Source organism: Acipenser ruthenus, chromosome 7, assembly GCF_902713425.1.
Source record: "Acipenser ruthenus chromosome 7, fAciRut3.2 maternal haplotype, whole genome shotgun sequence".
NCBI lineage: Eukaryota > Metazoa > Chordata > Actinopteri > Acipenseriformes > Acipenseridae > Acipenser > Acipenser ruthenus.
Window position 1 is genome coordinate 7,634,845 of NC_081195.1, and position 276,672 is coordinate 7,911,516.

General features: G+C 40.7%; 11 protein-coding genes across 35 annotated transcripts in view; 6 read left to right on the forward strand and 5 right to left on the reverse strand.

The window, feature by feature from the left end:
* Positions 1-22,511: 22,511 nt before the first annotated feature.
* LOC117415573 (serine-rich coiled-coil domain-containing protein 2-like) lies at positions 22,512-106,992 on the reverse strand. Of its 6 annotated transcripts, XM_034026102.3 has the most exons (13): positions 106,021-106,992; positions 103,107-103,223; positions 85,409-86,843; positions 84,685-84,902; positions 59,421-59,520; positions 57,318-57,432; positions 56,680-56,851; positions 50,790-51,266; positions 46,785-46,871; positions 44,595-44,693; positions 38,489-38,573; positions 33,911-33,950; positions 29,652-29,839 (listed from the first exon to the last, which is right to left on the reverse strand). In XM_034026102.3, exons 3-13 carry the CDS (start codon positions 86,802-86,804, stop codon positions 29,779-29,781), a joined length of 2,850 nt encoding a protein of 949 aa, XP_033881993.3. In that variant the 5' UTR covers positions 86,805-86,843; positions 103,107-103,223; positions 106,021-106,992; the 3' UTR covers positions 29,652-29,778. The 6 variants fall into 6 exon arrangements, 5 of the variants coding, with proteins under 5 accessions (XP_058882224.1, XP_033881990.3, XP_033881991.3 ...); XR_009329038.1 differs by lacking the exons at positions 33,911-33,950; positions 38,489-38,573 and adding an exon at positions 22,512-24,591 and having other exon boundaries at positions 28,891-29,839; positions 106,021-106,984; XM_034026103.3 differs by lacking the exon at positions 33,911-33,950 and having other exon boundaries at positions 29,613-29,839; positions 106,021-106,990.
* A 12,536-nt stretch (positions 106,993-119,528) lies between these two features.
* Positions 119,529-123,950, forward strand: LOC117414761 (protein NDNF-like). The gene is made up of 4 exons (XM_034024549.3): positions 119,529-119,765; positions 121,035-121,234; positions 121,915-122,039; positions 122,168-123,950. Exons 2-4 carry the CDS (start codon positions 121,059-121,061, stop codon positions 123,529-123,531), a joined length of 1,665 nt encoding a protein of 554 aa, XP_033880440.3. The 5' UTR covers positions 119,529-119,765; positions 121,035-121,058; the 3' UTR covers positions 123,532-123,950.
* A 1,107-nt stretch (positions 123,951-125,057) lies between these two features.
* On the forward strand, positions 125,058-128,288 carry LOC117415886 (dnaJ homolog subfamily C member 9). Of its 3 annotated transcripts, none has more exons than XM_034026799.3 (6): positions 125,058-125,215; positions 126,080-126,301; positions 126,617-126,757; positions 127,031-127,285; positions 127,633-127,719; positions 127,890-128,288. In XM_034026799.3, exons 2-6 carry the CDS (start codon positions 126,128-126,130, stop codon positions 127,998-128,000), a joined length of 768 nt encoding a protein of 255 aa, XP_033882690.2. In that variant the 5' UTR covers positions 125,058-125,215; positions 126,080-126,127; the 3' UTR covers positions 128,001-128,288. The 3 variants fall into 3 exon arrangements, with proteins under 3 accessions (XP_033882690.2, XP_033882691.2, XP_033882689.2); XM_034026800.3 differs by having other exon boundaries at positions 125,060-125,392; XM_034026798.3 differs by having other exon boundaries at positions 125,060-125,301.
* Positions 128,289-128,613: 325 nt separating this feature from the next.
* fam149b1 (family with sequence similarity 149 member B1) lies at positions 128,614-142,346 on the reverse strand. 2 transcript variants are annotated; one of them, XM_034026796.3, is made up of 16 exons: positions 141,806-142,346; positions 141,100-141,213; positions 140,340-140,466; positions 140,068-140,210; positions 139,560-139,676; positions 139,099-139,275; positions 138,537-138,724; positions 138,183-138,325; positions 137,555-137,608; positions 136,479-136,591; positions 134,905-135,129; positions 134,200-134,323; positions 133,686-133,811; positions 131,547-131,628; positions 130,295-130,432; positions 128,614-129,917 (listed from the first exon to the last, which is right to left on the reverse strand). In XM_034026796.3, the coding sequence occupies exons 1-16, from the start codon at positions 141,850-141,852 to the stop codon at positions 129,841-129,843; spliced, it is 1,995 nt and encodes a 664-aa protein (XP_033882687.2). In that variant the 5' UTR covers positions 141,853-142,346; the 3' UTR covers positions 128,614-129,840. The 2 variants fall into 2 exon arrangements, with proteins under 2 accessions (XP_033882687.2, XP_033882688.2); XM_034026797.3 differs by lacking the exon at positions 137,555-137,608 and having other exon boundaries at positions 141,806-142,345.
* Positions 142,347-145,618: 3,272 nt separating this feature from the next.
* LOC117415734 (serine/threonine/tyrosine-interacting-like protein 1) lies at positions 145,619-150,118 on the forward strand. Its single transcript, XM_034026459.3, has 5 exons — positions 145,619-145,954; positions 146,536-146,693; positions 146,975-147,152; positions 147,763-147,947; positions 148,575-150,118. Exons 1-5 carry the CDS (start codon positions 145,935-145,937, stop codon positions 149,222-149,224), a joined length of 1,191 nt encoding a protein of 396 aa, XP_033882350.1. The 5' UTR covers positions 145,619-145,934; the 3' UTR covers positions 149,225-150,118.
* An 11-nt stretch (positions 150,119-150,129) lies between these two features.
* On the reverse strand, positions 150,130-157,791 carry nudt13 (nudix (nucleoside diphosphate linked moiety X)-type motif 13). 10 transcript variants are annotated; one of them, XM_059026245.1, is made up of 11 exons: positions 157,680-157,790; positions 157,512-157,555; positions 156,505-156,549; positions 155,683-155,824; positions 155,114-155,256; positions 154,673-154,780; positions 154,316-154,422; positions 153,867-153,992; positions 153,254-153,365; positions 152,632-152,786; positions 150,130-150,855 (listed from the first exon to the last, which is right to left on the reverse strand). In XM_059026245.1, the coding sequence occupies exons 4-11, from the start codon at positions 155,760-155,762 to the stop codon at positions 150,670-150,672; spliced, it is 1,017 nt and encodes a 338-aa protein (XP_058882228.1). In that variant the 5' UTR covers positions 155,763-155,824; positions 156,505-156,549; positions 157,512-157,555; positions 157,680-157,790; the 3' UTR covers positions 150,130-150,669. The 10 variants fall into 10 exon arrangements, with proteins under 10 accessions (XP_058882228.1, XP_058882235.1, XP_058882226.1 ...); XM_059026252.1 differs by lacking the exon at positions 156,505-156,549 and having other exon boundaries at positions 155,114-155,237; positions 157,680-157,791; XM_059026243.1 differs by lacking the exon at positions 156,505-156,549 and having other exon boundaries at positions 157,680-157,791.
* A 4,134-nt stretch (positions 157,792-161,925) lies between these two features.
* Positions 161,926-183,101, forward strand: p4ha1a (prolyl 4-hydroxylase, alpha polypeptide I a). 3 transcript variants are annotated; one of them, XM_034922207.2, is made up of 16 exons: positions 161,926-162,097; positions 169,913-170,022; positions 170,445-170,541; positions 172,205-172,356; positions 173,104-173,241; positions 174,055-174,294; positions 175,409-175,614; positions 175,700-175,876; positions 176,284-176,354; positions 176,700-176,765; positions 179,195-179,294; positions 179,557-179,610; positions 179,941-180,006; positions 180,198-180,266; positions 180,745-180,841; positions 181,147-183,101. In XM_034922207.2, the coding sequence occupies exons 2-16, from the start codon at positions 169,935-169,937 to the stop codon at positions 181,215-181,217; spliced, it is 1,692 nt and encodes a 563-aa protein (XP_034778098.1). In that variant the 5' UTR covers positions 161,926-162,097; positions 169,913-169,934; the 3' UTR covers positions 181,218-183,101. The 3 variants fall into 3 exon arrangements, with proteins under 3 accessions (XP_034778098.1, XP_034778097.1, XP_034778096.1); XM_034922206.2 differs by lacking the exon at positions 176,284-176,354 and having other exon boundaries at positions 176,695-176,765; XM_034922205.2 differs by lacking the exon at positions 176,700-176,765 and having other exon boundaries at positions 161,927-162,097.
* A 6,349-nt stretch (positions 183,102-189,450) lies between these two features.
* On the forward strand, positions 189,451-193,417 carry LOC117416146 (group XIIB secretory phospholipase A2-like protein). Of its 2 annotated transcripts, none has more exons than XM_034027214.2 (4): positions 189,451-189,779; positions 190,735-190,823; positions 191,872-192,037; positions 192,739-193,417. In XM_034027214.2, exons 1-4 carry the CDS (start codon positions 189,536-189,538, stop codon positions 192,855-192,857), a joined length of 618 nt encoding a protein of 205 aa, XP_033883105.1. In that variant the 5' UTR covers positions 189,451-189,535; the 3' UTR covers positions 192,858-193,417. The 2 variants fall into 2 exon arrangements, with proteins under 2 accessions (XP_033883105.1, XP_033883106.1); XM_034027215.2 differs by having other exon boundaries at positions 189,452-189,779; positions 190,735-190,811.
* A 1,410-nt stretch (positions 193,418-194,827) lies between these two features.
* On the reverse strand, positions 194,828-200,864 carry LOC117415564 (oncoprotein-induced transcript 3 protein-like). The gene is made up of 9 exons (XM_034026075.3): positions 200,751-200,864; positions 199,387-199,761; positions 198,561-198,671; positions 198,118-198,240; positions 197,466-197,588; positions 196,996-197,156; positions 196,340-196,755; positions 195,756-195,855; positions 194,828-195,241 (listed from the first exon to the last, which is right to left on the reverse strand). The coding sequence occupies exons 1-9, from the start codon at positions 200,809-200,811 to the stop codon at positions 195,068-195,070; spliced, it is 1,644 nt and encodes a 547-aa protein (XP_033881966.2). The 5' UTR covers positions 200,812-200,864; the 3' UTR covers positions 194,828-195,067.
* Positions 200,865-203,895: 3,031 nt separating this feature from the next.
* Positions 203,896-258,043, reverse strand: LOC117415566 (calcium uniporter protein, mitochondrial-like). Of its 3 annotated transcripts, none has more exons than XM_034026076.3 (9): positions 257,844-258,043; positions 233,605-233,709; positions 216,512-216,560; positions 213,453-213,623; positions 212,383-212,487; positions 211,717-211,877; positions 210,963-211,166; positions 210,431-210,547; positions 203,896-208,270 (listed from the first exon to the last, which is right to left on the reverse strand). In XM_034026076.3, exons 1-9 carry the CDS (start codon positions 257,958-257,960, stop codon positions 208,190-208,192), a joined length of 1,110 nt encoding a protein of 369 aa, XP_033881967.3. In that variant the 5' UTR covers positions 257,961-258,043; the 3' UTR covers positions 203,896-208,189. The 3 variants fall into 3 exon arrangements, with proteins under 3 accessions (XP_033881967.3, XP_058882238.1, XP_058882237.1); XM_059026255.1 differs by lacking the exon at positions 257,844-258,043 and adding an exon at positions 249,871-249,971; XM_059026254.1 differs by lacking the exon at positions 233,605-233,709.
* Positions 258,044-265,709: 7,666 nt separating this feature from the next.
* The window catches only part of LOC117415246 (calcium uptake protein 1, mitochondrial), a 37,010-nt gene continuing 26,047 nt past the window's right edge, over positions 265,710-276,672 (forward strand). Inside the window, exons 1-5 of one of the 3 annotated variants that reach the window (XM_059026257.1) lie at positions 265,710-265,875; positions 269,275-269,401; positions 269,957-270,124; positions 271,690-271,873; positions 276,430-276,592. In XM_059026257.1, the coding sequence (XP_058882240.1) occupies positions 269,961-270,124; positions 271,690-271,873; positions 276,430-276,592 (511 nt within the window). In that variant the 5' untranslated portion in view covers positions 265,710-265,875; positions 269,275-269,401; positions 269,957-269,960. Of the gene's footprint in view, positions 265,876-269,274; positions 269,402-269,956; positions 270,125-271,689; positions 271,874-274,811; positions 274,905-276,429; positions 276,593-276,672 lie in introns of those variants that run through there. The other 2 variants (XM_059026256.1, XM_059026258.1) reach the window with 2 other exon arrangements.

Here is a 276,672-nt window from a genome sequence, read left to right on the forward strand (position 1 = left end):
CAAACAGTCTCCCTTTGAACACCAGACAATCGCAAAACCAGAGAGACTAGAAATCGCCTTCAGCGATGGTCATGCGATTCAAGTATGATGATGATGATGATTATTATTATTATTATTATTATTATTATTATTATTATTATTATTATTATTATTATTATTATTATTATTATATAAATATATTGTGTTTATGTGTGGACGGACGAAAACCGTCCAACATGATTATTTATTATTTAAGATGATGGCAAAAGCGTGCATGCGTGTTTTGTTTATTTATTTAAAAACATTGTGCAGAAGGTGACCATCTCCAGAGTTAATTCATTGATTAATTGTTGCTAATCGGGAGATGGTCAGCTGTATAAAAACCTGCAGCTTTCTACACTCCAGGAGAGAGTGTCAGATTGAGTCTAAATTAACACAGAAACAATTGCTATTTCTAAAATATACTTCTTTAGAATTGTTAGTGTTTGTTTTACTTTGGCCAGAGTGCCCTTTGCTTTGTTTTGTGTGTTCTTTTGTTTAAACTGTTTATTTTGTTCATTATTAAATACGAGCACAGCGTTATGTTTCATTTTGTGGTCTGGTGGCACCACCCACACGCACCACTCAAGCCATCTGATCACAAGGATACAGTGATTATTATTTGTTTATTTAGAAGACGCCTTTATCCAAGGCGACTTACAGAGACTAGGGTGTGTGAACTATGCATCAGCTGCAGAGTCACTTACAATTACGTCTCACCCGAAAGACGGAGCACAAGGAGGTTAAGTGACTTGCTTAGGGTCACACAATGAGTCAGTGGCTGAGGTGAGATTTGAACCGGGGACCTCCTGGTTACAAGGCTGTTTCTTTAACCACTGGACCACACTTAAATGGTTGTACTGTACATTTACCATAGTTTACCCTGGTTTGTTTATTAATATGCTTTATCATGCCTCTCTGGTCTTACAATGCTTACCTATGCTTTACCATGCTTCCACTGTTCTTTATTACACTTTGCTATGCTATGGTAAACTTTCATAAGGGTTAGCACACATCTAAACACTTTAACTAGCAACAAAATATAAATAAATAAAAAACACTACGCCTAACTTATTTATCTTCGGAAACTGAGAATTTCTTTATACTACGTCTCAAATCTCTTCAGGGGATTATGTGATTTATTTATTTTACTTCAAAGCGAAGACTGCACCCTTTTTAACAAAAAACAAAAACAGAAATAAACAACTCTCTTTCAAGTCTTCTTAAGATGTATTTTTATGCAAATTTTAACAGATATTTTTTCTTTCAAAACACACTACACTCTAGCTTAATTTAAAATCAACTTGGTTGATTAAAGTGATTGAAAGTCAGTCACAAACATGCAAAACAGGTACATCTGTGATGCGTGTGAGTATTTGTGTTCGTTCAGGCTTGTAGGCACAGCACATAACGAGCACAGGTATTTTCATTTTAATCACAGTCCCTACTGGGACCTGTGTATTTGTGGCCTGTGGGTACTTGTAATAGTTTAGTTCACTTCACAGACAAGCACAAAACCCTGAAATTACAAGATCCATTTTGTATCTTGTATGATGTACTGTGGCAAAGCGCCCCGCCCCTGTGTGCATTTGTGTTCTGTGTTGTATGTTGCGTGTGTAAATGTTGGTGTATAGTCATTGGTACACGGGATATAAACGGGTCTGTGTTTTCACGTGTATTTAAAAAGTGTATATTTGTATTTAGGCACGGGATTGCACATCACGCACGTGCATTTAAAATATAATATGTGAACACGGGGTTTCACGTAATTAATTCACGTGCTGGGATTCAAGTGAATAATTAATTAGTAATTGAATCCCAGCACAACAGTATATATAGATGCACATTTTTACTCAGTGGTGGTTGGGTGTTCGGAAGAGGAGAACGGGTGAGAGAGAGAGGAGAAACTAAATAGTGTTAAATCATAATTATAAGTGTTTTGTACTCACCGTGTTTGTTTGTCTCCGTGCACCGTTTGTTAAGTGTTTAGTCGTTTTGTCTGTCTGTTTATTTTGGCGTCAAGTGCCGTGTCCTGTTTTGTGCTGTTTTCAACCCTTTTATTTGTTAATAAACGCTGAGTGCAGCCATTGCACTCAGCTCATCACAACCACTGTCTGTGTTTGGATTCCTTTCTGGTCTGACGCAACCCACTCTGGCCGTCTTTGTGACACGTGGTGTCATCGTGGGATAACCGCGCCTCCAAGCGTCAGACCAGGAGGGGTTTTGTTTAGAAAAAAAAAAAAAAAAAAAAAAAAAAAAAGAGGCAATGGCAGAAGACGCCATCAAACTGCGGGGCTGGTTCCTGGAGAATGCTGGGCTGGAGGCCCAGTCTCTGCCCATGGTCGTCCGGGCTCTGTGGATGATGGACTGTGAGAGATGGGAGGCATATCAGGAGGAACACACCCCAAACACCTTGGAGGAAGGTGTGGAGTTTGTCCTCAGCTACCTGGAGGCAACCATAAATGGAACAGCAGCCCAGGTAGCAGGACCACCAGCAGAGGAGTACCTGCTGTCCCCATCTCCACCAGCAGAGGGTGAGTACCTGCTGTCCCCATCTCCACCAGCAGAGGGTGAATGCCTGCTGGTTTTGCCTCCACAGCCCAAGCGGGAGGAGCCTGAGCGTCCACAGCCCAAATGGGAGGAGCCTGAGCGTCCACAGCCCAAATGGGAGGAGCCTGAGCGTCCACAGCCCAAGCGGAAGGAGCCCGAACGTCCTACGCCTGAGTGGGAGGAGCCCGAACGTCCTACGCCTGAGTGGGAGGAGCCCAAACGTCCTACGCCTGAGTGGGAGGAGCCCGAACGTCCTACGCCTGAGTGGGAGGAGCCCGAACGTCCTACGCCTGAGTGGGAGGAGCCCGAACGTCCTACGCCTGAGTGGGAGGAGCCCGAACGTCCTACGCCTGAGTGGGAGGAGCCCGAACGTCCTACGCCTGAGTGGGAGGAGCCCGAACGTCCTACGCCTGAGTGGGAGGAGCCCGAACGTCCTACGCCTGAGTGGGAGGAGCCCGAACGTCCTACGCCTGAGTGGGGGGAGTCGGTGCGTCCACAGCCCAAAAGGGAGGAGTCGGTGCGTCCACAGCCCAACAGGGAGGAGTCGGGGCGTCCACAGCCCAACAGGGAGGAGTCGGGGCGTCCACAGCCCAAAAGGGAGGAGTCGGTGCGTCCACAGCCCGAAGAGAGGGAAGTCGGTGCATCCACAGCCCTAGGACCCAAGCTGCCAGCAGAGGGAGAATGCCTGCTGGTCCCACCTCCACCAGCAGAGGGTGAATACCTGCTGGTGCCGTCCCAAGAGCCAGAAGGGGAGGGGTTACAGGCTCAACCCCCTGAAAATTTTTGGGGGGGAGAAGGGCAGGATGCTGGTGTCCCCCAGCAGCCTCTAGCTATGCTGCTGAAGGCAGCACGGCGCGCACATGCCCAGCCGCCACAGCAGAGGGAGCCAGCACCGCCACAGCCTCCCTCTGAGTGGCCAGCATCAGCCCCATCGCCTCTACCTCCGCCACCTCCACCAGCAGAGGGTGAATACCTGCTGGTTCCACCACCGCCAGGAGCAGAGGAGCTGGAGCTGCCTCTGCCTCCACCACCGCCAGGAGCAGAGGAGCTGGAGCTGCCTCTGCCTCCACCACCGCCAGGAGCAGAGGAGCTGGAGCTGCCTCTGCCTCCACCACTGCCAGGAGCAGAGGAGCTGGAGCTGCCTCTGCCTCCACCACCACCAGGAGCAGAGGAGCTGGAGCTGCCTCTGCTTCCGCCACCGCCCGGAGCAGAGGAGCAGGAGCTGCCTCTGCTGCCCGTACCTCCACAGGGAGTACGGTGGCCGGAGCCCCAGAAAGGGGAGCTGCCGGCCACGAAGAAGGGGGACGAGGTCTGGAGACCACTTTCCCCAGCAGCAGTTTCGCTGCAGGAGTTCTTGTGGCCGGAGCCCCACAGGAGGGAGCTGCCGGCTACGAAGAAGGGGGAGGTCGGGGGACCACCTGCCCCCGCAGCTTTTTCGCTGCAGGACGGGACCAGCATGCTGTCAGCCGTGCCACTACCGGCAGGGGAGCTGACAGCATTTCCAGCCATGGGCCCACTGAAGCCTCCCTTCCCAGCCCGAGACTTTGGCCTGGACTGCTGGGTATTTAAGGGGGGAGGTGGCCGTTGAGGCCATGTGTGCTGCGCACAAGGGGGGGTATATGTGGCAAAGCGCCCCGCCCCTGTGTGCATTTGTGTTCTGTGTTGTATGTTGCGTGTGTAAATGTTGGTGTATAGTCATTGGTACACGGGATATAAACGGGTCTGTGTTTTCACGTGTATTTAAAAAGTGTATATTTGTATTTAGGCACGGGATTGCACATCACGCACGTGCATTTAAAATATAATATGTGAACACGGGGTTTCACGTAATTAATTCACGTGCTGGGATTCAAGTGAATAATTAATTAGTAATTGAATCCCAGCACAACAGTATATATAGATGCACATTTTCACTCAGTGGTGGTTGGGTGTTCGGAAGAGGAGAACGGGTGAGAGAGAGAGGAGAAACTAAATAGTGTTAAATCATAATTATAAGTGTTTTGTACTCACCGTGTTTGTTTGTCTCCGTGCACCGTTTGTTAAGTGTTTAGTCGTTTTGTCTGTCTGTTTATTTTGGCGTCAAGTGCCGTGTCCTGTTTTGTGCTGTTTTCAACCCTTTTATTTGTTAATAAACGCTGAGTGCAGCCATTGCACTCAGCTCATCACAACCACTGTCTGTGTTTGGATTCCTTTCTGGTCTGACGCAACCCACTCTGGCCGTCTTTGTGACATGTACGTTTAATTCTGTTGCCTCAGCACAATGGTATAAAAATGTTTAGCTGAACTACATTGTTATAGAGCGGAATATAATGACTAAAACATCCCATCTCTTTAATGTGTTGTTCTTACCCTATTTGCATACATGAGATTGATAAGAACTGTGTTATTGATTACTGTATGCGGTGGGTGCGGCCTATTTTTGGCACCCTTTAAGTCAAATGCACCGTAATTGTTAATATGGATTTGTTGTTACAAAGCAACTACATAAGATAAAATGCAGACACCTTTTGTAATTACATTTACACATTGTGTATTTTGTAGGAACAACTGAGTAGTTTCCAAACTGAAATATGATTTAATTTCGGAAAGATCGAGGATTTACTATGAACACCCACACTCAAAAATAAATCCTAAACATGTACTATGTATCAAAGATAATCAATAGTATCAAAGCTCTAATTTAATGTAGATATACCCGTCTAGAAATAGCAAGCTTATTTAAAAGCTATTTGTGTGAATACATGAGGTAATCTAACTTTCAGTTACTTATCAAGGTTCATTTAAAGTTACTTTTCACAGGTTATGTAACTCTAACTAATTACTCAATTACGTTTCATATAATTATATTTCGTGTAATTAGGTTTCATGTGGAGAATGGAACATAGATTATACTCAAAAGTCTCGGGCAACTGTGACTTATTCGCTGTGATTGTAGGCTGTAGTCATACCAAATGGCTATGCTCTGGCTACTACTTTCATCAGCAATTACATCTTAAAGCTGTGTTACATGTCACAAAGACGGCCGGAGTGGGTGGCGTCAGACCAGATGCAGGAAATAAACAGACAGGGATTTGTGGTTTGGTGAAGCTGAGCGAATGCTTTCGCTCAGCATTTAATAACAGAACAGAAAATAAAAGGTTTTAAACACAAAAACACAGGACACGGCACTTGCGGCCAAAATAAACAGGTAAACAAAACGAACAGACACTTAACAAACGGTGCACGGAGACAAACAAACACGGTGAGTGATAACACTTATCTTTACGCTTTCTTTTACTTTCTCCTTCTCTCTCTCCCGTTCTCCACTCACCGAACAACCAACCCTGACTGAATGAAACGTGCATTTATATATACTGTTGTGCTGGGATTCAATTACTAATTAATTATTCACTAATGAAGTGATTTGTGCTCTCCTCGTGCCTAAATACAAATCTACACTTTTTAAATACACGTGAAACACAGACCCGTTTATATCCCGTGTACCAATGACTATTCACCAACATTAACACACGCAACATACAACACATAACACACAAATGCACACAGGGGCGGGGCGCATTGCCACATACATCAATGAAAACCAAGCAAAAAGATTTAAAATGATCTACAAATAGCATGTTATGAAAGTGTTTATAAATTACAGTATCTAGGCGTGGATAAGAAATCAGGAAACTCTTTAGTTAAGGATCTTTTTATAAACAACCAATAATGCATTAATAAACGTGATCCGAAGGGTCTTCTAAATAATGTCAGAGGTGTTTTTTTCTGATGACAACAAGTTTAGAAGAAGCCTTATAAAAGACGTTCTACATTATTAATGCGTCATTAAATTGTGATTGTGCCAAACCTGTAATAACTCATTTATAGATGTTTTATAAATGGATCCTCATGACAAGAATACCTAGAGCTCCACTGGAACGAGGAAACAGCAATCACAATGAAAAGACTGGATTTGAGAAAGTCACTAATCTTTTTCTAAGAAATCAAAACGATGTTCAAATGGCACCAAGAAAGAAAAGCAGGCTTTGATGTGGACTATGTGGTTTCTTGGATAATACAAGGCATATTAAAATGCTGCTTCAATTCAGGGCATCTTGTCAAAGTTCTCCTTTTTCTTTCACTTGTATTGCAGCAGCTGAAGTCGTTCTTAGATCTGTTGTAGTCTTTTTTATTTTAAGGGGAAAAAAATGTATTAGCTTGCAACAGTAAATTATGGAAGCTGTGGAGTCATTCATCCCCCTCTTCGCCAGCTGGAGGTGTCATTCTCACTCTGCAGAGGTCAAAAAGACACGTTATTGAGTGGAAGAGAGAGAGAGATGGAGCTCCAGAAGAACTTCTCCAACAGGCAAAGCTGCAAATAAAACACTAAGTGATTTAATCATAAATGTGAAATGCAGAAACTAGGACAGCTGTTGTAGCAGATAAACACGCTAAGTATCAAACAGTGATGAAATGGGTTCAAGGCAGAAAAAAAAATGATACCTGTAACCCAGGGTTAACAGCTTCACGCATTTAAAGAAAATACAATATTTACTGTCATTAACCAATCAGCTGCTTCCTCTCATGAGTGACGTGGTTTGTATTCAGTGCTAAGCTTTGGTCCCAAAGACACTGCTACAGTGTACTTGCACAATCCCAATTACAGTCTCTTAAACCCTGTAGGAACAGTGAGTATAATTAGACACAATGTAAGATTCCTAAAACCTTCATACAAGTTATATAACACTGTATGACTAGGTGCGTAACCCTTCAAACCCACTCTGAAAACATTACATGCACATAAGTATTAATAACATGCTGTCATAATATTTGTTACAAACTAAATATACTGTAATTGAAAATTCAACATTCCAAGTGAGTGTATGTGGCTCAAGGCCCTTAACATTGTTACTGTAAGTGTTAAGATCCATTATATTATCATTAGATCATGTCAGTATCATTTAGTATTGAAGCACATAGTAAAAGATGATATGACAACACAGATGTTATGAATATTTTGAAGCACGTCACGTCGGTTTTAAAAGTGGTTCTGAAGGGTTATCCACAAGGTTACACAGTGCCATGCCTTTAGGAAGGTGTTCTGAGCCAACACTGTGTCCAATTCAATTGGAGCATTACTGTCTCTTTATATTCAAATAATGAAAGATTTGTTCGGGACAGACCGTGCACCGTGTAATTAAAGACTGTTTGAATTAGTAAGCTTCACCTCTTGTTATACAAACAGTTCACTCACTCCCTCACTCACGCTGGTCTCTAGCAGCTGTTTGTCCCTCCACATATCCCAACATCTGTTTTTGTGTTGGTTCCTGGGGGCAGGGTAGCTCTATTGTGCATAAGTGGTCTATACTGAAAGTCACCACAGCAACAGCAGTGCCTATTCTTAGACACAAGCAGCTGCTTACCGCTGAAGCATCGGAGAAGTTTGAAAGCTGCTTTTGTTGGGTGCTAAGTGCTGTCAAACTACCGAATTGGTGAACTCTTAAAACTCATCCCCCCAAGTAGACACCAACAGCCATGAACAAGAGTAGCTGTTTGCTTCTTCTTTCCAGAATATTACTGAAAAATTACATTGTAGTAAGGGTCCAGAGTTCAATTCTTAATCGATGCATAATACATTCAGCACCACAAACCGGGACCATCGGCCGAATTGGAATGACAGTTAAACTCACTCTCTTGGGTATAATATCCGATTGAGAAGCATTGAATCCCCAAATAGTCACAGTGAAAACATCTTAAAAAACAAGATTCACGGCTAAATTCCTCAGACGGGAATCTAAGTTGATGCATTGGTTTGGTCACAATACAAGCAACCACACAGGTTGTTTGAACAAAAGAGTCATCTTTCTGCTGGCTTTCCTATGCATCTTTCCTGGTTTCTACACTGCACTGCAATGTCATTTTACAAGGAACCTTACAGCTCAAGGGCATAAGGTATGTCTGCCGCACAAGCAAGCACAGACTTTATTTACGACTGAACTGGATATGTTGTACATAATTGGTCTTAACCAGCTCAAAGGATTCCCTTTAGTTTTGATAAAAAGAAACATGTCCCATTTTGTAGATAACATATTTATATACAATCCCTTTAGTCTAACATGGCTGTCTCTGTACATGTAAAATGCTTATGGTCATATCTTTTTTTACTAGTCTTTTAAAATGTATTTTATGTTTCACAGGAAAAAAAATTGTATTTATTATTCATTAGCCATATTGTTTATACACCACAATATTTTGTACCTGAACATCTTTGCTGCATTTTTTTAATAAACACTCCAGAGTTTCACTACTCTCTCTAAAGTTCCTGCTGGTTTTTTTTTTTTTTTTTATGTTTGATGTCAGTTTCAGCCATCTGCTAAGGGAAGGGAAAAGACATCTCGGCAAAGGAGCTAATCTTTAGAATCTGTTATAAATCACCTGCATAGCATGCAAAAAAAAAATGATGCCTAGTCTGAAATTGTATGAGTCTGCAGAACGAATTGGCTACATTTCTATTTGAAGATGTGGAGACACCCCTTCCATCTTTGAAGAGTCCAAGGGTCACATTTTCAAAAGTAGAAATATGGAGCTAAGGACATTGGTGGTTTCACAATAGAGGTTTTGTCAATTTGTCAATTTTTTTTTCAACTACCTACCTCTTAAAAGCTGCAGGGGGCAGGTGTTGTGATTTATAAAAACTTGAGCTTAATAGTCTTCATTGATTCCACCCCAAAACAGTAATTAAATATTAGAACCCAACACAGCCATCATTCCTGACTCATAATTAACTGCCAGGCTAGTTACATCTGCTGAGCTGAGTGGATATTAATGATACTATGAACATGTATACAGTAAAAGAGGTAGAAAGACTGGGCTACACCAGAAGGTAGTAGCAGACCAGTGCAAATATGCCACTCTAAATCTGCTTTTCAGATACCCTGACTCCCCAAATCGGTGGCTTATTTTAAATAGCAGGTGCAGGTGTACTGTGACCAAACCAATGCATCAAATGTGGATCCCTCCTGATGAATTCAGCAGGGTCAAGCCATGAATCCGATTTTTACATTCGGGATCCAATGCTTTTTCATCTGCCTGGTTTGGGGTACTTGATGAACTTAGCATTCAATTGTAATTTTGCAATGGATTAATAAATAAAAGCACCTTATCATTACAGTTCTGGCTTTCTAGCTTTGTGTAACAGTAAATTGTATAGAAGCCCTGCTGTAAACAGTGTGTGTGTGGGAATGCAAGGTTGGCAGGGATGGGGTTAAATCTGTCCCAGCCAGCAATCACAGGTGGGGCCATTCCCCTTGTGTCAGTTTATTTTGTTCCTGTTTTTTGTGTTTGTTTGTGTAATAAATGTGCGCACCAGCAGTTAAACTGTAGCTTTCTCTGTCTCTCGGTCTATTCCTGCCGGTAGCCAGCCTGGGCCATGACGCTAGCCTGTCTCGTGTGGAGTCAGAAGTGAGAAGCACCTCATGTGACAGGGTAACGTTACAGCCCAGGCTGGCTAGTGGCAGGAAATAGACCCCGAGACAGGAAGCTGCAGTTTAACCACTGGTGCGCATGTTGATTACACAAACAAACACAAAAACAGGAACAAAATAAACAGGCACGAGGGTAGGCTGGGCATTAGCCTTCACTACAGATATATATATACATATATATAAAAAATAAAAAAATACAAAAATCACAATACAAACAACACCACCACCAGACAAAGGATTTCTCCTTCCTTATATACATGTGGCCACTCCCCAATTAGCATCAGTTACCTAATTGGGGAATGCACTGAGCAGTTTTGTATCAGCGGTTCACAAATACTGTACGCAACACTCCTATTATTCATTACAGATTAGGAGGTAAAGACGAAAGCCCCTTAGTAGTCCAACGGAAAGCCTAATTCAAAATAATATACCGGTATATATTAATTATTTATTATGTTTTCATTAAAAAAATATACAATTTTAATAACGCTTTGGTTAAATGAATGTTAGGCTATATGTATTACAAAAGTAAGTATCAGGACCCCGCTGAGCTTACTAACAATGTGCCTGCTCCAAGTCAATACATATATACCAAACATTGATGTATATATACCAACAATCATCAATCCATATATATCAAACATTGATGTATATATATCAAATATCAATCCCTATATCAAACATTGATGTATATATATCAAATATCAATCCATATATATCAAACATTGATGTATATATATCAAATATCAATCCCTATATCAAACATTGATGTATATACATCAAATATCAATCCCTATATCAAACATTGATGTATATATATCAAATATCAATCCCTATATCAAACATTGATGTATATATATCAAATATCAATCCATATATATCAAACATTGGTGTATATATATCTCAAAGTTGATATACTGCCTGTTTGGTACCCCATACAAAACAAGCACAGATTTAGTGTTTAATAGAATAATTTATGAAGTTATAAAGAGCTCTTATAAACATTTGTGAAAAAATGGGTAAACGTCGGAAAAGGGCGCAAAAGTGTTGTATTTACTATACAAGCCTATGCAATTTGATGTTTTTATTGACTCATATCTTGAAAACCATGTATATCTGTGATTTAAAACAAAGTTGAAATCAAAGAAAATGTATTTGCCTGAAAAAAAAAACAGTTTTTCATTTTTTTTTTATTTTCAGGTTTTTTTTGACATCATTAAAATAGTGATTTTGTTTCATATTTTCCAAGCGCTCCAAAAGAGCAGGCCTCTTGAATGTTATTCCTGAGAGTTTAAACTTAAAAAAAAAATGGATTGAGGAGTATAGCAGACCGAGTCCAGTACATCCGTTTTTAGACCACTTTCATCTCCCTGGATCCCTGACTATTACCTGTTTCATTGATGAAACTGAGCTTGTTTACAAGAGAAATGAAACAGAAGTAAAAGCTACGTGTCCCTGTGTCTCGTTACCTTGGTACTGTGATTAGAAATGTACATAACAGTCCTTTATTGCAGCAGAACGTCATTTACTTTAAATAGTAGCAGTAATATAAATGAAGGCAAAAGCATCTGTGTCAGCATCAGACACTTCCATCCAACTGGTATTGGAGGGCAGTGTCTGTGTTATATCTTTTGACGTTTCAATTTATTATTGTGCGATAACGATTATTCATTTGAAGGTAATTGCTAATTGCTAACATGAAGGTTTTTATATAAACATATAATCTGCTGTGCAGAAAAAAAATAACATGTGTGGAATGAATGTAATTGCAATGCTGCCTTGATTGTCTCATTACTTTGATTCATTATTAATGACTTCAATCCCCATAGAATTTGAATTAAAGTGAGATTTCTAACCTATAGTATAGAACAGGCAATGTTTGGGGGAAGCACAGTAGTTGCTCCAGTACCGCAGCACCACCTAAAAAGTGTAATCATATTCAACCTCTCCCAGGGAAAGGTCAATGTACCAAATCTACAGGTATAGAAAATCCATTAACATTATATTCTATGAACTCCTTAAAGTAATCAGTGTTGCACTATACAAAGAAAGAGAAGGCAGAAGGCAGAATGTCTCCACATTGTGGAATTTGTATAAATGCCCTGTTGTCTAAGTGGGGATGGGCACCAATATCAATATTTTGATATGATATCAATATCGATAATAATTTCCATATCACGATATCGTGGGATTAAAAAAAAAAATTAAAGTACGCTCATTTGTAAAAATACAAATGCAGTATAATCAAGTTTATTTTATATTAACATACAACAAACCCTACACATACCAATCATGGCGAGTCTCGTAGCAAACAGTACTAAAGTATTATTAACCATTGTATATGCTACTTCCACCAAGTGACATCACAGTTCAGGATACCGTGTCTCAAATTTCCGGCGAATGATCGGTTTATTTGAAATCCTGTTGTTTAGATATTTTCCTTTGCTGTATTGAATGGTTTTAAAATCTTTTTTTTTTTTTTTTACTTGTTTGTTTAATTTCTGAGAAAAAAGGGATGAGTTGTAGTTCAGGCACAACTACTAAAGCATTTAAATATCAACGACGAGAAGGAAACTACAGTGATCACTGCTGTGTCCCATTATGCTCAGCTTCAGCATGGTACAACTCAACAGTAATTCATTTCCTGTGCATGAAGAGATAATTTTGCTGAAAAATATTCTAAGAGATAAATTCACAGTAACAAAACACACTAAAGTAGACACACACACACACACAAACAATTTCAGACAATTATGACCATGATTTATTATGAAACAAATGATCATGATTTATTATGAAACAATCGTCAAACATAAATAATTCAATTGCGTATAACACATTAGTGCTGAAACAGTTTTGTGATAAGTAAAACTAAATTGATTATTATTGTGAATTAGATTAATTAGTAAAAGCGTTAGACATAATACTTATGGTAATTCAACAAACAAAAACAGAACTGGACCTCTGAACTTTATACCCTACTCTTAAACTAAGGGGCTTCTCATTCTTCTTCAAAGATCTAAAACAGCGGCCCTTATGCTGATTTCTGCTGTCACCTTGTCTTTATTTGACTCTGTAACAGGGGAGATCTGGACTGACTGTCTGGCACATTCGTATTACTGCAGGTAGAGGGCAGCAGTCTCGTGGGATCCGCCTGTCGGACATGGAGATGAAACAGAGAGGTGGGGAAGAGTGTGTGTGTGCTTTCCCTCTCTCTGAGTGGCTGAGGGGCGGGCCTTGGGAGACTGCTCGGCCCATAAGAACTGGCTTGGTTATGTGCTCTGGTGGCCGTGTTGGGGGAAATACAGTGTCGCTGGCAGAAGAGGCCAGCGTGAAACAAGGAGCAGGCGAGCCCGGCTGAGGGGCAGCCTTTCATAAAAACCAAAAGTAATTTTCACAGAGCAATATAAATAAACACGTACCCGAATGTTTTTTGTAATAAAGTGTTATTATCGCTAATCTTAATTTATTACTTTTAATAATGTATGTATGGATCACATATTACCATAACCTAATGGATCCTTAAATATGTTATTGCAACATGTGTCTAAATTTAATAATACATTTTCTTTTCTGTGTCTTATAGTATACCTTATATGTTTTTTTAATTTTACATCACAGAAGAAAAGTGAAGTTCTGGGGAAGGAATGAATGCCCCTCCAGTGCTCACTAGAGCACACTGCAGGAGTCTCGTGGGCAAATTGTTTGAAAGGCAGGAGACATGCTGGGATGTGTGCAGCATGATGGAGTTTGAAATGCATTAGCCCTGCTCTGCATGAGACCTGGAGCCCAGCTGCAATCAGGTAGAGTCAGGGACATACAGCTAGATTCTAGCCCCAGACACCTCATATAGCGCCAGCAACATTATTTATTTAAAAAAAAAAAATGTATTCCTTAGCAACCATAGATGAGGTTTGGAGAGGTTTGTGTTGTGTGGGAAGTTGTGAGGGGGCTTGCAGGGTTTAATAATTCAGCACCAGCAGGCTCTCTGGTGCTAAACTTTCAAAACAGTAGCACCAATTTTCAAAACGTTTTGAACTGCTAAGGGTAACTTTTGATATATAACACAGAAACTACAGAGCCATTATGCTGTGCATGCAGTGAAATTAAAGTAATATGAGCGAGCTGCATGCACAGCACGCAAACTGTCTTTATAGATTTTTTTTTGTGTCAGATATTTGTTATGATGTGAAGATGATTAATCCTGAACATCTTCACACTGGAACAAAACAGGCACACTGCAGATCTGTATACCAAACCATACCTTTAATAACAGATCTGTGAGTATCTGAGAGCGTGCATTGGTGTGATTTGCTACGTCAGACAAGTACATTAGTTTGGTGATTATTTTCAGCACAACTTGATAACAACTTAGTAATTGCTGTTGCCTTGACTGTGCAGGGTACCAAGGTTACTACATTACACCACATTGTGAGTCCAGTAATTTTATATATTTATTTTTTTAAATCTAAGCAGTTACCGAATATTGCTGCAATAATTATAAAGACAATGTGCAACTCATTACCAAATCAAAAACACATAAACTTTAAATGCAATGTTAATTAATCCGTAACCTTAGACACTCAGGACATGAAACAGAGTACTGGTAGTACTGAAAGGAACCGTATTACCAACTCTCTGTTTTTGTAATGCAGTACATTTACATTTTGCACCCTGTGCCACCAGAGGCCAAATCTTCAAATGTGCGCCATTGATCTTAAAGAGGAAGTCCAACATCAATTTTCTTCCCTCCTGCACATTTTCAAGGCTCGGTTCACCAGCACCCTAGTTCTCATGCTTATTGATAAACCAATATTGTAGGAATACATTTATTTAGAAATAAGTAAATTGATTAGACTTTAGAAAGATGTTAGGATTTAGTATAGAATGAAGTCAGCATTTAGAATGTTTCTTGTTAATCATGGGAAAGACAAATGGAGATCTGTGAGAGCTACTTCCATGAGAACTCAATCAGTTTTCCTGTGAGAGGTGTACCAGAGAGGTGACACCTCTGACACAATAGGTGTCTCTCATGGTGGAAACTTCAAAGAACTCCAGAAGAACAAAAGGTATAGGCCTCAATTTAGGAAGATGGAAAAACATGATGTCACAAGAAACCACATTTAAACTGGAAAATGCTCAGTGTTCTTTGTATTGCTCTGATCTGTGCTTGGAGAGAAACTGTTGACAACATGTAACCTTTAAGATGTCTGGTTGTAACTTTGCAACTCAGAACTTTTATCTTCAATAAACTACACTTATCTGGACTTGAAAGCAAGAAGCCCGCGACTTCTCTTTCGCTTCTTCTTTTATTGCTTATCACAACAGTTATTACCAGTACTACACGTTGTTCTTTTCTATTACAAGACACTACACCAAGGAGCTTCTTTCATTGTGCTATGTTATTATTATTATTATTATTATTGTTGTTGTTAAATCTAGTGCAAGTAGCTACAGGAGCCACAAGAAAAAAGATGTCTTAGTAGGGAGTTATAATTACTCTGTCAGGAATCTGTGTTGTCCAAACTTAACCAGTTGACAGTGGGGAAAGCATACGTTGAAGAGCAATGAAACTCGGTGGGTACAGTAGCCACAGAAAAGAAAGGCATGCCTGACAGGCCATTAGGTACATCCAGTACTGAGTCCAACAAAGCTCAACCAGCAACTCCTGTCCTTCACTGCTCTGTGTATAAGGTGGATATTATTGTCTATGTCAGATTTATGAACAAGTACTGTACACTATAGGGATACTTTTAACTCATTTGTTTTGTGAGACTGAAATATCAGTTGAGGTCTGTTTTCATTGTTTTATTAAGAAAAAGTCCCTGTCTGCACAGTACAGCACAGTGTTTCTATACTGAGTAATGACTTCCATTTCTGGTTTTTCTCATGCAAGTGACAGGAGATTAAAGCACAGCACAGCATGCATTTTATGTCTCAACACACCTTATATGCAGCTACTATCCACTCACTCCTTTTATTTATAGACACTGGGGTAAGAAAAAAAAAAACAACATCCCCTGTGCTTGTGTGGAGAGCGTTATTAGAGCATTCATCTCGGTAATATTATGTTTATTGTCTATTGAATACGATTATCTGACACTAGGAAATGAATTTGCCCGCCAGCCCGTCTTATCTCACGCTTGCAAACGTTGGTCTGCGGATCCCAAGAGCCTCCCCGTCTTCTAACGGATGTTAAATTTGCAAAAATTGCGTAAAAATATGATACTAAGGAAAAATGTGCGTTGTCTAGGGAGCTGATTATAGACATGTTCTGCTGCAGTTGTATTACCGTTGCCTCTAAACAAAACTCCTTGCCTGAAGCAGAGTGAATATTTTAAAGCATTGCCTTGAGCAGGATTGTGGTGCTGCAGCATTTTCAAGATGTGCAGGATTTCTCAAGCGTTGGCCCTCTCTACAAGTGTGTGGAAGGCCGCGCTAGTAACTGCAAAATCATTGAGGGGCCAAAGGGCGATACTATAATCCCCTTTATTCCCCAAACATTTGAAATTACACTTTTTTTCACATGTTTCTAATACAAAAGACACACATTCACATTTGTATGCCGGTTAGTGTGACAGCTGCTCTGACAAACTAGGGGATTAATACAGTGTGAGTGTGGGGATGCTTTACATGTTTCTGATGGATTGCATTCACACCTACACACCTGCAGTCTGAGCAGACTTTGTATCGCAGCTTGGACTTTTGAGATTTGCAAACCAGACAAAGAGTTTCCACTTTACCTGGAGAAAGCAAGGCTCTTGGGGTCAACCCCGGGACAACCACAGAGAGCTGGTCGATTCAATCCAGGTGGATTACCCAGTGCTGTCAAATTCTCAAATAAAATCCAGGGGGGGCTTATCCTGCTGAGGTACAGATCGACCACTTAGTCCCTGAAACATCTTAACAACATACTACCGAGATTCTACTGTATTTCAAAAATTAGCTTGCTATGGAAATACCCCTAATCCTAATAAAAAAGGTTATAACTCAGCAGGTACAGATGAAGATGGCCTTGATTTCATGCTTTAAAAAGGTGTTTTATTGTTCTCCGTCCAAGTATAGACCTGAACCAACCTGCCCTGTAGTTTCTGAGCGCTGACAAGATCGCAACCCAAGCAGCAGGCTGAATAATACACAGATCATTTTAAATGAACACAAATCCCAGCTTGTCACTGGATCAGTGCGCTAGAGGATTATCATAGACTGAAGGGATACAGAATGGCTTAGTTTGCATTGTACATTTTCACGCTATTACATTTCATACCTATTTAATATCAGTTTACATGCATTCTTTATTATTATTTAATACAGTTTATACAGTATATGCCACAGCTCATATCTGTCATGCCTTATCACTGCTCCTGTAATGCAGTCTTCTATTATGTGTCTTCTCTGCTGGTTTTGGATAGCAATCATTGTAATTGATTTATAAACAAAACTGGTGAGTTTATGTTTGGCATGTTTTAGAAATATTGAAGTTGATTTAGCCTGAATTCCAATGCACTGTTTTTAAACTGTAGACACCTGGTGAACTATCCAACAATCTCAGTGCTGGACCGGGTGTCGTTTTCAAACTTGTTGCAAAACGAAGTTACTGATACAAGTACATATTGTGTATATTTAATATATATGAGGCTCCCTTGAGAAAGATATGTACAACATATCGAAACGTTGGGCAGCTGGCTCTGAGTTAAAATACATATATAATGTACACTATATATATATATATAGTGTACATTATTTTACTTTTCATATTGTGTCTTTTATTATTATTTATTTCTTAGCAGACGCCCTTATCCAGGGCGACTTACAATTGTTACAAGATATCATATTATTTTTACATACAATTACATTTATTTATTTTTTTCACATTATTTTTACATACAATTACCCATTTATACAGTTGGGTTTTTACTGGAGCAATCCAGGTAAAGTACCTTGCTCAAGGGTACAGCAGCAGTGTCCCCTACCTGGAATTGAACGCACGACACAGTTTTTGAAGGAACTCGGCAGGTAGGTTGGCCCAAACATCTTGGAGAACTAACCTCAGTTCTTCTGTGGATTTAGGCAGCCTCAGTTGCTTCTCTCTCTTCATGTAATCCCAGACAGACTCGATGATGTTGAGATCAGGGCTCTGTGGGGGCCATACCATCACTTCCAGGACTCCTTGTTCTTCTTTACGCTGAAGATAGTTCTTAATGACTTTCGCTGTATGTTTGGGGTCGTTGTCATGCTGCAGAATAAATTTGGGGCCAATCAGATGCCTCCCTGATGGTATTGCATGATGAATAAGTATCTGCCTGTACTTCTCAGCATTGAGGAGACCATTAATTCTGACCAAATCCCCAACTCCATTTGCAGAAATGCAGCCCCAAACTTGCAAGGAACCTCCACCATGCTTCACTGTTGCCTGCAGACACTCATTCGTGTACCGCTCTCCAGCCCTTCGGCGAACAAACTGCCTTCTGCTACAGCCAAATATTTCAAATTTGGACTCATCAGTCCAGGGCACCTGCTGCCATTTTTCTGCACCCCAGTTCCTGTGTTTTCGTGCATAGTTGAGTCGCTTGGCCTTGTTTCCACGTCGGAGGTATGGCGTTTTGGCCGCAAGTCTTCCATGAAGGCCACTTCTGACCAGACTTCTCCGGACAGTAGATGGGTGTACCAGGGTCCCACTGTTTTCTGCCAATTCTGAGCTGATGGCACTGCTGGACATCTTCCGATTGCGAAGGGAAGTAAGCATGATGTGTCTTTCATCTGCTGCAGTAAGTTTCCTTGGCCGACCACTGCGTCTACGGTCCTCAACGTTGCCCGTTTCTTTGTGCTTCTTCAAAAGAGCTTGGACAGCACATCTGGAAACCCCTGTCTGCCTTGGAATTTCTGCCTGGGAGAGACCTTGCTGATGCAGTATAACTACCTTGTGTCTTGTTGCTGTGCTCAGTCTTGCCATGGTGTATGAGTTTGGCTGTTCCTCACCCATTTTCAACCTACATATTGAATTGATGATCATTAGCACCTGTTTGGTATAATTGTTTAATCATACACCTGACTATATGCCTACAAAATCCCTGACTTTGTGCAAGTGTACCTAGAAGAATTGATGCTGTTTTGAAGGCAAAGGGTGGTCACACCAAATATGGATTTGATTTAGATTTTTCTTCTGTTCACTCACTTTGCATTTAGTTAATTGATAAATATAATCTATTAACATGTCTATTTTTGAAAGCATTCTTACTTTACAGCATTTTTTCACACCTGCCTAAAACTTTTGCACAGTACTGTAAATTGTTACGGATGCTTTTTTATGCTCAATATTCGGCACACCCTAGTACTTGTCCTGTTAGCACAGTTCAAGATTCTAAATCTAAGATAGAATGTAAATGAAGGCTTGGAGAACAATGCTTAGTCAGGTGGTCATTTGGGAGAGAATACTTCAATATTTTATATGTGCTGCACCCCCCTGAATTTTAAAGAATGTAATAAGCAGCAGGTTCATTCTTGCTACCAGGAATGCTATATGCAGGGACAGATTAACAGTAGACTGTTTTTAGTTTTAAGAAGAATTTCTCTGAAACAAATCAGTGTTTCCTACACATGCATGATAATAATACCTTTAAGATGCTTCAGAAAACACATTCGGCAATCGTTGACATTATAGAGATTAAACACTTAAATGATGTCCAACTCCTCCGTGCTTCATACCCTGCAAGCGAGCATCGCGGCAGCATGCAGAAAGATTGCACTGTGCAGTCGACATAATAAAAGCTGATAAATAAGATAATCGTCCAATTTTGGAATAGATGCACATGAGTGTATTGGGGGTAACCATCTTATAAAAACAGCGGTACCACAGAATGTCTTCAGTTTTCTAGGAATGATAAATGACTGTGGACGGGACATTCGATATGTTGGCAGCACTGAAAAGATAATCTGCTTCTCTTGATACATTTTCTTTGAGTCAGTGCCCAATCCAGTGGCCCGGAAATGTATTATCTAACTCATGTTATGTAATAAAGATTTTTTTCCTAAGGCGTTTTGTTTATGAATGGCCCCTATATAGCTGTCACTGTCTTGTCATTTATTATACAGACAACCACAGTTCAATAATTGCATCCCCCTTTGAACTTATAACCAGGTCCTGTCTGAGTTGCTAGGCTTATGTCATGATCATTGTGTATTCCACAGAGGGGGCTGACAGCATTCATAAACCTTATTAAACTCTTGTTTTTTTTTCAGTTTTATTAATGCATTCATTCTCATTCTATTTGGGTTTGATTTGTATCTTCATTGTGTTTGAGTAAGGCTGCCTGTGGTTTAGGAGGCTGAGCGGAAAACTGTCTTTTGTTTATAAACAGGAAAGTGAAAATCAATAGGATGTTAATTTGAGCAAGTCACACAACCCCCCACAGCCAGGGATTCATCTACTTTGTCTATCTGTTTGCACTGTCTTGGTCTCTCTCCACTTTCACATCCTCTTCGAATTTAAATGACAAATCTGTATTACAATATAAGCCGACTGGACATCCTGCAGCTGCCCTGAAATGAATATAATTCACCCGGTACTAGTCCTTTAGAAACAACAATTTTCAGTTCTGTTTTTGCAATTTAAAAATAAATAAGTAAATCACTGATTCACTTCAGTTGTGCTTTTTAGAATACTGCAACAGAGGCAATATTGCAACAGCTTTTTCCTCTCTTATCCATCCGTAACTTGCAAAGTATTCAATAACTCTGAAGGGCACTTGGGTTCATAGGTTTTCTTTTTGAAATATTATTAGAATTTTTATGATATAGGTAGATCATCATTTTAAACCAGAGTACCATCCCCACGATAGGAAAGAGCTTTCAGATGCATATCGGTTTGGTGTAGAAATATATATCTGTTTTGAATGTTTAATGCTCTTCTAAAACTCACAGTAACGGTTTCTTTTTTGGCCCACAAATCAAATAATTACAATCTGGTCCTTGTTAAACTCCTGGTATAAGTAAAAAAAAAAAAGAAAATTAAGGAGTCAAGTAGACAAACGTTTTGGCCTTCATCAGTATCTTCATTTTCAGAGGTTTCTTTTTTCAAAAATTAAAAAATAGGACCTGAAAACCAATTCAGTTAACCTTTTTTTAGCTGTAAATGTTTTGCAGTTCCAAAAGCAAACTTGGCTATGGAGAATGGAGACGACTTGAGGGTCGGAGAGGCACATCAGTGTTGCTCATGCCCTCAAAGAAACAATTGTTTGCTTGGATAAAATAATAATAATAGTAAATGCCTTTCCCGATCAAGGGTTTCTGTGTGTGTCGCAGTCCTCCGGAAATTGTGGTTTGAAAGAGGCCCTCAGTTAACCAAGGTGTCTCATAGGCACTATTATTTAACTTCTTGAGGGCAGGGATTTGAATCCTTCGTTTTGCAATGTTGTCCTTTATATCTCCCCTGCTTTATAGGGTTTGATTTACTGCCATGTTGGAAACTGTTGAGGAGCCTCATAAATCTGGCGTTACTTTCCACAGCAAGCTTTTGCACAGGTTTAAAGGGTTATACTGTACCCTTCCTCTGTCATCCCTGTCAGCCCAACGTGTAATAAAAGGTTCCCGGTTATGATATACTGTCTCGTTTCCTAAACATCGGCCTTAAAACTCCCTCCTGACATTCAATAAATGCCAGCCCTGAAGGTCATTTAAAATTCAGCTTCAATTCAAATCTAAAATGTGATTATCTTCCCTGCTTTTTCTCTCTTTTAAAATGCAACGTTTTTTTGTGTTTTTTTTTTTTAACCATTTCATGTTTTAAGAGTAAATAGCTTTATACATTTACAATTAGTTTTTTTTTTTTTTTTTTACGGAATGGAGCTGAACCATGTGAACCGTGACATTTTCAACTGGACCGAATATAAGGCCTTGAGCGGTTAGCCTCTGGATGTTGATTGATCCGGTGCAAAATTCTCAAGTAACAGCCATGCTTTGAATAGCACATATCTGTTATATAGATAATTTGGCTTAAGATTAATCTACAGTGTGCATCTAGCTGTTTTTTTGGTAGGCAGTAAAAGTAAAGGTTCTGTATGCCAGGCAATCAAGGTCTTAAATACTTGCAGTACCATAGCTTTTTTTTCAGACTTCTACAATTTTTAAAAGGAATTCAATTGATCTTTTCTCGATAAGGGTTAAGAATGAGCAACACTACCTTCTTGGGTGACCAGTACACCAGTCTGAGGGTATAGGTATAGTACTCACTGTTTATATTTTAAAATATTTACATTTTACCAATATGTAATTAATACCATAAACAAGTGGATAATAAGAGCCTGTTTTATGCGCATGTAAAGGGTAACTATTTTTCTAAGCACTTACCGGATTTGTTGCTTGTGGAGTTGATTCCCCTTTGGTATCCTTATATGAACACCCACTTTAAGCCACCAAGATAAAACAGCCTACTTAGCAAGTTGAATAATACAAAACAGCAACAACCAAACAGGATCAAGCATGATAGATTCTGTGCAGTCTTTATTATGTTTTGAATCACTCCCTTGTAAGAGAGTACGGGAAACAGGGGAAGAAAAGATTATTACAAATAGCACAACAGACAGAACTGGGGTCTGGCCCCAAGCCCTGATAACTCATCATTTAAAGTGCATTTCTGATTGACTTTCTTTTCATATGCTCTTCTTAACCTCTTACCACATCTGTAGCATACATTTTACAATTTTGTAACATACATTATATATAACAGAACCATATATTCTCTTTTGTGTGTGACAGTACTGCACAGATTATGCAACAGGACGAAACATGAGAATGCAGCAGTACAGGTGGTCAGTTTCAATGAAAACAATACAACACAAACAAACAAACAAACAAATGTATTACATTTTTTACAAAAAATATTTTATACATTTTGTGTTTATGTTACATTATCAGGTCTGGAGAGTGGTGGCCCAAATAACCAGTTGAAGAAATAAGTCAGTTTATATTTCCAGATCAATCCATGAAGTGGTGCGTCTTTGATATTATAATTTAAATGTCAATATCAACTAAAGTGTAAATCTTGTCCTCAAAATGTCAAAGACAACTCCAACAGGCTCTATATAAACCAATTAAATATGTTAACATCAGCTTGTTGTCTGTTGTTTAATTTACATTTAAATATTGTAATATGTTTGTTAGTGTTCAGAGGCTTACCTCCTAATCAAGTTGAGTGTTTTTTCAAAAGTGCGCGTGAGGAATACACTCAACTTGATTAGGGGTAGCCACCGAACACTCAGAAACATATACAGCAGTCTATGGGGAGACAGAAGTTAAACTATTACACACTTTGATATTATGGGCCATTTCTTTCCATTGCATACATCTACTTTGTAGTGGGTTAAGTCAGCTTGTATGTAGCTGATAGGATGTCAAAGGAAATCAGCAGTAGCAAGCCTGGGTGTGTGCATGGTGAACTATAACCTCCACATTGCATCATGCACTGCAGTAAACCTGGATAAGAACAAACTCCAGACTACATGATAACACTCAGTTTTAGGTTTCTGTTAGAATGCATGAATGTTATCATTTATATTATAACATTCTTATAAAGATGTTATAGCAAAAATGACAGCAACAGTGCACTGTGGTAGAGTGTTACTATCTCTTATCACGGACCGTTAATAAAACAATTTAAAATGTTTATAGATGGTATACAACCTCTTAGCAATGGACACCTAAACAAAAGTGTTACCACCGAGAGACATGCTAAAAGCTGCTCTGGTGTTGTGTAATCAGCTCCCTGGCGCATCATTCTTTTTCTGCCCTAAAGGTAATTTGCACAGGTAATATAGTGTTGTACACAGTTTTAAGATTTGATCTGAAAATCAGCTGCAACCTCCCTACACAGCTGATGTACAGAAGTGGATGCTCTGCTGCAGAAATGATAAGTTGTTTTTTTCCCCCCATGGGAAATTTGTTAGGGCCAGGGTTGTATAAAGGTGCATAACATTGAAATAGATATATTACAAACAGCAGCTGTTTTATATTAAAGCAAAACTAAAGCAATAACCACAATGCTTAAGGCAGCAAGGGGTAAGCAATGAGATTACTGCAAAAACAAAACAGGCTTCCGAACCGGTTTTTAACCCTTGAAGGCTGTGCTGCTGAGCCCCACCACTAACAAACACAGTCCACATCGCATGTACTGTAGTGAAAACAAATAACCTGGGGGAAGAGCTTTAGTGGTTTCTCAGGGGTCCCAACATCGGCTCAGGGTCTGACTTTCCCCAGTGGCATCTGCTGTGCAGCATTTGTTTCTGACATCAGTAGCCTGACTTGCCCCCCTCCCCTCTCCTCCACCTCCATCGCAGTGGTACTGAACATTAACCGTTTCAACCTCTCACATGCTTAAGTCACTACTTATTTGCCTAGAGATGCTCGCTGTAGGCAATGTATTGCACGGTTTTGCATTTAAAAGTCTAGTGGGAACCCAGAGACAGACCATTTTGACAAACACTTTGTCCATTAGCGTACATCTCTTCCATCAAAACGCATGCCTCTCTGCTCCCCATGGCCCTTTGAAAGCTTCTGTACCAGCTTCCTAAAGAAATAAACACGATGAGGTCACTGCATGCAGCTTCACTGCGACAGACCATTAAAACTAGTCATTAATCAATTAGTAAATCAAGAAGGAAGAATTCAAGTATTTTTCATCACATGGCTTCAATGCAAGTAAGGGAGCATACAGTGTGTAAAATAGCCATGTGTAGGCAAGAACAGATCCATAATGATAATACAGGCTATGAATGCCCTTGACATAGGCACCCACTCAAAGCCGCAGTAATTTCACATGCACATAATACACCTGTATAGATAAGATAGCTGCCATCCTTCTAATTGGTAAAGTGGAATTCGGTCAACGCACTTTATCATCACCTTCCTGCATGCATTTATCCAAAATCACTCAATCACAAATTCTGATGCAAAAACATTAGGAAATCCGTGACTAACGGTCAAGCAAGAATTCAGGATTTTACTTTCCGCACTCCTGCAAATGGTTAGTCTGCTTGTGCAAGGTGTGTGAGTGTAGTAAAGAACTCAACTGGTCATTCTCTCTCACTCTCCATCCCTTGTACAAATTATAAGCAAGTCAGCTAGCTTTGCATTACTAGCACTACAGACCTCCGTTTATTTATTTTAAATCATATGTATAAAGAGATTTTTACTTTTTAAAGGTTGACATTTTGTATCATTTTTAAATAATAATAAAGGCAATTTTACAAATAAAATTTTAAAAAATCCTCTTGCTGAGGCCGAGTGTAGGCTACAAAAACTTTAGCTAACTTAAATTTCAATAAAAATAAATATTGTGATAATAATAATAATAATAATAATAATACATTTTTAAATAACTTAGCATAGCAAAGCCCTTTTAAAATAACAAACAGCCCATTCTCTCAACAAGTGTGCTTTAGTAAAAGCAACACTGCTTGTAACAAGGAGGGAACAGAAGAGCCATAAGGCTGTGGATTACAGTACAGCAAGTTGTTTACCAGTACCCTCAAGTATATTAACATGTTTAATGAATGTGCCATCACTGATTAAATAAATATTCATTTAGTTCGCTAGGATACGTCTATATCCCAAACAACTGTTTGGACTCATTCAAGTAACTGTGTGCGTGTGTCTGGTCAGGTTTTATATTGCACTTTTGTGTGAAAACTACCAGTACGGTATTCAACTCTTTAATTATTCATACTCTTTAATTATTATAGTGTCACCTGGTGGAGAGAAACAGAACATTTCTATGATGTCATCTTCTGACCTTCTAGTTGGGTAATTCTTCTCCCCAAAATGCACTCATTTTCCACTGTGGCACTTCTATGTCATACAGTACATGCTAACTACAGTGGAAATATAGTCCAGAGTGGAATTAGTGCCAAACTAACAGGTAAACTGTTAATCCTTCATGGTTAAACTCAGCTTTGAAGGGGAGACATATCACCGCTTCCACAGCTCCTGTATTAAGTCTGACCACAGCAAAAGAGCATTTAGCATGGGTCTGATTGCTCACACTGCTGCCACAAGATCATTTTCGGAGCGCATGTCTACCAGGTCTTGTTCATGGATTGGAGCTGAATCTTTTTTACGAGTTCACAGCAGTTGTACATATTTAAGCAGTTAGCAAGAACGGAGACACTTCAACCATTGCTTTTCTAAATAGAGATTAGCAATGGCCAGCACTTGAATCCAATTAAAAATGTGTGCGCCAGATGTCAAGACATCAAGCAGCCACTAATTCATGTCTGTTTAAATAAATTACAGGCACGCGATATTAACAGCAGACAACTTTACGAGTTCCGGTATATATTAGGCTGTCAAACAGTCAAAGAAGGCTTTTAAATAAAGTACACGTCTATCAGTTTGGGCGCTGCAGAGCAGAAGGAATTTATGAAGGCTATAAAAATAGTCGCTACAATGTGTTTGATTCTGTTTAGCAGACTTTAAAGAGGGTCGACACATGTTATGTGGGGTCTGGTTAATCAGGCAGATAACTCGGAAGTGGACTTTTGATTCATTTTAAAAGGACAAAGTAAAACAATGTCCTAACACTTTATTTACTTCCCCAGTGAACCTGTATGCTGTGTACACAGAGGGGCAGAAGACACATAAAAGCAGCTCTCAATTTACTCACTAAAAACAGGTGAAACTGCTCTGCTGCTGATAGTGTTCTCACAGCCTAGCCAGAGATTTGTAATAATAAATACAACCTAACTGCACACAAAAGGATTAGACTGGGGAAAAGCCGGATTATGATCAAGATCGGGCAGGACCCCCATTTTTGATGCATGACTTAGTGGCGATTAGGACCCCATAACTGATTGGTAAACCTGCCAAAAAAACATGCTGGCAGCATAGAAATCAGATTCTTCTGAAAAGAATTGTGCTAGAAATACAAGCTGAAGGATGTCAGGCAAAAACAACAGTACAGTAGCTAGACACTAGATACAGTGCAAAGTGGTTGGTGAGTTCTTTGTGAAATATTTTAACTTGGTTATTGATGCTAGTGTAATTAATTACACAAACAGGTTTTCTTAAATGTACAGACAAATAGCTATACACAGTTTTGTGCACACACAAACACGATCAGAATTATTTTAGTTGGGTTTTGCTAACTTAAAGACTAAGATATGGCTTTGACTAAGGCTAGTGGTCCATTGCCATTTTGTTTTCAGTAGGTACCCTAACTGCTAGTTTTCACAATCTGGATTTAGGATTGCATTGTTTCCATCTGCAAGACAATTTGCTCACATGTGACTGGACTTATCGAGCATACAGATGAACCCTTACCCCCTGTCCTGAGGGATTCAATCAAAAATACAGCACCCGGCACTACATTCCTGTTCCTGTTTTATGGCGCCATTCAATCAAACCTTCAAACTGGGTGAGATGTGTAGATGTGTTTATTAAATGAAAGGCCACATTGAAGGTTTTGCCATTTTTGCAAACACAGCTGTGTTTTCCAGGGGAGTCCTCCTGGTAGTTTGATGGCACAGCACTACAGGAAAGGGAAAGTACTGGGCTACTAAAGCCACGGCACTGGACTTTTTAAATGTTTTTATTTAATCCCTCTATAAAAAAGAACCCCACTGAACCCAGTGGCAGAGATTAGAAAGCAGGGGAGGCACTGAAATGTTCTCGAGCTTTCAAGAAATACAGAAACTCAGTTCAGTTGCCCGGGGCAAAAAATAATTAATTAATTAATTAATTAATTAATTAATTAATTAATTAATTAATTAAGCAGGAGAGCGGATCAATAACAGTATGCCCAACAGTTCCAATTCTATACCCAGCTCAAAACTTGTAATCTTCCTCGAGTTAACAATACATTGGTACACCTGCCCCTAGTAACAGAATACTTTAACATTGAGCAATGACGTTGGATGCAGTGTATGTATTACCCTGACACTGTTCTTTAATCCATACCTTTAAACACTGAACAGGATAATATCTCTTCATTCGGCATGTTTCTATCACTCAACCACTGTATTTGTTCTCATGTATTGTCTGTATTAGCACACACCTACAATAAACACAAACAGCTATATTTAATATTTGAATTTGCAGCTTGCAAGTCTTACATTGATACTGTGTTTTTAAATATGATTCAGGTTTTTATTTTTTCTAATTAATGTCAGAAAATGATTTGGAGTAAAAACCTTCTGAGAATCGCTGCACTGTGTGTATATGCACATGTAGATTCCTGTGCACAATATTAGGTGCATATATTTAGGATGTACTGTATGATTGATAAAATGTGTATTCAGAAAACTCCTTAATCTCATAGAGTTTCTCCTGGTAAACATGTTCAATAAATACATATTTATATATAAACCTATTTTGTGATCACCCTGCAGTATCAGGCAGTGCAAGTATCAAGTCTGACAATTACCTCTTTTTTTAATCTGTGTTAGAGACCAGATTAGGACGATTAAGGGCTAAGAAACAACACGTCAATTTAAAGAATTCATAATGCACCAAGGACCAGTATGATCCTGCAAAAAAAACAACAAACAAACAAACAAACATACATTCACACAAGTCCGGAATGCATAAGCAGATCCCCCACTATCACAACCTTAATGTCTACATAGCAGGGGAGAGCAGATGAGTTGAACTTGCATATACACCAGCAACGTGTATTTAGTGCTAAAGCCTTTAGAAATACACTGCACGGTGTTACCCGTTTCTGGTTAATGGGTATAAAGCATACTGCATGGGGTGAAATGGACACTGGCACAGCGAGGCACTGGGTACACGACATTATCATTTCAAAACACTCTGTTGGGTGGGAGACTGTAGCTACTGAGGCAAGCAGCTGACGTAATTAGTTACTTACTGTGTTTATTATTGTTTTGATAAATCAGTCACTGGGGTTGTCCGCATTTAAAGTGGTAACAATGTGCCAACTATCCTGTAGGTTCACACCAAGAGTGCAAATAAGTTGAGTTCAAACAAAAAGCCTGGTTTGTTTTGTTTGTTTTCTCTTTCACTCCACTGCAGGCTCAGTGGACCTTTGGTTTGGGGAGCCGGGAGAGCTGAGCAGAGCTATCTCTTTGAACCAGGGACCGGGGGAGGCCCAGAGAGGTAAGGGGCTGCGTGGACACTGAATCCTTGGACTCGGAGTAACCGTCAGGCTGGGTCTCCAGCAACTGGGGTGGCTGCTTAGTCTTGAAGAGCAGGGCGGTGTTAGGAGGCTGCAGCTTGGAGTTCGGCCTGCTCTCTGGCGTCTTTTTGTGGTTCGGGCTAGACTCGGGTGATTTGCCCTTGGTTGCCGTGGGGACCTCTGATACCTCTGAGGCTTTGAGGACCCTGTTGTGAAACCTGGGCGGCTGCAGGAGGCAGGGTGAGTGCCTCTTAGACAACTTCTGAGAGAGTCTCGGGGGCGTCTTGACCTGACCGTTGGAAGCAAGCGGGGATACGTCGGGGAGGGGCTGGATCTGGAGAGACCTCCCGAAAGAGTTGCGCCTGGCATGGGGCTCGGCCGGTCTGCGATTAGCCTCATCGATTTTGAGAGGCGCACTCAGTAGGAAGCTGAGCTTGTCTGGGTCTGGGGGCTGCTCAGCAGCAGGGTCCCCCAATGCAGGAGCAGAATGAGCAGCGGTGGGAGGACCCGAGACCGGGCCGGGGAGAACGGTTTGCTGCGGCTGCTGTAGGTGGCTGTCGTTGGCGTTGTGCAAGGTGCTCCCTGGACAGCTACTGGGGTCCTCGGTGGGGGTTGATCTTGCTAGTCTTCCCTTGCTGGGGGTGTCTGTGCGTCTGGGGCTGGAAGGATGTAGTATTTGAGGCTGTGGGAAGTAGATCGGGGGGCACAATTTATTATTATTAATATTACTATTGTTAAGAAGACAGTGATCTGTTTAAATAATTAAACACTACAGTTTAGATTATTGTGTAGAAAGGTTATGAAAAATCAATATTTCCAATAATGCATGAAGTGGAGTTTTTGCCTGTAAAAGTGTGCAATTTTCCAGGGAGGGCACTATTTTACAATAATGAGAAGCAGAATTGAAGATGTTTTTCACAGCCTCTTTCATCAAGCATGCTTATTTCAAGAGAAGAGGTCCTACCACAGCATGATGGGGCAAGAGGCCCTGTCCCTATGTTGCGTTGGGGATAAAGATTATTTGTCAGTCACCCTTTTGAGCATGCATGTCCATTTCTAAAACAGGTTATTTGTACAGTAGTATAGTCCCGAGGTCCCATTTTTAATTAAGTACCCATTTCTCTGAAGGTAAAACGCTATAGCACCATATCTCCTGCATGTTGGTCCGCAGGTATTTCAGTCCCCCACTCTTTATTCGATTGATAAAGTCCCTATCCATCTGAAGCTGTTTGCGGGGGGCTACTACCTGCGGACCGACATGGAGGCAAGGCTGCTCTATGAAGGAGATGAGCAACCATTGTGCATAAAACGTATTAGAAAGTTAAAATAAACAAGAGGGTGGTGAAACTTAGTTTTAGGGAACTGTTTTTCAATGTGGGCTTTTTTTAGCATTATTGATATCACTACCCACCTTCCGTTGTGCTGAAGAGCTGTAGGTTCTTTGCTTATTTTCAGTTTTTTTAGGATACAGTGCTTTTCAAAAGAGCACCACAGGAAACAACATTTAATCTAGTGTGTTGTATTAAAGTCTGCATAAAAGCAAAAGAACGCACAGGGAAAGAAGCAAGAGATTGCCAGCACATGAAAAAGTTGCTCTAATAGAAGTGTTTCAAAACTGAAGCCTGCTTCAGGATGTCACTGCCCGCAGCACAGGGTACTGACAATAAGGAATGACAGAAACAGAAATAAAAAAACCCAAGTGATAACAACACCCACAGAAAGAAGCGGTTTCGTGACAACAGGCCAGTTAAACCTCCACTTACCGAAATGTTAATCCCATTGGGACACTAAACCCTGATTAACATTTAATGCTCTCGCAGGGTAAAAAACACTTGCTATTTCAGTAACTGCCACTACTGGCTTGACAATCAATCATACAATAAAGAGGAATCCAAACAGAGAGCCTTTCCTTTTATGGAAAAGCACAAAAGCGCCAAAGGACTGAAGCAGACAGGCTCTGTTCTGCGTTACACAGCTCTGCTGAAATTATGGAAGAGTTTACTTCTACTCAATTATTTATCCATTGTGCATTGTAGGTAAATAATTAAAGAATTCCAGTAACCTTTTTTTGTTTTCTCAATACGAACACCATGGTTTTCCATGTACAATACAATAGGGATACATGCATGTTTCACTGATGTTGAACCCATATGTTGAAAAATTAGCAACTCAGTAGGTACTGTCCAATTCTCATTCACACAACTGTCTACCATGCAAACTCCAAACTGTTGGCAATTGTTTATCGTCAGTGTCATTCCATTGCTCCTCTTATCATTGTTTTCATGTCTAATATATATATATATATATTTTTACTGAAAGGTCTCTGTTGGTACAGAAATGTAGAGCATGTTAGTTTTCCATGCTGGTCCGCACGTATTTCCGCTCCTTCATGCATGCTATTCCAGTTAGAGCTCCACTCACCGGCTGTTCCTCCTGCTTCTTTATTGAAACAGTGGCACAGGGAAGTGATTGACACCAGGTTGAAAGGGACACCCTGTCTAGCACAGGGGAGACTCCAGTACATGCGCCCCAGCATCGAGGAGAGAGCTGCTCTACAGTGCAGCATCTTCACAGAGGTTTTAAAGATAACTTATTAGAAATGAAAAGTTGAGCTAAACAAAGACACTGGGTAGCAGTGAAGGAGGCAGCTAACAGCAAGGGCAGGAACACGGATTTTAAAACATTCGTTACACCTGAAATCAATACTGAGACAATTACTTTTAAACACACAATCATATACCCTGAAGTAAAATTAGACAAAACCTAGGGGTTGATCTGATTAACATATGCCGCACTGGCATAAGCCACAGTGGCATATTTTTAAAAAAAATGTTTTAAAGCATTTTACAGAATCAGGGAATCCGGTTTGTTGATGAAATCCAGAATGATTCCCCAGTGCTGTAAAATACTCAAAAAGAGAGCTGAGACTTCTCCTGGCAGAGAATTTAGGTTGATGAAATCAGCCCCTATGTCTAAAGATCTAAAGATCTTAATGTCTGCAGGGTGGCAGGCTTAAGAAAGAAATGATGACCTTCTTAGCAGGACTTCATAAAAAAATTTTTTACTCTTTATAAGGATTAGGGAACCTGATGAAGGTGGCACAGCTTACTCTGACGACAACCGGAGGAAAAAAGTTATTCGTTTGAAGGAGGGAATAACCTTGCTTTCTGAACTTCTCTTCGCCACTGAAATGAGGGAAGTCGTGTAATGATTTGCCAGCAAATTAGATAACATCACAAAGCAATAATGAAAAGTGATTTACAGAATAACTTTGCCACTTACTGCTTCCTACACAGTAATTCTTCAAATTAATAAATAATGAAAATGCAGGCACAAAGTCACAAAAGCAATTGAAACAAGCTGGCACAAGGAAAGAACGCTGTCTCATCTAGAAGGAAGGAAGGAGAGAGAGAGAGAGAGAGAGAGAGAGAGAGAGAGAGAGAGAGAGAGAGAGAGAGTTTAAGGGTCAGATAGAAGATAAAAAGAAAGTAAGTGAAAGGGTAAAGGAGGGAGAGAATAGGAGAAAAAAGAAAGGGCAGGAGAGAGAATGGTGACGGAGAGAGAAAATGAAGGAAAAGTGGGGGGGAAAGAGAAAGAGGTTGAGAGAAAAAGAGGAGTCCTGGAGGTGAAAGGGAAACAGAAGGAGGAATTTTGCATACAAACACTGACTCATAATAACAAACCCAGTCCAATATTACAATACCTGTGAGGCACTTGCATTGTGTGTAGCCTTAAAATCAGCCAGAAACATAACGGAACAATGTTTAGTCAGCCAATGACTTTTTGATCAGTGTTAGGATCTGAAGAAGGTACATGATTATCTAAAGGGTCTACCTCAGGATGGATTTGATTAACCTATACCCTGCCATTGCATCAACTACCCATTGTGGTTATGCTGAGAAGATGTTTATCAAATCTGCCCCTCATATTCTTATAATTTTGTATCAGCTCCACACAGGCACAAGTCCCATTTTAAAAAGGGAAAGTCACATATGAAGTCTACCTGGTCTCTTCTACTGAGACCTTCAGAAGCTTACAGGTATGGAAAAACAAGTACTGTACACACACAAACATACAAAAACACTCAAACAGAGCACATCATATTAAAATATAAATATTAAAACAAGTTAATAACTTCAGATTACATTTTTTTTTTAGGATGTTTGCAATCGTGGTTCGTATTGCAAATACTTGAATATTGTAATTATTATTATTATTTACTTTTTTTAAATAACTTTTTGGCATATATAGAGTAGTCTGTGTTTAGGTGCTTTTGTCTAAGTTCAGAAGCTGCACGTTAGTTCTCTAATGGACTGCAGACCCTGATCACCCACAGTGGATGTACACACCAATAGGAGACAGCACTATCTACAGTAGTTCACAGCTACTTGATTCCCAGTAACTGTTCATTAGATGGCGCTATCTCTTACTACTATACAGACACTTTGGCTACATAAGTGTATGGAGAAAGAGTAACAGGCAACTACAACTGAAGAGCCGCAAATTAACACAGACTATATAAAACGTTATGCAATACAAGTCACTCTTTAAAAAAAACACCATAAAAAGGTACAGCATATCAAATTGTAATTTGAAGCTACCTGCTCTGAAACTAGAGTAAGGCAATAGCGGATGCTTGAGACGCTTCAACACTGTGTGGGTTGACCTTGTGCATCATGCAGGCTATCAATGGAGGGCATGCATCACCATGCAGAGGGGAGGAGGGGAGAGAAATCTGAAACTGGTACTGTACCACGCTTTATCACAGAAGTAATGCACTAGCTCCTCCACTCCTTGCCAATGGCATAATGGGGAGAAGCAGAGGGAGAGAAACAACAAGGACAATGGCATCACACAGAGAAGCGGACATAGCAAGAGCACTGAGAGAGAGAGAGAGAGAGAGAGAGAGAGAGAGAGAGAGAGAGAGAGAGAGAGAGAGAGAGAGACACACAGAGACAGAGACAGAGAGAGACAGAGAGAGAGAGAGAGAGAGAGAGAGAGAGAGACAGAGAGAGAGAGAGAGAGAGAAAGAGAGTGAGACAGAGACAGAGCTAGAGAGATAGAGACAAGCACAGAGACAGTCTGCAGTGTTAGTCACCCATTTGATCCTGCCACTCCCAGGAGAATTTGATGTGAACTTGTTGCTACGTAGACAGACATCACATACTGTAGCTTTTTTTTTATTTGGATGAAAAACATGTTTAATATTTATGAAACTGTCCTAAGGGGGCACAATGGTTATATGCGATAAAGAAATGTATGTTAAAGAAGCCTATCGACAACCTGACAAGTCAGAATACTAGCAAACACTTTCCGCAAATCCTTTGGATAATATGAAAAAGGGAATTAAAGAAATGTTGATAAACGCTAAAGATGCAAAATGGATCACTGAGAAAGAATATGGTTTCTTCTGGTGTGAACATCCCAGACTTCCATCTTTTTATATGCTCCCTAAAGTTCATAAAGATGTCCAAAATCCACCTGGAAAACCTATTATATTGGGTAATGGATCCATTTCTGAACCAGCTTCGCAGTTTGTTGATTTTTTTATCAAGCTGTTTGTGTCTTCCTTACCTTCATACGTTAAAGATACAACACATGATCAAGGATATGGGACATGTGGGAACTTATTTTTTGGTTACTTTGGATGTTGAATCTCTTTATATTAACATTGATCACAATGAAGGTTTGACAGCTTTAAAATATTATTTACAAGAAAGACCTTTCTGGTCAGGTACAGAAAGTGAACTCTTGTTATTTAATGAATATATTAATAGTACTAATAATAAATCCCAAATTATGTATTGCATATAGTAGGTTTTTTTGGATCTTGCAATTTCAAAAGATAGTGAAGGATTCTTGCACACTTGTATATAGAAAAAATAGTGATCGAAACTTAAGAGCTGAGAGTTTTCATCCTAATTGGTTAAAAAATAATATTCCTTTTGGTCAATTTCAACGATTAAGACGTATTTGCGATCAAGAATCTGAATGATATACAATCAAAGGTTGTGTAAAAAAGATTTAATCAGAGGGGATATAGACATGGAATAATTGATAAGGCTTGTAATAAGCAAAACAACTGAGCAGAACAGATTTGCTATATAAAAACGACACGAAATAAATAAACAAAGAACGTATTTTGTCACTCAATTTAGTACAGAAGCACCAAAATTATGGAGAATTATACAAACAAACTGGGAATTAAAAAAGACTGAGCCCACTCCAAGACCGGTATTCACTGATCCCCCCATGATAAATTTTAGATGTGCTCCAACTATCGGTGACAAACGTGTTCATAGTTATCTACCAGGGGATAAGAAACAGAGTTCCTGTCTTCCTAGTCAACTAAAAGGGACATTCAGATTTGGGTTTTGAAATCACTGTAAAAATGTTGTGCAAGATAAACGACTTAGTGATGTTAAGACAAGTAGATCATATGAGATCAATAACGTCATTAATTGCAACACCATTATGATGTTTATCTTGGAATGCCCATGTGGTTGTTTTTACGTAGGGAGAACTACGTAAAACTAAAAGATAAGGTTGCGGAACATAAACACACGATTAGAACTGGTAACTTAGAATATCTCATGGCCAAACACTAAAGTTGCTCATGGAAGTAACTGATAACCTTAGAGTGTTAGGGATTGAAATGGTTAATACATCTATAAGGGGAGGTGACAGACTCAGATCTCTTTTACAACGGGAAACATTTTGGATATTTCAATTAAAAGCTACTGAATTTCCAGGACTGAATGAAGAGTTAGATTATAGACCCTACCTTTTTCTTACAGGCTCTTTTTTAATTTTTGGTAAAATCTGTTTTGATATTTATTCTTTTGATTGCTGTTCCACTAATTCTTTGATTAAGTTGTGTTTAATTCATGTAATTCATGTCAACAATTGAGTGTTAATTGATTGAATGTGATTGCTTATGTATTGCTGCTAGTTTTGCCACTACGTGTCGGTAGTCTCTGTTTGTTTTTTAGAACATGTTGGTTTCGTGTTCTATTTAACATTCCGCTTTTGGATATGCCCCATTAATAAAGGTTTTTTTTACCTAAGAGTGCCTCGGTTTCTGGTGATTTGTATGATGGATTAATTTAAATCTGCATGGAAGCAATGGATACAGGTATTTCTTTTAACCTATATTTTGTACTTTAAAAGAGTATTCAAACAGTATCCTAGAACAGCCTCAATTAGTCTTTTATAATTTGAGTATAGACAAATTGAATGAATTACATTAAAAAAAATGAATGATCTGTTGGTAGAAGTATAAAGCTGATTGGCTGATCAAATGCGCACACACACACACACACTATAGAAAATTAAACTTTGATCTTCCCATCTCTGTCTCTTTGATGTGAGCCCACATCCAGCACATCTATATCTGTGATTATAATATTTTGGAGCTTGCAGGAAGAGAAGATCAAACAAACTGTGTAATAAGTTAGATTCACTGGAGCTCACAAGATCTTGCAGGATCAGTTTGTGTGTGTGTGTGTGTGCATGTATGTGTATGTATGTATGTGTATATGTGTACGTGTATATATGTGCGTGCGTGTGTGTGTGTGTATGGGGTGGTGGTGGTGGTGGTGGGGTGCTAGGCAGGTATGCTGGGATTTTTAATACACAAGTTAAATATTTATTCGATCTCATGACCCTTGGCAGAGGTATAAAACATTTGCCAGTACTGAAACTTAGCTTTTATTTTTTATTTTTAGCTTTTTTTTCCCCAGACCCTCGTGGCCAACCTTCGGAAAACGCTCTGCATTATACACCAAGAGCACTATACCAATTAGGCTCAGATGACAGTTTAGCAGCATAATGTACCAAGATATAAATTGATACATGAGAGGTCTAGCTAAGGTTATCCTCTGTAAAAAAAATAAAAATAAATACTAATAAAATAATTAATTATCAGTTTGGTACTAGATGGATAACAACTGTAAAATATTGATGGGGAAAAAGTCAAAATTCTAGATTGCTGTCAAAAATGATCTTTTCTTGCCCCTGCGAGTATCCATGCATTTCATACCAGCCGTGGCTGTTTAGCTTATAATGAAGGTTTGATATGTTTCCGACCAATTTTGCTAAAATGTAAAAGCCTGCCATTGAAATCATTTCGGGTGTCCGGTTCCTCCCCGTCTACTTTGTTGATTCGGGTGGGAACCATCGGTCCACAGAAATATATATTAACATATAAAATAACTTTTCTGAGACCGGATTAGCAATAAATGGGTTTGGTGTGTGTGAGCAAGCCAATGGGATGAGCACAAGTTAGTACTGGTAAGTAATAATTAATAAGGCTGTGTTCCCCCGCTTCCTTCAAGCGTGACGTGAGGTCACTTCTGTTTACTGCTGAAATTGTGTTAAGCATTATACTGAATCAATAACCTCAATGAGCATCTATCACAACTCGGAATGGCGCTGCTAGCTCTCTTATTCCAGAACAGTAGTTGGTTGGTGCACTGAACCCGGTTTGCAGGTGTGCAGTGGATGCATGGGAGGCAGACTGAGGGTGCGAGAAAGGAGTGGCAGGCTGGATGAGTGGATTGTGTCAAGAAGAGACACGGAGGACGTGGTAGGCAGAGACAGAGGGACTGTTTCCGTCCGGGCAGTGAGAAGTCTGCCTCTGTTTTATTGAGTGAGGAGAAAAGCAACGCTCAGGCAACTTCGGTTCACGCTACTAAAAATGGCCCTTATGCACCAATACAGCAGTGTTTAGGTTGCAGTGACTTTGCAGTTTTACTGTGAAGCACTGTGTACTACAGCATTGCACTGCACTAAAGAGCCATTTTGTTTTTGTAAAGGAAAACAACATTTCTGTCAATATACAGTACGTAGAATATCATATTGGGTGCTGTGCGATATATACAGCGACAGGTTACAAGGCTTTCTTGTTGATCTGACCACATATGAAAATCTGATTATCTTATAGCCACCTATACTGTTTTTTGTAATAATATATAGTTAAAAAAATAATAACCTGAGATATGTCAACTAGCTGATTTTATCTGTATTTTTATTTTTTGTATCAGATGGCTTGTATCACTTAAATATCAGGGTATGTATTGTATTATATAGCATAGAATCTATTCTACAGCTCTAAGTCTGCTGGACACACTGCTCACTATAACATCTGCGGGCTCCAAGTTGAAAATGGTTACAGGTGCTTCTTGATAGTGCTACAGCATTGCTTTTGTCCTTGAAGGAAAATTGGGGGGGCAGACTTTGCACAGGTGCAAACCAGCGTGTAAGTGGGGTGAGGGGAAGGTGAGGGGAGCTGGCGGTGTGGACGAGGTGAGGAGGGAGAGAGCGAACTCACTCTGTCTGCGGTGCGGAGCGCTGGGTCGAGGGATCCCCTGGAACGAACCCTGCCAGGGAGAGAAGAAGGGGACAGGCAGCACACCCTGTGCAGAGAAAACACAAGGGGAGAGGTGTAACAAGAGAGAAGCCCAAACAGAGAGTACACATAGCCACCTCCTTCCCCTCTCCCGGTTAGTGCTTCATTGTCTTCAAAGCCCCAACACCACCAAATCACCGTGGGCTGCCCATTGCTATTTCAACAAACACAAAAAAAACCATCCACTGGTTATTAACACAGAACAAGAAGTGCAACCGTTCTTGAGCGCACCCGGCTTAAGCAAACACCCTACTGGTTAGCTTTCATTTGTGAGTTTTTTTCACCCTCTATATAACACATTATCATCACTTTGGAAAGCGTCAGAAGTCTCTCTTCCACATTGCTCTGTGTTGTTCAGTGGCATTTTTTTTCTGGTGGCAGAAATGATATATCAAGTACTACGTAAGCACACAGTTATTACCGTTGTGCTCAAATCTAGTAATTGTAAATACATGCACGCTTTGAAATCACCAAGTCCACCTGTTTACCTGTATGTACTAAAATGTTAGTAGACTTTCAAATAGTGCAACCCAGCAAAAAGTACCTTAATACAATTCATGATTTGTATGGTCCTACTTTGCACTGACTAAAATGGAAGCTTACAGGTGTATTAGTTTTATTACAGATATTTAAGAAGGTGCTTCTTGAAGAATGATATCAGTATATTTAACAAATGATCATTTCTCCTTTTAATGTATTTTCTGAGCTACAGTGGAGCGGAGATACATGACTAGTGTTGCAACAGTTTAGTTTCATGTGCTCATAGCTCCCATGTGCTTTGCACCAAAACAGCCGTGTCACATATCAAATACTGCAGTTCCCATAAAGCACTCTGCAAAGCGCTTAGCGCATTAGCACATGTACCGCTATTTACTTTAAACCAGGACAGTCAGAGTAAAGTGTAGCCAAAGCAGGATTACAATCCAGGTTTCATCTGTGAAATCACCGGCAGCCTCTATCTAGACAGACACAGCTCAGCATGAGTGACAATCAACAAGTAATCTTGTTTCATGGGGTTTTGACAGTTAACTTAAATTGAGCCAATCTGTTCTTTGAAGAAAGCCTCGCTTGCTGATGCAGCACTTCATCCCAGGAGAGTATAGGCTATTTTCTTTAACCTTCCCAATGTTTCAACGGCCCAGCCCAAGTCTAATCAGTTTGGGCATGGCGCCGCTGCCTCTATTGGGGAATCACAATTGTATTCAAACTCCTCGCTGGCAGTGCTGACAGCAGAAGATCTTTATTATTTGAGTGTTTAGAGCTAGGAACTCATTTCATTTCTGCTTTCAATGCAAATTCTCCCAAGTGCAGGTTTTGCAGTCTATAAAGCCGCTCTCTGCAAAATGATTCTGACACCGCTAGTCCACTGCATTGATATTAGTTTGTTAAGCCCTTCTTTTTTTTTTTTCAAATTCAGATAATAGAAAGTATCCGCATCCTTAATTATGCAGTCAAAAAAAAGGCTACAATAAAGAACATTAACACCCTGGCACCATTACCACTGATGTGATTCAAAAGGTAATGAGGAATAATTACTCACTTTTGTATGGCAGAGGAGTATGTATTTTCCTGACGCAGTAAGAGGGCTGAATAAGATGACTACTGCATTTATTTTACTATGTTTTAAAGCAGGGATGCTCATGGAAAATTGCCTGGTTCTAAATATTCTTTCATTTAAAAAAATATCACCACTGTGATAGAGAAGAAGAACACGCTAGAGTGAATTGAAATTGCCGAACCAGAAAAAGAGGAGGATTTGTTTCCGTACTGTGCAATTTGTTTGACTTATTTCAGCCATCATAAAAAATACATTACGGATCAAGGCCTGTATTTTCTCATATGGGCCAACTGCAGGCAAATCTCCCCTTGCCCACAGTGGAAAACTTCATATGGTTTATATTTTAATTATATATTTTTGTAATACTGCTGTACATAAACTGTGTTTTGTATTTCATGTGATTGTAATTTCAATAAATATTGCAACATCACCTATTCAGTCTCAGTTTGCCTGCTCGGAATTTAACACTTTTTAAAGAAAAAAAAAAAAAGAAAAGAAAATGTACATTTCAGCATGCATGTCTGTTAGGGTCAGCACTCATTAAAACCTTTGGGCATGCTCAAAACAGGACCTCTTGTATAATATCTGAAAGCTTTCGAGATTCCCGAGATGTTTATAGCATTCTCACTCACTTACTGTTGCCGACTCCTGTGTACTACTACGCACTTGTGCTGTTGAAATATTCTCCATGCCCATAACATATTGTACAAACCCCTGTCTGCCATTAGAAAATTAGAGCTATCAGTACCAAGAAAAAAATCGATCACAGCGATCCACATTCACAGTATACTGATGTAAAACAATGTGCGTGTCACATAAGGCCTGACGGTCGGACGGATTGCTTTACCTATCCCCAGATCCTGTTGCTCTCAATGAATGTGCGCTAAAGCAGGTCCCGTCCAAGTTTCATCACAATCGGAAAAGTAAAACTGCCAGGGTGACCAAAGAATGCGTCATTTTTGATATTATTATCCACATTGTTTCCTGTATCTTATGAAACAGTAGGGTTCTGTGTAAATAACAGTCCCTTTCTGTACTTCAACAACAGCAACGACTGAGGCTTTTATTACACAGTTGGCGTTACTGACAAAGTCGTTCTTTGAAGAAAGTAAGACCTGAAAGAATTGACCACCCACTTGATAAAGGACTCATGTGGATAAACCTGTGCAGCTCTATTTAAAAAGACACTGGTAACAATACAAACAGACACAGGAGGCACCGACAAGTCAGTAGTGAGAATGTTTGGAAAGTCACAGTGTGTTTCAAACAGCTGCACAGAGATAAAATCTCTTAACAATCAACCGCATATTGTAAGGACCGTATCTTCCCTTCCACACACCAGCACAGGGAGAGGGTGTCAGTGGAACCTGGCAAGCATGCAAGTCATCCTGTATCATTGTCTTTGCTTTGAAGCCAAGCTTGGGGACAAGTGTATCTTTAAAATCAAGCATTCTCAAAAGAAAGCCCAGGACGGTATACTGTATACAGAGTAACCCTGATTACTCATTCCAGCAGAGGGACAGGACCTCTTCAGAACCTGGCAAGCAAGCTCCAACAAGCTGTCCCTATTAATGTTTAAACACATTTCATACAGGATGTCTTTGAAAATAAGAACATTTACAAAAGAAGATTAGTGGAATTCTGGCAGCAAGTGCAATTTCCAGTGGCACAAATATGACTCAAAGCTTTGCAGTTTGTCATCTGCTTGATTGCAGGGATGGAAATACACGACTCTCATTGCTTAGCAGTTTGATCTATTTCTGGTTTTACTTGGAGTTTAATAAGACACACCCAAGCTTGTCACCTACACACTGTAGCTAATCAAGTTCGTAGTAAAACCTGGAACGGGTAAAACTGCTATGCAATAGGAGTCATATTGCTATCCCCAGATGGAAGAATGAAGCCATCTCATATAATACAGCAGCTTGTTTGCATGCATCTAGATGAGCACCATGCACCATTTCTTATTTAAATTTTAGTGTTGGTTCGAATGTAGGCTGACACAGTTGGCTGTTATTCAGCTAGTTTCTTTTCCAGGAACAACCCTAGAAAGGCCAAAGTTTTAACCTCTCAGACATAGCAGCAATTTAAAAAAAGAAGTGATAGCTATAACATGCTCTTTGAGTATGCATTTGGGAATGACGAAATAATTACAGTCTTATATTACCTTTACAAAATCAGTAACACAAAGAACAAGTAGTATAAAAGAAAAAATGACATTAAAACAGGCAGTTAGGTAATGATTTAAGTTCAAACTTTCAAATTCAACAGCGACTCCTATTGGAGAGGTAGAGCAACAACAACAACAACAGCAGCAGCAGAAAGCGTTTTTGCCTCTACTGGACAAGCACTGATGAGGCTTAAACAAAACCTCAGGTTACACCCATGTAAGTGACATAAGCACACTGAGCATGGCAGATACCATGAAACTGAATCGGAAAGCTGAATGGTTAAGGAAACTGCTTCCCTTCCTTGGCTGCCTTGATCTCTTCAGCAGGTATTCAATTAAATAACTAAAGACTTCTAGCTGGTTGTTTAAATCCAGCACTAAGACAGAGTTTAGCAGAAGCCTGATCTTTCAAATTGTTGGCACCTGATCATTTTAGTAATTAACCACGTCTAGGTACAGACCAGGGCAAGTGGGTACGCCCAGTACTCATTTCAAATCTTCAAAAAGGTGCATCAATCCAAATTCAGAATTCAAAACAAATCAGCAATTTTGGTTATCTGTAAATGCTTCTGTGTTTCCTCTATTCCTATTTTTCTAATCTTCTCTGTATTGAAAGTGTATATTACTGTTTCTTTAACCTTTGTAAAGTGATTTTGTTGGCAGCTCCAAAGCAAAATGTCAAAGCTATCAGGTTTTTTTTTTGGTTTTTTTTTTGCACTACCTGTTTAGAAATAAAAAGAAGAAAAGAAAGAAAGTGCTTAATTTCAATTCACCCGACTTATCTCTTTCCAAGATGTGGAAGGTCCCGCTGAACTGAGAAAAATTCAATTAGAATAATGTAGTATCAGCGGTCTGCCAGTGGCTACTGCACATTATTACAACTGCACAGAAGCTTATCTACTGCTTTCTGACAAGCAAAAGGCAAAAAAACCTCCCGAGCAGCTGAACCAATTCATTCTGCTTCTTCATTTCTTGGTTGAACATAAATTTTAAAAAAAAAAAATAAATCCTAACTTGTGACGCGTGCAGGCTCTTGATTTTTTTACTACACCAGCATTTCTTTTGATGTAATGTTATCCCTTATCCTCTTATAAAACAAATGATTTTATTACAAGAAGTATGCCTCAGGAATGCTTTGCTCTCGTAAATCTAAAAAGACAAGCACACTATGACCTAACGTGGACCGGTTTATCACGTCAAAAATAACTTGCTTACAAAAATAAATGAAACAATTAGTCATTGCTTGCTAGTTATTATGTATTGCCTTCATTTTGTTTTGCTGTGCTGGGCCCTGTCTACCTGATCCTTAAAGATTTTTTAATTATACTGTACCTAGATTTCTACCAGTGGTATGTTTGGGGTATTTGGATTTGTGAAAACCCACAACTTAGAAAGTGTATACAGTAATCTGGTATAGAGTCTACAGTTTTGGGATCATTCTACTCTCTGTCTGCAAAAGTGTACTAAACGCCACAGGACTCTCTGACAGACAACTGCCTTTATTTTTCCATGGATTCTTGTAGTGACATTACTAGAATCCTGTGGTCTGAAACCCCAAATGTGTTCTTTCTAAATGTTTTTTTTTTTTAAAAATATGTTACAGATGCTAAACACATTATCAAAAACTTATCAAGAATACATTACAGAGAACATTACACAGAATGGATACTAGATTTATAAGTGATTTGTAAATAATTAACTTGGGGATTGATGGCATCAGTGCACAACAATTATAGTTAATACAACTGAATTTGCATTTCCAGGACCCCTTGTAAATGATGCCTTGGTCCAATGGGTAACTCTCCTGGTTAAATAAATAAATAAATAAATAAATAAAAATAAATAAATTAAAATAAAATAAAATGTTACACATTCTTGCTCCTCTGACTAAAATACTGCTTGAGGGATCTTCATGAAACTCCAGTTGTAGGACTACAATTTTAAGCCTCTTACTTTAGACTTTAGACTTATTTGTAAACCTTCTTTCTTTATTTGTAGCAAAAAAAAAAAACCTGAATCAGACATTCTCGGAAACATCCGATTCCACTTCATTTCAATGGAGCATCTAAAACGCCTAAAGTTTCAAATATAAGTATGAAAAACATAAACATAAAAATATTGCCTATGAATCCGAACAACAAGTCAGGGGTAGGCAAAGGCTAATGGGCTTGGACAGCTTGAAACCCTCCTCCTACACGCCTATGCTTTGATCAGGCAGCACAGTATGAGGAGGAATCAGATACTGCGTGGATCTAGACACGCTGTCGGTTAGACAGCTTACAACAACAGAGCTTACTCACAGGATTCCCTCTCCAAGCGGTTTGGGTGGCCTTGTCATTGTGTCTTTGACGCATCTCTTTAGACTCTGGGGTCCTTTTGTGACAGTGACACCTAGTGCTCTGGAGGTAAATTGAGAAGAAGAAAAAAAAAAGTTAGCCTTTCCTGCATGTGTAATAGATAATTGCAATTTTATTCAAGCAGATCATGTGATCATATGATCACAGCTCCTGAAATGAAAGGTGTCCCTTTTTTTTTTTTTTTTTTTTTTTTAATTCAAGTGCTTCTGTTTGCAAAAAACAAATTTCTTGCTGGTTTCATAGCGATTACAAACAGTTTAATTCCTCTACGAAAATATTTCTTCATTGTTCTTCATTGTTATTTATTGCCAACTTATACCCTTAAGGTATCGGTAAACTAACTAGCAACAGGTAAGTGCAGCTTGTGCACTTTTTCCCCACACTTGTGGCAAAATTTTTTCAATATTAACCTCAACTCATGTCAATACTTTGTATAATATAAACTCATGTTCCAAAAAAAAAAAAAAATTCAATTTGGAGGAAAAAGTTGTTGCTGTAGTTGTTTAAAATTGTGATTTGGGTGCAGTCAATTCAATTCAAAGACCATAAAAACGTTTTTTTAACAAACCTTTAAGTCAATAAAATGTATTTTTATATTCGGGCTTTGACATGAAACAACTCCATACAAAAGAGGAGCCTTTCTGCATTTGTTTCAAAGCAAAACTGAGAAATAAAAAAAAAGACCATAAAATAGGGCAGGCAAATCAGAGAACTCCTGAATAGTTTTTCAGGAAGTTAACATTAACTGTCCTTTTAAAAAAATCGGTAGGCAAGCCACTTTCAGAACAAAAGAGGTTCGCTGCTTGTGTAGAAATCATTGTCACATCTCAGGTGGTATTAGTTGAAGACAAAAACGACACTCTACTATTGTGAGAGCTGCTGTAGTAGTACCAGACAAGGACATGCAGAACGAGACAATGGAACACTCACTGCCTATCATTTCAGAAATCAATGTCTATTTAGCAATCTAGTGAAGCCCATTCTACTCCAGCATCCTAAATCTACAAGAAAACTTTTCCTTCCTGTGCTTCAATTTGTGGGTGTTTTTTTGGTTCCGTCACAGACTGCCACTGAGCTTATTAAAGCGTAAGGAGCTTTAAAGGGTTCTTCTTTTTAACCTTTCCCTCAGCGTCTCATGATATGATTCTCAGCTCTGTGGTTCCAATATTGAAATAGAATCTGTCTCAGTACCGTTAGGCATTATCTGAGCCTGTAGAATCCTAGTTGCCGGTCACTTTGAGTCCTACCTGATTCCAAAGAAATCAAATGATGTGGTTACTTTTCAACTCTGATGGTTAAGCTACAGGACTCTCAGTGGATAATCAAATAAAATAAAAATCTTTGAATTGAACCACAATGCATTCGTGAGCATCACTACATTGAAAACAATAAAGCATAACATTTTAAGTGTCAAACAATACAGTAAATTAATGTTATTATCTTATTAGTCAGGACTCGGAACAATGGCATTTAAAGATCTGAAATCTGACCAGCTACTTCAAAGCTGAAGTGCTATGCTTGTCATTTTCAGGTTAGGTAATGCAATCATAGCAGGTATTAAATCTAAAGCAGGGGTAGCCCTGGTCTTTGTTTCAACCCTGTTCTAAATTGTTTAATTGAACCAATTAAACCTCCATCCAGATCCTGAAGTACTGAAGTTCATTATTTAATTTTACCTGTAAAACCTGGAGTGGAATGGCCCATCAGGACTGTGACTGAACACCTGTGAACTATAGCTTTTCAAGTTGCTCTACCCTTAGTAGGTATGGTAGTTTATATATAGCCATACCACTGAGGGGCCCCATCTGGTTTTAACATGCTGAGCATTCATGGCGGTTCTTCGTGATTCTGTATTTAAATTGCAAAAAGGTTCCAACTTCTTCAAGGCTGGGTCTACTGGACTGGGCATCAAGCTGTGCTAATGAAAACAGAAATGATTCTCTACCTAGGGTTGCATCTGCAAAAGACCTGACACACGGGGAGGGGGGTGGTTGTACATTTCACTGGTATATATTAACAACCACAGGCTACAGTCTACAGGGTAAAGGTACAGTAAGGAACATGTGTAATGCATAAGCTTCAGGGTGAAAGGAACAATCTCTCAACGCATTCTCCAAAAGCCTCCTGACTCACCATTTGCTGCTGAAGTTGTTTAATTGTGTCATCCTTGCTCTTCAGCTCCTCTTTCAGTTGGCAGATTTCATTCAAAAGCTCCTCGATCTGAAACAGTTGTGGAAAAACAAAAACTAAAAAAAGGCCAAGCCGTTTACTCATTACTAGACGAGTGCCTCTTATGATCCAGTCCTTGTGCGATGCTATAGGCCACGTTCAACAAACTGTATGGACTTATGAAGGACTGTTTTTTGTTTTTAAAAGTTTGCAGTTTATGAAACTGATTGGGTTATTATTATTATTATTATTTATTTCTTAGCAGACGCCCTTATCCAGGGCGACTTACAATTGTTACAAGATATCACATTATTTCACATTATACAGATATCACATTATTTTTACATACAATTACCCATTTATACAGTTGTGTTTTTACTGGAGCAATCTAGGTAAAGTACCTTGCTCAAGGGTACAACAGCAGTGTCCCCCACTGGGGATTGAACCCACAACCCTCCGGTCACGAGTCCAGAGCCCTAACCACTACTCCACACTGCTGCTACATATTCAGCGCTGCTACGAGTCTTTTTGGATAGGTCTCCATTAGCTTTGCACAGTAGGATTGTGAAATGTTTGCCCATTCTTCACAGGAAAATTGCTCCAGTTCTGATAAGTTTGTTGGGGATCGCCATAAATCGCAATCTTCAAGTCTCGCCATAAATTTTCAATTGGGATTCAAGTCAGGACTTTGACTGGGCCACTCAAGAACATTAATTCTCTTCTTGTTCAACCACTCCAGTGTGGCTTTGGCTTTGTGCTTCGGGTCAATACCCTGATGAAACTTCCTCCCCAGTTTCAGAGTCTTGGCTGACTAAAATAGGTTTTCCTCATGGATTTGCCTGTACTTTGCACCATCCATTCTCCCCTGTATCCTGACAAGCTTCCCAGTCCCTGCTGAAGAGAAGCATCCCCATAACATTATGCTGCCACCACCATGCTTGACAGTTGGGATGGTGTTGACTGGGTGATGTGCAGGGTTGGGCTTGCGCCAGACAGAATTTAGACCAAAAAGTTCAATTATTGTCTCGTCTGACCATAAAACCTTTTTCCACATGTCTGCAGTATCATCTACATGCTTTTTCGCAAACTCCATATGTGCTTTAAGATGAGGCTTTTTGAGTAATGGCTTCTTTCTTGCCACCCGTCCATACAGGCCAGCTTTGTGTAGGGAACGCCTTATTGTTGATGTGTGAACACTCCCATCTCAGACACAGAACTTTGCAGATCTCTCAAGGTCATTGTTGGCTTCAGAGTGACATCCCAAAACAGTTTCCTGCTTGCCCGGCTGGTCAGTTTCGGAGGGCGACCTGATCTGGGTAGTGTCTGGGTGATATGATGCATCTTCCATTTCCATAGTAAATAAATTAGATGGACATTTGCACAAAGGGAAAATCTGGGGCAGATTAGACGTTCTTTAATTTAATTAAAAGTCAAATTGTGTATTTTAATTCGGGCTTGTCTTCTTTATTCTCGTCTCATATAAACAGGGGGATTATGGCAACATACTACCGCAAAGCACTAGGGGATATCGGAGGATACTGTGTAACCAGACTCGAACACAGTTCACATCCAGATTACAGTTAAACCAGTTTATCTAACCCCATACCTCCTGAGTGGGTTTCAAACTCGGTTGTTGAACTCAGTTATGAACCGTGTTTAGTGTGGATGCAAATCAATTTAAGCACTTTTAAAACAGGTTTTGAACCCTTAACTCGGTTCCGAAACGCTAACGTTAACGCTAACGCTAAAAGACTTCTTAAAATAGCGTACAGGCAATGATTACTGTACTGTACCTGAACTGACCGTTTGTATGGTAATGTTTATTGACTTGTTTATTATTATTATTTTTATTATTATCATTATTATTATTATTATTATCAGTTTTATTATTTCTATAATTTATTATTACTGCACTGTATTTTTTTTTATTAATTTGTTTATTTTACTAATTACAGTACAGTATTATTCAGTATATTAATTACATGTTTGTTATTTTATATAATTCATTTAGCTGACCATCTTTATCCAAGGCAACACATAATTACTGATAATTACTAATAATTAAAATACAGAATGTTACATACTTTGACAAAAGGCCAGTTATACAGGAGTTTGCTTGAGCTTGCCGGGTGCATGGGGAAGCTGTAGATTTTGCATCACTAATCTGCAATAGTGCAAATGCAATGATCCCTGTGAAATCACCAAAGAACGCAAACCTGCCCTCCCCTGACTGTACTGCTCACCCTGCACACCATGCGGTCATGCCTTTACCAGGAGAGGAACCTGGAGACCTCGCACCCCCATTGACTTTGCTTAGATCCTGCACAGAATGGAGGAGGGGCACTACAGAAATGCCAGTTCCATTCTAAGCCATCTTGTTTCCTATTGTCTTGCCAGTCCTTACGTGTATCCCTGTTGAAATTCCATTGTGCTTTCTTGAGATACCCTTCAAATTAACAAGAAGAACACTTTATTGCTTCCAGTCCCGATGTGAACATTTTGCAAAGTTAGAGCAATCAAGCCATTGCCTTTTCATCTGCAAAGTTAAATCAAAAGAATATAAATGAAAAGCAAACAGATATATTTATTTTCTCCTTTTCCAATATTGGGATTTTAAATTGTCCATTAACCGAAAATGCAGACACTTCAAGGTGCTACAGAAATATGGCCATATTTTATTCAATTTTCTGTACCATTTACGCCATTATATTTAGATGTGTTTTTTTTCTTTCCCTAAAGCCTTAGTTTCCTTGAGTTTAAAAATGAAACAGAAATTTAAATCCCAGTGCAAAGCCATACGAAGAATAAACTTACAGAACCATTAACAAACCCCAGCATTACCAGTAATGGAACACGATAAAAACAATGGTTTTGGGTATAGTACTGGTAGTGATATCATACTGTAGGATACTGGAAACAGTACTGCTCAATCACAATATAAACTTGGAGCTGCCCTTGTGCAACCATTCACTTTACACTGTTATACTGTCATTGAAGATCATTTGGTGAGGATAGAGGTTGTACTGCATCATCAATGTTAAAAAGGTATTTTTTGTTTTTTTTTTCATTTTGAGGCATAGGAAAACGTTATCCCACAAGGGGCTATTCATAAAGTGATACAGGAAAATTAACTTTGAAAGCAGATATTGCTCTAAGCCGCTAATTGACAGCTCTACCTGTCCTGCTCTTGAAAGCAATTAGAAATGTGTCATACCAACTGAAAGTGAAAACCTGTTCGCATGCTCGTCCTCAGGTGCGGGTTTCATGTCCCTGCGGCGGGCTACGTTTCCAAGGAAACAGAGTAGTAAGAGTTCAGGTAACCTTGAGCGCCCCCACTCTCTTACTTTTTATGAGTTAATTTGAATTTTATTCATTCTAAAAACTACACTGCCACAACAGGACAGCATGAATAACAGAATGTAAAAAGAGAACTGCTGTACAGGGACAAAAAAAATAAAATCAACACACACACACACACACACACACACACACACACACTGACAAGTGTAGAGAGAACCTGGGGTGGTTGGGGGATTCTTTTTGATGGGCTGGCCTGGTGGCCAAATATTGTAAGAGGCTTCTAAAGTTTTGCTCCAGATTTTGCAGGAAGGAAACCAGACTTGATCAGGTTAAGGATGATTTAGCCAGCCCAGACCCATTAGGGATTTAGCCAAGACTAGGAGTCTCACTTAGCAGGCCTTATAAAATTTCCCATAGTAAAAGCATAGCAAAGTGTAATAAAGCACAGTGAAAGCATGGTAAAGCATAGGTAAGCATTGTAAAGACCAGAGAGGTATCGTAAAGCATATTAATAAACAAACCAGGGTAAACTATGGTAACTGCATAGCACGACCAAAGGGGGGAAAAACATGGAAAAACTGCACAAAACAGCAAATTGGAGTTGGAAAGTTGAAGACAGTAAAGCAGGGTATGTTGAGGGGGTTTTCTGCCAGGTTTTCATGGTTTTACCTGCACAGCTGTGCTGGAGTCCTCCTGGGGCTCAGGGCTCCGAGGTCCTGCCAGCAGCATGTCCTGCAGAGCTGTGCTGGAGTCCTCCTGGGGCTCAGGGCTCCGAGGTCCTGCCAGCAGCATGTCCTGCAGAGCTGTGCTGGAGTCCTCCTGGGGCTCAGGGCTCCGAGGTCCTGCCAGCAGCATGTCCTGCAGAGCTGTGCTGGAGTCCTCCTGGGGCTCAGGGCTCCGAGGTCCTGCCAGCAGCATGTCCTGCAGAGCTGTGCTGGAGTCCTCCTGGGGCTCAGGGCTCCGAGGTCCTGCCAGCAGCATGTCCTGCAGAGCTGTGCTGGAGTCCTCCTGGGGCTCAGGGCTCCGAGGTCCTGCCAGCAGCATGTCCTGCAGAGCTGTGCTGGAGTCCTCCTGGGGCTCAGGGCTCCGAGGTCCTGCCAGCAGCATGTCCTGCAGAGCTGTGCTGCTGCCGCTGTCGTCCCCTGCCTGGAAGAACAACAGAAACACTGTGAGGACCCATCAGCACCAAACGGCTTCGTCATTCAAACACCTGGTGTCAGGTTTCCTAATGGGGTCACTGGAGGAAAGAGACGCAACCGTATACCGTTCTAAAGTTTCAGGACAAAAAGTAAAAGGCTGCTTCACATTTACAGGTAGTTTAGGAGTTTGCTGCCTCGGGATAATCCTTATCTACTTTATATACAGTATGAGGTCATTTTGCAAAACCCTACTACTGTATAGCTAACTTAAAGCAGAGGACAGAATGATGTGGTAACAGTGTCACATTACCCTGGACAACACACAAAATAATAATAATAATAATAATAATAATAATAATAATAATAATAATAATAATAATAATAATAATAATAATATATATATATATATATATATATATATATATATATATATATATATATATATATATATATATATATATACAGACTTACAGAGACTAGGGTGTGTGAACTATGCATCAGCTGCAGAGTCACTTACAATTACATCTCACCCGAAAGACGGAGCACAAGGAGGTTAAGTGACTTGCTCGGGTCACACAATGAGTCAGTGGCTAAGCTGGGATTTGAACCGGGGCCCTTCTGGTTACAAGACCTTTTCTTTAACCACTGGACCACACAGACCACTCTTTCACCTAAATCAAGACATTGATTTAGGTGAACGTGCCTGGCATTTACTGTCTTCAATCCTCAATGAGTTCAGTAACACACGTTTGGACGAGAAAACTTTTTCATTTGAAGACACTGAAAAAGATCATTTGAATCTCTTTTTGTGTTTAACCCTAATGTGAACCAAATGGCAGAAAAAAGCAATCCTAGTAATATAATGAAGAAACGAAAAGGTGAAAATCGACAGTGCTGTATATTTATGTTGGTTTATTTTCAAACTTTTGAATGTTCATCTTATTAGTGCTTGATGAAGAAAGCAACTGATTTCACATTGTTCAAGAGAGTATACCAGCGTGTGTGTCACAGTTTAAAAGGTACCTAACAGGATTAACGGAAGGTTCTGTAGCCCATTACCTCCTCTAACCAGCAGGGGTCACCAGTATCGCTAGCAATGCTTTTATGTCATTCAGTAATGGAGTATGTACAGTAGTTGTACTAAAATAACATTAATAGATGACAAAGAACATATACTTCTCGTTTAGCATTCACTACATACTCTACAAAGTTTCCTGGATGTAGGTATAGTTCACAACCACAGTTAACTACAGATTAACGTATGCATCTCTTCCAGCGGCTTATGCAATTTCCGATGCAGAACAGCACACTAGGCATCTGAAATAGACACTTCCCAGAGTAAACGGAGGTACATGTCTTCATTACAGCTCCAAACAATCAGAACAAAAGGTGCCGTCTGCAATTTCAAGCAAATGAGCAACTGATGCCAGCAAGCCTCAGGCCCAGCTAATGTCTACGCAATGGAGATGGCCAGGAGTGGACCTTTTCCATTATTTCATTCCTAATCAGAGACAAAGGGCCCACGAGCTGCGACAAGCGGGAGGATTTGCTAAATTGCAGTCAAACCTGATCCATCTTTTATAATCGGGAGGGATCAGATTGACTTAAAGGTCTGTTTGTACAACTCCTGGAGAAAATAAATAAGTAACACAGATTTCTCACAGCAAGATGAACAGAAACTGATTCTGTGAAGTAACATGCTCAGCTAAAATAAATAAATAAATAAATGAAAAACTTCTGCGAGGCAAGTGTCGTAAGGAGAATTTATTTTCATTTAAAAAAAAAAAAAAAGATTTATCAGAAGAAAAAAGATGTACTTTCTGCCCTTTTAAACTCCTCACCCGAACATTGTATAGTTTAATAAGAATTCACACATTTTCCAATACAAAAATGGGGGAGTAGCCTGTTAGTTTATAGCATGACAAATTGAAGGTAACCACTCTACACTCCACATATACATCCCGCATTTACTGGGGTGGTTCAAACAGCAAGTAAAAGGGGAATGTGGAACGGGACTTGGACAAGTGTTTTGTAAACAGTCAGACTTCATCACTGCAAAATCAGACACCAAACAGAGTTAGACAGGCTAAAATCACAGGGAGGCATTACAGTTGAGGTTTAAAAGAGTGTTTAAAAAGAGAGGAAGCGGGAGTCAGTGAGAGAAAGACAGACTTGCTAGATATAACCAGAACGCCCACGTAGGAATGCAGAAACATAGCTTGAGTGCTCTTACAAATACAGTACATAGAAATAATTCAATTTTAATGGCACTGCAATCAAATCAGTTTGCCTGTTTCACCTAAGAACAAGATAAGAACTGATTGACGTGTGGGCAGCTGGTACCTTGATGATAATTAAATTACTATATGCCCACATGCAGGCAACTTATTCCAGCAGGAGTCAAAGGGGGCTATCTTTTTAGATTAGATTTAATTGGAAAACAATTCTCAAAGCAAAGTTTAATAAATGTTCATGAACTTCAGTCAACTGAAAGCATTTTTTTTTTTTTGGTAAACACATCTTATTTTCTTTTTGTGAATTATCATATAAATGTTAAAAATACTGCTAAAGGGGGCTCCCGAGTGGCGCATCCAGTAAAGGCATTCCACGTGGAGTGCAGGATGCGCTCTATAGTCTGGACGTCGCGAGTTCGAGTCCAGGCTATTCCTTTGCCAACCGAGGACGGGAGCTTCCAGGGGGCTGTGCTTAATTGGCCGAGCGCCGCCCGGGGGGAGGGAGGGTTAGGTCGGTCAGGGGGTCCTCGGCTCACCGCGCACCAGCGACCCCTGTAGTCTGGCCGGGCGCCTGCGGGCTTGCCTGTAAGCTGCCCAAGAGCTGCGTTGTCCTCCGACGCTGTAGCTCTTGGGTGGCTGCATGGTAAGTCCGCAGTGTGAAAAAAAGCAGTCAGCTGACGGCACATGCTTTGGAGGACAGCGTGTGTTCGTCTTCACTCTCCCGAGTCAGCGCAGCGGTGGTAGCGGTGAGCTGAGCCTAAAAATAATTGGAGAGAAAATTCTCTTCCAAATTGGAGAGAAAATAATAAAAATAATTGGCAACGACTAAATTAAAAAAAAAAAAAGACTGCTAAAAGAATCTGGGGCAGACAAACTTTAGGCAGCACTCTTAACCTGCTAAGGTTTGGATGACACTTCAATATACAGTATTGAATATATTCCTTACTTCATTGAGACATCCAATCAAACTTTCAGACATGCCCGACCACATTCTGATACAGCTGTACTGTACTAAAGATGATCCTTACCAAATTTCATTATGATTGACTAAGTGGTTTCGGAAGTATGTGGACACTGTGTACTCCACTTTAGCAGACACATAGTAATATTAGTATTATTAGTAGTAATATTAGTATTATTTTTAGTAGTCGTAGTAGTAGTATTCTTCTAATAAATAACACAAATGGTGAGGAATTCACTGGGGGAAAAAAGCACTTATTCTGTAATCCAAAGTAATTCTACTATAATGAGAAACTCTGGCCCATATTTTCAAAGCGTTTGCTCCATTCTTTATTTAGCCCCTATTTTTTGGAAAGGAGAAAAAATAAAAGCATGTTAATGTTACAAAATGCTTAAGAGGACTTGAAATATATAACTTAGTTGTCTGATTTTAGTTTTGTACCTTCTTCAAAAAACAGGAGTTAATTAAAGAATGGAGCAAATGCTGTGAAAATATGACCTGCCCCCCTGTCTTTCCAAGGAGTTTTCCGTGTAGCTTTAAAGGCTGTCATAAATATTCAGCAGGAAGGGCTGAATGCGGTGGACACGGCACAGCCACGGCTGCAGCCCTGCATTAACACACAATTATTTCTCAAGACCTCCACCACCAATGCTTTTCTCTATCTAATGCCGGTTGCTCGTTGATTGTTCAGAAACCTGAATGGCCAATTAAAATCAAGCAATCTGCAGCCTTTCCATGACTAATTAATGATAAGAAGTCTGGGCAGAACATACCCAAAGGCAAAGCAGCAGGAGAGGGGGGAAGAAAAACTAAAGAGCCTGGCCCGAAGAGCGATCTGTCTCTACAGAGATGAAACTTCAGAGACTTGAAAGAAAGAATGGAGAGCTAGAGGGATGGAGGGCAGGCAGGCAGGCTGAAAACAGATAAAGAGAGAGTGAGAGGACAGGAAGGTAGCTGGAGAAGGTCAGGCAAAAATGGCTCACATTATGATAGGGATTAGCCACGATGGCCCTTTCAAATAAGAAAGGGCATCTAAAGAGCAGTGGGCACGTCAATTGCCAATCTTGGCAGAATTTTTTCCCCTTGCACTTAAAGGTTTGTATTTAAGTTTTCTGTTTGTACATCTGCATTGATGCATGGATGGGTGGAAGGATGGATTCAGTACAGAAACAATACAACACCTGCAATATTAAACACCTGAAATCTATTCTGTAACATATAAAACTTGCATTTCCCTGCTGCATGTCGATTTCAGTCAATAGTGGAAAGTAAATGATGCTAATTATACTGCAAGTTACTGTAGCAATACTGCAGTATCTCTGATGTCTTTTGAAGAAACTGGAACCTGACCTGTAGTGCCTGTGTTTCACCAAGCTCCTCTGGACTCCAATGTCAGCCCCTGAAGCTGCTCAGACGAGCCCATTAACTGCTTTATCAGTGAACTCCACCACCCTGCACCTCGCACACAGATTAAACCATAAAACCTGGAGCTGGAGGCACACACAGAGCTCAGTCATGACAGAGCAGAGATTAAATGCCACCAACACATTACAGAATGCTGCTCCGTCCCTAAGCTCCTGCAGGTGTGTAGCACATGAGGATTTTTATTTATCTGAATTATTATTATTATTATTTTTTTTTTTTTTTTGAAAGTCCCAAGAGGCTAGGGAATGTACCCTCTGGAAATGTTTCTAAAGACACAATACACAAAATCAAATTTAAAAAAATATCCCCTAGCACAACTAGAAGCCTGGCTTTAATTTATTCTGCACAACTCAGTTTATCACAGCGCCTAACATCATTATACAAACGTTAGTCTGAGCACATACTCTCAGAATGAATTAAGGGAAAATAATGACTCATGTCAATCAAGTTTTTCTTTTTTTCTTTTTTTTTTTTTAAATAATCTGACTGTGCCTATATGTTGTTTTGTTTATTACTCATTTAGCAGGGAGCAGTTATCATGGCTCAGTGGTTACAGTTCTGTGATTTACACTTCTGAATCTTCTCATGATCTAGCTAGTAGGAGTGTAGCACCCACTGACTTACAGAGGGCTGTATGTAAGGTTTGCCAAGCAGTAGTATTTCAGAAGCAGAAACTGTAAATTATCTAGCACCTCCCTTTCACAGTGCCTTCTCAATGCTTTGCTGCTCTTTTCCTTCGGTATTCCACAGTAAAGTGCTCTAAGGGAAACGGGATGGGGTGTGCGGTGGGGTGAACTGACCTGCAATAGCTGCTGGAGTTTCAGCAGCTGGTTCTTGACGGAGGTGCAGTCCTGGGTCATGTGACACAGGGTCAGTTCGTCGAGAGCCACGATATTCTCCTGGGGGGGCCCGAAACTAGGGGCACTGTACCCGTCATACTGTCCCGCTGGGGAGCCCAGGAACACAGGTCCCCTGAAAGACAGAGAGACGTCAGACCAGTAAAAAAAACTCAAACCGCCAGCAAGTGGCAGGAACTGAAACGCAACGTAACATGGTCCTTAGAAGACATCTTTAGATACGTGGATACTGTAGTATTGCTTTCTTTTTTCTTTGTTAAAGGAATTTTTAAACATAGCTGTTAAACATTAGTGGTAAACCATCAAAAGCTCAGGATGCTAACCTTATGATAAATTCACAGCACCTGCAGAATATCGGTTCTCTTTATTCCAGCACTATGCATACCAGCTTATCATTCCAGCAAGGGAGGAAAGGTAATAGCTTTCAACCTCTGCCTTTCTTATAATGTACAGTGGAAAAGCCGTGAGCAGGTGGAGTCGACAGAACTGAACAACGGGCAGATAGCCATCATTCCTCAATACCAGTGAATTTAGCTTAAAGCCAGTTTTGAATCTTGTCTCGTCTCTTCTGCACGGCTCACCTGTTGTCATGCTGGAAGTGCTCCTGCCCGGTCCAGCGCTGCTGCGGGCGTCTCCTCCAGTAGCCCTGGCCATGCCGGCGCCCCCGCTCCAAATGGGACATGTTCTCAGCGTCAACTGGGCAGGAGACCACAGAGAGAGAGAAAGAAAAAAGATGTGTTAGCTGCTGGCGAAGGGCTCCCACAGCATCTCAAATCCTTTAAAATGAATGTCTTGCCTTTTTAGTTTTCCCCAGACATTTTACATGTACTTTTGACTGAGGTGGAGAAGCAAATTTGTCCTGATTTGTCCTAAGTTAACTTTCTTTGCAACATGTTAACAGAACCTGAGTGAACTGCGCACAGGAAAGTACTGTATGTGGGGGTCAGTTAGAGCCCAATTACCTGTAACACAGGAAGTGAAGGAGGAAGTATTTCCATCCTGTAGATGTACAGCAGACAAAAATAATCATAATAATAATAGCACAACATTAGGGGTTTGACTTGTGATGTGTTACAGTATACCAATGTGAGGTAAGGAATTGGGGTTAAAAGCCTGGGTTATTTACATGTTAAAGTTACAGTCATCTTATACAGAGTCTCATCAGAGCAGAGTCGCAATGAGGGTGTTTGTTACATTGAATGTTAGAAATGAGATCCTTGGAAAAAGTTGATAAAACCTCTTTTACCTCAGATCTGACAGTGGTGTTGGCAGTGTACTATTCTAAGAACTAGGCTGCATTACCACAACAGTTAAACATTTAAAAAAAAAAAAAAAAAAAAGCTCCAGACAGTTGCTTTACTTTTTTTCTGTAAGAAAATTGTTTGACCCAGACCCACCTTGCTTTAAATATTTTCTTTGTTAATTTTTCACTGCCTTTTACAAACTTAAACTGCTGAACAGAGGAAACCCTTAATTTCCCTCCCCCCGCCCCCTTTACTGCTATGTACTTACCGGGAGCCAACTTGGAGTTGAGCTGCCTGTTTGCAGACCATTTGGATATTTTTGTGTGTTGTTTTTGCTTCCAAAGTCATGAGAAACCCAGATTCAAAACAAGAGGCCTTCCTTCATGCCCTCCGTCCCACCCTGCGTGCCTGTCACTGGGAATGGGGCCCAACTCAAGGCCTGCCTAATGATATTCCTGAACCACCCTCCCTGTACGACTTCACCGTTCTATAAATACAGCAGGCTTTCGTTCCACTGGCAGGGGCCAAAAGAGGAGGAAGCTAACCGGCATGCCTTTTCTATTAAGCCAAAAAAACACTAGGCTTTTCTTTCCACTTCACCTCTGTCATTTGTATAAGGCTATTATTCAGTTCATCTTCCAGAGCGGCAGTGTGGTTTGCGTGGGCGCGAGTGGGCGATGTGCTAGTGGTGTTGTTTCAGGGTAAAACCTGGACAAGGCTTCCCTGGGCATTAAGCATACAAGTGCATAGGAGCGATAACCTTTTTACCTAGCAGCAGAACTGCATGATGTGGGAGTGCACTGCGCGGTAAGCTGGGTCTGCTCCAGTGTGGGGGGTTGCGTTGCCATTCAGGGATAACCTAGCTATTGATTTTACCTGCCAGCACTGCTGCATGTGTATTGAGCATGGGATAACCTGGACCTACTCTATCTTACAGCACTCCAACAGGGTATTTAGATTAGCAGGCACAACACTGTCCAGGCTAAAGTATTTAGAGATGATATGAACATATCCCATTTTCCAGATGAGAATGCGGTGGCCAGTGTACAAGAAGCATTCAATGTTGTATTCATACACTATGTGGGGATAAAGCTACAGACAGCAGCTAGTTGGAATAGCAACCAAAATAAAAAAAAAAAAGTGTTTATACAGTAATGTGTGTAGAATTATTGTTCATTTACAATCACAAAAACGAAGATTGCACTCTGGAACTACTAGAGTGAGGTTTTCTTAACTTTCAGATTTGAGATGTTAGGTTCCAGCACAAGATGACATCTGTACATCGATCTTGTGCAGTCTGTGTTGTCAGAAGCACAGCTCAGTAGACATACTATCACAAACATTTTGACTAGAAGCCTTGTATTGAGTCCTGCTTTGGTAAAGCCAACTCCAGTGGCTGCTGGTGATCGGACACTTGGCTGGTCTGATGGGTGTGCTCACCATTGTTAAGAGAGCCGTCTTCTGGGAGATCCACGTCCAGCATGAGGTCATCATCGTCCAGGTCACATGACTCCAGGTTATCCAGGTTATTCAGAATATCCTAAAGGACACAGGAGAGCAAAGACACGGGTTAGCGATGTTAAAACTGTACGAGTTTCTCCATGATGCAGGTTAAAGAGAGTTAGAAACCGGAGAGCTGTTCCGACTGAACGTCATATTGTTGTGTTGTATTCAAATAAAAGCGCCCCCTTGTGGCTTGACCAATTAAAAGGGACACATTATTTAAATACAGTATTCCACTAAAGGCATTATTTTTTTGTTTTTGTTAAAAGTTTACTTTAAATTTGGATTTTGACTGCAAACTACGCAGACAATGTTAAGCCTTTGTTGTTGATTCTGGAATCAGACATATTTTTTAATGATTATTATATGGTACAGTACATCCCGTTTTTATGTTATATTTCATAGATGTTATTGAGCAAACAGATTTTGTTGTCCTTTGCTGGTAAGCAGTAGTGGTGTGTGTTTTCTACGAGTCGTCAAAGGATGTTAAAAATGCAGTTGAAAGTTTTGAAGGTCCTTTTTTTTATGAAGTTTTGTAAAGTTTTATAGTTCAAACCCCTCTGCTGTGTATTCTTATTTCTTATTGTTGAAATCATTTTTTATTTGGAATACATTAGATGCTTTAGTTTCTTCACTGTTACTGTTGATGTATTTATCTATGCGTCCCTATGCGTGGTTGCTGCGCCGGGCAGCAGTGTGGAGTAGTGGTTAGGGCTCTGGACTCTGGACCGGAGGGTCGTGGGTTCAATCCCTGGTTGGGGACACTGCTGCTGTACCCCTGAGCACTTTACTTCGATTGCTCCAGTGAAAACCCAACTGTATAAATGGGTAATTGTATGTAAAAATAATGTGTCAAAAAATAAATAATGTAATTGTATGTAAAAATAATGTGATATCTTGAAACAATTGTAAGTCACCCTGGATAAGGGCGTCTGCTAAGAAATAAATATGCTTTAAGGACCTGTCACTGCTATGAGTAATTAGAGGTCAGCTATTAGAAACATTTTTGGTATACTCAAATGTCTTATTATTTTGAAATTCCCACCCCTAAAATATATCTGTGGTATTTCTTTCATGCTGCGGCTGAGTTTCTTTTGGGCATTAAAGATTGACTGTCTACATCCCAAACAGTTTTACTGAGACAGAAGCACACCACCACCTCATGTTCAGATTGAGATGTAGGCTGGTAGTGTGATGGGCAGTGGAGTAAAAACCCAAGTGAATACAAAAAAACTGAATTCCATCCCCCCTGCCTCCCTCCCCTACAACAGTTTCTAAAATGTTATTTTTTTTAAGAAAACAATATGCCGATGTTCAAAAGTGTCAAATTAATAACTCTTAGGAGTCTGATATTTGCTGCATAAAAAATGGAGCAAACGTATTGCAGTGATAAATGCTTTGTGAATATGGCCTTGAATGTTTGATCAGTCTTGACATTTACCATTGTGCTGTATAAAACGCACCTTTTTTATAGCGCACTTTATCTAATGTAGATTATAGGGGTGGAGGAGATAAATGCTGGTAAAAAAGAGACCATCCCTGCAGCTTATTGACAGTAAGATTGCTAATGCACAGCTCAAATGTAGTGCACAAACCACCCAGCCACCCAAAGAGTGGGGTTAGTTACAGCACGGCGCATTTGGGATGTGACATTTCAGGTATGAGCAGCAACAGAGGATGAGTAATCTCCTGGTGGTGGAGGCAGGCAGGCAGACAGGCAGGCAACATCGGTGAACTATTTCAGAGTAAACCTTGTGGAAATACAGATCTAGCTCAGCTGTGCATAGAACCACTACTAATTAACCCACAACCCACAAGCAGAAAAGAGCCGCTTCTAAAAGAATATTCTCTATCCACCATTCCACCGAGAGGAGATGCATGTTTAAACAGGAGGGCAGGGGGGCTGACTAAGACAAATGTGTTGAATTAAAAAGAAGACAAAAAGGGACATACATTAATGGCAGCCTTGGCTGATTCTAGCAGGAAGCAAGAAATATGTAGTTTTTTTTTTTTTTATTGTAAAATGAAAATTAATTATTTGGGTAATCTTTAAACTTTCCCGGTAAGAAATCAATATATTAAAGTAGAAGACAATTGATTTTTATGGGGGTTTTTTTCACTGTTTTTTTTTTTTTTTTCCATGGGTTTTTTTTTCACAAAAAAAAAAAAAAAAAAAAAAAAAAGGTATTTATTTTTTACGAATGCCCTACTCCTTAAGAGCTAGTATGCAGAGGGACAAAAAAAGCAAACACATTGGAAAGGTTCATTTCGGATTTCGTAAAGAGTCAATAGATTCAGGTGTCATTTGATTTGCTGGTTTACATTGCCCTGTCTATTTGATGGCGTTTGCAATCATTCAGAGTTGAGTTCTTACAACTGATCTTTAAAACTGACTTTACCTGGCTTTGAGCTTGTCTGGAGAATTGCAAAGACTAAACGCCTCCCTCCCGCCAGGGGAACACTGCTGTGAAATAAGTGAAGTCGGGTGAAACGGTTTCACAAGAACGCAAGAACGCAGACCTTCAAGTGTCGTGTTGCTATTATAAAATAAACAGTGTAATAAAGACAAAAAAAAAGATTAAACCAGAGCCCTGTTGTCTAACAATAGCACTTCCTGGAATCTTGTTCAACCAATCACATTGCTCTAATCTTCCAAACCGTTTTATAATGTGAATTAGCAGCTATCCATGAGAGACTAAGGTGATCCCACCAATCTGGTTTAACTTGTAGCCTGCCCTCCCCTCCCCTCCCCCACCCGACCTCAACCAGGAGGCTGTGTGGTCCAGTGGTTAAAGAAAAGGCCCCAGGTTCAAATCCCACCTCAGCCACTGACTCATTGTGTGACCCTGAGCAAGTCACTTAACCTCCTTGTGCTCCGTCTTTCGGGTGAGACGTAATTGTAAGTGACTCTGCAGCTGATGCATAGTTCACACACCCTAGTCTCTGTAAGTCACCTTGGGTAAAGGCGTCTGCTAAATAAACAAATAACCAGATTTCTTAAAAGGAACTGCCCACGTCAGGACTAATGCACACATTTTTACAGATATGAAAAACACAGATTACACCAGACAGTTAGTGGTACATGATGATAAAAACTGCAAAGCCAGATTTGTAGCGAGGAAAAAAAAAAAAAAACGCATACAACAAGAAAAAAACAAACATCTGTTCTTTTCCTCAATCAAGCAGTCACATTACACAGAATTCACTTCAGTAAGTGTTTCATTTTCCGCACGATTATCACCATTAGCCACTGTCTTAGCCTCCAGCCCTCTGTTCAAAAGCTTCCTTTTCAAACCGTTTCAAACGATTTTCCAGTCCTGCTATAAAAGCACATTCCTCTTCCCCCTCCCCCTTCCACACGCCACAGAGACAGGCAGCAAATCACGCTCCAGCGTACCCCACAGATGCTGAAAAATGTCCATTTTAATGTTCAGGGTGCTCTTGGGGGTATGGGAATTTAATGTAACATAAAACAAAATGCATTTACAAAAAGGGGGATACAAGATCCTGGGAGTGAATTTCCTAAACTTTTGTAGATAACACGCCTGCAACAGTACAAGACTGCCAAGTGGGAACCTGCTAAATGGCTGGCTTGTAATAAATGTGAGCCGCAGATTTATGCACCGCAACTTCACCTTTAGCTGATCTTCTCCAATATACACCAATCAGAAGAGACTCGCTCTGCTGGAATCACATTTTAAGGGGAGTCACCTGGCTCCATTCTAATCTGAAGCACCTGAGGCTGATTAAGCCCTGGTTAAAAGGGTTGGAAACCCTGTAGTCAAGGCTGCGGTGAAACAGGCAAATGGAGGAACAGCCCTGTGCAGCCAGGCTGAAGAAGAAACAGCCGATTGTAAAAGGTACTGTGTGCACATTTCGTGTGTGGAAAGCATTGGTTTTTGGGCTGGTAAACGGCTTAGCCGTCCAGCCATAGTTAGGGGCGGAGAAAGTTTTAGTTAGTGCTCCAAAGTGGAGTTAGGTTTTTGTTTTGTTGATTTGTTTTGGTTATTGTAAATAAATATAAAGTGCATGTAAGTGCTAAATTGCAAGTTCTGTGCCTGGCTCTGTGTGTTTAGGGTGAAACGTGAGCCTCAGCCGGAAGGCTATGGTCACACTGTATATTCTTATCTATTGAACATCCTGTTGTGTATGTTATCTACTATTCTAGTGGAACATTGCTTGCCACACTTATTACAAACTATTCCAGCCACTATGCTTTCCTGCAATAAGCCTCAAGGAGTCTTTTCAGAATCATACAGAAACACATAATAGGATAATACACAGATAGCCTAATTAACAAGCCACAACACAATAAGAGGACTTCCTTCCAAATTGGACCCAACCCCCCCCCCTCCCTTTATGTTGTCATTTTCATTCTGAAATAAAAAAACAATTCAAGATGAACTGAACCCTACAGCCCCCGTCACATTGCTCCTTTTTAAAGCTGTCACCTGGCAGCCGTGGCTACAAACATGAGACGTCAGGCCAGCCTCCCCCTTTTCCATCCAGCACTGCTAATGGCACCCTACCAGAACCTCTCAGGAGTTTAAACATAACAGTTCTGCTCTAATAAGCGTGGGCAGCCATCTCTCCTTGTGTCTCCTAATTCACAAAGAGGACAGAAACACACACGCAACTGTTTGTTTTGTTTTTTCTCTTCCATCTCTGATTGAAGCGAGCCGGAGTAAAAACTCGATAATGAGACCTATTTAGCAATACAGGTGATCTTGAATACAAAAAGTTATTTTTAATTGCATCAGTGACTACTAAAACACAAGATCACCAAAAAAAGTCACAAAGATGCAAAACTTATTTCAGGTAGTGCAGGTTAAAAGGATGTGTTATATCTCTTACCTTTTTCTTCTATTCAGTTTCTTACTTGTTTTATATTTCTGCTTAGACTATTATTTTCCACTCTTCTTAACAATGAATCTGTTGCTGCACTGCTTCAGAATCCACCTGGCATTAATCCTGCCTGTAGAATCCTACTTGTCGGCTCCTTTTGAGCACTTCCTGATTCCAAAGCAGAGCTGAAAGGTCACTGCATTACGTGATTTCTTTCTTATCAGGAAGTACCATCTACTAGGATTCTACTGGCACAGATAATAACACGTGGTTATAATCGTAATTCGATAATAGGGCAACAGAACTCAGAACACAAGTGTGTAACGCAAATCCCAGAAATATATACGCTCACAAATGATCATGCTCATAGATCTATTAAAAGCCACTGGTTAGTAGGGTTGTATCGTGTACTGATGAATGATATATCATATCATACTTGAAGTATGTATCGTTTGCATCGTGATACAAGAACAACAGCACAACATAGCTTATTGTAGATCACAAAATTGTCCTTGAATGAATAATAAGAGTGTTTTATAGTTGGTATGGATACACGCTCTCCCTATCCCATTGATTTTTTGTCTTTTAACAAAATGGTCCATTAAATGACCACTTGATCTTATTATGCATCATACAATCGCTCGTATCGCAACACTTCTGCTCATGATACGTGTTGTATCATGAGATAGGGCATTGTTACACCCCTATTGGGTAGGTGTTTTAGCATTTTCAATATGCTTCAGGTCCCGCTTGGATTTTAAGCAGTGGTTCTTTGTGGGAATGCTCCAACGCATTGAATGCTGTTTCTCTCTGTTCATCTTTTTCTGGTCTGCATTGGTTTCCTTGGAAACAAGACAGCAGGTCATCTTGAAAAAGAAAAAAAAATCAGGCACTTCTTAAGACAACTAATGCCATACACTTTCCTGCTGCTTGCTTATAACAACTTAAAATGACTGGTAATAGTTTAAGCCAGAAGAAGAAATCATGACATTAAGTGTTCAAATATACTTTAAAATGCTCAGTCATAAAATCTATAAAGTTAAGAACAAATTTTATATATAATTTGCATGTCCTTATGGTTTGTCTGTTAGGGATGTTCAGGAAAAATCAACATTAAAGCTTAAATCACATCACCTTTAATGTGTTCCTGTTTACCTTAATTCAAAGATTTTATTTTTTATTTTTTTAGGGCATAGTGCAACCTGGTGGCCAGTTATTGTAAATATTATTTTACACTATTCTTTTTTGAAGAGAATTTAAAAGAAAATGAAAGTTTGTTGGCACACCTTCAAAACAGATTATCCAAATAGTCAAAAAATGTGTACGTGTTCCCAGAACGTTATTATATGAATATTATTATTATTATTATTCATGAAAATATTTGGGAGGGCTGAGGGTCTACACTTCAGACAATTAAAACTATTGGTCGCTTTCAAAACCAGGGAAGATCAGCTCAATAACTGAAGCAGAAAATACACAGCGCACACATACCACGCGCCGTCATCAATATCCCGGATAGCGCATGCAAACAGGAGCAGCTCTTCTCAATGCCATGTTTTTCCCTATGTATGTATGTAGACGCGTAGGTCTGGAGCTCTGTGTTGTGACAGGGGCTCTGTGTGTGTGGGTGTGTAATTAATAAGGCCCTACATGAACTCAGATACTATTTTTATGCCTGTGGGATGACATTTCCAAGAAACATGTTCTTACAAATTGATGAATGCATTTAACATTTTCCATCCTTGGAAATAGATTTTAACGTTTTACTTTAAAGTGTTACAGAACCCATCTCCTGCAGTGTTTTTTTTTATTATTATTATTCACACATCATAGGTAAATAAACCAGGGATTTCAACTATTATTCAGAAACGTTCGCTAGGAGAAAAAGATGTTTTCTTCTAAATATCGCAGCATATCCAGTTCATGCTCCCTCCCGGGTGTTCTGATTGTGAGAACAGAAAACCAGCATTGGGGAACGTGATCTGGAAACACTGCGATCCTTACAAGAGGTTTTTTTTTATTTCTCCTGGCGAATGCTCCCAAGTAAATGTTGAGAAATGTATTGCCAGTTGATTTATAATCTAGGATGTGTGATTTAAAACATGTAAAAAGAGTCTTCAATAGGTTTAATAAGTATAACTCTGCGAAATGGACAACGTGGGACACAGCAAAGGTCACGGTATGCGTTTCTTGTAAACTTTCCAGGGTGTTCTGTGACATTTGAATCACCCTTAGCCGTTCCAAGTTGTAATAATAAAAAAAACTGGTAGTAATGAGACCCATTAACACTAACATGAAAAGAAAGAGGTATCAAAAATCTAACCTGCCTAGAGTATGTGTGATCCTGGAGATTTCACAATAAATTAGAGACTGTCTTCTTCTTTTGGGCCTACATGCGCCTTCTCCTCCAAACACAACCCTTGCACCACTGCTGAGCCACCGACACCTCTTCTTCACTCACCAAAGCACCTGCCGTTCCTAAAAGACCTCCAGCCCCAATCACCCACAGCAGGCTTACCTTCCGAGACCAAACAAGACCACAATTCAATGCGCTGTGCGAACAGCCTGATTAAAACTGTCAGTACACGAAGAACCAAAAAAAGGTCAACCATCCAGGATATAATTAAATCAAATACATCAGGAAGTAATTTATTGAGGGAGATAATCCGCGGCGTGTCATCCGACTGTGATAACCTGACAGGCAGTAGGTAAGGGAAGGATTTCTATTATAAAAAAAAAAAAAAAGAAAATGCAATCTTAAATTTACATAAACATGAACTTCCCGAGCGTAAAGTTAATTTGAGAGACAGACCTGATAATATTCAACAGTTTCATAAAGCAATGTAATTAAAGCTGTGCTGCTTTGATCCATTATGGTAGATTAATTTGCATTTGGTATGTGTTAAAATAACTGGGGGGGCTTCAGAACGCCTTGCGAGTGACGGTTCAAACCTTTCTCCTTTAAAAAAAACAAATACTGCATAAGGCATTCATCTAGAATAAGTATCTTTTTGTCTTTTTACAAAAATGCTCATGCTTAGTTTCACCAAATTATGGAGTGCGGTTACCAAGATGTTACAGCAACACCTTCTGGTTTGAAGTAGCTACAGTACAGATTCATTCCAGAAGTCTCCCTGTTTGAGACATCTGAAAATCACAGCAAGAGATCATTTTATTTGTTCATCATTGTAACAACAAAATAAACTGCAAAGGGAGAGACAAGAGGGTAGATCGGCAGTTTTAGACCTTACTATAGTGCCATCTGAAATGGGAACTTACGGAAAACAGTGAAATCCCGAATGTCCCTAATAATTAAATAAATAAATCCATGCTAACGATGGAGCAGTGTTTTGCTAGGAAACCCTCCTTTAAGAAAGCATGCTCTTTGCCAGCTGCAGTTTAACACAGGGGATGAAGTGGTTCCGCGATGCATGTGATCTCTTTAAAACAGGAAAGGAGGGGCCGATCATCTGCAGGTGCAAAGCAGATGAGACTCAATGTGCCATGCAACCCCCCCTGCAGACTATCTGTACTGCAGCTTAGCACACGGCACAAAAAAAATATGCAAACATTAACTTCTGAAATCACCCTTTTGGATTGTTGAATACATTGTGGGCCAGACTTTCCTTCAGTCTGGAACACCAAATAACAAAGTAATTATGGGTTGCTCACAATCCACTGACACCAAGGTAAAGTTTAAAACCAGCAATCTACACGCCTGTCGGTCACTCGACGGTTAATTTAGTTGTTGCAACGGGGGAAAAGACAATAATCTCTCTCCGTTTATTTAAATTTTCAAAGCTCTCAAAACGCATAGGGCATTACGGGCAGCTGTGTAACATTATAAGGGTCTATAAACTCACAGGGGGGCTCAGTTGATTGTATACTCACATGCACTGTTAAATGTCTGATTGGCATAAACTGCCTAATGCATGCTTAACACGATCAAGAGGTAACGGTTTGTTTCTTCCTTTGCTAAAATAAAATGCAGACATTATTTTTAAAAAGTCTTATTTGTAGTGCATCCACCCATTTCCCATGTTACTGCAGGCTCCTCTCTCAGCTGAAGGTGACAGGTAAATAATGAGGTTGGAGTTCAAGCTGCTGCCTCAGCAGAATAAAGCTCCTTCTGCCACCCTGTGTGGCCCAGGCTGGGTCAAGGGCAGAGGCTGGAGCTACTCACAAGGTCATAGAAAACAAACCTGAAAGTTTCATGAATGCTTTTTTTTTTTTCTTCTAATTCACAATGGTTATTGCCACTGTGACAGATTAACAAGAAAGATTTAAAGAGGGGGAGAAAGAGTGTCTGTGTGTGTGTGTGTGTGTGTGTGCCGCTGGAAAGCCAATGACGACAGGTTCAATGAGGAAGAATGCGGTTTTAAACCAAGGAACCATATTTTAGAGGAACACTCTAATATGATTGCAGGAAAGAGATGTACCATTAGAACCTTGCTAGTTCATGAAAACTCTATATTGATTTTCAAAGCAAATAAAACAAAATCACAAGGATGAAAATCTCAGGGCTTTGATCCATTAGAGCAGAGTTAGAGCGTGGATTAAAAGGAAGATATAAAATGCTGAATTGGCTTTCAGGAAACACAGACAGGCAGCAGAATCCTGTAGCCCGACGAGGAGGCCAGGCAGTGAATGCCAATGGGAGTGTGTTTCCAGAGAGCCCTGGGACACTGTGCTGCCCATGATTATTAAACCATGTGCAGCACGTTTCACCAGTACACACAGGATCATAATACCGTGCCATACATTTCAACAGACTGGACTTTTCTTTGCATTTTGAATCTTTATTAACCCCTGACAGCACACTTGAAGCTGATTTACAGTATATAGAGTAACAGATGGCATTATAATGCTGCAGTGCAATTCCATCGAGGGGAAATTTCCTGTCTATATATATATATATATATATATATATATATATATATATATATATATATGTATGTTTTCACTGATACAGATTCAGTATATATTATATTATTATTATTATTATTATTATTATTACCATCCTGTCGCCTAATATTCCACACAATTGGTATGGATGGACAACTGTATAATCGTTACTCCATGACACACTGTAAGAAGCAACAATGCCATGATAATCTCACGCTGGACCAATGAGGTAACTCGTACACCTGTGTCACTCTTCAGTCAGCACCAGCTACCAATACTTCAAGTTTACCTGTGCCACCACCTCCCAAACTTCCACTATATTTTCAACCTCACCCCTTGGAACTGCCCCCCTGCCTATCTCCTTACTCAACTGTTTTTTCCTGTAATCATTTTTTATTTTTTATTTTAAACCACTAGAATCATCCTGACAGAAAGCATTGTCCCTTTGGTGAACTCTGATCAAGCACTTTTTATTTATTTATTTTTAATCTAAACACCTAATTTATATAGAGCTTTCTATTGGCCAGCGCTGCTATCTTTGCATCATACAGTATCTGCTTGTGTTTTGTTCAGTGCTGTAAGCACCACTATGACCGATGGATGCAGCTATCTGTATGCAGCTTGGAAGCATGCTTAATACAACCTAGAGGCAGTGCCTGAGGACTGAAACCCGGGCACTCTGTCTGCTGTGACTGTACCACTCAAATCACTGAGCTACAGGGCAGGGTTCATTACAGATGTCATGCGGCAGCTATGAATGCAGCTCCTTGACTGTATTGCATTTTGATGATGTGTGTGGGCAGCTGCTATTTATCTTGCACACGTTTTCATGCACATTAGCTGCTAGTTAAATGGTGCTTGTCTGCAAAGAAACATGCTGTATACGGCATGCGGTTTATAAATATACCCACTGGTCACAGGTAAGCTGTTTATTATTAGAATTTATCCAATTCACATCGCAGAGTCTACCCTTTGACACACTTTAACATGCATGATCACTTCTTCTACACAATGATCATGAGCAACGAAAACGGCAAAAAAACAAAGTCAGAAAGACAAACGCTTTGGCGAGTGCCTGTCAGAAGGACACTGAAGCGTCTGTCCGTCTGGGTTTCTTAAAAACTATGACTGCCTGTTTTTGAAATAACACAAAAGGGGAACGATAACTAAAAGCGCATCTCGATTGTTCTTTTATTTTTTTTGCTTCAACTTCAACACTCCTCCGAGCTGTTTTTGTATTGATGCTATTTAATAAGACCCTAAGCAGGTTTTTTTGCAATGGATTCCCAATGTTTCTAATGAGTGAAGATTGCCTCTAGCAGTGTGTATCTTCAAGTCTCACGGGACACTGCTGGCAACAAGATACAGTCACATCATTATTTTTTTAACTCATTTTTGCTCCCCCCTCCCCCCAGTTAAATAAAACGATAATGAGCTATTTAAAATGAATTCTTAATTTTAATAGCTTCCTGAGGTACTTGACAGTCTTGAGGTATTTCAGCTATTCAAGACAAGTGTATCAATGCTTTTATTATTATTATTATTATTTATTTCTTAGCAGACGCCCTTATCCAGGGCGACTTACAATTGTTACAAGATATCACATTATACATTTTTTCACATTATACAGATATCACATTATTTTTACATACAATTACCCATTTATACAGTTGGGTTTTTACTGGAGCAATCTAGGTAAAGTACCTTGCTCAAGGGTACAACAGCAGTGTCCCCCACTGGGGATTGAACCCACAACCCTCCGGTCAAGAGTCCAGAGCCCTAACCACTACTCCACACTGCTGCCCAGAGTGAGAATGCCCTTGCATGTCAAACACATCAATGTTACTGTATAACAATAGCCAGTGTTTTCACAGTCCCAAACTTACTGTAATTAACAGTAGTCCAATACAAGTGCTAATGAAACCAATCGCAAAAGTTTAATTTGAAGAAAAGACTTATCCTAGCAATTTGTCAATTGATGGTAAGCCAGATATCTCAGCAAGATACCAAAAGAAACGGGCAGAGTGCTGCAGGTTTCCTTCCCTTGTGTTATCCCAGCTTTTCTGTTTATTACACCCACTGTGTGCTACCCTATTCCTTGGCGTTTTGCTGGCACTGCACCTTTTACAAAAGCTTTCTAAGACCTAAGGCACAAGTACTGTATACCGCTATTAAAACACAGCCAAAGATTTGAGGATTAGCATCCACAGTGTGAGTATTAAAAGGGGATACAGCTCCACAGCGATGAACTAAAGTTTTGCATCACCTAGAATTTTAGGATCAAGACTTTTTTTGTTTAAAAAAACCAAAAAACTATATGTTAAATCATGTTAGATTTTGAAATGTCACATTTAAAAATTGGTGTCAGTTTTTTGTTCAGTATATGGAAAACTACAAAGCGGTGCGTAATTCAATATGTTAACTTAACATTATTCAGCAGGTTTATGAAGCACAATGTGTTAATTCTATAGGGTGATGCAAAACTTTTGGCCATAGCTGCACATTCTTTTGGCCATAGCAATCACATCTATTTCTGTAGTCTGATTGGCTGCAGTTCTACACTGAGCACAGACTGTACAGTATGTCAGCTCAACAAAATAACCCCAAACTGAAGAACCAATCAAAGAGGTTGTGCATAGGGGGGACGTGGAGGTTTGAACTGAGATTGCAAATGTGTCATCATGTCTACACAGGAAACAACAATTGCATAATATTTCAATCAATGTTTACCAGAAAGAATGCACTGTTTTATGAGGATCAAGCTTTCTTTTTTTTTTTTTTAATAATTGTAATAATTTACAATACCATGATTATACACCACTGTACTAATGCCATGTAAGAACATCTGAAAAATACAAAACTAAAATATAAATGCTTTACAACTGTAAATCACCAGCCAAATGTACTTTTATTGAATGGTTTAGGGGTAAAACTACCTTTTACATACGAAGGGTTAAACATCAGAATCTATTAAATGCCGATTTACACCCTTAGTTTGAACTCTAAAACATTTAGAATGTTTGAACTGTAACCCTTTAATTCATTTAAAATTAAAAGTCTGCTCAGCTGCATTAGTGAAAAACAAGCTCAATAAGGCAACGATAAAGCAGCTAATACTAATAGGTAATAAAGTGGACTGAAAATCTTTAAGCACTGGGGATTTCATCCTCCGTTGATAAACAGGGAGAACTAAATGAAACACGCTGCCTTTCCCACCCTGAAGCGCAACACCTGCACTATGAATGACTGTGCAGCCGACTCCCAAAGCTGGGCCCAACTGTGGAGAAATGCTGCCACCTGGAGGCTCCTGCCTTACACTGCAGCAACACAACCTCCTGATCTCTGCAGGCCCAGACAGTAACTGCAGTTTAGCCCAAACAAAACAGAACCTAGCAACTCTCTTCCAGGTCAGCTCTCCCACAGCAGGTTTATTACCGGCTACAAAATAGATTTTATGACTTATGTGAAAGGGGTATCTACCTGTTGAGAGCTTCCTTAAATACTTTAACCAATTATTCGTGTCTCTTATGTGACCAGCAGATGGGGCTTTAAAAGCAAGCATGAAGATGAAAGGAAGCAGCTGAGAGGACACTACAATCTCCATAGTTTAGCAATATCGAAAAAGCTTTTGAACTGCGGGAACAGTATGTGCTCCTTCTTACATCCCATCAGAATGGAAATAGTTGCCGCCTACACCAGCATCGGTATTGTCTGAGCTGTGCTTCAATATTGTTGTCATGCAAGTCCTCAGATGCTTTCTCTCCTTAATTCATTACTTAAGCTCTTTAATCTGTCTATGCAGACTTTGATTATCGGCACAAATATGCATTGGTACATATTCCTCATAGAGAACTCTTCTTCATTGCAAAGTGTACTGAATCTGTTACGAAACGAGAAGCAGGGACGAAAGTGGAGCACACTCAAAATTTATCATTTGAGAAAAAAAATCACCTTTCCTTTACCTCAATGGTGAAGCGTTACAGAATGGCGTGTAGTGTTCGGAGCAAACCGACTATCTCCCACTGCCACTGTCGACATGGCCCAACCGTAAATTAACAGTTTGTGAAATATCAAACTGGAAGCACTGTACTGTTACTTGTTATTGTTAGTGCATGTTCCCAGAAAACATAAGAATATTTATGAATGACAGGATGCCATAAGGCCTATCTAAGGTTGCTAGTAGCTGACTGTTTACAGAACTTTGTCAAGTTGGGTCTTAAGGATCCAGTGACTCTGCCTCAACAGCATGACTAGGCAGCCCCTTCCATCCCCTCAGCACTTGGTTCAGGTTAACTATATCAACTCCTTTTAAGATGTTTAAAAGATCCCCCCTCCAAACATTCTTTATTCTAAGCTAAACACATTCAGTTCTTTCAGCCTCTCTCTAGCTCAGTCCTTGAAGTTAACAAGGGAACACAAGGTAATTACTTTGCTAATAGCATAAAAGACAAGCCTCATGTAAACAAGTCCATCGCATCTCTTTGCATTCTCTCCAGTGTTCCATCTGCTCCATAATGGAATGTTCGCATCCTAGAAGATTTTTTTTTTTCCTTTGAAAGTGAAAGTGAAGCATCATTCAACCCAACCTCAAGAACCCCGACCACTTAAAGATTTGAATTCAAGTACTTTTCCGCATTACCGAGCGGTAATGCAAATGTGCTTTTAGTTAGCTACACTAGGTAAACACTTCTCAAAGCTGCTTGTGACTGGCCTTGGAAACTACCCAGAAAAAATAGATTTTTAAATAAATAAGACTGAATATTTTTTTTCCCCTTAAGCTTTTAAAACCAGATACTCAAGAAGCGCTTTCATTAGGAGCGCCTGCCTTCTCCGTTCTAGTCTTTAATTATTGTCTTTTCTCTCATCTGTTTCTTTGCCAGTAAGCACACGCTGTTCTATACCCCTAACTTTTTTTTTTTCGTTTTTCTTTTCACCTGTTTGGTTTCATCGTTTATGCCTGCAGATTCTGTTCGTAGCTTTTGGAAAGTGAGACTGCACAATATTGCACAGACGTCATTATATTTGACAAGAAGAAAATGCTTCTAAGAGTCTTCTATGGAAAGATGAACAGTAGCTATGGGAAGTTTCATCCCCCATGTGGGAAAATCAAGGGAACCTGACCCACGCTGTGTCTCAAAATGATTTAGCACTTCACTGTGGAACATTTTCTATCTCACTACAGTGCGCACATCACTTCACTGTCTGTATCAGAATCAGAGCTCATTTCACCAGATTCTTCAGAAGTCGTCACTGTGGCTGTTTAATGATACCTGTTTGGCATCCTAAAGGGTCTTCTTTTTTAAACACAGAGAATGGGGAAATAAAATCTTAACCATGTCTGTCTTCATTAAAGCAGTCAAGGCATAACAATACTACAGTCTGAGCTGAATTAGAGGTGCTCACTCTTGTCACCTACTGTATACATGGTACCTAATTAAGATCACATTATAAATCTGAAGTGGCTCAAACTGCTATGCAGATAGATATTGTATTTTACACTTCAGAGGTTTTTATATTGATTTTGCTTGTTTGCTTCTGTCCTTTGTCCTTTGGGAACACTCAGAAAGGCTCTGGTATACGTAGTTGGCGCTGCTTCTATTTCTCAGGAAATCCTCTGCACCTTCCCATAGTCTTCACAGACAATACCACATTTCTGAACAGCTGACGTCTTCAGATTTTAATTGAATTACACTACGAATACTATATATAAAGATAAGTTCAATAAGCTTGACGGCAACACCTTAGTTTTTAGGTAAATAATAAAACTCCTCTCACTTTACTTGGGGGAGGGGGGGGGGGGGGGAGCACTTGGTGCGAGTCATGGAAATGATTTAACTTAAAACAAGCATCAATCTGTGCAGAGGATGTGTTCCCCGAACGCACCAATAATCACTCACCAGGAAAGCTGGAGGAAATTCAATTTAGAGCAGAAATGGGTTTCTATCCAAAGCATTTTCTTCCCCTACTAATACCTGCTTGAAAAAAAAAGCCAACAGCTAGATTTTTGAAATATGTTATTTGTGCAGAAGAACGCTACTAATTCAGTCAGCCTTTATTTACAAAATGGTATCCCCCTACTTCACCCAACGTATTTCAGTCGTAATTCATTTTATAGTTGGATGACTTTTCCACAATGTCTAGAATCCTTTATTACTATAAACGTTTTTTTTAAGACGCGATACAACCATGGATTTAAAATTCATTAGTGGCCCTATCACTGGTACCCTTATTGTGCTGCTCCTTTTTATACATAGTCTGAGAAATGACTGAATTACATGGAAACACCCAGACACCCTCACATTGAACTGTGAACCACGGTACATAACAGCCAGAACCAGAACGACACCCAACAAAAAAACTACTTCAACACTTCCATAAACCTCGTGGTATGATGCGCTCAACTTCCAAAATCAATGTTCTCCACTTGAACCTGCAATACCTGAAGCCTGTGCTACCTTCTGGACTGAATTCCAACTCCCACTGCCCCAACCTCCAGCTAGCTACTCCAGCCTCTTTTCTTCATTGACGGAAGGTTTAGAAAGTGAATAGAACAGCTCCCAGCTTCATTTCTGATGGGGGATTGATTTAATGAACAGCCCGTTCTCTCTATGGAGAATGGACTAGAGGAGCATGCACACAATTATGGCCCAAGCACACTCAAGGGGGAGATAGGGGAAGGGTTCAATTGATGAGCTCATCCCTCCATTGACACCCACTTGCTCAAGTAAGTCATCGTCACGCAGCCCAGTCCTTGATCGGATGATTAATGCACTTCCACTCCATTCTCATTCTGGAACATCCACTCGCCTGGGGGGAGTTCCCGTTCACCCCCCCCCCCCCTCCCCATTGTCCTTTAACCCTTTCTATTACAGATCCTCCATGTAGGAGTGTGACAGACAGATGGGCCTAAATGGTTACAGATACATCGGTCTGCTCTTTTTGAGTGGCTATATTTTGCGAATACTACTATAGCGGTCTGCCATATTGAATGGGATTATCTTTCCTAGTCCTGCATAAAGCTGTGCATTGTGCGTGGTTGACAGAGTTAATGATGGGCAGTTTTGTTTAAAGCAAAACTGGAGTTTGGGGGAGTATACATAACAATTATAAACTGACATGTATGCATCCCTCATGAACCACTTGGTGGATTACAAGCAGCTATGTAGAGCTTTCAGTCATGAGTCTGTCCACACACAAAGGCTGTATCCCCTCAACCTGCACCGATCTCAAAGCACAGGAGAGCCCAATTAGGTCCTAATTCAATTCTCACTCTCACCCACTGCAATCCCTCACTCCACTGCTCATCCGCCTCTTCAAATAAATAATTTTTATGGAGGCCTTTAGCCACTACTGGCCCTTTGGTTATTACACCCAAGAGTGCTTCAGCTGTGAGAGATCTCAATTAAACCTCGTAGCCCAAAGATAACAGTGTGTCATGAGAACGGGGCTTGGCGGTGGAGAGTTAAACACATGGCGTGGGTGGGCACTAGCACAGTGCATCAAGGCTGGACAGAAACTAGATCCTGCAGCCCAGTATAAGCAACACCACGTGTTCTGAAACATAAAAAAAGAAAATGACGGAGATTTAAATGTCTGTTTTTCTTCCCTGATATTCAAAGCGTACTGGGGGGGGGGGGGGGCTGGGACCATAACCTCCTACTGCTGAAGGTAGTACCAGGAACATGACGCCTGTTTACTTTACCGAGTGGCAGGAAAGCTTAAATAAGAGAAGAGAAACATGCACACACACACATTCATGACAAGACCCTTTGACACATCGAGATTGGATTAAAGTGGAGCCTCAGTCTGCTTACCACTTAATAACCCTGAAGTTTAAATCACAGAGTGAAAGTTTCAATCACATTCTGGCACCGGCTATCGCAGACAGCTTGGGAGGGGGAGAGTGACGTGAAATATTAATCTTCACCTGGGGTTTGGATTGTAAGTGCCATTGCTTCAGGCATTCCAATGGGAAGGCGGGGTGGGGGAGGGCAGCTATGGTCTTTTCCATTGTCACAATTACAAGCAAATTAGAATAAGGCTCATTACAAGGGGATCGTCTTAAAAGTGAAAGAGATAAAGCTAAAATGGTTCTGTCCAAAAAGTGAGATTTGGACATTTCACATTGTTTTCAGCATTGACAGCTACTGCAATGCTTTAATTAACAAAATAACAATAACATGCATTCATTAACTAACTAACTAACAATTAGATGTCATTTTCTAAGCCAGTATTAAACAAGGGGTTTTTTTTTGTTTTGTTTTTTTTATTTTAATATAATTTGTCTTCTAATGCTGGTTATTTTCTCTAAAAGAAACGCTAGAACACAAAGCATATTTTGAACACCAGTTTCATTCCAGGTCGGTTAACTGTTCAAACTATCAAGATTCCTACGACAGGCCTGACATTATGAAAGAAAATCTATTAAAATAAAAAGAAATAGATAAAGCGTTACTGCCATCTAGTGTATACTGGATGTGTTGCAGACACAGAGAGATGAGCCACGTCTCGGGTCTTTATACCTATGGAATGACCAGACTCCCTCATCACCATCATCATCAGTAAATCGAGGTCACAACCCACCCCACTCTGTGATGATGTAATACTTGAACTCCACTGTCAAGCAGTGATTTTTTTTTTTTAATCCCTGCAATTGTTTAGAAGAAGCTTTGGCACCCCCTGCTGGAAATTCAGAGTAACAGGCATGGGAAGAAACAAGATGGAAGGTTTGTGTTTATACTGCAGAGCAAGGAAAAGTGCTGGCTCAAACGGAGACAGAAATATGAGTGACAAATATAGGTATCCGCTTTAGTGTTTACACAGTACTGAGTGTGGCTCTTTATTTTCATATTCAATATGTGTTCAATGGCTTTGCTGTGTACACATTAAAGTGGGATACTTGCAGTCTCATACACATTCATGCAGCACTGTATCACTAACAAACAGCATTCAAATGCTGGGCTTCTCATCATGGCTTTTATGACTACAACGCCACAACTCAAACTGTAAGAGGTATGACACAGGCCCGGTTTTTGGGATGGAACCGCATAACAGTCTCGCGTTTTGATTGGTCCATGTCTGTCACATGAATACGTCGTCACACGAGTGGAAAAGCGTGCTGGCATTTTTAACATTGTGATCAGATAGAGAGAGTGATCTGCTTTCCACAACCTTACCATTAAAATATAATGTGGTATTACACTGTACTGATATTACAAACTATGAGGAATTACTTTATATAAATTATCATGTTATGCACGAATGTAAGAATTGGCTTTCTGTGGTGGTGTACTTTTTTCTTTCAAGTAGCATATATCTATAATCGTTTTTGCGATATATTTTAATATTAAACATATACGCTATTGCAGTTTTGTTACAGGATACATTAGTTTATCTCTAATGTAATCACAGTTTTACATATAGACTGCCCCTGTTTGCATTTACGTCGCAAATTCTGGGCCGCTTTACTTTTCAGATAATGTCCCAAATTCTGGGCCGATTTGGTTTGCAGATAACATCCCAAATTCTGGGCCGCTTTGGTTTTTAGATAACGTCCCAAATTCTGGGCCGCTTTGGTTTTTAGATAACGTCCCAAATTCTGGGCCGCTTTGATAACATCCCAATTTCTGGGCTGCTCTGGTTTTCAGATAACGTTTCGAAATCTGCATTTTCGAATTCAGGCCAGTTTTTGAGATATTCTGCTTAGCTGACAGCCGAGTTTCTAAGTCATGCATGCACAGTTTACCATAAACTGGACCGTTAATTCATTTAAGAGTACATGAATCAAAGTTAATGTATTTTTTACTCTCCTCAGAAAACATTTAGGAACATGGTATACCAAAAAAAAAAAAAGGTAATCTCATTTGCTTATGTAATGTCCATCAATATATAGTGAGGCATAGGGGTTTATCAGAACTTCTGGGTTTAAGAGACCAGTGCCCTTCAAAAACTTCAAATAAATCCTATTGTATTGTATTAGTCAGCATTTCCCTTATCTATTCCTGATCATTTATACTGTAGGTCAGGGGTTTTCAACCTTTTTTTGAAACTGTACCCCTTCTATCTGGAGGTTTCAGCTCGAGTACCCCTTTACAATTTTCGCTCGACTGAACGGTACCTCAGTTACAATAAAATGGAGAATAATCTGATGACCCCCCCCCCCCCCTGTTTATTTAATAAATCTGGGTGACAAACTGCTGGTTTAGGACAGAACAACAAACAGTAAGCTTAATTCTTAAAACTTTTAACTACAAGTATTTGGATGCACAGAATTAAAAAGACAAGTATTGGGTTAGGAGCACACCTATTTTTTTTGTAACTGTGACGGCCTTTTGTAAAAGTTTGAAGGCCTTTTGATACCCAGCATACACTGCAATACCCAGCAAAGTTATACACTGATATTCTGATAGCACAGCAATTCAAATGAAGTTTGTAATTGGTTGTGTTCCTCAAATACACAATAAAAAGTGATATTTACAGGGTATACAGTTATACAGCGATACAGTGGTTTCGGACATCTAAGAACAGGTACTGCGAGCATCTGGATTTATACTCAGAGGTACTCTGTAGCCTCCTGAGACATTCACAGCTTGTTTGACACCCTCTTGTAGTTGCCCGTTTCTGCATATAAAGCAAAATGCTGTTTGTCAATCTCTCTTTTTTCTTATAAATCAGTCTTTGCAAGAATCATTCCAAAAACACTTGAATCAGTTAGGCACTACCAGTCTGACACTACAGGCCTTTAAATTGCAGTACCAATTTGCAAGTTGCTAAGTGGTTGCGTTCCTCAAATTTGCACTGCAAAGTGATATCTTAAAGAATAGGGTATATAGTGCTTTTTTTCGCCTCCCCTCGCTTTTGGTGCAAAACTGTGCTCCGATACACTCAGGCTGATACTGTGATCACAAAACACTTGGAATGGACTTAAGTTGGAGCTTCTGTACTCTTTTTTAGATGCACAACAATCTTAGCTAAAGAAAATGGGTTCCTTCGAGTTCGTAAGACCCACGACCGCCATTAGCTGAGCCTTACCCCGATGGTATTTTTATAATGGGATTTGCCATAGGGAAGGGGGTGGTCTCTTATCGTACCCGTATCTCCACGACCCCTGGGCCAACAAACTCAGAAGGACATTCTTTGCGTGCACAAGAGTCTTAGCTAAAGAACGACATCAGACACGGGTTCAAACGACACCCCACCGCCAGATGGTGGGCGTTGCCCCAAAGGGGTTTTATAATGGGATTTCCCATAGACATTTTTCAGGGTGCTGTATCTCGGGTTCCGGGGGTCCCCAAGACTTGAAAATCGGTATGGATGTCCACCTCGGGGCCCCTGTCGATCCCTCCAAGTGACGTGTCCCCAGCTAGAAAGGACACCAGTTTAGACTTCTTTTGCCAACCTGGAGCTCAAAAGCTATTGGAAATGCAACCTTGACATGCCATCATGCTGAAAATGTGAAAATTTGTTGAAAATGTAGCATTTGAAAACGGGTGGCTCCCTGTGAAAGAGGGCCCCCAGACATGACCCTAGGAAGTTCAACCCGGTTTCTAGGCCTCGGGGTCATGGAGATATGACCCCGAAAAGGGTAGTTTTTGGACATTTTTGACAGGGCGTATCTCTGGTTCTGTGGGGGTTAGGAACTTGATTTTTTTTTGCGTTGGGGCCCCATGGGGCCCCGCACAAGGAGTCACCGTTTTCATGGTTCAAATGCCAGGACGGCTTGGCAAAGTGAATTTTTTCGTCATGACATAAGTTTTTGGGTGAACCACCACACCTTTTTAGGGGGTGGTTTGGGGTGCTCCCCTGAGTCTATATCACTTTGAATGGTGGTTCTACGTGCTCGGGTTCGAGAGATATGCCTGAAAATGTGTTTTATAACACTGCCATAGACATGAATGGGGATGAATACCCGAAAATATATTTTGCAAAGAATTGCTACGGTGGGTGTATGCGTGCAGGGGTTGCATGGTGGTGTGTGCGTGCAGGGGTTGCATGGTGGTGTGTGCGTGCAGGGGTTGCATGGTGGGTGTATGCGTGCAGGGGTTGCATGGTGGTGTGTGCGTGCCAGGGTTGCATGGTGGTACACGTGTGTGGAGGGGAATTGGAGTTCAGGTTTTGCGCACAAGAGGGGCGGGGAAAAGACTGGGAAGGGTAGGGTAAAAGAAAAATTACTACAATCATTTATTTTCACTTTCGACTCCCAGTCTCCTTTCCCTCACTTCATGATTTTATTTTGTGATTATTTAATTATTGTCAAAATAAACGGCCTTCATCTACTCACAGTTGCAGTCTCATTTCTGTCCAAAAAGAACCTGAAACACTACAATATATTGATGGACGTTACATAAGAAAATGAGATGTCCTTTTTTCGGAATACCATGTTCCTTCCCAAAAATGTGTTTTAATATTAGCCTTTAATAAAGGAAAACGACTGCTTAAATTAATTTTCATGTATCTATTTCAGTGCAATGTAGTTTCTTCATGTAATAAGAAATACGTTTTTTAACATTTACATTTTTGTTTTTTTCATTAAAAGAAAAAAAAAGATTTCTGGGGAGAGTAAAAAATACATGAACTTTGATTAATGTACTAAGGGTTACTCTCAAATGAATTCACGATCCAGTTTATGGTAAACTGTGCATGCATGACTTAGAAACTCGGCTGTCAGCTGATTCCCCAAAACTGGGCTGAATTCGGAAATGCAAAGCGGCCCAGAATTTGGGACGTTATCTAAAAACCAAAGCGGCCCAGAATTTGGGACGTTATCTAAAAACCAAAGCGGCCCAGAATTTGGGATGTTATCTGCAAACCAAATCGGCCCAGAATTTGGGACATTATCTGAAAAGTAAAGCGGCCCAGAATTTGCGACGTAAATGCAAACAGGGGCAGTCTATATGTAAAACTGTGATTACATTAGAGATAAACTAATGTATCCTGTAACAAAACTGCAATAGCGTATATGTTTAATATTAAAATATATCGCAAAAACGATTATAGATATATGCTACTTGAAAGAAAAAAGTACACCACCACAGAAAGCCAATTCTTACATTCGTGCATAACATGATAATTTATATAAAGTAATTCCTCATAGTTTGTAATATCAGTACAGTGTAATACCACATTATATTTTAATGGTACGGTTGTGGAAAGCAGATCACTCTCTCTATCTGATCACAATGTTAAAAATGCCAGCACGCTTTTCCACTCGTGTGACGACGTATTCATGTGACAGACATGGACCAATCAAAACGCGAGACTGTTATGCGGTTCCATCCCAAAAACCGGGCCTGTGTCATACCTCAACTGTAAGGTAAAAAAAAAAAAAAAAAAAAAAAAAAACTCAAACAGACAAACATTTTGGATCCTGCCTTCTTTAGTACATCTCAAACGTCTGTCTGCAGGACTTGGTTTTATATTTAGGTTGAAACAATTTAGTTTAGTCTACAATGTTACCATATGCTGCTCTCTGCAACAACAGTCAAATTCAATGATCATTAAAAAAAAAAATGTAAACAAGACACACAAAAAAAAATCTCTCTCTCCTGAGCTCTGTGGGAGGAGAGTTATAAATTGGTGCTAATGATCATGGTTCATGTGTGAGAAAGTACCACTGTTTAGTCATTAGGATCAAGGATTGTAGCAGTTCATCGTGGAAGGTTGCTAATTAGGTGAGAACTGCGTTGTGCTAATTCATTACATTTGTAAACAGAGTTTCCCGGGTAGGTTTCCTGGGTAGGGGGCACAGAGATTGACACAGCCAGACATCACCTGCTCCTTCTAAGCACACTTTGCATTTAACTTAAAACACACCGTCAGACAGTTCGTCCGACACCTTTGTAATTTGATAGTAAAATGCACAGTCTGACCGAGGCAGAACTTGCTTTCCTGTGCTGTCAGCAGAAGGCAAGATACCTTCAAGCTACATTACTGCAGCCTAAAATCATATGTAATAATGTTTTTTTAAAGCAATACGTTGGTTCAGTGCACAACAACTAATTTCCATTGTTGGAATACAGTGAAACCTAAATTAAACAGCCATCAAAGAACTGGCTGCTTATTCTGAGGTGATTGTACTGCAGACAGCTGTACTGAAATAGGTGGGGTGGGGCAGTGATAAAATCAGAACACAGCAGTGTTCCAGTGAGCGTATTTAAACTGGTCCTTGGCAGTGTTTATACTGGAGGTGGAACATCATTTGCTTAGCGCAGATCATTTGCATTCCAACCTGGATGCTCTAAAGCTGATACCTAAAGAGATACCTCTTAACACTTACAGACACAATAACTAATCCCAAGAAAATAGTCAAAAACTACAGTGGTTCAAAACCTTGGTGTCACAGGTGATAGAAAGTTTTATACCAGCCACAAATCATTTAGGATAGGTGGTCTGGTGACACAGAAAGTGCACTGAAGCCTATGGATAGAAGCTGCCGGGTGTACAATTCATTTAAAAACTGTTTAGAAATAGAACTACCTCTACTGTGCCTTCCGTGTTAGTTTTTTGAATGCATTCTTTTGCTATTGCCCCATCTCTCCACAAGATGGCCCCCATGTGACCTTTTTTTTCCTGCAGTCAGAAACATCATTTTCAGATTTTAACTGTAATAAACAATGATAAACATTTTCTGAGAACTGCAGCGGCGTTAATCTACGATTGGCAAATGTCAGTTGACCGGATCTGATCTCAGTGTCTGTAATTTGATTGGTTAAAGTGCCAGTCAGTTATAGGAATCCAGGAAGGGCTCCACTTCCAGGAAGATGACATCATTCTGCAGGCTCTGGAATGCCTCCAAGAATTCCGCACCTCAGCGCACTCTACTGTTTTATTAATAGTCACACCCCTGTTCTAAATTCATCATGATAACAGATATACACACCTTTCTCAGACAAGGTATCCAGTTTGTTTGTTTTTTTTTTGTTTTTTTTAAATTAAGGATTTTTGGTTTTAAAGAAATAAAAGACATTGATAAACCTGGTCCTAATGGGTCCTGTTATGCCATATTTCCATGTGCCAATGGGAGGTTTGAATTCAGACTTGTTTAAATATGTGGGCTGAGGCTAGTGACTAGATTAATAAATAACAATCATACAAACAGAGTTGGGGTCAATTCCTGTTTTTCAATTATAATTCTAATTCCAAAAAATTGGCTTCAAATGAAAGCAGTCACAACAATTATTGTTTCTCTTAAAAAAAAAAAAAACACAACCCCAACCCTGCATACAAATACATGAAGGTAATATTTGACTTTTGTGTACCATCTGAATGTCAGGTAGCAGATTAGACTGCAGAAGGAACCAGGTACACCTACCAAACGTACAGTGTCGTAGCAGGATAATAGGCTTAAAAAAAAAGACCTACAGCAAAACTACAAAGTGTGTTAAAAGGTGAATTTGAATTTTAAATGGTAATTTATCTAAAGCTATTAGTGGGGGTGGGGTGGGGGGCGTACCAGGCTATTGATCTCCACCGAGTCGTCATAGCTCCCGCAGAGGTGGGGTGCGCTCCCCAGCGGCTCCAGCCCCTCCTCGTCCCACATGTAGGTCCCGTCAGAGCTGTCCGAGGGGGAGAGCTCCAGGGAGGAGCCTGTGGGGAAGTCCCTCTCCGGAGAGAAGGGGAGGGGAGCCTGCAAGGCCGTCAGAGAGCTCTCCATCTCATCAGCCAGACCAGCTGGGAGAGAGAAAAAAAACACAAGCGCTTTATTTAAAGTTTAATAAAATTCTTCATTATTATTATTTATTTTATAAGCCAATAATAATTACCTTACTAACATGTTTATAAATCTGTTTCAATACTTGGTAATGGCTAGTTCATTTTTTGTTAATATGTAGTGACTTCTTTATCATTTTCAAATACAGTAAAAGCAATTCACTTTTCCCCACCACCAAAGTTATAAGACAACTGCTCTTGCTGTTCACATAAAAACATTTTACTCCAGTGTGAAATCTGTATTTAAGTAAAATTAAAACACAAAATCCCAAAATATTGCAATGTTTGTTGCACTTATGAGACTCTTACATCTTCACAAGCTGTTTTTATTTTCTCTTACTGCTCTGACATTTCTGTTGTGTTTTCTAGAAACCCTGGAGTAAACACCGAGAGAAAACACTTTGACTTTTCATAAAAAGCGTAGGAACAAACAAACAGTGCCTTCATTAAGTCCACTAAAAACCTACCTTGCAGTCCTTTGTCCACCCATTCCATGCTTTGGGACAGGAGGCCCAGGTCCCCCTCTGTCCCAGAGTCAGCCTGTCCTGTGTCTGGGACATCGTCCGTGGACAATAGCGGAAAATCCCCCAAACATTCTGTGAGAGTAACAGCCCCCCCATTGCCGAGATTATCAAAGTCATCGAGGTACTCCTCACTGTTGTCATTCCTCTCCAGGGAAGAGGTGGACGAGAGGGACATCTCATCCAAGGGTTCCCTCAGGTAGCGGAAATTGGCCTCCTGCTCCTTCAAGGGTACCTGCTCCTCTTCAGTGCAGGCTGCTGGCTCTGCAAGATCTCCCTGACCACAGCTGCGGTCTGCTCCTTTTTCACTGGCCTCCACTTGGCTTCCCCCTGCAGTCTTGTCCATGGGTGAATTCAGACAACCGTCCACCACCTTCCCTGGAACGTCAGGCCTGGGGTGCTTGACCAGGGAAGGCCTGGTCATCCGGTAGCTCAGTGCTGACGGCTTCCCCGACGGAAAGTTTGGTAAAAGAGGTTTCTTCAGAGCAGACAGAGCTGAGGAACCGAAACCAAACCCGGACTTGGCCAAGGAGCCCTTGACGTTGGTCTCTTTGATGCTGTCAGCTGTCTTTTTGGCAGGAAGAGCCTTGGTGCGCAGCTGGGGGTTGCTGGAGGGTTTGGAGAGCTCCACTGCCTTGTTGAAGGAATACGACCGGGTCATGGCGAGGCCTCTGGGGGACAGAATCTGCTTGAAATGGGAGAAGCTCTGGGTGCCCACAATATTGTCCAGGGACAAGGACTTCAGGCTGTCGCTGGACTGCATCAGACTCTCCCTAGAGCTGCTCCTGGTGGAGCTGGAATTAGCCCTCGGCCTTTGCAATCCCATTCCAAACTTGGGCCCACTGAATCCGTTCAGATTGGACTTGCTGTAAAAGTTCTGACCCGACAGCGGCCGACTCGGAAAGGCATTTCTGTTGGTAGCCTTCGTTGTCTGAGGCAAAGTCTGCGGGGCTACGTCTGTCCTAGCGGCAGAAATCGTGGTCCTCTTTCCCTTGCTTGGGGAAGAAGAGGTGGCCTTTTTTGCCTCTGGCTGCCTGAGTCTCGCGACAGGCTGCTGTAAACTCCCACCATCCCCCCCTTTCGCGTTGTCTAGTGTTTCCTCCCCCTCTTCGGGGGTCTGTACACCGTTGGGGACCCAGTTGGTCTTCCTCCAGTTGAGGGAGCAGGAGGGCGTGAGGACGACCCCGTTCTGTTTCCTGCTGCCCCCCATTTTTCCTCCCTGGGTCTGGCCGGGCAGGCTGATGCAGGCTCCATTGGCTAGGCTGCTGGATACCGGAGATTTAACTCCAAACTTGGGCAGCCTGGAGATCAGCGTGGACTTGTTCTGTGCTTTCTCGTCCATGAGCTGAGAGGTTCATTGATCTGTGCAGATTGAACAAATCTGCAAAGAGAGAAGTACGAGTTAATAACAATAATATTGGTTTATGTGCTAGCTAGACTACTCCTAATCTTTCCATAACTATCCACTGGAAATTTATCATTTAGCATTACATTTACTGACCACCTTTTTCTACCAAATGATAAAATAGTGCAGGTATTAAAAATCATTATTACAAACTAACAGAGCTTTACTGTAGGATCAGCAACTGACAGGGTCAGAGATCTAGTAATGTACATAAAAAGCAAAAAAAATAAAAACAGGAAGTCAGAGTTCCCCATGCAATAAGGAAGCTAGTAAAACAGTTGTGTAATTGAGGCTTCACAAACATTATTAGGAGTACAAAAGTGAAATATCCTCCAGTGTGACTCTCCGTGGGAAGATATGATGAAATAAAACAGCAGCCCCACAGTCCCTGGAGTTTACCTTGCACTCCAACAGGATGCCATTTCTTGATAAACTCATTCTATATTAAAACCACATGACTGTTACAGTGGTCACACGTGATTTAAATGCTTCTGCTCAAACGCGCGGGGGGGGGGGGGGGCGGGGGGCGGGGGGGTGCTGAAACACCCAGCCTTGGCTCTCAGCAAAGCACAACAGAATGCAAGACCTGATTTAATCTGATTTTAATAGAGGATGTGGTTACAATGAGACACAAGATGTAATTTACAGAATTATCTACATTATGCTTCTAACATACATGTCAGAAACTCATACTAATGCTGCAGCCGGTTCTGGGTTTCAGTGTATTATTTAAATGATCAGGAAGCAGAAGCAGTCAGGCCACTATTAAAATAATGTTCCTCCCCCCATAGCCGTATGAACACCTCCTAACAATAAACGACTGGTGAGATTGATTCATGCTGTGATAAGTGTGATCAGTTAACAGCAGATTTAGCAGGGGCCTGACTGGCACCTAGTGATCTCAATAATATACCTAAACAAGGGGAACCCCAGTACTGAGTGCAATCAATAATATACCTAAACAAGGGGAACCCCAGTACTGAGTGCAATCAATAATATACCTAAACAAGGGGAACCCCAGTACTGAGTGCAGTCATATAAATAGGACAGACCCATTCCTGCAGTATTACTACAGAACAAACAGGTGCATACAGTAAAAAACAAACACAAATGTTTATTTAAAGATCAAAAGACAAAAACAATTCTGAACTAACCTCAGATCTCCAAGCATGAATACAAGTAAAAACTGTGGTCAAACTGAAATGTACCGCAGCCTAAGTGAAAACAGAAGGACGACGCACTGCTTAAATACAGCTGTGCTGGGCTTGCTTGTGGGAGTTCCCTCTTTATGTGAGAGGGCGGTAAACTAAGACTGCTCTCCAGACTGTGCTCAACAGAAGCTTGTTCATGATCTCAATGCCATGTTCGTTTCTTGCTTGCTGCCTACCCATCTGTGCCTGTGCGTTTACTGGTATTGCATTTACAGTACAAACTGCATTCTGTCTTTGCTTTCTGGGTAAAGACCAAGAATGAAAAAAATAAACAAACAGGAAAACATTGCTTATGTACAAAGGAAGCAATACACACAGTCTTAACATAAACTCATTACTGAAAGGAATTACAGGCCTCTCAATTAGTTAAACTCTCAAAGAACAGCTCTGTTAATGCTGAATAATATTAATTACAGATGAAACCTGAATTAACTGTCCACCAGGTGGTCTGAACATGTGTGCTAGTCTACTGGAGTTATTGCAAGTCAGTTAAATATAACCATGCCGACAAATACTATATGAAGTCTACCTCGTCATTCAAAATGCATATTCAATTTTTTTTACATTTAACCTATTAAACATCCTGGAGTATTTTGAGTAAATTGACTTATTAACACATTTACAATTTATCAATAAAAGTATCTTCTTCGATTCTGTGTTTTAACTTACATTTATAGGTTTATTAGCAGAAATGTACTCAACACAAGTAACCAGCAAAGCAAAGTCACCCCTTAAAACATGTTAGCAGATGGGTTTTTAATGTTGCACACTACTCGTAAAGCGTAGAAATGACTATAAATAAATATCAAATAAATATCAAGCAATACAGTCGACAACAGAGCTTAAATTTCAATACCACATGATTCCCCAACTTCACAATCAGCTCTTCAATTAAAAGCTTTGTTCCTGGTTTACTAAACCTTTGATGTGGAGCACAAGGCAAGCACCCCCCAAAAAAAATAACTTGTAAGAAACTAGAGTTACATCAGTCACATTGCAGATCTGTAATAAGATACGTTTATCCACTACCCACTCCTCTGATTTCGAGTGATCAAGTTTTTTCCTGAAACAGTACAAACTCTGTATTCAGGGAGAAAGAAACACTCATCAGTAAAGACTATTTTGAAAGATGCAACAAACAGGGTTGCCTTGGTCTTGTGTTTCCTAAAGACTGACTTATGATAGAAAAAGTGGGGGTTCAGACTATTGAGGCTATGGTAGATGAGGTGGCTTTACTGCTACAGCCCCTCCAGTGCAAACCGTGACTTTAAATGTCATGGTTTGAAGGGTAAGAAAGCCTTCTCCTGTTGGCTATTGTGATCACCATCCACAACCCATTCCCTTCTAACTGCAATGTAAATAGGGGGCTGCTGATACTATGAAATATTCTTTTCCTTATCAGTTTACAGCCTCGGTAGTGCAGTAAAAATGTCAGCGCCCCAGATGAGAGGAATATAATGTTCCGGCTTTTAAAACACTCAACGTGGAAGTGAATCACCATTGACTGGTGTTCAACTGTAAAGGTGAGGGAAGGACGGCTTTTCGTATTTTGAAATCAACGCATTAATGAATGGTCATAAAAACCAGATGTTAACAAAGTCTGTCAGATTAGGAAAAATGTTATACTATTTTCTGCTGTTCATGTTTTATTTGGCAAAATCTACAAGTTGGAGAGCCCACGGCCTTAGTATTTTACACAAAAAGTCTGTAGCAGGGGTGGAAATCAGAATTCCCCTGCATAGCAACCTTGTAAAAAAATACTTCCCAATGTATCTTTTACTGCTCGTCCGCGTGGAAAAACAAAATAGAAAATGAGCTTATATAAAACGGATATAAATCTTGTCATTTCTGCAATAGGAGTTAAGTACGGTTAAGGTTAAGTAACATTTTACTAATTTCCCCACTACAGTAAGTCACTGTAGAAGTTAACAGCCATGAAAAATAAAGTGCAGCATGTGCCAGCCAGTGTAAAGTGCTTTGAACTGGAGTGATTCACCATTATAAAGGCCAACTGGAAGCATCAGGAAATGGCATAAGAAAAAAAAATAATAACTAGTTGTTTGGAGCTTTATTCATTTTCCACACGCTCTGCTGCACCCTGGTCCCAGGACCCTGGCGGTACGCATACCAGCATCAAACTTAGGACGCGTTCCAACTTAATTGTAAGGTGCACTACATTTTTATTAGGCTAAAAATCAATAGCGCAACAAACCAAGCTTCATCTTCTCATTCAGAGCGGGCTGGACCTGTTTGTGATGCAGGGCTTGCGTTGAAGACTCTAGCAGGCTGGGGCGTTGGTTACTGTTGCTGTTTTCATTACAGGTCTTTCTGTTTTACATTACAGGTCTTTCTGACCACATTTCGGCGCCTCCTTAAGACTCACCTCTTCAAACAGAACCTGTAGAACTCCTCTGTTTGTATCCTGGGACACTATCACCCTTCATGTAAATATGCTTTATTTTGCTCTTATCTGCCCCCTATTTTACTGCATTTAATCCTGTACTTCAGAATACTGTAATCTGCCAAGTGTTTAACCTGTAGTACTTTGTATTTAATCATATCCTGATGTAACTATCACTATTATCTGCTGTATTATTGAATTGTGGTTTGTCACACTTGCAACAATATGCAAATGGATTTCCAAAGAGAAAAAGTTACAGAAAGCCCAGAAATGCCTTTTTATTATTTTCTTATTAGATACTTTGATCGTTTACATTTTATAAAGAACATTTGATGATTTAGCGGTGTTTTTTTGCAAATAAAACAAAACAAACAGTAATAATACATTAATTGTATAACTATGTCACTTTTTTCCAGAAGTTATATAATAAACAAACAAAAAAACACCTACCGGTACATAAAATGCATTCAATTAAATACGTTTATTCCTAGTTTTGTAACTAACTTTGGAAATCATTTTGAAAGTAATTTAAAAAAGGTTTGAGAGATAAGGTATCCACCTGAAATAAATGTATGTTACTGCATACCTGGACTTTGCAAACTCCATAACTTGGATCCAATGACCTACATATAAAACATGCACATATTCAATTCTGCAGTCCCTTACAAACCAATACATTTTGGCAAATGCAGGAATAATGCATGGACTGGAGTGCTGGAGAAAGTACAGTAGCCTTTCTACAAAAGATAAAACTTCAATAGCAAAATGCAGCCTTCCATGCTGCTGAAAGAACTTTTGGAACCAAGTCTTCCAAAACATACATTGAGCAAGGAGACTAGCTAATGTGAAAGGGACTAATTGAACTTGGGCACAAACAGTAATGGGGAATCTGATCTTTAGCGTATTCAAAAAGTAAGTTAAGCTAGACAAGCGTTCCAGCAAAGTGCCTCCAATCCATTTTATTTTCTATTTAGAGTATTCAGTTATTACAATGCCATTTTCTCCCCCAATTTGAACGTCAACTCACTGCTGCTACTGATGTAGGAGGACTGAGGACCAATGTCCTGTCACGGCAATTACAATTTAGAGTCTGTCCTAAACAAGTGTGTTAAACCTTGCAATTGGTGAAACTGCTATACAATAAGAGTCTTATTTCCATCCCTGTTAAATTAAAACTGGAAGTATTTGTTAAAATCTTTATAAAACACTTTTAAAAGACATTTTGCTGTCCAGAAGGGTTTTTAATGGAGTTAAAGGCGCCCTGTAACTCATACACAGCAGAGTCGCATACTGTACATATTCTTCAGCTGCTTCTTTTAAAGAGCCCTGCAGGCTTAGGATTCCTGCCACACAGCAGCACAGTAAATCATTAACACGGTAATGCCACTGCAGCACGCACCAATCCCCTTAATCCCTGCAGATAGCACTCTGAGCTCTGCAGCCCCTCCTCCTCCCCAGAGACCTGAACCTGCCCTTTCCTACAACCTGCTGCATCACAGCAGCCCGTGGACCGGCTCTTCCTTTATCCCTGCTCAAAGCAACAAGCTGTTAATCTATATGCATCTCCATAGAAAACTCTGTACCCAAGAGACAGAACCACAGCTACAGTACTTAATTTCATCTAACCATGTTTAGACTAAATTAACACATATATAGATTTAGAGATGAAAAGACACCCATTGCATAGCAGTCTGATCCATTCCTGTTTTTTACTAGTTCAATAGGGCTCACCTGAGCTTTTTGCCCATACACTGTAGCTAATCAAGCTCTTAGTAAAACCTGGAATGGGTGAAACTGCTATGCATTAGGAGTCTTATTTCCATCCCGAGATATAATGAAGTGGTAATCAATATAGATTTTACAATTTCTTTTTTGCCTGTATAGCAAAAAACAATCTTATTAAAAAAAAAAAACTTCAACATCTGTAAGCCTCTGTAATACATTAACCAATGCCTGAAGCAATTTGTAATACAAAGAGTTTAAATGTAACTCCAAGCAGAGTCCAACTGTACTATTAAAGAATATGATATGATGCAGAGTACCCAAGGGATTGTGGGAAGTGGAGTGTATCACTACGGCTAAAGTAAAACAGCCAGACATCTGTACATTAACCCTCCATTTACAAACCACCACACTTTCAGCACCCACAGGTCAAATTTACCGCTTGATTTAAGACTAAAGGTTCAGTTCCTCTCCTGCAGTTCCCTGAGATTCTGTTTTATTCCATTAGATTTTATTTCAAATGACATGACCCTGAAAACACTTAATAATAATGTCCGGGGAGGGCAGGGGAAAAGGAGGACATGCATCCAAAGCAGGGTTTATTTGGTATTATTTATTATCGATAAAGATGCCTAGCCCACAATAAACACTTTGTTCAAGTTTGGGTGGTAAATCAAAAGGTTATAAAGAGGTATTGTCTAGCCTGGTGGCTACTATGGATTGTTCCCCATGAGAACTGATTTAAGTGCACTGGAAAGCAATGCTGATTTTAAATGAATGCTGAGGATTGGCATGACCGGAACACCATTGAGTGCTGTTCTGTATGTCAGGGAAGCAGCGTGCTCCACTTGCTGCGTTCTAGCTGGCTGTTGGAAGTAATTAAAAGTGTGCTTATTCAGTGTTTAATTATCTTATCAACCACACCTTGTGTATCAGCTTCCCTGACAATCCATTCCCTTTATTTCAGTTTGAGCATGTTGTTTTTGCTGAAGTATGCTGTACCGAAGAATAATAATTTAAGAATGCTTCTGTAAAACACTCTCTGTTCAACAGAGCTTCCCTTACTTTTAAATAAGGTTCAATAAAAAATGTGTAGCAATTTAAGTGAAAACAATTTACTGTCCCACCACTTGCAGGTTCACTCCCTGCATTACTGGGAAAAGGAGGACCCCACCTGAAACTCGCACTGTCGTTCTGTGTTGCACCCAACAATGCAGGGTCATATTACTTGTAATACAGGAAGTGATAGTGGGGAGATTGTGTCGTCCCATCAAACTGAACAGTGATGTGGGCAGGAGGAATAGGAATCATCTGAGCCAGAGTGAAAACACAGGCAGCAAACGAGAGGAGACATAAAGAAGACGAGTTACCTTAAAACTGGTGTGCTTCTGTAGTCCCCCGCCAAGCCTTCAACACAGAGAGAGAGAGAGAGAGAGAGAGAGAGAGAGAGAGAGAGAGAGAGAGAGAGAGAGAGAGAGAGAGAGAGAGAGAGAGAGAGAGAGAGAGAGAGAGAGAGAGAGAGAGAGAGAGAGAGAGAGAGAGCGAGCGAGAGCGAGAGCGAGCGAGAGCGAGCGAGAGCGAGAGCGAGAGCAGCTACAGAAGCTGGTATTGTTAAGCTCTTTCTTTCTCAAACCCTGCGACAGCACACGGTTGTTATTTGCATACCGTATGGGTGTGTTCACAACAGTGCTAGATACAGACACATTTACAATAATGCAAATGATGACTTGTCTGCACATTTCCCCAGGACTTGCAGTTGAATCAAACAGGATGTATGTGAGCCTGGTTCTTTGAAACACTCGGCTCATGCTTACTGCTGCAAGGGATTCCCTTGGTTCACACATGTCTGGTATGAACGTGCACACTGGCGTCTTATCAATAGATCTATATATGCCGACGGATCGAAACACTGCTGGAGTTATAATCATTAAAATAACAAACATGCCAGACCCATGCGTAGAACTCCTTTTATCTGATCGACTGACACACCTTGTCCTAATAAGCTCTGACACCTTTCAGCAGCCGCAGCACTGGCTTGAAACAGGAAACCTGAAAAAGCTTACGACTGGATAAGGGCATCTGCTAAGAAATAAATAATTATAATAATAATAATAATAATAATAATAATAATAATAATAATAATAATAATAATAATAATAATAATAAAAATAAAAAAGATTAAACCAGAGCCCTGTTGTCTAACAATAGCACTTCCTGGAATCTTGTTCAACCAATCACATTGCTCTAATCTTCCAAACCGTTTTATAATGTGAATTAGCAGCTATCCATGAGAGACTAAGGTGATCCCACCAATCTGGTTTAACTTGTAGCCTGCCCTCCCCTCCCCCACCCGATCTCAACCAGGAGGCTGTGTGGTCCAGTGGTTAAAGAAACGGGCTTGTAACCAGGAGGTCCCCGGTTCAAATCCCACCTCAGCCACTGACTCATTCTGTGACTCTGAGCAAGTCACTTAACCTCCTTGTGCTCCGTCTTTCGGGTGAGACGTAGTTGTAAGTGACTCTGCAGCTGATGCATAGTTCACACACCCTAGTCTCTGTAAGTCACCTTGGATAAAGGTGTCTGCTAAATAAACAAATACTAATAATAATAATAATAATAATAATAATAATAAAAGTGATTGTGCCTATGAGCGGCCCTGTCTCTGTGATGAGCCTGCACCCTGCCGGGATGAGTTACAGCTGGATTTTATTAGAGCATTTTACAGCACAGGGGAATCACCCTGGATTGCATCAGCCACCTATCCATGGTTATTCAGGGATTATTCCTATAAAAAGGTGGTGTATGCAATCTTGGGGGACATTCCCCAGTGCTGTAAAATGCTCTAATCCAGATGGGGTATACAGTATGTTGATCAGATTGCTCATAAAACAAACATGTTGTAGCTTTGTGAATAGTGCTTTATAGCACAAGGAGGTACTGCAATTCACTCCTGGTTGTCAGCCAACATAATTCTTTTTTTTTCATGCTGAACGCGTATAAAAGTTAAAACAATTAGAAGACAGTAAACGAAGACCACCACGTCCACGAATATCAGCAACTGCTGATGCATGAAAACAAACTGCGCACACTAACAACAAGTGATGCACAGTTCTCAAAGAGGAAGAGCACTACTTAAAGAAACTAAATAATACAAAAACGTTAGAACGTTGAACATTTCTTTTTAGCACAGAAGAACATGGACTTGTACTGTAAAGAAGCCTGGCTACAGGAAGCATGTTTAATTTTTACTAGCATGACATGTCGGTTTCATTACATGCTTGAAAGGAAAACGATTGGGCTGTACTTCTCACTCTGGCAAAGATACAAAGCAGAAGCAGACGAGCGATCTAAAAAAATATATATATATTTCCTGGTTGGTTTGCTTTCATCACAGACACATCCAAGACCTGCGTCAGCGGAGGACAAACCTGCACGGGTTTAAACTCAAACAACTTACAAGCCTGGCTAATTAAGAAAGCCTTGGGGAGTAGTGCTGGTGTAAACCACCCATGCATATCATCATACCAATGATGAACACATAATTAGAACTAAACACTGCCTGCTACAGCACCGTCTGCTAGTTTTTCAAGGATGATTCCCTAGTGACTTCATCAGAAACTAGACTTCTTTGGCATTCCAGTTTGTTTACATTCCACAGGTATTTTTTAGCTGCAGTCCCTGAAGCCTTCTTGGCATGCAGACTTGTTTCTGTCCTGCAGCGATCTGCAGTCACGACAGCTACAGATTACGATACAGTACGCAAGTTCTTTCATTGGTTTACCAAAATGGAAAACAAGGGGGGGGGGGGGGGGAATAAGGGGCCTTTAATCAGAAAGCCAGTCAACAGGTTACTTTGCACAGCAAAGTTTAATAAACACAAAGCGAAGGCCTAGTGAAAGCATGGCACAGTACACCACCGCATGAACATATATTCAAACAGTACCTGAAAGGGTGAAAATATCTGTACAAAATGCAGAGCGTATCAGATTAAAGCCAAATGCCATCTGAAATATCTACAGGAGGCTAGGAGTGTATGATAAAAGTTTTGGGGGAAAACTGTGCAAATTCAAGGCAGTTATCAAGGTCTCAATGTAGAGTGTGACAGACAGACAGGACACACAGACAGGACACACAGACAGACAGACAGACAATCAGATAATAGCCACCCGACAGTCACGTCTTTTTCTGAAGCAGGGACAGATGTAAACGAGGTACTGGGGGGAAGAAAAGCCAGCGCCTACCCAGATTCCTCCAGGGTGAACCTGGGGTCACAGTTGACAATGGCAAGGAGCGAGTGTGAATTGAATTCCTCACAGTGCCGCTGCTATAAAACACATCCCTGTCTGCTCTCCTGAACAATGCCCCTGAATGGGGAAAGGCGGCAAGTGCTGACCCCTCACACTGCCGTAAGCAGCCTATAGGAATCACACAAGGATGGTAGGCAGTGTGACATCAAAATGGCTATTTTAAAGTACACCTGCTTAAGAACACAATTCTGAGGAAGCAAATACAGCGCTTATTCATAAAGCATGAGCTAACTGGTAGCTGTATAGGATGGCAATTGCTGGTGCACTAATTGTTTGTGAATAGTGCCAGCCCTTGGAGTGGGTTAAGATGCCAGGAGAGTGAAGTGGGAACAAGCTGTCAGACCAGGCTGAATGCAGACGGAGGTTTTCTTTTGTGCACCACACTGCACGCTGATGACATCACAAAGGGAAGATCTTGCATCGACAAAGATTTAAAAGAAAAAGTGTAGTGTCCCACCACAGCTGCAGCAAAATCTAGAAATGAATGTATGAAAAAGATTTCATGCAAAGGAAATCAATGAATAAATGATGTCTGAAATAATAAAAAAAAAAGTAAAACACAGATACCTTTTTATTAGGTGATTTGATGGGCACTGGGTTTATTTTTACAGTAATGCGGTGTGAGTTACACTTTCTGAATAGCAGCAGGAGATTTTTTTGACCAAGAGGTCAAAGAAGGAGGAGGAGGAGGAAGAATGTGTCTCTACAGCTAAAACTACTGCTGAGGAATGCAAACAAACACTGTCGTCTTCCTGGGAAAGCGCACAGAGGGGTTTACACAAACAAGCTGAAATCGTACCCAACCATGCAACCAAAGCATCCTATTGAGTCGATCAGATCACTTGATAAATAAATGAGATTATTACTACGTTTTAAGAAAAGAAGGTGTATCTTCCAATTAGATGGAGGGAGAGCAGAGCAGGGTTTGTGTGCCAGTGCTGTGCCAGGGAGGGTTTTAGAGGAGGCGGATTAGTGGTAATAATCTGGGCCTGGGTGTCTGGGAGTTGAAGGGTCATGTGCCAGCCCCACATGGTCACTGGAACGACTAAACAATCTCTCTGCTCCCTGAACACTGTGTTAAACACTTAGCTTTACTGCAGGTAATAAACATATTACCCAACCTAGGGTACCACTCCATACTGTAGCAGTCTGATCCATTCCAAGCTTGCTATGAGCCTAATCACCATGTAACACCTATACTGTATATTCCGGTTAATTAAGGTTGTTACATTAAAATAAATACAAATGAAATGTTCTTTACTTGTAAATATATTCACACATTATTATTAGGCAATAGCTCTTGCTAAATAATCTGTACAATATGTCTGGTATCATCTTTCATATAAAAAAATTCAAATTTTAAAAGGATCACTATACAGTAAATAATGGCTCTTCCATTTGCCAAATATCTGGATTGCACCCCCAGCGGATCCTATAGCAGTTCTGCTTTATCCTGTCTGTGGTAGAATGCAGTATTATCAACACAGTTTAAAACTTTGTAATTCTATACCATGCAGTAGTGCGGCTTAAGTAGGCCAGGGTTAGAGACTCGCAGTATCCCTGCACCTAGCCCTGGGTTTCACAACTACCCTTGGTAAGTCAATAACTGAAATGATCTGGTGCTAGGAATTTGAGTATTCAGGCAAGACCCTGTTAAAAATGCTTGAAACTGATTGTACTTATCACCGCATGATACTCCGCCATACAGGAGTCTTATCACTGGATGAATATGTATAAGGAGACCAGGGCACAAGCACTACCGACCTTCGTTTATGCACAGGCTTCACGTGTGGACAGTTACTATAAAGGGTCCCAGTATATGAAAAGAGAAGAGGAAATTCTAGGCTAGAGATTTTCACTTTATAAAAAGGCAGACTGTTGGTAACCTGATTTGTCCTTCTGAACAAAAGCCCTCTCCCCTCAGGCAAGTGTTGTCAGCATCCTTTCTAGCAGACACATTAACCCATTTTTGGTGCACACTGATCCTGTTTTACATGCTTACTCCTGGCTGCTGCTGAAGCACTCGTTAACAGAGTACTCCTTTGCTGCTAAAGGAATCAATACAGTACAGTACACAATCAATCTCCCAAAAAAGGCTTATTTGGCCAGAAGCTTTAGTCAATTGTTTTGTATTCTACCAAGTGAAACTATACTAAACCACATTAAATCCTTCTAGACTGCAAGGGCTCCATTAGAGAGGAAAGAGAAGAAATTCAAAGTATGGTTTGCCTTTCACTGGTTACTATGAGCTCCTGCAGATTCGGTGAGCTTTGAAAATGTATTCATGACATACCTGGTTTAAGGAATGAGTAATGAGTCAACGACAACATAAAGTACACCACAACCTGAACATTGCACTGTATAATCAGCACAACCTCCAACTCACAGGCTGCCCTGCAGTAAAGCATGATGGGAGTGCCCAGGAGTGATGATTCACTGTAACGAGGAGACTGAACTGCAGGCACACACATGCACACAGCCAGACAACCGAGTCAGACCTGACCACACGGCATGCACTCCCAACACCCTGCAGCAGCAGCAGCCTTGCCCAAACCCAGTCCAAAAGGAAACTATCCCAGCACTTAATATGTCATATTTCAGTCAGGAGCGATAGACAGTGAACTCCGTATAAAGACCAGCTCACCATGTAGTTATAGCGAATGAAAAGCTGAAACGAAAACTTTGCTGTAGTTGTATAAACTACAAATGCGAGATCTACATAGTTAATTTCAAAAATCACGCAAGAAGTCCAGAGCTCTGCACTCCTGGCATGAGGTTTGTGGCAGACTGCCCTCTTGTCTAAGCAGCAGCACACATACATGATGCCTGTTTATTAAACTTGTTAAGATACATGTAAGACTGTTCATTTCAGCGCAATCTAAACAAATAATGCCGCTGCTCAAGCACCTTGGTAATCAACAGGGTTATTTCGTCCAAGCCAGGGTGCAGGGTTCACCAACTGGAACTGGAAGCTGAGAGTTAGGTTTTCTTTTATGAAGTCGTGCAATTATTTGAAATCGAATCTGCCCTGTACAGTACATCATGTGACAAAAGAGAGCAAGTAATGTGAGAGTTGGGGTCTTCGATTACAGATCGAATGGCGTGGCAACAGGAAGCAGGTACTGTACCTGGTAAAACAGCTTCTCAAACCTTGCATTGCCAAGTTATCCCCTGACTGAAATACAGAGTGAATTAATTAAAAACCAAAGAATATCTGACGGAATCGGGAAAGATGATTTGGATGCACTTTAAAATCCAGGTACGTTAACAAAGCTCACCTTACGGTTTGGTTACGTTATTTCAACAAAATTATGTGATCTGGATTTTTGTTGTTGTTAAAGGCATGTTGTTAATGTATGCCGTTCCATCCCCACAATCATAGAATCACGTGCTACAGTAAGTGCCCATAGTATTAGATTAGTAAATGGTAATATAAGTGTAACTAATAATAAGTTCTTGTATTTTAAAGGCACATGAAGCATCACGGTTCCTCCCAATACAATTACTTTTTTTTTTTTTTTTTTTTTAGCAGTTTTTAGTTAATCTGCCACTCGACAGAACCCTAAATGAAACAGCAGTCAAAGTCAATACCTGTAATGCAATACCTGCACTAGACAGACACAGTATAACCAAGCACGAAGGAATGACAGGGAGGTTCATTATACTGACGGAGTTACACACACCTGGGGAGTTAAACAGCCATAGGCTTCCAGCCTTAGCAAGTCAGCATAATTAGCTCCAAGTATATATCTTGTAACAAAACTCCCTGCAAAAAAACAGGCTGCTGAACTGCTCCTTGGAAAGACTGTAGCAAAAATGGTAGCGTCAACATGCTGACGCAACAGAGCAGTGGCGTGCCTGTGCGTGACGCGCAGCCGTTACAGACTGTGACCCCTGCAGGTGAGACGAGGTTACAAGCTCTATCGCGTCTGGTAGAAACAAGCCTGGTGCTTTAGCACAGTGGTTAAAATGCTTTCCTGTGCATGGCTGCTAGTTTGTGCCCCATGGACAGCGAGTGGGAGAACTTTAATGGCTATTTTATACCATTGTAATATGTCATTATCATAATTTGGAATTATCTAAGGATAAAGTTGCAAATTACACCGAACGCACATTAGGGTATTAAGGTAAGATTTGAAATATTATGGAAGGTGGATATGATATAAATGATCCCTTTAAGGTTAGGTCCTAATTGTCTGCTGCACAGCACTGGATTCCTTAGTGTGGCAGCAGGATAAATGGACTTCAAAGTGAAAATGAAACTTGGAAAACTAAACCTTTTACAGCAAAATGCTAAGGGACTCTGTCACTGACTGTGACTACAGCACAGAGGAGTGGAAAGTGGCAGATATGGAAGCAAGTCCATATTATATTAGAGACATTAAAATGGCCCATGGTGTGCCCAGATAAGTGTATTTATGTGCAGGACTTTCCATACCTGTCCTGCAGAGGATTCCACAAGATTTGGTTTGAGAGTGATAAATTCCAAGAATAAACGAGCTTCTCCAAGACACTCAGATTGTCGTTGTGACAAGTGCCAGCTAAGACAGGCCCATTTAAAAAGAGAGTTTGTACAGTTTGCTCCCCTGGAAGATGTTGTGTTTATACTGAGGTTCGTTCAGGAGAGCCAGTGGTTAATTTCAATGGAAAGGAAATAATAAGAGCAATCTGCCTTAAGTGTAATCAGCCAGTAGACTGGAGAGCCATGGGAAGCAAGGTATGTCTGCAGTGTAGGCAGCTGACTGAGGGAGTTGCAGTACATTACAGGTGCCAACCAGAGAGAGATCACCATACCTGTGATGTAAAATACTGGTTGCCTGGGACCAGCCTTGCTGTTTGAGGGAGAAGAGAACAGAAAAAGATGAGGTCCCTCTTGACCTGAAGAGAAGAGCTTGCTTGCTTGCTGCCAAAATTGTTTTTATCATAAAGTATGGTTGCATACTGCATTTTCTACAATTAAAAATAAACCTATGCTTCCTGGTCACTAGCACCAGCTTTCTCTAAATGATGAATTATAGTTGTCCTTTCTTTTAACATCTTTTCAGCGAAGCAGCATCACCTCAAGTATTTATAAAGGACAGAGCTAAGGGCTATTTCTAACTAACAATTTTCTCTGACAAATGAACTTATACCCAGTAACGTCCATCTAGACAGTGTATTTTTATCAGTCAAAAGGTCAGGGTGTGGTTTGGTCTTGCAGGTTTTTAAGGAAGTATGCTGAAGTCTATTTTCTGTGACGGTGTTCAGTCAAGATGTATAATTAACATGCTAAACTTATTAATTAAATGTGATAAGCTTATGATTTATATTTATTTAAAGTAATGCACTATAATTATATTTACTTAGAGTGGTATGTGCATTTTTGCTTGAACGTGCTAAATATTTTGTAGTATGAATCTGAACCTTTAGGTAAGCTCGATAGCTAGCAGACACATTGTAACCCAGCATCTGTAGTGTAATCCTGATTTGAGACTCTGCCTGAAAAGCCTTTACCTACTGACTGACATATATTCATTGCCTGAACTATAGATGTCTTAAATATGAGTAGAATTAATACATGCATTATGTAAAGTGGTTTCGTTAGATTAATATGCCTGACTGAAAGCAGTAACTGGTTTTAATTGTTTCTCGTTTGATTGTTCTTTAATACTTGTATGATATTGTTCAAATGTGATAAAACATTGTTAGAAACTTAAGTCGTGAAACACCTGTATTATTGTGGCAGTAATACTCCTGATATCACAGCTGGTTCATCAATACCTTTAAAACACTTTGGGCCAGATTCTCAAAGCTATTTATTCCAAATTGGCATTAGCACAATTTCTGGAGTAAATAGCTTTGAGAATGTAGCTCGAAATCGTTTGGATGTGAGCACTGTGTGAGGTGCATGAGGAGGGGTTGGCCTCTCCCAGATTAAACTGGGTGTGAATGTCACCTGTTATTACGTATCCACTAATAATGAGTAAGCAGGTGCACCTAGGCATGAAAGGGAAGGGGAGGAGGAGGGAGGGAGAATTACAAGATGACTGCATGCCTCCAGATCTCTTTTATTGGTCTCCATGGTGACACAGAAAATGGCACGCCATGATGATGCAGCCCTGTGACAGAAACAAAATGATTCTTGGTGATACATCTCCCTCCCGACCTGTGATGACACAGTGTAAAGGGAACAGAGTGTCCTGGACTGGATGGCCTGACAATTCATTCCCAGGGTTAGGTGGAAATCGGCTATCTAGAAAGGGGGCTCAGCTGCGGTACATTAAGTCATTGCCCCAGAGGGAAAGCGATGTGGCAACCGTGGATTGGAGGAGAAACGGCTGCACTCGCTAACCAAGGGGGTGTTTAAGAACGGCACTGTTATTATTTTGGGACCAACCAATGGATTACAACAAAGCAATACACGTCACTGTATTGCTTATCACCATTATTATTGACTGTGTTTGTGTGTCATCAGACAATTGGATTTAAAAATAAAATAACATTGCACCTGGATTATCGTTGTCTGTCTGTTCATTAATCACTGCTGCATTCCTGCACCTGGACACAGTCAACCACTTTGCCAAAGGCCTCCATTCCCATAAAAGGTTGATTAACTTACAGGAAATTGATTTGTCTTCTTTTAGCCCTTCCGATTCATGGAACCTGGACTGATTATGAGAGAATCAGGATTGTAGCCGTCATCGAAAAGGAGAAGGATGCTCTAGAAATCTCTGTACTGAAACAATAAAATGCAAGACAAATATTTGAATGAGAAATCTTTGTCAGTATATTTATTGTTATGAGACATTCACGGGACTACCGCACTTAAGAAATCTAAAAGATGTTGGCAGGTACAGTACAGTAAGTGGTACAGCACAGTATGGTATAGCACAGTACAGTATAGCACAGTACAGTATAGCACAGTACAGTATAGTGCCCTGTTACTGTTATATAGTGTATCACACTGCAGTTATTGTCATATATTGAGAAATGCATCTCAACCAGAAGCTATAACCCAGAGGAGATTTAAAAGGATCACACTGAGTAGCAATAACACTTGACAACGAACAGGTTTCTTTACCTTATAATTAAGAATCCGAGACGTATTGGAGTAATCAATGAGGCTGCGACTTAGAGGAGAGGGGATTCAGAACTCCATTTGCCTTCAGCTTTGAGGTCAAGCTCATAAATACATGATGAGGTTCTTGCAAACGGAATACCAGGTTCAATAAACACAATGCGAACCCAGCTTCAGAAGAGCATGGAAGGACACAGAGTGAAAAAAAACACTAAACCCTCTCTCATCTCTGGAACCAAATCTTTCAATGTCCCCCCAGCATCAGACACTGCCCAATGTCTATACTTGAACTGAGCACATGCTCCTTCGAAAACCACCAGAGCTAAAGTCTTACGGTCATTACTCGGGGAATGTCAAAGCAACCTGCCCCAGTCCTGTTCAAGGGGGCAGCATTCTGAGCTGTCAGGCCCCATGTCAAATCTGCTCTGCACTAAACGAGTGCTAACCCGGGTTGACAAGGCGAACTGGCAACCCCGCACCATGCAAGCAAGCGTCTTAACCACTACACAAAACAGCAGGGCTGGTCTGCATTCACGGTGACAGAGCTTTTAATCTGATCTCACCGACAGGGGACAGAATCCGCAAAGGCAGTGCATCACACAGCACTGCCCATTAGACAAGGCTTTAAAATACATCTTTGTACCTCTTATCAGCATTCAAGCTTCATTACTAACAACCTCCATCCACCCTTTTGAAAGAAAAGAGGGCCCAATGATAATGCTGCTAGTGTTAAAAGGATGCTTTCTTTCTCCAGTATGCGATGTAAAGATGTCTCACAATATGAACCCCCAGCTGGGGTTAATAACAGGACTGGTTCTGGAGAGGACAGACTACTCTGTTCAAAATGACTGGGGGGTTAAGTAGATGATCCAGTGCTGTTTCTGCCCAGGCATGCCACAACAGAGAAAGCGATGGCCTGACGTATGTGCGATACCCTGCTTCTTTTACAATACAGCCTAGCCCAGATCCGAGGCTTTTAACACGACAGGATTAACCTAGAAACAACTGAATTCCATTGCATCTGCTTTTTAAGCAGTAGAGCAGTCTTCTAAGACTGAAGAGATATTCTTGTCCCGTTCCTCTCTCTCCAGTAAATTGATAATCCAGTGTTGTGTCAACCTCTAAAATACAGCAATACAAATGGATGGATGGCTATGCAAACCTTGTACTGTACAGTATGATCCTACTGACAAGCAGTTGTTATATTGCAGATAGGCAAAGAAATCAACTGCAAATTGTGTGTTCAAACTATTTGCAAAGCAAGCATACTTATTTAGTTGTATCCCCTTTTAAAGGCTTTTACTTGCATTAAAATGATGCCTGGTTCGGTGGTAAATAATATCTACACAATCACTGGGGGCACAAGGCCAGGCTACACTAATCAGGCCTGGTAGCTACTGCCATTCGATGGTACACTAATTAATGTTAACATGTAAAATATCGCAGAAACCACGAGAAACTGCATTCACATATCCATGTGTTCTTGTGGCATCTCTAGAATAGAAAAGCACAGGACCCAGATACATTAAGCTGTCTATCGCCTAGGCTGGGGCTCAAATGGCACTTTACTGATTGCTGTGAGCGTATATTTTATTAAGAGGCTTTTAGCTTGAAGTCATGTATCTCTCCCGAAACAAGCCTTTGAGTAAAGCGTTCTGAACCGACGATAAAATCACAAATTAGGCTGTATAATGAAATAAGCACAAGCTATCCATTATCGTATAGGGTTATCAAACCGGAAACCGCAACCTTTGCACTAACAACAAGATACATGGCATCTATAGGCAGAAGACTTTTCAAACCTTTTTACTGTTTTGATAGGAGGGGTCACACCCACCGAGATATTTATTTGATACACTGCTGTATGTAAACACATTGTAAATAATTGCACAGTTAAATAATCAGGGGGGATTTTGCAGAGGTAACCCAACACCAGGACACGATATAGAACAGACTATCTAAAGCAGAAGCTTGGTCCATGTGGTTGGGTTTTTTTTTTTTTTACCGGTTTGCACAGACGCCAAAGTCTGCATTACGCTGAAGAGGATGACTGTTACCTAAGATTGGAAGGCAGACTGTGGCTGTTGATGGATCTGGTAGTGCATTGAAATATTAATGAGATTAATCGGTTAGTAGTTATTACGAGTGACTTGCAATATATAATTTATAAACAAAAAGGCTGGGATACTTTCTAGTCATCGAGTTTTTAACACTACATGTGTGACGGATCTTTTTTTTTTCATTCATCTTCTTGCTAACTGAATTACAGAGTACGAGATCGAAGCCTCAGCAACATCGATTTTAATACAGAGAATGAAAATCGACCTGAGTCACCGCACCCGCATAGTGACGTTCCACAAAGCATGTTGTGTGACTGTTCAGTTTGATACACACGTGATGGTAGGGTGATAGAGCGACTTTAAAAAACTAAAACTTAAACCAACACAATCCTTACCTTTACAGAAGTGAAATACAACCCAATAAGTAGGCAGATGCTTTCTTTTGAGTCGTGAAGAAACCCAGGTCTTGCGTTTCTGAGTGTGACAGGCGGCTGTATGACCACGGTAGTTGCCGTTGCTTGTTGTTGAGAACTTTAGTCACTAGATCCAACACACAACCCCACACATTTCCACTATGAGTGTGTGTTTTAAGAAATCATCACCATCGGCAGCAGCAAGTTAAACAGCGTAGACATTATTCCATAGTCTCCCTTCCAGCAGCCTACTGTCTGACACGCAGATGAAAAAAGGATGCTAAGTTTTTCCTCGTACCACTAGTTTTTGAAATAACGCGTTAGTTCGAAATGCATTTCAAGATGTTGCCACCCTGTTCCAAATGATACCGGCCGTGATGATGTAGCTACATCCAGCTGTAGCGGGTCATAAAATCTATACAGTGAGTATGTTCAGCTTCTCTGCAGCTGCTGTGCAGTAAAACAAACAACGATATTGTCTTCCCTCGCTTTTTTTTGTTTTTTTTTTAAAAGATTGCCATTAGGGTTTACAGACCCGGTATTATGTGAAGCGTTGTCAGTTTCCTCTACTCTGGGGTGGAGTAACACACATGGAATTAAAACAACCACGATTAAGATGTTTTAGACCTGTGCCTTGCTTTTTCGTTTTGAATGCAATGATCCAGATATTGCCATCTGTTCTCGCCCCAGCGCTTGCTTCTATTCAATCCTTTCAGCTTCTCACGATCCCTGTCTCTGTCTCTCCCTTTCCTCTCTCCTCTCTCTCTCTCTCTCTCTCTCTCTCTCACTCACACACACGGCACAGCTGATAGAGACGTCATCGCGGTAACAATCCCCACCCCCTTCCGTGTAACGCACGTACACGCCAGGTCGCGGTGCACGGCTGCGCGCTCGTCACAGATAACGACTGTCATTCATATACGGTATCTTTTTTTTGTCAACCAATACGTATTGATTTTTTTTTGTTCTTCCTAATACTACTTCCCAATAGTGTTATAAAGATATTGGCCGCTATATACAGACATGTCAACTGTCCCGTATTTTGGACCCATCTCCCGGGACAGATGTTCTCCTGCATTCTACTGTTAAACCCCCACATGTCAGCAAACCTTCAATTTAAGATGTTACTTTATTAAGGCATTTATATCACGTTTTTATTAAGCCCAGCCGTCACTGGTCAGCATTTAAATTGGGCAGGTCTGGGAAAGCACCTCCAGAGTGTTCAATAGCAGTTTACGCATCACATGAAAAGTGCCGCAGCTGTTGAGATGAAGTAACAGGCAAGATCCACGAGAGGGCAGTAAATATATTATTACAGTAAATATACGGGGGTTTTGTTTTTTTTTCTTTTTTGTCAGAACTGACTGCCATTTTTTATACGACCAAAAGGCGGCACTGTAGGTCAATTTGAAATAAAATTACAGAACATCTACACTACTGTCTTACAGAAAATATTATTTCCCATATTATATAGGGCAGCAGTGTGGAGTAGTGGTTAGGGCTCTGGACTCTTGACCAGAGGGTTGTGGGTTCAATCCCCAGTCGGGGACACTGCTGCTGTACCCTTGAGCAAGGTACTTTACCTAGATTGCTCCAGTAAAAACCCAACTGTATAAATGGGTAATTGTATGTAAAAATAATGTGATATCTTGTAACAATTGTAAGTCGCCCTGGATAAGGGCATCTGCTAAATAATAATAATATTGTCATTTTTCATCAATAAAATACATCCCAGATACACATTCTCTTTATTGGAATCGCAAGGACCTTTATGTCTGTTACAGTTTAGCAGGACATTGCCTTTAACTTTTACAGCACAGTTTTTACTATAGATCCTGTGCATACCAGCTAAAATATACATATTATATGCATGTACATTTAAATATACATGTACATATACACATGTTTAAAGGTGCAGTTTCCTAACATGTTTTCAACATATTTTACTTACCTTTTTTTCTTTGATCCACCTTAGATGCATGTAAATTAGTTTTCTTTCATAAATGTTTAATCATGTCAGAATGTTTCATTTATTTATTCATTTCAATGTGATGTGGTACTTCCACAGTCAAACCAATGATTCTATTTTAAAACGACGTTTTATTTATAGCAACTTGGTCTTTCAACTTCTTGGCTTAGACTGGTTCACTATTTTAGGTGGCCCTGATGTCATTCACAAGCTGTGTTGCCATGGCAGGGATGTCGATGTCATAATAAATGCACAGTGACATCACTGCATGTCAGGCCTTAGTATGGTACTGGTACTGTACATACTGAGGAGCTTCTATTCGATATAGCGGGAGTTTCCATGTGTGGTTATTAACACGTGAGGTGGTGATGCGGGTGCGCGTTCAGGTTTGCGGCTGAAAATAACGGCCACAGAGAGGGATAGGTAAATCTCATTTACCCGTGAGCACGTAAAACACGTGAAATCCACGCACATTTCCACATGGAAACCCGCATTTCACGTGAAAAGGTCCACTGCTCCCAATCCAGACAGCCTTGGGACCACGCATGGAAGGTGTCTGGCACAGATCTCTATAACCCTACGTCTCCGCCGGTTTTCAGCCATCGTGATCTGCAATAGCTGGGATGGACAGTTTCATTATATCCTCCGGGTTAATTATTTTCTTTTTTCTTTAATTAATAAGTCGTGTGATAAATTAGTTGAAATATGATTCACTACTAATGATATGCCACCCCATCAATGGACATTTGAAAAATAATTTGGGCAAGAGCAGTAAAACATATTATTAAACAACCAGGCACGATTTATATGTATTTATTTATGTATTGTATTTATATAGCGTTTTTTATACAAAGGTAGCACAAAGCAATGTACAGTATATAGCAGAAAAAGAACAAACCACAATACGTTTGTATTTACAAATTACAGCTTTATTACGAGTAATAATTTTCCCGAACTGTCTGCGAAAACAGATCGAGAACGCTACCCATGGCTAATATGCATATCGACCTCCTCCTTTCCCTTTAATTTGCATGACGTCAGGTAAAAAGAGTGTCTTAAAATAAACTGAGCCAATGAAAACCCAAAATGTATAGGGTCATTTTTCATTTGGCTCGAGCACAATGTCTCGAACACACATGGAAACTCCACCATAGAAAATGTTGTTTCTCACAACATGATGTAGAATGCTGCTTTTAGATGTGTTACTGAGGGCTAGTGCCATCCTCGCAATGTAGGCTCCGTTATTAAATTCTACTCGTTGTAAAAGCATAACGAAAGCCTGGTATAACAGAGGCATGCTGAGCAATGCACATATAAGAATGGTATATATTGTAGTGATCTCGGTTAACGCAGGGAGGCGCATCACACAGGGCGAGGCAATCCACACACTGGAGGAGAGCGGGCGCTAACCCGGGACCTCTCGCACTAAAGCATAGCGCCGATACCGCTGTACAAAAGAGCCCGCCCCACTTGCAAGGAGCGTATATCGGACTTATGTCTTCGTGTGCGATTACGTTACCTACCAGCCCTGCTGCTGCCTTCCTCCGTGCACGCTACAATTTGTAACGGCGGATCCCGTGACGGGCTGGTGAGATGGGTGGGGCCAGCGAGCTGACTGCTTGTTAAGAGAGCACCCCGCCGGTCCGGGCGTGGTCAGCGCGCTGGAGTGAACGGGAGAACTCCATCCAGCGAGGTTACCCGCGGTCAGGCTGGGGCCCCGCCCCCTTTCATCTAGAGTGTTCCGATCCCCAGACTGAGGCACCTGGGCTGAGGGATTTCCATACAGTTGTCATTCGTGCACCGCCTACCTCCAGCTGGATCCCGGTGTCGGAGTGAGAAAAGGAGAACAGAGCGAAGAGCGAAATAGCTAGAGAGAGAAAGAGCTAAGGAAAAGAGAAAAACGACTTGTAAAATCATGAGCTGTGGCTGACAGCAGCTTTGTTAAAGCGATAAAGGCAAAAAATAAATAAATAGTTTAGCCTTGAACCCTTGTCTTGTGTCCTTCTTGATACCGCCACAATATTGTAGCGATCCGTGCATTTATGTTTTGTACTGTAATTCCCGCTGTATTGTGTTTCCTTCCTCCTCTGTATTCCCAGCCATTGCTTGTCTAACACTACCTCTGTGTATGCCTAATTCTTAGCCTGTGAGTGGACTCTCCTGTGTCTCCCCTGTGATTGGCTGTTGTTTGTCTGTGCCCATTGGTCCTGGTGTGCGGCTGACGACCAATGGGATGTGTGTAAACTCCGGTACCTGCTTAACATAAAGGGGCGGAGCTACACCGCGCTGCTAATTGTTGTTGCTGTCTTGAAAGCGGTTGTTGGTCTTGCTTGCAGAGGAGCAGTCAGAGCAGTTGACTCTGAGAGGGTGCTATAGCTAGCGTCCTAAATAAAAGAAAAGAATTGAACTTGAAGAGCTTGTCTCTCCGTTTTCTGCCTCCTTGCCGAAACGCTACACTGGCGTCAGAGCGGGATACGGAATTATTATTATTTATTGTTATTTATTTCTTAGCAGACACGCTTATCCAGGGCGACTTACAGTCATAAACAAAAATACATTTCAAGAATCACAGTACAAGTATTAATACAATTAAGAGCAAGATAAAATACAATGACTTTGGTTCTAGCAAGTACAAGTATGACAATGGATCACCCGTGCATCAGACAGGAGCGGCTAGGAGATGGAGAGACGAACGGCGAGAGGGAACAAGAGTCCCAGTACATCCGGGAACTCGAGGCGGAGGTCGCCCGGGTGGCGGATTAAGAAGTGAACTGAGAGACGGCAGTTATCGGCAGCAGAGAGCATGGGGCCCGACTGGGTCCCGCAGAGCGCCGCGCTGGGTATACGAAGGCAAGCGAGACTGCGGGTTTATCAACTGGACAGCAGGACGGCGAACTGGGAGGCCGCCTATGCACAGCTAACCGCGCTGGGAAAGCTGTGCAAGTGGAGCGAGGAAGACAGAGCATAGCAACTGACGACAGCGCTGAGAACAGACGCCCAGATGGTGCTGCTGAACCTGGCCAAAGAGGAGATGGGCAGCTATCGCACCCTGGTGGCCACCCTCCAACGCCAGTTCGGCAATACAGGGGAACCAGAGCTGCTGCGAGCCAGGTTCCAAAGGTGAGCACGGACGGCAGTGGAGTCCCTGGCTCTACTAGCCACAGACCTGGAGAGGGAAGCCCGGCGGGCATACGCAGACGCTGCCGCCCGAGAGCAAGAGGAGCAAGCCCGGTTCCAGTTCATTGAAGCCATGGGACCGGGCCAACTCTGCAAGCACCTGTGCCTTGACAAACCCCGGTCGCTACTGACCGCCCTCCAACTCGCCCAAGAATGAGAGCAGTGGTCAGCCACAACCCACCACTTGATGGGCCGAACAAGAAGGCGACGCAGCCCAGAGCATCGCCTCGTTGGCAGAGACCCTGCGGGATATTGTGGCCATTCAGCAAGCCATGGTAGAACGGTCCGGACTACCACAACCCCCTGGTCCTCGTCTCTGCTGGGAATGCGGGCAGCCCGGTCACATCCGCGCCAACTGCCCTCGGCCGGAAATGGAAGAGGGCCGAAGTAGCAGACTGATTTTCAGCACATTTAAGTGTAAACGACTGAGTTTTTTCAAACTGTAAAGAAAACAAAACAACCTTTCACATTATAAAATGGGAAATAAAAAACCTATACTTCCTTGAACTGCCTTAACTGAAATACCTGCTTTCTTTTTTGTTTTATTTTCTAGTTATAAAACTTCATCAGGTGATTTTGACCTTTTGAACAGAACGGCTGATTTACAAGGCTTGGAGAGTTGGCCCTGTTGTGCTCCAGCAAGCAGGGGGTCTGTATAAGAGGGCTAGAGAAACATTGACAGACAGTCTCTTTACAGCTAGGTCAATGCTTCTCATTGTTGCAATACTAAACCCTGGCAGAGAAGACACAGACAGGATCAGGTTTTAATGTAGAATTATTGTTCACTAGGTGGTCACATCAGTGGTTTTCTACCTTTGAATACAATGTGTTCCACACCCCAGCAGAAGCAGGCTTCTTGCACCTGTTTTTTATTGAAACTAGATCTTGATCCAGGAACACAGATGTGCTACTGGCAGCTACTACAAAGCCGTGACTTTAGATTTATGTTTTATGTGGGTTTTTTCCGTTTATTTGGACTGATCTGTGGGCAGAAGGTCTCGCCTCAGATTTTAATTGCGTTTAAGACAAACAGATGGGCCAGGGCAATGGGAACAAGTTGAATGAAGAACTGCATAAGAAATACAGTTGGAAACCATCACCAAAGCACACTGCAAGCAGGTGTGATGGAGGGAGCCCTGTTTAAAAACAAAGAAGTCCAGTCCGGTGAAATGCTGACTGGCTGTCCTTAGCGCAGGTGCATCCTACACAGGTATTGAAAAGCTTAGAACAGCATTGCATTGCCCTATGCAAAAACTGTCAGAGAAAAATAAAACTCTTCTGGAAATAGAGAGGTCAGGAGCCCAATGGACCCAGGCAGAGACTTCTCACTGGACTGGGCACACGAAGAAGTCATGTATGTATTGCACAGCGTATGGTTACTGCAGTCTACTGCACTTACAAAAATGTTGTTATGGCAATGCACAAGTTATATCCATGTTAAAGCATGGGGAATACATGGTACGAACTTGGTGATACCACAGAAAACTGCAAGTCTCTAGTCATTTTGGAATTAATTTTCTATAGATACACACACACAATTGGCCACAGTTTCATAATACATTAAAGATTACAGCTAATTCTAAAGTTTATTTGAAACCTTGATTCATTGAACTCTTCTGGGCCCTGTATCTGAATTGAGAGCTTATGAAACTGGACGTCCTGTTTACATACCCGGTCCCAGGGGGTTGATGTAAGAGAAATTGCTGCATTTAACGCCCTTGGACTCTGCAGCCGTTCATGAGGAGAGATGCTTTATGGATTGAGAGGATGAATGGAATTCACTGACTTCTCATAAAGAGTTCAGGCAGAATGGGGGGTGCATATTGATGGGCCATAAAAACACATTTGCTAATGAAAAAAGGTTTGCGTCCATACAGGACCTTTTCAACTGTTATACAGAAGGGTTTATTACTTTATTAATTGTATAAAGCGCTGCTTAGCAGAAATGGTTTTAAGTAATCTTCAGAAAATAGTCCTTAAAAACATCTCTAAAATAGTCCTTAAGGTAAGTTTTGTGAATAGAGCCCTACATTGGAAATTTTGTCAAACCTTTTGGCAAGAAGAGTTTTGTTTAGTATTACTACACTGAGCAATATACTTTTGACTCTTTACTATTTTTAGAAAAATACACTCACTTTTGAGACCTTGCTTGTCTCGTCGACAAGTGTGATGTGGAAAAACGCTGGTACAGCAAGTAAAGCCGCCACTACTGCTGTTTATCACACTCCTGCTCTTGTTGTAATGGAATACAGGAAGTGCTTGCAGAAGCTTGTAGAGGACAGGCTGAGACCCTACATCGGCCGTGTTGAACCAGGTGCATTGAACACGCTCCATGAGCTCTGTGCTGTTCCAGTGATTGAACACAGGAGTCCATGCTGCATGTCCACTGCCAGCACCAGTCTCCATGAGCTCTGTGCTGTTCCAGTGATTGAACACAGGAGTCCATGCTGCATGTCCACTGCCAGCACCAGTCTCCATGAGCTCTGTGCTGTTCCAGTGATTGAACACAGGAGTCCATGCTGCATGTCCACTGCCAGCACCAGTCTCCACGAGCTCTGTGCTGTTCCAGTGATTGAACACAGGAGCCCATGCTGCATGTCCACTGCCAGCACCAGTCTCCACGAGCTCTGTGCTGTTCCAGTGATTGCCCTCCTCTCCCTCTGTGAGAATGAGAGCATGGTTAGCAAAGCAAAACAGGAAAGACATAGGTGCCAAAATCTCCAAACTTCTTAATTATTTATTATTAATAGATAGATAGATAGATATTTTAAAATGTATGTTACATTACTGATTGTTTGTTCGTATGTGTGAGTAAACCTCTAAACACTGAGAACACTTATGCGTCAGCGCCTCTGCTGTATTTTTCTATACTGCTCCAAAAAAGAAAAACAGCCTTTTTACCAGCTTGTTTGGTGTACATTACTCCATCTTGCGAATCCCTCTTCTCCATTAGTTCAGCTGTTGCTCTGTTGCTGGAACCCAGCCCCTTCTACTCCTGCTTTCTGCCTAAGAAACCCTCTCCCACACTGCCCTCTGCTGGCGATGAGAGGGCTGGCAGAAGCTCGCCAGTTTCGGTGGTAACCCGTGTCTCTCCTATGCAGAGGAGCTGTGTAAGTTACTCAAGTGTTACAAGCCCGTTGGGTCGTGGTGTCAGGTTGTGGAAGAGGACGAGGTCCGCTTTCCCAAGTGTGTCTGCCCCAAATCCTGCCCCAGGTGACATTAGTCATTCATTCCTTCATTGGTTTGTAAGCGATGGGTTTCAGTTTGGAAAAGTTATCATATTTATTCCTCCGACAAGCTCTGATAAAAAAAAAACTTTTTCACTCGAAACCTTAGCATATTGCTTCCTAAATATCAAAATTGTCATTTCATTTTCAAGTGTGTAATTGAACCCTCTTTATTTATCTGTTGTTGTTGTTTTGTTTGCAATTTGGAATAATATTTTCAATAATTATTTTGCAATAATACTGTTTTCTTATTTTTTTCTAATAAAGTCTCAAATACAGTAGCATGGATAGTTTGATATATATATAAAAGTATAATGTGAAATAATGTATAATATGATATCTTGTAACAATTGTAAGTCGCCCTGGATAAGGGCGTCTGCTAAGAAATAAATAATAATAATAATAATAATAATAATAATAATAATAATAATAATAAAGTTTCACTTACTGCATTAACCTGCTGTTTGCCTGTGTGAAGACAGGTGGCGCCAGTGTGCAATGTCCTGGGGAAGTCCTATGGGAACCAGTGCTTGTTATACCAAAAGGCATGCAGGAAATGACGCAGGACTGGCCTGGCTCACCAGGGGCACTGTATCGGTAACAAACCCCTCTACATACATGCAGTACCTGGGGTCAGTGACACCCTCAATGTGTTCTGGATTATCTACTTCCAATCGCTGTGTTTCTCCTCTCTTTCTTTAACAGACCCTCTCTCCTCTCATGTTCTCTTAATCTTGCCCCCTTTTCTTGTATCTCCTATTTAGTATAGTTTACCATGTCTTGACATGTTTTTATGTGCTTTTCCATACATCTCTGTGCTTTACCACTTTCACTGTGTCTTGTTACACTTTCCTATGCTTTTACAATGGAACTCCTTTCTGAGGGCTCTCTCTCTCTCTCTCTCTCTCTCTCTCTCTCTCTCTCTCTCTCTCTCTCTCTATGTAGCTATGAAGATGGGCTCCAGTAAGTTGTGCCTCCAGGTGGAGAATAACCACTGAATGACTGAGTATACACTTATATAAACAGATTGTATAATAATATGTGATTTTTTTCTATACTGGTATTCGGCCTTTTTTGCCTATCTGATCATGCAGATTCTCAAGTGCTTGAAAGAACTCTAATTTGTCTCGTGCATAGCAGACGTCCGTATGCACTGTATCAGCATAACCCAGTCGTGTGGCATTATTTACATATGTACTGTTCCCCAGTGGGATTTTTCTTCACAGTGCCCGACTCCACCTGGTGTCTATATATTATGTTGCGTTAACGCCTGCGTGGCAAGTTCTGCCCACCCCTAGAGGAAAGCTATTAGCTGTTACAGCAAGTGGGTAATTGATTAGTACTCAACGCAGCACCTGATCACAGCCAATAAAAGAGTAATTAGGAGCTGAGCCGGCTGTGTCACATCACAAACAATGGCTTCTGTAATTGCACAGCAGGCAGACAAGCACCTTTCATTTACCAGATCAGTGACAAACAATGACTTCTAGAGAAGGATCATTACCAGACAAGAAGGAATGTATTATGAAACTGTATATTGCACAAATACATTGCGTGAATCACTGCAAATAGGGGGTTTTGCAACACAGCAGGTGAATGCTAAGATCAGTTTTATAGTGCAGTATTATAACTATGTGTAGTTTACTGTAGGTTTTATTTTATATTTGAATGCTTTTCATATGCACTGCAGTATATCTGTGTTATGTACTGTATGTAGCGGTAGGCACGTGTAAAAAAGAGGTTGTTTTAACAAAGAGAGTAAATTAAACGAAAGCCAATTGTCTCACTAGATAAATTAAATAAAATCTTTTTTTATCTAAAAATACTGGTGTGATGTCAGCTGGTGTCATTCATTTATTGATGTTTGGGACAGAACTGTTTATTTAAGGCATGGGTTTTATTCTGGTATCAAAACTGGGCATGATTTTGAAGTTGCATAACTATAACCTTATATATTATTTCCTGCTAATTAGATTCAAGGTTTCAAAGTAAGTTTGCATGATCATAAAATAAAATATATGAAGCTATTTATTCTCAAACGCACTATGCCATCTTGAAAGTTTCACGTTGGTCTGATAAAAGCTATCAATATCAGCATGTTTTTTTTTTTTTTAAAGCACAGGGGATTATTATATGCAGAAAGGATAATCAAACTGTAACGTTTGCAGTTAACAAATCCGTATAGTTTAATCTCATAAATTCAAACTAATCAACCATTTACTGAGAACAAGATGGACATTCACTCTGTGGCCATGTCTCAAGCCCATGTCATAACCAAAAGATAATCCACTAAATTGTTTATCCTAATATTCAATTTCCCCTGGAGATCTGAAATGGAGAAGAACATGCTCAGCCACTGTAGCCTGCAGCTTTTTTCCTGAGCAAGCTATTTCTTCAGGAGACCCCCTTTATCTCCAGCTAATTGTTTTCCTCATTAGTTCCTCCAGCCCCCCCGGTCAATTCCCAGTCCGTAAATCTAAGTGATAATTCAGCTCTCCTCCTCCTCAGCCCGTGCCCCCCGCTCTGATTCCGAGGTATTGTGCTGTTTCCCAGAGGAGCAGGATCGGAGGGTCAGGGAGTGATGCTGGAACAGATGGGATGTTGATGATATGTTTTGAAAAAAAGGGAATTCAGTTAACCCATTGATGACTGAGGCCAGCAACAAATCGTGTGCGTTGCAATTACTAAAGAACGACCACAAGGAAAGAAATGCCAGAAATGCCTGCTCAAAAGACCCTAGTTTTGGGGCTGGTAGGGACAAATGATTTGATATACAGTACATTCTTTTAAATAATCTATAACTTAATAGATCACACTTTTGTTTTACAACACTGGTCCAATAAGTATGATGGCAATATGGAACACATGCTTTGCCAGTGCTTGTTAGGGATTCATATATATATATATATATATATATATATATATATATATATATATATATATATATATATATATATACACACATATGTATGTATTTGATTTTTAGACTCATTACACAGAACAGGAAAAATGTCAATCAGACACCAATTAAAAAGATCCGAAACCCCAAGACCCTTACAGAATGACCACTGGTCAATGCAGTGGCACTTCAATGGCAATGGCTCTGTACTGAGGGGCAATGGTGGCTGCTACAGTGGGGCGATCTGTTGAGAATGGGACTGCAGTGTCCATGCCAGTGAACACATAGTACACACTGCTGTACCATATCAGCGCCAGACAGACAGACAGTGCTACTGCATCATTCAGGACCACTGACTAATAGCTCAATGTTCAGTTTTCCCAATCGTCTTGTCATTGCTGGTAACATTGTGCTCTGCCAATGGTTCTGCTGGTGTTCTTCAGGGGAATACACTGGGGTTATATCCCGATTGGATTTCTAGAACTTTTTTGTAAGTGTAGTACAAAGGCAGAACAGGGTGGTGATGTGTTACTGTTGCTGCTCACAATGTAGCGACCCAGGGGGGCAATCGAATTCACAACTCCTTTGTCCCTTACTTTAATTAATGAGCAACAGGATACAAAGCCACCCTGCAGACAGCTCACCCTCTCCTCCTTTGCAAACAGCTGCAAGAAACAGAGACTTCGCCCTTAAGATGAACTGAAATACACTTAAAAACAGCACAATTATTTTGTTAGCGTACGTTGACTTTTGAAAAACAAAACAAGTAACGTGAACTCCAAAAAAACATTCTGAACTTTCCACCAGTTCCACTGGATGTTTGCAGTATCTATTACATTTTTTGGTTGCATTGTTGCAGCAAACTTAAGAGAGTTGCTCCAAAAGATGGGTCTCCTGCCCGCTTACCCTCCATTTGGTTGCACAGCTTATTTTTGTGTCACAGTGGTGTGAATTCATTAAAAAATGTCCAGAAGCGGTGCACAGCTCAGTGTGGAAGGCAGTTGTGCACACAGCAGCACACTTCCTTGAACCAGGCAGCAGAATGGCCAAGGCTCAAATCAGAGCAGACGTGGACAAGCTGGGTATGAAATGTAAAATGTTGCGCTTGTTACAGCATTACGGAGGTTGCATTGGCGAAATTGAAAGGGTTCATGAGCGTGGCCCCCCTTCAATTCAGTTGCAGCACAGCATCGATTTTACTGGCTTGACCCCCGGGTGGTGAGCCTGCAATCCCAGCGGAGGGTGTTGCATGGTTTCATTCAATAAGCTTTCCTGGGAAAACACAAGAACCTTTGCGATCACAGCTTCTGCACCTCTTGCGTGCCACTTGCACTGCTTTTGTGGAAGGAAAATGATGCATGCAATATTGGAAATTCAGAAGGTTGTTTGTTGCTACTGCAGATTTGTAACCTTAAGCCACCAAGGTTTTAAAATGTCATTCTCACATTACACTAGCTATGCTGTCAGATCAGCCCCTGAAGATCAGTTGGCTCTTTGCTTTTATGTTATACTTCAGTTTGGAATGTGCAGATATCTCAAAGACAACCATATAGATGAGAAAAGTTGCTGCTGCTTCCCCAGACCTAATCATTAACACCTAATCACTTTGTGTTGTAGTTCCAGCTCACTCCAATGGTCTAGCTGCAATCACACCCTGTGGTCTTCAGAAAAGCTACCAGGACGCAGCTGTTTATTTAAAGCATTGTATTTGAAAAATCTCCAAATCCTGAATGAACGTAAATAATAATAATAATAACAACAAGTAAAGATGGCTGAATGTAGTTTGTGTGTGTGTGTGTGTGTGTGTGTGTGTGTGTGTGTGTGTGTGTGTAATCACATTCTTCTGTAAAGAGTTCTCATTTAAAGATTCAGAGCTTTATAAAGTTGTATTGAGATTATGAGAAAATTACTAAACCAGCAATTTTTAAATAATATTTAATTTCAACAGCTGTCAAATAATTTTCGAAAGTTCCTTTTTTTAGCATTTAGAAATACTGCTAATAACGAGTGTTTTATAATTAAGGATGAATGTATATTGAATAGTAATCTAAAGGATCCAGGTTGCAAAGCAGAGTTAATGAGGTTGATTTGGTAGCATACCCCCCTCCCTTCGCTCATCAGCCACCAGCCAGCACCAGTCAGATCTCAAGAGGACCTGAGGGAATACAGGCTCCTTATCTGACTGCAGGGGAACTGAAGGCAGACAGCGACACACAGGCAGGATCATTCCTGCTGGGCTGAGCTGACGGTTAGAATATTCAAGCCGTAGCACAAAGAACTGAAGTTACACTGGGTTTTGTTTTATGTTTTCAAATAACGAATTCCATCTCTGCAGTACCAAGTATTTGATAGGAAAAGCTGGAATTCTCGAACCTTGATAATCCCAACGAATCTGGGTAAAAAGAAAGGAATCGGATTCCAAGTTGGGTTGCTTCCCGTCCTTCAGGGAGTGAAGGTAAGAGTGTGGATCAATGTGGTACAGAGTGTTTGTACGGAGGGGAGACTAGATGATGAGAACTACAAACTATAACATTCTGTCTTGAAATATTGCTTTGTAAAATGAGTAGAGACATAGGCGTAACTTACACAGGGGACATGTCCCCCTCACTTTTTCATTATTTCAGATAGAATAATCTTTAATAATCAACTGTCCCCCCACTTTTAAAACCAAAGTCACACCACTGAGTAGAGAGAGAGAAGACAGATGTTTTTTTCTTCTAGCTAGAAAACCAGAACGCTAGAAGTGGCACAATCTGCACTGTTGCAACTGATTTGTACTGTATCTATTTAAATGTTGATGTTATTTTAAGGACAGGGGGAGAGATATTTCTGACAAATTTGTGATTTGTTCTGAGAAATGTAGGGGGGAAGTTCTACATGATCTGCACCCAGTCCTGGTGTTTCAAGTGCTACTAAAATGACCAGAACTGTGCAGGCAGCAAAATCAGAAATGAGGCTCTTGCTAAGTCTGCTCTGAAGTGACCCGTAATAAGTCTAACCTATAGACTTATCCACAGTTCCATTTCATATCCAAGATCCAAGAATTGTAATCTTTAAAACAGCAAGCCCCTCATTTTTAAAACCCTCTCACTGTTTACTGTGGCTGCTGTGTAATTGTTCAACTGGGGGAATTGCTTCCAAATTTCCTTTCCCTGCAGTGTCTCTAGAGAACCCTTCAGCCTCCAGCTCTTTGAAATTCATATTGCAGCATACTTTTATGTAAATGCAAGTCCCAAATCAGTTAAAACAGAGCAGCACAGTTGAGAGAGAGATGTTATTTCGAGTCTGCCGCACCGTCCTCTTGCGACCCCTGGTGGGAAAGAATCCCAGGGGTGTTCTGTAATCAGGTGCTGTAATTTAATATATTCTATCCTGCCCTTATTTTTTTTTTTTATTCAAATCTTTTACACGACGGATTTCATTAGCATATTTGTTTGATGTTGGAAGGTTTGCTGTTACCATCGTTATTGCTTTAGACAGCTGCGTCTGTGATTGAATGCGATAGTAAAGCAGCTGATATCTGGGCAATGAAGTATTCTAATGCTTCTACAGCCATATACAGTGCATTTCATGCAATGCCATTTACCAGGTAATGTACTATTGAGACATAGAAAGCAGATCCTTTCTGAGAAAGCTGACAGCCACCTCAGGGTTTTACTCCAGCCTGACATTTTCAGGAGCCCGTTGTCACAGCTAAGGATCTCTGGCTCGCTCTTCTGCACAGGTGTCCTGGCTTTGCTGTGCTGGGATGGCTCTGTACCTCAGCTGCTGTCTGCTGCTCTCTCTGCTGTGCAGTCCTGTCTGCCAGTGCCACTGGCCCCCAGGGGGGCTGCACCCCAAGAACGAGGTCCTGCTGTACCCCTCCCCAGTGCTCCCCGAGGGTAGGATCACCAGTGTCCAGCTCAAGCGGAACAGCCCCAAGAGGTGAGTTCACACTGCGGCTGGGTCCAAGCTTGGGATGTGCCTCCGTTTGCACTTTCTTATGCTTTTTCTAAGGTAATCTTTTACAAGGGGTGGTATGCTTTTTTAAATGTTTACCGCATTTATGTAAAATTGCACTTTAATTTGCTACATAGTGTAGGACTCACGTGTGCCGTTTTGAAAGAAGCATGTACTTTCATTTATAAAAAAACGGTCATCTGGTACCATACTTGGTTAAATAAAGCTCTTCCTGTAAGAGACTTCCTGAAAGTAGGCATGCAAACTGAAAGCTTTCTTGAACCCACATCCTAGCCTTGTATTTAATGTATTTGCATATATATTTTTTGTATTTAATGTACTATGCCCTGTATTTCACTGTATTTAATGTATTATGCATTGTTCCTCACTATCTTGTAAAGCGTTCTGTGATGGTGGTCCACTATGAAAGGCGCTATATCAAATAAAGATTGATCGATTGATTGAACCCAGTATGGTACCAGATATCATTTTTTTAAATTAAAATACATGTGTGTTTAACATGTGCTTCTTTCAAAACTGCACATGTGGTATGTGCATAGCAAATGGCAGTCCATGGCACTTAAGATTTTAAACATATGCTATATACACATAGAGTGTAAGATATAAGCCTTTCTAGTCATTCTTTCCTGATTCTGAACCCACAGGTGGTACTTTGCAGTACAGGAAGCCCGCTCTCCGTACTCCATCACAGTGACTCCATGCGACGTTCCCATCGAATGGAGGTTATCAGCCAAGACACTCCTGGCAAAGCCCGTCAGTACAATTCACTGTGAGCATCTCCATTCAGATATTACTCGTGTGCTACTTGCTCCTGAATAATTAACTACAGTCTTGGCTAATTGGTCCCCATTGATGTGAATGTGCCATTTACCTTTTTTAATGCATTTTGATTTTCAGTGGAATCTAAAAAGAGCAAGACTGAACAGTACTGGAGGACTTCAGAGGCTGTGGTGGATCTCTTCATCTACAGTGGGAACTCAGCGGAGACGTTCACAGGCCATTTCTCCAGCAAGACCCTGTACACTATAATGCTTCTGTCGACAGAGAGGGACACTCAGGTCACGATGTACCTGACGACTCGTGACAGACCCCGGGGACTCATCCCTGAGCTGCCCTTGGACCCCCAGGTGGACACGGTCGGAGTGGGGATGACCAGCGTGACCATCTCCTGGGAGCCCAGTCCTTCTGTCCTGCAGCAACGTCAGCAGCAGGACTTTCATTACTGCCTCCTGGTCAACCGCTGGCATAACTACAAGAGCTTGTGTGCAGCTGAAACTGCTATGAAGAAGAAGGAGGTGGAGAAGCCATCTTCCATGGGATCATGGTGGTGGCATGGTTCTTCTGAAATATCCACCAATCTCCATCCTGGTCAGCATACAGCACTGAAGTCTTCTGGTGATAAAAGCTCAGCTGTAACTGGGGTCTGCACTGGCACAGAGAACATCTACACGTTTTCAGATCTCCTCCCAGAGACCCAGTACTACTTTGATGTCTTTGTGGTCAACAGACTGAACCAAACCAGCAGCACATACACTGGGACCATCGCCCACACTCTCCCGGAGCCTCAGCCAGAGGTGGTTCAGCTGATAGATGCGGAGATAATACGGGTGGACCTCGAGGGGAGGAGGCCCCAGCAGCAATACAGCTTTAGACCTAAGAGCTGGCAACGGAGTGCATTGTTCACCTTCCAAACTTGCACGAGGGGGCAGGTACGGGTCAAGATCACCAGCAAGGGGCGAACGCTGGCCTCTCAGGTGGTGGATGGGCTTGGGCGGATCTTGCTGGAAGGAAAGCCGAAATACGTTCTGCAGCTGGAGCCTGTGTCAAAGTCCGGGGCTTCTCTTAAAATCCAAGCCTCCACTGCATACCACAAACCAGCCTTTCCTCTACTGCCAGAGAGCCTGAATGTCAAGTCCTTCAGCAAACTGAGAACGTGCAATTCAGTCACACTGGCCTGGCTGGGAACCCAGGAACGGAGCAAGTACTGCGTCTACAGGAAGAGGATTGCTGAAACCCAACTGCAGCTGGTGAAGAAGAAGAAGGACGATGACAGGTGCTCAGGGCCGGAGTCTAGGAGGAAAGCAGAGAAAGTGCTCTGCAAATACTTCCAGGAGCTGAACCCTCTGCGAGCAGTAACCACAGCTACCGTCGCAGGGCTGGAGCCGGGCACATCTTACCTGTTTGATGTGTATCTAATCGGACAATGGGGATTCCCAATCAAGTACCGCAGTAAAGTGGTGAGGACCAGGAAAGCGTGTTGAGTTTCCTGGCTAATGTATGCATATATGACTGCATGGACTGGAGTCGGTCTGTAAATAGCTATTTCTTCTTTAGTGTATGTTTTTGTATAGAGTGTTATGTTTATTGCACATCATTTCATTTATTTATTTTTTTCTACAAAAATTTAGATTTTAGCCATTGTAATCAAAACCACCACCGAATTCGACTGTCAGTTTTTGATACATAATGTGCTGAATTGAATAAATGTTCTAATTATTATTATTATTATTATTATTATTATTATTATTATTATTAATGAAATTCACCAAACAGCAGAGTTTTGCATTACTGTACGTGTTGTCGTGTATGTGATGTTTTTTGTGTTATTCAGTCCTTACATGTTTTTATACAATAAGTACTGTAACATGTTCTTTTCCTGGATGTTTTCTACTTGCAATAAAACATGTGTTAGTATTACAGATGGGGTTTTTTTGTATTATTATTTTATTATTATATCTTATAATTTATCATTAAATGTTTTTTTTTTTTTTTTATCAATACTTCTCATATGCTCTGTGGATAATTGTATGGTGTCTCGAAATCTATTCAAAACCAGAGTAAATCCAAGACACATGGATGCAATATATATATATATATATATATATATATATATATATATATATATATATATATATATATATATATATATATATATATACACACACACACACAGTATATACTTTTGTACAAAGCTAGTGCATGTTATGATAACTCTAGAAGGTGTGATAGGTAATAGTAAAGACCAAGGTGACAAGATCCAATTGAGAATCTACTGGCAGCAGCCATTTTTGATGTTTCCCATGACAGGGATGGAAATTAATAAGACTTACTGCACAAGTTTCACCCATTCCAGGATTTACTCCGTCCTTGATTAGCCACAGTGTTTAAGTAACAACCTCAGGTGTGTCTTGATTATTAAACTCAAAGGAAAACATTATCAGTACAAAGTGTACTGCCAGTAAGAAACCCCCAAATGAGATAACCCTAGATTTTATTGGCCTTAAGTTTGGAGAAATAGTGACGGTAACACAACGTGCCTATACACACAGAATGGACAGCACTGATTAGACTTTTCTTTGCTAAATGCTTTTTTTATTATTATTATTATTTCGGCCAAAATAGAAACGAACACGTGTTTAATTAACTAATCTACTAATCTTAAATTCAGAATGCTAACTGCTTTACCGTTCTGCAGATAGCAGCTCGGATCAGGAGTCAGCACGAGCACGAGCACGCACTCACACGTTTGACGCTGGTGAACGGATTGAAAGACATCGTTGTCATATCCATCTGCGCATGCGTTTAGTTGATCGTTTCTGTATAGCTTGAACAAAGATAATGTTATTATACCGAGATACTCAACCAAAGACAATCTGTATTACACAATGTAATGTCTTTGTTTGGATATCTTGGTATACTACAATAGAATATCATTATTGTTCTGCACTAATACCTCGCGCACTTGTCGCTGGCGGGTGCGCGCACGTAGACATCCACGTATTACGTCTCGCGCCAAATTTTAGTTGCTTGAGGACTGGGAGATCTGCTGTGGGTTTGTGCGGAGAGGAGAGAAAAAGATTGACACAGAAAACCGATATTTGTATTTTGTATATAACGAGTTTGCGGTTATATTCCACTGTGCAAGTGGTTGGTCACATCGGTGAGGTAATGTCACCAAGCCGTCTGTAGTGTTTTATAGCTTTCTGTGTTTTTGGCCTAAAACAACAACAACAACAACTACTTTATACTGAGTACGTACTGTATTTTGTAGTCCGTTTATATTAAATGATGCAGTCCAGACCAGTAAGAGTCAAACTCATACCGCTAAAGAAAATGTAAACGGTATGAATTTGCCATTTCAATGATGCTCTTTGTACAATATTTGGTTTTTTTTTTTTAATTAATTTGTTCTCTATACTGATATTCCTGTTTAAGCCTTGATGGGATCAAGTATTATACATAATTACTGTATTATGAATTATATTATTTATTATAAATTGTGCTCGTTGTATTTTATCATTGTGTTGCACAAAACGCCACCCTTTATTATTATTATTATGATGATGATGATGATGATGATATGCTGGTTGTTAACGGTAAGGTTTTTTCACATAGGAAAAGGAAACCACTGACCACATGTACAGTACCAACACCTTCACATAAAACTCCAACTGTTCTGGACATAAAGTGTAGACGTTCACAAAGTACCAGTTTAATAATAGTTGGTCGTAAACATTGTAGAACATTTGTACAAATCAACCCCCAAAACAGCCCATCAGAATTACTTCCAGGATTATTTCGAGTCTTATTTAAGTAATAATTGTATTTGTTAATTTCAAACCGAACATTGTTCTGATGTGAAGTAACCACTGCCCATTTAAAAAAAAAAAAAAAAAAAAAAAAGTTTTTATCAGATGTCATTTGTGTCAATATTTATTTGTTTATTTATTACGTAGGTAAAAAAATGGTCATTGCATGTACCTGCATGGTTGCATGGAGTGCCTGATCATGTGTCCTGTTTGTTCCCAGTTCCTGCTTCTAGCTGGGTGTGGAAAGCTGCTGTTGCTGTAATAGAGAATGGGTCTCCTTGAGTGCTGTGAGGGGCTGTTTGGCACAAGCAACCTGTACCAGGTGCTTGGGGTGGAGAAGGAGGCGTCTGAGGCAGAGATCCGCAGGGGCTACTACAAAGTCTCTCTCCAGGTTCACCCAGACAGGGTCCCGGACAATGAGCAGGCCACAGAGAAATTTCAGGTAAAAAAAACAAAATTGAATTTTTTCAAACTTCATACACGCCTCTCACCACATAATCCACTAATCCTTTCCCAGAATTATTCAGTGTACTGTTTTTGCAGTACATTTATGACATTGATAAACCCTTGTCAAAGCTTTTTTGCTAGTTTCCCTTAAGGACGTTTATATAATGTATCTTATTAGATACAGAGTGTTTAAGATATGGAAAGCGATCAAGTGTATTACAAGCTTCTAAGTATTTTAAGTGGTATGCAGAACACTGTTGAGAATTAGTCTGTTTCATACCCAGCTGTGTTTGATTTCTGGTGGCGGCAGGTCCTTGGAAAGGTGTATGCAATATTGAGTGACAAGGAGCAGAGGGCAGTATATGATGAACAAGGCATTGTGGACGAGGAATCTGACACCCTGCGCCAGGACCGCTCGTGGGATGAGTACTGGAGGCTGCTGTTCCCAAAGGTAGGTCTCTGGGATGTGGGACGGCAAAGTCTGCACTACTTTTTGCTGAATTGTAACAATTGTAAAATTCATTAGAAACAGAAGGCTGAGAGTACACACTAAAAATAAGGTGGTCCAGATGTATTATAAAAGCATTTTCACTTTTATAATTTTATATAGAAGTTTTCTATTTTTCTATAATACTTTTTGGATACCAAGCAAGGATAATTATGTTTTGGAACAGTGCCATACAATCCGTGTTGGGGTCACGGCTAACAATCTTTGACTCTTCAGATCACGGTGGATGACATCAAGGCGTTTGAGGCGAAGTATAAGGGCTCAGAGGAGGAGGCCGCGGATGTCCGGAAGAGCTACATGGATCACAAGGGGAATATGGACCGCATCATGGTGTCAGTACTGTGCTGCACCTACGAGGATGAGCCTCGGATCCGGGAGATCATTGAGAAAGCCATCGCTGCAGGAGAGCTCCCAGCCTTCGACGCTTTCACAAATGAGCCAGAGAAAAAGAAGGCGGCCAGAAAAAGACAGGTATGGATACACAGACTTTCCTGCTGCTTCATTTCTTTATCAACCCTTGTTGTTTAACTCAAATGTGATTTATATATTTTCCAATCTGTTTCCCATTTGTTTTATCCCCACGACGGGTATACTGATGAAGGTGATTGTACATGTATATTTAGTTTGGATAACTGCTCATCCAAATGAGATGAAACTTTTGTACTATACTGTACGTTCCATACCACAAGTTCTTGAATCTTAAGTCATTGTATTCCACTAACAGAATTATGTTGGCTATATATTACAAATGTATTGATTGATATTTTACCCAGGTTGTCTTAACATACAGTACTGCTCTGTTTTTCTATGTTCTATAGGCTAACAGGGAGAAAAGAGAAGCAGAGAAAATGACAAAGGACATGGGGTTAGCCGATGATGAGGACTCCCTGAAAGCACTTATTCAGGTATAGGGGCAGGCTGTTTTAAAAAAAGTTATGTGTTTTAGAAACAAAACAAAGGAGCTGTCCTTAACCTGTTTAGAATTGTTGTTTTTTTCCCCTCAAATAATTGAGTTCTACAGATGAAAAAGCAATGAATGCTAAGTAATAAGATGTGTGTTTCTTCAAAATCCTAGAAGAGGCAGAAATCTCGTGAACAGGAGACAGACTCGTTTCTGGCAGACCTGGAAGCAAAATATTGCAAGAAAGGAGGGAAGGGAAGAGCTGGAAAGAAAGGGAAGAAATGAAAACTTGTTAAGAGCACTTTGTAAATAGTTAAAAAGAAAAATATTAAAAAGAAAAACTTTTTTTTTTGACCTTGTTACATAAAGGAGCACTTTCCCCCTCCATGTGGTGGTGCCCAATAAATAATTATGCGACATACAACTTTTCTTGTTCTTTATAATGACTTCTCTGCATATTTTGACAGAGATGCAGTCTCAAGTGTTAGTGTTCAGAGCTACTGATAATTGTATTTGTGTATACATGTTTCTCTTTGTTCAGTTATAGTTTTTATAAAGTGTCCTGTTTTCATACTGTATGTGTAAGCTGTTTCTTTTTTGGTGGTGGTGGGGTTCCTCCCCTTTTTTTATTTAAAAAAAATGTAACTTATGGCATTTGAGTGGTGGTGTCCGTAAATCATTTTCACTTTTTGTACTAAATGTATTAATTGGCATCTGATAGTTTTGTCTGTATGGTAGACTTTGTTGACCACCCACTTCCATTCTATTCGTTATTTAACTTGGTTGTGACCCTATTAAGATGTGCATCTTATTTACACATTTCCAATGCTTACATCCTGGTAATAGGTTATAAATGGCACCTAAAATCAATAGTTTTATTCATTGTCCAAGCACTGAATTCCAGTAAAAATAGGTTTATTGTAATTTGTAACCACATTCGTAGTCTTTTATATTTCAAAAAGGTTATGTAAACAAGAAGCATAATAGAAATTACCCATTGTTTTTATACAACCTTTCAAGCATGTTGTGAATAACAAACAAAAAAGCGACTTTTTTTTTCTTTACATAACTAGATGACAAAAAACGCTTTGAAAACTAACATTTATGAACTGATCACTGCCATTGACGTGTTTGCTATGTTTAACATCTGGCAAGACTAAAGTAGCAGGTTTTTTCACAGCCTCTTGATACTTGCTTGTGAATTAGTTTTGATTCATCAGGTTCATCTGTCGGGCAGGTTTTTCTGCAAACAAACCACTCAAAATCATTACTTTGCCATCTGTGCTTCAGCTTTTTATAATTTTTCTTAATTGTGGAGCTGTGTTGCATGAATAGTGATTTGTAGGTTTATTATTTTATTCCTTTATAGCTTTGTTGTTTGCCCATCTGCCCCTTCTTTCCTGATTCTAGATAAATCATGTGACACTTGCCATTGTTACTGGTATGTTCTGTGCCAGGATCCTGGCTAAGATGTCATTGCTTTGTCTAATGGTTATCTGTGTGTGGTAAAGACAGTGAGTACAGAACCATAATTCCAGATGAACCGATCAAAACACTGAACTCTAGAACCAACTTACAATACTGTATCGCAAGACTTCTTTGGACTCAGAATCATAGCTAAACGCCTCCAAGCAAGCTCAAGACCAGTTGAGACAGCTGCAAATACAGTATTTAAATCCCATCACTCATCACTTATAAAGTATACCTAGTTTGGTATGAATTATAACCAAAATTGTGTATAATGGACACTACCAAGTTAACTATTTATAAAATTGATTTTATCCTAGTGCTCATATAATACTCAATTATATTCCTTTCACTTCTACCTTGATGCAACATGGAAATCATGGGCTAAAAATCACAAAACTAACATCAGGTGCACAATAAAATAAAAAAGAACCTAAATCTACATTGAAATGGCTTAATAACTGATTGTTTTGCATACTGTCTTTGGCAGCCACTTAAATTGTAGAAAAACTGTAGTTTGCAGTTTACAAATATCTTCCTCCTCCTCCTCCCCCCATCATAAAAAGTGTGGCTCCATTTTTTCTTGGGAGTCTTTCTGGTCCTGAGGTTTTGCCTCATAGAACAGAAGTAGATTGCGGGATATCATCTTGAGGTCCTGCTAAAGTCCCTGTCTGCTGCTTCTGGATGTGAATCCACCTCTGCTGTGTGAGCGGATCTGAACAGGAATGGTGAGACCTGGAAAGAATAGGAGTAAGAACAGAAACAAGTTGCATTAAAAACAAGTTCTGGGTATGCCTTGCAATTAGCACACTCTACTTTTGGTTTCTCATGATACCTTCTTGTCTGCAAATATGTAATTTATATTCACAACTTCCCACAAGACTGTAAGTCTTAAGCAATGCATAAGAGCAAAAGCAGTTCCTCTATTTGTAGGTGACATACACATGTCCTAAATCTAAAATACACAGCGCTAGCTGAAGGTATCCCAGCAGGTAGTAAAATAACTTCAATACTACATTTACATGCACAGACAATCAATCCTTTTGTAATTAATTGTTTTGAATGCAAAAAACAAATATACAAGGTTTAGTATACCAAACTCACGCCCATACCTGGAGCCAGCTGGTCTTCACTCTCCTCTTCCTCATCCTCGATTGGGGAGTGCCCCAGTGGGTGGTGGTGGAAAGAGTCTAAGAAAGAGGAGCTACTGATCCCCAGACTGATCCCAGTCACCCCAATACTGATAGAATCTGTAAAACAATACACAAGGCTGAAGGCAACAAACTGGCTTAAAACAGTAAACTAACTTCAGGTGTTCTGGTTATTGCAGATCCCCTTCACTTGTTTCACTGATTTAGTGTGTGCGATTCTAAACAAGTATCTACAGGCTCCCTATCTATTTCAACACTGTTTAACTATAGATCAAATATTTTGTGTCATTTTTGAGTTGATTAAGAATCTGTATAAATAGCCATTCGAAAAGATTATTTAAATTAAAGCAAGAACAGCAATTACAATTGCATGACTTCAAGAAAACAATGTCGAGGTCTTGCCGTGGCCAGCTTTTTCTCCTGACCTGAGTCCAATAGAACATCTGGGCCCAAATCACCAGTGCCATCTACAGGAGACGACCGCGACCAGCCAACCTTCATCAGCTGCAGCTGCACAGGAAGAGTGGCGGAACATCCCACAGCAGTCTATCCAGAGGTTCTTGCGTTAATTAAAATCATGTCTTTTCAAATATTTATAGATTCTTAATCAACTCATTTTGGCAATTTTAACTCAGCTCAAATACCAAACACCTGGCGTTTTTATGAAATCACATGACTTGAGCTCAGTATTTTGTTATCCCAAGGAACAATACAGTAATCCGTACAATACTCAAACAATCAACAAACCTATCTGCTCACTATTTAAAATATAAATAACATTATGTATGTGCCCAATGAGCTATTGATGTGAAACTTAGACTGGTGTGTTTTCATTGTGTATCAGTATATAGATAGATAGATAGATAGACAGATAGATATAATTTTCTTTTCAATGGGATACAGGGCTGGGATCAGGTCCACCCATGCTGTGGCTTATCTAGCTAATGCCATGGGGAATTTATTGATGCATTTAGAAAACGGCTCACAACTAGTTATATCACATGGTTAATTAAGCATGAAATATAAAATGTAAACACAAAAGAAAATGGCAAACTGAAAATGTCTGATAAGTTGTATAAGCGTAAGAGAATTTTTCCCCACGGCTTGTTCTATGCCAATATAAAAATTCAGTACTCGCTTAGATAAGCCCCAGTATGTTTGGATATTATACTCCATGGGACTTTATGCCAGCCCTTTTGTAAAGCACCCTTACCTGTACCTGCAGATCCCCTGCCTGGGCGGGTCTGGTTTATGTTATCGAGGACAGTAAAGGATCGTCGATAAGGAGTGTCCGACTGAAAAATAAACAAACATAATTAATAAAGAATATATATATATATATATATATATATATATATATATACACACAGACGTGCTCAAATTTGTTGGTACCCTTACAGCTCATTGAAATAATGCTTCATTCCTCCTGAAAAAAGTGATGAAATTAAAAGCTATTTTATCATGTATTCATGCATGCCTTTGGTATGTCACAGAATAAAGCAAAGAAGCTGTGAAAAGAGATGAATTATTGCTTATTCTACAAAGATATTCTAAAATGGCCTGGACACATTTGTTGGTACCCCTTAGAAAAGATAATAAATAATTGGATTATAGTGATATTTCAAACTAATTAGTTTCTTTAATTAGTATCACACATGTCTCCAATCTTGTAATCAGTCATTCAGCCTATTTAAATGGAGAAAAGTAGTCACTGTGCTGTTTGGTATCATTGTGTGCACCACACTGAACATGGACCAGAGAAAGCAAAGGAGAGAGTTGTCTGAGGAGATCAGAAAGAAAATAATAGACAAGCATGGTAAAGGTAAAGGCTACAAGACCATCTCCAAGCAGCTTGATGTTCCTGTGACAACAGTTGCAAATATTATTAAGAAGTTTAAGGTCCATGGAACTGGAGCCAACCTCCCTGGGCGCGGCCGCAAGAGGAAAATCGATCCCAGATTGAAAAGAAGGATAGTGCGAATGGTAGAAAAAGAACCAAGGATAACTGCCAAAAAGATACAAGCTGAACTCCAAGGTGAAGGTACGTCAGTTTCTGATCGCACCATCCGTCGCTTTTTGAGCAAAAGTGGGCTCCATGGAAGAAGACCCAGGAGGACTCCACTTTTGAAAGAAAAACATAAAAAAGCCAGACTGGAATTTGCTAAAATGCATATTGACAAGCCACAATCCTTCTGGGAGAATGTCCTTTGGACAGATGAGTCAAAACTGGAGCTTTTTGGCAAGTCACATCAGCTCTATGTTCACAGACGAAAAAATGAAGCTTTCAAAGAAAAGAACACCATACCTACAGTGAAACATGGAGGAGGCTCGGTTATGTTTTGGGGCTGCTTTGCTGCGCCTGGCACAGGGTGCCTTGAATCTGTGCAGGGCACAATGAAATCTCAAGACTATCAAGGCATTCTGGAGCGAAACGTACTGCCCAGTGTCAGAAAGCTCTGTCTCAGTCGCAGGTCATGGGTCCTCCAACAGGATAATGACCCAAAACACACAGCTAAAAGCACCCAAGAATGGATAAGAACAAAACATTGGACTATTCTGAAGTGGCCTTCTATGAGTCCTGATCTGAATCCTATCGAACATCTATGGAAAGAGCTGAAACTTGCAGTCTGGAGAAGGCACCCATCAAACCTGAGACAGCTGGAGCAGTTTGCTCAGGAAGAGTGGGCCAAACTACCTGTTAACAGGTGCAGAAGTCTCATTGAGAGCTACAGAAAACGTTTGATTGCAGTTATTGCCTCTAAAGGTTGTGCAACAAAATATTAGGTTAGCGGTCCCATCATTTTTGCCCATGCCATTTTCATTTGTTTTATTATTTACAATATTATGTTGAATAAAAAATCAAAAGCAAAGTCTGATTTCTATTAAATATGGAATAAACAATGGTGGATGCCAATTACTTTTGTCAGTTTCAAGTTACTTCAGAGAAAATTGTGCATTCTTCGTTTTTTGTGGAGGGGTACCAACAAATTTGAGCACGTCTGTATATATATATATATATGTATATATGTATATATGTATATATATATATATATATATTTTTTTTTTTTTAAATAAAAAAGGTTAGTTTATAGCAGGGTGCTGTGATGCACAAATTATTTTATTACCAACAACAAAATTACAAATTCAGATTGAAACAGTACAACAGTAGAAGAATACAATAAATAAATACAATAGAATCGTTATTGCCAGAGGAAGATTATATAAAGTACTCTGTCAACTGTGTGCTTTGGCAAGGCGTTGAAAACGGTACAGTGCCTTGAAGATGTGTGAGTGTTGTTTTGCTGTGCTGTGTGTGCAGTCTGTCATGGGGTGGCAGTGAATGGTACATTACCCTGAAGGTATGTGTGGTGTTGGGCCGCGAGTGGAGGTCTGGTCCCTGAAGCCTGTCTTGGAGAGGCAGGCTGCCCATGTCGTCGACCACCGCGCTGTGAGCTCGACTGGAGGTTCCACGGTGCTTCTAAACACAAACACAAGACATGCTTTAGCTGGGGAGTAAGAAATGTACATGTTAGTTAAATTAACGTGCACTGTACGTAAAATACGGATTTGGTGTGCATCAAGCCAGTGTGCTCTTGCAAATAACTAAGGTCATATATTTATTAATAGCAGGGTTTTGTTACAACAATCTGTAATTTTGAGTGTTCTCTCCCCCCACCATTATATACAAATTGTCCTGTAAGACCTGCACTTCAACAGCTGCGTCTACAAATTTCTAAATCAATTAAAAAGATTGTTCAAGTCTTTAAAGAAACAAACATCCAAGCATGCACACATCCCTACAACAAAACTAAAAACGGTATGTGCACAACATGACAGAAAACAACAATAGCCACTTTTAGCTGTACCTGCTGGTGGCGGCCAGTATGCGCTGGGTTCGAGTGCTCTGGTTCACACAAGCTGATCGGGGGCAGGCGATTGTTTCGGCTCAGGGGCATCAGCGGGGAAGACAACCGATCGCTCGCTGTGGGTCTGCAACACACAAACAGAACAAGCATGAAACAATTTGGCATTGGATCCAAATGTTTGAATCAAACATTTATTAAATCTTACTTTCTGATACTGTTGTGCAAGCTTGAAAATAAATGCCAAAAACAATATGCTAATTTAGTTAAAATGACATCACACAGTGTATAAATTAGCAGAAACAGGGTTAACAATCTATTTTGTCATTATACTAACACACCAGGTGAGGGAAACCCAATGGCTTGGTGAGGCGAAAAACATATGGAGGCAGTGATGTCATTAAGGCGCCATTAAAAACCCAATAACTACAGGAAAGCATGCTAATCTGCGCGTGATGTAATCATTTTAAAAAAGTGCATTATCAGTTCAGTTACCAGAGATGGATCCCTCCCAGTGCCTGTGGATGAGCTCTTCCATGCAGCCCACCAGCTCACTCCAGACGTCGTTGAAAACCTCATTCAGCACGGTCTCCTACTGCTTGTAAAAGATGTCTAATGCAACTCTCAATAAAACCTGGAATGGCTTAGACTACTAAGCAATGGGATTCTTGCCAGGCAGACTCAGAAATCGCTCTCGGACATACTCACAGTCGTGTTCCTCGGATGACTTCGTCCATGGAGCCAGGGGTCCCAGACTGGGACAGGCCGGGGGTGATGGGGTGCAGGGTGCGGGGAGGGGGGTTGCGGCGGCGGGCGGACTGCGGGGGGCGTGACAGGGAGGAGCTGCTCTGCTCCAGGGTGCGTCTCGGACGAGGCCGGCTGGACGGGACAGCGCTGGACCCAGGGCACAGGGGTGGCCTCTCCTCCGGCTCCCTGTGAACACAGGCACACACACAACACTGCTTATTGCGGTTACTTTGAAACTGAACCTTGCAGGCTCGCCACTACAGTAGGGGTGTCCAATCACGACCCTGGAGGGCAATTCCATTCCAAGTTTTACAGGTAAAATTATATAATTAACAACTTCCGGGTCTGGATGGAGGTTTGATTGGTTCAATTAAACCATTTAGAACAGGGTTGGAACAAAGATCAGGACTGGAAGGGCCAACTTTGGCCACCCCTGCACTACAAATTAGACAGACGTGATGTACTTTAACAGAGAATGGCTTATACAACACAATACAGTAATCTGTCGCATATCCGACTGCATTGGGACCAGAGTAAGGGCACATATGTAAAAAGGCGGATAAATGAACATTGCTGAAGAGATTGATCATGGCAGATAAACGGCTCAGGCAGATATGTGATGGGCGGATACGCAACGGATTACTGTACAATACAATGCAAACCTCATTTATTATGGCCCCTTTATGTAGGCATCACATAACTTTACAGCATTTATATATATATATATATATATATATATATATATATATATATATAGATTTGTCTAAGAGTCTAATGCGAACTAGTGACCAAAGCCAGATAAAAAGTCTACATAATAATACATTTTGTGCAGTTCTTTGTAACTGATTTCTACCAAAATTCACCTACTTTATTGTTAATATCTTCAATAGGATTTTAAGTTTTTCTATAAATAGACAACTATAAAACAACTTACCATTTTCAGTATGTTTAATTATTGTGACTGCTGATAAAAACTGGGAAATGTTGTTGCATCTATGGACTGCAAATACATTTTTAGATTTATACATCGCTCACCATTTATTTCGTTATCTGACCCACACATCAAAACAAAGAAAAAACATAGAAAATCACATTGAAAAAACAGTGCATTAGTGAAGGGCCCTTATACAGTACTAGATATAACTTGTACAACATGGCCTAACTGTGAATTAACCAAATTGGTTGATCATTAAATCATGTAAAAGGGAGCACTGTATGTATCAGTACATCATAGATTTCAACATGAGCTTTACACAAATGTAAAAGGTACTATATAGGCTTATAACTACAGCACTTGCAGCTTTTTTAAATGTAGTGAATGCTTGTTTCTGTATACGGCATGTCTGCAACAGCCTGTGTGAGCAGTGAAATGTATTAAATACTTGTTTCTGTATACTGCATGGCTGGAATGGCCCATGTGAGCTGTGAAATGTCTTGTTTCTGTATACAGCATGGCTCCAATGACCCACGCGAGTTGTGAAATGTATTGAATGCTTGTTTCCTGGAATGGCTCATGCGAGCTGTGAAAGCCGTACTGTGTTTTGTCCATGGCAGCCAGGTTCCTCTGTTGCAGGGGGATGCCGTGAATCACAATCAGGTCGTGCAGGTTGTAATGATGACCCCCTGCCCCAGCCTGGGCTCGGCTAGCCTGGGAAGAACAAACATCAAAGTGGGGACTCAGCGGCTTCTCCAGAAAATAAAACAAGGCAGCTGTGTTACATACGCTCAAAAACTAAATGTAAAAATGTATTATAGAAATTATTTTTGTATAATAAGGAACTAATGAATTTGCTTTCTGTATAAAAAAAATATATATTTAAAAAACAATGAAATATTTTATTCCAAAAACAAACAGGAGAGGTGGGGGGGGCGCGGGACATGCAAAATATACATATTTTTTTAAAAGAAAAAAACATATTTTTTTATTACTAAAACAATGGCTGTTACTGGAAGTACTTTTTATGTACCTAACCTGTTCCTCACTAGTTGCAACATTATTATATTTTTTTGTATCAAAAACATTACAATCTTTCAGATTTAACTGAATAGTTGGTTTGTTTTAGATTTTTCTGAGAAAGTCAAACAAAATGAGTAGAATAAAGTTCTGCCATCTCTCCGAATGGCTACTGATGGAAGACAGAGTTTTTGAAGAAAGGTGGATTGGTGGCCTTATGTTAGAAGACTCTTAGAAAAGAAAGTTTGTGTGGCGCGTAATAACTTCAATAAATCTGCAATAGGAAGGTTGCTCTATTCACAAAGATTACACTCATTAATTTAAGACTTACCATGACTGCTTTTGATTAATTCAATTATATGTGGTATAACAGTAGAAGCTAACAGTAGTCTTGAACAGTTTCATGAATATTAAATCTTAAATAACTCTTCAATCAAGACAGACTTTAAAAAAACATATGCCAGTGTGAAAAGTTCCCAGCACTACAGTAATGTGCATTTAAAATAGCACTCAATAAGAGCTGCACTCTTGGGTAAATGGGGCTAATGTTTGGACCATTAGTTTACAATTAGGACTTGGTTTTTGAGCCATCTTTCTTGACTGTGGTACAGGTGTCCATTGCTGAAAGAGTGTAATGCTTTGAACAAAGTTACATACTTTAGAAGGCTTTCTCCTCGTTTTGGATTTCCGTCTGGATGTGGACTTTGAACTCTTTGAGTTTGCGAGTGAGAAGATAAGAGAGAGTGAGAAAATAAAAGGGACAGACAAGGAGAGAGAGAGACAATAACAAGGTGGTGTGGTGTGGAACAGAACAGAGTGGAAAGGAATGGAATAAATCCAGGGTAAAGAAGAAAAGAAAAAAAGATTAAGTTAATGAAATGAAAAACTTTGGAGGATGAAAACAAGAAGAAGAAACATTTTTAATAGATTGGAACTGGGAAAAAGATTAACCAGTTCTACGAGTCTTATTTACCACAGCTCACTGAATCTGTTATGAAGGCAAGTAGTGACCTTTTTTTTACCATTTTAAATGTGCAGACATTTTACATTTCCCCATGCTTTTCCCATGCTAAAACAATTAAATAATTATGCTTACCATGCTTAACCCTGTTATATGTTCACAATTATTTTACCATTTGTTATTTCAAACACTCATTCATAACATATACAGAAGGAATACACATGCTTTTACTACACCTTTATCATGATTTCCCACAATAAACCTTTAAAAGGCTCAGCACCAGCTATCCCTGAGATTGTCAGTGATCTCTGAGGGAGGACTCACCTGTGATTGCAGGTTGGGGGTAAAGGGGGGCACTCTGGACTGGGTCACTCGGGGCAGAACCACAGGCAAGGCAGAAAACAGCATGAAGGGGCTCTCCGAATCCACCCTGGACGTGGCTATGGTCACTGCATTTCTCTCGTCGTCTGCAGAAACAATAACAGCGACACATTAATTCAATAATGCACACGTTAATAAAAACTCGGAATCTCTCTGAATATGGTAACTCAAGCAGGAATCTAACAAGATTATGTCTATATAACCAAGTTAGGGCTCAGTTCAATAAATAAATACACTTTGCCACATCTGCGCTGGTGACGTACGGTGCTTGTGAAAGCGCATTCTCAGCTCAGTTACCAGAGATGGATCCCTCCCAATGCCTGCGGATGAGCTCCTCCATGCAGCCCACCAACTCCCTCCAGACATCATCAAACACTTCGTCCAGCACGGCCTCCTTCATGCAGCGGTAGGGGGATATGGGTGGGAACCCCAGCCTGTGTCTCCGTGTGAGGCAGCCTAGCCTCTTCTCAGCAGCCTCCTCATCCCTGGGGGGGCAATCAGTGAATGGGGCAGATTTTCAAAGCATTATCTCCACATACAATTCAGCAAAATGAAGTCCCACCATATGAAAAAATAAACTGTGATCACATTCTCCAACACATTAGCACTATATTGAGTCCACCCTGACCCAGTCTCATAGTAAATGAACAGTAAATCACAATATAGTCATTCAAAGTCATGTGGTACAACAAAGTCACCATGATCACCATTATAAGTTTTGGCTTGGGCAAGACCCAGAAATCACCCAGTTAGCTCAGGATTTTGGACAAATGTGCATAGCATGGCCAATTGTATCGCTAATAAAAACATTTTTGTAAAGGTTTGGTCTGGGATTTGATAACATTTGCGTTATACTTACATGTCCTTACAATCGAAAGCTAAGTACTCCTCCATCAGACCCTCTGCTGCAATCACCCTGGTGTCCTCTTCGGGGTCCCGGGAGCCATCGTACTGGGAGGAGGGACGTCTTGATGTTTCACGGTCTTTGCCAGAGCGGGGTCTGGAGAAAGGGGCCTTCCTCCCCACAACACTCAACCTGAGAATCCACCAAACAAAAAACAAACAAACAAAAAAATATATATATATATATTCTGAATATATATATGTCTGCCTAATTTTGAGGCAGCATTGCAGAAGCATTTTGTTAGATATTCAGAAATGCATTTTTATGAATTTCATTTCCCAGAACTTTACAGGTTTATAAACACTGGTACGAACCCTAATTCAGATGGGATGAATAAATGGATGGAATCATTAGTACATACGAAGAAAGAAAGATGCATGCTCCTCCAAATTATAGGGATACTTTGGGATACTTACTCTGTGGATTCCCGCTCCCTGTGACTGACACCTGGTGCTCTGGATGCTGGACTCCCAGGGGTAGAATACCACCTATATCCTTCATCAGTCGGGGTTACTACCTGAGAGCCCAGTATCCTAAAGGGACAAACAGCAGAGACAGCACCATAATATTTTGACTTTGCTTTCACTTTTCTGAGGAAAAGTTGAGTGCAGTGCTTTTCTGTAAATGTGTGTGTGTGTGTGTATTTTTAATTTTTTGTATAAGTTTAATGATAGACTAAGCACAGATCAAGCCAGAAAAGTTTGATTATAGGGAACAATTTGTATTTCCTCATAGCAGTTTGAGCCATTCCAAACTACTGTAAAAGTTGGATCGTCTTAAATTGCTAGATCTACACTTAATGCTTCATGATAGGTCACATCCATGAAAGCCAGCAGATCTGCTGGTGTAAACACACGCAAACATTATAACAGGGCAGAGGAGTGACTCAAGTGCTTTGTGTTTCGTAAAGGGGGGAGGGTTTACCTGAGGTGTGGGAACCGTGACTTCCACTGCTGGCACTCATCCTGTAGACCACACATCTGTGCGATCGCTGTGCCCTCGTACAGCAGCTCATCAATCTCCTCAAACATCTGCTGCACCTGCCGCGAGGCCGCCTTGTCAAACTCCTACACACATTAACATTGTCTTAGTAATTGCAAATGTGAAACAATGCTTCCAGTAATAAAGGCAGAGATGTTGGTGGTAGGCCTACAGTATACAGGGCTTTCCCTTTGACTCTGCTGTCCTGTACTCACATCGTAGCCCCAGGAAAATACAGAGCTGCGTTCTGTGGAGACCCCGGTCCCAGTGTAACTCTGGATGGCAGACCAGGAGTTTGCAATGTCAGCTCCAGTGACTGTCTGGCAGTCCTCTGAGGACTCACTGAAGGGACAAATCCAGGAGAGAACAGTTTTGCAACAGTACAGTTTGGTCAAACATTTTTTGTTTTTCTTGTGAAGCAAATAATTTTATTTGTATTTACCAAGTTTCTTTGTAGTACTACAGTATATCTTAGTGTTTAATGTTACGGTTAACAGTGTAACTTGAAACAGGCTGCATTTATGCAGAATCATCAGGAAATGTTAATAAAACGTAAACAAAAATGACAGCAATACATTTCTAAAACGCAAATGTAAGAAGTCCTCAGACCCACATTTTTCATCTCCCATCCGCTCCCCTCATATTATCGTTCTGTGCCTGAGTCTCCCCCACTCAATCAAACAAAAAGAAGTTGGTCCCCGCCCTTCACAGAAGCAGCACCTCGTGACTGTTCAGAGCACGCTGTCAGGGGTGTACGGCTCACACTGGGAAGTCCAAGAAGGATTATTTAGATGACTGAGGCCCAAGTTGTTTTTTTTATTTTTAAAAGATTATTTTGCCTAATACCTTCATCAATCTTATAACAATGTGATGAGGAAGGCTAGACGAAACGTTTGTCTGCTTGACTTCACATTTGCCTAACTCCAAGCACAGTATTTCCTGTCTTTTGGAATATCATCCTAATAATGGTGTTACCTGCTGTAGGTGGAAACAGCCTCTTTCACATCATGTAAAAAGCTGTCTGGGAGAAACTCATCATCAATGTCCGGCAGAGGGTGGTGCTCTAAACTACTTCTAGATAGGCCACGTCTGGAAAAAAAAAAATTGTTATAGTTACTGAAAGGATTAAAATATCCTGCTGTACAGCGATGAAAACAAGGCTCCTATTGCATAGCTGTTTGACCCAATCCTGTTCAAAAGTTTAACAAGCCACACCTGAGCTTGTTACCTATACACTGGGGCCCATAGAGCTCATATTAAAACCAGGAATTAGACAATAGGAGTCTTATTTTCATCTTTGCAGTATATGGTTCATTACTAGTCTGTACTAGTTACATATTAAAGGAACGTATTGCCATATATGTGTTTTTGTCAATAATTTGTTAAGTCGTGGAGCCGTAATGCACCTGCCAACCAAGAACCTGATCTACCGTCTTGAGACTGAAACCATGGAGACTTTTTTTTTGTATATTTAAAATACATATACTGTATATTCCATATAATATAGAATACATGTCAAAGACGCTAGCTGTAATTAATATGTGTTCATGCAAAGGTTAGCCTATTTACCCAAAACAGAGTGTGTGATGGCAGGTGTTTTATTCTAACCCATGAAGGTCAGTGGTTCCTCGTTTTAAATCTTGGCAATGCATACAGATTGAAATCGACATATTACACTCACATTTCGAGGTTATGCGACACGGACTTTCTGTTGTATCTGGAAATCATTCTTTTGTTAGTGCCTTTTTTATTATTACATCGTTATCCCCGAGTCTTCCTTCTGCTCGCTATCTGCTGAACCCCGGCCCCGCTGCCTCCTTAGCCGGGGGTGTAGCATCCTATCTCGTTCTTACACTCGCCCTACTCGAGTCCCTGGTCCGATAAAGGCCTACCACTCAAGTCTAAATATTCAAATGTATATTTTTAAAACAATAACACGACCCAACAGCGCAAACGAGAACTTGTGGAATGTAACGGGTTACATGTCTTTTATATTGATTTTATGATAAGGTGAGTAAATCTGCACCTTTAAATGTTTTCATCCTTCCACCCTGAAAGTCTGACCATAACAACAACAACTGGGGTGTCATGGATACCTAACCTCGCCTCTACCGCCTAGCCTACTGGGAGTAGTAGTTTTTTGCGTTATTCGCGACGGCAAAGATAACGCAAGAGCGAGGTGGAAAATAACTTCAAGTCCCTGTATGCACAGCGATAACGGCACAGCAGTTCTTTATGGGAAGTCTAGTTTTTTTTTTTTGGTAATACTTCGGAATGAAGGAACCGCGTATACAGTTTTCTGAACTTTTAGTGCGGAGTATGGTGTTTCGCTTATACTGTTCGAAATGTACCGACTCTCTTCTGGTTCACCTTCATATTTCCATTTCAATCAAAAACTATTTCTCAATGTACTCTTACACTTCATATTATGTAAAACAGGGCAACTAGAATGTGACGTTGCATTTGATAATTTTATTTAACATAGCACGTGTGCGGTTTTTAAGTTTAGTGGGCGCAATTGACTGAAGAAAAAAAAAAATCCTGCAAAGACGTACTAAATTATCCACAATAATAACTTCATAAATTAATGTACTGATGAACACACCCCAAGTTCAAAGCACACAAACTCGGAATCAAGCTGGTAATAACACAAGCTCTGTAGAAAATAATCATTATTTTTAGTCAATAATGTTTGGTCTACGTTGCCCAGTGTTGCTGTGCTCAGATGCATGATATTGACCTCTGTTCTCAGTGAGACCACTTTTTAAACATAATTGTTTCCATGTCTAAGGGAATACAAGTTCTTTACATACTACAAAGTTTGAGAAGGTAAATTACATGGTGTGGTTTATATTTTTATGTGGTTGAAGTTAGAGATGGCATGCACTTAGACTCATGACTTCTGAGATACTTAGTCCTGTGCTCAGTTAGCACTAAGAGTGATTTCTAGAATTCATGAAACCGTATCCGTTTAGCCCAGGTCTGCTAAACACTAAAACATGTCTCTCTGTGTCTTGTTGTCTAGGCCCATGGGTTTGAGATCATCTGCTCTAAATGCATAAAACGATCGTCCAAGCCAGGCGCCCCTGTGTGCAATAATCCCCTTTGGAAAGTATTCCTTAATAGCCTCAAGAAAAACGACTGTTTTAAAGTGAGAGTCACTTTTTGTTTTTCTTGCTAACATTCAGCTGAAATTCCCCCAACCACCACTAGAGGGTCTTTGGCACCCATGGTGTCTCTCAGCTGCTTTTCCAATAAAAAAAAAAAAAAAGAAAAAGAAGAGGAAGAAGAAAACCATTTTGGGACTCAGCTGTGCACCAGGTAGCATTGGATTCCTTTCCTAACCAAACTGTGAAACCCTTGAAGTCAAACCCTGATCACATACCAGTCTCCTGCAACAGCGTGTCAGAGATGACAGAGATCATGTCATGTGCTGTCAGTGGTCTCTGTTAATAGGGACGCTCACTTTATTAACAGCGAGGCCTTTAATCAGCCCATATTCCGTTCCAAGCATGCTCTATAAACCCTGTTTATTTACAGTTCACACAATCAGTTACTATCTGATCTGTGCACTGCGTACGTATAGTACAACAACAACCTTTGATTGAAGTAACAGCTGTAGTTGTCTCAAGGAGTTAAATGCTGTTACTGCTGTTTATCACGATGGGCTTTGGCCTCTTGATGCTCTTAACATTGCTTTAGTACAGTACGGATACATTTATATAAAGTAGGTATGCACCCAAGTATTAACAGAACAGCCCTTTTTATTATAATTTTGCTTTTATATCCGGCAGTTCTGCTATTGTGAAGTTTATTCCCATTAGCTTTGATGCTGGTGGAAAATTCTGGGGGGACAAAACTCAGATCTGATCTGATTAAGCCACACACTGAAAAGCATGAGGTCAAAACCTTTTGTCATCCAGCTCGTGGATCTGGAATCCTCTCTAGACCAGCCTCCTCAAACAAGGTGATTAGGCACAGCACTCTAAAACGAGATAATCATTCTTTTGTCAGCAGCAGCCACAGCTTTCAATGAGCTGAATAGCAATGTGAAGTGCTTGTATTGGTTTTGTATGCATGCATGTACTTCTCTTTCAGAGATGCTTAACTATACAGAATATTGCCTTGTAATTATGCTTGGTAATTGCAGTGTTTTGCATCATCTTGCAGCCATCTTGTAAGCGCGATGGGATTATCTCGAGGGTCCTTAGCTCTGTTAAATCTGCAAACACAATTTATTTGGAAGTGTTGCCAAGCTAGCGAACACACTTTGCATCCCGTATGAAAAAATGAAAAATCTGAAAACAAATCTCCCAAACGTTTTCGATCACATTGACGGCTGTTTCGTCAAATGAAATAAGGTTTCACAGTTTGAGGAGGTTTACAAACACAAAATATGTGAGTTAAAGTTTGAAAAGGGCCCAATTTTAAGGTGATGTATCAATATTATTAGTTATATGTGAAATATGAGGTAAAACAACCTGGACGAACTCAAAACAGTTAGGCTTAAGTATACTACAGCACTACACTAAGCTGCTGTATTGTTAACTCTAGTGTTGGTCTCTGCTAGAGAGTATGTGTTTTTATATGGGCTGCCTGTCTTCACATGCTTGCCAGCTCCTACGTGTCGGTGCCCTTGGTTACAAGGAGACGCTATGCCAGGTGTCTGTGACAGGATCTTTGCATGGCTGATACAGTCACTGTTGAATGTGGTTCAGTGATGGGATATGAAGTGTTTCACCTGCAAATGCTTCTCCTTCACTTGAGCGTGCGTCCTGGAAAGGCACAGTTCCCAAACAGACACCCCCGCCCTCAATGAGATCACGGAAACAAGCTGCTCAGTGCTGCAAAGATATTAAAACCTTATTTTTTAATTATCAGATATAACAATGCGTTTAGTCTGAACTGCAGTTTAGATGTGATTATATTAAGTCCGAAATGACAACTATTTGAATTTTTAATAAAATAGTTCACTGATTTTGAAGGAAGCTAAACAAATTTTCACAAGGGACCGAAGTTTAATGTTACAGCACAGTGCTCAAAAGACATTTTGATCTGGTGGCACAGTGGGTTAATTCAATAAATGTTCATGCCTTTCACCTGGGTTCAGCTCAAGAGAAATTTGTTTGAAGGCCTCAGCTTAGCACCCATGAATAGTAGCTGTTTCATCCACAGCACAAAACCAGTTGGAGGTGGGCAGGCGGGCTGCAGGCAGGCAGCAGCCAATAGTACTATTCACCAGCTGCACTTTCTGACCCTCTCCAATAAGTGCCTAATAATTCAAACATTTTCAAGTGCGTTATACAAATCCAGTTACAAAACCAAGACTCTTCAGCAAACAAGAGTAAATATATAATGCACCAGCCCAGCCGCTGAGTCACATGGGTCTCTGCTTGTTAGATCCACCTGTTAGGACGTGCTCGCTTATAAAGTTCTAGAGCACTTCACCTCACCCTGTTTCCACGGCAACCTATCGAAATAGAGGCCAACCTTCAGGCTGGCTGATAAAAAAATAAATTAAAACAAAACACAGCACACACAAAGGGCAAGGAAGGAAGCCAGAGAAGACAGTGTTTGTAAAGCATGATGCGCTCCTTCACAGTCTACATCCGACTGAACCACTTGCCCCTGCTGTTGTTTTGTTTTTGACAAGGAAAATAAAGTAAGTGACGTTTCGATTATTTTGCTGATGGTGGCGGCTTCTTGAGTTGATGATGAATGCCCGTTCTCCCTGGAATCTCTCACCCTGGTGTGCCGTTGATGGGAACGGCTTTGCTGGTGCCACACACTGACCAAGGCCAATGTAAGAAATGGGGATAGGATCTTCCAGGTGAGTCTATGATTCAGCGGAATCTCAGGGTGAAATCTGCTTGAACACAGAGTTAGTGTTTTTAAACAGTTGCAGGTGTAGTGTTTTGTTTTTATATTCAATTGGGACTTCTCATGTTGGCTTTTCTGATTGGCAACAAGGATAGTGTTTTTAAGATGTTTTAAAGGGTGGCGTTACCCTTATAAAAGTTTCCTATTGTAAAAGCACAGCAAAGTGTAATAAAGCACAGTGAAAGCATGATATGCCATAGGTAAGCATTGTAAAGCCCATAGAGGTAAGATAAAGCATATTAAAAAACATTTAAAAAATCATCAACCTCATTGCAAAGCAGCGACCCCTACTGGTCAGACACCCAGCAAGGTCAGATGGAGACAAGTCAGGCTGGGCATCTCTTACAGGAATTGGCTTGACAGAGGGAACAGAGGGTGGACCTTGATCAGTATACGGGGTTTGCAGTGGTGAGGCAGCGTTCAAATTGGGCATTACAGGCAAGGCAAAACCAGGAGTAAAATAATTTGAGAAGAACTGCTGGAGTGCTGTTGCCATCTAACCACGTGCTTTATTGTTGCATCGGGATGCAGAGCTGGGAGGTGTCGGACTGCGCCCCTGAATGTATCCCAACACGCCTGGGAACCCCAACACAGCACCCCCTACAGACTCTCCAATGGCACCGACAAGAGCTCGGACTACCAGAGTGGGACGAAGCCTGTGGTCTCCATAGTAACGCCGCTCTCACTAGGTAATCATATCCAATTTAAATGTGAAGGGCCTGGAAAGTTGCAACCGGATTAGATAAAAAGCATTCCCTAATCTTTGACACCAAACTAAAACTGAAAAAATAGATGCATTTTGAGAAACCTTCAAACGAGAAAGTGCTAAGCCAGGGCAGAAAAGGGTGGCTATTTTATGAGTGTCATGTTTATTTGTTTGAAACAGGGTGAATATAATTGTTCAAATGTAAGGCATTGCTGATACGTTTGCTTAACGTGTTGTTAAACCTCTCTCTGCTGTGCTTGTCAGGGAGTGCTGTGCAGAACGACACTGCAGTGCTGGTCCCCTCAGTGCCCGAGAGGCCGGTGGTCCGGGGGGGCTACGTCACGGCCCAGCAGGTCTACAACTTTCTGAACGCCGAGGCCGGAGAGCCAGCCCTGCACAACCCAGACTACATCCTGATCCTGGACTGCCGGAGCACTGAGCGGTAACCTCACACTCACTTACACATATACTGTACTGACAACACACCCACTCTCACACACTGACAACACATACTCACAAACACACTCACACACACACTGACAACACCCACTCACACACACACACTGACAACACATACTCACAAACACACTCACACTCACACACACACACACTGACAACACATACAAACACACTCGCACACTGACAACACATACTCACAAACACACTCACACTCACACACACACACACTGACAACACATACAAACACACTCGCACACTGACAACACATACTCACAAACACACTCTCACACACACACACACACACTGACAACACATACTCACAAACACACACACTGACAACACATACTCACAAACACACTCACACCCACTCACACACACACACTGACAACACATACTCACAAACACACTCACACTCACACACACACACACTGACAACACATACAAACACACTCGCACACACACACTGACAACACATACTGACGACACATACTCAAACACACACACTGGCAACACGTACTCACACACTAACACAACACAGCCCCATTCCTAACAACGCCTGAAGCTGGGTCCTGCTTGTGCGTCTCTCTCGGCAGGTACAAGCAGTCGCATATGGTGACGGCGCGAGTCAGCCTGACAGTTCTGCACCCGGAGCTGGGCTGCCTGATCACCAGGAGCCAGCTGCAGGAGTACTCCATCATCCTACTGTACGGGGAGGAAGGGGACAGAGCAGATGAGGGCTTCACCCCAGCCTTACAGAGGATCCCTGTGGCGTACCATGGTAAAGGTGTAGCAAAGGCATAGTATAAGCATGATGAATCACAGAGATTATACTGTAAAAACAACCAAAAATAAAACAAAACAGTTAACTGTAAAAAATATGGGAAAGAATTAGTAAACTACCAAAATACAGATGGGTGGGAAACTTTTATAAGGGCACACAGAGTATCTACCCTTGGGTAGACAAAGTGGTTATGCTTTCCAGTGTTAAGAACGTTAAGAACCAGTGCACACTGTTAATACATAACGTTACTATCAACTTTCTTTTTATTCTAAAGTCTGTTCTACATTCTCTCTCTCACTAGGAGGCAACTGAGAAGTGGCCATGCACCTCTTTGCTGCCCTTCACAGATGGAAAGAAGATTGCCATTGCATAGCAGTTTGATCCATTCCTGGTTTTACTAAGAGTTTAACAAGACACACCGAGCTACTGATACACTGTGGTTAATCAAGCTTGTAGCAAAACCTGGAATGGGGGAACTGCTCTTATTTCCATCCCTGTTTCACCAAGGCTTCTCCATTGTCCCCCTGCAGGTGGTAGCAAAGAGGTGTCAAGGGGACTCCACAGCCCTCCTGGAGACCAGTGCTCTTGTTGTTTAACATAGCCTGTTCCGTTCTCTCTCTGCAGGTGGCAGCAGAGAGTCTGCGGGGGACACACCCACCCTGCAGCGCTGTTTCTTCCAACTCAGCTCTCTGGGGATGGACCCTGTGGTCCTCCAGGGGGGGTATGCGGCCTTCTCCCGCCTCTACCCTTTCCTGTGCACCGCCACGATGATCCTGCTGGAGTCTGAGCGCCGGGCCCTCACCATCTACCCCTCGGAGATCCTAGAGGGGGCGCTGTACCAGGGCTCGGCCAGGCAGGCGTCAGACTACCGCATCATCAAGAACCTGCACATCACCCACGTGCTGAACGCCACGGCTGAGTGCCCCGACGCCTTCCCCAGCACGCTGCGCTACCTCCACCTGCGGCTGAACGATGACACGCACCAGGACGTGGCCGAGAGCTTCCCTGCCGCCACACGCTTCATCACCCAGGCACTGCGGGCCGAGGGGGGGCGGGTCTTGGTGCACTGTAGCCTGGGGCGCAGCCGCAGCTCCGCCCTCACCCTGGCCTTCCTCATGGAGCACCGCCACTGGACCCTGCGGCACGCCTACCAGTGGCTGAAGGAGCGCCGGGCCTGCGCTGCCCCCAACGACGGCTTCCTGAGGCAGCTCCTCACCTATGAGGAGAGGCTCTTTGGGAAGAAGCTCACCGACCTGCAGGACATTCGGGTCTAGGGTTGGCATGACAGGGGGGGGGGGGGGGGTTATTCACTAAATAACCAGACAGGACATGGGTATCTATAGCCAGGGTCCCATTCTTCTAACCTTGCCAAGGATCTTCTGCAATGTATCCATATGCCACGAGGACAGGAGTTCAAAGGGAACAGCAGGGATCAAACTAGAATGTCTGATGGAGGAATGTAAAGGACGCTCGCGGCAACCTCAAACTGCACTAAAAAAAAACTACAAAGCACAAAAAACAAACAAAAGGCTGACAATAATTACCATCAGAGAGATATTTTTAAATGGGAATTATACAGGAAAGTGATACATACAGGTGGTATTGCGCCATTGTGTAATGCCCGGTTTTCAGACTGGATTGTAGACTGCAGATGGAACCTGCCACAGACAACCCCAGTTTAACTTTTTGAGCAAGATGATAATTCTGGACACTGTCTAATATGGGGCAATGTGTAATGATAGAATACATAGTTAAACTTTAACAGACTTGTTTGATAACTGTCTAAATTAAGATAACATGTTCCTTGTAACAATAAGTAGTGTTAACAAAACAATACAAACTTGTTTTTTCTTTACCTATGACATTGTGATAGGAAACACAGAATATTTTCCACATATATTGTACAGTAAGAAGCTTATTAAACATGTAAAGGTATATGTTTTTTAAACAGTATGGGATACCCATTTAAACGTCATTGCTCTAAAATGTTGCTTTGCTTGATTTCTAATAGCGCTTGTCTTGTGTAGTCAGTATGTGGCACTGTATGTCAGGGTGACTCAGAATCCAATCAAATCTGTCATTAAGAGTTTCTGCTCGAAAAGACTGAAAGCGCAGTAGATAGTTCATTTCATACAGAATACTTTAGATACACACCACTGTATTCAAAACCAAGCAGCAATTGTTTTTTGTATATATTTTTTATTTTTATTAAAGTTCATAAAACTAAGAATTATGTACATTTAAAAAAATGCGTTTCATTTAAAAAAAAAAATAATATATATTTTTTTACTGTAATCTGAGGTATTTATTAAAAACCAGTGCAGAATGATATGTAAGGATAGGTGGTGGAGCTATAGCGATATTAACCCTTTTTTCTCCTGTGTGCCCCCATGCTTGTTGTGGGGTTTAACTTGGTTTGTATTATGGGGTAAAAAGGGTTAACAGCTGCTGTCTTTAATGCATGTGCAGCAACTTTTACATCTAACTCTACTGGAAAACCAACAGGGGTTTGGTCTGGTAATGTCTCTGTTTATGACCCTGTGATGCTAATGCTTAGTTTGTGAAGTCTTTTAATTAGAACATATAGCCTGTCATTTTCTTTACTGATATAGTTTTTCCATGTGTCTGAGACCCGATAAAGTAAGCCCTACCTCCAACCTTAGACATTAACCCCTCACTGACTCCCTGTAATCCACGCTGTAACCATACAACATTGCTGCTATTTGGGTTGTTGATTGGCCCACTCCCGGATGAGCTGATTGGCTATGGCTGTGCGGGGAGGGACCCAGACTGGCGTGGCCCTGCCAGCTCGCTCCCTCGGCGGTCTCTTCCGCTCCAGAGCCTCCCTCACCTCTCCTGCGCTGAACCAGCGAGCATCCTCCAGCTCCACACTGTTCACACTGATCTGCAAGGGGACAGCAGAGTCAATCACACAGTGGCGAGACACTGTACACACAGGTCTGTTTATAGAGCTCTACAGAGCTCTCAGCATCATGTCTGACCTCCAAATCCTTAACCCGTTTACTCTATCTAGCATATGCATTATTTCTTATATCACTAGGGGGCAGAGGGTCGCAAGGGAACAGGTTACTGGGTACACTTTGGTGTACCTTGTGTACTTCAGACATGATTCTGAGAGCTGTTTTTGATGCCACAGTGGTACTTTAAACTTTTTAAAAGTTGTAAAAAGTCACCTGATAAATCTAATTACATTACACTATGTAACACAATTTTTGTTCCTGGGTAGTAAGTGTTATTTCCTAATTGCTTATGCCTCAAAAGTATAGAAAATGGCTATTATTCCCCACAAACTTTGCTTTTGTGACCAGGACAGTGATATTTTGAAATTTACCTATTTCCAATGAGAAAACGGGCGAATTTGTGTCTTTTCGTTCACATAGTCAGAAAAAAACAACATATGAATCCAAATTAACATGTATTTATACTAAAGTAATACAAACATGACTACAAAAGATTTAAAAGTGAGTAGTTTTTCGAGATTTATGATTGTACTGTAAATCACTTTCATGAATCAGCCCCCAAATGTAGTCTCCCATTATGTTCTCGTTATACTGTCCTTGGTAGCGGCGTTCAAAGACCAGTATATCCTGGTGGAAGCGCTTGCCTTGCTCCTCCGAGTACGCTCCCATGTTCTTCTTGAATTTATCAAGATGAGCATCAAGGATATGGACATTGAGGGACATCCTACAGCCCATTGTGCCGTAGTTCTTCACCAGAGTGAAAACCAGCTCCACATAGTTTTCGGCCTTGCGATTGCCCAGGAAGCCCCAAACCACTGTGACAAAGCTGTTCCAAGCCGCTTTCTCCTTACTAGTGAGCTTCTTGGGGAATTCATTGCACTCCAGGATCTTCTTTATCTGTGGTCCGACGAAGACACCGGCTTTGACCTTTGCCTCAGACAGCTTAGGGAAGAAGTCTTGAAGGTACTTGAATGCTGCCGACTCCTTATCTAGAGCTCTGACAAATTGTTTCATAAGGCCCAATTTGATGTGCAGTGGTGGCATCAGCACCTTCCGGGGGTCCACCAGTGGCTCCCACTTGACGTTGTTCCTCCCCACAGAGAACTCGGTCCGCTGTAGCCAGTCCCGCCTGTGGTAGTGCGCCTTGGTGTCCCTGCTGTCCCAAAGGCAAAGATAGCAGGGAAACTTGGTAAAACCGCCTTGGAGACCCATCAGGAATGCCACCATTTTGAAGTCTCCTATGACCTTGATGCCATCTCAGAAAAATGCAGATATGTATCCACTTAGGCAGCTGGAACTAAACTGAACTGGTGGGCTTAAGGCCCCTGTATTTATACTACTATTTATATTACTGGAAAGTTCTAGAAAGTTCTAGAAGTTACTCCAAGTTTACTCAGCACTGAATCTATCTGGAATGTTGTGGAAAATAGGTAAATTTCAAAATATCACTGTCCTGGTCACAAAAGCAAAGTTTGTGGGGAATAATAGCCATTTTCTATACTTTTGAGGCAAGCAATTAGGAATTAACACTTACTACCCAGGAACCAAAAAAATAAAAAAAATTGTTACACAGTGTTAATAGCCCCTGACTTTAATAGTATTGGCAATTCATAGCTGTGATATTTGACACCCAGGCTCTTTTGAGGTAGGTGATTTCCCACACATACAGTTACAATACAGACTCGCTGCTGATGCAGTACCTGGGTTTGTCCGGGGTTGACAGTAGCGTGGCAGGCCATCATGAGAGAGCTGTTTGGAAAAGGCCAGTGCTGGGAGCCTGTGTACCACAGAGACTCCACCTCGAGACCTACCTCCTCCGCCACCTCCCGGTGCACTGTCTCCTCCACCGTCTCACCTGCAGGGGGCGACACTCACAGTCACGCCAATACACTGCTCCTACTGGACACCATACTGGAACCTCATATCACAGCACATACTAGATGTAACGGTCCAATCAAAAACCTATAACGGTGCACATAGGCCAATGCTCCTGCTGTCAAGTTTGTACTGTTTTCGGTTAAATTGCAATAAATCCTTAGGTGTTATTGACCCATGCACCTGTGTCTCTCAGTATAGTGTGGCTCTCATCAGCTTTGACACCTCTGCGGTGTGGAATGAGTTACTTAGCTATGTTGTTGGTGCTGTATCACTGGGATCCTATATAAGCGGACTTATTTTTGAGATCGATTGGCTACTAGGAATCGGACAAGCACTGATTGGCTAGATTGCCTCCTCTCATTCGTAAATGTTCTTAAGTTTTTACTCAAGCTGAAGCGTGCCAATGCGCGACATGGATAAGATGTAACACATACGTTCCCTTACCTACATCACAGAACCCAGCCAGGGCGCTGTACATTCCTTTGGCAAAGGATGCCTGTCGTGCAAGCAAGCACCGGCTACCGTCTGACACCAGGGTGATCACCACCGGCGCCATCTAATGGGACAAAACGAGAACTGCAAGAGCACCACCAACAGCTTGTAAGTTTTATTGAAGCAATAAGAAGTCACAGAGCTCAACTTATCCTGACACGACTGCACACCTAGATTAGAACAAGGCCCATTGTTGTTCCTACAATGGCATTCATAGTGCTATTGCTTCCTAAAAAACACTAAATATATATGATATTAAGGTAGCTGACAGACTGAAAGAGTTATGTTAACTCTTTCAGTCAGTCAGGAAAAAAAAAAGTGCCCCACAAATATAATGATAATTGCGTAAAAAGTATAGAACAACTTATAAAACTGCACTAGCAGTTTCATAACAAATGCTTTATAGAGGTTGTTTTCTGTGAGGTTCAACATTTTATACTGGGGTCTTCACGCCCCACAAACCTACACTAAGAATTGTTTTCAGGACTTGCAGATGCACAGGGATGCCTGTATGTTACAAGGCAATTGAGCAGGGAGTAGGTTAGGCACTGAGACAGCCCCTCACCTGTGGATAGTAGATGGCCCCATTGGCGTGGCACAACCGCTTGCTGCCCGCCTGGTTCCTCTGGGTGAGCTGCCCGCTCTCGCTGCAATACCTGTGGGTCTGGTGCCAGCGGAGCAGGGCCTGGCTCTGGAGACAGAAAGAAACACGATACCAATTCCCTAAATTAAGTTTATAAACTAAGGCTCGGAAGGAAGGACTGCCCCAAATTCTCACCTATCAGAGCAATACAAATAGACTGGTATCTTATCCCTCTATTGTATTTGAATTATTCGCATCCCTCAACTTTTGAGGCAATCAATAAAATATTCTGTCTTGGTCCTGATCTACTTAAACTAAACTCCAGCCACTAAATTCATTACAGCTTTCTGAAAGTCGTGCAGTCTTTATAATAGCAATTACAGTATGTGCAAAACCAGTCAAATCCTATTATTTAATATTTCACTAAATACCTGGGATATCAGTGGAAGATCATGTCCGTTTAGGAGAAAGAAGGCCTTCCTCAATTCCACGAACTTGCCAGTAACCTGTGACTCCACGCTCTCTTTCTCCAGTACCCCTAGGAACACACAACGCTTTTGTAATTGTCTTTTTAGAAAAGTCACACAATGAACGCAAAAGACACTGAAAACATGCGAGTCGCAGGAAAAGCAGGGATGGGTTCCTGAGAACAGGCACTGTGTGGAGTTGGCTTCTGGGAGATGGAGTAGTCACACCATGTCTCTCCTAACCAATCACTGCGTTTCTGTGTTCATCGTGTGACTGCTCTCGCAAGGCATTAAAGGGTTAATAAGTTAATGTTATCTCACCGAGGTCCAGAGCAAACTGAGTCACATGGCTCTCCGAACAGCCAATCAGAATAGACTCCTGCAGAAGGTCTTCATTCTGACCCAGCTTTCCCAGAATCCCCTTCAGGTCTGAAAGGGTAATGCCAGCCATTTTAAAATGCTGCAATGCTACAATGACAAAGAATCTCCAAACAGAGGCAGAAAGTAGCAGTTCTGTTACTGTTCAGAGTGCTGTAACTTCTTGCTATATTTAATTATGTTAAAAAGATTTCATTACTCTCTGAAAATCTGCATGTTCCTTTGGTATTTCTTTTAAAATAGGATAGAATTAAATATGTTCATATAATTGAATGTATAATTCATTAAAGAGTAAGTAACGGGGTTCTGAAAAATATAGCCTTAAACATCCCCACGTGTCACTACAACTGTTTAATGTACCTGTCATTTTTCTTGCTAATGTACCTGAAGCCTGCATTGCTGGAGTTGTGTATCCATCATACTCTGCTTTCTGAAGCAGTGGCGCCAGCTTGTGGAAGAGGTAGATACTGCCAGAGTCCATCGCCTTGCGGCACGCCTCATCCTCCTCCTTCAATGTGAACAAATAGCTGCCGGGTCAATCGAGGAACAACAGGCATGACTGAAACCATCATTACAGTGCAGAGTATTTTTTTTTTAATGTCTGAATGGGGCATGCAAAAGTAGCTATCATAGACTATGGAGTTTGTTGTAAAGAGACAACATGCTAATATTGACTATTTTACTTAAGTAGGTGATCGCAATCATGTATACATGTGGGAAAAATCGATACACTTTCCTTTTTACTTCTAACTGAATTTTATTCACAGTGTCAGCTGGGGTCAAACATAATAATTTCATTTTTCTTTGAATGGATACTTGCAAAGCACACAGAGGCCCCTGGTGGTCAAGTGTTGGAACTGCAGCAAGGACCTCAACGAGGGAACGCCGTTGAACAACTGGATTCTATAATCAGACGCAGAATTCCAAGAAAAACGATAGGGTAAGAAACTCACCGCATCCGTGAGACGTAACTGGAGTACAACCGGGAACCCAGAATGCCGGTTCTGAGGAGAACCCGATTAAACCTCTGCATTGTTTACTGGGGTGCTCAGTTGCTGCCCGCTGCAATCACTGTGTGGTAACGAAAGCCTCCTTCTGCAACAGAGAGGCAGCATTAAGGGGCTCTGTAACAACGTTTCTAATGCTAAAAAAGTTGAACCAGCTTTTATGTAACAAAGTATCTATTCAGGTCCCCTGGATCTGCTGCCAAATGAACACTCTCAGTTTAAAAGTAACTAATATGCAAGGTCAAAAAGGCGAACAAACTCCCACCCTCCCCATTCACCTTGGAGTCGATAAACAGTATCGCCTGATTAATATGCATGCATGTGTGTCATGCGGTAGAAAAATAAACACGTACGTAAACTGCCATCCGGTGAACCAAACAATGTATTTGAACATAAGGAGCAGACTTTTAAAAGTCAATCTGTTACGCAAACATGGCACGTCACACAGACCCACTGAATACACTTACGGCGACCTGGTTGTGGAGTGTCAAATCAAACACAGGACTCAACCAGCTGTGCAAACGCGGGGGTTGGGGGGGGGGGGTACAGTGAAACCTACTGTACGTGTTTGTTTTGTTACCGATTAATTACACCGACTCCGCCAATATTGCCCTTAGTCTGACGAGTTTGTAATACATCAATTGATACTGTATTTAGCATGCATATATATTTGGTTAATATAACATTCAGTTGAAATATAAATAATCCAAATGAAACTAAAATATGTTTATGAAACATTCACAAAACGGAAGTCGGTGCTCCACAAACCTGAATTGCGCTTCCGGGTTGCACTTTAAAATCTCGCATTGGGTTCTGCCAAATTGATTTTGGAATACGAATGAGAAGAGAGAAAACGAAAAAAATATATACTTTGATTTCAGCAAAACCACAATTGTGTTCTCGGATTGGTACTTACAACGGTGATTATAATAATCCTTAATATAATATGTAGCGTTTTGTTAAATATATTATTTAAGGGACTTGTTTGCTGTCTTTCCAAGCTGACCTGTACTGTAGGTTGCTGCCAAATGAAGTGTTGTTCCAGGATTAGCTTTCACAGACGCGATTTAATTATTGTATTGCTTATAATTTGGGCTTCTGATTTTCGGTTTTAACCGATAAAACACCCCCGATACAAAAAAAAAACAAATAAAATCGGTGGATAGCCCATAAACATCAGAAAAACTGTGGAAATGGTTAATCAATTCACGTTGACTTTACCCTTTTCCCATTAAAAAATAAAACCTACAACAAAAATGGCTGTATCTGACTAGTATCTATCATTGATTCATTACTTAAACCCGCCCTAACTACTGAGTTTCAGCACATTCCTACGTTTCTATTGGAGACTCCGCTTGCGAGATTTAAAACGAGATTACAATCAGGATGGAGGCTTGTTAGCGGGATTTAAAGCTATATTACAGTTAAAATACAGATTTAAAAAAAAAAAAGAATTGTGGCGAAATGTACAAAAATGCCTACACACAAAAACCCCAGAAGAATGTGCCCGTGACCATAGGGATTTCATTGTGGAAGACAGCAATGGAAAGAAGGTACAACTTAAGTGTGCAAGTACTGTCGAGTTACTTTATATATTTTGACAGAAAAAAACAAAAACAAACGCTCAATCATTTTGGAAAGTAACCCAAAACACTAATTTCATATAGTATATCAAAAACGAAAGCCCCGAAAAAAAACGATTTACATAAAACTCGAAAATAGCTAAAAATAAGCACCCAAAAACAGAAGCCCTACTTATAATTTATTCAACATACCTGCCCCTTTCTTTAAAATTAAGGCAATTTTCTCTTCTTCAGACCTGTTGGTAGACGATTGGTAAAAGACAACAACAATTACATTTAAAATAAAATAAAAAATGCCGATAGTGCAACATATGGTTATCGTGCACGCTGAAATAGAAATATAAATCTGATTTGAATTACTTCTTGTTTGCTTCTGACTGTGTCTCCTGCCCTGAGCCCCGTTGTTGAATTAATAATTATATAAGGGAAATGTCTAGAATGTGGCCGTCTCTGCTTTGAAGCCACGTTGTAGTTTAACCATTAACAAGACCCGTGCAGGAGTATTTATGTACTGATGTACAGCGGTGGTTCAGGGGTTCATTGTTTGGTATTTAGTTTTGTAGGTTGTTTATTATTACAGAGTTATTTGATTTATTTATGTACTAAACAGCTTGGCTTACTACATATGCTCCAAATGGATAATTGCAAAGCATACGACATGGTTTATTTAGATTTCCAGAAAGCTTTTGACAAAATCCCGCATAAAAGATTAATCCTCAAACTGAACGCAGTAGGGATTCAAGGAAGCGCATGCACATGGATTAGGGAGTGGTTAACATGTAGAAAACAGAAAGTACTGATTAGAGGAGAAACCTCAAAATGCAGCGAGGTAACCAGTGGTGTACCACAGGGATCAGTATTAGGTCCTCTGCTATTTAATCTACATTAATGATTTAGATTCTGGTAAAGTAAGCAAACTTGTTAAATTTGCTGACGACACAAAAATAGGAGGAATGGCAAACACTGTTGCAGCAGCAAAGGTCATTCAAAATGATCTAGACAGCATTCAGAACTGGACAGATACATGACAAATGAAATTTAATAGAGAAAAGTGTAAAGTATTGCATGCAGGCAATAAAAATGTGCATTATAAATATCATATGGGAGATACTGAAATTGAAGAAGGGAACTATGAAAAAGACCTAGGAGTTTATGTTGACTCAGAAATGTCTTCATCTAGACAATGTGGGGAAGCTATAAAAAAAAGACCAACAAGATGCTCGGATATATTGTGAGAAGTGTTGAATTTAAATCAAGGGAAGTAATATTAAAACTTTACAATGCATTAGTAAGACCTCACCTAGAATATTGTGTTCAGTTCTGGTCACCTCGTTACAAAAAGGATATTGCTGCTCTAGAAAGAGTGCAAAGAAGAGCAACCAGAATTATCCCGGGTTTAAAAGGCATGTCGTATGCAGACAGGCTAAAAGAATTGAATCTATTCAGTCTTGAACAAAGAAGACTACGTGGTAATCTGATTCAAACATTCAAAATCCTAAAAGGTATAGACAATGTCGACCCAGGGGACTTTTTTGACCTGAAAAAAGAAACAAGGACCAGGGGTCACAAATGGAGATTAGATAAAGGGGCATTCAGAACAGAAAATAGGAGGCACTTTTTTACACAGAGAATTGTGAGGGTCTGGAACCAACTCCCCAGTAATGTTGTTGAAGCTGACACCCTGGGATCCTTCAAGAAGCTGCTTGATGAGATTCTGGGATCAATAAGCTACTAACAACCAAACGAGCAAGATGGGCTGAATGGCCTCCTGTCGTTTGTAAACTTTCTTATGTTCTTATGTTCTTATTCGACTGTTAAATAAATACATCAATCAATAAATAAATCAAAACTTAAAAAAGGTAGGATACTAAATTATGCTTTCAGAAAATAAACATTTAAAAGAAATAGTTTTGAAAAAAAGTGAAAAAGCACATTGTCTTATAAGAATAAAACAATTGCAATAGTATACTACTAACAAGAATCAGCTAGAGCAATCTATAGTCCAATGAATAATATTATATCTGTAAACACTTATAGGGGTGGATCGCTAACCCAAAGTGTAGCAGGAGAAGTTACTTTTCCCAGTAGTTTCTTACTGCCTTCATACCGTTCAGACGATTTTATTACATTGGCTCTTGCTTCACAAAAGGATACAATACATTAAACAAAACAATGTCAATTTTTATAGCGCCTTTCACACAAAGTATCACAAAAGCCCTTGTGATAAAAAAAAACAAAACATGATATATAATGAGTGAAATTAACAAAAGGAAGTACAACCACTTAAGCTATTTTGCAAATGCCAACAAAAACAAATGTCTGTATATTCTTCTTTTTTCTGAGACCATTCTTTTTTTCAATGAAGTTTACAAACACATCTTTAGCTTGCCCAGCACATGCGGTCTGATTTTGAAAATGCACGGTTATGCGCTATGTTTAGTAACAAGGAAACGCTCACTCCAGAACTAGGCTGATTTACTGCCCTGAAATTGATGCTTACTATATTTAAATTCTGCCTGTTTCTTCAAGGCTTTGAAATATGGGATCAGTGGTTTTCTGCACAGTAATGTCTGCTGCAGTATTAAGCCGCTGTTTAGTAGGAATGCACGTACACTTACACTCTCTGCTCTGTTTAATAATATGGATGTTTTCTTTCAGGTGCACAATTTGTTATTGCTTTAAAATGTGCCTTGCAGCATGTAACCAGCCAGCGACCAGACCTAAAGATCTATGGACATCAGTTTCCTTACAGTCCTGTCTAACCAATAGGCAGGAGGGCTTGCTGTGCCCCTAAGCTTTGGAAGTCCTTTCCTGGGGCAATTTCAGAATGTGATTCCTACTGTATCTGATACCCTGGCTGAAATCATACTCATTTAGCCTGGTTTGTTGTTTCTTTTCTGTCTGGATAAATGATCCAGGGTAGGTTCAAACTTGGGCCAGTTTTCTAGTATCAAACCACTTAAGAAAAGTTTCGGGGCACATATAAATCCTTTAAAACTTCACAGGTATTAGATATACCCCTGTGTCAGTGGCTATGGGCATCCCATCATTTCGAATAATAGGTCTTCATTATTAATCAGTTTTAATTCAATCAGCAATGACACATTTAGGCAAAAGGCTTCATTACTAGAGTAATCAGTATGCGTTTGCATGCAAGACATCCCACCGCTGCCATGTGTTACTGTATATTATTCACCATCACAACTTTTCCAACCAATCAGATTGCTCAATTGCAGTAGGAAACCTTACAATACACTACAGCTTTTTATTTCTGTAGTGTATAAATGACTCGAGAGGCTTCATCCTTTATTACAATTCAGCAAGGAAGTTTGGTACCTCCTAAACTGCACTTAAAAACACATTATCTCTTAATTATGGAACAACTAGACACTCCTCTCCTGTTGCTTAAAAACACATTATCTCTTAATTATGGAACAACTAGACACTCCTCTCCTGTTGCTTTGTATGGAGGTCAGCCATTCTGTTAACCTAGTAACAGAAAAGATGAAGCTACTCACTGGTGAAACGTTTGACAAGAGTCATCGCTTTCAGTGGACCACAATGATTATTTCAGAAAAACAAAGGTAAATAAATACTTTCTGTCGTGTGCTCCACAATAATAATGAAAGTCTCGTTCAAATGATTGATTCGGGACTTCCATTGTTACCTTGTAAAAAGCCACAGTGATGCCATTATCTCTTAATGAACACGGTTTTGTAGTCATTGTTTTCAATCATGCAATATTAATGCTCTCCAGTACTGACGTTCGTGTTAGGTGCTCTCTGTTCTTAAAAAGTTGTATTGTGTAGTATTATTTTGTGTTGATGGTTCAGCTGACACTGCACCCGATACTGTGTAAACATAGTGCCTGAAATGGGTCGGCTGTCTCTCTCATCCAGCTGCACAGGAACAATTACCACCCATCTGCCTTTAGCCTTAATGTTTTTCCTATTTCCCTTGTAAAAAGGCTCTAATTTCCTAAAAACCTGATTCTTGCATTGTGTTGTGCAGTAAACTACTTAATATGAAAGGCACTATACTAATTATTATTATTATTATTATCATCATTATTATTACAGTAAAATCCTGCTTTCTCACTTTGTATAAAGACAGCTTACTTTTAGTATTGTTATTACAGTCGTCACAGTTCTTAGAAAACTTTGCATCGTTTTATTTAATGAAAGGAAAAAACAAACTAGTAGGAAACAACATAGGTGGGTAAATAATATTTTAGGTTTAAATGGTTTTTATTTTTATTTTGAGAAGGAAAAAAGCTGTGAAAACTTTGCAATAAATAAATAAATAAATAAAACAAAACCATCATCTAAACTTTGGTCGGTGCCACGCTTAGTGTAAGGTGAAAATGCTTGCTTGAGTGTAACGGTGCCTTTTCAATGATAACTAGAAATGTAGTGAAAGTGCCAGAGCATTGCTCACTCCGAAACGCATGCTCAGTGCGAGAGCTGCTGTTCAGCTGTACTCGAGCCGGAGTGCGTGTGTGAGTCTCTGCACGTAGCTGGGTGTTGCTAGTTACCGGCCGCCAGGCGGCGCTACGGACGCAGAGAGAATGCAGCTGGAAGACGGATATAAAAATCTCGGAGCAGGAAAAAAGATTCTGTCGTAAACAGGCAGTCGGCAAGCAAGCAAGCAAGCAAGCAAGCTGGCAGTGATTTGCCGTGCATGTGAAACAGTCAGAGGTGAAGAAGGACTTGCATTGGGGGGTTTAGCATTGAAGCCCACTGCGATCACTGCGTTAGAGTAACACCCCGATATATAAGGTAAGGTTATTGTTCATTTTACTGCACTGGCATTACCAAACGCCTAAATAAATGTAGCGTTATAATGTTATTTAAAATCAGCATATTCCGACCGTGTGCAAGAAGAGCAGTCTAGAAGTTTCCAGTCGGTCGTAGGGATGTCGGCTGTAGCCTATGTGTTGCTTCATAGTTACTTGCACGTTACTGAAACTTTATTTTAGCGGATGGGGGGTGGGTTGAATTTAATAAAGATCTAATAAATCAGACTTTCACCAAACATGCACGAAGGCAATCGTTGGTTCGTACTGTATAGAAAAGTTATGACTACTTCTGTCAACTTATGCTAGCGCTGTAGTTCATTAATGTGGTTTATCATCGTATCAACTCCTAACCCCGAATGGAAACCTTTTGTTAATAGGTACAGACAGTACTGCATTGCTAGTAATACATTTAACTGTTCTCTAGGGGAGGGTTTAGTAATGTGTTAATAACGAAACAACACGAAACATGCAGTGTGTCTAACGTTAATCATTAAGAAGCATTAATAAACCTGTACGACCAGCCATGCCTTGTTCCTCGGTATCCCAAAACATTAACCATTTGTCATCCGTAGAAAATATTTCTTGTTTATTACTATTATTATTATATTATTATTATTGTTGTTGTTGTTGTACTGCCCAGTTTGAGTTATTTCTAAACACTGTATGTACTTTGCTCAAATCTTTATTTATTTATTTATTTATTTTAGCAATAGTAGACTATTTGTTAAGCGCAAAATTGATACATTAATTTAATTCGTATAGCCTCGTTTAGAATTTTTTTTTTTAAACTAATCTAGATAACAGAACGCTTTTAGTTTGCCGGTAGTGCTTTACCAATAAACTAGCATATTGGTGTACAGGAATCAGAAGAGGCATTTATAAACTACGTACGTGGGCATACGTGATGGGGTGGGCTGTAGTTTTGGCAGCATCTCGGCACATCCCAAAGCTAGTGGGGGGAGGGGCAGATCATACGTGGCAACATTTTTACTCAAACTTCTTTTTCTCTTGTGACTGAATGAACTTCTGACAGTACTAGTACTGTGCAGCAAGTTAAAAGGTTACAGTTTTACTTTCGCGTAACTAAATATTTAGTTTATTTTTACTGCATGTGTGATTTTTCAAGTTAAAAGGTTAGTGTTACTGTCGCGTAACTATATATGTGTTTTATTTTTGCCGCATATGCGATTTTTCAGCGGCTATTTTTTTTTTTTTTTTTAATACAGCAGACGCTTAATATCTTAAGAGAGGGTCAGTGTTGCAATATGAAACGTTTCCAGTGAACAATAGCGAAGCACATGGTCTACATACTGTTACAGTTCAATGTCCTGGTTTAACCTCTTAACTTTAGACCACAGCATACACTTAATCTGACAGTTGTCATTAAATGTATAACCAAATGGTAAGCAGCACAGCTCAGGGAAAAGGCTTCAGTACTTAAGAGAACTTTAAACCAGGCCATGCCATGTGTTGTATCAATAAAGTACTGCAGTATTTTGGATACAGCAAATGTGTGATTCTGTACCGTGCTGGAATACTGCACAAGCATAACTTGCATTGTGCAGAACTCATGCTAAGTGTACTGCATCCACAATACTGTATGTCTGGTACCCTAATGTTTGGTACGAGTAAATATCTGGTATATAATCTAGACGAATATGTGTGAAATGAAAGTATACTGTATTTTATCCCCAACTGTAAAACAATGGTACAGGTCAACCTTTGCTAATCTTGGGTGTTTTCCCTCAAGGTTAATCTATTGACCTGCTTATTAACATCACTAAACACAATGCAAGTACAGTGGAAAGTAGTCTGCCATGGAACAAAGGTGTGAGTTTAGAACACTGAACTAAATCTCATTGGAGGTCTAATCAATTCATCTGAACAGCCATGGCTCGTCATACCACCACGATCAATAAGAAACCTAGGCAACTCCCTGGAGAAATGCATTCCAGTAACTGGCCTGCACTATGCAAAGTCTTAAAGATTTCCATGGTGGTGCTATTAGGATCCAACACTGTTTTTAAGTCAATTGAATATTCTGCATTGTTTGCAATGTATTGTAGTGCAATATGGTGGTATCTACATAGTACTATGAAAATACGTTTTAGCAAAGTTTTGACTGGCGTCTTGCCAAAATGTTTAATCAAACATTTAGTATTTACTACATATTGTACCATTCAGTGTTCTTGCAGTAGTGGACAGTGGTGCTGTAGCAGATGTTCTGTGAGCGGAAGCCAGCACACAATCCTGGACACTTAGAAGCTAGACATCTTTACTTTTTCTGTGGCCTGAGGCCAATTCTTTGTGGGCTGTTGTCCACATCGCAGAGAAAATGGCATTCCTAATTGCCACCTTTACAAACCGACTCTGAGCTGTGAATATGAAAAACTACCGTCTCACATTCCCTAAGGGGGAGATGTGGTAGGGGTCTGTGCTGTGCAGTGGGGAAGCTTGGTTTTACAGCTGCAGTCCAGAACCATTCTGGGGGAAAAAACAACATGTGCAAGATTGTAACTTTGCTGTGCTGGATCAGTTGCAAGCACTGGGTTTGGTAATATTTGATAGTTTGTTCAGGTGCTGACTTGGTACCCAGTGCATTCCTCATTGATACTAAAGCCAAGGGGTTCCTGGAAAGACAACACAAGCGGAGAGCAGCAAACATTGAAACACAAGTACAGTGCACTGCAAACTCATGTAGAGCACAGTCAATTGGCCCAAAGAATTAAGTGACTAACCAGCAAGCAGTAACAAGGAGGAGTCATTGGCATTTCCAAAATCCATATTTATTTATTAAAGGGGGGGGGAAACCTTGAAAGAGTCAGAATTTAGAATTGTCCTGCTTAGCAGTGGTGCTGTGTCTATGAATCTGATAAAAAAAAAAAAAAACAGAAAGTAATCACCAAAAGCATTTTTTTTTTTTTTTTTTTTTTTTTTTTTTTTTATAAAACTCAAAACATATTCTACCCGGGCTTCGATTGGGTGCACTGATGACATCGATGACATCAAGGGGTTCTGGAACTGGTTAAGTGATGGCCACTGTGAATTTACAAGCTTTACTGGGTTTTGAAGCAAAAGTGTTAGACTTTGAGCTTAATGCTGTTTCTTGCTTGTGCAAATCCCAGAACTGGAGGGCATTGAGGCTGTAACCCTGCATAAACACAGACTACCAAGCTTCAAAATCCCTTTATTTAGCTCTTGTTCAGCAGCGACATCACTGGGTCACTTAACGTGGACTAAAAATATTTAGTTCAGATTTAAAAAAAAAAAAAAAAAAAAGTAAAACTGACTTACAGCACAGGAAGTGATTTTTGTACCACGAAGCAGCTAAAACTTTTACATCTATAGCCTTCTCTTTTCTTCACCAAAAAATGTGTGTAATTTGGTCTATACAGGAATGGAAATAAGACTCCTATTGCATAGCAGTTTGATCCATTCCTAGTTTCTGCTCTGTCTTGCTATGTCTGCATTTCAGTGTTTAGTTAAAAAAAAAAAAAAGCAGCAATTTGCCTGATCTATTTGCATTCCATACATCTCTAAACTAACATGCAGTCCTGTACAGGCGTAATTATTTAGACAGACTGTTGCCAAAACCCAGTCATAAGTCTTCAGTTCCCGGGCACAGGCATGTAAACACACCCAGTCATTCGTTCAGGTTTGATGTAAAAGTCTCATATGTGTCGTATCAACTTTTATCAACAAGTGTGGCTGAATGCATTTTTTGTGTGCACTTCTAATTTTGTTGTATGAATTGTACCATGCAAGGAAGGCTGTTTCAAAATAGAGAGACTTGTTAGCTCACTGACTCGTGATGAGTGGAATACATTATAGTGTATGATTTGTATACCCTCTAATATCATGTCTAGGCAACATGACTTTTCTTGTTTAGCGTCCTCTAGTGGAAAGTAGATCTGGAAATTTGAGTCAGATAGGCTAGTCCTAATTAAGACATTCCAAACAGTCTTTATGTGACTTGCCCTTATGACCTTTATTCCATTGCTCTAGCAGTATCCACTCACTTAATTGAACATGCTCAGATTCAATAAAATAATGAAGCTGGAAATTGGGCCAAGAGCACATTGGCGCCCTGGAGTACGAATACATTTTAATTTATAACCGCCAACATTCAGTACCCCAACATGTATGTTGGGAATTCAATTGTTTATATATATGTATATATGTAGGTAGTGGACAAAAAAATGGAAACACCTGGGTAAATGAGGGACACCAAGTATATTAAAAGCAAGGGCTTCCATACCGGTGTGGCTCATGCGTTAATTAAGCAAATAACATCCCAGCATGCTTAGGGTTAAGTATAAAAATGCTGGTCAGGCCTGGTTGCCAATAATTATGGCTAGCATGGCTGCAAGAGGAGACCTCAGTGACTTTGAAAGAGGGCTTATTGTTGGGGCTTCAGTGACCAAGACAGCTCAACTTGCTGATGTTTCACGAGCAACGGTGTCTAAGGTGATGTCGGCATGGAACTCCGAGGGAAAGACATCATCAGCAAAGGGCAACAGTGAGCGGAAGCACATACTCCAGGATCGTGATATCTGTGCATTAATTTAAAGTGCAAGGCAAAACAGGCGAGCAACTGCAGATCCAATGTCCTATTAAGTGACTTTACATTGGTGTTTCCATTTTTTTGTGCACTACCTGTATGTATGTGTGAATATACACGCTCCAGCTTTGTTGGGAGGGTGTAGTGTTTTGTGTAGAGTACTGTAGTATCACAGGAAGTGATTATTTGGATAAGCTCTCTACATATGAGGGTCATTGGTGTCGATTGGGCTAGTTTACCATTCCAAGTGAAGAAGCGGCAGTTGTGTGCAGTAATTCCTTTGGGGGAGGGTCTCTGCTGCCTGCAGCTCCTGTGGGGGTGGGGGTGTTTCAGAGTCTGCTCAAATGGTATGGGAAGCTTACCACATGACCCTCCAGAGATTTGTATAACAAATTCATGCAGCACAACTTCAGTGCATTTCCCTTTAGTCTTTGAGGCGACGTATTGATGAATTCAATTCCGAGGTCCAGCATGTCAGCTTTACTTCACTTCTCGCTGTGTTGCCATTTTGTTTTAACTGACACTGAAGAAAATATTTCCTCTGAAAGGGACACCCTGTTCAGCACAGACCATGGTGTGTGTGTGGGAACTGGAATACCTGCTGACTCATCGTGGAAAGGGCTCATTATTTGCAGCTTTTTTGTTTAATAATTGGGACCGTTCTTTTTAGGATGTAGTTTAGGGAACAGACACTATGTTAGAAACTAGACAATGTTTAATAAACCTAGCCTGAGGAAGACTAAATAGATAGATCGTCAGTATATGAAGATAAGAAAATAATTTCTGTAAAACAAAACTATGAACGATTAGATAAGGTCAGACTAGGAGGATTGTTAAGCACTTAGTAAAACAAAATGTGTTTGCCTTTTGGTGGTGCAGTGACTTTGGATTCACACCCCTGTGTTTATACAGATGCAGGCTGCCTGGGTTGTCTCGCTGACCCTACTTTCCGCTTTCACTTTGTCAATACAAAAGTATTGTATTTGTGGAGTGGATTTTACATTTGCGGTCCTGTTAACATAAATGTAAATCTGGCTTTACTGCCATGGACAATTCAGTAAGCCAAGGCTTTAGATTGTGGCAAACTCATCCTTTAGCCCTTAACTGCTGCTGACTAAATGCTTATAAAAGGTACCTGCTCTTACTAGATGGCATCTGGTACATTGTGACTTCAGTGGCTATTTACACACCGCTGCAATGATGCTATTGTTACTGAATAAACACACATTTGTTTATTTAGCTAGACATTGAGTAGAGCAGTGCTAGAATTAGAAACACGTGCTGGGAATTGTTCTTCTTAGTTATTAAATAAAGTGCACTTGATTTGAGTTGACACCTGCCTTTTGCTTTCAGTAACTCCTTTTTTTTTATTAATTGGCAGCCTAGTACACTGAAGAAGGCAATAGCTGAAGCGCTTGTCTACTTGATTAGTTACAGAAGACAAAACTAAGTCATGAATGTTTTGTCTGTTTTTGTATGATTGTACATTTTCTTACCAAATTGCAAGATAACTCCAGCAACCGTTTAGAATAGTTTAAAGAATGCCAAGGTTTATTTATTTAATCAAAACCATGTTTTTTAAATACTGATAACCCATGATTTTTAAGATATGGGAATAGGGCACAAGCAACAACTTTTTAATATTCCCTCAACAAAGTCTAAATAAGATTTGCTTAAACGAGCCAACTGCCCAACATTTAACATAACTCTGTCAAGAGAAAGTGTGTTTGAAAATGAACAGTGGCGGTACTTGTAGGCTTTTGAGATAATAATAATTATAATATATAACCTAATTACTTTCTAATATAATTGTAGTTACTTGCGTTCTGGCTGAAATGGTACTTGGTTGTTTGCATTTTCAAAAGCTGTATAAAAATGGTGTAAATGTCCCAGTTCTTTTTCCAGGTTACCTTGCTTTACATATATGATCGTTTGGATTTCATACCTCCCTGCCCTGTGTGCGTGGTTATAAGAGGAACAGTATATCCAGTAATGTGGTAATTAGAGTTTTACTGTAGAGACTACCCGAGGCTGTGCATCATGAGGGTCTGCTTTCTGAATGAGTCTTCCGATAACTCCATACCTGCAATGCACTTCCGTGTGCTTGGATCACAATCAAGACCATTCACACGTAGGTTTAGGGAAAGGATGGTGCCTGAGTCGCTACTGGAGAGCTCTGATCCACTCGATGGATGGAAATGATCATTGGGCGTTTTCGACGTGGAAGAAGAGCGAATGCAAAATGAAACCAACACTGCCACTTGGACATTAAATACTGGTCTATACAGTAAAATGCATGGCAAAAATGTTGAACATTACATTGAAATCTGAGTTTAAAAAGTACTAAAACCCAGCAGTACATAATATACTCTCTGACATTGTTCAACTTTGAAGAATTGAGCAGTACGTAAAACCAAATGGTCAGTAACAACTACTGTAGACACTGCTGCAGGCAATATATCAGATTTAGATTTAGTTTATACTATCTTACTGTTTATTGAACTTTGTCAACTTTTTTTTTTTTTATTTGTACGGTCTTCTGTTTCAAATCTAGAGAGAAACGAATCTGAAAAGCAAGCAGGTCCATCTCCTGACGTTCCATTTTGCAGTTTAAGAAAATCTGCTCCAACATTCAAATCTAGGCATGTGCACAATGACAAGAAGTTATCACACAGACACTATCAATTTCAACAGGACTCCCATAGAGTAGCAGTATCAGTTTAATTAACCTTCATTCATAGATTACCAACTCGGGTGTATTTAATTGAGGTTACAGTAAAACCTGGGCAGGACCAAACTGCTGAGCAATGGGAGCCTTGCTAGCGGTGTTTCCATACTGCGTCTAACAAAACGCAGCAGTGCTATGCAAGATTAAATGTTCTGCTTACCTTTGCACATGAAGCTCTTGTGGTTGTTTCTGTCTTGCATGTCCACTCTTACGTCATTACGTCGCCATGCATCCACGAATGACCATTTAAACATTGCAACGGAAATAGAGAATATTCATTTGCTGTTTCACCTCAACAAGCACCCGTACCCCTCCCTCGTAGTGAGATGCCACATAAAGGCCCATGCATCGTTTCTCCCTTTAGCAATCCCATCATGCTGAAGATCACACTCCGACTAAATTTAGAGGGTATCCTCATGATAAACATACATGTGTGACGTGGATATTTGTAGTGCTTGTTTTATGTCTGAACTCCTTTGTTCCTCCTTTTCTTTCCTTTCCTCCAGAGAGAAGTGCAGAATTGAGCTGATGGAGCTTGTAACAGTCTGGTGTGTGTTGGTGCTCGGGGCTTTTGTCTCCTTGTCAGAGGCCCACGTTGACTTCTATACCTCAATCGGTAAGCTCTTGCCTGCTGTCAAAGCTGTATAATCTCACTCCTGTTAATGTCGTCCTCCCCTTTAAATTGAAATGTCAGAGTCTGTGGTCTATGTTGATAATATCCATTGCGTTCTCACACTCCAGTAGATATAAGTTAAAATCGATTTTCCAACCACAGAGTATCACTTGAATGCATAAAATTGGAATGTTTGAGTACCGTAAGTAAGATGTTCAAAGCATATTTAAAGTTGATACTTTACAAATGCCCTTGCTATCATTTTTATTACGGCGCTGCTATACTTAGTTTTTAAAAATCGTAAAAAGAACACGTCACAACTTCTGCAGTTATTGAATGCTATCAGTAGCTTAGTTAACTTTCCGTAGTTTTTCAGAATTGTTCTTCTCGGTGACACTGCTTGTTTCCCTCCTCCTCCTCCTCAGGCCAGATGACCGATCTACTGTATACAGAAAAGGACCTGGTCACGTCTCTCAAGGATTACATTAAAGCTGAGGAGAGCAAGCTCGAGCAGATCAAACAGTGAGTGTTTTTCCATTAGTCCCACAAAGCCAAACATTCCAGGCTGTGCAAACCAGTGCAAGCTCGCCCCTTCTATCCTAATGGGGAAGCACAAAAGGCCCTTGTTCTGAAGCTTGCTATGGACAGTGCACCTTACTGTTTAGTTTTCCAGGCTCTTTTCTCTTTGATTCCGGTGAACCTCATTGTTCCTGCCAAAATCCTATAAACTGTGTTGCAGGTAATAGCAGGGGGAAATTCTCAACAGAGTGCAGCTACTCCTATGTGCAGCCAGGTATAAACATTAAAGACCTGATAAAATATAGCCAATTCACCATAAACAAGGAAGCGGAAAATACAGAAAGCTTTGTATCCTCATTTATCACTGTCATGTACTGTAATATAACAATTAAGTTAAACCTTAAATAATAAGCATTAAGAAATATTACACTATGCAGTAACTGCTGTAGAGTGAGTTTTGTTTCATGATATTTTAAAAAAGAATGACGTTATACCAAATGTGCTATGAAGAAATTATACAAAGGCCCCCATCAAACCGTGCCCTCTGATTTTTAATGTAGCAGGCACTACTTTTTATTTTTATCTATTTTTAATTTTTATATCCCTGGCATTGCGGTTTCTGCACAATAAACAGTGTGTCAAAAGACATATTTTCATAAAGTAATATAATTTTTTTAGATGTACACGCAAGTGAAAACTCATTTAACTTCATAACTGATTAAGGTTGATTAGGAGCGGAGTTACTGAGGGGCTGCTTTGGCTACACAAAATCCCACTGGTGGCTGCAATTGAGAAACGTTGCGCTAGTGGATTATGTGAGAGTGCCTGCGCGTTCCAGTAAAGAGTACCGGCAGAATTTCAGCCCTGGATAATAGGATCCCTCCTGAGCTGTGCTGTCAGGTTCCCAGTTACACATCGTGTTGCCTGTAGTGCAGGAGGTGAATTGAGAAAGTAGCTTATAAAATAGGGTGGGGTGGAATATTAAGCTAAATGGAGAAAATGTGGTGTTGGTTTTGTTTTTTGACTTCCTGATTCTAGAAGAAAGAAAAAAAAAATATGATGATGTTTCTACTGTGCTCTGTGGTAACGTGTAGAAGCAGGTGCAGCCGTAACAGCTGAAAAACCCAAGACGGCTCTCATTGAGACTGTCCCCTGTGCTTATGCATTTGACCTTCATGTAGTGATGCCCACACATTGATATTCTCTTCATAGAACATGTGTTTCTGTGCAGCAGAGATGATTTCTCTGATTGATCACTTGTATACTATCTTTATAGTTGTGGTAGTCTTGCTGGATTATTCTTCTAAAAGGGCAGAGCTGAGTTGGAATGTATAAAGGGGGCTGATGTCATGTGACAGTTGTGTGAATATTAAAAAGCAGGTCCAGGACTGCCGCATTCTACTGTGGATCACGATGACCTACTTCTGAGAATTTATTGGCAGGGAGAGTATGAAATCCTTACCCTTTTCTTGTTAATCCCTTCCATCCTGGAACGACCTATTCTGGCAGCTGGCATCTTGTAGGGATTTTTAATGTAGAGTCAACAAGACCCAGCATTTCCACAGGCACGCAAGGGCATGCTGTTAATAGACCCTTTGTGTAGCACTTTACATTGATAGATGAGAACAAGCTCCTGATATTCTGATTTTATTTATTTTTATTCCAGGTGGGCGGAGAAGATGGACTCTCTGACGGACACGGCCACCAAGGACCCCGAGGGGTTTCTGGGTCACCCCGTCAACGCATTCAAGCTGATGAAGAGGCTGAACACAGAGTGGGGCGAGCTGGAGAGTCTGGTGCTCAAAGACATGTCCGACGGTGAGGCCCGGTTTAGACAGCCTGAGCCCATTAGGGGTGAAACGATCCATCGTGTATCCATGACTCGTCCTGCATTCTTTACATGGTACATCGTAGTGTTCGTAGAGGTTTGTATCATGAGACAAGATCAAAAGCACAGCAACATAGCTCATTGTAGTTCAGAGTGGTTCTTGAATGAACAGTAAGTGTGTATTATAGTCCATATGAACACATACTCTCCCTAGCTCGTTTACTTTAACATAGTAGTCCATCATTAACTGATCATTTGATCTTATGCATCATACGATGTCGCATGTATCCTATCGGATCGTATCGTGACCTGCATGTCATATGTTTTGTTGCACCTCTGAAACCCATCCACTAGTATAGAGACTAGGTGTCGCAGGCAAATTGCTACGACCTACTTGAGGAATGAGGTTATGAAGTTTCGCGTGTCGTGGTGCAGTATCACACCCCTCCAGGCTGTTTCACATGCCAAGGTGCAGTATCAAACCCTTCCAGGCTGTTTTTTATGATATCAAGATCCTGCTCCTTAGAATCGCTTTAATTTTCACTTGCGTGTTAATGGCAGCGGTCCGGAAGGTGGCATATATCTAGTGCTTGCCCACTCTTTTTTTATTAAACTTGCTGTTGGAATTTCTTTAGTGTGTTTCAAAATACTGGGGTATATGGAGTCTGTCTGTTTACTTTTTTTATGTCTGGAATTTGGAGACGCTCCCTAATCTTTCTCTTTCTCTGATTTCTTAGGGTTCATCTCTAACCTGACGATCCAGCGGCAGCACTTCCCCAATGACGAGGATCAGACTGGGGCTGCAAAGGCGCTGATCCGTCTGCAGGACACCTACGACCTGGATGCCAACACCATCTCTACGGGCAACCTGCCTGGTGAGCACAAGCACCGTGTTGGAATGGGGCTGGGAGGAGGGGAGGTGGGGTTATCCACAACATGTGTTTCAAGTTTCTGAAATACAAAATACATTGATGGTAATATAAAGCAAAATTGTTTGAACCTGATATTGAGGGTTATTCAGTTTTTCCAGGACACCTCACAATTTAAGATTTAAATCTACGACAGTTTCATGACTATCACATTTGTTGTGTTTTTTTATTGGCGTTGTAACATTACCAGCTTCCTTTCTTTGTTTTTATATTAGTAGTGACCCCTCTTGTCTGTTTACTACAGTCTGTACTGCAGGGCTGCCTAACAGATTGCTCTTCCACTCTGTGTAGCTGCTTGATCTCCCCTATGTGGCTCTCTTGATTTTTTAAGCGGTCTATCCCCATTCAAGACTATATGGTTTGAAAAGACTACAAGTGCAATTGGCAGTCTTTGGTAGAAATAGAAGTACAGTCAGAATGCAGCAAAATCAGTTCTTTTAAACTGGATGCATGTTTTAATAAGCTTAAACATAGTGAATCTGTGTCTTCGTCTCACTGCAGTGTCACCCATTCCAGGCTGTAGTGCCAGCTTGATTAGCCATAGTGTAGAGGTAACAAGCTCAGGTGTGTCTTATTAAATTTGTAGTAAAACCAGGAATGGATCAAACTGCTTTGCAATGGGAGTCTTATTCCTATCCCTGTACTAAAGAATGACTCCTGACACTAACAATGGACTACCTTGTGTATGACGAATAAGTCTGTCCCTGTGTGTGTGTGTGTGTGTGTGTCCGTGTGTCCATGTGTGTCCTGGCCACGCAGGTGTGAAGCACAAGACCACGATGACTGTGGAGGATTGCTTCGAGCTGGGGAAGGTCGCCTACACGGACGCTGACTATTACCACACAGAGCTGTGGATGGCCCAGGCCCTGAACCAGTTGGACCAAGGAGAGCAGAGTGCCACCGACAAGGTCAACATCCTGGACTACCTCAGTTACTCCATCTATCAGCAGGGAGAGCTGGACAAGGCCCTGGAGCTCACCAGGAGACTCCTGAAACTGGGTAAGAACTGGGAAGATTGCAGATGCCTTCAAGGGGCAGGCCTGGTCAATACAACTTCTTCTTCTTGGCTTGTGATTTGCTCATATCTCAGAAAGTTAAGCAGTAGCAGCAGGGTCAGGCCTGCTCAGTTTGTTATCTGCTCAGATCCTAGACAACTTGGACAAGGAGCTTGATTTGAATATGGTGTGAACACTGCTACAAATCTCAAGACTTCAAAGTGAAGTGTGCATTATGCTAATCATGAAAGTCATTTCTTAGACCTCTCTGGCACACGTGGTGCTTGCATTTTATTTTATTTATTTTTCCGGGCTGTCACTGTAATTGCCTCAGCTGAAAGGAGCTCCTGTTGCTGTGGGCTGCGTTTCAGAGTCTGAGGAATGTGAAGACTGCTGCTCTTCCGAGAGGTACCGGGCCGAGACTCGAATAATAACGAGTGACCGGCTGATCTCCAGCCAGGGACCGCGTGCTTGTGTGCTGGCCAGACTCGGCGGCCCTGCCAGGGTTTCCTTCATACCTACCAAGAGCCTTTTTCAGAAATGCCGATGTGTGTTTTGGCAAAATGTGTCAGGTTTTGTTTTGTTTTGGTTGTTGGATTAGGCAGTCTGCTTCTGTCATGGTTCATTACTTGTGTGTGTGTGTGTGTTTTTTTTTCTTTTATATAGAGATGGGAGTATCTGTTGCATTAAACTCGGTCAGTAGTGATTTTAGAGAAATCTTGGAGGAAGGAGAATTCATTCTTTAAATGGGATTTGTACAAAAGCCTGATGCTCGTATTATTTTTTGTGTGTGTGTAGCGTCCGGTTTCAGATTGGGTTGTAGACAGAACCACTGTGGGGCATCCTCAGTTTGATACTGGAAACGCGATGAGATCGAGTTTTACAGACTGGTTTCATGGTGCAGATGATGACGTGACTGAAGTCATGTGACAAAATGTGGGGGAGGGAAAGGAGAGGCAGGAGGGGAAATGCAAGATGAGTCCGACCTTGGTAAAGACATTTCTCATCTGCAGCTTGAGGAACGAGAAGCAGAATTTAGATGCTGAAAATCAATGCAAAAGTTAAAGTGGTAGACTTTTGTAGCCTGATTCTGTCCTTTTTTTAAAATTGTTTTCCAGACCCAGAGCATCAGAGAGCGAATGGCAACCTGAAGTATTTTGAGTACATGCTGGCCAAGCAGATGAAGGCAGAGCAGCAGTCCGAGGAGGGGTCAGAGAAGAAGGAGATGAAGGTGAAAGAGAGCAAGAGGAAGAAAGGAACCCCTGAAGATTACCTGCCAGAGAGACTGAAATACGAGAAACTGTGCCGAGGAGCGGGGACGGTGGTAAGAACACCCGCGGTGCTTCAGCGTGAATTCGGGATGGTAGATTTGTATTTGTATGTATACCCCTCTCTCTCTCTCTCTCCAGTCTCCTCGCAGACAGAAGAAGCTGTTCTGCCGTTACTACGACAACAACAGGCACCCGCGCTATATCCTGGGGCCTGTGAAACAGGAGGACGAGTGGGACCGGCCCAGGGTTGTGCGTTTCCACAACATCATCTCGGATAAGGAAATCGAGGTGGTCAAGGAGCTGGCCAAGCCCAGGGTGAGTGGCTTCTGACAGGGGAAAGGTTGGGCAAGGAGCTTCAGGCTCGCCCAGACATTTTTAAAGAAATGTTGTTTACTCCAGTAAAAAGAAACACTGTTAAATCGACAGATGTTAGAACGAGGAGTATTTTTCACATTTCTTTTTAATACTTGGTAATTATTTTCCTTATCCTTTAATGAAACTAGACAACACCCTTGTAAACTAGCCTGTTTTGGAGAAGGATGCATGCAGTGTTTAGTATGTTTTGGGTGTGTCCTGTCATTGACAGGGTTCTGTGTAAGCCTTGCCCTCTGATGTCTCTGTATTATAGTATCAGGAGGGCTGCCCCAGCACTGTACCCTGCTGAGCGCTCAGTTTCACCCTGCCATGTAACGCCTTTTCCCTTTAACTGGTTGGCTTCACAGCTAAAGAGAGCCACCATTTCCAACCCAATTACAGGAGTGCTGGAGACAGCCCATTACAGGATTAGCAAAAGGTAAGGAATAGTGGAGGGCGGCCGCTGGGGGACTAACACTGCGTGGCTTGGCAGCAGAGACCACACAAAGCGCTTGACCTGGGTGATACAGCACATTAGAGCCTACTTAGTAAGAACACTAATGTAGCGAGAAGAAACAAAAACTTCATACGCACTTCTTTGAATCTCTGCACTGCTGTATATGGGGGTTGGGTATGGGAGTTATATCTGTATTAATCCCTTTCTCGGTTCTAGTAGAATGCCAGTCTCCTCCCATTCGATCAGCAGCATTAAAATAGACCCTCCTTTTTTTTTGTTTGTTTGTTTTTTCTTTCTTCTTCGTCTTGTTCCTGTGACGCAGCTAAGGCGCGCCACCGTGCATGACCCTCAAACGGGAAAACTGACCACAGCCCATTACAGAGTCTCCAAGAGGTAAGGGGGGTCATGCCAGTAAGACAATGCGAGCAATCTTTTGGGCCCATATGATATGATACGATGTGGAATAACAATAGTAATAGTTGGTTGCTGTTTTGGAACAGACTCTTAACTGAGTACCACTGTTCAAGGGCCTGTGGGCAATTCCACGACGGGTTTGAATCCTGAAAGAAATTTTGATTCACATTGAGAACAGACTGTAGCACCATTCTCCCCTTTGCCCCAGGGTGATGAAACACTTTTTTTTTTTTTTTGCCTGAAAAAGCTACAATTTTAAGAAATGTAGTAAATTATGCAGTAGTTTTCCAAATGTTGCTGGAAAACTCTCCTGCAACTAGCAGAATGAATAGAAAATGATAAGTTTCCTTGTGTTTAATCACCCCAGTGAACTTGTGTTTATTAGTCTTGCGGAGAGGAGTAGGAGTAGGAGTAGGAGAGTTTTCTTTAGTGGAGTAGCTTACTTTGTAGTTAAAGGGTGTCTTTTCCAAAGATTTAGCCAGCATGAGGGCCAGATTTGTGGATAGTGTTGCTATACAAGGTTAGAGAGAGTTTATAATACACAGGAATTCATTCCAAACCTTGTGTTTTAAATGTTTTCAGGAAAACTTATTCATTTAATCAAAGCGCTCTAGATAAAAGGTAGACTTAACTAAGCATCTGGCGGGACTATCTCGGTTAGCAGAAGCTCACTTTTATTATTTATTGAGAATTGCGGGCACAACACAGTTCAGCATTTAACCTACAAATGCAATGACAAATGTAACCTTTGTCTGTGCAAATATTAAGATTGATGCATGTTTATTTAGTTTTTATAAACGACTGTAAGTCTATTCGGTGCTTATTGTAACTGGTCCGTCATACTGTGTGCGTCATGTAAACTAGATTACAAGAAAGTGCATTGAAACATATTTCAGCTGTCCGTTTTGGTAGCAAGCCAAACAAAAGGGACATTTAAAAAAAAAAAAAAATACAACTTTATAAACTAAACCTACAAAAAAGCCTTTTTTAAAAAGTAAATTGTGGTTTCATGTTTAAAAAGGAACTTTTTTTTTTTTTTTTTTAACAAGCTTTTTTGCAGTACTGCACAGTTAAGGACCTGGGAAAATTATGATACCGGTTTAAAAATAGGCATTGCTGACTGCCCCCTCTGCAGATTCTTATAATACATGCGGCCCTTTGGCTTTTCAAATGCTATTCATTATACCCATGTGTCTGTGTGTGGTGTGGTGTGGTGTGGTGTCTGGGGGGGGGTTTGAACTGGGATGAACTGGGCTGAGAGCTGCTGGAAAATAATTTGTGGGCGACAGCTTGGACCATATTTGAAAGCAGTCTGAAAGCAGAGTAATATAGTTATAATGGTATAAAACTAACAAAGAGCTTGGATACAGGACATAGTGGTTCGGTAACCAGAGTAGTTTCTTGCTAGTTTTGTGCACATTAACATTATATTATTCTTCTCTGAAAACTGTGTGTTACGTGGCAAGCTGAGGAAAGGGGAGGAGAATTGCATGTCTACAGTGGCTTCCCCCGTCGCATAGCAAAGTGGAGTGAGACCTAGGGAAAGCACGCTGACAGTTACAACTACAGAGTTTAGATTTCTTGATTAGAATGAAAGAAAACTTGACACCTGTTGAGCCTTTTCTCGTAGGATCGAATTGATCTATATTGTGCGGGGTGGGGGGAGGAGGGGTTAAGGAGATTCTGCTAGGTCACTAGTTTTTCATGTTTGTGTGTGACACCTGTCCTTTTTGCATGCTGCTTTTTTTTTAACAATCAATTATAAGTGCTCTCAAACTTGTTTAACTAACTTGATTTGTAAATGTGCACGTCTACTTAAGTCTGTAGCCTGTACTGTACATGATGATGACAATAACTGCACCAACTAAACACCAGCTTGTAAATGCCTGCAATAAATACTTAAAATCATTTTCTTACCCCTAGCAAGTGTTCCTTTCACCTGTGTATTCTTAAGAACAGAATGCCAATAAACCCCTTCACTAGGCTTTTCTCATGTAACCTCTCAAGATGTATTCTGTTGTCTTTGTTTATATATCGATACACCCCAGAGATTCTTTGAGCAGGAGCAGCAATCCCTTACTGGAAAATGAATGAAAATTCACAGCTTCCCAATACTAAAAAAAAAAAAAAAAAAATCAACCAACCACAGTTGTTTACTGGCCACCAGGTTTCACCAATGAAGGCAAATGCAGTGACACTGCAATCCAAACCTTCCCCCAATCAAACCAGTGCAGCCCCTTTGTAAATGTATAATGTACAGAACAGCTGGGTGCCAGCTGGTGATTGGATAATGTTCTTTGTTTTACTGTATATTAGCGCACACCCTATCGCTCCTGTCTGCTTGCTCCATGTCACAGGCCCATTGCTGCTGAGGATCATTAACCCTCTCCCTCTCTCTGTCCCGCCAGTGCCTGGATAGCAGCCTATGAGAGCCCTGTGGTGGACCGGATCAACCAGAGGATAGAGGACCTCACCGGCCTCGATGTCAAGACTGCAGAGGAGTTGCAGGTAAACCAGCAGTCTTTTATTGTCCCGCTAAGGTTGTGTGTAGATGTGCTTTCGGCCATCTTTTGATTACGACAAGGATTCATGTTTATAAAGAACAGCACTCTTTTGCTTCTTACCTTTTTGTAAATTGTGAAAAGTAATCTAGGTAAGTCCACATGTGACCTTTACCAGTCTGTGCTGCAAAACTGGTTTTCTTGTGTAATAACTTGCTGTTACAATAAAGAGGATTTCATTGTTGTGTGTTTTATTTTTTTTCTTCCAGGTGGCCAACTATGGTGTTGGGGGTCAGTACGAACCCCACTTTGATTTCGGCAGGGTGAGTTTTCAGGCTGTTGCCTTTTTTTGTTCTAGTAGTGTAGTATTAGGACCCATCAAGTAAATAAAGTTGATCTACAGTTTAAATTTCTGTGGGGTAGCTCAGTTCACAAAACTCGGATCAGTATGATTCAAACACACTCACACACAGGTGGGTGGGGGAGGGAATGGGTTAAGTAAAGGGTTATCACAGTTGTGTGTGTCATATTTTCAGGTGGTTTCTGCAGATTTTCTGTGTTTGTTGCCAGGCTGGAGTTTTTTTGTTTTTTTTATGCGGTTTCTGAATCATGCTGATAAACGTCTCTTCTTCTTCCTCCTCTTCTCCTCACAGAAAGATGAACCCGATGCCTTCAAGGAGCTGGGGACAGGAAATCGAATCGCCACGTGGTTGATTTATGTAAGACCTTCAGGATTGTTTCTGTTATTACTGCTGGAAACTTTACTTCTCCATCTAGCTCTCTTTGTGAGTTGTACAGAGCTGTCCTGTACATGTGTTCTCCTGCAGTATCTTCTGTATTGAGATGCGTTTCTGTCCTGATTTACTGAGCTGTCCATCTCATTTCCTGCACCCTCTTGCTCTCCTTGCAGATGAGTGACGTTGCAGCAGGGGGCGCTACAGTCTTCACAGAGGTGGGAGCCTCTGTGTGGCCCATGAAGGTAAGCTAGTAGTTGTGTACCATAAATAAATACATGTCTGACGGGGAAGAAAGCTGGCAAATAATGTGACCATCAGTGGAACATATCGCACGTGAGCTTGATTCAACCTGACTGTAAGACTGCCCAGAGAGTTTTACCCAGTCGCCATTGACTGTGCTATATCTAGATAGTTTGAATAAAGTTACAGCGTTGCTAATTAAGCAATAGTAATTTCTATTTTTATTTAAATAAAATTCCCCAAGGAATTACCAGAGATGATCGAGGGTTAGGTTTGTCAAGTTATCTGGTAATTTCCTCTGAACTGTTATACTATTGCTTCAGTAAATCACACAAATTGTGTTTGTTGTATTTACCCGATTGCAGTCCAGCTAAAAAGTTAGGGTTTGATCACAGCAGTCTGGTGAAGGACTTGATTAATGTCTGTTTTGTATGTAAAGGACTCACTCAATGTTTCTGTGTGTGTGTGCCTGTGTTCCAGGGCTCAGCAGTGTTCTGGTATAACCTGTTCCCCAGTGGAGAAGGGGATTACCTCACACGACATGCAGCCTGTCCCGTCTTGGTGGGAAATAAATGGGGTGAGTGACACGGCTCTACCACTCTCCTTTTATAAGTAGAGGTTATGATTTATAGTGGTTTAGACTGATTTTTGTTTATTAAAGTATACAAGATGTAAAGCTGTCTAATGTATTTTCAAACATCGTAAAATAAACCTGTATTTATTATTAACCCCAACCCTGGTTTCTTCTAGTTTTAATACAACAGTTGGGTTAATGGTGTTCTAGTTTCCAGTTATAAAAACATTGATTTGAAAAATTGAATGTTTGTGGAACATTCCAGACTTATTCCCGACCCCTTTTTTTTTTTTTTTTTTTCCTTTCAGTTTCCAATAAGTGGATCCACGAGCGAGGCCAGGAGTTCAGGAGGCCGTGTGGATTGGACGAGTCAAACTGATAATCCAATCCTGAATTTCTGGGAGAATTCCCAACCCCCCCACTCCTCCGTTCTTCCTGCCCTGGACGAATCCTAGATTGATTGGTTGATTGTGTGTGTGTGTGTGTGTGTGCGTGACGTCGGATGATCCACGAAGAATAACACTCCACAACCATCCTCCCTTCCCCCACCCCACCCCCCCACACACCCTGCAACCCACAAACTGAACAACAGGACCGCAGCTGGGGTCTTGAGTGAGGGGCCCAGAGGTACCGCCACTGCTAGAGAGGGGGACGGGAACCCTGGACATCATTGGAAAGGCGTTCATTGGACATATTTTTTTCCTGCTGTGTGTTTTTAGTTTTTAAAAAAAAAAGAAGAAAAAAAAAAAAAGAATTGTGCTCCATTTTTGTCATTGGTCACATTAGTTTGTTTTTTCCAGAGTACTTGGTAGTACTGCATTAAAGAAACTAGCAAACAACTTAGTACATTGTTTTCTGTCCCAAGTTGTGTATGTACTTTTTTTTATTTTATTATTATTTAACCAGGAAAATCCCATTGATATTAAAATCTATTTTGCAAAGGAGACCTGTTCAAGAAGGTGGCATATCATATACCCCACCCCCAAATTCTAATGAGCACAACCAATACAAACAAGTTAATCGAATTATGAGAAACAATTTAGAAGCACTGGACTAAACAAAAACACATCTCTGCTACATATTTAGATGCCACTTTTTGTTTGAACTCCTTTAAAGGTCTCAATCCAGTAAGTTTCAGTTCTTCCTGAAGTTTATTCCAAGACCTCAGAGTAAAAAACAAAAACAAATGCTTCTCCAGATTCTGTACAGTTCGCAAAGTCCGCATCTTCTTTGTGCCATTAACAGCAATGTCACTGTTAAGAGGTTTGTGGATTTACAGGGAGTCATTTTGAGAAGATTGTGCCTTATTTGCACACACCGTGGGCTGCGTATCCACAAAGTGCCATGTTTTGAAAGCGTTTCCTCCAGCTCCTGCTGTACGACTTCTGGGGTTTACTTTCAAAACTCCATTTGGCATTGGATGGCTTCTCTGACTGTATGCTATTCCAGGGTTTCCCAGTCCTGCTCCTGGGAACCGCCTGTGTCTGCTGGTTTTCATTCCAGCCAAGTTCTCACTTACTTAATCAAACCCTTAATTCAACTAATAATGTGCTTAATTAGGCCTTTTTAATTGTTTTCCGCTCCTAAAAAGTTATATTTCAAGTTACTTATACAAATATATAGTTAACTTAATTTCCAACGGTTTAAAAGCTGAACAATTAAAAAGGTCCAGTTAAGATAATGAATAGTTCAATTAAGGGTTGAAGTAAGTAATTCAGAACTCAGTTGGAATGAAAACCAGCAGACACAGGGGTCCCCCAGGACCAGGATTGGGAAATCCTGTGCTATTCCATTCATGGTCAGCAGGGTGCGCCTAGGATCAATTCCAAGCAGCCAGTCACTGCTGTGTTCTAGAAATGGTTTGAATGTCTCACTCCTATACTTCTGCAGCATGGCTCCTGCCTGTCTGGCTATCCTGAATAATGGATCTTGGTGGTCATCTGTTTTTAACACTGGTAAAGGTTTTTTTTTTTTTGGTTTTTTTAAGTGAACAAAGATGGCTAGAGGGATTTGAATTGATTACAATCTCGTGTAATTATGTAAACCCCCCTCTCTCAATACAGACTCCAGCGAAACGGACGGTTCATCATATCATCCCCATGATTTGTGGGAGCCAGGTTCTATTTATCTGTTTTTAATAAGAATTCAATATATTTGTTTGTATAGGAAGTGTGTGGGGATTTTTTTTTGTATGTGTGCAATGAATGTTTTCTACAAAAAAAAATATATTAATAAAAGTGTTTTGGGTAACAAATGCAAAAGAGATTTTGTACAGTGTGGATTATTATTTTGTTGGTCATCAATTGTACTGCTCTGTATTTTGCTTTATTTTAAAAATACAAACACGTGTTGTCAGTCTGTCTAATTGTATGACTTGGGGGTTGATTTTGATTGGCCTCTACCCTGCCAGGATCAGCTACAGCTGGATTCTTGTTTCAGAGAATTTTAATGTACTGGGGAATCACCCTGGATTGCATCAGTTTTGCATGTCCTGAGTATAGGCTGATCGACTCCAACATTTAGCACAAGCTTATTCACAAAGCAGAGTTACCTTAATTACCTCCTGAAAGCTTTATTAACAGTATTACTAAGTATTAAAAGGCAGAGCAGAGCAGCTCATTTACAGACTGCACCAGGACACCAGCTATATCCTTATAAAGAGACACCGTGACAGGCAGGCTTCAAACAAAGAAGAACACTGTGGTCCTACCCCTACAACAAACAGAGCACAGACAGGACATGGTAGCATGTGGAAAATATCACATTGAATAGGATTATGGTGTACTGCAGCTTTACACTTTTAGAGCTACAGACCAATGATGATGTGTCTGCCCAAGTTTCCTTGTTTCTCTGACAGCAGGTAAGTCTGAGCATTGCAGGTGGTGTAAGGCTGCCGATGCCGGCTCCGTCTCGTCTCCCTGGATTGAATGTGGGGGAAGGAGGATGCTTGGTATTAACAAGGTGTGTTTTCCTGAGCGAGTAAGTAGTGCAAACGTCAAGTCAGCAGAAACTAAACAGCGCTGTCTGTCTTGGGGTGGTAACACTGTGTGTGCAGCACCTTTCACTTCTCAATTCACTTGCCTGCTGGCAATGTTGACACATGGACCTTGTTGGTTTCTGTTCACTTACAGCCCTGCACACTCTGCCTGGACTTTTCCCTTTCCAGGCTCATTCTCATTTCTACCCCATACTCTCCTCCCCACCTCGCAGAGCGAACCACAGAATCTGATACAGGAGCTCTTCCTGGTATGTATGGTACAGTCCATGCTGTAGATGAGCCCTACTCGTGAGTGAATACAAACCAAGTTGCTATATATATATATATATATATATATATATATATATATATATATATATATATATATAATCATCATCATCATCATCATCATCATCATCATCTTCAACCTTTTTCAATCCACTGTTGGATGAAGGCCTCCCCAAGATTCTTCCACAAAAGCCTGTCTGCTGCGTCCCTCATCCATGTTGCTCCAGCATGTTTCCTAATTTCATATTGCCATCTTCCTGGAGGTCTTCTTCTTGGTGGCTTTATATCTCTTGGGATCCAGTCTAGTATCTCCTTGGTCCAGCGATGGTCTGTTCATCTTGCTACATGTCCGGCCCTCACTGCCATTTCAGTTTTTTCGCTCTTATAATAACATTGCATACTTTTGTTTGCGCTCTTATCCATTCCTTCCTTTTCCTCTGTCTTGTTATTCCCAGCATGCATCTTTCCATACTCCAAGTTTCGCATCGGTAAGTTAGCACTGGCAGCACATTTTGGTTGAAGACTTTCCTCTTGAGGCACAAGGGTAGTTTCCCTTTCAGAACCACACTTAATCTTCCAAAGGCACTCCAGCGCATTTTTGCTCTTCTGTTGATTTCGCACATTTGGTTCTCCGTTGCCGAAACTAACTGTCCTAAGTATACGTAGTTATTGACTTCTTCAAGCTTGATCCCATTAACTTCAATTGCCTGTGGAGTGGTATATTTATTGAACATGACTTGAGTCTTCTTCAGGTTCATTTTCAAACCCGCTTTGATGCTAGCCTCGTTTTATTCTTGTTTGTAATTCTTCTGGGCATGTTGTAAATATGAGGATGTCGTCAGCAAATCGTAGGTGATTGAAGTAGGCTCCATTGAGCTTCAGCCCTTTATTTTTTTTCAGTTTTGAAAATGGCTTCTAGGGTGGCCTTGACAGCTTTGGGGAAATTGTATCTCCTTGACGAACTCCTTTTTTAATCTTGATTCTGTCGCTGTTTTTATGGAGTCTTACTGTGGATGTCGCATTCTTGTATATGGTGCTGATCAAAATCAGTTTGCAGTTCTTGATGACAGTCCTGTCCTCTTGTTTGATTGCTAAAATCTGTTTTTTCCCCCAACGATCAGTCTTTGTTTTGCTTTCTTCATGCTTCGGTTGTTTTCAATAGTTTTCTCTACCAACCTACAGTTGAATGACCGTATATCCTCAGTAATGCGCTTTCTTACTGTCTTGCAGAGCTCAATGTGTTCAATCTTTGACTTCAGAGCTGCTGTTTGTTTCATTTCCCTTCTTTTCTTCATGAGGTCTTTTATCTCTTGTGTGATCTTCTGGTCGCATTTTGTACTCTGTGTTCCAGTGATGTTTTTTGCTGTTTCTGCAATTACTTACGTCACTTCCTCAGATTTTATTTACCTCGATGGCTCAATCTTTTTGCAGATCTTGAAGAGCGCTGAATCTATTCTTCAGTTCCAGTTGAAACACCAGGCTTTGCTTCTGGAGCATTTCTACATTGATTGTGTTGGATTTTGTCATCACAAGTTTCACTCTCTCCAGTGCTGTGTTTAGGTGTATTTTGCATCTTACAAGCCTGTGGTCACTTCCTGTGCTAAAATTGTTTACTACTGAGATATCTTGTATGATGTGCTTCTTGTTCTCTGCAATTTCGACTAGTCTGTCGCCCCTCTCATTCACCATGTCCAAATTTGTCGACTGAATTCTCATCTTATTGCTGGGCTCTTCCCATTTTCATGTAGTTCTTGTACTTCTTCATAAAAATATTCAACGTCTTCATCTGAATAGCTTGTTGTTGGTGCATATACTTGGATGACCTGAAGTTCATACTTCCTTGAAACTTTCACTATCAGTCTTGCAGACCTCTCTGACACGTTGTTAATTTCTACTATGTTATTCTTGATTCTCTTGTGGACAATGAATCCAACGCCTCATGTTCGTCCATCTGTAGTGCCTCTGTAGAAGAGAAGATGCGGGCCATGTTTTTGTCTGTGCTTTCATCATGGGGGTGTTGGCCATAACCCACCAGGGCACCTCGCTGTACTTCGTCTTGTAAACCTGTTGTCACCCTCCTGCCACTGAGGCAGTAGAAGTTGGAGATTATATATATATATATATATATATATATATATATATATATATATATATATATATATATATACACACAGCTCTGGAAAAAATTAAGAGACCACTGCAAAATTATCAGTTTCTCTGGTTTTACTATTTATAGGTATGTGTTTGGGTAAAATGAACATTTTTGTTTTATTCTATAAACTACTGACAACATTTCTCCCAAATTCCAAATAAAAATATTGTCATTTAGAGCATTTATTTGCAGAAAATGACAACTGGTCAAAATAACAAAAAAGATGCAGTGCTGTCAGACCTCGAATAATGCAAAGAAAATAAGTTCATATTCATTTTTAAACAACACAATACTAATGTTTTAACTTAGGAAGAGTTCAGAAATCAATATTTGGTGGAATAACACTGATTTTCAAGCACAGCTTTCATGCGTCTTTCACATTGATGTTGGGTGACTTTATGCCACTCCTGGCGCAAAAATTCAAGCAGCTCGGCTTTGTTTGATGGCTTGTGACCATCCATCTTCCTCTTGATCACATTCCAGAGGTTTTCAATGGGGTTCAGGTCTGGAGATTGGGCTGGCCATGACAGGGTCTTGATCTGGTGGTCCTCCATCCACACCTTGGTTGACCTGGCTGTGTGGCATGGAGCATTGTCCTGCTGGAAAACCCAATCCTCGGAGTTGGGGAACATTGTCAGAGCAGAAGGAAGCAAGTTTTCTTCCAGGACAACCTTGTACTTGGCTTGATTCATGCGTCCTTCACAAAGACAAATCTGCCCGATTCCAGCCTTGCTGAAGCACCCCCAAATGAGTCCAATTTTCAGCTTTGCCCAACACCTGGTCGTCTAATGGTTAGACGGAGACCTGGAGAGGCCTACAAGCCACAGTGTCTCGCACCCACTGTGAAATGTGGTGGAGGATCGGTGATGATCTGGGGGTGCTTCAGCAAGGCTGGAATCGGGCAGCTTTGGCATGAATCAAGCCAAGTACAAGGTTGTCCTGAAAGAAAACTTGCTTCCTTCTGCTCTGACAATGTTCCCCAACTCTGAGGATTGGGTTTTCCAGCAGGACAATCAAGGTGTGGATGGAGGACCACCAGATCAAGACCCTGTCATGGCCAGCCCAATCTCCAGACCTGAACCCCATTGAAAACCTCTGGAATGTGATCAAGAGGAAGATGGATGGTCACAAGCCATCAAACAAAGCCGAGCTGCTTGAATTTTTGCGCCAGGAGTGGCATAAAGTCACCCAACATCAATGTGAAAGACGCATGAAAGCTGTGCTTGAAAATCAGTGTTATTCCACCAAATATTGATTTCTGAACTCTTCCTAAGTTAAAACATTAGTATTGTGTTGTTTAAAAATGAATATGAACTTATTTTCTTTGCATTATTCGAGGTCTGACAACACTGCATCTTTTTTGTTATTTTGACCAGTTGTCATTTTCTGCAAATAAATGCTCTAAATGACAATATTTTTATTTGGAATTTGGGAGAAATGTTGTCAGTAGTTTATAGAATAAAACAAAAATGTTCATTTTACCCAAACACATACCTATAAATAGTAAAACCAGAGAAACTGATAATTTTGCAGTGGTCTCTTAATTTTTTCCAGAGCTGTGTATATATATATATATATATATATATATATATATATATATATATATATATATATATATATATATAGTTTTGGTGGATTGTAGATGTCAAAGAAATCAGCTAAAATTAGAATTGTGATTGTGTCACTTGTATGCAATATCATAATGCAACTCTTTGTATCGATGATGTCATGGTTTCAAAGTGCCCACCCTCCACCTCAGCCCCCCCAAAAAAGTAGATTCATAGAGCTTCTCTATCATTGTCTTAATTAAATGAAAGTTTTGGGCTCCGGCATAGCTGTACTTTATAATAGCTATGGCACATAATCCAAGACCCGTTGGTGGGAATTAGCCATGTTTTACCATGTCACCTTGGGTCTTTATTGTAATTTATTTTCAATCCTTCACCTCGCATTTCTGTTCTTTATCATGTCTGTCTGTGATTTCACTATGCTTTACTGCACTTTTACCATGGTACACTGTCACGGAGGTGCCTCCCCCTGCTGGTTTGTGCTGCGACACCCTGCTGCTGGTAAAGATATCCAGTGAGACTGTGCTGTGCTGGAGCTCACCTGGGCTATGTGGAGATCGCTGATCTCACCTGGGCTACGTGGAGATCGCTGATCTCACCTGGGCTACGGGGATATCGCTGATCTCACCTGGGCTATGTGGAGATCGCTGATCTCCTGGTATCATTTCAAGCAATATGGGACAGCCAGGGGTCATCGGGCGGGGGGGGGATAGATTTTTTTTTACCCATAAAGTTCTTAATATATGAATCTCATGTTGTTCTCAAACCTAAATTAATGAACATTGGAAGGGAGGTGAATGGGTTTTGTGGGTGTAAATGCTAATTTATTCCCTGAATACCACCCCTCCCCCACACCCCACAACAATGACATCTCGGTGCCAAGAACAACTACAATGCCCTCAAACACTTTTTGATATAATGATGTATAACTAATGCTTTCAACACTGATGAATGAATTGTATCAGTGGTCCCAGGATATAGCCTTCAAATCCAACCATTATTATTATTATTATTATTATTATTGATTTCTTAGCAGACACCCTTATCCAGGGTGACTTACAATTGTTACAAGATATCACATTATTTTTACATACCATTACCCATTTATACAGTTGGGTTTTTACTGGAGTAATCTAGGTAAAGTACCTTGCTCAAGGGTACACAGCAGTGTCCCCACCTGGGATTGAACCCACGACCCTCCGGTAAAGAGTCCAGAGCCCTAACCACTATTCCACACTGCAACCATGAGATCATCATTGCTTGGTAAAACTACCTGGAGTTTGAAGGGTGTTGCATGACATCATCACTAATATAATGAACCCACACCAAGCTGAATCACAAATAGATTCCTTCTGGCCTCGACTAGTAGTAAAAAAGAAAGAATGAAAGAAAGAAGGGCCACCATAAAAACCAAGAAAAAGTTTTAGTGTGGGGTTGTGGAGCGAGGGAATCGACCAGCCTGCTTCTGTGGGACAAAGGGTGGCATTCCATTGAACTGGAATCCTGTGATTTGAGCTGACCCTTGGACTGCTTTTCAAATCTGTCCTGCTGTCTGGTTTACCTAATCAGGGAGTGAAGTCCATCGGTCGAGGGGGCGGGGAACAGGGAGAGTGTATGTATGTGAGTTTGATCTCTGCTCTCTCACTCCCTCCCTGAATAACTCCCAGGTCAGCACGTATTCTACTGAACGGATTCCTCCACCTCGTATAGCCATGAAGCTGCTTGTCCCTGTCCCTGTTCTCCTGCTCCTCTGCCTCTCTCTGGGGCCCGTGTCCTCCCAGGAGGCAGATCAAGCTACTCCCGCGCCAGCACAGACCCTCAATAACACAGAGAAGGAATCAGACTGGGGCATCGGGAGCGTCCGGGGCGGCTTCGAGGCAGTCAGTGGATACTTCGACTCATTCCTGGAGCTACTGGGGGGGCGCAATGGGGTCTGCCAGTACCGCTGCAGATTTGGTATGTAGAATTAATACAGACAGATAAAAGAGAAAGTAATAGGACATGGAAATTCTTGCCAATGATTATCATTATTAATCATACCCTGTAAAACATGTGTTTTGAACTATAAGCGGTCACCTCACAACAGATTGGATTGTTTTGACAGAGAAACCTTGAATAATCGGACTATCTGATGTTGATTTATGTAAACTAGTCCAAGACCAGTGCTAATCTGGGTCTGTGAAACCAGCTGATTTCCACTTTAAAAACTCTGTAACTGCCAACCTTTGAAATGAAGGGATGAAGCTTTGCCTTATCAGTCTTGGTGAACTGGCTCCAGTATTCTGTAAATATGATGACAGGTGTTGTGTAATATGCAACAGTTCAGCTGCTTTATCCTGTATACTGTAATTGTGTTTCCAGTCAACACTGCTCAGTGCTCTTGTTATTTCACGGTTCTTTATCCCCTGCCAGAAATGTCTACACGGGATATCAGTTTAATACAGTTCCTGTTAAATGCTACAGAATATCGCATGTTTTTGTTAATGACTCGCAGCAATTCATATTCCTCTGAGTATCTCTAGAAAAATAAGTATTATTATTATTATTAATTTCTTAGCAAACACCCTTATCCAGGGCGACTTACAATTGTTACAAGATATCATGTTATTTTTACATACAATTACCCATTTATACAGTTGGGTTTTTACTGGAGCAATCTAGATAAAGTACCTTGCTCAAGGGTACAGCAGCAGTGCCCCCCACCTGGGATTGAACCCACGACCTTCTGGTCAAGAGTCCAGCGCCCTAACCACTACTCCACACTGCTGCCCAAAAGCAACAGTAAAAGACATTTGTTCTTCTGGTCTGCAAATGAAATGTAGAGTTACAATATGCTGCATCATTAATGCCCTTTGATAGTATATGTTACAGAGTTACCCTTTAACCTCCCTCTCTCTCCCTCGCTCCCCAGGAAAGGCTCCCCTGCCCAGGCCAGACTACAAGAGCCCCGAGCCCAACGGCTGCAGCTCCTATTTCCTGGGACTCCAGGTACCAGAAACTGTATGTAACTAACACTAATACCACCAGAAAGATCAGCAACCCAGTCAACAAGGAATAAATCATGTGATTTCCTGCCGGACCCCCCGTGTCTACTGGTTTTCATTCCAACCAAGCTCTCAATTACTTAACTATACCCTTAATTGAACTGATCATTTGCTTAATGAGACCTTTTTCAGCTCTTGAACAGTTGCAGATTTCAAGTTAGCTATAACATTTGATAAGTAACTTGAACTGAAACTGTTTAAGATCTGAAAACAAGCAAAAAGATTTAATTAAGTAAATTATTATTAAGGGTATAGTTATGTAACTGAGACCTCGATTGGAATGAAAAACAGCGGACACAGGGGTCCCCAGGACCCAGATTGAGAACCCCTGCTCTAGTGGCGCTTTGCTTAAATGATACTTTATACCAGATCTGACGTACCTTTCTGGCTAGAAGGGCCATACCAATGACCAGGCAGGGGTGGCCAAATTGGCCCTTCCAGTTCAAGTTACTTATCAAATGTTATAGCAAACTTGAACTATGCAACTGTTCAAGAGCTGAAAACAAGTAAAAATGTCGAAGCAAATTATCAGTTCAATTAAGGGTCTAGTTAAGTGATTGAGAGCTCGGTTGGAATGAAAACCAGCAGACACCCCCAGGATCGAGTCTGAGAAGCCCTGCACTATATTATGTGTGTTATGTATATAGATACACATTTTTAACCACTTCTGAAAGCTTAAAGCTTAAAACATGAAAACGAAAACGATGGGGATCACACATATCCAAGAAATGAAACAGGAAAGAAATAACCCGGATTTGTAGTGAAGTATCTCTTTGATCACCTGTAACAGGGATGGAAATAAGACTCCCATTGCATAGCAGTTTGATCCTTCCCTGGTTTTATTGTGTTTAATTAGAGACACCCGAGTTTGTCACCTATATGCTGTGGCTAATCAAGCTCCTAGTAAAACCTGGAATGGGTGATACTGCTATGCATTAGGAGTTTCATTGCCATCACTGTCTTTCTCAGCTGGTTTGACTGTCAGTGATTTTGTTCCCCTCCAGCTTGACCTGGGCATCCCAGCTATGACCAAGTGCTGTAACCAGCTGGACCTCTGCTATGACACGTGTGGCGCCAACAAGTATCGCTGTGACACCAAGTTCCGCTGGTGCCTCTACGGGATCTGCTCTGACCTCAAGAAGAGTCTGGGCTTTGTGTCAAAGGTCGAAGGTCAGTGTGTGTGTGTGTGTTTTTTTAACCTAAATGTTATAGCTATACTTTGTGCAGTTCATGGATAAAATGTACAGTAACCTGTCAAAACTACAAACTGAATAAACAAACATTATCTGTTTTGAACTAGAGCAGGGGTGGCCAACCCTGTGCCTGGAGAGCCACAATCCAGCAGGTTTTATAGAGAACCCTTAATAATCCATTTCTAAAGACTTGGAACAATCGTTTTGACTAGCTAAGCAGGTCAATTGATGATTAAGGGTTCCCTCTAAAACATACTGGATTGTGGCTCTTCAGGACCAGGGTTGGCCACTCCTGAACTAGAGAGTTGCAGATCAGGGCACTGAGGACACTGCCACCTGGTGTAGATTGTAGGTACTACTGTGATGATGTCAGGATAATCCAGCATGTATTCTGATTGGATGAGGCTCAGCTTGTAATATTTTATAAATCATTCAACGCCTCACAGCCAATCAAAACACAACATTTTCAAATTTACAATTCTTTATCTTATTTAACCATACAGGTGTCAACTGACAAACTGACAAGGCTATCCTTTATCAGTGTTATCTTCATGAGTTAATGCATTAGCCAAAACTTTTGTCTGCTTGCCTCTTAACTTGAGTTATTAAAAACGAGTGAAGCTGTGAATGGGTGTTTTATAATTACATTCCCTTTCTCTCTGTCTCTCGTACCTGCAGCCTGTGAGTCGGTAGCAGACACCCTGTTTAACACGGTCTGGACTCTGGGCTGCAAACCATTCATGAACAGCCAGAGGGCAGCCTGTATCTGTGACGAGGAGGAGAGAGAGGAACTATAAAGCCAAGGACAGCAGTGCCAGTACTGGAGAGGCATTCCTGTATAGAACATGAAATAATACAACAATACAGTACAAGAACACAGCACATTCCAATGTAATAACATTCCACAGTGTTAAAACCGTTCTACACAGAGACCAGTGCAGTCAAAAACTAGATTAAATAGACATGTCTACAATTGTGACTAAACTATGGACTATGGATTTTTCTGATTGTTGCGATGCTGGGGCACTCTTAAGGAGTGCTGACCAGTTCCAGCCAATCAGACTTTCAAATTCTTGGGCTTATAGACACTTAATATAAAATATACAATGGACATATAACTTTGTGGCTCTTAAGGGGCAGACTATGGTCTTTTGCATAGGCAAGAACACTGATCCTAGACTCAATAACAAACAACACAATGGCACATCAGGGGCGCTAAGCCACCTTAATCAGCCCCTTCATATTGTTTTCTTGTTGCTGTAGTCTCGTCTGCACGCTGTTTGCAAACCCATTGAGCTTAAATGTGTCATTATTTATTTGTTGTCTTTGCGTGAAATGAAAACCACATTGTGCTGGATCAGACTGCAGGAAAGTAATTTTTTATTTTTATTTTATTACCAAACATGAAGAAAATACCAAAACAAAGGTCTCTTGGGACTGAAGGTTATTGAAAGTCCTTTTAATGGATAATGAGAATGAGATTCCCTCCGTTTGTTGGGTTTTTTCCACCACCTAAATCCACCATCAAATCAACAAGTCCAGATATAATGGTTCCATGTTTAAATTGCCAAACTGAATTGATTTGTATAGTGTACATTTTCTATTGTATGGTGTCGGTGTAACCTCTGTAGTTTAATCTCCAAAGAGATCACCTCACACCTATACAATGTGGAGACCTTTAAATGGACTCTGACTAAACCCTGGATGGTATTTCTTGTTTTATTTATTGTTATTCTGAGCCAGCATTGCTTGCACTGCTGTACTAGGTGGGTTTCTGAGAGAGAGAGAGAAAGTATTCTGTTTAATATACAAGGAAGGAGGGGCGGTACTGTTTAATATAGAGGGAGGGAGGGTACTGTTTAATATAATAGGGAGGGAGGGGGAGGAGGGGTACTGTTTAATATAGAGGGAGGGAGGATGGAGGAGGGGTAATGTTTAATATAGAGGGAGGGAGGGTACTGTTTAATATAATAGGGAGGGAGGGGGAGGAGGGGTACTGTTTAATATAGATGGAGGGTACTGTTTAATTAGAGGGAGGGAGGGAGGAGGAGGGGTACTGTTTAATATAGAGGGGGGAGGGAGTTATTCAATATAGAGGAAGAAGGGATACTAGTATTAGTTGTTTATGCCATGTATGTGCTTTGGCAACACAATTCTTTTTACTGTCATGCCAGTAAAGCCAATTTGAATTTGAGAGAGAGAGATTCTTTATTTCATTGCCGATTCAAGTTACAAGATAACATTTAGTTGTTTTGTAAAGTAAATGGTATGAAATAACTTGGTTACAGACACACCAGGGTGCTGCAGGCTTTCTATTTCATTTTTAATTTTAAAAAAAAAGAAAGAAATAAAAACTATGAATACCGCCAACAATTGCCTATGAAAGTTTTTTTTTTTTTTAAACATATTATATTTGAAGGTGTTTGTAGTCATTTGGAGTAGTTCTTTAAAATGGCTGTGTGTTTGTCTGGAGAATCCTAGCTGCCAGGACTGAACAGTCTTCCAGGTTCCATTCAAATCGTGTGATGATGTGACCTTAGAACTCTGGCATAACCACTGAATAAATACTAAAGCTGTCAGAATTTCTAGTATATCAGTAAGTGAGAAAATACAACGTTTTAATACTGCAATTCATTCCATAAAACATACATAATGATGCAAGAAAAAGACATTCAGTATATATAATACAGAATAACATATGGTATGGCTTCCTACTCTCTCTGTATCATAAAAAGATTTAAAAGAAGAAATGTAAAACAGAGAGACCTTTCCTGATATTTATTTTTATTTTTGTAAATGTACAAAGGAATAAAAGTACAGCTTGACATAAGACGCTTCTGGAAACAGCTGGTCACAATCAATTGTAATGTTAAATGCCCAGCAGGTGGCATTGATGTACTGCATATAATCATGTATGTACATGATAATGTAGGTAGGGTGCAGGTCAGCAAGGAGGAAGTTACTGATGCTCTCAGACCGGGCTGTGATTGGTTGCGGCGTGGTGAGGTCAGTCCTCACGGTCGATGATGATTGGACCGCCGGTGAGGAGGCGGTGATTGAGGTGTCCCGTGTCCTCTCTCTCCCACACAGAGCGCCGCATGCGTCTCTTGCAGCCCTGTGAGCAGCGAGAGCGGTCGTCTAGCGACCCGCACACCAGGACACGACAGTGCAGAAACACCTCCTGGAACAACACAAACCACACAGCAGTGAACACACTGCGATCATTCACAGAGGGGTGCAGTAGCTCATGCACCTATTCCTTCTAAAAGAACAAGGGTATATACTAGAAGATGGGAATTTTGCCTACAAATAATGGTTACAAACTGATGATTTACAAAGTTGTTTCACCTTCAAAAGGAAATTAACTTGTCTATTGCCACATGTTTGTATCAAATCTTGTTGCACAAGTGGGACAGACAAGTTAATTTCTTCAGATATCACATACCCTGTGGAAGTTCAATAAAGGTGAAACAAATTTTATAGTAATTATTTCATTTTTCTCTGTCACTTGTAAGCAAAATTCATGTTATAGTCTAGACCCTTGTTCTTTAGAAGGGACATAGGTGCACAAGCTAGTACACAAAAATAAAAGAATCATAGCCTCCTGTTTAAAACACGACCATGTGGTTTATAGTAGTCTTCAAAGAGGCAAGCTGGGCATTCAGTTTAGGAGTCAGTGCCCCTGTGTGTCTTACCCTGTTGTCTTTGCCCACGAACTTGAAGACGGGCACTTGGTAGTGCTTGGCGAGCTGGTCCTTAGAGGTGTACTGCTTCACCGTCTCATCAGAGATACAACTGGGCAGGAAAAACAAGGGAGAGCTCTAAGAATCATCTGCCGAGTCGGATCAGATACAAAACCAATACGATGGCACAATTAGAACAGTAATCTTACCTACAGATTCATCTGACTAGCGATTTTCAGAGCTTGATTAAAAAAAATTAACATGCGGTTTAGCGACTTAAAAAACATTTTATTTTCTTTTACAGCAATTACAGAAAACGTACTAAAACATTTAACTTCTTATATTTATTAGTTACAGGCTTAAAAAGTGCATGCAACTACTACTGAGCAGAAACTGGCAGAAATAAAAACATAAAAATAGATGCATGAGCTAGTAAAGCATTAGCTAACTGCCCCCAAGAAACTTCGCTGCACAACCTCCTGTCCACACACTGCGAAACCGAATTCCACGTGGAGGGTAGTTTAAAACAAGAGGACAACCGAGACAAGCCCCCTGCTGGATTGGAGAAGCTCTTACAGCCCTCCGCGAATACCCACCCGTCCTTGATGAGGTAGTACTTCATGACTTCGTCCACCTTGGGGCTGGGCGTGGCGAAGCAGCTCTCCACCAGCGTCTGCAGGCTGTCCAGGTGCACCAGCGGCTCGATGCCGAAGTACAGGGAGTCACGCAGCTTCAGGGTGGGTGGGGAGCCGCGGTAGGGCTCGGCAAAGTTGGGGCTCTTAAACAGCTCCAGGCTGAAGGGGAAGACGCCCTGGCTGCGGCCCGAGATCTCCAGGGGGGCGTTCTTCAGGTTGGGCACGTAGGCGTCTGACACCATGTACTGGCGCGGGAACTCGCAGGTCACTGGGATCAGCAGCTTGCTGGTGCGCACGATGATGTCACCGTTACTGCCCGGAGTCTGCTTGGGCAGTCCTGTCACGAGGTTACTGGCGATTATCTTATCATTCACAACCTTCGCGACAACGGGGGGAAAAAAAAGTGTTTTAGTATATAATCAGAGATTTTCCGTGAAAACTACTGTTCCTCATTCTCACATCTAATGCGTGTAACTGGTATAATCATGAACCTGCACTGTAACGCAAAAAAATGTAAAATACCTATCCATTGTGTTACTGTAGCGGAACACAGTGAGAAGCATGGCAGGTCTACGGTTAGGTTTGGTTTGGTGAAACCAGCCAGGCTTCCCCCTCACCTCCACCACGGTGCCGCAGGTCTTCAGGCTGAAGTTGATGTTGACATGAGTGCCGTTGGAGATGCCGCGACAGGAAGTGTTGGTCAGGAAGAGTTCAAGACCCCCCACCAGGTCCTTGGGGACCACCACCTCGATGCCACTGGACCTACAGTTGACCGCCACTACCGAGAATGAGAGAGACACTTGCACAAGGGCCAGAGTGAACACAGCGCTTACTCACAATATCAATCAATATGTACACTTGGACCTGTATCTTATGGTGTACGAGTGATGTCTTGTGTGTACAGAGGTTGGGTTTGTGTGACAAAAATGATGACGCTTATGGCAAAATAAGACTTGAATGTTCTGAAATTTGCCGTTTCAAATGGCGGATTAACAGCGTGCTAGTGGAATCGCCAGGGTTCCTCTAGCACGCTGGTCAATGCTTTGTGAAGAAGGTCCCGAGAGTGCCGGATGAATGCTCTGCGTACCTTGACAGGTGTGCCTGTCCGCTGACAGGGTGAGCCCACGGGGGCACTGGCACTCGTAGCTGTCCCCCTCCATGGAGCAGGTGTGGCTGCAGCCCCCATTGTTGTTGTGACATCCTTCGATTTCTAAGGGCGAAGGTTCAGCTTATTCAATTTGTACAGCACGGCACCATGTTGCCTTTTTTCACATCATGGTTATACATACACGATTGTGGCCAATATTTTCCTTTATGGACAAATCGCAGGCAAATTGCCGCCTTTACAGTAAATATGTTACAACCGTAATACAAAAAATCCAGGAGCAAAAAAAATAAACAAATTACATAGCAGGGATGGAAATGAGACTCTTACTGCAAAGCAGTTTCACGCATTCCTGATTTTAATACAAGCTTGATTAGCCACAGTGTATTGGTAACAAGCTCAATTTGCGCCCTATTAAACTCATAGTAAAACCAGGAAGGGATCAAACTGCTATACAATGGGAGACTTATTTTCTTTCCTGCATACTAATATAATTTTTACATGGGGCTCCAAATAGGCACCCGGCTGATTAACTGAACAATGATGATCAATAAATCGATTCACTGAATAATTGTTGCATCTCACAACACTCATGTGTTATTATGAGTGATCTGCTCACTGCCTGTGGACGTACCGTCACATGTCTTCCCATCAGGACCCAGGATGCGCCCGATCCCACACTGACAGCGATAGGACCCCTTCAGATTGACACAGATCTCTGCACAGCCGCCATTGTCCTGCTCGCACTCATTCACATCTACAGCACACAGATACGGCAGGGACACAGTGATCTGAAGAGCAGCAGATCTAACCAACAAGGGCCTTAAACTCGACAACAATCCTTCTTATTATCACAGAACGAAATATGAGTGGAAAGAGAAGGATTACCACTGGTCTTAGGTCTGTGGTGTTTTGAGAGAGAGAGAGAGAGAGAGAGAGAGAGAGAGAGAGAGAGAGAGAGAGAGAGAGAGAGAGAGAGAGAGAGAGAGAGAGAGAGAGAGAGAGAGAGAGAGAGAGAGAGAGAGAGAGAGAGAGAGAGAGAGAGAGAGAGAGAGAGAGAGAGAGAGACCCCGTTACCGAGGCAGGTCTGGCTGTCTGGCCCTAGCGTGGTCCCGGAGGTGCAGTGACAGTCCCCCGTATCCAGACACGAGCCCCTGCAGTCAGACTCGTCACAGATGTCATAGAAATCTGCAAAGAGAGACCGAACAAACACACAGAACAGTCACTCACTGTGTTGCACTTTTAAAGGGCAAACCTCTAAACATGAATGAAACCCCCCTGAAACCATAACACTGACCACTGACCACTGGTACAGTTTCAATTCATTTTTGTTGCAATGGAAGTATGGCCTGATTCCCTATCCGTGCTGTTATTTCGTTTGAGCAGTTTTCATGATGCCTCTCACCAGAACTTTTGGGCAGAAACAAAGAACCAGTAGATCCACTATTTGCATTGTAAATAACAATTTAAACCCCGTTCAACACAGAATTTTGAAAGACGCATAAAACGTTTTTAACACTGAGAGAGTAACAACAAGATATAAATACTGTACTGTAAGGTATACTGTAGAGAGAGAGAGCGGGTACTGAGAATTCAAAAGCAGCAATCAGCTCTATTTCCAAGGAGCAATATTTGAAGAAAAGTAATTGGTAAACAAACTCACTATGCTCTTATTGTATTACTTGTATTGTAACACTTGAAATGTATTTGCTTACGATTGTAAGTCGCCCTGGATAAGGGCGTCTGCTAAGAAATAAATAATAAATAATTTCAGTATTTAGCTACTTATTAAAAGCAGTACATTTTCAGTTGCATTTGTTCTTTATTACCAAGAGAGATAGATAGATAGATAGATAGATAGATAGATACTTGAAAAAAAAAAAAAGAAATGAAACTGACTCACGTCCGCAGTAGACGTGAAAGCAGATGCTGGGTTTCGGTAGCCGGTACACGTAGTAACCCCCAGGGCAGGCTTTGACGTCAACCGTGGTGTTCCACAGGCAGCAGTTATCGTTGAAGCTGGCACAGGCTTGCACCTGAACGATGCCGTCGGCCTCGCTAGGGTGGCTGCCGTTCATCCACACGGGTGCGTGGGTGCCGCAGTGGTTCTCCGAGATGCAGAATGTGGGCATGGCGTCGCCCGCCATGCCGGTGAAGCGGTACCACTCCCCGTTGACATGACTGTCGCACATGGGGGTGCCCACCGAGTTGTTGATGTGGTGCTCCGTGTTGCGCCACGGCTCGTTCAGGCTGATGTAGGCCGAGCACGGGTCCAGCACTGGGGATTGGAGCAACATGATCGATCATAAAGCGGTATGTAGTATAGCCTTATACAAGTTTACCATCGTAAAAGCATAGAAAAGTGTAATTAAGTAGAGTGAGCATAAAGCATGGGTAAGCATTGTAAAGAATAGTAATATACATGTAATATAGTAATGCATATTAATAGATATGGGACAAACTTGGGTAAACTATCATAAATGCGTACGCTACTATAACCACGGGAAAAGCATGGGAAAACTCCACAAAATACCGTGGAGATGTCATCCACAACTCTAAACACGCATTCAGATATCCAGAAGTCATAGCTGAGAGGTGATATATAGAGGCTCTATTCACACATCTTAACCCGGCGAGTCTGTTTTGAAGGATAATATTCGTTGCGCGGTTCCAGACTGTTTTTGCCTTCTTTTACAACAGCCTTCAAGTTGCAGTTAAAATCATACACAACGTTATGTAATCCTTTAGAACAGACTTGCACCAATAAACAAGTAAATAAATTCTTTACATTTTTAAGGACTGTTTTCTAAAGCAATTTATATCAATTCACCAACTTATTTAGAATGGATAATATGAATGGACTTATTTTTAAAATTGTAGATAGATAGATAGATAGATAGATAGATAGATAGATAGATAGATAGATAGATAGATAGATATTAATGCATTATATACTGTAACATATTTATTGTTTTCAATCGTATGTAAGAAAGGAACTTGTCAATTTTTTAGTTTATGAATTTATGGTATATTTAAAAAAAATGTAATTATTAAAAAAGAGAGGTTTATACATTTATTATAAATTTCAAAGCACCTTTTAACCTAGGAGAATATATAAAAGCACTTCAAAAAATAGTTTGTTTTCTTTTTATTTTACCAACAAAAATAAAACCTCCCAACTCTCCTGATACCAATGAACCACACACACACACACACACACACACACACTCCAACAGAGTGGAGACGTGTTCAGTCTGGCTTGCTTACCGACCGCCTGTAGCGGGTGAATCTCCTGTATCAGAGTGAAGATGAGCAGGTTGAAGAACATCTTGCTGTCTGTAAGCGCGGGCCTGTCTGTAGGAGATTTCTCAACGCTGCTGGGTTCCCTTTGTCTCTGGTCCCCGGAGAGATGGGTGTGCTTTAATCCTTGTCCGCGGGGGGGGGGGGGGGGGGGGGGCTTGTTGTTATCAAAGGAAAGGAGGAATCCAGGGATGCTCTCCTGTGACTTTGACCCCTCATCTCCCTCATCTCCTACAGGACAGGCTCTTCCCAGCATCCTCTCATTGTTCTCCCGCAGCATCCCTAGGAGGGCGCCTCTCTTATCCGAAGCATGTCCTGGTAGCTGGACACTTTCCCCTGATAGTGGGACCGGATGTGCTCCCAGCCCGTGTTTCTTCAATAACATCTGAGGCTGTGTGGTCCAGTTGTTAAAGAACAGGGCTTGTAACCTGGAGGTCCCCGGTTCAAATCCCACCTCAGCCACTGACTCACTGTGTGACCCTGAGCAAGTCACTTAACCTCCTTGTGCTCCGTCTTTCGGGTGGGACGTAATTGTAAGTGACTCTGCAGCTGATGCATAGTTCATACACCCTAGTCTCTGTAAGTCACCTTGGATAAAGGTGTCTGCTAAATAAACAAATAATAATCTCTGACTTCCATCCTCCTTTTCCAAAACCAGCTCTTTGGCTGGTATTTTTTTCCACCTTTAAAACACAATGCAGTTGAGGTTTGTCTCATTGTATTGGTTTTATTAGGATTATTATTGCAGATGGTCTTTTACACCTCAGATTAAAGGCTTTCAAATACAATTTCCTGCCAGGGCAAGGTACATTTTGCCCACTGACTCCTAAATACATTCCTAGACCTCACCTTTTCAGTGCAAAGTGCCAATAAATATTGAGAGGTCACCTAAAGGTAATAAGGAAGGCAATGTTCAGTAATATATACACACACTGTACAACTGAGTCTGTGTTAGAAGGTATCCAGCCATGACAACAAAGTCGAACATCCATTCTCTTTGTCGACATTTCTTAATACTCCCCCACAAATACATCCTCGATACAGTCACACTTAGCTGAGTGCTAGCAGTTTACAACATTCAGTACAATTTGTTTGTTCTTTCTTTGATGACTGCCCAAGGGGCCGTTACCTAAAAGCTCCATCAGCCCAGCCAACACATTGCAAGCGCATTGTAAAAGCAGCTATTGCAAAGTGAGCTTCAGCATCAGCAACACGTTGCCACCAGCTTTACTGTGGATTTAATGAGTTAATTAAGAAGCCAATGGAACCAAATAAAATCTGGAACCAAGAGCTGGAGTATACATGTCAACTTATGTATACAGCCACCCACAAAGCTCATCCATGACCGAAACTATGAATAAATCATGAAATACGCAGTCTCCCCCTCCCTGCTCCCCTTCAATGTCTCATTTTTTACCCCTTTTTTATTTGAAAAAAATAAAAATAAATAAACAAATTTGACAATTATCATCCGATAACAAAGTCAGTACAGTACTGGCAAATGCTTCCCTTGTTGTGCATTTAAGGGATATTACAGACGATTGCAAAGAAAGTTATGAGTTAAATAATATTATGAAAAACAGAGGATGTTCTGTTCTAATGTGCAGGGAGACAGTGGTGTGGGATAATGGCAGTATTATCATGTCATTATTGAGAGGATGTGCGCGGCAGATAAGCAGAGGACAGCCGTCAACAAAGTGACCAGAGCAGGTCAAGGATCCTGTGTTTAAAGTTACTGCTAATCACTGTAAACAAGGATGGGGGTTATATTAATCTGTCTGTCTGTGTCTGTCTTCTCCAGAAGCAAAAATAACAAAAAATGGAGGTTGTCACCATCAGTGCTAGTTATTAAGAGTTACTCTTTAGGGGCAAGAGAATGAAACTTCAGCAGTTGCTGTTGACATTTTTCAAGCAAATTCCCCAAAGTGCAAGAGTCACAAATCAAACTTACATTTATATAACAACTTGGTAACTATCATCTAGGATATCAGGGCACATCACCCATTTACCTAAATTGTGCTCTGGTATTTGAGTTTAATGCACAAATAATGACCTCTTTAGAGACATTAGAAGCTCACACGACAACCAAGTCCAAAAAAATGGATTAGCATTTATTATTGATAACTGAATTACATTTCTCTTTTATACATATTTCATAAATGATACAGGATTTTACATTTTTCTGTTTATCTTTTAGGATATTTACTGCATCCTATGCCAAACAAAAATTAAAAGAAAAACAAAGAAAAAATGAAAAGCAGAAAAAAAATAATCCATTGTCTTTTCTTTACATTTCATTTTATTTTAAAACATTTTATTTTTAATTTTGCACACAAACGGAATAAAACATTTTAAAACAATGCACGCTTTTATATTTCTTGAGAGAAAAGAAATTATTTTTAAAAAACTAACGAATTAAGAAACGTGCATCCTTTTTCTTTTTTTCTTTGCCTAACATGCCATCAGTAGAGAGGGTCACTTGTCTTTTGCTTCTGTCTGTGGTATGATGTCTTCAAGGCACCTGGCGAATCTTCAGGAAACTAAATATCAAAGAACATCCTGCCAATATACAGACTCGGCCGGGGGTAGAGTATAGACTGACAACTTTTTAAATATGTATTTAGTCTATTTATACAAAAAAAGAAAATGTATTGACTTGCACTTTGCCCATATCGAACACAAGCCACAATTACCATTTACCTCCACTGGGTGGTGCTCTCGTTTGTTATTTTAATTACAAAACAACTCCACCTACTGGATAACAGCAGATTGCATTTCATATACAGAATACATATATTTTTTAGGAAGAGTTACAAAAAAAAAAAAAAAAAGGATATCCTGGCATTTCCTTTGGAAGACCCCCCCCCCCCCCCCCCCCCCCCCACTGCGTCCGATTACCAGAGTGAAAGTGCGCTAGTATAACAACCACTCAGTATAAACATTGCCTTGTCCTCTGTGGCAGGTGTAGCAAACTCGGCTCAGCTCTGATGCAGAGGAAACTGCAGGCAACCATTCACGCTGCTCAAGGCATCTCTGTTGTTTTTGATTAATTTTATTAATGTATTTATTTACTTTAATCTCGCAGGTTATCATTTGTTCCGACTATTTTAAGGGGTATTTTTAAATAAAAAACACACCTGTTTTGATTCAAATATTGAATCCCAAGTACTGTGCCAGCCAAGCTGTTGGGCTGGTTCAATTCCCTGTCAAGGATGATGCTGAATATACTGAAGAGCGGAGCGTAGCTGCAAGAGTCCTATACATTCCCTACACAGCAGAGCTGGCCCTGCGCTCCCACAGCCCTTGTCCTGGACAACAGAGACAGGCACAGCCAGCAGCAAAAGCTCTATCGAAACCTGGAGCAGTTAGTCCCACAGCTCTTCTTTAAAAGAGAGGGAACAGCATAAGCTCCAACAGCAACCTGATGCACAGTCAGTCCAGCTGCTTACTTTCATAACTCTCCATGGATAGAGACAGGTACCACAGGTTAGTCCAGAGCTAAATTCTCCAGGAACGTTCGACAGCATCAGCTCTACAGAGAACAAAACTTCAACCAGACTCTACAGAAACTTGGTAGCAGTCAGTACAGCCACTGGCTCAAAACATAGCTCTCATTTTAGACAGAGGACTTTGGCACCTCCAGCAGCAAACCAGAGAGACTTGGAAACTTTAGCAGAGTTATCCGCTTGATCTCACAGAGGGAAAGAAGCAGCAAACAGAACAGGGAGCTCGCACTGCAAACACGTCTGCGATTCTGATACCGAGCCGCACTCTTCAATATAAGGTTGGAACTGGGAGTTCAGGCACCGCCACCACCGTCAAATGCTCAAGACAAAATGGTCTCTCAAACTATAGTACCCTTTGGAAAGGCACAGGGCAATTAAAACCACAAAACAGTTATTGGTTACATTCCTGCATTCTGCATGCTGTAAAAAAAAAACACACACAACCCCAGGTTCACGCTGGCTTTGGCATGGCTATCCAATCACCTTCTTTCTTCCACCCACTCAGCGTCCTTGGATAGAAAATGAATAACAATGATAGTTACACACAACCAGAATTCAATTTAAAACAACAAAATATGACTAACATAAAACCCACAAATAAAGTATATTGTATTCCCCGTCCCCCACACTTCCCTCCCTCCTTGCCTGCCTGCCTATTCCAATACATTTGGGTTTTTGTTTTTTAAAATCAGTACGTAAAAAGGTGCTTGCTATTTACATGGAGTGGAGACACAATTCCTCTGACACAAACAACCCACTGTAACAGTACAGTAAGTGGCTGGAATTGACATGTAATCACCCAATTATAAACCCAAAATACAATTAAATCCTAATTTAGTTACATTCCAATAATCAAATTTATAACACACTTCAAATTAGTTTATAAATCTTAACCCGTTCCCTCATTCCAACACAAATTACTGTAACTAGCCACTTGCTGTAAAGTGTTGCCCCACCCGCAATTAACGATTTAATGATTCCTCTAGAAAGCGGCCCACAAATATGGCTTTTTTGTCATGATTGTGCCACCGCAGACTCCTGCAATTTGCCATTTCATTTTATCTCTTGCAAGAGTACAGAGACAGAGCAAATGAGATCTGAAAAGTCACAAGTGTCACGTGATTCTCTGGAATGAGGAAAGCAAGAGTGTACCTGAGCACTTAGTATTCAACAGGTGAATTTAGCTAAAAGCCAACTAGAGAACAAAAAAAAAAAAATAGATTACAAACATCAAAAGATAAGGCATTCAAAGTGGCTTACATTTTAGCTTCTAGAAATTGGGAGGGGAAAAAGCCCCCACGGCAACACTGACCAGTTCAACACGGTTCCAGGTTTATCAAGTTAATTATTAAAATGTAGACAATTGTTTTAGTAAGAGTCAATATCATTCATGCTATTTTATCCTATAGAATCCCTGTATTAAAGACAAAGTGTGTTTATTTATGTGGCATATGGAACCTTCGCTACTGATCCAGAGAGAAGGGGAGCTTTTCCCCCTGCGCACATTCACTTTAAGAGTGCAATCTTAAAGAAAGTTGATAAGTAACGGTACAAACACAGTACAGAAATTCGTACCAAAAAACAAGGCTATTGAACCTACTCTTTGGTATCTGTGAATTCCAGTACAAATCAAGGTACACATACATAGATATAAAACAAATGATCACTATGTTCTCTATCCCTGGAAATCCAGTGAACACAAGCGACAAAATATTCAGCAGTGAAAGTCAATGTTAAAAACACAACCTTGTGAACATGTGGCTTCTTTCATTAGCTAGTCACTAGACAGTTGCATAACCTAACTTGTCTGCTCAACAAATTCATTGTGATCCCAGAACTGTAAAGGCAGGTTCATACTTCAGTCCTGCAGCCACTGGGAGACAGTCATGTCACACATCCAGCTCGGAAAAATTAAACTCTGGCAACCAGTCTCCCTTGGATCGGCAGTCATACGAGTCGACTCGAAATCACCCTTCGAACGAGTCGACTCGAAATCACCCTTTGCGACGGCGTATGATTGACGTATGAACCTGCCTTTGGGAACCTGGGATCTGATTTTCTCCATCTCAACGGTAATAGCACTTGATTTTGATCAGTGCATCTGAAATTAAGAAAAACCCTGATTACATTTAAAAGGGGCCATAGCATTTAAGATGTGTATGTCCAGCTATAACCCTGTACTCTTTTAAACAAATACACATGCTTCAGTATTGTTTCCATTTACTGCCTGTGACAGCACAATTAATTTTAAAAGGGCATCCTTGCTTATAATAATATGTATGAGACAGACAGAATTGCCCTGAAACCAAGGCCTCCATTAAAAGTTGCAGGCTGCACTGAAGCATCTGTAGTTTTGTATTTGTTCAAATACTCAGTGCTGTGAATGTACAGGACTACAGTTCCCATAAGTCCAAAAGCATAAATACAGACTGTTGTGTTTTTTTGTGTTTTTTTTTTTTTTTCTAAGAAAATAAAATAAAAAAAAGGTGTTGGTAAAACACAAGAGCTTAGGAAACAGGCAATGCATTTTTTTGGGGGGTACAATTTATAAAAAAAAAAAAAAAAGTGTTTTGCCACTAAATATGATTGCCCAGTGGCCAGTTGCATGAAACGCCTCAAATTAAATTTCCCCATTAGTTTTCCCCTCAAGTGTTCCTTGATTTAAGGGTGTTGGAGAAAACAGCTTAACACATTGAAGTCAATTCCCGAGTTGGAGGAAAATATGCTTTAGTGTTCTACTTGAACTCAATACTCAAGGTGTTTTGTGCAACCAGCCCTTGATAATTACATTTGATTCATTGGGGCATCGTATAAAATACAGAATTGAAAAAAAGAAAAAAAAAAAACATCTTTAGGTTCTGGGGCCATTATTAGGCCATTATTGGGCCATTATCCAAAGTTTACCAGGTTTCATTGCAATACAACCTGTATATTTACATTCACCATATACTGTACACTTATCAGCCTTGGTATACTGCATGTGTTCCTATCCATGCACTCAAGAGTTGTGGGGACAATTTGCTATTGAGGTTTAGGAATATGCCAGACTTGCACCATCTACCAGCCTAGCACATAACTGTACCCTCTTCTGGTCCAAAAGGAAGGTTTGCAGTTTATAAAATTTTTCGTTCCATGATCTAATATACACACACTCACCACAAAGATCATTGTTTACAGTTTTATACAATAATCTACTTCGCACCCAGGCAGTTATCGCTCGTGTTAGAAGTGCTTTGGGAATTCCCTAATGTGCCACATCCACTAATGACATGGGTCACGCAGCATCAGGCTGTGCTGTGAATGGGAACCTTTGTGACGTTCATTTATCGCGGGATGACAGGACTGGGATTCCCAATGATAGTGAATGGCAGAGATTTCAACAGGTATGAGGCAGGCAGAGCAGTTAAGGTGTCACAGCCCAGAAAGCCTAAAGATTTGTTTCGTACTGTGAGTGGAGGGATCAGTTGCTAGTCTACATCAAAGAGCAAGAGCGTATTCCAGATCACTTCCATTGGTCTAAACCTCTTCTGATTGGATCCGATGCTCAGGCCATCGTCACTGTTGCTAAGGTCCAGTTGTGTACTTTTGACTTTTTTTTTTTTATTCTTTCTTCCATTTTATTATGCTTTTTTCAATAATGTTTAGTATTTTTTTCCCCCCCAGTAGGAAGGTAAAAACCGCAACTCTCCGGCCGTGTCTGTTTGTGTGTGTGTGTGAGAGAGAGAGAGAGAGAGAGAGAGAGAGAGAGAGAGAGAGAGAGAGAGAGAGAGAGAGAGGAGCATCAGAGTGTGTGTAGGCCTAGGGGGTTGGGGAGGGGAGGGGAAGGGATTCAGGCTACTGAAGGCGTTTCACAGAGGGGGCAAGGGAGACGAAAGAGGGGAGCGGGGATTGTTCAGCCTATCAATCCTTCTTGTCGCTGATTTGCTGGATAGGTAGCTGGAGCTGAAGAGGGTCCCTCAGTCGTTTCAGGTCCAGTTCAGCCTAGATAAAGAGACAGGGGAGAAGCAAGCAATGCAGCTGTTATGCTGAGGGGTACCATGTTCGCTACCAATACAAGAGAACCATCACACAATTCCTCATCAGAACTAGACAAGCCATTCCCTTTTAATTACAGCGCACATCTTAACCTAGGCTATACCGTATAACGGGCGGATACTTTATTTGGGCTTTATTGGCTATTTTGATTGGCTCATCAATAATACTTCCACCAATCAGAGGGTTACCTACAGTACTCATAATGATCCCGCCATCTGTCAAACTGGTATACAGAACAGATTAAATAAGCACCGGACAAGAGAAATAATGTGTCAGATATCAAAGTGGATACAAGTGGCAGTGATGAAGCCAATTTGCTTGAAAACATTAAAAGTAGACTGGACATTCCCTTACCAGATGTAAAAAGCGTGAACACATCACCCCATCTTGCCCAACTGCACTGGCTATCTGTAAAGTTCAGGATTATTTTCAAAACTCTCCTGCTCACCTACAATGCCCTTCATCACACAGGTCCAGAGTACCTCCTCAACCTGCTGACCCGCTATATCCCTTGCTTGCAAGCTGAGGTCCTCAGACTCTTCCAAGCTTCATGGCTCCGACCCTCTGGAACTCTCTCCTAGCTTTGGTACGTGTTGCTCCCACCATCATTCACTTTAACTCTCAAGACCCAATTGTTCTCTGTTGCTTTCCATGCTCTAAACCTGATATCTGCCATTAGCTGCTGTGTTGTTGCTACTATTTAATGTATTATGCTACTGTATCATGTATTATGCATTTTCACTGTATTGTTAAAATGTTTTGCACTATATAAAACCGAGCTGATTTTGCCAGTGCTTGCTAGTCTATTAACCAATTTGAAATGATTTCGAAGCAAATAAAAGCATTTTCGTTTTGGCTTTATTGTTAAAGATTTCACACGTGGCAATACTGCCCTACAATTACTGCATGGTAGTACTGTGATCGTTCCGCTGTGTTATGTTGTGAACCATAGTTTTAAAACAGAGCTGTAACCGATTAGAAGACCTTCTTTGTTGTTCTCCAAGATGCTGCAGTTACATTACAACGAGCTGCTGTAAATGAGATACTGTTTTAGCAGACATACTTAAGTAAACATTTATTTAAATGTTTTTGGAATTAAAAGTATAAATGCAAAACTGACTTTTTTTGTGAACATGCGGTGAAAAAAAAATCCCAACGTATAAATCTGCCGAATTTAATACCAGCCAAAATTTCCCGTTACACGGTATATATTAACTTAAAGCAAATCTTTATGCCGACACCTCCAGGCATGTCAGAGTTTGTAGATGGTGCTGTGCATCTGACTGGTGCCTTTTAAGCTTGCATATTTTTTGGATGAAGTCCGCTGCCATCTGGTAACGTATGCTGTTTATCAGCTTACTATGTAATAAGTGTTGGTCACAATCGGTAAACTGCAATTTACAGTGTTGAGTTTGCTCTTATTATGATGGATCTGTGGCCGACTCGTGAAAAAAAAAAAAAAAAAGGCAGTGACAAAGAAGCCGCAGGCATGTTGGATTTGTTTGTTTTTTTACCATTATATGTACATATGTGTATATATATATATATATATATATATATATATATATATACACACACACAACTGTAAGTCGCCCTGGGTAATAAATAATGTATGTATGTATGTATGTATGTATGTGGGAGGGGCATCAAGTTCCACTGCCCTACACACGTACAAATGCAGATGCGACATGTCGTGTGCCCCGAGATTAATATACACTTAATATTGTAACAAAGGTGGTCCTTCGCATGTTTTATCACGATTGTCCAAGCACTTCTCTAGAAATCTGTTAAAATGTAGACAGAGCCAGACCGTCTGAGCTAGAAAGAGACCCTATACCCTGAGATAACAATACACTCAGTAACTTCTGATTTAGATAGTCCTCAGATTCTCTGGATATATGTAAAAATGCAGATGTGACATCAGACAGGACAGTTGGACAGAAAGACATGCAGCCTGTATTTACCCTTGTATTCCGATACACTCAATAAACTTGTGCTACAGAAGATACATGCAAACCTCGAGCACACAGCTGCCTGCACTATGACAGTTTAGTTTTCTGCACTACAGTAGCGTATTTTCACGTCTCCAAGCCCCTTGGTCATTACCTCTGCAATTGCATCCTTGAGCTGGTTGTATTTCTCGATGTCGAAGCGGTTCTTTTTCGCTCCTTTATGGAAAAAGAGCAGATACTGTCGGTCCCTGGCGTCTGGGTAGATGTACTCCTGCGGAGAGAGTTCGAGAGGCAGAGGGAGTCAGACCCGGGCCGGATTTACTAACCCAACTGAGAGGGATTGAGTGAGAGAGGGAGAGAGGGAGCGTGATGGGGGGTTATGATTCAGGCAATGTTCAAATACTTTATAAGCCTGTAAGCCTGTCTTCTGTTAACAGTGACTCGGATTCAGATGCAATTTATATAGCGGTACAACGATTGCTCCGAAAGCTCAAGGCACGGTGCGATAAACAAACAAACAAACAAACAAAGACAAAAGAAGACAAAACATTAAAAAAAAAAAAAAAAAAAGGAGGAGTCACTATAAAAAAAAAAAAAAAACTAAAATTAAAAAAAATAAAAGGTCATGATGTCTTCAGACGTGAGCCGAGACCTTTCTCCGTATGGGAGTGGCTGCAATCTCTTACCTGCCGTGTGAGGACGAAGTAGGCATACATAGCCATGGAGCTGCCATAGGTGATGAAGTAGGTGACGGGCTCCATGATGTCCCAGGAGTACTCCCACCAGGTGAGTCGGGCCAGGATCCCAAACTGGGTCGCCATGTAGGCCATGCCGCCCCACATCACCCAGGTGGCCCTCTTCTCTGCTTTCCGACTCAGCTCTTCCTTCAACTGCAGAGGAGGCAGAGGGGCTTATGAGGCAGGATGGAGGATACGGGCCTGCACTGTGTATGGGCAGTCACTCCCTTATAAAAGTGTACCACAGTATTTTTGCAGTTTATGGTTATACAACGTTTAATGGTTTGTCATTTTTTTTTTTTATAATGCTACACCATAATTCTCTGTGCTTTACAATGCTTATCTACACATAACAATTTGCTGTGCTTTTACTATAGGAAACTTTTACACAGGTACAGCTAGGCCACACGGTTGGGCCTTTACCTGTATGCCCAAGAATTTTTAATTTACTCATTTAATGCGTTTGGATAAAAATCTTGTGCTTACTATTTGTCTGATTTTTGTGACACAGGAGTTGATCTGATTGACCTGTGTTTATAAAATCTTCCCCTCTTTTGTTTCCTCTTTTATGAAAGGCCAAATTTGGAGCCGTGCACGCTGTGAGCGCTTGCAGGGGAGATGGCTAGCCTTAGTTTCCAGGGAAATCTCAGATCTCATCGTGTATAACTGGTCTCTCTGCGTGACGGTGGGCGGAGTCCCGTACCTTCTCGAAGGGGAGGATCTGGGAGTTGAGGTTCTCCAGCCTGCCTATCAGCTGCCGCTCTTTGTGTATCTGATGCTCCTCGATCTGCAGCGTGGTGTAGAGCTGCTGGACCAACATCTTGACGTCACTGAGGGTCTCTGCATCCTCGTGAGCCAGGAGATCTGAGAGAGTCAAGGCTTGGGTTAGAGGAGACAGAGAAAGGGAGAGAGAGAAGACTGGACCAGCATCTTGTCATTACTGGGGGTCTCTGCATCCTTATGAGATCTCAGAGAGAGGGGGGGGGGGGGGGGGGGCGGAGGGGAAGAAACGGAGAAGGAGAGTGGTTGTACATGCTTGACCAACATCTTGACATCATTGAGGGTCTCTGCATCCTCATGGAGGTCTCGGGGGGGGGGGGGGGGGGGGGGGGGAGGTAGAAGAGTGGTTGGGCATGCTTAACCAACATCTTGACGTCATTGAGGGTCTCTACATCCTTAACGGCCAGGTGAAAGTGTGAAGACAGAGAGAGAGGACTGAATACTGGAAGAAGAGGAGGAGTAGGAGGAAGGGAGACAAATCTAATGACAAGATGGGCCTCAGATTACAGAAGGATTTACAGGATCAAGCTCACACACATTTTCAGAAGAATCTCTCCCCTCCCCTCCCCTGCTCTGCTCTGCCCCTCACCTCTCTTGGGCGGCCTCACGTCGTGCGTGGTGTCGTTGATGACCAGCTTGAAGTCATCCAGGAGGAGGATATCGATGCCTGTGGAGGAGGCCACTCGAGTCCCATCTGAGAGAGACAGAAATACCCTTAGAAAAGTTTACCAGTCACTTTGCATGGTCATTTTTATCCACTTTTCCCATAGTTATACTATTCATATACTGTAGCTTACCATGTTTTGCTATATTTTTTTATATGCTTTACCATACCTCTCTATAATGCTTCCCTATGCTTAACCATGCTTCCACTTTGCTATGCTTATATGTTTTATGTTTCCACATCTTTCTGTTGATCACATACACTGGTTCTGTTTATAATTCAGGGGTTTAGCTGAACTGTCTGCAGGCAAGAAAATAAAATACACACATATAATAAATGTGTGTATGTGTGTGTATATATATATATATATATATATATATATATATATATATATATATATATATATATATTATAAATGTTTTATTCAAGGCTAAGCGCATTTCAAGTTGGGACTAAATGAATGGAGTTTGTGAATCCATGATTTCAATTAGTGAATCAACTGATTAAAACATAACAGCGGCAAAGCAGGCAGAATACATTGCTTTAATGAGCAGCCCACATTAATTCAAAGCTTTTAACAAAATGAACCACTTGCAGAATCCCAGCAGTCTCTCAGAATCAGCCGACACGATTCCCTTGAGGAAGCGTGCAGCTGCAGCTACTGAGCAGGTGCCACAAGACTTTGTGTAACTTTTTCAGATTGTGTTTGACGTGTCTTCTAAGCTTGTCAATGATCGTGAGATCAGTGAAAATGGAAAAGATAATTAAAGCCCCTCACTCTCCACGTGCTGGAAGTACCTGAGGATTAGATCCCCCACCCCCACGGTTTATTAGCAGATAGCAGCCCTGTGCTCCTGCCCGCACTCTCCCCCTGGTTTATTAGCAGATGGCACCCCTGCACTTATTACCCCACACTGCCTGTACCTGCAGAGTAGATGACACCCCTGTCTTTGCCCCCTCTCCCCCCCTGGTTTATTACCCCACACTGCGTGTACCTGCAGAGTAGATGGCAACCCGGTCGATGCCCCGGTCCTCGGCCTGCAGCTGCTGAAGGAAGACGCCCACAGAGTCGGAGATGGGCTTGAGGGTGAACTGGCATCGCTCCCGTCGAGAGGGCAGGCTGACCGAGATCACAGGCAGGCCGTTCTGATACACCACGCTCACCTCTGCCAAGGAGAAACCAGTCAGTACACACCAACACACACCACCTGTACCCTATAAACACTGCTGGACTGCCCAGGGACGGAAATAAGACTCCCATTGTATAGCAGTTTGATCCACTCCTGGTTTTTACTAATGTTTCAAGACGACACACCTGAGTTTATCAACTATACACTATGCCTAATCAAGTTTGTATTGAAACCTGGAATGGGTAAAACTGCTATGCAATAAGAGTCTTATTTCCACCTCTGAACCTCTTTAAAATTTCCACTTACACCTGATGAAGACCTGAAGATCGGTCTTGCTTGCTTGAGCTAGTGTTTGTACTGTATAATATATACCAGTATCAACTCTTCAAATCCATTACCACGATAACCTTGATTAACACAGCAAATAAAAAAATGAAAAAGCCTAAAAATTAAATTACCCTCCCGAGTTATATTTTTGAAGTTTGTAATATCTATGTTTTGCAGTTTTTTTGTTTTTTTTTTCAGGGTAAATGCGCTATGAATATGAAATAACGAGTGCTTGAAAGTTTAAAGTCTTCCATGTGTAATGGCAGTGGCTGGGCGCAAATTGGAGACTCACCGACGGGACAGCAGTGTATCACACAGCACTGCCCATCACACATGTCTCCATGCCGAAAGAGAATAAAAAAAGCAGAGGACACAATCCCTGCATTATCAGAAAGACTCAAGACTGAAGAGTAAGTGCTCCCCTGCAACCTGTCACTAACTCTCCTCAAATCTTCCACTTGCTGCTGTTCTGGCCTTGCTCTTTGGAAATCTACCAGCAGGATTAAGAAGGTGTCCCAGGGCAAGAGCTCAGTGTCCCTCCCCCCGCAGTCGCAGTCTCCCCTGGGGTGGGATCCATCTGCTTAGTGACAGACAATTATCCCTCTGGAGTCTGTCTCTAACCAGCCAGCCCCTTCGCTGCGATTCTTCCCATGGGATACTCATTTTAAACTGTATGCCTGACTAAACAGCCTGCAGCTTCATCCTGCTGTTCCTGTGCTGTACGCGTACATGCGTTTTCTCAAGGGAGATTCAACGCAAACCTCTGAGATATCTGAAGAGCACAGCTTGCCAGCGTAACACATTTGCAACAAACAATGAAATTAGGTTGGACTTAAACTGTGTGTTTATTGAGCCCGGGTCTGGAGTGTCTCTTAAAGCATGCTCACAGGTCAGTGTTCACAGCGAGCCAGTCCGGCAACAGAAACTCTCAGAGAGACTGTGGCAGCATATCGGGGAGCTGGCCTGTCTGTGCCTTCTTCATAAAAAGAGCTGTCAAAGCCACTGTTAGCATTATCATCCCAATGGAGCCCGGAGGCTGAGAGAACCTATAACAAGATGGGACACATCTGCACTGTGATGGGCTCTGATTATCTCCCAGCGCATTTCTCATCCTTGCCATTGAGAGATTCCCTCCACTCCTCCCTTTCCTGGTTTCACCGCATGGGGGCAATTCCACAGAGCTCCTGCTACTAAAGCAATAACTAGCTAATTGGAACAGAATTACTGTGCATGAAAAAAACAATTGCTGTAATAAAGGGGACTGCCTAATGACTTGGGGACTGCCTCCCAGCACACAGCACTGAAAAGGGCACTTAGCACTTAGCAAAGTGGTGACACTGTAATCTCTATTTGACTGCTTAATTAGAGGGAGAAATTCATCTTTACTTGTAACAATTAGATTAAAAAAAAGATGAAGGTAGGCAGAATGAAAGTCTTAAGGAAGCTCTCCAGGGCAGACAATGATGTAGAAATATTAAAAGAAACTATAAAATGAAATGAGAAATGTTTCGACTAGAAATCTACAACATTAAGAAACAGTCACTGAATTTTAGTATTTCTAAATGCAGCCGGTCTTGAGTGCTTCATAGTTACAGATCACAGTCACTGCATGTGCTAACTGCACTTATCCAGTGCTTTCACGATGAGCAGCGAATCTCAATCAACAAACAAAACTACATGCTAATCGGATTTTCACCAGCAGAGGGCAGAGTAATATTAGAAAAGTCCAGTGTGTGCTGACAGTCCATCTCAACACAGGAGACTCGTCTACTCAAGGCCTATAGTATTTAATATGACAGTATTGCTGACACTAGTGACACTAGTGACACTAACACTAACAGGAATTGGAAAAGCTGTTTTGGTGGTGACTGATATATTATATTATATTATATTATATTATATTAAAAAATATATTATATATATATATATATATATATATATATATATATTTATTTTATTGTTAATTGTGGAGCACATGGTTCTTTAAAAGCACTATATTTGGATAGTGGCTAGGAACACAACACTGATTAGTTGCCACACTGTATACTCTATACTGGCCAATGGACGACAACATGAAGGCAAGCAGGAAGAAGAACATAAGAAAATTAAACTGAGACTGAAGCTTAATTTGGGTCCTGACAAAAAAAAAAAAAAAAAAAACAACACAAAGGAGTCAACAGCAGCAGCAGCATAGAAACACAACCGTAGCAAGACATTAACAGCACCAACATGACATTTTTTGAAAAGTTATTTAAGTATGGCATGACCTTATATGGTTATGGTTGGCAATACTGTATAGTTTAAAAAAAAAAGGGAGGGGGAAGTACTTTCAGTCTGTCACTTTTCTCATCCATCTGAAGACCAGGACTATAAAGACTGCACAGTTGCGCGTGAAAGCGCAGGCCAGCTCTGTGTGTCTGATCTGTTTATTGTTGTAACAATACATTTATACATTTACAAGTGTACATGTCTTCTTCTAAAAGCCTCAAGCACAAGGCTACACTACAAAGATTGTTTCTCAGTCCCATTGGTGGCTGTACGGAGGGATGTTTTTTTTATTGTCGATAAATTTAAACACCTGCAGTTTGCATACTCACCTTCGGGGGGCAGCGCAGTAGAACTCAGCAGCCTCTGGCTCTGCCACACCTGTGGAGGACAGGAAGAGGAAGTGCTTGATTAGCAGTGCAGTTGAAACATTCTCCACTCCTTCCCTTTGAAACTGTATTAGAAACTGCAATGATTCCACCCTGCAGGCCAAAGATCATTGATCTGCATTGAGGTTCAGACTGCAGGGTCAACGCCAGGGTACCATGGGATATATCCACAACATAAACTTCATTAGAAGGACAATTATGACCACCTGAACATTGGTGAATGACTATTTTCTTTCTTTTTTAAAAAAAATTTAAAATCAATAAATACAATTAAATCCACGACATTCATGCAAAATGAGAGCGATCAGTATCACTTCTAAATATCAAACCTAGACCAGTCCATACCTCCTCTGTATGCCTCCATTTATCCCGATTCTAGAACACTTCATTCACACAGTCCACGACGGAAAGAAGACTCCTACTGCACAGCAGTTTCACCCATTCCAGGTTTTATTACAAGCTTGATTCTCCCTGGTTAAACCAGGAAAGGATCAAACTGCCGTGCAACGGGAGTCTTATTTCCATCTCTTATTTCCATGCTAAAGAAGGTCCTCAAGCAAGCTGCATCACCACTGGACAAGTGTACTTTTGCAATACTCTTGCAGAAACCATCGTATGCCTGTTGCAAGTGATACGTAAAGAATCTGAAGCTGAGCTGAACAGCACTCTGTTCACTGCGGGCTCCAGTAGATAGTCCTTGGAGGTTGTCCTCTCCAGCACTGGCCATGTTTAGCTTCTCCAAGGTGGCCTGGCTCCAGTTACAGCAACACGGCTCTGTGCCCTCAAGAAGAATTCTCAAGTTCAATTCCCTGTCCAGGCTTAATCTCAAATAGGACTTGGACGCAGTAGTGCATGTAGTCTGTCACAGCTCCTGCATGTACAGTATCAAAGCGATGGAAGTGTAGGGATCACTTCTATTAGCAGAAAAGTGTAAAAGTACAGGGCTAGTGATAAGCAGAGAAGTAGTCTTTTTAATTTCCCTTGTTTCTTAGAACCTTTTTTTATTGTGCCAGTGGGTCTCTGGCTCACGGTCTATGAACACATTTCTAGAGAGGGGAAATTCCAAATGAGAACAAAAAAAAAAAAATTGAATTTATTTTTTAATCAATGCATTTTAAAAATGGTTCTGAGCCATTTTGTTTTGTGTAAGAACATGCACAATGCTCGTTTCCCCTCGTCTCATACAATTGAGTCTGGAGTACAGGGAGGCTGACATTTCAAGGTCTCTGAAACAAATTGTGTTTGCACTGTACCATGCAATTTACAAGCCTACTACTGTCTTAATGTTTTAAAAGTCTCTATGGCAATGCATGTTTGTACTGTAAATGATCATGCAATTTACAACAGCTTTTGTTACTATGACAACAGTAACATAGATGACTGCTACATAAATATTTTGAGAGGGAGCTTCATCTTGTTTCTACAGTTCAGTGTGTCCCACCCCCTTACTGTATGAAAATGCATAAATAAATGGATTCTCTGAGAATAAAATGCAGATTTATCCTGCAACTTCAGATTCGTTCCTCAGTAATTCCTCAGCTTTGTATTCTCTCTGGGTTTGGGCTGTTTCCACCCTCTCTAAACAGAATGGAAATAATGTTATTTTTTGCTTCTGTGTTTGTCTGTTTGGTAGTTTCCAGTTCATTATTAGCACAAGCCTGTTTATAAGGTAAACACATTTTTACAAGTGGTAACAAGTTCCTGTTCTACCTCGGAGAAAAGAGAACCGTGTTGCCACAGTGATCTGTGACTACACAACACAAAGATGTCAAAATTCACCTTGCAGTCAGTCAGACTTGTGGTCTATGAAAAGAAAACCCTTCTGAAGAAAGATTCTAAATGAGACATAACAAAACAAAGGTAGAGATTGATGCAGCCTTTGCACAACAAAATATGTACCAGTGTAGTCTTAGAAAGTGGTATGTTGTCATAATGTGGTATGCATACCAAAACGTGACCCGTGTAATGTCAGAAAGTGGTACACGGTCACATTGAAAGTCTTACGTTTTCAGTTTTTTGTACAGGTGCAATCTATTGTGATCTGATTGTCAAACAGAAGTACATTTACCATTAATTATACATAATTTTTTTTAAAACTTAAACTGTAAAACAATCAATTTTCTTTTGATGCCCTATAATTATACAGTTCATCCATAACTTTAAAAACACTCAGATCTTAAAATAAACAATTGGCGAAACGTTTCGACATGAGGTCTTTCTCAATGTCAAAAGCAGGTGGCCTTTGCAGGAAGTTGCGTCTCACTGCAGTGCAATTCTCACAACACTCAAAACCTTCTAATAACAACCAATGTTTCATGACCGGTACGAACAGATGTTGACACCAAACAAACTAAAAAAAAAATACAAAGGTCGAGTGCTGCACAACCGCATGCTGTGCTGTGGTTAAGAAACACCAAGCATTTCTACTTCAGGGTATGGCAGGGGAGTGCAGCTCTAACCTCCTGAAGAAACAGACCTCTGGTGGAAAAGTAACCAAGAAAGCGAGGCCAACGAATCCCGAACCGTCTGGTTTTGAATAAAACATTTCCGTGACATCGACCTTTGTTATCTTCTTCACAGATGGGCAATTACAAAGCTGCAATAGGGTTTTGTTTTTTTTTAATCTATATTATTTCCAGTAAAGGGATAAAGAAAAATGAAGATAATGTTTTGTGTTTAGGCATTGAAAACATAGCAGTATTAAAACAGGTACAGTAGGTACTATGCAAGCACATTGGTATGGTTGTAACTATTGTAGTAACATGCCAGTGCTCCTTACACAGTATTTATTGCACCATTTGAAGCAATATAATATGTCCGAGGTTAACCTAATAGCAATTGATCATTAGTGCATGTACTAATAAACACAATGCAAGTCTATAGAGCTAACACAGAGTATCAGTACAGAAGTGTAACTGTATCGCTTGTATTTGCGATACAAGAGCAAAAGCACAACATTGCTCATTGTAGTTCAGCAAGTGGTTCTTCAACGAAGAATAAGTGTTTCATTGTTGGTATGAATATATACCTCACCCTAACTCGTTTAATTTGTTTTAACAAAATAGTCCATCATTTAAATGATCATTTGATCTTATTATGCATCCTAAAAGTAGCCCCTCAGGACCATCACATGTATCGGGATACATACCTGCATACCGCGATACTTATCATGACTCAATGAAACTGGGATGAATGTGTTTGAATTTGTCTGAAATCAATTGAAATAAAAAAAATGACATTCCAGAGTGCATACAAATATTTCGGTAGAGGTTCATTTTTTTTTTTTTTTAATAAAATATTATTATGGCTCCAAGGGTCCTCCTCAAGACCTTCAGTGGCATATGCTAGTCTGTGTTTTTGAATCTTTTAAATATCTGGCACGTCCTGATTCTCCAAGTTTGAATGTCAGTTTCTGATTCTCGCCGATTTCCTCGCTCGGATTCAGACTGGGATCTCATTCTGCAAGCTCTGGAAAGCACGCTCAATTAGTGGAAGCTGAAAGTATGAAAAATGACAAGTAAGAGAGGCACTGGATTCAGAACAAAACCAGGCGAACGCACCAGGCTGGCTCTTGGCTCGACTGAAGATTAATATACTAATCATTTTATGCAAATAGCACAGACTACCTTTTTACATTGTAAAATCGGTGCCTGTTTCATTAACTTCCCTAGCTGAATTTCCCTGAATCTTGGCTACAACACTGAACACCAAGGTAGTAACCGTGCTCTTGCAGTGTTTAATGAGGCATGTGCGTGCATTGTATTTACGATGTTACAGACTGTTAACAGAGAAGCAGCAATACTAAATAGAAATCGGGTTACTGAGGTACTGTGGTAAATAGCAGGACCAGATCCGTTTCACAGATAAACTTGAAGAATATCACAAAATCGAGTTTGAAAATCTTCAGGCATTCATATCTTAGTTCCAACAACACTGCAGAATTTGTGGGTTGTGTTTTGCTGGAAAATTGGATGATTAAAAAAAAACACACACCATGACAAACTGTGCTAAGTGCATAGTATAACCCTTGGAAAAGCAGGGTAAAACTGCAAAACACTGTGCTAAACTTTTATAAAAGTGAGCGTGCCAGGGGGTGTGAAACAGCACCGCTGCTTCAAGAGAGATCGGAGCTTATCTTTCTCTAGCAGGGCAAGCGAGATGTAAAACGTACCCTAATATTAGCTCTACAAACCAGGGGGTGATTCATTTATGAGGAGGTGGTTTCTATAAATACCTCCCTGGTTTCTCTTTCAGTCTGTCCCTGAGCCTCCATGTGCATGTTGTCAGCAGAGTTACCCGCATGGCACACCACGGGTAACAGTAGGCTCCAGGGATGAGTGCCACTACCCTGTTGTGCGACAGCTGCTTGTGCTCGCTGCTCACAAACACAGCACTGCACTCCACACACACACAGACAGACACTGACACACAGAGCAAGGAAGCGATCAGTAATTCATTCAAGGCACCTTGTTAGGAACAAGCATACCGAGCAACGGTTATGGACCTGCCCAGTATCCAGTCGAGTACAAATCTCTTTATAACAGCCTGTGGGGCGAGGAGGGGGAGGATTTTGAAATAAGCAAGCTTGCTTACTATAAATATCTTCACTTCCTGAACCCTGGCATCCGGCTGGAAGAAAAAACAACTGCAGGAGGGTCCAGTCACAGGAAACTTGCCATCAGCACATTTTACTGAGTTCCTTTAGCAGTCCACTGTTTAGAATATATACTGTACCTAAATATATGCATTTTCTGGCCACTAAGATATTTTGTAATATATTCTAAACAAACTACATGGCCTAAACTTTCTTGGATGTGTGTTAAGTTAATACCAACAAGTATTTCCCCTCTATTCTCCAGCAGACACACATGATTGAAGCTGTGTAGCTTCAACATAAGTACCTATAGCATTCAATGACTGTCCATCACTATATACAGGCAGAATCAGGGATGGAAATAAAACTTCCATTGCACAGCAGTTCGATCCATTGCTAGTTTTACTATGAGTTTAATAAGACACACCTGAGTTTGTTACCTATACACTGGGTCAACCAAGCTTGTATTAAAACATGAAATGGGTGAAACTTATTTCCATCCCTGAGATACAGACAGACAAAAACACCCTCTTACTGCTCAGAAAAAGTAAACATTTTAGGTCAAAACATGTCACTGAACTGTGTTTTTTTTGTTTTTTTTTTTTTAAACAAAAAGATACCCTTGTCGAATAGAATTTTCTTTAGTTGGACCAGATTGTATTAGAGACTGATTCAAGTTCTAGATCATGGATATACCGTAGTGCAGCAAGGTGAAGAAACAAAAGTGTTTACAAAGGTCTCTGTCGCCCCACAAACAACACACACTGATAATCCCTTCAGAAAGACACCAGATCTGCTGATAGGGCATCCCCACACCCTTTCAACACAGCAGCAGCCCTGCACAGTAGTGTCTGGTTTCTCGGAGATGCAATCTCCAGTTTGCAGAGTCCCACAAAGCTTTGATCGAGACCTGATGTGTTGGCTGTAATGCAGGAGTGCCCTCTCCCTCTCCCTGGTACGGTCCTCAGTCTTACTGCAGGTTCAACATTAACGGGAGCACACCGACTACAGTGATTGTAATTGGATTCAGTACCCAGGCATGCAACAGCGAACACTGTACTGTATATCCATACTGAGATGCTGTTCCAGTTGGCTTAAACACAAAAGTGTAATGCAAAGTGTATTTACAGTACTGCTGTTGGAGTGAACCAACAGACTGCAGCGCTTACTGCAAAGAACATTACACACCGTTACAACCTCCTGTTTCGCACAGTCTTGCTAGATCTTTTTTCAACAATCGCACACAACTGGGCTGTAAATCTTCTGGGGAATGAAGCTGAACAGACATCGGTGAGATATATTCACCGACCGTCTGACTGCGCTAGGAAAACTTTGTGTGAGCGCCACAGCATCTGCTGTTTATCCAAATAAACTGTCCTACAGTGTGCCGCTACAGAGAGGTTTTCATGGGCTGATGCGTAATCAGTGCTGATTACGCTGAAACGGTACTGCAAGAATACATACTGTAAAACAGCAGAATTAAAGCGCTTTGTTGTAAAGACCCCGGCCTGTTCACTATTCTGTCATTACACTCGCTCACACTACTTACAACCTAGTAATCCACACCACCATCGATTCACATCTATCGATGCACTCTAAGATTAAACATTATAGCATTATAAAATGGGGGAGGGGGTGGGGGTCGCCACGGGACACATAACATACATCTGACAAACACAAAATAGCAGCTTTTCTTCAGTTCAGAAACTGTATCAAAAGGGAGAGACAAACGGAAGTTAGACTGAGAAGTTGTTTACAGTTTGAACATCACTGGCACTTTATTTACTGTAGAAATATTGCATGAATCACTAGTATAGGGAATTGGGGGACCTGCTGTAGGAGCATTATCTCCACGGTGCTTTATAAATCGAGAGGCTTATAGCGAGGGAGCACTGTATGTATATATATATAGGCCAGGTAAAGGGGCTGAGTGTGTGGCCGGCGCAGTGACAGATTATGCTGAACTCTGCAGATCAGTTCATTAATGGATTCGGAGGAAGGATGACATCAATTAATCATGACAAGAAAACGAAGGGGCTGTCAAGAGTCCCATTTGGTTTCAGTTTTTTTTTTTTTTCTCTCACTTATTAGCTTATGTGGAGGGCGCTGGGAGAGACTGGGTTCCCATGTACAGTATTATATGACTGTCAGTACCCTGCTCTCTCCTGTCTCACTCTGTCAGCACCCTGACCCTTATCAGTGATCTGACCACAGCCAAGAGCTGAGAGAGAATACTGATGACCCCATTATACCCTCCTATACTTTCAACCAGCCAAACACCATACATTTTAGTTTCTAGTAATTTATATATTATTATTATTATTATTATTATTATTATTTATTTCTTAGCAGACGCCCTTATCCAGGGCGACTTACAATTGTTACAAGATATCACATTATACATTATTTCACATTATACAGATATCACATTATTTTTACATACAATTACCCATTTATACAGTTGGGTTTTTACTGGAGCAATCTAGGTAAAGTACCTTGCTCAAGGGTACAACAGCAGTGTCCCCCACTGGGAATTGAACCCACAACCCTCCGGTCCATAGTCCAGCGCTCTAACCACTACTCCACACTGCTGCCCATATACACACACACACACACACACACACACACACACACACACACACACACACACACACACACACACACACACACACACACACACACACACACACACACACACACACACACACACACACACACACACACACACACACACACACACACACACACACACACACACACACACACCATTGGAGTACTGAACAGGGTCCAGTTTTCCAGTGAGAACAGCTCAACTGCGAGGCATGGAGTTTGCATCAATTACACTGAATGCATTATTTAAAGGCTGCATAATGAAAGATAACCTTGTTGCTGTTTCAACCTTGTCATTGTTTTAATATAAAAGGAGGTGTGTTGCAAACATGCAGTGTAACTAAAAACATCAAAACCAGGCTAAACAGTTAGCCACAGATCTACTGGGGGAGAAGACAGGAGAAGCTACTGTACCAGTAGAAGTTATTCAAAAATCGCCACTGCAGAAAGATGGGTTACTGCACAAGTGTTTCACTAGTGGACAAACCTAGGTTCCAGTCTGGCTTGGGGTCAGTTGGCTGGTCTACACCTAGCCCTCAGTGGAACGTAGTCCATCCAGGGCAGGGCAGTCGTTGAATTGTCTGGTCGACACAGTGCTAATCTTCTATGAAGAAGTGAATCCACCTGTTTTCATTTTTTACCCCATAAGAAGTTACAGGATACAATTCATGATAGATAAATAGACATAAACTACTCCAAACTGTTAAGGCACAGTTCAGAGGTCTGCATATTAAGCATGTGTATGCAGGCACTCATAAATACTGTGTGCAGAATCGATGCCAGGGATGTATTGGTGTCCATGGCGATCACACACCATATTGACGCTGTGAGGACGACTCCGGGCAATAGGGACCCCCTTTCCCAGCCTGTAATGTTGGCTATTTGCATACTAACATCACCTGACACCTTCTCTGGTACCTGTTTTGTACTCAAATATCACCAGAAGGGTGATAGGTTTACAATGGAATTTTTTGCACAGAAAACTTTTATAAGGGAGTGTAAAACTGGAGTATACATTGGTCAATCTCTCTATATTTCTCTTGCCCATGTTTTGTTTTTCTAGTGGATCAAGCTCCTTAAAAAACAAATGGGGAGTGCAGAGAGAGAGAGAGAGAGAGAGAGACCGCGTGCATGTTTCAGAGCGTGGGTGGAGGGATTTAGCCCAATAATTACAAAGGCTAAAACACCCAGGGCCTTTCAAATGGAACCATGTAGCTTAACTCAGCAGGGAAGCAGCTGTATGCACCACTGCAAAGGTTAAAGTTGATTTCACAATAAATAATACAAGAGGCAATGGAGAACATTACAATACCTGCAAAATATTCCCCCGCTGACAGGAACAGAACTAAATGGCTTCAGGTGAAGTAAAAAGAGATTCCATGCAATTAGCAGTTTGTTATAAATTATTGAATAAGAAAAGAGAGAGTTAAAAAAAGCATGCGACATATGGCGGGCCCGCCCGTGTAAGGCTTTTCAAATTCGTATACAAACCAGGAATGGGTGAAACTGCTATGCAATAGGAGTCTTACTTCCATTCCTGCGACACAAACTCTCAAGAGAGATTCTGAACCTGCCACTTTACAAACAAGGACTACACGGACGCAGGAGTTGGCTGGCTCACTTTCCGAAACTTGCGTGGCTCTCCACAAATATACCCAGAGTGCCTTTCTAGCAGCAGCGCGAACATAGGAAAAATTAAATAAACAAAAACTACTTGTCTGACGGGTAAAGTATAACTGAGACACGAGGGACAGGGACTATCGTTACCATCTTAAATCACAGCAGTGAATGTCAGGGATGCACTTTTCAGTGGAAGATTGCTGTGAAGTGTGGAGCAGACACATTACAGGGTGCACCCAGACACTGGGGGTGTGTCACATCTGCAGTCTTCGCAGTTCAATTGAGAATGTACACAGTCACCTGTAAACCTTATACATGTACTGATAACCTTATACATTTCCCAATTGTGTTTTTTTTTTTTTTTAAATATAAATTGACTAAATTGTTCTGAGTTGCTCCAATAGTTGTTAAATCTAACTGGCTGTCATTCAATATTCCAACAAATGTCATAAAAATGCAAGCAAGGGATAATAAATAAATAAATAAATAAATAAACTAAATAAATGGCATTTGTAACTGCATGTTATTTCACTATGCTTTATTACACTTCGCTATGCTTTTACTATGGGAATCTTTTAGAAGGGTAATAATAATCATCATTAGCAGTGTGGAGTAGTGGTTAGGGCTCTGGACTCTTGACCGGAGGGTCGTGGGTTCAAAGCCCAGTGGAGGACACTGATGCTGTACCCTTGAGTATGTACTTTACCTAGATTGCTCCAGTAAAACCCCAACTGTATAAATGGGTAATTGTATGTAAAAATAATGTGATATCTTGTAACAATTGTAAGTCGCCCTGGATAAGGGTGTCTGCTAAGAAATAAATAATAATAATAATAATAATACTAATAATAATATTGTATTTATTTTTTTAGGCGTACTGCACACTATGCCTTTAACTCATGGTTCCTTGCATCAATGCAGCAAATACACCAGTCAGCTCCCTGTGCCTGCAGGATTCCTGGCCAGAGGGCACTGCTTGATTTGCAGGGAAGCAATCTAAAAATCGAGGACAAGGAAGAGAAAACACCCCAGCAGAGCTCTATCACTGCTTTACAGACAATTACACTGCAAATAAAAGAGACTGAATTAGCAGCTACATGTAGTCGAATTACCCTGGCTCAGCAGAACAAAAGAATACACAATTAGCAGGAATGGATAATTTATAGTTAGCGCAGGGATGGAAATTGTATAGCAGTTTCATCCATTCCACATATTTACTACCAGCATGATTAGCCACAGTGTATAAGTAATAAGCTCAGGTGTGTCTTATTAAATTAAAAATCAGGAATGGATCAAACTGCTATGCAATAGGAGTCTTATTTCCATCTCTGTAGAGCGAAAATGAAGGGAAACCACTTGGATCAGCTGTGCAACTACTGATTACCGCATGTGCTGCTAGGTCCAGGTTAATGAAGTCACTGAACTGAGGTGGACGACACAAACAGGAAGGCACACCGGCATTACATCACTAAAATATCATTGCGTGTTTATATACTGTAGCATTCTCTGAGTAAAACGAGAAATGTACATGCGTATCTGTGTGTGGCAGTCTGTGGTGGGTGATTTACTGTGCTATATATATATATATATATATATATATATATATATATATATATATATATCCCCCTAAGCCACTGTTTATTAAGCTGTGATACTAGAGCATTCCTTTTCAGAGGGAATCTCAGGGAAACACTTGTGCAGTGGGGAAGAAAAAGCAAAAAAAACAAAACAGTAAATTCTACAGCTACTCCGCTACTCCATCTTAAATATTTAACAGCATCCCAGTAGATAAAAGTGGCAACCTTGGAGCTGGTGCATCAAGGTTATATTCGAATGGCAGTGAGAGAACAGAGAGGAGAGGAGGGGAGGGAGAGACAGAATAATGTATATATATATATATATATATATATATATATATATATATATATATATATAATGTATTACATTTTTCATTACATAAATCAGATACAAGCTTTCCAGACAGACAGGGCTAGGGAGGAAGGGTGGGATACAACAATGCAAAAGTGGCATTCACACTATCAGAGTGGAAAGAGAGAGGGAGGGATGAGGGAGGAAAAATGACTTGACTGAGGAGCTGAAAATAAGAGCAAGTCGTATAATAAGGAAGAAAGCTGTAAACATGAGGAGGAACGCTGATATTTAAAGAAGACCCCCACCCCCCACCAATCCACGGCTGCAAATTCTACATTACAACCAGCAGCATGTGAAGAACGACATCCCTGTATCGGTGTAAAATTCTACATCTCCGAGAGGGCCAGTAATGCTGCGACTATGAGAATGCAGACTCAGGCTTGCTCGTGTACCCCCCCCGCCCCCCCTCTCGCTCTCTTATTAAAATGCTGCGTAGTTGAGAACGTGCCATCGCACTAACACACATACATGCTGCCTGCCTGGAGAGAGCCTTTGCATGCTAAGGAGAGTGAATGCAGAATCCCAGCTCTCTGAGGGAAGGGGGGCAGTGGGGAGATTTGTTAACTCTCTCACTCTTTGGGATTCTGCTTACAGAATGTACCTGTCTGCTGACAGCATCCTGCAGTTTGCTCACTCAGATGGGGGGGGGGCGCTGGGACTTTCCTTCATCTCTACTGTACTTGGAGCAACATCATTCTTAGATTGATTTCAGTCATAGTAGGTAGGCAAAAATAAAGAAGATAAAACAGCAATAATGAAATATTTAGGATTTCTCTTTATTGCTGCCAAAAGACAACTAGTACTGATTCTGAGTGATGGGGGAAGATGAAAGTGGCTGCCAAGGTGTCGATCAATCATTTCTTCAACTGTTCTCAGGATGACTGCTTTCCTTTTTTTTCTGAAGCTTTCACATTTAAAACACTCCAGTTGTTCACAGAGCGACTGCTTTATACTTCGCACCCCTGCCAACACACTCAAGTGGTAAAATTCTTTGGTGCAAAGCTACTTGGGTGCAGTTTCAGAGGAGACACTTCAAAGCAGTTAATCCCTTCACTCCCCACTCTCTCAACTTGGATTTCAAAAACACAGAACACAGTCTCTGGAATAGGCGGCCCATTCCTCCACCTTAACCGAGTTCTGAAACTGGATGTGCACTAGTGCGAGTTTCTCATCCTGGACAGAGAAGGTCCTGCTGATAGTGAGACAGACAGCAGACATCCAGGCTCAGGTCTGAACAGTGTGAAAGAACAGCCCTGGCTGTCAGTCACGGAGGTCTGGAATTAATGACAGGTGTCTCTACCCCCTACACCCCCCCTGCTACGAGTCACACTGACCTGGGAAGTGTAAACAGTTGATGCAATACAGACTAAAAACAGCCGTGTGTCTGCTGCTTCTATGAGGACAAAAGCAACAGGTCACAGCATCATACAAGCTTATTTATATCACTCCAGAACTGCTCAATGTTACACTTGAAGCACATTATTGACAAGCATCAGGGATCGCAAATAAGACTCCTATTGCATAGCAATTTCACCCATTCCAGGTTTTGATATGAGCTTGTTTAGTCCCTGTGTTTAGGTAACAAGCTCAGGTGTGTCTGATTAAACTCATAGCAAAACTAGGAATGTACCAAAACTGCTATGCAATGGGAGTCATTTCCAACCCTGTTGCATCTCAGTAACATACGGTATGTTCCCCAGTCACATCGATCAATTCCAGATTCCAAAATGAAATCCATCTGTTACAGGACAAAAAAAAAATAAAATCACAATTTCAGGATTGGACTATAATGTGCAATTAGGATTAGCAAAGAAAATGAAGATTGGAATTATTCAGTCATGTTTGAACTGTCGTTAATTGTTACAACACGCTGGCTTTTTAAAATAAAGCGGCAAGACTCACTGCACTCACCCACAAAAGAGGAAAACTCAACTAAGCTCATTTCTTCACAGAGTGACCCCCACCCCACCCCCAGATTCTGATAATCAGGCATTCTAACTGCCTTACAATGGGATAAGCAGGTCTCAGGGAAATATGTACAAAGGTAAGCGACACACTCGGGAACCTCTGCTACTGTAAAACCCAGCTGTACTGTACCAGATAGGAGTTCTATAACATGGTAGTTTCACACTGCACAATCAATACAAAAAATAAAACGTAGGACACACAGTATTTTAGCCTGGGGGCACTTCTATTGACCAGCTGACTGAACTCAGCTGCATGTGATTCTTACAGAAGACCAGCAGGGAAGTCTAATTAAGCTCACCCACCTGCTACTGCCAGACAGCTACAGAGTGCTAGTCCTGTATTCTGCTGTGCGTATCAAAGACAGTACAGGATGGAAACATTACACAATACAAGCAGCTACTGGGCTGATGAGGGCTCTTCTTTAATGCTTCCTGTAGTAAGTACTTTGTTTGCACCAAGAGACGTAATCGCACTCATAAATTACCTGAATACCCAAGCGTGTCATTTGCAAGAGCGAAAAACGCAACTTAACCACAGTTTCGTCTTGCAGTCCTTGGAACATAATTGAACTGCCAGAGACCTGTGGCCTGCCTGGATGATGTATTCTTGCATTTCTTTTAAATAATAAGGAAATGTGGACGAGAGGAAACGGCTACATGCTGCACAGGAGAAACATTTTTATTTTTTGCCCGTTCTAATATAAGAATCACGGCCCTCTTTTTTAAATCAGGTGAAGATCTTCTGGTTCCTTGCTTGTATTTTATACTGTAATTTGGAATACACAGTTTGAGCCGCAGGACTGTGACGGGGAAGTGCTCCTGTTTTTCTCCAGTTTCATGAAGGCTTGGAGAGTGAAAGCCTTTAACAATTCATAAATACGCACCACAGACTTGGATCCCAATGTCAGCCCACATTACAGCAGCTCGTCCTGTCTGCAATCTCCCCAGATCTGAGGGTTGAGGGGGTTTGGCGGCTCTCCCTGGGTGATCGATGGAAGCAGGACCAGCCTGAACTGCAGAATTCCAGCAGGCTTGATGAGAAGGCTACGGAACCCTGCATATACAACTTAGGGTCATTCATTACAGCGAATGAACTAGAAACCTTCTGCAATTAAAAAATCTATTACTGCAACCTAAAAGCAATGTTGCAGTGTGGCAGGGTCCTTTAGGATTTGTGCTTCGTTACAGAAGCGCAGTCATTAAATATTGCTGCAGGTTACCTGTCAGCTCTCAGATCTGCTCTGACCCGTATTGAATGAATAAAAACACCCAGATTTTAAATCTCTACACATTCGTCGGTAAGCCGTTGTACAAAACAAAAAAAACAAAAAAATCCGGTTTTATAAATTATGACCGCTTGTACATTAAGAGAATGATTAAAACGGGGGCTCCAAAGTGGCGCATCCGGTAAAGGCACTCCGCGTGGAGTACAGGATGCGCGCTATAGCCTGGAGGTCGCCAGTTCGAGTCCAGGCTATTCCACAGCCGACTGTGGAGGGGAGCTCTAAGGGGGCGGCGCACAATTGGCCAAGCGTCGCCCGGGGGTGGGGGAGAAGGGTTTAGGTCGGCCAGGGTGTCCTCGGCTCACCGCGCACCAGCAACCCCTACGAGTGGTTCTTCTAGTCATTACTTAAATACTCTGATTTGACAAGGAGCTGCATCTACTAGTACTGCGGCCATGGCTGCATATCATGACACCTAACCGTGGTATTACATGGCTACTTCTAGCACACCACCTGGCTCTGGAGTACTGAGAAACCCGTTTTTTTCAGTCTGGGGCTAGAGAACAGCGAAGAGGAAACACTCAGAATGCATTATGAAAAAATCATTAAAGAAATCACTCAGGAATTCAATATAAAAAAGCGTTCATTTTAATTGTGCCGTAGTGTTCTGTGCTTGGGATGACTTCTGTACACAGTCTTGGGATTTTGACAAATCTGCAACAGCAATACGAGAATGTATATTAACTGCTACGGGGAAATCAGAGGTTTGGTTGGTTTATAAAAATGAGTAAATTGATAAACATCTGTATCGTTCAGAGCATTGGTTGCAACAGATTCCACACACAAATCAATACAGCTTTCCAAGCTCATTCAGCCAGAATGCAAGGGCAACAGGATTATATTAAGAAACAAAAAAAGTGTGGAAGAGTATGGTCAATACACAAGTGGACAGCAATAAGCCTTATTAAAACACCACATTCATAGGAAAAACACACACTCACAAGATTGACTCATTTGTTTTGCAGATAACATATCTGCAAAACAATTTACACGTTTCTCTTCTGTAAGTCAGTTTCAGTAACAATGGGGAAGACAGCGGACAGGCTTTGATAGTGTGCCACTATTAGGAGCTTGGCTGGCAGGTGCTTACCTAAGCACAAAGTACTGCTGTTTCAGTTTCAACAAGTGAATTCCAACTTCCATGAATGAATTAAAGGTGAGAATTATTGAGGGATGGTCAAATATGATTGGTCAAGATTAGAATGATTTGCAGAATCAGTGGTCTGCCAGGCTGCCCACTGACAGTGTTATGGCAGGTGTTTTTAAATCTTTGTCCATTACCCCTACATACATCACAAACTCATCCACAATTTCTATCTTTCTCATGACAAGGCATTGATGACTCCCATTGTATTTTTATTTCATGACAAGACTCTAAAGTCCAAGCTAAAGAAACACAATTTGTGTTGAAAATAGAAATATATATAATATAATAAATAATGTTTTTACTCTTAAGCATATTTTATCAGAAAACTGCATGCCATATTGCCCAACTCTTTACTCCAATCTTAACTGAGAAAAGAAAATGCCACACTAATGTTACCAAACAAGAAACAAACAACTTGAGTGTTCAAGAGACCTGGAGATTATTGCTTAGCTGATTGATTCTAGTTTTGTAATTGCCTTGGGTAACAGGCTTTTATTACCTTTTTATATTCAGCAGTTCGTCTTCTGTGGGGAAGTCTATTGAAAATCGGCCCTAAAAGCACAGAACACATCCACATACTTACACTCCACACAAGCAGACTCAGCATCCCATAAGAAACACTCCAATTTACCAGTATTCATTTCACAGCAAACAAAAAGCATAATCCCATGCGTCTATTTTCAGAAATATTCACATTTTCTACACCGAGTCTCTGATGAGATTAACTTGTTTCCACACTGGAGACTACCTGCTCCCTGGCCAAGCAGCATGAGGGCCTGGTTAATACTGTAGCTGAACCTGGGAAGCCTGTTAAGAATAAAATCAGAACACAACGAGTTTCTCTCTCACTGTGTCTCTAATACTAAATGGCATTACGGGTCCATAAAATCAAATCAGCCCTCGTGGAGTCTCAATTTTGTTGACCGCGTCTCTTCAAATATTTCAATTGGTTTGACTTTAGCGTTAACCTGTCAGGCTTGGAAATTAGCTGCAGCTAAAAGCAATCAGTGGTGCGGCAGACAATTCTTCCACAGCTCACAAGCGCTCATTCACACACACACACACTGTAAAGTAGGGTTGGTCTGCAATTTTAACACCTTTTCCAAATATTAATTTGTCCAATATACAGAGACGAATACTCATTAAAGGCTGAATCTCTACAAAGGGTACGCCGCAATCAAAGACATTTTTATAGACCCGATTCCATTGACTTCAAGGTTAATAGATCTTCGATATTATACACAGACGCCTGTAAAAGCGAGAGCCTGACAGGCATTTTCATCAGTATGACTGTTCGCCATTCACATACTAAAATAATTTTTTAAAAAAATGGTAAACCAAAAGCTCGGCAGAAACAAATCCTCTAAACACTACTGTGTCTTGCTTAACCCCCTGCTGAGATGCAGTATCAACTATCTACACTATTTCCTTCCCCAAGTATTTCCACCTCATGCTGTCTCGACCTGTACAGACTGGTTCCACCAGGCACTGCATATTAATCACACCAGAGACAATCGAGCAGCAAGCGTCCATCTCCAAGGCGCAGTACAGCATTGTATACAGTAGTTACCAGTACAAGGGCGTCTCTGTTCAGTCTATTTACTTTTCAGCCTAATTGTTTTCACATTGCTTGCAGTCCCATAATGCACAGCACACAAACTAGCCTCTGAGTTCAATTTCATTTATGTCAACACTACCCAGATTTTTTTTTGCTATTCTACCAGTACCACATAACAAAAACTATGATGTGCAATTAATGCTGGCTCTGTATAATCAATATGAGTTCATTATCTTTTAGCACATTTATTTATTTTTGCTTTTTAAAGTAGCTTTGAGTAGAGACTTGAAGTTGTTTTTCTGTCTTGTTTTAGAAAGCTGCGTACCTGCAGGGGGGAGTTGGGGCTTGTGATGAGTGCACATCTGCCTTCTGAGCGCAGGCCATGGAGTCGTCTGACTGGGTGCTGGGCGAAGGAGACAGTGGGGCTGGCCTGGACAGAAACATAAGCTATGTTAGTGAAACACAGGACCACACGGGACTATGAGCACCTTAACATCTTACTATGTTTAATACAAACATTTAATGTTACTGATAAAAAACAATGATGAATAGTCTTGTTATTACATTGTAATTACCAATTGCCAACACAGCTGTAATTACATGGTACAGTAATAGGCTTGTGAACAGCGTTGTGCTATCTCATGTAATTAAATGTTAGCAGTCCATTCCCATGTTACTACAAACTTCTTCCACCTCTAATTACCAAGCAAGAACTGGAAACTTTGCTAGAACCCAGTTCTAACCATGTTGCTAAATGGTTATGTATACCCTGTAATCTGTAATCTAAAATGGTACCAAATAACGAATGTGCGGTGCAATTCATGCATGCATGGCAATGCAGTATGTAGCACAATTAATAATGTATAATACACATAGATTATAAAGACATTCAACTATGAAAAACGCTCAGCGCTGGAAAATATTCAATTAAAAGAAAAATATATATATACAGTATATATGTGTGTGTATGTATACATACATACACACACACACAATGATATAAATCACAAACAGACTAAACACCCTGTCAGCGATCAGATTTCAAAAGCACAAGCTCGTTAAAGTACACAAGTGTATGGTGTTCCCTGCAGGTAAACAGACAGGAGAGAGCGTTTTGTAAGGTCCAGATTCACCTGGGTGGAGGAGCTGAGCTGTAAACAAATGTCTGTTAGGTAACCCTACACCACTCACTGCCGCTCCCATTACTAGTACTACTGATCTCAACTGTTACAGCAAGGGAGAATGCAGCCAGGCTCAGATTCCAGTCACTGGCACGTTCACCATCTGCTAAACGTTACCTGCAGCTCACATTGGATGACACACTTCAGTAACATGCACGTTCCTTGCCAAGGATATAGCTTTACAGTACATGAGTCAGCAGTGCAGGGAAAAAGTCACTGTACTGGTACATTCCCAGTATATGACAAAACTTATTCCAAGAACACACCAATGCAAAGTTAAATCAAATCCACATTAGATAAACGGTTCTGAATAATGTAGCCTTATTTAGATTTGGATGCCCTCAAGAACTGGTCATAAGGAATGCCCAAACTTAGTCCATCTTCAACAAGCATTCACCAGAGTGCTAAATTAACCCCAGTTTTAGCTTCAAATAAAAAAATCTGCTTGTTATAAACAAAAAAAATCTGCAAATGTTTTTTTTGTTCATCCATTATTACGAAGGTGTGTGCAAATCTTCAAAATCAATCATACAAGTGGTTCACAAGTTAAGGATGTCTCATGCAAAACAAACAAATTCATTCAAAGCGTAAAACAAAATAATTGCAAGCTCATTCACAAAGTTACCTCCATCAGACACACCTGTGTTAAAACGCATTAAGAGGAGTGTTCTGCTTCCGAGTCTGGAGAGAACCCTGCAGAACCTCCCTGTAACATCCCTTATAAAAGTCTACCACAGTAAAAGCATACCAAAGTGTAATAAAACACAGTGAAAGCATGGTAAACCATAAGTAAGCACTGTAAAAAAATTGCGAGGTATCGTAAAGCATATTAATAAACATGGCAAACCAGAGTAATCTATGGGAAATGCATACAGTAGTATTACCATGCAAAAATACAGTTGGTAATCTTTTACAAGGCATACAACAGCAGAAGCCCTTCCCCCTGTATCTCAGCACTATGTTATTGAGCGCAGTTAAGGAACTGCAGTACAACACAAAAGCAAGACGAGTTCCCCTTTTTCTGCTCCAATTCCCCCTCTGCCTCCCCAGCACCCGACCTGCCAAACTGCACTAACATACCATTTCATTCCAGCCTGTGCAACTGAGTAATGCACTCACATCCCTCCCACACACAGAGCCTGACAAGACCTACAGTCAACATCCATGTCTTCCTTCTATTTTTTATTTTTGTAATATATAGGAGGAGGTCCGTCATAAATTCAGAAGCGGAATAAGGACCGTTGGTCAGAGAGCCCCTATACGATACGCATCACGATATGCCGGTCACAAGACAATCTGTATCACAACACGCTGTATGAGGAGTAATAATAATTATTATTGATGGCCTAAAACTTTAAAAGAGATAGGAGGGAGCATGCATTCAGGACTAACACTAAATAGCACAGTCGTCATTCATATAGTATGGTGAACTGCAAGTACTGTAGCTACCCATTGTACTGTAATGGTTTTGGTCATGTTACATAATACACTCATGTCAAATGTAAAAAGTACCTCATTATTCTAGAGTTGTTAGTAGACTATATGACAGACTAAAGTACATTATAGTACTTTGGCCACAATATCATTTTAAAGCTAGTCTCAAGAGCATTCCAAAAAAACATAATGAATGAACCCAGGCCATTGCCGTAAGGGATCGAGCAAACCTCTTGGTCAATGCGAGCTGGAAAGACCCTGTTAATCTTTAGATCTTCGAGTTCTGACACACACATTTAAATGACGGGGTGTTGCCCAAGCCTGATTGCGTGCATGTACTTTGTCTGATAAACTTGCTTTCTAAGATGAAATGCAGTTTAATTTCAATAGCGCTGTACCTCTCCAGCCTGGTATAACAGACAGCTGAAATAAAGATCTTGTACAAACTTGTACCTGGAGCTGCCCACGCAATCAATGATCCTCATCAAATAAATCCAAACAACCATCGAACTGGACTTCAAGAACAAGCCAGCCTGAAGGCCTAGCGGGATCACACTCCATGGGAAATAGGAAACCCAAACTGACTGCGGTGCATCTCTGTCTGTATTATACAGTACACTCATATAGGGTGTGGGATACTGGTGCATGGGTTCATCCCCCAAAGAACACTTCTGCTATTTCCCAGCTGCATATATTGCCTAGGCAGCATTACCAAGGGTTTGAAATCCAGCAGAATCATCATCACTGGTCCCTATGCTGTTGTGCGGAAATTTCTGCTGGGTGCTTTCAACTCAGGTAAAACCTGTAAGAAGTCAAGTATACAGTTGAAAGCACTAACCGAAATGTTTGCCTTCTGCGGAGTACACTGAAGAAGGCACTTCCAGAAACGTATGTTTGCTTGACTTCGTTTCACCTTGGAATTCTTCAAATCTTTTTTGTTTCTGCTTTTTTATTTTTTTTTATTTGACTTTCTCTGTGAAGGTTACAGCTTAAACAGCTCTACTGTACCATGTGCAGTGTTAAAAATGCAGTGAAAGACAAAACAAGATAGGCAGGTAGATACGCAGATGATCTCAAATCAGCTTGAAACCTCTGCATACAGAATGTAAAACACTGCTGTGAAAGGAAGAAAGAAAGAAAGAAAGATATTCACAGCCATGCTTCAGTTAGTATATCTGCAGAAAGCTTAGTCACACACATGTAGGCTATAGGCTACCCCAGAAGACCCGTCACATTTCTGCTGCACAAGTAAACCAGCTTCCCTTTCACAGGCAGGCCAGGAGACGAGTTGAAGCTTCCCACTGCGTTCAGATTGGCAGGTACAGTTTCACTACCACAGCTGGAGCACCCCCTTGCAACACTCTTTCCCCCAGTGCTCCCTTTCACAGCAGCAGGAATCAAAACTTGAAGAATCAGTGGGATATGGAAAGAGCACCTGTCTCTCCATCTAAAACAAAAACAAGAAGAGGAGGAGATTTCCCAATGGGTTTCTTACACCTCTGCCAAAGAAAAAAACAAACAAACAAACAAACAAACAAACAAACAAACAAACAAACAAACAAACAAACAACATGCCCTTGGCAGTACTGCATGTATTTGATGCATACTGTCTGCAACACCTTAATGCACCAGAATTTACCAAAATTAATATTGCCGCCTTTCTGGCTGCTGAACACTATTGCGATTGTTTTTTAGGTCCTGCTGCAAGAAATATGGGGTTCTGTTTTCAGTGTTTGCCAGGCAGAGTTGAAAGATCATGCTGTCATGTGATTTGAATGGAATGAAGTACCTGGTCACTGCAGTACACAGGATGTCCAGCCCAGCTCAAAGCAAGCCCAAGGCAAGCTCAATGCCAAGTAAAAGGAGAGGGAGAGGTGGAGGGAGAGAATCATTCAATAGGGAGGTCACAGAACCCAGAACCACCAGTGCAAAATTCTAAAATATTTGAAAAATATATTTCCTGATCACAGCCTGAACCGTCGAGTTCATCGGACACACCTGGCACACCCCACTGAGAAGGTGACCTCGCCTGTTTGTCTCAACTGCTTTGCGGGAGTAACCACGGCAACGTCACAGCCAGCCCAGGTTGCCACACAGATCCTAATTGCACTGATTAGAGCTACGGTATACAGCCGGTAATAAAGTACTTAACAGACACCACCCAGTTTATTACCACCCAGACAGAGGGAGGCACGGTTCTCAGCAAATAAGATCCATGAAGAAACCATGAAGCTAGCAGTGCCTCCTTATATTGGTGAAAAAATGTAAAATTGTACACTTACTGTCTAAACAGTAAAGGCAACATGTATGCTGGACTTGCATAATTGTAAACGTTTGACACTTTGACACTTTGTGAACATTTCATCCATTTCATCCCTCTAAACTGTCAAGACCTCTACACAGTAACACTGAAAACATGAAGACCTACAATACAAAAAGTTGTTACATGATTGTGGAGAATCCAGCTTGAAGCTCAGAGACGTTGCTCATCTTACTGAAAGTAATGCTTCAATATTTGAATGCCATCCTTGCAATGTCATCGATTGAAATTCCTGTAAAGTAGCTTCCTGAAACAGGTTTCAGAGACTGAAGCCAGCACATCCCTGTCACCGTGCAGAACTATGTAGGAAACATTTTGTATTGTTATTGCATTAAGCGCTGGCACGCATGCTGTTGCTACGGGCACCGCAACACACACAGCAACTCTGGCATCAAACATCTGGGTTCATTTTTTTTCAGCTTCCGATTTCTTTTCTGGCTGGAAAACGTAAATGAATGGCTTTGTTCCCCAAGCAGCCTAAACATCAATAAAAGAGCAACGAATAACTGTCAGCTTCTTAACGTTAAATGTGCTAAAGGATTTATGAATTTAAAAAAGTCACTTCAAATTACCCACAGTGAAGCAATGCAGGCAGGATGGGGGACTACTGAATGAAGCTTGCCTCTGGAGACCAGAGTTTGAATATCACTAGTACCACTATTTTCTTATTACATTTTCATTAAGATACATTAGCAGCTTAGATATTCCTTATCTAACTCTGTATAGCCAGCCTCTCATGTGTGCGTGAACTGTATGACGCATTCCACACATCCCTGTTTAAATTCATTAGCTGGGATGTCACCGGAAAATGTTACTACACACACAGAACAGTGGCGTACAATTAGATAGGGGGGGCTTTTACTAACAGAGAAAAGAAAGAAATAATAAAATCACCCACTGCAATTTACAACGTGTGCTTTACTTCAGATGACAAGGAGAGCCTGGCTGCTTTGTGGGTGTTAAAGATCAGAAAACCCTTGCAACTTACCACTGTAGTTGCTTATGATTTGATCAATCTATACATACCGTACAGTATGAACCACAGCACAAGGGAAATCACCCTGGATTGCACCAACCACCTATCCCCTTAAATAATAAGTGGGATACTGGTTATTTAAAACAATCCTTTAGCCCTCAGTGAACACATAACCACTACACAATGCAGCACAGTTGTCAGTCTGCTTGAGAGGCCCAGGGATGTTCATCAAAAAACTTATGAGGGCATATAGGACTGAATCCAGGGCGACCCCCCAACTGCTATACAGTAAATGCTCTGAGAAAACCAGTCAGGGGGGGTTTATGGAGGTGGATTGAGGTGCACATCTATGCTATCTTAGAGGTGAATGTAAAATTCAAATAAAATAAAAGATTCTAGCGTGACTCTCCTATCTAATTCCCTTAGCTTTTAAATGTTGCTGCCCTGTGAAGATCTCTTCAACACAGCGCAGTGGTTCATGCAGTTCTTGTGTCTCAAGTGTTTAATCTGCAGTGCAATGGCAGGATATCAGTCTGCGGTGCAACTGTTACTGCACTGCTGTGCTGGCCTGAGAGGGGTTTCCCAGAGTGAGCCAAGTTATTAAAGGTCAGATCATCTTCTGCACTGCTGTAAAAACACACAGTTTACAGGCTTTGAAGACCAGCTGCAGGTTTCACTTTCTTCACCAAGTCCATTTGAACGGATCTGATTTTTGGATCACTTTCCCCTAACCTGGGGTCATGCAATCTGCACAGTAATACCGCTTCACAATCTTCATTCTGCAGCATTACTAACTGCATGTCCTTGTTGGACTGATTACACACACAGACAAACAGACAGACAGACAGAGACATAGATGCACACACATTTCAGGTCAAAGACAGGTGCAGCAAGCCCAGTAAGAGTTACGGAATAAGCAAGTGCTTAAACAACATGTTCTTGCACAACAGCTCTCTCAGGTTCAGATTTTCAGGAATGTGTTTTCCCCGAGACCAGCCCATAATTATCACGCCACTCCTGTGTGCAGGAGGCAGTGTGTCATTGTGAGATAACCCCCCCACACAGTCTCACATGTACTGTACATGCAGCAGAGCAAAGGGTGAGGCTCAGGCAACGTTAACAGTCACTGCATAAGAAAGAAAGAAAAAAATAAAGGGGCTTTTAAGAATGCAAATATCACTTTTCTTTTTTTTAAAAGCCTTGGTTATTTTCTCCTTGCTGTTGCCTGTGTACAACTACACGTCCCACTTTCAGCAAAAATTAACTTTGTAGAAAAAAAGAAAAAAAAACTATCCTGTATACTTAGATTGGTATACTGGTCTGCTGTTTGGAGTACAGAGGTCTAAAGTATTGAAATATTGCTATGAATATGAACAACATAGTTTGATCCATTCTGGTTTTACTATGACTTTAATAAGACACACCTGAGCTTGTTACATTACATTACATTATTTATTTCTTAGCAGATGCCCTTATCCAGGGCGATTTACAATTGTTACAAGATATCACATTATTTTTACATACAAGTACCCATTTATACAGTTGAGTTTTTTTACTGGAGCAATCTAGGTAAAGTACCTTGCTCAAGGGTACAGCAGCAGTGTCCCCCACCTGGGATTGAACCCACGACCCTCCGGTCAAGAGTCCAGAGCCCTAACCACTACTCCACACTGCTGTCCTATAAACTGGGTCTGATCAAGCACATATTAAAACCTGGAATGGGTGAAACTGCCACGCAGCAGCAGCCTTCTTTCCATCGCTGCTACTCTACACAGACTCTGCAGGATATTCTCCTGTTTCCCTTCAAAACGTTGCACTGCCACTTAGAAGAAGTCCCTTGTCAACCAAAGCTGTTCTAGAAACAGACAAAACAACAAGATAATTAGCAGGGTCTTCTATTAAGAAATGTGTGCCAGTGTCTGCAGCAAAACACAGACAGTGAACAAGACAGGCTGCAAGAGAAAGCAGTGCAGTGGGAATGAAAGCTGAAAACATCCCGGCGTGTTTGTTGTGGGGCTTTAAAAGAAACCAGAAGAATATCATCAAGCTAATTTTAATAACTCAAGGTTCTTTGCATAATGCTAGCAAGACCCGGACATAACTAAGGCAAATGTGCCAAAAGAAATGTCATCCCAAATTCAAACAAGGGTCGCATGTACTGTATAATCCTCAGGGAAAAATACTAAACTCAAAAGTCACGTCTTTTTAATACAGCAATTACAGGTTGGTCTACATCACTCCTAGCATAGCATAGCATAGCAGCAGAGAGCGTTACTGCAGCAAGTATTAAATGTCAAATATTTAGAGAGTGCAAAATGCACATTTTCTGAAAGGAATAAAGCAATTACAACTTACACAGAACAATACATTTCTTGCCAATGCCGTTAAAATTGCGTAGACCTTTTAGATATATATTTTTTTTTTCGCATAACAGCCACAAAAAGTTACATCCTTGCACACAAACAGCCGTTAAAGAATGATCAATATTTTCAATACAAACAGTACACAAGTACACCAAATCAATGCGGTACACACTACAACAGTACATTTTTGGTTAACATGCTGGAGCCCTGTGATTGATTTAGAAAGAACATTTTACTAACTTGACTCCTACTGTATGAATTGAGGATTGACAAAGGATTAGGGCATCCTAGTACTTTATTGATCAGGAATCTCTGATATAATTGTCCATTTTACCTTTGTGTTTTACTATGAATGAATGAATGAATGAATGAATGAATGAATGGCATGTATTAGCCCAGAGGTTCTCAAACTTTGTTTTGGGAGGGGACCCCCTTTTTTTTTTTTTAAAAAAGAAAGATTTTGGACAGCTGTCTAATGTCTACTGCATTGTCTCCAAGTATCACAAGGCCTGTCTTTCACAACAATTTTTTGTACATATATTATTAGTTGTTTAACAAAAGACACGTCTCAAAAAGATCCCCAACCCTCTGTGGACCTGTTTGAGAACCACTGCATTAGACAAACAGTCACTATACTGAGAGAACAGGCATGGATTTGCACCCAGATGACGTTACAGTGTACACACACCCAGTGAGGCCGTTTACTCACCCCGCCTCCCCATCGCCCCCACAATGCAAACAGAACAGTCCTTTCACCAGTCAACGCCACTGCAAAATCACTCAACTCCTGCCTGCTTTCATATTTAAACAAGCTCAAAGCCATTCATTTGGCTGCTAATGAGCGGCAGGCAAACAAGCTAGGCAATTAATCTTTAAAAGGGAGGGGATCAGCAGCTTTAGAAAGAACTGTGTGCTTAGACTGTACTGGAGGTGGGGTTTTATTTTACTTGTTTATTTAATTACCTATCTATTCCTTTTTAAGTTTCAACAAGAGGCACACCAGATGGTTTCTGAATAAAATAATATGCTGGATGGTCCTTATATTTACAGTAAAGGCAATGCTTGCTATTACACAATAAAAACACACACACACACACACACACAAACACACACACACACACACACACACAAACACACACAAACACTGTGGTAACAGCCAACAAAGTTCAAGGTCCATTATTCAGCGAAAATGCTCTGCGGTGAGCTGCTACAAAACTAAACCCAAATGTCACACTACAGCATGCGGCAGGGATGCCTCTATGAGAGAGTCAGGTGGGACACTTACTGTAGATCTACGGGACAGGAAGCGAACAGTAAACAGCCCTCTATTGAAGAGCTTTCTCTCTAATCCTTTTTCTGATTGGTTACAAACATTCCGAATGTGTTAAACATTTGAAAACGGGATTGGTCCTAAAACTAAAACACAAAAACCGTAGTCCGGTACCCTCTCGTTTTCCAAACACCACAGCAGTGAGGAATGACTCAAGGTTTCTGGTGGGTAAACTGAAACCCTCACTGCTCTCCAAGCAGACACTGTGCCAAGCAGAACTGCACCTGGCACCCCCCCCCCCCCCCCCCCCAAGTACTGCCCACTGAATCTGCAGCAGGACTCACAGCTCTGCAGGTACAGAGATGCCTGTTAATAAACCAATCCTACCCTCCACTCTGAAGGGAAGGTGGAGGAATGAGTGAAGCCATTTCCTCACAATACTGGGGCACCACAGTGGAAACTGAGGCCAGAGCAGGATAATCTTGCTCAGTGCAGGAACAGTGACACTGAGTCTCACTGTACAGTCCAGCACTGCAGTGTAAGTTAATCTGTGGTGTGTCGGGGGTCTCTTGTTCGTCTTGTGCAGTCTGGGCGAGAGGAGCACAAAACAGAGACCCCAACACACAACGTGTTTACTTATTATAAATCACACAAAACCAACACTGTGCTCATGAACTACCATTAAAACAGGAGAGAGTGTTGTTTTATAAACTTCAGAAATTGTGCCATATGTTCTATGCATGGTATGGCATCTATTCATAAGATGTACTGGAATTTTGACAAGTCCTTAATGGTTGTTTTCTCCAATGTGATTTAGAATATAAATAGATAGCCGCTCCAAATGAGTTCATTCACAAGCCCCATCTCCATATAAAAACAAAGAAAAATAACAGCGCACTGATGTTTCTAAAATAGGAACCAGATTTTATATTTTGGGTGTTTGATCGAAATGAGGACTCTATTCACTTTGCCCCACATTACCATTTTTTTAATTTTATTTATTTATTTAAAAGCACAAGTTCATTTTCTACTGTACTGGTGTTTCCTTCAACGCAAGTGAAAATCCAACAGCAACAAACATGCAAAGACTCATTATGATTTATTTAGATGTGTCTGTTAATCATTTATTAGATTATAGTCTCTGTGAAAAACCATTACCATTTTTTTTTTATACTGACACATTCACACAACTCAACAGCACAGTACATCCTTATCTGTGTCAATGCCAGACAGTGTGAAACCCAGATTCACACTTTGTAACCTTTAGACATGACCTGTACTCTCTCCTACAAACCACTCCCTCGCCTCAAGTGGGTTTGTAGTCCACTTCGCTTCTTATCTCGTACTAGATGTTGCTGCTTGAGATAACCATTACAGAAGCATTTTCAAAAGAAGCAAAATAAAGAACTCGCCCTAGAATGACATTCTTTATTACAGAGACGCCTCTGTTGTTTATTGCTAACACCGTATGAAATGGTTGGTTTGGTTATTTGGCTGTCATAAAGACAAAAATGTGGATAAATGTCCAAATGATTCAGTTTAATGTCAAGGAAAAAAACCAACAACTCTGGAGGACCAGTGTCCTTTCACGTACTGTGTGGCTGTATATCGGAGGGAGGCAGGACCGAGCTGGTGCTGGACTCCCTGCTGCGAGTCCAGTACACAGGCATTTACAGCAGCTCAGCCCTCAGGATTCCCCAGGTGTAACCGGACACTTCCACTCCCTCTGAATTTCAATACACAGCGCAAGCGTGGCAGTGATCAAAGGAAATAGAAAACCAGCTGCTTTTTGCTTCAGCTAGTGCACTGAAAGCACCAGCTGGAAACCCCAATAAGGGATATGTAACGATCTGAAACAGAGGCGCATCTTAAAGGGGCAAAGATTTTGTTTTTTTGTTCCCACAATGCGAGGCAAGTAGCAGGATTTGGGTACACGGAGATGTTCATAAGGGACATTGTTTGCAGGAAGTATTCCCCAGCTGGTTCATGAGACATGAGGTGTGAATCCAACATGGGATACAGAAAAGGTGAAGTGAGTTTCTTGAAACTACTTCAGGGGGTGCTGTTTTAAAGCCATTCCATAACCGTTAAAGCAGCACAAATCATAGGCCTCTTTTCAGTCTTTGTTGCTTATTTTAGGGATGTTTCTACTGAAATATAAAATAAAGAAAGGAGGTCAGAAACATACAACCCTCACCAAAGCTTTATACAAAATTACTGAGGTGCCATCAACACCAGCTTGTTTTTCTCTATGTTTGCAACAGACTATGTTTTTATAATGCTCCATTTGCTGTCCTAATTAAAAGTTAATTAGCTTAAAAGGTCATACCTGGCTACGGAAATATCATGTAGGTTTCCAGAATAAACAAAAATAATTGCAAACTAATTCAGAAATGAAAAAAGAAAGACAGAACTGGGTCCTTGAGAAATGTATCATAAAAATCTCCTAATATTATCAATATGGGATTTAAGCTACAATCAATTCACAAGCAGATATGCAACACTGATTAAACTCTCACATAGCATTTGATCTTTCGAAAAACTCACAAAACAAAATGAATTTAATATGGAACAATATGAATTTAATATGAATTTAATATGAGAAACGTAGCATTTGCATTTACCACTTGCTGGACGGGGAAATCAATTTGTCCCACAACAAATTTGTTTTTTATAAGAAATCAACAGTAATAATAATAATAATAATAATAATAATAATAATAATTATTATTATTATTATAATTATTATTATTATTATTATTATTATTATTTCTGATCAATAACATTCTTTCTAGTCCCTTTTCATCTTTTCAAGCCTGTTAATCTTTCACAACACTGGAAGATCCATTCCCTGTGCAGCGGATATTACGACACAGCAGAGGTCCTCAGTGTTTGTTTTTCTCTCTCCATGTAAATACAGTACTTATGTGGCTTTACTACTATGACTACTTCTACTTAGTGGTATAAGAATTAATCGTTTATCAATCTTTCTTTACATAACCAATCTCATTGTAACAGAGTATATACAGAGTACTGAAGGTGTTTAACTAAGAACTGAACTTTAAAAAAAATATATAATTTTAACCTTAAATAAAACATATTTGGAAAAACATTTTCCCATTTTCATCAAAAAACAAAAAACAGATTCAAATGATTACATTGTACGTACATGTTCCCCTACCCTTTGGAGTGTGTCTTTGTCAAAGAACACTCATTGGAATGCAATTACTGCACAGCAAACTTCAACAGTGTGCCTGGATTTGCAAAGGAAGATCATATCATGCCTTGACCTCCTTATTTGGTAGTACATTTTTTTTTTTTTTTTCCCCCCATAGCACACAGCTGCGGCCTCACTGTTATTCCCTTCTGGAGTCTTTTAACACTGAGGGGGTAAGGAGGTGGAGAGGTGGGCCACAAGAGCACAACTTCCACAGCTTTTCCCTTCCAAAGAACTGGGTTCAAATCTGGACTTGGAGTGGAGAGACACCCGTAAAACCATCTTTTCAATTTGTTGCATAACAAAATACCATTGTAGAAAAAATTAAATCAATCAATAAATAAATAAATAATATGCATAAGACTTGCAACTTGAGAATTCAGTACTGGGGATCTGAGAGACAGCTAATTCAGTCCAGCATACAAAACCCAGTACTAGGGATCTGAGGCCAGTTATCACAGCATAGACAACGCAGTACTGACGATCTCAAAGCTAAATAACTAACATTGATGATTAAGTACTGGAGATCTGAGAATCAGCAAATTCACTACGGTACTGTATACAGAACTCAGTACTGTAGATCAGAGAGGCAAAAAATGCAATACAGTACAGAGAATTTCTATGTTCTGCATTCCCCTTTCGGTTTTAGATTTCACATTCCCATATCCAGCAAGCATGTTAACCAGAATAGGCACAGAGCAGGTCAACAGGGAATCAATTTGAAAAACCTCAAAAATAGCGAGGTCCTACAGCAAAGTGGCCAGGTACTTCACTATACAGAATATTACAGAAAACATGGCTTCACTTGCACCAAATATAGACTTAAACAGCCTGTGAGGTGGAGGGTGGACATTTCTACTAGTCTTGGGTGTGCGGGGGAGTCATGTTGGTGTGCTTGTTTTTCACAGTATTGCGGTCGGACTCTTAGCCGTATCATTATTCTTGGAAACAAGAATGTTAGCCAGTAATGCAAAGCAATTCTGAAATGCTGCACTGTTTATAGTGTTTGTAATGTTTTAGCAATTCTAGTGTTTCACGGTGTTAAATTGAGACTTGCAATGGAGCATCACACTTTAATTTGGTTTCTGCAGTTTTCAGAATACAGCAGTACTGATATCTGTCTGTCCAAATGTGTGTGAATAGTGCACTTGCTGTTTGAAGAATAAAGGATAAGCCCTGCGTCTTCAACATAGGCATGTAAATATTTAACCATTAACAGAAATAAAAAATCCTCTACAGTATGGCACTTCAACTTAACTGAAGAATTGATTTTTATATTGTTTCACAAAGTGTCATAATTTATCCTGATACTGTGCAAGTAACACAGCATGGGAAAGTGAATGGAGAAATGGAAATGCATGCAAGAGTACTCGCACGACACATACAACAATAAAAGCACAAAATCTAAGCTAATGTTGCCCCAAGGGATTTAAACAATGTAGACTTACAATTTTAGTTCAATGGGTACGGGTGAATGGAAAAACGATTATAGAAAAATACAAACACAGGTTTTCATACAAAGACATTCAAAAGACAAAAAAAGAAAAATTCTGTATTGATAGCAAGCAGTCACGTGTTCAAAATGTCTGTGTTAGAAAGAGTCCATTGTAACACTTGGAGCCGAAAGTTACAGAACAACTAATAAACTCAGTAAAGCAATGCTGTATCAATGCTGTAGTATGAAACTCAAGATTACCCTTTGCCTGACAAACGGTTAATATTGCCCCAGATGGGAACAGCCTACTGAAGGCACTAGCCGAAATGTCAGCTTGTCTTCTACAACAAAGCTCTGTGCAGCTCAATTAAATAATTAAGGGAATGGCTGGAAAGAAGACCTGCACTGGAGTAGGATGAAGCATGAGATTACCACTATCGTGCATGCCTGTGCCTTTGCTATCCGAGAACCTGATTCTTATCACTGAGACAACAGCAGAGATTCAGCCCTTGTATTTCTGCTACAGTGCTATTCTGGGTTTTGTTTCAGTTCATTTTTCCCCTCTCTCTCTCTCTCTCTGCTTTATGTGCCCTCCAGCCTGCCTCACCTCCCACAGAAATAACCTGCAATCATTTATTTCAGAGCTACAGGAGAGTGCAGGGCTTCCCCAAGGAGTCCCCTTGCCAGCTCACTGTACTGTGTGTGTGTGTGTGTGTGTGTGTGTGTGTTGTATTGAGGATTCCGCAGTTACCCATAATACCTTGTGCTCAGCAGGGTTCCAGTGTAAATAAACGGCAACTGCTGTGCACAGAATAAAAAGCTCCAGTGAAGTAAGGAATCTGATTCAAACACGGTCAAATGAGTTGTGTATAAAAAGCTGATCTTGAATCCGCTTCAAAAGAGTTTTGCTGCTGCAGTCCGCTTGTATGGCTACATATGCATCTACCTGTATGGCCATATTTGTATCTCAAAATGAAATATCACCATAAAGATGTCATAAAAACTAATTGAGTGACAGCTATCAACCAAACAGTTTTAAGTTCATTAAAATATTGAATTTTAGGCACTGGAGGGATACATTTACACCTGTAACGCAGCTGGGGAAACAGCGTGTACCATACAACACTTGACACGATTTTACTTATTTTACCTTGCTTACACAGAGCATGGAGTGTAGGGATGGTATTAAGACGGAATTGATTACATTTCATTTTTTGAAGCTTAAATTAGACCCCATTCACACTACTGTGCTGGCCCAGGGCCACTTCAGATTTAGGTCTGCAATCCTGTTTCACATTTGTGGTTTAAGGGTGTCTTTGTGCGTTTTTTTATGCAAGGATAGCCTGCACTCAGAATGGAAGAGCTACCGGGACATACAGTAATTCTTGATTTGGAGCAGATGTTTCTTATTAAAAATTTTTTTTTTTTTCAATGCAGCACAGTATCAACTTTATGGTGTATATATATATATATATATATATATATATATATATATATATATATACACACACACACACACAGTATATTATTGACTATTTTGACTTAATGTTATGGTGTATAACAGGGTGACGGTCCGAGCTTATCCCCACTCACAACACATTATTCTCTCAAGAACACGCAGGAAACTGCAACTTGCTAGTGTTCACAGGTATAAATATTTATTTTCGTAATGGATAATTCACTCAGATTGCAAATGACTAACAAGTTGTACATACAAGGACTGACATTCACAAGAGAAGCTCACGACTGTCCACCTAATCATACTGCTCCCTCCTAAGAGACACGGCATTAAATAATTAATTATACAATAACCTTACACCTGGAATCATTTCATACAAAAACAAACTATTATTTAACATGCATTCCATTTACAATAAACATTCATATCATTTACATGACACCTGTTTCTTCTCAGTTCTACGTATTTGTTTAACCTGCATGAATACCATCTTTGTTTACAAACACGATAGTTATACTAAACTATTCTATTGTTTACTCGTTATTATTATCCTTGTCATTACTATTCTCTAGTCCCTAACCATTACCAGCATCAGCATTACCCTTCTCTTGGAAGATTACCGAACATATGGCTAGAACAAAACCCTTGTTCCACATAGCAACGGCAACTTCATTAAGGGAAGCGCCTTAATCTAAATATAGCAATACACGGTCAAATGAAATACACTTTGCTCAACAACATGCACGATACAAAATAAACTGCTGCTCTATCGCCAGTAGAATAACATTAACAATCATAATAACAGGCATTGAAATATTACAGTGAAAATACAACTTTGTATACTTTCTAAGCAAGTTACAAGCTTACCATTGCCATTAAAATCAATAAAAACTTAATCTACAGCCTTGTTGCATGAAGTACAAAACAGCACATTACCATCGACGTGAAAGTCGTCCTTCCCAAACTCGTTTATCCGATCTTTGGGGGCGATTGTTATTGTTTTCTGCATTTAAAAGCTCTGGATATTGACTGAAATAAACTAAAGCCTCATTCAACACTGCACTTGAATACCGGAAGCAGTTTTATTAGACAGTTATACGTAAATTTAAAGCAAAGTTGCCTGTGTTGTATATATTATACATGTATTGTTTTGGTTATTATAAAAAAAACAAAAAAAGCCTTGCATGTTTTTCGCCCCTCCCCAAATGTAAAACAAAATCTCTAACATCATAGAAAATCTGTGTTTTTCCATGTTATCATAGAAAATCAAATTGGTAACGTGATACGAAAAGGCGGCCTCAGTCTTCATTGCGTTCATGCGGTATGTAAAGGTCCCGGATTGCAGGCCCTAGGCCGCATTGCCCTGGAGCGTTCACATAAGAAAAAGCAGCCCCGAAGAGCCCCGGGGCTGCCTTAAATCGCAAGTGTGAATGGGATCTTAGATACACCTGAGCTCAGCCTACTGCACTACAAGTCTTGGTGACACCAACAAACACCACGTTCAGAATTCGATGTAGAAGTCAAACCATCTAGAGTACTTAGGGGTGTCAAGTGGACGTGTCGGCTTAGCATTTCAGTTTATTTTAATACTAGGAGTGTTACTACTCATTTTTTAAAACGTTTAAAATGTTAGAATTAAACATGTTTAAACTTCAGAATTAAACACATTTAAATGTTTCAACTTCAGCATACTGGGAAGGTTTGTAACCAACCAGAAAATCCATCAAAAGAAGCCATCCATCATGTTATTACTGCAATATTTACATACATTACTACATGAACACAACATTTAAATCAGATATGGAAGAGACCATGAAGAAATACTGAATTAAAAGAATCTAAACTACTATCTGATTTCAAGAGAGCCACAAAACAAAAGAATTGCTCTTCGACTCCAGCGCTGTTCCCAGTTTAGACTCTGCTGCCATGTCCGCATTCCTCTGTAACTGGAGCTGAGGGTTTGATTCAAAGCATACGACCCATGTGTGCATGTGGGGTGGGGAGTGGCACAGTGATGTAGGTCAGCTACACTTTGGGAACGAGAAGCAGCTGTTGAGACAGGCTTGAGCTGCCACAACTTCACCTGATACAGTAAACCAGTCCACGCTTGTTTTAAAATCCCCTAGACTGCAATGAAGGGTTAGAAAACCACACTAGATCCACGTGCCCAGTCCTGGGTTTCAGAATTCTTAAGTGATGAGGAGCCCTGAGCTGGAGCAAATCAGCCCGCTCCCCTATTGCTATGAAAACGATCCTAATATTAACCCTACAGACTCAGGGGAGACTTGGACCCCTATTTACTCTACCTGAATAAGAGACGATCACAGCATGGTTTTAACGGCCAGCGGCCACCATTATAAAAACGGGCGTATCCTATAGAAAAGTTTTGTGTTTAAATAAAAGTCAGCACGAACTTCTCCAAAGGTCAAGGGCATGATAATGCCTTTTTAGTAACTGCTTATTCCAAATTGTAAATGAAAAAGGACATTAAAATACAGATGAATCAAATGACTGACAGCACGAAGTAGTAGACTGTATTGGCTTTAGGGTGCCCAGCAATACACCAGTCCTGCAGCATTCCAGCTTGCGACGGCTGTCATCGCAGCGCAAAGCACAGCACAGCAGAGCACAGCACAGCACAGCACAGCACAGCACAGCACTATCTCACGGGCACAGCTTTCTGGAGCTCTGCTGTAAACTGACATGTTTAATTTCAGTAAAGTAGCCATTTCGCGGACTTAAAGAAAACCCCCCACTGAACCAGTCTGTGTTTCATGCAGTAAAAACCTATCTAATCCAGCCCCTCTATAAACCAGCATTCTGGATAATTCAGCATAGTTTCTGGGTCCAAACCCAATAAATCCCACACTGGGCAGCAGTGTGGAGTAGTGGTTAGGGCTCTGGACTCTTGACCAGAGGGTTGTGGGTTCAATCCCCAGTGGGGGACACTGCTGTTGTACCCTTGAGCAAGGTACTTTACCTAGATTGCTCCAGTAAAAACCCAACTGTATAAATGGGTAATTGTATGTAAAATAATGTGATATCTGTATAATGTGAAATAATGTATAATGTGATATCTTGTAACAATTGTAAGTCGCCCTGGATAAGGGCGTCTGCTAAGAAATAAATAATAATAATAATAATAATAATAATAATAATATATCTGGATAGAACTTCTACTGTAATCAAGCTTTTGAAATAGCTTGTCATTGATACCTATTTTTTTAGGGTACAGTATTAGATTTTACAGTAGCTCTAATCTGGCACACTGCCGAATTAGACAGGTTTACTGCACAGTCTTAGGATACATGTGCCACATGGAGGCTATAATTGCTGTGTGATGCAGCGTCCAATTAGTATGCTGTATACTGTACAATAGCATTCACCCATGAAACAAGTCTCATCTGTTACTTATTAATATGTGATTACAATTAATATTTTATAACCTTTACAATGTTTCTAAATACGAGTCAGATGAAATGTTTGCTTTAATATTTTATAATACAATCTAAACTAGCAGCATTCAAGTTTTAAAATCCATTTTCATACCACCAGTTATCTTCAGTAGCCTTCTCCATCACTGTTTGAATCTTTTATAAAAAGTTGAATGAACTTCACTGAAGGGGTACCAGTAGAGCAGCCCTCTCCCCCCATGTTGGTGCGCAGGTATTAAGAGTCCCCCCGGTGCTCACTGTGCTGGACAGAGTGTCTCTTTCAACACTCTGTCCCTCAGTTTCAGTACAGAATGAAGCACAGCACACTGCATGTTAAGTGAGGAGTTCTAGCTTGAAAGTGTGGGCAGCTCCAACACACGAGTACCAGTTTGAAGATCTATTATCTACAGGATAGTGCCTTCAGATCAGAGACTTATTTTAGGTCTCTAGTTCTCAAAGTGTTAAAAGATGCACAAGGTACTCTGTACATACAACAGGTACATGTTGTATACCCTTTAACTAGAATTACTGTGCTAACCAATGATTTGGGGTATAATTTCAATTACAACACTACACTACACTACAGTAGATCTGACTGCAGCATGAGCGATTTTTTGCCGCCTTATTAAAGGTGGTATTAAGCTCTGACTCTCTTTACAGAAGATCATTAAAATAAAGCTTGCTGTCTTAATGTAGCTCAAAAAGACCAAGCACTTTTCCAGTTAAACAAGCCAATACAATAAAACACAGCAGCATAGGAGTGCCATGGCTTGCTGAACACTGCAGTATTAGTAAGTTTATTTATTTATATAGCGCCTTTCATACAACAGTATCTCAAAGCGCTTTACAAGTAGTACGTCATGTGGAAGTGTTCTTATCTGTTAATTGATGGAAGACAATAAAGAATAAAACTGAGATTGAAACGTAACAAATAAGGAACACTAACTGATTACATTAGTTATTACAATGATTCTAAAACCAATCTTGCGCACGCAAGTTTAAGAGTTGTTGAAGTATGTTTTCCCAATAAAATTGAAATGTTTATTGTGTTTTAATGAAGTTTAAAAGTGAAAATAATTCTTAAATTATTTTACTTAAATTATTGTAGAATGCGTTTACCATGCTTGTAACAGTAATTTAGTTAGGCGAATGAAACTGAAATGTGTATTATTCTATGATCAATAAGACTAAAGTTAGAACAAAATAAAGTTGTTTTTCCCGTTATTCTCGATGGGGGGGGGGGGGGGGGGGGCGCTACCTGTGTTAATGACACGCCTTACTTTTGGGAGAAAAAAAAAGGCTTCATTCAAATTCTGTAAGCCAATAAAAGGGCTGATTTCGATCAGGCTTAGCTTCCTGTTTTACCCGGAAGTGATTGGATCACCAACGTGAACTCCTCTTTGGGCGCTATATTTAAAGCGAAACAAGCATGAAGTCGCTCTCTTGGTTCCTGAATCTCATCTCGCCATGAAGCGACTGTGGAGCCGTCACTTGGAACAGGGCTCCATTCAAAGAGCCACACTGCATCCTCCCAAGATGCCAACTCCTCACTACATCTCACTGCAACTCTCTGTGTTAGACCAAGATTCAAGTAAAATACTATTGTTTTCTATAAGAAATATCTACATGCAAACCAGACGCAAAAACATTTAATACAGCGTAACACTTTGGTAAGATTAAAAACACAAACAATTCTACTTTGATGAACATTTGAAACAAGATAGACTTTTAACTGAACTGATCATAGTGTGTGTATTTGAAAACAACAACCGTGAACGTCAGAACCATTTAAACATTCATTGAATTCATTGAATTCATCTACAACTTGTTGAAACAAAAATGCAGTCTTCATTCCAACAGAACAGGCGCTGCTTTTCAACGTCACTGTACGTCATGTGCACGAATCCTGCGTGCACCTAATCATACGGAATCCTAGGTGCTTATGAAAATGTGTGTTTAAATGTTTTATTCCTGCTTGTGCCTATACTTAATTCTGGTACCTTGATTTCTAACTTCTATATTCTTCTTACTTTTGTGAGCTTTAATAAACATAATTGTTATATGTGCAGTTTCTTTTTGCCTGTTATGAGTATTAAAGTAAGCATTTATGATTGATTTGTGATCTTTAAACCTATCTATACATACTGATGCTCAAAGAAAACGCAACAGTCTAACTTTTACATCAATAGCTCACTGGGCACATACAAAATGTTATTTACATTTTAAATAGTGAGCAGATAGGTTTGTTGATTGCTTGAGTAATATTGTTCCATGGGATAATGAAAATACTGAGCTCAAGTCATGCGATTTCATAAAAACGCCAGGTGCTCAGTGTTTGGTATTTGAGTTGAGTTAAAATTGTCAAATTTAGTTGATTAGCAATCTGTATAAATTCGAAACATGATTTTAATTAACACAAGAACAGCGAAAGACACGACCATGCCCCACTTGAGTAATGAAGATCGCCTGGTTGCTATTGGCATGATTGAAGGCGGCTTGTCTGTGGGCCAGAGAACATCTGAGGTGGTCTTCCGTGTGCCAGAGAACACCTGAGGTGGCGACAGAGAGAGTGTTGGAGTGTTTTATTCACCGATGAATGCCGTTTTGCCCTTGACAGACTTGACGGAAGACAACGTGTGTGGAGACGTCATGGTGAGCGTTATGCTGACTGTTGCATTGTTCAAGCCAACCGGTGGCTCAGTGGAAGTGTGATGATGTGGGGAGGAATCTCCTTAAACACAAGAACGCCGTTGGTGCAGATTGAGGGCAACCTTACTGCTCAACGATACATTGATGAAGTCTTGAGGCAACAGTTTTTCCGTTCCTGCAAGTCAATCCGGAAGTGCACGACTTCAAGAAAACAATGTCAAGGTCTCGAGGCTTTTTCTCCTGACCCAAGTCCAATAGAACATCTGTGGGACCAAATCGCCAGTGCCATCCACAGGAGACGACCGCGACCAGCCAACCTTCACCAGCTGCAGCTGCACAGGAAGAGTGGAAGAACATCCCACAGCAGCCTATACAGAGGCTGATCAGATCTATGCATCAACGCTGCCAGGATTGTGTTAATGCTCAGGGAGGTCATACCCGATACTAACTTTGTAATGTTTTCATTTTGACAGTGTGTCACGTTTCATACTGAAAATGTATCGTGATTCTTTGATCTGTATTTCTGTTCACATTTTCTGTGATTTTGTTTTATATCTATGTTTAAAATATTTTATTAAATCCATTAGACCCAAGTGTTGCGTTTCTTTTGTGCATCACTGTGTGTGTGTGTGTGTGTGTCTGTATATATATATATATATATATATATATATATATATATATATATATATATATATATAAACTTTTAATGTTAACTTACTGACTCTTAGTAATTTGACTGGTTAACCTCTTGTGATATTGAAACTGAAAAGCATATTCTTATAACTTAGCCTCATATTTCTTTTCTCTTGTTAATAGTTATGAAATTGATAAAGTAATTGTATATGAAATTTGTGAAGGACTAAAAGACGATTTTTATATTTAAATAGTAAATCACATAATGGAGGCATCACCCTGTATATTAAGAAATTAACTAATATGTTTGTATATTACCAACATAGTGGGGGCATGGCCTAGGACATCAAGGTATTCATGTTAAATATGATATCTTCATAAATATGGACTACATTCAGACACCAGCTCTTTAGCAGGTTGAGTCCTAAAGACCAGTGTTTCTTCCAACAAGTCTGCAGATACAGACTAAACAGACATGGCTGCTGCTACACACAAGTACACCTTGTCCACATATTAGTATGAAGTTACCAGGGTCACAATATCATGATGTAAATATACTACAGCGTGCTGAAAGCTAGTGCCAGCAGCAGCGCGTGACAGGGCTAGCAATGCACTGTACTGCACTTTAGTTGCATGTTGCCATGGCTAAATTGACAAGACAACAGAGGTATGAAGTAATAAAAAGACACGGACAGAATTTACAACAGTAAGCTATCAAGCTTAAAATATACAGCGCCTCTTTACAACACAGACACTGTATGCATTACTAAATATGGAAAAACGATGCTGAACAGTTGGGATATATTGTCAGTGCTAACTTGGATAAAATCACCAGTTCAACCACTCTGCCTTTCTGTCCCTTTCAATTTGAGGGCAATATGAACACCTTCTATTAAGACCAGAACTCTGACTGTTAGGATCATTTTACTTAATTCATTTTGTTAGCGTAAGTGAGGGCATTACACTGTGCCATTATATTGGCAAACGACAGACCGATAAATATTAAATGTGTCAAGTTACCATGCTCTACTGACACATGCACAATTACATGGGTAATATCGTAATATTGCAACGCTCTATTGACAAGGCAGGTGATGTACAGTATTAGCATTATGACATTCTACCGACTGACAGAAAGGCCCAATGATGTAATACATGATGTACCTGGACTTAAAGCCTAGCATAGGACTACACAAGTATGCTTGGATAAGCTTTGTGAAACAGGGCTCTTAATATTAACTAGCCCTCTCAATAGTAAATGCCAATACTGGCTATGAGAGGCAGGATGTTAATATTAAGAGCCATATTGGAAATTGACATGCTCTGCACATAAATAATTATCTTCGTGTTTATGTGGACTGGGAAAACTGTTTGTATATCACATATACATATATTTCACATATTTATGACACGCTTAACCGGCAGTACACCCGTAGAATTATAAAAGCTGGTGTTGTCAAGTGAATGGATTATGATATGGACCAGGTCTGTTGACAGACAGGTCTAAATATTCAGTATTAATATTACTAACCAGCACCGACTGCTTTTCAACGCGAGTTATTAAGTAGAGAGGAAAAAGAGAGAGAGAGAGAGAGAGAGAGAGAGAGAGAGAGAGAGAGAGAGAGAGAGAGAGAGAGAGAGAGAAAGATATATAGATATATAGATATATATATATAGGTGCATCGTTACATTTACAAAGTTGTACGAACGAGTTTGTGACTTTGTAAGCTCGACAGGTTTTGCAGATGTAAAACGCCTATACAAAGTTGGAAAGGCAGTTTTATGGGCGGTTAGGTGTAATTTATGACAAACCAAAAGAATTGCGAATCAACACACCCAAAATTTTACATTCAACTTCTTTTTTACATCAACGATTGCTGCCAATGCGTTGCCAAGTATTCATCAGTATGTATGATTTAATATTGCCATGGCCGCGGTGGTCCCCTGCGATTACACTTATTCTAGTCACGGGAAACTTGACACGTCCTGCCCCGACTGCACTGCAATTAGGACGTTACCATGTTCTTCTAGTTCGTGCTAACGAAGCTCTATCAAGCCCGCATCGGACTGCCTAACCTACCCCTCTATTTCCCCGCAGCCCCGTTCAGTTCTCCCCGCCTCAGGGTATCCCTTCCACCCACGCCACCATCCACGTCCTTCCTTACGTTCCCCAGTCCCCTTCTGAGAACTCACCGTTCTATGGTGCTGGTGGTGCCTGTGCCTAGTGACGCCCAATGCGGGGAAGCCGACTGACAGCGCTGCAGCGCTCCGGGACAGAACGAGCAAAGATCTGCTTGCCGTGGCTGCCATCTCTCTACTGGAAACGAGCCCCAAGTCCGGACCGCTGCGGGGAAACCGAGCGAGAGAGGGGGCGCGTGAGCAAGCGGGCGGGGCTGGAAGGGGATTTATTAGGAAGCAATTGCAGAACCACAGCCCAATCCGGTAAGGAGAAAAGGAAAGATACAGCCAATCGGTGAATCCCGCCCATCCCAGTGGGAGTGTCCCGAGTGTGTAGAGACGTTTTTGAAACTGTATTACTCTGTCCCCATTTTGGCTCAATATGCTGTAGTGTTTAATTGATGTGAATGACTTCCAGGAGCTGGAATGTCGTCAGTTTCATAACCTCCTATTTTGAAACTGGGAGAGCTGCCGTTTTTTTATTTTCTATTTATTTATTTCATTATTTTTTACAGGGGAGGCGTGATTTTAGTTTTATTGCAACAGTTTAAAACCAGGAAGCGATTACTTTATTAAAGGTACAGTAACCCTTCAAACGCGACCACACATACTTTTTAAGGTAAAAAAAAAAAAAAAAATGTAAGAAAGTCGAGTCAATAACACTTTCAACGAGTGCCTTTATCAGTGTCTGTTGAGCAACTGCAATAAGAGACACCCTTTTCACATTACACCCATTAGCTTAATATATAGTGCAGACAATAAGATAAAATACTGATGAGCTACCATTAAACATACAAAATGTATTGTTATATATATATATATATATATATATATATATATATATATATATATATATATATATATATATATATATATATATATATATATTTTACTTTAGATTTTCTTTTCTTTTTATGAGATGAAACCTGAACACAGTCTAAGATGTTCTGGATTTTTCTCAAACCCGTAACGGTGACTTGTTAATTTCCTATACATCATTTATATTTACAGTAAAAAGGGGGCGTCTTATTTTCTTGGACCAGCCAGCTGTTCAACCAGCATTGCAGTCTCTTGAGCCTGCACAAGCAGTTTCACACCAGCAGTCCTGTGCTGGTTCTCGCTGGAATTCCCAATGTGAGTACTTGAATAGACACTCATAGCTATAACATCTGAACTGCTCTTCACCCTGTAATGCTAAAAGCTCACATCTGTAATCTATTGTTTACGTTTCAGGCAGAGGTGTGTATTTTATTTGCATGCACAATGGAAAACACTGGCATTCTCTTCTGCTGCTTTCAAAGTTGAATCTGTGTTGCTCCTAACCGTGAAAGTAGATCTGCTTTATAGGTATCCAGCATTGTGCAACAATAGCCACTTGAGGGTAAAGCATGTAGAATGAATGGTGTCTTGTGTGGTAAGGCTGAGTCATTGATTGTCTGCTTGAGAAAGGCACTGCTTGTAAACAGGGTTACAGATTCCATCTTGTCCCTTGTAAAAGTTTCCCATAGTAAAAGCATAGGAAAGTGTAATAAAGCAGAGTGAATAATACATGGAATAAACAATTATGTAATTACTAATGTGACCCTGCCCACATTTTAAGTAATTTCCATTATACCAAAGCAGTTTTGAATATGTTTGTATCTATTGTGCATGCATTGTATTTTATGTATGTGTTTGTACGTGGATACAGTAGTATAGGGAGAGGATATATAAAAACAACAAAACCAAGCAGACACTCCTGTTACCCCACCCCTGAGCAATATGGAAAAATATTCAGATTCTTCTCAGATTGCCGTCCCAGGAGACTTACTTAAAAACACATCCAGAACAGACAAACACAAACAGAATACTCCTTAGCAACATCAAGCCAGTCGCTCACAAGCGGATCTGCTGGCTGAGTACACAGGGCCTGCATTTCTGGGTGGGCCCGTCCTCTCTAACAGCAGTGGGGGTGGCTGTCAGTTCAGAAGTCTAAAGCAGTCATTCAGAGGAGTTTCATATACAGTATATTTCCATAATGTTGAACCACTGTTGGACACTGTTTGAAACCGGAGACTGCTTATTCAATGTGCCTCTGTCTCTTGTTCACTTGTATCATTGACAAAAGGCAAAAGGTCCCTTTTTATTTAATAGAACCTGAAAGTGACAAACACAGCAGGAATGGTGGGTGTTGATAAGTCTGAGGTGTCTGTAACTGTGAAACTTATTAGTTTCAACAATTTAGTGTTTGCATACTGTGTTAATAAAATGTCTGCTTATTACTGAGCAATAGTAATAAGAAGAAAACCAAAAAAATAAAATAGGCATGACAAGGTTTTTCTTTAGCAGGTATTATTCACAGTGTCTTATCTTCATGCCTTTTACCATAGCCAGGAAGCCTTTTTTGTGGTTTGAAGTGGAATACTTGCTTAGTTAAGTGTGGGGTACATATATTTGAGGTTCTTCAGTGCTGTAAACTCTTGCTGTTATTTCTGTGTCATATTAACCTGTGTGACCCACATAGCTGCTAAAGGAAAAGTCTGAGGCCAGTGATTTTTGTAATATGAACGAGTAAACATTGCCCTTCACTTATTAGCTTTAACTGGGCAGCTAAACCACTGCTACATATGGGAGTTTTCTTTCTAGTTTCTGATCACTGAAACCTTTCTTGACACCAGTCAGTTCATTCCATCCAGCAGCCTGAGGCACTGTACTGTAATGTATAGGCAAGGCAATATAAATGCAGAAGTGTTGACAGTGGAGAGTAGACATGTCATTTTTCATTGCTGTTTCCATGTTCCACGGCAATTGCGATTACCCTGTCAGGACTCGTTGTTTACCACTGTGGACAGCTTTTGAATTCCCTGCTATTAAAAAAATTCAAGAGGGGTTTTAAAAATGTGTCATTTACTTGCTAGAGTTTTAAAAGTCATTTTCAAGACAGCTTTAGGGCTGTTATAATGGTGCCGGGAACAACTGCAAAGGTAAGACTGTGCTCCTTAATGCAACATAGAGGTAGGGACTGAGGCAGAGAATTCACATGTTTATATTACTCTGAAATACTCGGGAGGGTCCCTGAGTTGATATCTCCAATATCGGCTGCCGAGCTCCTGGGTGTAAAGAAGTGTTGGCATAGCGGTGGGATCAGAAGACACCCACTGACTTTTAACACTCCTGAGCCATTGTGGAGAGTTTCTGCGATGAGGGCACAAAATTGGACTCATAGCTCATAAGTTAAAGCTTTGTGAATATGGCCCTTTGTTTCATGCCAATTTATCAGCACATTCTGCTTCCAGTTATCTTGCCAAAATGGCATCTTAGGCACATCATTATCTTGCTTTTTCTGTCTCAAACTCTAACTTGGTAGGCAATCTAAAAAAAAATACTTCTGCTGGAATTCATTTAAATTGTACATAGCATAATCAAAACGAACTGCCGAGCAAACTGGAGTTTCATGTTACTTAAATCAATTCACTTTCAAGGCTGTCAACCAGGATCAATTTGTCAGTGGATGATTTTTTAATTAGACCAGGATTCATACTGCATTGTCCACTCTCCCACTGTAAATTAAATGGACCTATAATTTCCCTTAAACTAAACTCATAACGTCAAACCAAAGATGATGCATTCATTTCATACCCTGGTTACAGTGGACAAATGGGAGACAAGTATATGAAAAATACAGTGCAAATGAAAGGGCACTTGCCATCAACAATTAGCAATGAAAACTGCACACATTATACTATGGGCAGTGCTGCACATGGCTGTGGTACCAGTAAAACATTCAAACAAGACCCTGTTTATGGAATACTTCTAGAACCCATGGGCAGGATTATTGGTAGCTTTTAAAAAAAAATTTTTTTTAAGGGGAGGACAGTATACAATTGTGGCAGTTTTATATTGCACATCTGTCTGTTTATCTAGCTAGTATAGATCAATTGTAGATTCTAATGTTCCACTCCATTAGGCTAATGACAAGGGCAGGTTGCAGTTAGAATGAGTCTGAGTTCATGACCTTTCAATTACTAAATCACAAGCCACAAACAGCCATGGGGTGAGGGAATTAATATGTGTGGTTTCCAAAATCACACCTCACGACTGTAAGCTATGTTCAGATCACCAGAATGGAGACAAAACATGTTTGAAAACAAGTCGTTGCAGCCCACTGGGCCAATCCTATGTAAAGAATAAAAAGTCTGTTATTGAGCATCACCTCCCCCGCTCACAGTAAAGGCCAGGTTGTTTGAACACCTGCCTTACTGCATGCGGAGATGAAAACCTGGCCTGTACCACCCCATGCCATGGATTGTGGAGGCAGAGGAGTGCCTCAGATACATCCTGGCAAGGTAAATGGAGTAGATCAAGGGTGCAGAAATCCAGTCCTGGAGGTTTGGAGTCCCTCAGGGTTTTAGTTTATTAAATTAAGTGATTGAGACCTGGAAGCGGGTTGCTTCAGTTCAGTAAATTAGGCTGCAGGTGGAACAAAGACCAGGAGGATTGCGGACCTCGAAGGACTGGAATTGTGCACCCCTGGAGTAGATGTATCGCAGTAGCTGATAGAAAAGCTCCACAGTGAGGGCCTACGTAGGCTAGTGCTTTTCACTTCTGGTGGTTTTGGTGGTCTTACAGACCTTATATTAGAGCACATTACAAAAAAGCACCATAGAATTAAAGTCAACGTCAAAACACAAGTCTACTATAATATACTAAAGTGTCCCGTATAGTATACTGTAGTAAACTATAGTGTAATAGAATACAACAGTAATAGTGAAAGCCATGTTACCCTGTGTAATTAAACTGTTTGATGACAAAGCCATAAAAAACATTAGAAAAGGATGTAATAGTTCATTTTTTTTATGGGAAGCAATGGCACTGTAAAAACACGAGTATGGGGAACAGTAAAATAATCATACAGTTTCCCACAGTAGTAATAGCAAGAATAGCTACACACATTCTACACACTGTCTCTTCTAAACCCCCTATCCCTGTCAGGACTGTTCGTCTGAGGCTGTGGCAGTATTTATTGACTCTGCTGTTGCCCTCCATGGGGACTACACCACTAGTTCATCTGTTTGATTATTTCATTTCCAGCACAGCCCACTTAAGATCATCACATTTAAAATCACTTGGCAGTTACTATAGACATTTTATTATGTTTCCAATCCTGTATTCCCTTAGTCATGCACTGTATGAATGTGTAAGCAGATCCAGATGAAATAGCTTTTTTCCATTAATATTTTCATGGTGTCTGCAATCATTCTGAGTGGTTCAGTTATGTTTTTCCAATACTGGGTTCTCTTAATCTTTCTCTAAATCTGCCTTTATCTGCCTCATTCCAATCAAATCTTGTGACTTTTCATTTCTGCTCAGTCTCATATATTGTACGACCGGCAAACATCTGAAAAAAACCGCTGTAAACTGACAATGGTGTCTCATGCATCACGCTTAGGATCAGCTCTTGAAGCTGAATCATTCAAATATATTGAATCTTGGTCTATATTTAGCTGAGCTGTGTGTGTTATTCATGTGTTGGACATATCCCAGATACACAAGTGCGCAACATGAAGATGAACTGTATTCAGGCATATTCATCTGTAACATAGAGCCAAAGTGGCACACAGATCCAGTGCACAAATCCAATTTGGGAAAGCCAGCCAGTAATTGCCAATGATGGGCTGAAGGGTGTCAATATTTGTAAAACAAATCTGGCTGCTTGCTTCATTAGGAGATCCGATTTCTGAGTTGCTCAGCAGTGGCTTATTAAAATAGCAAGGTTTCACCCTAATCAAATATAGGGAAGGGTTATAAGCTTCCTTACAAGCAGTATGTTGTTGTTGTTGTTGTTTAGTCCCAAGGATTCTCTTCTTATGCCAGAAGAACATCTGCCAGCTGTCATCAACATGAAACGAAAGGCACAGGCTAACATGACATGTTTATTTATGGTATTAATGGTGCCAGTAATGAAGGATGTACATGCCAATGTAAAAGCATTGGTGTATCGCATAATGGCAAACAGCGTACATGACACTTTAAGATGGAAATCCGCAGTGAAGTGTGGACAGAAAAGCCCTGTAATGGCTCATGAAACAAACCCTTCAACCAGTGTGAAGCAATGTGCTGGTGACCTTAGACTTCACACTGACATGGTAAATAATATGACAGCACAGCATGAGCTGGAGGTGCCTGCCGGGGTTTGAGTTGAAATAAAAGAGTCAGAGAGGGAGGGAGGAGGCACTTGGGAAATCTTATCCATCTACTTCAGAAACATCAGCTACCTGTCAGTGAGGAGAATAGCAGTGCAGTATCACTTAAACACTGTAAATAACCGGTTAATATTTTATATTGAGTAAAATAAATTCCTTGTTCGATGCATGATGAAACATGCACTAGTCAACATTTAAATGTCTTATGTGAGCCATTGCAATACCGGTATTATTTACAAGGCATTCATTGACATTAAAGAGTAAGTAACGGGGTTCCAAAAAATATAGTGTTACCCGTCCCCACGTGCTGCTACAACTGGTAAAATAACGTACCTGTAAATGTTATTATCATTGTTAACATCCTGACAACTTTTTACACTTATAACTTTAAAGTATGTTTCAAAATGGCCGCTCTAGTGCACATATAGTGTAAGGATTATTGCCCACATTGTCAAACAGGTAACACAGCAATAACGATCCATGATGTGGTACGGAACAGAAAAGCCAGAGCACTTGTTATGTTTTTTGGTTTTTTTTAATCGCTCTTCCTGCAGTGATTTAGAGGACAGATCTCAAACCCCAGTGCCCTAGGGCGGACGTTTTGAAAAGAGCTTTGAAACAGACTTTAAAGTTAGAAGTGTAAAAAGTTGTCGGGATGCTAACAATGAAAAGAAAAATGACAGTTACGTCATTTAAAACAGTTGTAGAACACTGTACGATCACATGGTGAGACTTTCAGTCCTGGGCAAGTATTCCATAGCAATTCATGAGTCATGTTTCCAACCACAGGGATGTAAGGTGTATGCATGTGATTGAATGGTTCTATCAACTGTTTATTGTAAGTGAATGGACTGTCATGCATCAGTGAACTATTGCATTGGGTTCCACCTCCAGGGGGGTTGTCCTCTTGACCTGAAATGTAATAAACACACGACAGACCAGACAGAGAATCCCTTCACCTTCTCAGAATCCTGAACATCAACCAGCCTCGTAGGTCACAGCTTTGGAATCAAGTGGGAATTACTCTTATAAAACTAGCAGAAGCATCGGCAGGACACAGCTATACCAGCAACGCAGTGGATATGAAACAAATACAGCAGTGGTCTTGATAAGTCTGGTACAGTGCTGACACAATATTGTAGTGCAACTACAGCATTGTCAAAGTCACGTCCCATTGTTTTATCTTTCTTTCTTTCTTTCTTTCTTTCTTTCTTTCTTTCTTTCTTTTCAATTCTAACTCTAACCCTAACCCTAACCTGAATTTGTTATTTCCCATTATTATTATTATTATTATTATTATTATTATTATTATTATTATTATTATTATTATTATTGATAATAATAATAATAGAAAAAATGTAATACCCACATGATATATAAAAGGATTATAAAAATTAAAGACAACTGTTTTGACTTTAGAAATCGACAGTATAGTACATTATGAATTATGATTAAGTACAGCCACAGCAGCATGATTTGAAATGAGAGTTTCAGCTCCCGTACAGTTAACCGCACTATAACGAAAGTGTTAACAGGTAAGTGACTTTATTTTCAGACTCTTTCAGGAATCTCTCCCAGCAATGACGCCCACGTGGCCACACCCACACGTGTGTTAACAAACACTCCGGAACGGCAGGGGGTGGGGAGTAAGGGCGGGGTTAGAATGTGATGACCTCATCAAACCCTACCTACCGAGTTACTTGGGGGCGTGTGCGGCCTGCTTGGAGACAGAATTGACTAGCCAGTGCAGGAGAATCGGCTATTAACGAAGGGAAGACGCGTATGTACTCAAAACAGTATTTGTTATAGTTAAAACCCAATATTTTGTGGATCGACTGGCTCCTGTAGCCACAGAAAGAGCAAAAGTAAGTACTTCATCGATTGCTATTTTTTTTTGTAATAGAGAGTTTTATCCTGTAATGAAACCAAATCGTATGTAAACAAGACTGACAAGGGAGTATTCACAAACCCTTAGTGACGTGAGTTTATTTGCGTAATGATACTCACATACGTTCTTTTACGTAGATTGTGTAGTGAAGGTGTTGTACGGTATTCAATAATAGAAACGGGTATTAATTGTTTTTTTGGAGGGGTTACATATTACAATCACTTTTTTAAAATATTGCAATACAGCCAACACATTTTTTTGAGTTATTTTGATTGTTAAGCAATAGTGTGTTGCGTGCTATAAAAACACGGTTTTGTAATTCAGAATATTTCTGTCAGCAATCCCATACGCTACCTCACTGTTTTGTTTGGAGACTGGCATACTTTTGTTTTAAAGTAATCTTTCAGCAGTTTACCTTAAACAATTGTTAGAAATATCATCTCGTCTAGTTCTATTGCGTTGGATTTTCATAACTACTCTAATTCAGGGATGGAAATAAGACTCCTGTTGCCTAGCAGTTTAACCCATTCTGAGCTTAATAGTAAGATCAGGAATTGATCAAACGTCTGTGCAGTGGGAGTCTGTCCCATATTTCGATCTATAGTACATCCTTCACACGAATACTGCTTAATGTCAGCTCTGAAATATATTCTGTAATGTATAGAAGCTGCATCTCCCTGTTGCTGGTCATTTACAGTAACATTATCAGTCACGTCCCCATTGGCAGCAACTACACTTTTGCTGAGAGTGTAACATGTCAATGGCAAAGCGTTATAAACATTTAACCCACAACAGGATGTATATAAACATATTAAGTACATTAAAAAATGTTTAATCTGCTTTTTATTTAGATTTAATGACTTTCTCTTGCACTCTTTGTATGACACAGTTAACTTGATTCATTCCCGGGCCCGACACAGCAAAGAATGTGTGAGAAATACACTCTGTCTGATTAGAGGTAGCCACCAATGACTTACAAAAGAGAGTGTACAGTGGGTGCTCAGTTGGCAGGTGCTCATGACTGCTCAAATTACTGATGTTTTGCCATCGATTTACCTCCAGAACAATTTAACTCTTTTAACACTGCAGGCCTGCAAAGAGGTCTAGGAAAAATAACTCTCTTAACACAGCAGAGTAGTTCATTGGTCCTGGTCATGGCTATGCTTTTATGCCTCTGTATGACTTCTCTCCAATTACTATAGCAGGGTTGTCTTTTTAGAAAGTTAATTAGTGCGGAAAGAGTTAAGCATCTTGCATACTCGTCATATCAGGGATGCCCATGGTGGCCCTACATCTTATTGACAAAGCTATGGCAGGTATTTACGTATTTTTTTTTAATTTCCTGCAAATAACTATTTCTTTGCAGGGAATAGATTTGCTTACAAACACACTTCAGGGATGTAAACAAGACTCCTATTCCAAGACACCCATTCCAAGTCTTACTCCAAGCTTGATTAACCACAGTGTATTGGTAACAAGCTGAGGTGTGCCTGATTAAACTCATAGTAAAACCAGGAAAGGATCAAACTGCTATACAATGGGAGTCTTAATTACATCTCTGTCCTTACATGAATAATATTCTTTTACCAACCTTATTGGGCCCAAATTATATACGACGAGTAATACATTTTCTGAAGGAGTCTTTCTATAAGCACAAATGTTAGAATACACTCCAATGAACTGAGCGACTGCATAAATATTCATTCAGAGGTCTCGGCATTGACTGAAGCTGTCAGACTTAGAGCATTAAGCTTTTTCTTTACAGCCACTCAGGATGTGAGGTGCCAGGGCGTGCCAGCTCACTGGATAATTGGAAAGAACGCAAAACATAAATAAATCAAATACTCAAACCTTGTAGCTGTGCCAGGTTGACAATTTAGAAATAAAGATTTCTGAAGACCTTAAAAACTGAAGTCCAGGTTCCCCAAGTGGCTCACCTGCTAAAAGCACAGCCGCATGGTGTGTAGGGTGAGTCACACAGTGCAGGTTCATGTCCTGCCTGTGTGAAGTAGCCGGTCTTCGCTGGGGATTTCAAAGGGAGCGCTGCATTGGCTCTGGCGCTCCCATGGGTTAGGGAGGCAAAACCTGCGGGGACTGTTTCTCCTCATCACGCTACAGTGAACCCTGCTGGCCAGACGCCCAGTGAGCTCGGTCGCAGGTCTTGTGAGCTGTGAGGGGAAAAAATGATTGGACGTTTCAAATTGGGGAGAAAATCAGGGGTAAAATAATAGAGCACACTAAATAGAAAAACAAACTCTGAAGTCCCACATTTGCTAATGTTCCAGTGCCAAAACTGAGGATGCCCATTTAATAAGCTTTTGCAAGGATATTTTTCACTTCAGCTAGTGCTTTTGTCCGTGTACTACCCTTCAGTGTAATATTTCTGTAAATATTTAGGTCTAAACGCGAAATGTTTACATCTTAAGCTTTTAAATCCAACGCATACTGCATAATCAATCAATCAATCAATCAATCAATCAATTCATATTTGTGTGAATGAGGTAACATTTAGAGAAAATCCAAAAGTAAAATATTAATCATCAGTATGTCAACAGTGTACTTTTTTTTTTTTTTTTTTTTGTGCTTTATATAGTAAATGAGCGTTTGCTAAAAAGTTTTTTCTATAAATCATAGATTTAAACCTTTATTCTTTGGGCCTACTGCTTTCACAAAAAAAGTTGAAGGCTTTGCTCTTTTAAAGACACAATCTGTGTGCAGTGTGTGCCAAGATGGTTAGGACAGTGTGAGGAGGGGGATGATTCGGTTAGGACGGTGCGAGGAGGGGGGTGATTCGGTTAGGACGGTGCGAGGAGGGGGGTGAGTCGGTTAGGACGGTGCGAGGAGGGGGGTGATTCGGTTAGGACGGTGCGAGGAGGGGGGTGATTCGGTTAGGACGGTGCGAGGAGGGGGGTGATTCGGTTAGGACGGTGCGAGGAGGGGGGTGATTTGTTCCAGTCACTTAGACTTTCTAATTGTTGCAAAAATAAATTGTGATTTTCCCCACATACTGAAGCCATCTGGTTGTCTAAACGCCCTTTTCCTGAAGATTGAACTTGTTTTCCAGTTCTGATAGCCCACCTTAATTGATTAGTTAAGACCCACGTTCAAAGTTGCATGCAACTTGTGAGACTTCCACATGCTTTGGGAAAGGTTCTCCAAGAAACAATTTGACCTGACCTGGCCAGCCGTCCATTTCTAGGGATGGAAATAATACTCCTGTTACATAGTTATTTCACTCATTCCTGGTTTTAATACAAGCTTGATTACCCACAGTGTATTAGTAGTAAGCTCAGGTGTGTCTTATTAGGCTCGTAGTAAAACCAAGAATGGATGAAACCACTATGAATGAGGAGTCTTATTTCTGTTTCTGCTGCAGAATTACCATAAACGCTGATGAGAGTTTTGAAACGAGTAAGTAGTCAGGAAACATCTTCTGCACCAACAACCAGTTGCCCTCATTTCGGACGACTGACTCAATGAGCACATTTGTCTTTTTTTACTGAGTAAGTATGAAAGCGGAGGTATGACTGTAATGGATTATTGACTGGTTTTGAATTTAAACATTCCAGTCTGCGTTCATCATTCACAGCTGACCTTCACAATGTAAGCAATGAACAAAAAACTGGCTTCAGGCCAGAGGCTTAAGTGGCTTTCTAAAGAAAAGAGACATTATTAGTTTTATTCATTATTATGAATAAAACTATATGATTAAAAGTGTGTCAGCCTTGAAAAAAGATCTGGGAAACAAGCTCAGGTGTGTCTTATTAAACTCATAGTAAAACCAGGAATGGGTCAAACTGCTGTGCTGTGGGAGTCTTGGTTCCATCCCCATAACTGTATTTATTATAAAAGTATGATTCTTAAACTTTAGAAAAATAGTCAGTCATAATAAATATCTTAATGCTAGTATATGTCATCTGAATAGACGATCAGAACAGTGGCATAGAGCAGACAGTTTTGTGACCTTTATGAATGATGCAGCACACGTTGAAGCTTTGGTGCACTGTCACAGTGTGAATCGCTCACAGTGAACGAGTTTCTGCGTCTTCGTCTCCTAGCAGGATGTTTCGCTTCCGGCTGCTTCCCACTGCCTCGGTGGGGCTGGCCATTGTGTCCCGACGGTATCACGGCTTTACCAACCCCTCCCCCAGCCGCAGGAGACTGATGATGGCTGCGCTAGTTGGAGTGACCGCTGCCTCGGCCAGCGCTGGACTGATGTGGAAGAGGTACGGCGCACCAGTTTGCTAGAAGCTTTTAGTCAAAATATTTTTCATTGAATGCTTAATAAGACACACCTGAGCTTCTTACCTACACCCTGTGGCTAATCAAGCTCATAGGACACACAGAGATACAAACACTAGAGATGTTAATAGTTAACATTTGCAACAAACATGGGGCCTGCATCTGCCTTGACTGCTTTGACTGGAGCAATAGTGCAGGCTTTGCAGTCTGAACTAGGTGCTGTACAGAATACAAAAGCACCAGCAATGTCTAGAGGCACGCCTAATGGTTTCAGGTATACTGTTCCAAGCACTAACTGTGAAAGTACTGGGGTTAGAGACCCTTGTACTGTAATAATTACCTGCAAGAAGGGGGGATGAGAAAAAGGTGATAGAGACTGAGACTGAAACAAATTGAGGACAGACAAGCAAACCACAACTTACAAGCATATGAAAGCCTGCATGGAATCTGACAGGCAGAGGAACAACTTTATTACCTATTGTTTCTTTTTGATGCTGGATAAACTTTCCTTTGTTTCCTCTGAATGAAAATGGATTCTGAAAGCTTCAATAAGAGCACTCCTTTAGATTAGATCCACTCATGTTAGAAATATGTTTTGTTTTTATTTCAAATAAATAGATACACATTTTCATGCACTATTAAGGTACAGTGCCATACAATTAATAACTTGATACGATTGCAATTTTTGGAAAATTAAAAAACAAAAATCAATACTGGGTCTTTCCTCTTCCAGTGGACCACGTTTTTGTATAACGGTGCAGTGTTATTGCATCACATTTGACATTTGCTCACTGCAGTTGCATATATCCTTAAAAGGAACTTCTTTCACTGACAGCCTTGAGTTTCCCCGGCTGCTGGAAATCACAGATCTCGTTTTTGGCCAAGACAAAGGAATTCCTGTTAAGTACTTTTCCGCTGCTTTTAGGAAAAAACGATCCGAGCGGTTGAATTATTATTATTATTATTACTATTATTTATTTCTTAGCAGACGCCCTTATCCAGGGCGACTTACAATTGTTACAAGATATCACATTATTTTTACATAAAATTACATTATTTTTTTACACATTATTATTATTATTATTATTATTATTATTATTATTATTATTATTATTTTTTTTTTTTTACATACAATTGCCCATTTATACAGTTGGGTTTTTACTGGAGCAATCTAGGTAAAGTACCTTGCTCAAGGGTACAGCAACAGTGTCCCCAACCAGGGATTGAACCCACGACCCTATGGTGAAGAGGCCAGAGCCCTAACCACTACTCCACACTGCTGCCCCAGTGAATGCGTTAGTGGGAAGCTCTCATGTTACTATTACTATTACTATTACTATTAATTACTATTCCAGTTTACGATTACCATGACAATGCTTTTTAAAGCACTACAGGGGAGCAAATATGACTGTCTGAAGTAACTGCTTTGTGGTTACGTGTTGCACAGAACTTGCACAGGTATGATGTAGTTAGGTTTGTGGATTGTGGAAAACAAGGTCCCGAAACTCTATTGCCTCTCTCTCACTCTCTTTTTGTCTGTCTCTCACAGAGCCAACGCGGAGGCAGCCTCCTCAGTGAAGCACGCCCCCAGGGCGGAGCGCAGTGACCCGCTGGAGGAGGAGCCTGTGAAGGGGGAGGAGTTAGACGATGACAAGGCGATGGAGTCGAGCGGAGAGGAGGGGCAGCCTGAGGTGAAAAAGAAGAAACCGCGATCTGGCTTCAGAGATCGCAAGGTAGTTATTTGAAGTTACAAAGGTGTATGCATATTATAGTAGCCAATATGCTTTGGTACACTGTCCTACAACTCATGGTTCTGGGAAAAATGGTCTTCTTCAGGGGTGGACTCCTAATGCTTAGCAGTTTTGCTGCAAGCTTGATTAGCCCCAGTGTGTCTTTAAACTCAATGGTAAAACCAGGAATGGATCAGACCGCTATGCAATGGGAGTCCTATTAATATCTCTGCTCAGTGGAGATCATTGGAGCTATTGGCAACACTATCTCTACTAAGGTTAGTACTGTAGCTCATTATACCAAGGGTACAATAAAAAAAAGATTAAAACGTTAGTTTACAAAGTCCTTTGCTCTGCAGCAGTTTTCACCACTGCGGTTCAGCATCAGCTGCTGTCCAGGCTTGTTTACCCAGTCTGAATGATGCCTGATTACGCATTGCCACAGTATTAAAGCCAGATAGCTGGAGCAGTGAGAATGTAGGGCAGACGCAGTAGATAAATTACATTGCTTACTCTTCAGAGCGGGACATTTAATCATTTCTGTCTTGACAGATTCCCAGGGCCTAAGTAGAAAAGAGAGAGATGAGAGTGACAGTGCGGTGACGTTTGATCATTACTTACCTGTGCTAGTTGGTTTGACAAGTGATCATTGAGTCCACTAAGTTGCGATCATATTATTTGGTTTCTGTGGAAAGCCCCCTGCTGTGTAACATTGACTTTGGGGAGAGAATGATTTTGCACACTGTTTTTCGTGAAGTTTGTAGTAGAATAATGAGTTAATCCCCTTTTCCCCTGAAGAAATTCCTTAATTGGGTTACTGCTGCATCACTTCTGAAATGAAACCCCATTTTACAATTTTCTAATATGATGCAGTTTTGCCCACCAATAAAAGAAGTCTGTAGCAGTTTTAAAGATTTGTATTCAATTGATCTACATTGTGGCGTAGGTAGAGACTCACAAAGAGCGGACTGTGAAAGATTGCTTTCAGCACTGTATAGGGGACAGGGTATAGGGTATATTTGCATCTAGGACCAGAATGATTAAACTGAATTGATTTATTTCCTTTGTGAATAGTACTGTATATAACATTGATGCCAGGGCAATTTATTTCAGCCAAAAAATGAGAGAGGAAAAAGCAAAGCCTAGCGTTGAGCCCTTTGTACCCAAGCCAACCAGCTGTCTAGCCACTATATGACACGATGCAATTAATATAGGTTGTTAGCAACACTAATACCTCAATTGCAAGTGATCATTTTTAATTAAAAAGCTGCTGCTGGACCCTGTCTGTCTGTCTGTCTGTCTGTCTGTCTGTCTATCTGTCCTTCATCGCATTTTAATTTTTACACACATTGATTTTGACCCTTGTCAAAAAAGCCATGGCTTAATCAATAATTTGTTGCATCTCTTACATACATTTTTATATGCAACTTACTATGTATGAAGATCATGGTGATATGCAGGTACTTTCTTTATGATAATTATAGTCCCTGACACAGTTGGAAATAGCAGGGTACAGCTGGAAGTAGCAGGCAGTCAATTTGCTTGAATAATCCTTAAGGATTGGCACCAAAGAAGCCTTGAATTCTAACTGAGCCGTATTCATTAAACACTGCGCTGGCCCAGGAAGCACATGGTAGACCTGCCATGCATTTACTGCTGAACTAAAGCTTTTTTTTTTTTTATTTTGGTTAATATTCAGAAGTTCTAATCTAATGAAGCCAGCCTGAATATCAGATCTTAAAAACAATCTTGCACCTGTATCCCTATGGTTGTTTACAGTAGCTCATATATGTATGCTTGGCTACCAGCTCCCTTTAATGGCTTGCTGTGCTGCCAGAATAACATTATTACACTACAATGCAAAAAAACACCAATCTCCCATACGATAGAAACACCACTTACATACTGATGGATCTGATTTTTAGTGATGGGACAAATATTCACATATTCAAACAAACACTGCTTGACATGTGAGTTTTGCCACTGAACACACACATTATATTACTATACCCATTATACTTTACAGAAGAGTGTTTCTCTTCTTTCTTTGAGAATAGGTACTGTTAATGGGGTACAGGATTTATTTGACTTTTTTAGTGTAATATGGTACAAGTTATACTTTTATTTTTCCAGCTAATATATACTTGGTAGTGCTGGGTTGTAAATGGGTTTTCAGTAACATGCTTTTATTGTGTATTTGCAGCCGTGGCAGGGGATGGTACTGATAAACTTGTTTTGCTTTGTGGACGGTTTGAATGCAAAAGCTCTCAGTGTAGGTCAGGGATCTCTGTCTGGGTCCCCTGTTCAAACATCACCACTTGAAACATCATTTACAGAAGCCTAGTTTGCAGGCTGCCTCTGTTTTGGAAATAAGCAAGTTCCAATGTCTCCCTTGTATAAATCCACTTCAATATAACAAATCAATCAAAACGCTGGAAATGGTAGCAGCTGTCTGGAGGAAAAGAAATGACAAACCTGACCTACTAAACAGTTTGCTCAGGCTTGTTTTGCAGAAGGTTTTTACACTATAGATATTTTCATGAAATCAGTTCAGGCAGTTCATCATTAAAACACAATGATGGATAAATATTAATCATGTTCCTAAAGCTATTTCCCATCAAAACAAATATGTCTACCATTGCATAGCAGTTTGATCCATTCCAGGTTTTACTATGAGTTTAATAAGATAGACATAAGCTTGTTACTTATACACTGTGTCTAATCATCAAGCTCATAGTAAAACCTGGAATGGGTGAAACTGCTATGCAATAGGAGTCTTATTTCCATCCCTGTGTTTGTGTGCTAGGAGTTGTGTGTTACTAATTCAGCGGGTATATCTGTGCACTCGTGTCAGCATCAACATAGTACGTAGTCTCTCAGGAAAGGAGCCAAACAGAGGGCAGGGGGATTTAATCACATTTCAAAGCTTAACATTTCTAAGCTGCTTCTGCTTCTTGCACAAACACACTTCGAGAATTCAAATGGAGTCGACACAGAGGCTGGATGCAGAACAGTGCCGTTGCTTTTCATCTTGGTAATGTGACAGAATATAATTATGAAATTTTGCTTCCTGAGGGCTTCGTTTTTTAAGTGAGGCATGGCGCCAATTTAATAAACCCTAGAGCTGAAGAAAAGGGATTTATATTTATTTATTTATTTTTGTGCATGCCCATATAAAAGTTTGCCATGGTATTTTTGCACATTATATTTTGCAGTTTTCCCATGCTTTTCCCATGGCTATACTACGCATTTACCACAGTTTACCCATGGTTTGCCATGTTTGTCAATGTACTTTACCATACCTTGCTGGTATTAACAATGCTTTACCATGTTTTCACTAGCTTTATTACACATTGCTATGCTTTTACTATGGTGAATTTTTATAAGAGTGGGGGTGGAGGGTGCCAGGCAGGGCTATTTTAACCAACTGGATTATCTTTGTTTGCTGTTCACCTTTTGTTTTAGATGTAGAACATGAAAGTGGCATTAGAAAAATAAAATAATGCAAAAAACAAATGAATGTGAACCAGGAGCAGAGAGAGAAGTTTTTGATTGTTTTGCCGAACCTAAAACGGATGAAGACCTAAATATCATTTTGCTATTCACCCTCCAACCTATTCAAAATTCTGCTGCTCATCTGGTATTTTCCCAACCCCGCTACTCTCACACTACCCCTCTGCTTCGCACTCTCCACTGGTTTAAGACCCTTGCTGTTGCCATCGCCCTATTCATCATACTGCCCCTTCCTATCTCCAATCCCTCGGGTCTCTGTATATTCGCCCTCTCTGCTCATCCTCTACTGGTCAACTTGTTACACCTTCTCTTCACTCTCCTTCCTCCCGTGCTCACTCCTTCTCTTCCCTCGTGCCCCTGTGGTGGAACCAGCTACCGGTTATCCTGTTCAGTCTTTTACTGCTTTTTGCAGTCTGTCTCAAAACCCACTTATTCAATCTTTATTTGTAAATTCCTATTTATATATCTTTTTGTATTTTCTATTTTATATATATTGTATATATGTGTTATCATGTTGCATTTTTATTGCCTGTAATTTCTATACTTTTATATTTTGTTTAATTTTCTATAAGTCGCTTTCGACTGCTAAATAACTAAATAATAATAATCCTTGCCAGCGATTGGTTTTCGAGAAGTACTTGGGCAATATGTAAATGGACGGTAAGCTTGTTTGAACAATGATTAAGCGAAAGAAATGCAATAGCTGAGTTTAAATGTAACATCTGTGTAATGGATGAAGATTTACTAAGTGATGATGAAATTGCTGGCATTCCCGAACCTGTCTAGAAGATATGTGAAATAAAAATTAGAAGGGGGGTGTTTATGTGGAAATTAATTTCTAATTCTTTTTTTTTTTTTTAGATTATGTTAATGTATAATTGATTCGTAGAATGAATCAATCAAAATCAAAGGGTGACATCACAGAGAAGTTGTACATTTTGCTGTAATGCAAAGATGAGTAAACTATAAAGAGCATACAAATAATCTCTCTCTCTTTCTCCGTCTCACACATATATAATATATATAAAAAATGTTTTTCCTTCTAGGTAATGGAATACGAGAACCGTATCCGCGCCTACTCCACTCCTGATAAGATCTTCCGATACTTCGCCACGCTGAAGATCATCAGCGAGCACGGAGATTCGGAGGTCTACATGACCCCCCAGGATTTCGTCCGGTCAATCACGCCCAATGAAAAACAACCAGAGAGTAAGTTACAGCTCACAGACCCCAATGACATCTCGCACTGCAGACGTATCGTTGGTGCTTGTTGTTCCATTTGTAATAGG

What these genes read in the sequence shown, in the direction of transcription:
- LOC117416146 (XM_034027214.2), top strand. Translation starts at nt 189,536, where the DNA reads ATGAAGCTGCTTGTCCCTGTCCCTGTTCTCCTGCTCCTCTGCCTCTCT. An exon ending in CCAGTACCGCTGCAGATTTG is followed by an intron (nt 189,780 to 190,734) that starts GTATGTAGAATT and finishes CTCGCTCCCCAG; the next exon opens with GAAAGGCTCCCCTGCCCAGG. An exon ending in CTTTGTGTCAAAGGTCGAAG is followed by an intron (nt 192,038 to 192,738) that starts GTCAGTGTGTGT and finishes TCGTACCTGCAG; the next exon opens with CCTGTGAGTCGGTAGCAGAC.
- LOC117414761 (XM_034024549.3), top strand. Translation starts at nt 121,059, where the DNA reads ATGGCTCTGTACCTCAGCTGCTGTCTGCTGCTCTCTCTGCTGTGCAGT. An exon ending in AAGCGGAACAGCCCCAAGAG is followed by an intron (nt 121,235 to 121,914) that starts GTGAGTTCACAC and finishes CTGAACCCACAG; the next exon opens with GTGGTACTTTGCAGTACAGG. An exon ending in GCCCGTCAGTACAATTCACT is followed by an intron (nt 122,040 to 122,167) that starts GTGAGCATCTCC and finishes TTTGATTTTCAG; the next exon opens with TGGAATCTAAAAAGAGCAAG.
- LOC117415573 (XM_034026100.3), bottom strand. Translation starts at nt 86,804, where the DNA reads ATGGACGAGAAAGCACAGAACAAGTCCACGCTGATCTCCAGGCTGCCC. An exon ending in CACTTCCAGCATGACAACAG is followed by an intron (nt 56,852 to 57,317) that starts GTGAGCCGTGCA and finishes TCTGTCTTTCAG; the next exon opens with GGGACCTGTGTTCCTGGGCT. An exon ending in AACTCCAGCAGCTATTGCAG is followed by an intron (nt 51,267 to 56,679) that starts GTCAGTTCACCC and finishes TTGTTCTTCCAG; the next exon opens with GCAGGGGACGACAGCGGCAG.
- nudt13 (XM_059026243.1), bottom strand. Translation starts at nt 155,762, where the DNA reads ATGCAGAGGTTTAATCGGGTTCTCCTCAGAACCGGCATTCTGGGTTCC. An exon ending in TCAGTTTGCTCTGGACCTCG is followed by an intron (nt 154,423 to 154,672) that starts GTGAGATAACAT and finishes GTGTGTTCCTAG; the next exon opens with GGGTACTGGAGAAAGAGAGC. An exon ending in GGCTGGGTTCTGTGATGTAG is followed by an intron (nt 152,787 to 153,253) that starts GTAAGGGAACGT and finishes CGCCCCCTGCAG; the next exon opens with GTGAGACGGTGGAGGAGACA.
- LOC117415734 (XM_034026459.3), top strand. Translation starts at nt 145,935, where the DNA reads ATGGGGATAGGATCTTCCAG. An exon ending in AGTAACGCCGCTCTCACTAG is followed by an intron (nt 146,694 to 146,974) that starts GTAATCATATCC and finishes TGTGCTTGTCAG; the next exon opens with GGAGTGCTGTGCAGAACGAC. An exon ending in GACTGCCGGAGCACTGAGCG is followed by an intron (nt 147,153 to 147,762) that starts GTAACCTCACAC and finishes CTCTCTCGGCAG; the next exon opens with GTACAAGCAGTCGCATATGG.
- fam149b1 (XM_034026796.3), bottom strand. Translation starts at nt 141,852, where the DNA reads ATGATTTCCAGATACAACAGAAAGTCCGTGTCGCATAACCTCGAAAT. An exon ending in ATACTGGCCGCCACCAGCAG is followed by an intron (nt 133,812 to 134,199) that starts GTACAGCTAAAA and finishes GTTTGTGTTTAG; the next exon opens with AAGCACCGTGGAACCTCCAG. An exon ending in CAGGGGATCTGCAGGTACAG is followed by an intron (nt 130,433 to 131,546) that starts GTAAGGGTGCTT and finishes ATTGTTTTACAG; the next exon opens with ATTCTATCAGTATTGGGGTG.
- LOC117415886 (XM_034026799.3), top strand. Translation starts at nt 126,128, where the DNA reads ATGGGTCTCCTTGAGTGCTGTGAGGGGCTGTTTGGCACAAGCAACCTG. An exon ending in AGGCCACAGAGAAATTTCAG is followed by an intron (nt 126,302 to 126,616) that starts GTAAAAAAAACA and finishes TGGTGGCGGCAG; the next exon opens with GTCCTTGGAAAGGTGTATGC. An exon ending in GGAGGCTGCTGTTCCCAAAG is followed by an intron (nt 126,758 to 127,030) that starts GTAGGTCTCTGG and finishes TTGACTCTTCAG; the next exon opens with ATCACGGTGGATGACATCAA.
- LOC117415564 (XM_034026075.3), bottom strand. Translation starts at nt 200,811, where the DNA reads ATGTTCTTCAACCTGCTCATCTTCACTCTGATACAGGAGATTCACCCG. An exon ending in GGACAGGCACACCTGTCAAG is followed by an intron (nt 197,157 to 197,465) that starts GTACGCAGAGCA and finishes CATTCTCGGTAG; the next exon opens with TGGCGGTCAACTGTAGGTCC. An exon ending in CCTGCGGCACCGTGGTGGAG is followed by an intron (nt 196,756 to 196,995) that starts GTGAGGGGGAAG and finishes GTTGTCGCGAAG; the next exon opens with GTTGTGAATGATAAGATAAT.
- LOC117415566 (XM_034026076.3), bottom strand. Translation starts at nt 257,960, where the DNA reads ATGGCAGCCACGGCAAGCAGATCTTTGCTCGTTCTGTCCCGGAGCGCT. An exon ending in GCCCCAACTCCCCCCTGCAG is followed by an intron (nt 216,561 to 233,604) that starts GTACGCAGCTTT and finishes TGTCCTCCACAG; the next exon opens with GTGTGGCAGAGCCAGAGGCT. An exon ending in ACTTCGTCCTCACACGGCAG is followed by an intron (nt 210,548 to 210,962) that starts GTAAGAGATTGC and finishes CTCTCTCCGCAG; the next exon opens with GAGTACATCTACCCAGACGC.
- p4ha1a (XM_034922207.2), top strand. Translation starts at nt 169,935, where the DNA reads ATGGAGCTTGTAACAGTCTGGTGTGTGTTGGTGCTCGGGGCTTTTGTC. An exon ending in GCCGAGGAGCGGGGACGGTG is followed by an intron (nt 175,615 to 175,699) that starts GTAAGAACACCC and finishes CTCTCTCTCCAG; the next exon opens with TCTCCTCGCAGACAGAAGAA. An exon ending in TCGCCACGTGGTTGATTTAT is followed by an intron (nt 180,007 to 180,197) that starts GTAAGACCTTCA and finishes CTCTCCTTGCAG; the next exon opens with ATGAGTGACGTTGCAGCAGG.